We start from the raw sequence: 288,358 nt of genomic DNA, 5'->3' as shown, positions 1-288,358 counted from the left end.
GGGGGGGCCGGTGACGCGATTCGCGTCATTTTGGCCCCGCCCCCTGCTTCACAATGCCTATTTTATCGGCATTGTGTAGCGGGGGCGGGGGCAAACTGACGCGATCGCGTGACTCCGCCCCCGTCACGCCCACAGGTGATATCACCCGGCCGGCCACTCCCCCTGGTCTCGGCCACGCCCCCCCTGTCCTGCCGATCTGGCTGCTCCCTCCCGGAAGGAGCAGCCAGAAAGTCGGCAGGTATGGTCCCCCCTATGCAAAATATGCTAATCTAGCACAACGTGATAATTTAACAGTGTTAAAACCATATGAAGCTTTTCTATCATTACTTTACGTTATATAAATACACGATTAGCTTAATACAAAACGAACAGCAACACAGTATATATCTGTCGTTTTATAATCAGATGCTATTTAAATTTAATATACTCCAGTAAAATACGATTTTAAATATATTCCACATAATATGTCTATATCAAAAACAAAACCAAAAATGATACTAAAATGTATACAATCAACAATTGTGTATTTAAAAGTGCTATCTATTACCCCAATCTGGGGTGTGTCAATATTAAGTATAATCTGTGCTAGAAAAAAATACTTATAATAGACTGTAATAAGTATTTTTATTCTACCTGGCTCATGGCCATATAGTATATTGCCCCTGTCTTCCATGTGGCATTATTATCCTGTATCTGGGTTGTGGGGGGGGGGTTCTTTTTAGGAGAGGGGGGAATAAGTATTTAGTTAGACTTTAGAGTACGTGATTTTTTTTGGGGGGGGATCCAAGTATGCTTAGGTTGGGGTTAGGTTATACAGGGTGGGGGGTTATAGGGAGGTTTGCTTTGGGTGTTTTTTGTTTTGTTTGAGTATATGTTTAGTTTGTAGTTGGGGATGGGTTAGGTAGTTTTGGTGGTCTAGTAAGGCGATAGTTTGGACATATGTTTATGGTGAGTGTAAATCTTTATATTTCCCTTATTTTTATTTAATGTCTATTGTTTACATCCCATTGGTATTTTGCTTTTTTGTATATACACACTCAAATTGTGTAGTTTTGATATTCGGTCAGATGTAGAGGTTTTTCTTTATTTGATATCTTATAATGTTTTGCTATGCAATTAATATATCTAGAAGTGGCGGGATATTTGTGTACCCTCATCCGCTTCGGGTCCTTACTGTCTTCTGCACATATGCTGTGGACTATAGTATATATCCTGCTTTGTATGTAATCTCAGTCACTTTTGTATAATGTCCTATGCCAATATATAACATGTGTCGCAATATATAACATGTGGGTGAAAAATACAGAAAGTACCTTTTATCATATAGCCAGTACAACATACACTCACACATGTTAAATATGGTATGTATATTTATGTGTAAATTTGAGCATGCGCTGTATTCACAAACTTGCTGTTTGCGTCCATGCACAGAGGTCCGACTGACTCAGAATCAGGGCCTCAGTCACTTGCATTAATAAGGTGTACCTAATAAACTGGCCACTAAGTGTGTGCATTTGCATACATAGCAATTAGTTCATCTCTTTCTACCTGGAGTATAAAAGATTGGAAAACTTTTTAGTTCTAGATCTCAACATGAAATAGCTCACTCTCTATTAGACTCTCTGGGGTAAATTTACTAAAGTGAGAGTTTTTAGAAGTGGAGATGTTGCCCATAGCAATCAATCAGATTCTAGCTATTATCTTGTAGAAGGTGCTAGTTAAATGTTAAGTAGATTCTTAGTGGTTGCTATGGGCAACATGTCAACTTCTACAAACTCTCACCTTAGTAAATTTACCCCTCTATGTTTAGTTATTGGCTCTTTCCTCATCAGCCCTCAATGCTTGTCATTGTTATTTATCTTGTGTCACTCCTGACAAATGTGTTTTGATTCTAATGAATGAGGATGTTTGAGTCTGACAAATGATGATGTCATAAAGCGGAAACTGCAGACATCAATTGAATCCGACATTTTAATGTAAAGTTTATTATTTGGTATTGTAGTGCTATTATCAGGGGCTGGCTGGCATCTTTCAGCCTGGGGGGCAACACAAGCAAGTGGCCCCGGCTTTCTCAAAAAAAAATCATCCTGTGAATATATATACAGTCAGGTGCATAAATATTGGGAAATTGACAGATTTTTCATATTTTGCCCACTATTCACCACCACAATGGCTTTGAAATGAAACAATCAAGATGTGATTTAACTGCAGACTTTCAGATTTAATTTGAGGGTAATTACATCTAAATCAGGTGAACAGTGTAGGAATTACAATGGTTTCTATATGTGCCTCCCACTATCAAGTCAAAAGCTATTTCATGGACAGGTGTGGGCTATTCCCTCATTATTTCATTATCAATTAAGCAGGTAAAAGGTCTGGAGTTGATTCTAGGTGTGACATTTGCATTTGGAATCAGTTGCTGTCGACTCTCAATATGAGATCCAAAGAGCTGGGGATGAAACCCAGCGTCTGGTGATGTCTATGCGTTCCAGACTTCAGGCTGTAATTGCCTGCAAAGGATATGCAACAAAAGTATTAAAAAGTGAAAGTTAGATTTAGGATTGTTTAGTTTGTCCCATTACTTTTGGCCCCTTAAAAAGTGGGAGGCACATATAGAAACCTATAATTAGGTGTTATAATTCCTACACCGTTCACCTGATTTGGATGTAATTACCCTCAAATTAAATCTGAAAGTCTGCAGTTAAAGCACATCTTGTTTGTTTCATTTAAAGGGATTGTGGTGGTGAATAGAGGCCAAACTATGAAAATTCTGTCAATGTCCCAATATTTATGCACCTGACCGGTACTCCACCAACACATGTGTAAAGAAAGTTCTAGGTGAGATGGGGGCAGTGGGCTGGTTGGGAAGGGGGGAAACACTGGGCTGGTTAGGTGGGTTATTCTGGCATTTTCGGGGATCAGTTATAGATGGTAAGGGACACTGGGCTGGACAAGGGGAAGACACTGAGTGGGGGTCGGTGAGATGGGGGGGCACTGGGCTGGAAGCACTCACCTGGGCTTGCTGCTATTCCAGTAGACGGCATGCCTTGTCCTGCACATGTTCTCCAGCACCGCACAGGCTGACAGCTGCCTCCTGAGCAGTCCCTGATAGTCTCCATCTCCCTGCTGTGGCTACTGCTGGGATCAGGAAGAGGAAGCTGCCTTACTTTATGTCCAGTGTCTGTGGAGACTTTTCCGTAGGAGCAGGGGAGGGGGGAAGGGGGAGTTGGGTGGCTGCGGGGGTGGGGCCGGCTTGGTTGGAAAAGACATTCTGTTATGCCCAGCCTGCCCAGGTGTGGAGGTAGCCACCATCCGAGGCAGAGATGAGGAGTGAGGACTCCCTCCAGCTCTCTCTCTCTAGTTGTCATCACTGAGGGCCAGCTCCCGATCAGCACTGGCCAGGGCACATGTTTAAGAAAAATAAAACAACATCCAAAAACTCCTGCTGAGGTCTACAGGCAATCTGCCCGTTGCCGGGAGACATGCAGAGGATGCTCCCCGGCTGCTAAGTTTGTTATAAGGGCTTCAAGGATGGCTGCACTGATGTTACACAAACTTGTGTGGCCGGGGAGCATCCTCTGCAGACGTGTATGGGGCATAAGGCAACTGGCGGCCCCGTAACACTGAAATCAAATCGGCCCGGGGAGCAGATGGCACCCTGCCCCCCGGCCCAGCCCGCCCCTGGCTATTATGTAGTCTTAGAACATCTGCTTAAACACAACACTGCTTCCTTACGATACTGTATAGAACAGAACAGTATCATTGCAGGAGTCCACATTGGAAACAGTAAAGAACACAGGGTTTCAAGGTTAGAAACAATAGTGGCTTTGACAAAAGAAGCTGAAAAAAGTGAGGAAACATCAAAGTCCACTGAAGGTTAATTGAGGGCATATAAAGAAAAGATTCTTTCAGGAATTGAGAGATCAAAGATTCCTAGAAGGAACCATTTGGATTTTATCAGTTGTTACCTACAAAAATAAAGTAAGATGGAAAATGTAATACTTCAGGTCAAGTTATAACCCTGGAAAGGATATTCTTTAAAACACAATAATAAGTGTTCATCTCACGCTGTATATGGTAGTGAACAAATGTAGACAGGCCGGTAGAATTTGATGTCTTCGAAAGAAAGAATGCCATGTTTCTCAGAGTTAGACATTTCTTATTACATTTCAGTTCTTGTATCAATTTCTGCAATATACCTGTATATACTGTATTATCTTCCTTCATAAGTTGTATAGTGATTGCTCACACAGAGGCTTGTGCACAGTTGCACACATTTTTGACCCTAAGCATTGGCAGTGACATACACAAACATGAAAAATGCATTTACTGTATAAGCAATTGTTCTGTCAGTGATGTGCTCTTTTCTGGGTTCCTTTCTACAAAACTGGCGCATACACCAGCAACAAGAGATGTGGCTTTATGGCGTTTGTAGTACATGTGCAAGTCACATTACCCTACTTGTACCATACTTCTCTACTTTGTTTTTCCTCTTCGGGAGAAGCCCGGAGAGGAGATGCAGGTGGGTGGGGATAGACTATTGGCATCATTAAGTCACGCCCCTTTTGGTGAATGCCGCAAATACCGCATATTTAAATAGGGGCAGGGACACAAGACGTAATTCTCATAGAATTGCATCATAGAATTGCATCCCGCTGATCCTGGGAAAAATCTCCCCATTTTGCCCACTTTACTAGGAAGTGGGTGGGATGCGGGAGAAGTGCCTACTCTTCCTGTAGGCACTTCTGTAGGGGGGTTGCCTGAAAATCGGGAGCCTCCTATGGGTTACAGGAGAGTAGGCTAGTATGACTTGTACACAATGTAGTAATGTAATTAAGCATCATATACAAGAGATTAGTGACTTTACATTGTTTTAATAAATATATATGTTGAATACATAGAACATAAAATATTATTAAATATAATAACAAATACACATCAAATTATGTGCAAATTAAATGCAAACATGTTATTTTCCCCTTTAAAAATACAATTCTGCTGCAGTACAAATGTAAATCAAATAATGCAAATAGATGACTGTGAGTTTATATATAATAGCAACCACACCTATGAATACTATAAGCTGTAGATGTTAGTTTGTAGCTAGTTAGTGCTGCCAATCATTGTTGTCACCATTATTGTGTCTGAATGTGCCAGAACTAGCGAAAGATATGCCTCCTGCACAGTGGTGTAACTAGGGTATTTGTAGCCCAGGGCAAATTGAAAATGGACCCCCCCCCCTATGTGGGCACGCTGCAAAATGGGTGTGGTCGCAGGGGGTGTGGTCACTGAAAAATGGGGCGTGTCAACATGGCACACACCCCTTTCTCGTCACTCTGGGAACATTCCTTTCCATCCCTTAATACAGTGCCGCTTATACAGTCCCCCCTATGCAGTGGTCCCAGTAGTGGTCCCCCTTATGCAGGCCCCCAGTAGTGCCCTTTATACAGTACCCCCTGTAGTGGTCCCCCTTATGCAGCCCCTGATTAATTCCCCTTATACAGTGCCCCCAGTAGTGGTCCCCCTTCTGCAGGCACCCAGTAGTGATCCCCCCTATACAGTGCCCCTTATACAGTGCCCCCTGTAGTTAAGCAGGCCCCCGGTAGTGCCCCTTATACAGTGCCCCCAGTACTGGTCAGCCTTATGCGTGCCACCAGTAGTTATCCCCCTTATGCAGTGCCTCTTATACAGTGCCCCCTGTAGTGGTCCTCCCAATTCAGTGCCCCCAGTAGTGGTCTCCCCTATGCAGTGCCCCTTATACAGTGCCCCCTGTAGTGGTCCTCCTTATTCAGTATCCCAGTAGTGGTCCCCCTTATGCAGTGCCCCTTGTGCCACCAGTAGTAAGCTCCTATATAGTGCCCCCAATAGTGCCTCTTATGTAGTCTTCCCCTATGCAGTGCCCCCCACCCTATGCAGTGCCCCCAGTAGTGGTCCCCCTTATGCAGGCCCCCAGTAGTGATCCCCTATATGCAGTGCCCCTTATACAGTGCCCCCAGGAGTGGTCCCCCTTATGCAGGCCTCCAGTAGTGATCCCGTCTATGCAGTGCCCCTTATACAGTGCCCCCTGTAGTGGTCCTCCCTATTCAATGTCCCAGTAGTGGTCCCCCCTGTGCAGTGCCCATTGTGCCCCCAGTAGTAAGCTCCTTATATAGTGCCCCCAGTAGTAGTACACCCTATACACTGCCCCTTATATAGTGCCCCCAGTAGTAGTCCCCCCAGTAGAGGTCCCCCGATGCAGTGCCCCCAGTAGTAGTCCTCCCCCCAGTAGTGTCCCCAGTAGTGGTTCCCCCCGATGCAGTGCCCCCTGTAGTAGTCCCCTTCTATGCAGTGCACCCAGTAGTAGTTTCACCAGTAGTGGTCCCCCGATGCAGTGCCCCCAGTAGTAGTCTCCCCCCAATGCAGTGCCCCCAGTAGTTATCCCCCCTATGCAGTGCCCCCAGTAGTAGTCCCCACCTATGCAGTGCCACTTAGAGTGCAGACAAAGAAACACACGTAAAAAAAACGAAAACAAAAAAACCCACTTACCTCAATCCCCGCTCCGGCTCCTGCTCCCGCTGCCGTCCGCTCCTCCATCCTCCCAGGCCGGCACACTCTGCATTATGGGAGAGACGTCATGGCATCTTGTCCATCCATCACCCATTGCGGAAGCCAGAAGATGGAGCTCATGAGTGAGCTCCAGCCTCACTCTGGCAGTGGCGCAGCAGTCAATGAGAGTCTTTCTGACTCTCATTGGCTGCTAATTAAAACACACAGCCGCCAGTGTCCTGGACCGTGGGCAGCGGCGCCCCCCACGCCGCCGGTCCGATGGCGCCCAAGGCACAAGCCCTGCTCGCCCCCCCCCCTGGTTACGCCACTGCCCCTGCACAAAAGTAAACATCTGCTTACTCTACTCAGCCTAAGGACTGCAAGTGTTAGATTCAATCAAAACTCAGTTCAATGCCACATGAGACCCACGACTCTTCCGACTTCTAAAACAGGTAGTCTAGCCAGCACTGCCTCAATTATTCTTGCATACTCTGGCACTGTGGTGACAGTATATAGATTTGGCAGCATGGAACAGCATTATTGTGATTATACTTCAGTAGGGACAAGAAACAGTTGCAGGACCAAGAAAAAAAAACAGTAGAAAATACACATATATATATATATATATATATATATATATATATATAGTGGCAAGATCAGTGCAAGGGTACTGTCTTGGTAAACTTGTCAGGCAGCAGCCAAGTATTAACAGCTAGTTTTATTAGTAGCACAAAATAAAGACAACATATAAGTAAATGCTGGCCTGTCCAGCTATAACTAATCAGAATTATTCCCTCTCTTTCTCAGAGAGGAGGTACCTAATGTCCTTCTCACAAAACAGAAGTCTTTAGCACAGCACTTACATCCAGTAAACGTAGTGTCTTTCAACAGGCCTCTGACCTGTTCCCCAGGCAGCAGGCAGTGAGAGGCTGACTACAGAGACTGACAAACCCTTTAGTAGCCCCTCAAAGTTGGTCTGGCAATCAAGGCTTCTAATCAGCTTCTGTTTACAAAACAGAAGCTAAAAAACTGGTGTGTGTGTGTGTGTGTGTGTGTGTATATATATATATATATATATATATATATACAGTATATATATATGTATTCCATTGACAACATCTCCAGTGTTTTTGTCACTTGTTCCACCAACCAGTTGAAACAGGAGGGGGGATACCTGTAGATCCTTAGCAAAAAACATGAGACTACGCATTTGCATTGGCCAGTTGGCTTTCCGGCCTATGCTCTACTGAAAACTTAATCTTGCAATGCCAAGAACCATCTAGTTATTTTTCAATTGGTCTCTTTATTCTCAGCCATCCATTTCAACATAGTATGATCTGTAATCAATCTAAATTTTTGCCCATAAAGGTAGTACCTTAGTGTTTCTAATACTTCTTTTTCTGCAGTGGCATAATTTCTTGCATGTATTTTCAATTTCTCAACTAAATTGATAACAACACCGCATATATCGTTACATCTGATGCATCTGTCTGCACGACTAATTCATTTTTAAAGTCAAGTATCATCAAAACTGGTTGGACGTACAATGCTACCTTCAACACCTGAAAAGCCTTTTCTGCCTCAGGATTCCACTTAACCATAACTGACTGTTTACCCTTGTTAATGTCAGTCAAATGAACAACATTGGTTGCAAAATTGGGTATAAATTTTCTATAATACCCTGTGATTGCTAGAAAAACTCTCATCTGCTACTTTGGGGGTTGTGGCCAAATTTGTATTGCCTCAGTTTTATTAAGTTGGCTCTTTATCAAACTTCTTCCTATGGTAGATCCAAGATACTTCACCTCTTCCATCTCTAAGCAGCACTTTTTTGTGTTGGCTGTCAAATCCTGCCTCATGGATGGAGTCCGACACTGCTTGTACCCTTTATAAGTGCGACTTCCCATCATGACTATAGATGACTACATCATCAAGATAAGCAGTAGCATACAGTCTATGAAACCTTAGAAATGTATCCAACATCCTCTGAAAGATTACGGGTGCCCCATTGTGTAGGCATCAAACTTAGACACACTATTCAATCTATGGAAATTATTGCAGAAGCATAAACTCCCATTGGGTTTTGGAAGGAGTACAATGAGTCTTGACCACTCACTATGTGACTCTTCAATTATACCTACTCTCAAAAAAAAATGTATTTCTTTTCGACACCGATTCCTGTTGGGCTTCTGATAGTCTATAGGACTTTAGGTTAACCTTAACCCCTGGTTCAGTGATTGTCATGTTTAATTACTGTCGCTTTACCAGGTCAGAAAACAGATTTCTATTTGTTATGATAAATTCTTTAGCCTCATGCCAAAGGTACAGAAGAAGCAGGGTTGCTGACAGAGCTACTCAATCTTTCCATTTGGGAAACATGCTCAATAAACATCTAATAAGGACTGGGATGCCTCTTTCATGTTTCTTTTGTAATATACAGCAAACTTTTTGGGTCTCTTCCATACAACAAATTAAAAGGCAAGAACTCCGTGGAATGGTGACATCACTACCGTTGACAGCTAGTGCAGCACTCTGGTAATCCTTGCATGCACTGAAGTGTGTGCCATTTTGGGTGCATGACTGTGTGACACGCATACATTCTCATCATGCTGTGGGCTTGCCCAGCAGTCTGGGTGCTACTGGGCAGCCTCCAGCCTCTCCAGACACAGGGGGTGTGGATGACGCATGCATGTGGCATCAATCATCACTGCTGTTGAAGTACTGCCCGGCGACACCATCCGAGAGCTGCTCTGCTATTTTGGTGTCACCCCTCAGGTGGTGTCACCCCCCCTAGTGATGCCACTGCTGTGGAAGATTGTGGAACCTCTCTAATGGCCCACAAGAAATATGATAACAAATAATCTTTAGCATATTCTTTGATGGTTTAGTGGAGAGACTTAACAAAACTTTAGTCTGAGGGTGATACTACAGTATACTTGGTTGTAGTCACTTATTTATGAGGTCATGTATTTGGGAGTGGGGAGGCTTATCCATTTGGTATCCCTAGCGATTAATTTGTTGTGCTTGAACAGACCTCGTGATACCCAAACGAGTCAAAATCTCAGTTTTTAATTTGTCATACACCTTGGCATCAGTAAGGCTTAAATCAGGAATGGTGCCTAAAGGCCTGCCCACTCTGAAATTTAGGCCAACTTTCTCTCTATGCTGTTCCTTAAAAAGTTGTTAGATTGGCTACAACATCATCACTCTTTGTTATCTTTTTGCAATAAATGACTAGCTAGTATGGAGCTGAGGCTAGTTGTGACATCCATGGAAGCATTTCCAGACAGTGCTGCACCACCTCTTTCAAGGCTTCATGGTCTTGGCTCTGCTGCCTCAGAGTTTCCTTCGCATCCATTTGTTGTTTCCTCCGGACTTCATTAATGTCCAATTGTTGTTGCCTCCAGGCCTCCTCAATGGCTAATTGCTGCTCCTTGGTAGCTTCCTACTAAGCCACTGTAGCAGTGCCTTGACTATGTCTTCCATGGTATCCATTGGTGTAGGTGGGAAGCAGAATCTGGCTCCTCTAAGCATCTGATGATGACACCAGCAGGAATTTCACAACAGCAAAAAACAATGGGTGTCTATCGCTTAAAACTTTTTACATAAAATTTTATTTGCTGCAATTTAGGTGCAATGCTTGCATTCTCCACCATGTTTGGCAAGGTCATGGTAAGGGTGCTGTCTCCTAGGGTAAACAGTTGCATTTGTTATGCAGTGGCTAAGTAGTAGTACACCAGTCCAGGGCCTTGGTACAAGTTTCTACAGCTAATTTTATTAGCGGCACAAAAAAATAAACAAAATATAAAAGTAAATGCGTGCCTGTTCAGTTCTAACTAAACAAAATGATTCCTTCTTTCTTAAAGTGGAGGGATGTAATGTCTAAGTCTTCAGCACAGTACTCATGTTTTGAAATCACAGTGTCTTTCAACATGCCAACATGTTCCCCAGGCAGTGACAGACTGACTACATAGACTGACACACCCTTTATCAGCTTCTCACAAGTGGTCTTGCAATCAAGGGTACTAATCAGCTACTGTCTTCCAGACAGAAGCTATAAATCTGGGGCATATATTTCTCCCCATGATAACCTTTCCAATATTGTTGTCGGAATGGGATTGAAATGCTGGCGGCTGTTTAGCCGCCGGTTAAAATCCCAACAGCAGATGCCTGACAGGATGAAAATCCAGACAGAGGCAGGTAAGTATGCTAACCTCCCCTGTCCCCCCCCCTAACCTTAAATCTTCCTTAGTGTTGCCTAACCCTAACCTCCACCCTACTGCCTAACCCTAATCTCCCCTGTTTCCCTAAACCTAACCCTCCCAGGTGGGTGTCTATCCCTAACCTCTCCCTGGGGGTGCCTAACCCTCCCTCCTAGGGGTGCCTGTCCCTAACCACCCCCCAAAAAGACTGATGTTAACCCCGCTTACTGCCCTAAACCTAACCCTCCCCGTGGCTAACAGGACGGGTGCCACCGGACTTACCTCATTCGGGCACGCGCCGTTCCGTCCTGGAATCCGGCATCGGGATTATGATAGGCATCGGTATTTCAATGCCTATCATAAATCCCTAGCCGGCATTCTGCTGTCGGAATTGTGACCCGGCGGCCTTGCATAACTACATCCCGTTTTTGTCACATATACCCCATCCTGTGTCAACATGATAATAAGCTATTATTATTAGTTAAAAGTTAAGAGAAGTTAAATATAGTTATTTCGGAATCAGTATCAGTTCAAATCCTGACGTCAGCACACCGACAGCAGTGAAAATCCCGACAGGGGATTTAGGTAAGTATAACTAACCCTACCCCCACTTAACCCTAAACCTCCCTTAGGGGTGCCTAACCCTAACCTCCCCCCTTAGTGCCTAACCCTAACCCCCCATCCCTGCAGCCTAAACCTAAGTCTCCCGGGGGGGTGCCTAACCCTAACCTCCCCCCTGGGGTGCCTAACCCTAACCCCTCTTCCCCTAGCCTAAATGTAACCATCTCGGGGGGGTGCCTCACACCAACTGTCCCCCTCCACAACTGTCCGCGCCCGCTGACCGGCTTACCTTCGTTCGGTATGTCGGGCTTCCGGCGTAGGTATAATGACAGGCGTTGGGATTTCGATGCCTGTCATTAGTACCCTGCCGGGATTTGACCGTCGGCTTCCTGACTGCATCCCGTTATTTCTCACCTTTCAGCTCTAATTACTACCCAGCAGTAGTACACTTTACTATCTATTATTATTATTATTACATATTTCTAAGGCAATAACCAACACTCAGTATTGTCATACAGTGGGGAAATGCAGCATATAACAAAAATGTAAAGCCCAGCAGGCAAGCGAGTATAATACTGTGTATAAACTGTAATAAGCAGTGTATATCACAGATGTTGTCAATTAGGTGCTTTATAGTTATTTATAATCTAATTGACAGGGAGAAGGCAGAACCAACAGGGGGTGACACAAATGAGACTGTGGATCCAGTGAGGGTGAATTTAGGATGAAGACTGGTAGGATTGTGAAAGTATGGGGATTGTGCAAATTATCGAGGCACAATCGTAACAAGGAGAGATCTGTGATATCTGCTGCATTACAAGAATGATGAATGGGGCTGACACTAAAATTATACAAAATTAGGTGAAAATGTATTTTTTTTCCCACCTGCTTTTGTATAAATTAAGTGATGATGAATAGACCCAATAGAAAGATGGTGCAGATGAATGGATTGTATCTCATAAGAGGTTAAGGGAAAATCCTAGATGGTGCATCAGTGAAATATGATCCAAAGCGGTTCTATTACATAGAAACATAGAATTTGACGGCAGATAAGAACCACTTGGCCCATCTAGTCTGCCCCTTTTCATTTATCCTTTTGGCAACTTCCACCCTATTTGCTCCTTAGGTTTCTCTTAAGGATATTCTTATGCTTATCCTTAGCGTGTGTAAATTGTTCCACCGTCTTAGCTTCAACCACATCTGATGGGAGACTATTCCACTTATCCACTACCCTTTCTGTGAAGTATTTTTTCCTCAAATTTCCTCTGAGCCTGTCTCCCTCCAGTGTCAGTGCATGTCCTCATGTTCTTGTACATCTCTTCCTTTGAAGAATGCTTCCCTCCTGTCCCTTCATGCATTTGAAAGTTTCTATCATGTCCCCCCTTTCCCTTCTCTGCTCCAAACTATACATATTAAGATCTCTTAGTATTTCCGGTAAGTTCTGTGCTGTAAACCTTGCACCATTTTAGTTGCCCTTCTTTGTACAGTCTCTAATGTAATTATATCCTTCTGGAGATATGGCCTCCAGAACTGAACACAATATTCTAGATGTATAGGTCTGTACCAAAGACCCATACAGGGGCATTATTACTTATTTTTTCCTGCTACTGATTCCTCTCCGTATGCAACCAAGCATCTGACTTGCTTTCCTCAATGCTTTGGTGCATTGCTTGCCTGCCTTCAAGTCATCTGAATGGTGACTCCTAAATCCCTTTCCTCCTCTGTATTTTCCATTATAGTGTCATAGATACTATATTTAGCCTTTAGGTTATTGAGACCCAATTTGCCGATTTTGCACTGTTTGACATTAAACTGTAGTTGCCATGTGCTTGCCCATTCCTCTACTCTACTCAGATCCTCAGTCATTTGTTTTAGCCCTCCTGGTGAGTCTACCCTGTTGCATACTTTTGTGTCATCTGGAAAAAGGCATAATTTCCCTTCAATCCCATTTGCAATATCACCAACATAGATATTAAAAAGTACTGGCCCAAGTACAGATCCCAGGGGTACTCCACTGGTAACCTTTCCCTCCCGTGATTACACTCCATTTACTACAACTCTCTGTTTCCTATCCTGCAACCAAGATCTTATCCATTCAACAGTCATAGAATCCAATCCCAAGATATCCAGTTTGTTATCATTCTGCGATGCAGGACCATGTCGAAAAGCCGTACCAAAGTCTAGATAAGCTACAGCTATGCCCCCTCTGATCTATTACTTTTGTCACCCAGTCAAAAATGTCAATAAGATTTGTTTGGCATGATCTCCCTTAAGTAAATCTATGCTGTTTGGGATCCTGTCAATTTGTTGACCTCTAAGTATTGTGGTGTTTCAGGAGAGACCTCTGTAAAAGAGAGCTGCAAATAGAAGTAGTGTCAGAGTAGGAGGTACAGGTTTCACTGATACAAGGAGGATGTGGGGCTGGGGATGAAGGAATTATGAATGGAGGCAAGTTTATTGTACCCAAGTCAGGCATTCCAGATTGCAGGAGAGAAGTGATGAGATGTAGATAAGGTTGGAAGGATTGCATGTACACAAGAGAGGAAAAATCTGGAATAGAAAGGTGGGAGCAGAGCTTAAGGTGGTTGTTGCCTTCGGTCACAATGGTTGCTGCTTTGGCCAGGCTGCAAAAGCTAAAGCCTACTCAGCCTGGCCAGCTCCTGGCTGCTTGTGAGGCCAGGAAACCTGCATCTTACAACACAGACCCTGGCCCTTCCCTCTCCCAGGAAACAGGGGCAACACTCCCCCGTTCCCAGAAATGCAAGCTGGCACCGCCCTGCCTTCAAATGGCCGCAGCCTGTCAGTCAGGCTGCAGCTCAGGGGGCACTGTGACAGTCACCTCAGGACTCATTCTGCACATTGCACAAAATGGGTCCCGTGGATGCGCAGATGCCTCACCATCAGGCTAGTACATAAACAATCGGGTTTACTTACTAACCTGAATCAGGCTCTAACTTTGTAGATATTCTATACTTTTGTGTTTCCAACTGAATCATGTTGGCTACAAACTGGCCAATATACAGTTTAATTGGGTGTTGAGTACAAACATAATTATATTGTCATAGGCTACGCAGACAGACCAAGCTAAATCCATTTGGGATTGATTAAATTGACCACACAAAACTAGCCATGTATGCCCATAGAAAACAAAATTTGGTCAGTTTGGGTGAAAATTACCACAAAGGAAGATCAGATGTGAGTTGTGTGAATGAACAGCTTACAGTGATATGCCCAATCACAGTGATATGCCCAATCACAAAAATTCCACCTTAACTCCATTATTTTTTTCTTTACAGGAATGGAGAACAGACATATTCTTACAAAGCACATAAATATAGAAAAATATTTTGCTTATAGTCGTACACTGGCACTAATAAAATAAAATAAAAATAAATATCACTTCCCTCAGATGTTGGTTGCCCTCCTTTTCTTCCAACAACAATTAAGGGGGAAATGTTGGCATATGTGAAAACAGAAAAAAAACCAACAAAACACAAACGATCCTCGTGTATTACTGAGAGATTTTTTTATGATTTTATAATTGTCAGGAGAGTTTAATCTATTCTCATATATTCAGACCTCTGATTTTTTGTGGGGGATGCCCCCCACTCAAAACAAGGTGAAGGCAGTCCAGTGTCTGGGATAAAGGAAAACCCTGCCTGGGAAAAAGGAGACCATTTGGAAACGGGGCCCCGTTTTTGTCCTATTCAACATCTTGGGATCTCCCTTATATCTGGGTAGGAGTTTATCCTATATACTTTTATTTTATTATCTTTTGGAAGATTTGGTGTATCAGAAAAAAAAATATATGTAAACTTTTCTCCTGACTTCGACATCCATAATTGATGGGGAGACCAAGTCTGGGGATCCCAACATTAAAAGGAGGAAACAAGGAGACCGTTTGGGCAGGGCCGCAACTAGTGGGGAGGCTAAGGGGGCACGTGCCCCGGGCGCTGGACTTGAGGGGGTGGCGAGGAAAGGCTGCCAAGGTGGGACAGCCCCAGGTAACTGCACGTGTGGGTTTGGGTCGCATGCAGGGACCTGCAGTTCACGACCGGCGCCACATTAGTGGCGCTGACCGATCCCCGGCATGTGGCATCTACGTCCCGTCCTGGCCGCCTGAGCTCACCCACCACGCAGCCCTGGCAGGTAAAATGTGGGAGCTGGTTTACTGGGAGATCCCATTTTAATGTGAAAGTCCGATTTTAATAGTATTTCATCTGTCAGTTCTGAGGTGGCTGCTGTCACTGGGGGGCATTATTGTGGCATAATGTGTAAGGGGCCTTACTGTGACATAATGTGTAGTAAGGGGTATTACTGTGACATAATGTGTACCCTTAAGGGGCATTACTGTGGCATAATGTGTTGTACAGGGTATTACTTTGACATAATGTGTTGTACTGGGCATCACTGTGGCATAATGTGTTGTAAAGGGCATTACTGTGGCATAAAGTGCTTTGTGTGCTCTATGTTGTTTTTTTATTATTATTAGGGCGGGGGGTTCCAAATTACTGTCTTGCCCCGGGTGACAGAAATCCTATTATACCAACCGATGTGCCTATTATACTCCTAAATTTGTGAGTATAAAACTGTGAGGACATTCCCCGAAATTAACCTACGTTTGGTGGAGGTGATACCATATTAATGGAAACAAGGATGTTTATAGATGTGCTTTTATATTAAATTACAAAGTGTGAGTGTTTTGAGTGGGGGGCATCCACCCAAAAATCAGAGGTCTGAACATATGCCTGTGTTTCCCCCTTAATTGGTGTTGGAAGAAAAGGAGGGCAAGCATCATCTGAGGAAAGTGAAGTTTATTTTTATTTTATTTTATTAGCGCCAGTGTACGACTATAAGCAAAATATTTTTCTTTATTTATGTGATTTCTGTGGGAAACGGGTGTTATCCCATTTGTTTTTAGTTGAACATAGGCAGTTGAGACTGCGCACTAGAAGATCACCAATTTTTTTCACTAATATATTCTTACAAAGCGATTGTTGATCTTTACAGGAAATTGCCATTGTAGTATAAATGATTTTTACTACACGGTATATTTGAGCTTGGGCAGAGAAACTTTCCTTCCTGTATTTTGCCGTGGCTTGGTAATACAGCTGTGTGCATTAAATTAGTGTATACCTGTCTTACAGCATAAGTTTATGCTGTTTTATACAGTACTTATATGTTATGAGATATCTGAATATAGATTCTAAGATTGTTTGTATTCCAGGAGAAAAGTTCCACCCATAACATACGACCTAGGAACAACAATGAAGCTCCAGGACCAGGGCATCAGCATCGAATAAAGTAAGTCCCAAGCTGTTTAAAATCTTTTTTTGGGAATGGGTCTTTTCTCTTTCTGTTCACCCTTATGGAATCTGAGAGGCACATTCCCTGACTGTATTTAAACTCCCTGTTAGGCCAACCTACGTCTTTCCTCCCATTTAATTACAAGTGCAGAGTGGGGATTACTGGTGCCAGTCATTCACTCTATAGACCACAGAAAAAGAAAAAAAAAGTCCTGCATCTGTGTCCAGGGTATTACAAGTGTGTTGGCTTTTATTTTACAGACTTTTTTATGAACTATTTGGAGAAAAACAATGAGCTGTTTTTATGTTTTAATTATAGCATACACATCTCAGAAAGTCAACAAGAGTTTTTCAGAATGTTGGATGAAAAAATCGAAAAGGTAAAAATGTAATTTTAGAGTTAAACTGAACACTTTCAACACAAATCTGCAGGTGAACATTTGGGAGAGATTGTTGGCAAAAATATGTTTATGAGATGTGTACTCTGCCTTGTCTAGGGAGCCCAGGGCAGGCAGATCTCAATACACTAACTGCCTTACAAATACTTATACCCCTTTTACACTGACTGAAATATCCCGGGTTGATGCACGTGAACGCGCATAATCCTAGGAATTTCGTCGGTGTGAACGGATCAACCCGGGTCCAGTGACCCGGGGATCTGACCCTGCTCCATTGCAGGGTTGAACGCGGGTTATTCCCGTGTCACCCTGCAATGTAAACGGCGCGGCCCGGCTCACGATGACCCGGGTTGCGCCGCATGCCGCCTGATTGGCCGGCTTCAGTGGCGCTTGGAGATGACATCATCTCCAAGCGGCCACTGCAAGCAGCGCCTGGCCGAGCAGCACGAAGCAGCGCACCCCACCCGCTCTCCCTGCCTCCGGACCGCTGCAGGATAAGGTAAGTAAGTTGCGGAGGGGGGAGGGAGGGGAAAAGCGCTGCTCACCGTCGCCGGGCAGCCGGGTCAGTTCTGAGTCGGCACCGCAGTGTAAAAGGGGTTTGCCCCGGGTCTGATCTGGGTTGGAAACGTGTTCCAAATCCCGGGTCAGACCCGGGGGTTTTGGTGTAAAAGGGGTATTACATGAAACAGAAGTTAATGAAGGAAAGAGGCATGGGAGAAGACTTGTTACATGGTGATTGGGGAAAGTGTGTGTATGGCTACTTTAAGGCAGAAGCATAAGCATTGGATGCGCAGCAAAGTTCATTAGGGTGTGCACTCAGGGAAATCTAGAGATATATACTTTGTGATGAGGGGCATATCTAGCATCACCCAGAGGCGCCTCTAGTACTATCATCTTGTCATCAGTACCCTCTCTCATCATCATGTCCCCCAAATCTCTATCTTGTCTCAAATAAACTCCCTCCATATGGGTGTAACTACCACAGGTGCTAGGGGTGCAGCTGCTATGGGGCCCAGAGCTGACGGGTGCCCATCTTTCTTGTCAAAGTTACATCTGTTCAATACATTTGGTACATAGGGGCCCTTAGAAACTTTTGCTATGGGGCCTTCAAATACCTAGTTACCCCCCCTGTCTGTCCATATTATCATATCCCTATCAACTCAATCACCTCATTTACCTATGACCATATTATGCCTCACAGTGATGCCACAATTCCTATCATGCCAAATAGAACTGGAGGGCCAATGTTATATGGTACATGCACAGCTCACTGCATTGAGTTGACTCACTCACTGCCACTGATGTCTGACATTAGAACACACCCATGAACCTTTGAACCTATGGGCCTGTAATTAGAAGCCACCAATATTAAAGCAACATTGGCAACTGGCATTTCTCTGCAGCTAGTAGGGACGTGCTACAGTTGGAATGAGGAGAGACACTGGAAGGTGAAGCCATGCAAAATTAGACATTTTAGTAATGTGCAGACAGCATACTTACCTACCCTCCCGAAATGGTTAGGAGCCTCCTGAAAATCGGGTGTCACTCCCGACCCCCCCCACCCCCGGTAGAGGGGGCAAGTCTGCCGGCCGGCGCAGCCCGCCCGCAACCCATGTCTGCGTCCGCTACCCCCGCTGTCGTCACCTCTTACCTGGTCATTGTGGCTGGGTCGGGGGAGCTGATGACGTGATTTGCTCTGAATAGCGTCATCGTGTCCTCGCCCGATTGTCGGCAAGTATGGCAGACAGTCGGCTGCTACCAACCAGGACTGTTCTTCACCATTTACATTAACACATCTTCCTGTTCTGGAGGAGTTTTACTTTTTGCATGTGCTTTCTAGAAGTTATCTGACAGCTTGGAGTATCTGTGTCATTTTTGGTTTTTGGCATAATGCTTGTTGCTGGACACAGAGACAGGAAGTGTCCCCCATGTCAGCAGTTTAATTTCTTGGGTCCAGCAACAAAAATATTATGCTATTCCAGTAGATCTTGTAAACAGCCCTCAGCCCTGCCCTTGATGTTATGGCAGTCCTCTGTACTGACCTAATTACTGCCTTTTACAAATCGAACAGTATATTTGGGAGAAGCTGATTATGTGAGAGGCAGGTAACTGTGGGGGTCATTCAGACCCGCTCGCGAGCAAAGGACGCTCGCAAGCTGGTCGATGTTGTCCCACTGCGCATGCGCACGACGGAGGGAGCTCCGTCGTGCGCATGCGCGAGACCCGGATAGCGACGGGCTCTCCGTCGCTCCGGGTCTCGCACCAAAGGGGGCGTGCTGTCGATGTTGATTGACAGCACGCCCCCTTTGGTGGGCGTGCTGGGGGTGTGGCTGCCAGACGGAGGCGTTCCCATGGGGACGCCTACCGTCTGAAGCCGGCCCCCTGACATCAGTAATGATGTCAGTGGGAGTGATTTTGGCTCTGATAGAGCCAAAATCACTCCTGGGCTTGCGGCAGCGAGACCCTACCGTAGGGTCTCGTCGCAAGCCTGATGGTCGCGATGGTCAAAGACCATCGCAACCATCTTTTTGGCCGCTCGCATATGCTGTGGGTGGTCACCCACAGCTATGCGAGCGGCCGGGAGGCCGCTCCATTTTCAGGTAGGAGGGCACTGATTCAGAGCGAGCGCTCTGGTCAGAGCGTTCAGCTCTGAATCAGGCCCAGTGTTGAGCTAAGACATTTCGACCATCTTTGTGAAAACTTGTGAACAGGAAACGGTGCAGTAACCCAATCATAGTTTAGCGGGATTTAAAAAAATAATATACAGGGAGTTGATGTTATGGTATATGGCACATTTTCCTTTGCAAGAGGTTACAAAATGGTCCAACATTGTGAGAACCAGAACCAACCCAATTGGCATACCTACCAAGCATTTTAAAATAAAATTAGATTTCCTAATCCACACCCCAGATGCAATCTGCTATACTCCTATTCGAGTTGGCCATGCTACTTTCAGTCAATGACAATCATTGTCCTGCCAAATATGTCACTGTTGGCAGTAGGTACTCATTGTCCTACTGCAGTGGTTCTCAAACTTGGTCCTCAGGACCCCACACAGTACACGTTTTCCAGGTCACCTAGCAGGTGTACAGGTGTAGTCATTACTCACTGACACATTTTGAAAGATCCACAGGTGGAGTTAATTATTTCACTTGTGAATCTATGAGGAGCAGGAGCGGAACTACCGTCAGAGCACTGCACTGGGGCCCACCGCAATATAGGGGTCCACACTGCTTGTATGGCAGGTGCAGTGCAGCTGCTTGCCGGGCAGTCATCAAGGCTGTGACTGACCCGGCCGGCAGCTACACGCAGGCGACCAGAGCACAGTGCAGTCAGGCTCAGCACTGCAGTGCACTACTGGGTAATAAATCCCAGAAGTCTCTGCAGTGGGGTCAGAAGAGCATGTGCTGAGCTCTGATTGGAAGAGCCCATCACATGCTCCTCTGACCCAGCAGCAGCCTCATGGGTGTGACTCATTGTGAGGCTGTGACTGCTGCTCTGCCGGCTGCCTGTGGATGCTGCTGGTGAGTACACTGTGTGGACACTATAGGTGGCATAATGTGGAGTGTACTACAGTGTAGCATAATGTTTGGGGCACTACAGTGTGACATAATGTGGGGGGTACTACAATGTGGTATAATGTGTCGGGCACCCACGGCATCTCCCTATTACCCACTGCCTTTCCCCTCTCCCTGTCACACACTGCTTTTCCCTGTCACCTCTGCCTATCACTCTATCCCTGTCACCCTCTCTGTCACGCACTGCTTCTCCCTGTCACCTCCCACCCTCTCCCCTGTCACCCACTGCCTGTTACCTCTCCCTGTCACCCACTGCTTCTCCCTGTAACCCACGGCCTGTCACCTCTCTCTATCACCCTCTCCCTGTCACCCACTGCCTGTTATCTCTCCCTGTCACCCACTGCTTCTCCCTATCACCCTCTCCTTGTCACCTTCTTGCCTCTCTTTGTCTACCTCTCTGTCACCCACTGCACTTTGAACTTGGAGAAGGGCGGAGGAGGGAGGCCCAAAGCAAATTTTTGCACCTGGGCCCACCACTCATAAGTTCCGCCACTGGTGAGGAGACCTGGAAAACATGCACTGTTTGGAGTCCTGAGGACCGAGTTTGAGAACCTGTGTCCTACTGAATACTTTGACAACAATGGATATTTGCCAAAGCACTCTAACATACACAGGGCCAGTGCCCTGCTAGGGATTTCACATAATAAAGTATTATAGTAGAGCAAGCTCACAAATAATAGTGGTTTGCCCCAAACATGGATACTTTTCAGTTTTTTCTTATTTCCTCCTACTATGATGCAAATGGCTACAATGGTCATTTTTAATGTATGCATAAATAATTTTTTCTGATTGATAGTACCAGTTCAAAGTAGGCTTTGGGAAGGTATTCGAAACAACACATAATTGTCAGTGTTTCATTGTTTTTCTTATAAAACAAACTATTTTACAATTCCTTCTCTGTTAAATACTGTTTCTTCTTCAGGGTCCATAGGGATCCACAGGGATACCATGAGGATATCATGGTTGGAGAGATCCAGGCACCAAACAGTTAAAGCTTCAGCTCCCAGGATGCCTCGGGCCCTCCTCCATACATACCCCACCCCTAGTCATAGGCATTCAGTTGTTTTTGGTGCGGCAGGATTAGGACGTACCTTTGTAATAGGGCACTGCTCAGGCAGTTCTAAGCTTTTATTTCTATGTTTTTGGGTTAGCAGTACTAAGCGTCTGTATTAAGATGCGTATATTGCGACTCCATCTACCTCTGCCGGGCTCCAACACCAGTAACAGGGCTGGTGATTCCGGTGGGTCTCGACTGAGCTTGATAGCAGTGATGCTGAGACCTGGACTGCAACCAGGTCAGGTAAGGCGATTCCTCATTTACTGGGAATCGCGCACGGCAGTTCTTGTTTCCAGCGTCGGAGACGCACCAGAAGCCGCTGCAGTCAGGGCCCAGGAGCATCCGCGTCCTCACTAGACCACCGGGGCCTTATTGTCTGATGCCAGGGATCAGCAGCAGACGCAATTCTGCTGCCATGAGGCCAGCGTACCCGACTGGTTGATGCAGCTTAGGGGAGGTAGGCGCTCCCCAAGCAGCTCCTTACCCGACCCAGATGCAGTGCCTACAAAGGGTTCTGCCCATCCGGGTTGCTCCGGCTACCCTATACGTCTACAAGACGCTGTCAGTGTGCTGCTGTAGCTGTTGGTCTCAGGAGGGTTTAGGTCAGTCTCCCTGTATACCTCTCTCTTGGTTAAGGTATATAGTGCTCTATATATCCTACCATTCATTGTGTTTGTGTAGTTGATTTAGAGTCGATTGTAATTATATTACATATGCATTGTATGTGACTGTTTGCTAGCTGCTGTATTGATACTGTCTGTTATTTCTGTCAAATATAGTTATCACTGTTTTTCTCTCCATCCCCTTGGGGTGGAGGTTTTTCTTTGAGTACTTCATATTCATTAAGATTTTGTGAAGGCTGTCACACAACATTGCGTTTATTGCCTTTATTTTAAACCTGTCAAAGGATAAAGGAGCCTCCTGTGCTGGTTTCATGTAAATCATGTATGACTTTTTTGTCTCCTCAGGACGTAAAGGATGGTTTGACGCCTAAGCACAAGTTATCTTTTTATCAGTTTGCTCAACATATGGATACAGACGTATCGTCAGAGGAATCAGATGATGTGCATGGTTCCTCTCCAGGGTCTAGCTCGGGGGAGGAGGACCATCCATCCACAGTGGATGTTCCTTCTTTGGTGAGGGCGGTTAAATCAATCCTAGACATTCAGGATGATGAACCAGCTCATAGTAAGAAGGCTCCAGTGTTTAATCACCACCAAAAGGTGGCCAAAACGGTGTTTCCTGTATCTGAACAGCTCACTGAGCTTTTGGAAGAGGCATGGGGTAACCCGGACAAACGGTTTTATATGAATAAAAGAATAACATTGTTGTATCCTTTCCCAGCTTCTGTATGTACTAAATGGGAGGTACCTCCTGCTGTGGATGCTCATGTGATGCATTTAATCAGAAAAGCTACATTGCCTATTCTGTCAGAATCTTCTCTGAAGGATTTCACAGATAGGAAAATCGAAGAATATCTTAAGGCAATATTTTCATCATCTGGAGCTGTTACTCGTCCATCTATGGCTGGAGCCTGGGTAACCAAAGCTGTCGAAGAATGGATTGGTAACATTTGGTAGAAAGTTTTCTAATGCCCCTGAGAACAGATGATGTATATCTCCCATATATGGTAAGCGGCTTCCTATCTGGGAGGAGCTGCAGTAGATGCTGGAATTTTATCTTCTAAGGCATCAGCAGCTTCACTAGTGGCACGCAGGGCCCTTTGGTTAAGATCCTGGAAAGTTGATATAGGATCAAAGAAGGCTCTGGAAGTCTTACCTTTCTATGGGAAAGTACTTTTTGGAGCAGAGTTAGATAAAATAATAGCTACTCTGGCGGCTTCGAAGTCAGCAGGTTTGCCATCTACGGCTACAATAAAGACTAGGCAGGTTTCTTTTCGGTCCTTCCGTCCTCAGGGATAAGCAAGGGAACAGTCTTCATCTAAACAGTCTAGTTTTCACAGGTCTACAAGGTGACAAACTAAGAGGTCTGGAGCGGCTAGACGTCCAACTTCTAATCCGGACGACAAACCTTCGACCTGATGGGGCAGGCCTCCTCCTGACTGCTTCAGTTTGCGAATTACTGGCATCAGACAACAACAGATGCCTGGGTCCAAGAAGTGGTCTCTCAAGGGTATGCCCTCACTTTTCGGAGGCATCATCCCCAGAATTTTTTTTGCACAGGTCCTCCATCAGATGCTGTCAAGGCTTTGGCCTTTCAGGAAGCCATTCACTCCCTGCTGCAAGCGGGGGTAATTATCCCAATTCCTGTGTCACAACAGGGAAGGGGTTATTATTCCAATCTATTCTTGATTCAGAAACCAAATGGGTCTCATAGCCCTATTCTGAATCTAAAAACCCTCAACAGTTTTATCTATGTACCCAAGTTTTGTATGGAAACTCTCCGGTGAATTATTTTGGCAATGGAGCATGGGGATTATTTGGTTTCCCTGGACATTCAGGATGCATATCTGCATGTTTCTATTATGCCATCCCACCAACAATTCTTACAGTTTGCTGTCCTTCATCAACATTACCAATTTCAGGCACTACCCTTTGGACTATCTACTATCACCAAAATAATGTCGGTCATGATGGCCTGTCTCAGGCGTCAAGGAGTCAGAATACTACCATATCCGGACAATCTTTTGATATTGGCACAGACTCCGATGGTTTTGCAAACCATCTTCAACTGACCATAGCCTGCCTACAAAAGCACGGCTGGATCATAAATTGGAAGAAATCCATTCTGTTAGCGATGCAAGTCCTGGGATCAATGGTTTCCACCTTCAACATGGTGGGTTATGCCCAGTTCCATTCCAGGCCACTAGAAAAATTGATCTTCTCCAGGTGGAAAGGATAGTATCATCTAATAAGGTCCCAAAGGATCCTTCTCACTCCAGAGATTCTCCCTCCTGTGGTGGCTAACAAAGGACGCCCATTATGGAATCCAAATTGGGTGCTTCTCACCATGGACGCCAGTCTTCGTGGATGGGGAGGCAGAGATCAATCATCACACCTTTTAGGGAAGTTGGACAAATCAAGAAATTCATCTGCCCGTAAACATTCTGGAACTGCGAGCAGTATACAAAGCACTTGTCATGGCACAGGACCTGCTGCAGGCAGACCGGTTCAGATCCAGTCCGACAACGCGACTACTGTGGCCTACCTCAATCATCAGGGAGGCACAAGAAGTTATGCAGCTATGAAGGAAGTGACACGGATTCTGATTTGGGCAGAACGTCATCTTCTGGCCATCTCGGCAATATTCATACCGGGAGTACTCAATTGGGAAGCAGACTTCCTAAGACGCCAGGACATAGATGCTGGAGAGTGGTCTCTACAAGGTCCCCAGGTACGAGTCTAGGTCCAAAGACCCCTTAGCAGTCTTTGTGGATGCATTTGCAGTAAGATGGGACTTCAAGCTGGCGTATCTCTTTCCTCCGATTTTCCTTCTCCCAAGAGTTCTCAAGAAATTCAATCAGGAAGATGGACGTGACTGGTTCACTGACATACAGAATCTATCCATAGACAGTCCGTATCCTCTTCCTCTATGGCAGGATCTGCTAATGCAGAATCCCTGCCAGCATCCGGACTTAACTCGCCTGGCTTTGACGGTGTGGCTCTTGAATCTTCTATCTTAAGAGCAAAAGCTTTTTCCAGTTCTGTAATTCAGACGATGCTTAGGACACGAAAGCCTGCCTCTGCCCGCATCTATTACACAGTTTGGCATTCTTTTGCTCAGTGGTGTGCCCACAGAAAGTATGATTCTAAGGTGTTCAGGATTTCCAGGTTACTGGCTTTTCTCCAGGTGGGTTTAGACTGTGGTCTCCGCCTGGCCACTTTGAAAGTGCAGGTTTTTGCACTGCCAGTATGGTTCCAGAGGAAGATTGCCACATTACCAGATATGAGAATTAGTTTTTTTCAGGGACTTCTGCGAGTTCATCCTCCTTTTGTTCCTCCAGGAGCACCGTGGGATTTGTCGTTGGTTCTTAAGAGGTTACAAGCTTCCCCATTTTAACCCCTGGAAATGGTTGACAGCGAAGACACTTTTTCTTCTCGCAATCTCTTCTGCATGCAGAGTATCTGAATTGGCAGTGCTTTCTTGTCGCTTCCCATTTTTGACTTTTCACCAGGATAAAGCTGTTCTTCGTACAAGGGAGGGTTACCTTCCTAAGGTAGTGTCCCGTTTTAATGTGAATTATGAAATTGTAGTTCCAGCTTTTCAGGCTCCAGATCTTTCTGTAGGTGAAGCCTCCCTGGATGTAGTTTGTGCTCTCCGTATTTAGGTGGAGCGTACAAACTCTATTAGAAAATTAAATTCTCTTTTTGTATTATATGGTTTTCACAAATGAGGATGGCCAGCTAACAAGCAGACTCTGGCGAGATGGCTACGCATGACTATCTCTCAGGTGTACACACTGGCTGATCTCCGTGTCCCAAGCATGGTGACAGCACATCCTGTAGGGCCATCGTGGGCATTTAGTCATGGTGCCTCTGCTGAACAATTGTGCAAGGCAGCAACATGGTCTTCTGTCCATGCTTTTCTTGGGTTCTATGCCTTTGATACTTTTGCCTTTCAGGATGCTTCCTTTTCCCAGGATGCTTCCTTTGAGTGACAAGTTCTCCTTTCTGCTCAGGAGCGTCCCCCACCCTAGGGAAACTGCTTTAGGACACCCCCATGGTATTCCTGTGGATCCCTATGGACCCTGAAGAAGAAAATTAGAGTTATGGTAGACTTACCTAGATAACTCCTTTTCTTCGAGGTCCATAGGGTCCACAGGACACCCACCCTGATGCACCTGACTGCATGGGTAATTTTTTATTTCGGTCACAGATTCCCTCATCTTGTGTAAGAGTGTTTCTGGTGTACGATTGCTCTTCCTTCTCCTGCCTTGAGGCTTGTTAACAAAACTGAATGCCTGTGGCTAGGGGAGGGGTATATATGGAGGAGGACTTGAGGCATCCTGGGAGCTGAAGCTTTAACTGTTTGGTGCCTGGATCTCTCCAACCACAATATCCCCATGGTATCCCTGTGGACCCTATGGACCTCGAAGAAAAGGAGTTATCTAGGTAAGTCTACCATAACTCTGTTTGCCATATTTCATCATGCATTGCATCTTTTTATATAAATTGTATATTGAACAGTTAGCTACTGTTTTATTTGTTTTTAAGGGTCGTGATTACTGCTCAGAAGAGGATGACATTACATGACTTTCAGTTACTGTGAAAAGTGTGTAAATATCTTTTATGATGTACTACCCACTGGATATTTTCTATCGGACAACATATGGCAAAAAGATCTAAAGAAGAAAATAAAGATGTAAAAATTAGATATTTTAAAGTGAACTGTTGACCCAGAATCCATTTGCCGAAGACCACAATGCTATATAATTGCAAATGCTTATCATTCTTTTTATACATGGTGGATTGTCATCTGAAAAGAAAGTTGGCATATTGTAGCAGAAGATGTCAATGCTTCCAGATTGTTACTTACATACATTTAGTCTATTGAAGGCCTTGCACTGCAACATTGTTGTGCTTGGGGATCTAGAGGTTAAAGTGGCAGAGCTGAATGTTATTTTTAGCCTGATGAAAGTTTTGTGGATATCTGCCTATCCTGTTCCTGCATCCTATTTTTTCTTGTTTTAAACAGAGATGTTATTATACCTTGGTGACAGTTGACATTTTAATGTCCACAGTCATTTAAATCTTCTCCTCAATATATATAAATATAGATACATTTTTTATTATTATTTTACTAAAATAAACATTGGTTTTATGTCTTTGTGCTTTATTTTTTTTCTTGTACAGAAACAACAAATGTCCCTGCATTTTGCACATTTAAAATATTTATCTGCACGCAATTGCTGATTGTTTTCGTAAAAACCTATATCATGATGGAATTGAGAGCAGCATGTTATCCAACATGACTTGGCACACAGTGCAATAGGCTGGCATAGTGCAGGGCTAAGAGAGGCTTCTGATCACATGACCCTTTTCTTGTGGATGCTCGCAGGGATGGACTTAACCAGGTAGTGACACCCTTAAATAAAATAGCACATACATTAAAAGTCCCTTACAGAAAAGCCATAAAACTTCCATGGCAAGATACCAAACCACCATGCAGTTTAATGGTAGACCTAATCAGAATACCGACAGCAGCATCCCAGCAGTCACAATCCCGACGCCTGCAGGTAACTACCCCTACTTTCCCGCAGCCTAACCCTGACCCCCCCCCCTCTCCCCACAGCCTCACCCTTATACTTACCCACCGAGATTGCAGGGGCTGGGATGCTGGTGTTGGTATTCTCAACCCTGTCTGAATTCTGTGTGTTGGGATCTCAGCTAAATCCCTTAAGGGAAGGTCTATGCTTTCCTTTTGTGTTAAGTGATTTTAGTAGGCAAAATGCCCATTTGGTTAATTGATGCTGAAATATTATTTGGCCACAAACCTCTTGATGATGGAGACAGTTGATTTAAAATCTGTCATTCTAGAACTATCTCTAATAAACCATCACAGCAGTCAGTTTGGTAGTGCTTGATCTCCCCGTAATACATGATGTTTCTGCATACAATTTCATGCATACCAACATTTTAAAATACATCAATTCTACTATTTATCAGCCATGCCCTTCTCCAGTAACCTTTACCCTTTTAACCAGGGCTAGATTAAGGGCCACATGTGCGCAGTGGAGGAGGTGTGGCCAGTACAATGTGGGCAACTACACCCGCTACACTATCAGCCCCATTGTCTCTCTAAATACATAAAAGTAGAAAAATGGCAGAATTTTGTGAGGAAAAAAAAATATACCATACTACAGAACATACTGGGCCTATTTTTAAGTGGAGGCCTGGAGCTGTGGTTCCACCTGCTCCATTGTTAATCTGGCCCTGCTTTTGACCATGAAGATGCTGGTTTGTCATACATAAAAGGGGCATTCTGGGAGGTAGTGATGGGCTATGCACAATAATACAGGCAAACCATGCACGGATGGCGTAGTGATTAGCATGATTTCCTCACAGCACTGAGGTCTTGGGTTCAATTCCCACCAAGGCCCTATCTGTGTGGAGTTAGTATGTTCTCCCCATGTGTGTGTGTGTGGGTTTCTTCCCACAATCCCAAAAACATACCGGAAGGTTATTTGGCTTCTGACCAAAAACTAACCCTAGTGTGTGTACATGTGGTAGGGAATATAGATTGTAAGCACCACTGGAGTTATAGAAATGTGTGCTATATAAATAACTGGTAATAAATAAAATGAATCACTGCTTTCTCATACAAACCTGAGCTGGAACCCATTGGAAATATTTATCCTGGTAAAAGTTACATACCTAGATTTTCTTTATTTGAAAAACATGTTCACATTATTAAATCTCAGTGCTTATATTTGTTTATAGTATAGCAAGTGTGCTTTTTTATCATGATATGGTGGAGTACTGTAAATTCTTCAGGGAATTCTGTCTTTATAACACCAAGATAAACCATAGTAAATGTATTTTTCTGCTTGTCTGTAGACAAATGAAGCTTGTGTCTTTGCTACAGAAGTGCAGTGTGAAAAAGATATTCATACTGCCTGATGTGGGCTACATTTGATATATGCAAAGGATAGATGTATGTCATATAGATTATATACTGTAACATAGAGAGGTTTTATGCAGACACAACATATGCTGTATAGCTTCTTACTTTCGCTATGAAGATGTTATTCTGTTTATTTTTTTTAAAGCAAATTTCCAGATGTACTAATGCTTAGAAAAGCTATAGAATGGCCAGGCATTTATGATGGTGATTGTCTATATTTTTGTAACTTTTATGCTGTCATTGACAATCCCCTGTCCTTACATAACACGAAAACCACGAGCTTCCATGGCAGGGATAATACACTTCATTTACATGTTATTTATATTTTTTGCTAAATGAGCTGCAGGCAGAATGTATGGAACTCACCTTATTTAATACTTCTATTTTAAATCATGAGATGGAATGTCTGTATTTGTAAGCCCTTTATAACATACATCATCTTCAGTAATAACTGCATCTTATTGACTTAAACAAAATGATAATTTATGCCAACTTAACTCTGGAACTAATTAATTAGAAATAACTATTTATAAAATGTATTATCTTGAGTATGCTGGGGGTATAGTCTTGTGATTTATAGTAAGCATTGAGCGATTATTGTTGTCTAAAAAACCTTTGCCATGAGATGTTATGGGATTGTTGATGAGACTGCCCACATTTTAACTGGTTCTCAGTAGCAGTATTTGGAGTAATGCCAGCTTTTTAATGACACAGACTAGTTCTCGTTCTCGGTCTCTCTCTCATATTCGTTCTCTTATAGAGGGATTTCCTCTAGGACTACTATATTGCATATCTGACTATCTCTCTGGTAGCAGAATCCTTTTCTTTGGCAGATCGTAAACGCCTCTGCATATCTAGGTGAGGTTATGGCACTATTTTGGTAGGAAGTACTATTATTATTATCCTTTATTTATATGGCACCACAAGGGTTCCGCAGCGCCTAACAAAGTACATAAACAGTTGAACAGAGCAAGAAAACAGTGAAATACAGTACAAGACATTGCAGGACAAGTACAGGATATATAAGCACTGCTGCTACAGTAGCAGGATGGCAAAATTGAAGGGTTAGGTGCTGTTGTAAGGAGTATAGAGTAGTTAACAATATAAGCAAAGGAAGGAAAAGCACATGAGGGAAGAGGACCCTGCTCGTGAGAGCTTACATTCTAAGGGGGAGGGGCAGACAGACAGGGATGACACAGATGGGGTAGGCAATGAGCATGGGACAGAGGGTTAGGATGAGACGGGCGTATCTATAATGGGTGCAGTATGTGCGGTGCACACAGGTCCCCGGGTCCAGAGGGGCCCAGCACCGCACACCCTGCACCCATATTATGTGAAACTCACCTTTCCATGGTCCCACGTCGGGTGTCAGCGCTGCACAGAACACCAGAAAATGGCCGCCGCAGCCACTTTTCCGGCATTCTGTGCATGCGCAGTAGACTCTGGGCACACTCTAGTGAGAGGAGGGGGGCCTGGCACGGGGAATGCACACAGGCCCCCTCTTCTCTTAAGACGCCTCTGGGATGAGAGATGGTTGGATTCCTACTATACAGTATGTGAAGAAGTCATTTGGAGTAAGAGATTTACACCACTGACATTCTACTTGATGGAAGAGTTTTTGTAGGTGTTTTGTTACTGTGGAAAGCCATGGTTGTCATATCAGTTTATGTGAAGTTTGATGGGTAGCTGGAGCCACTTCATCAAGGCTATTTAAAGATTTTGGTTAAGGTATGAAACAGTAGTCTCAGGAGAAGTGAATGTAGAAATTGGTGACTGTAGTTGTTGTGGAGAGGTGGTCAGTTGTTGAAAATAACAGTGAGTTGTGACAGAGTGTGGATTCCATAAGGCACATTTAGTGAGTGGAGGGTGATGGGAGACACATGATGTGTATGAGGTTTGCAGGATTTTTATTCCATAGTAAATCAGATCTATGTGTGTGGGGCCTAGATTTGGTGATATGTTACTAGCTAATAAAAGCAGAAGGAGAGAGAAGTAAATGTAGTTGTAGGAGGTGTGTAAAAGTTTTTTATGGTGACACGATGAGGTTGTAATAGTTAATGTATGATGAAAAGAAAGCTCATGAGTTTTAAGAGGAGGGGAGTGAATCAATAGGGCTGCAATGAGCACAGAGAGGTGAGATGCAGGGTGAGTTTTTAATCAAAAACAGGGATTTTGCTAATTTTTTCACCTGCTCTGAGATGGTGAAAGCAGTTCGCCGTTTTTTGTCTATGGAGAATTCACATGTGCGAAAACTTCGGGAATAGAATTGCACAATACGCATTTTTGTGTGAAAAGTTCGCACCTGTGAACACTTTTCGCCAAACGCTGCTTTTTTTTTTACTACAGATAGATTTACTAAGCCGTGTTTTACTAAAGTCACAGAACATCAGTGGCTTTGACTGATAGTTTTAAAATGACAGAGATAATTACTAAACAAGCTTGGTTTATTATTTATTTCTATTGCCATTTTAAAACTGTTGGTCAAAGCTGCCAATAATCGTGCCTTAGCAAATCTGCTCCCTAGAATGGATTACGATGACCAATTTGGATATTATAGATAACTTGCACACAAATTATTGCATGTGTGGTCCCCAAATATATTTCAGTTCTCATCTACATTTCATGACTATCACGGGCTGATCATTGATGTTGGAAATTGCAGCAGATGATGATGACAGTAAATAAGTGTGGGGGGGTTATTGATTAACTGCATCTTAATTTTGGAAATTTAAACTTATTGTTAAAGAATTCTGTAGGTCTGTGGTTCTCAACTCCAATCCTCAGGCACCCCCAATAGCTCATGTTTACTGGATTTAATCATGCACAGGTAAATTAATCTACTGTATTTTGCGGGGTGAGTAATGCACTCAATCAAATCATTAACCGTGCTCAAGATGTTCTCAAAAAACACCTATCCAATATATGAAGCAGACATCAAGAGAATCACCAGATGATCTCCAGTCACAGTGTGATCCTCAATGATTACAAGCTGTATGGTGTTGCACAGTCCTTTCGAAGTCTGTTATGGTGCAAACACACGGTCAGAGTTTCTGTCCGATCTGAGCGATAACTATTTTAAAAATCGTTCAAATCTGAAAGAAAATCTGACATGTGAGCCTGCAACGATGAACGATGCGCGTTCCCGCATGTCAGATAACGATATCTCATGTGTTTGTAGTCAGATTTGGACGATTCCATTCATTTTAATAGTCTAAAATCGTTCATCTGACCGTGTGTTCTCACCATTATACTGCTTTTCATACCGGTTCGGACCCGGCTTCAGACACCGGTTACCCTGCGCTTCGACCCGGCAATAACCCGGGTTTTTGCTCTGGTGTAAACAGGGTATTAATTAGCTGCTAAAGTTTTTCCGGCAATTGTGTAATGTGATGAATAGTTTCATAAAGCTAAAGAAACTCCTTATACCTCTTTCACACTGAAAATGAAAATCCCGGATAATTCACTTTTACCCGGTAATTTGCAGAACAACCCGGGAGTTTTCCCTGTGTGAAAGGGTCATGCTGGGACTAAATTCCCAGGTCCCCGACCTTGGCTTTTTGCAGGGTCATAGACCCGGGAAATAAGTCCCGGGTTGACCCTTTCATGCTGGGAGAAAACCTGGGTTGTTCTGCAAATTACCGGGTAAAAGTGAATTACCCAGGATTTTCATTTTCCTTTGTGAAAGGGGTATCAGACAGAAAATGGCAAAAAAAAAAAACTGGCACGTAAAAGCCGGGTTATTTGCAATTTTCTGTCTGAAAGTGCTATAAATGTCCTGTAGAAAACAAAACCAATGCTCAGAATTGTTGGGATTGGCACATGCTAATCACCTGAGGGAATATTCAATAATCGTCCCTCCTGTTTCCACAGACAGAAGTCCTGGAAACATTACTTGTCAGGGGTTCTTGAGGATTGGAGTTGGGAATCACTGATGTAAGTCATTGTTTAAGTATCTGAAGATACATGACAGACATGGAGTTAAAGAAGCAAATTATATTTTCAACTTTTTTATAATTATTCCAGATGTCATTTTAGATATATACCTAAGAATTTAATGCGGATTTATTTTTTCCTGTAGTTGGCTGGTAAATCTTGTGTTTATGTAGAAGAGTTATTGTGGCAAATTTCATTAGCATAGAAAAAAAATCAACTACAGTCTATATTTACACAAACTAATGTCTTGTCATGTTTTTTGTTCCATTTATACGACTGGCAGTTTTGGATTGATCCACAAATGTAGTGCCTGACTAAGACAGCATAAAACACTAGGTACAGTAGTGTAACAGTTTTGAGACTCAAGGCTTTTGTCTCCTTAAACACATAATAACCAGCCGTGCCCCACCAAATATGCCACAAAATACTCATTGCCAGTATTATCTTATCCATGCCACAATCAACCACATTGTACAGCTGGACTTCTACCATAACCCTAGGAGGTTTGGTGGTCAGGGAGATGATTGCCCCGCCACTTGACATTGAGGGGCTGATTCGGGGGTGAACGTTAATGAATGCGGGGCTGCAATTTATTTACAATTTGCTACTGCCAAAATATGCAAATGCTAGTCTCAGCCTTCTCCTTGCGTACTTGGGAGCGCTGGAGATTCAAAGTCCTGAGATGCCCACTTTCAACATGTATGGACAGTGATACTCCCTTGATAGTCCCATGAGATGTTTATTTTATTTGCATTCACTCCAAGCCCCCTCCCAGGAGTGTCCATGGCTGTCCACCACCAGCTCTATTACAAGCGGCTCCCTTCGCAACAGCGGTCTCTGCATACACTCAGTGGTACACATGCACCAAAGCTGGTTCTCTGACTTTTTGTGCATGCGCAATAGCAAATAATTGCTCAACTGACATCAACACTGTATCCACCTCCGAATAAGGTCCTTAGCTACTATAAAAGTGTATATATATATATACTCCTTTGGGCTATTTCACATTTTGCTGTGTAACAACATGGAACCTTGATGAATTTCATTGAAAGTTTTTCTAACTAAGCAACATTAAGTCTTCCGGACGGCAGGATTAAGGTCTGTGGGGGCCCCTGGGCAACAAATGTGTGGGGGCACCTATCAATAAAACTTTGCTGCTACTGCTGGCACCTAGCATCAGGCTGCAGCTCTATCCCACCCTGGGGCTGACCTAAGTCCTGGGCAGGGGCGCCGAGAGGGGGGGGGAGCGGGTACAGATGGCCCGGGCTTCCTGAGGGGCCCTGTGCCGCTCCCCCCCCTCACAGCAGCTCTGCACACAGCGTGTGCTGAGCTGCAGTTGGAGACTGCTGTGGCTGCTGAGCAGCAGCCACGAGCAGTCTCCTATGCCTGTGCGGGGGAGCGATCACACTGATCGCGCCCCCCCTGGCTTTGCGCCGGGCTGAGGGGGCTCAGTGCGCTCCCCCTCCCCAGCGCGCGGTGCCACAAATTTTTTTTTCTCAGCAAGGGGGCGTGGCCACACATCCCGCAATTAGGCCACGCCCCCTATTACCGGGGCCCGCCACGGCTCTTGGCGGGCCTGGTCCTGGGGGCAGTGACACTTGCAGGTCCAAAGGAGATGGTCTAGGTTCAGTACTTGTCTGTGTGTGTATTACTTGGAAGGGACATTGAGATAATAAAACCTGTTGCATATAAATTGTGACTCTGGGGAGGAAGATGCAGTTTAAGTACTGTGCTAGAAATCTGTGTTACCTGGTCAGTAAATGCTGCTATAGTAAAAACAAACAAAAAAAAACACACACCAAACATCCCAACCGAATCGTGGGTCTCTTTTTTTTTTTTTTTTTTTTTTTTGCAGAGAGGGGTGGAGCTTAATCCTGAGATGTCCATTGTAAGTTAAGCCAAGCATAGTGCATTGCATTGTGACTAAAGAGATAATATTTGTCTCAGGCTACAGAATCTTCCTGGACATGCTCATGTCTCCCATGTTTTCTTGGGCAAACTGTAGCCAGTTTTTGATGTGAGTTTGTTGCAACAAGGGCTTTCTTCTTGCCACGGTCTAACACATCCCAGTGCACATGCTACTGTGCCACACACAATTATTATTCCCATCCCTGTCACAAACTCCTATAGCATTGCCAATAGCATCTTCTCCTCTGGACACTCATTTTTGGAGGCTGACCTGTTCTAGGCAGATTCACAGTTGTTCCATATTTTCTTAATGTTTTATGATAGATTTGTCATAGCATTGTACACACCTGTGCATCTAGGTGTGTACAATACCTTGGAAATATTTGTGTACTCTTTACCTCATAATTCTCAGTGACCTTTTCCTGGATCTGCATGGCATGTTCTTAGCTCTACTGTATTTGTAGTCTATGTGAACACCCCCAGGTAGTTAGTACATTTCCACACAGAGACAGGTTTATTTATGCAGCAATACTATGACAAACTTCAACTGCACACAGGTGGACTCCAATAAACTGTGGTTACTACAAAGGGGATCTAGTATGGATATAGAAAGGAGGGAATAATCACTTATTGTCAGTTTTTATTCTTCCAAATTATTTTTGACTAATAAATGGTTTAAAATGTGTTTTTCATTGTCATATCATCCAGTTCTTTGTACTGATTAGTGGGAAGAAATTTCTATTAAATCCATCATGGTTTCCATGTTGTAACACAGCAAACTGTGGAAAAAAAAAAAAAGCCCCAAGGGGTGAATAACTTTTATAACCACTGTAATAGTGCTTAGCAGGTATGAGTGGATGGAGCAGAGATTCTTTGAGCACATATTGATTCTGTGGTCCCCCCCCCCAGCAGAAATATAGGGCCTGATCGAGAGATCTATGCAATGGCGATTTTTATGTAGATCAAGTAATAGTTTGCCACTGCGCACGCACAGCAGTTGTTTTGTGATTATGCCCACAGAGGATCCTTTGCAAAGTGAGTGACAGGGAGTCAGTTTGGATGAGGTAACCGGGGGTGGTTATAAACACAAAGGTGTGTTTAAACTCCATTGAATAGCAGGGTTAGCGTTCGGCACTAAAGGGGGAGGGTAAAGGTGCGGTGTTGGTTAGGCTACAAGAAGGGAGGGTTCACCCCTGTTGGGATACCAACCATCAGGATGCCGCTTTCTGCATTTTGACAGGAGGCATCCAGACTGCCGGGATTACATACCAATTCCATTTGAGACAGGTCAGATCAGCAGCAAAGGCTGCATGGTGGGTTGATGTGCATCGATGTTACAGATTTTTACCCTGGAACACGATGTAGGATGCAGTTGAGAAGGCAACAGTGGGCATCCCTATGCTCGGGTAAGCTTTGGAATGCTTAGCATAATTTTGCAGCTGCGATCGCATTAACGTACATCTCTGAAACAGGCCCATAGTGCTGTAACAGAGGTCTAGAAACCTGGAGGAATGCAGCAAGGGCCTGCTCTCAATTCCGATACCTGGGGAACTGTTGGGGAGCCTGCTTTATATGTAAAGATGGATAAACATTACAGAATTTCTCTGACAATATGCCCGATTGATGGATCGGAACGACATATAGTCAAAATCGCCTAGTGTGTACCCACTAGGTCAGCTATTGTGCATTCCCGTTTGATCGTCAGGTCATGCCTACATGCAGCTCACCCCAACGATGCAGCTGACGACCCCATGCAGCAGCAGCCGACGTATCGGGCACTGGATCGTCTAATGTGTACCGGCCGCCCGATATGTTGGCCCACCAGGGGGGGGGGGGGGGTGGCGGGGGGGGGAGGACCATTGCATCGCTGGGTGCACATATAGTCTAATGTATACCCAGCTTCAGCCAACACCTTCCAAACACATTCTAGCATAAAGTCCAACAGGATAGTTTGTGTTTTGTTTTGAGGGTACAGGCGGTGTCTGCTTAAAAGTATTACAAATAAGGAACAAAGGCCAGCAGGTATTGGTGTTAATGAATAGAATACTTAAAATGAACGGAATGTATCTTTTTAGCAATACGTTTACATTACCTGTTAACTAAATTAAATTAACCACGTTATTTGACAAACTTTGCAACATACTGGATCATTTTAATTACTGTATGTGTGTTAGAATTTTTTAAGTCATTTTCTAAAAAAAATCAAAAATTTGGAGCAAAAAAAAATATAACAATTAAATCATGACATTTAGGTATCTCAAATTTGTTTGTAATGTTAAACGTGTGTAATTCCAAGGCGATCCTCTGATGCAGGCATTTTGTCTATTAATTAGATTAGACCTTATTTTGCAAAAGAAAATATCAGATATATATGGTATAGATGTCAATTGGTTTTGGAACATACTACAATAACGTATTACCAAACATTTATCCACATTAGATCCATGAGAAAAGAGCAAACATCTTGAAATAAAAATTCAACCGGCTACAAAAAAAAAAAAAAAAAAAAAAAAAAAAAAAAAAAAGTCTACTCATGAACGAAAAACAGTGCATGACTTGAAAAGGTGCGTTCTGGGTGATGCCAGTTTGTACAGGCTCACTATCAGCTAAGGAATCACTCATCCCTTTCCTACACCACTGTTTATAACCCCATACACAGAGAGCTTTTATGTAAATTGTTTAGTTAACAATGAGATTTATTCTTGTAAAAGTTTGTATTCCTAATTTGCCATATGTAAATTGTACAAAATGTATTGTAAAATTGCACTGTGATATTTAATACATTTTTATTGACACAGGCAAATGAGATTAGACAGATACTGTATTGTATGAAAACTGTATTCCTTACAATAGAAAAATCTCATTAAGAAATTTAAGTGTTCTGCTTTTATAAAGCGTATGTAATCCGTCCTCTATATTGTTTTAAAAGGGGTTCATATAAAAATAAAATATCTTTTACGTGCATAGATTCTGTGCATTTGTCATTTATTCCCAAGTAGGATGCATCTCATTAGTACATACAGATCTTGTACAGAACAATGGGCCAGATTCAGAGCCGCTCGTTCGTTCCGAGCGATGTTAGCCCAACTGCGCATGCGTACGGATCGTTATACGCATGCGCTAACCAGTCAGTGCGGCCGAAATTCATGTGCTCGCAAAATAGCGAATGCCTGCTATTTTGAGTGACAGAAAGAGGCGTATGTGGGTGGTAACAGGGGAAGGTGCTTGAAAATGGGGAGTGGAAATCAGAACGCAGGCGTGCTTAAAGGTCAAAACGGGCGTTTTATGGGTGTGCATATTTAAAACAGCAGCGTCATGGACCACGTCACTGGGTTATTTTATAGTCAGAACTGCTCGCAAAATTGTGGTAGCAAACACCAACCCCAAGAATAGCGAGCAGTTCATACCCTTGTCGATGTACTCGATTAATCTAATAAATAGCGGACATGACGTAGGATGCGAGCGGCCAGGGGGCATATTTTTCCAAAAAACGAACGCAAGTTTTGTTCGCTCGTTCAGACATAGAGGCGTGAACAGACCGCAAACAGCGAACGGTTCATTTGAATAGCCACCCCTAGTTTTAGAACGAACGACCGCAAATAGCGAGTGGCTCTGAATGAGGGCCAATGTGTATAATCTAGTACTCCATTGCCTTGGTAAAGAATATTCTCACACCACTGATTGAAGTCAGTTTCTCTATCTTTTCCAAATCCAAAGGCAAATAAAAAAGTTATCAAATGTAGTACTTTACAATATGTGATCAGACTCAACATTTCAATTTAAGGTATTGATCAGTGGCAGGCAACATTATTCTATTTGGGCACCAAACACTCAACATAACAGGACAAAAAAAAAAAAAAGTTTCCGGAATACCACCACAATTACATGTACAAACATTTACAACATGAACAGATGGGTAGTATAAATATTAGTGGCTGTCCTGTACTTTTTTTAAGCTAAATGTCTCGCGTTAGATTGATCATTTGTAATCTGGAGACGAATACAAGCTGTAGAAATTTAGCAGTCCACTCTTTAGATCTTTGATTTGGAGAGGGTATAGTGTTCCATCTCCTTCTCTCACAGAAGATATAGTGTTCCATCTCCTTCTCTCACAGAAGATATCTTTTTGGAAGAGGAGGAATATTCCTAGTAGGAGAGGAATTTATCTACGAGTGCCACTCAAAACATCTTCTAGTGCTAAGGTTTGCCTAGATGGTTTTAATTCAAGTTTATATTGATTCTGGAATTTCACCATGTATAGGTCTAAAGGGGTTTTTTCATATTTAGAGTCCAATGTATTGGCTTGCTTTTGATTAAAGTTTCATCACTACAGTGCACTAATACAGGAGGTTCCCCAACAGTCCAGGTTTGTTTTGGATATCCATACTTAGTACAGGTGGTTAAATCAAATTTGACTGAGGACCTGTAATCAAGTATGGATCTCTCTAAAACCTGGACTGTTGGGGTCGCTCGAGGACCGACCTTGGGAACCGCTGCAACTAATGGTAAATTACAGTATATTTTCACAATATACTCTGCTTATATGCTAACAGACGTTTTGTTTTTAAAATCAGCAGAGTAAATGGTTTTATACTAAGGGCCGTATTCAATTAGTTTTCGCATCTTCAAGAAAGTTCCGCCTGCCTGACTTTACGCCGCCTTCGCATGTTTTGGATGCGAAAACTTTTCGTGCGCGCTCCTGATTTACTCCACATTCAATTGCCGAACAGGCAATTGCGTGACCCGGCGAATGAGAACCAGGCGAAAAGTGCAGGTTGAATTGGGGGAATCACTGTATCCCTGAAAAAGATGAGCTGACTTCGGGAATCATTATGGTAGTTTAGTATTAGCCCTAATTGAACTAGTTAGGGTACTTAAGTGGTGGTAAGTGCTTGCTATTAGCGTCTTGGTAAAAGTGGTGAAAAATGGCTTAAAGCAGTATTTTTTGGAGCAAATAAGTAGTTCCATCAAATTTGGGGTGCTTGAAAATGGGTATTAGCATATTTTAAAATGTCTCTTAAGTGAAGTTTTAGAAAAAATTAAATTCCTCATACAAGCACCTGCAATCCCAAAAACACTTGGCCCCTTCTTAGAGCACCCCCAGAAGCATATTTTTGTTCGTTTTTTTTAAGTTGTCCCCCCACTTTTTTGGGGGGATTGTTGTTTTTTTTTTTTTTGGTGGGGGGAGGGGGGGGGGGTGGGTGGTGGATACCCAGGGATCAGAATGGTTTCCCAACATCTCCACCCCAAAATGTAGATTTAGCACTATTTTTCTTCTGCTATTCTGTGGAGAAAAAGTTTTGCCTATTTTAGTGCATTGACTTTTTGCATAGGCGAAAACGTATTGGAGCTGAATACGGAGATACATTTTCGCTTACCACCCCCCCCCCCCCCCCCCCCCCCACCCAAAAAAAGTGTGAAAACGGCTTTTCGCTGTAAATTGAATTCGGCCCTAAGTTTGGTTTTGCAGACTCATGTTGGTGTCCAGAATTTCACCGTTAAAAACACAAGCCCACTATAAAAAAAAAAAACGGCAAAAAAATAAACAAATTTTACAGTTCTGGAAACTTGAATGCTTCCAAGCGGCCACTTGATTCTTTGTACCTTACAGGTGTGTGGGGACCAGTCAGGAGAAAGTGGTGTAAAGCAAACCTCTGCATTTCATTTTAGACGGGACTTGCGTTCATCTTCTCATCTCGACTGAATACTCTCAAAATGTGTTATGTGACACTGTCCATTTATGGAGTACATACAACAGATAAAAGAAAAAGGTGCCTTTTGCAACAATATTTCTAAATATACTTACCAAATAGAAAAGCCCCCATTTAAGCTGGCAATCCCTATCCTTGTCTATTAACACATTACATTATATATCTAGGTAAAAATAAATTGTCCCATACAAATTAATACAGAATATTTACAGTGCTTTAATAAATCTTTACAATCAAGTTAAATACACAATTATTTATATACACAAGGATTATATACAATTTAACCCAGGCTTACATTACATAACAATATTGTGCAACTGTACAATTTTTTTGCCAAACAATATGCATACAGTTTATAAATATAAAGGTGACAAACTAGGCTCATAAAAACATGAATTAAAAATTGAACATAGAATTGTTAGGTGTGCAAATAAATCTTCACACACAATTATTTTAGATTGGTTCAAGGGACTGAATTTGGTAGAGTAATAGAATTCACTTGAAACATTCCTACTATGTTTAGTACTAGCAACAGATTTTTTTTTTTTTTTTTTTGAAATGTGAATGTTCAATCTTCAGGTATCGAAAGAATTCACAATCGCTGCAATTTTTTTTTTAATTAGAGTAAAGTCCCAAGCATTACAATAAAATTTTCATAGAGCCAGATAATTTATGACTCAATAAGAACTCAATAAAACATAAAAAAAAATGGAGAAACTCACATCATAATCCAGCAAAGGTTAAAGAATCATAAAAAGGCACTCAAAAGAAAACCCAGCGATCAATTTATCCAACGATTATTAGCTTTTTATTCCGCAGAAAGCAAATAATAAAGTCTATGCAGCATATGGCTGTTATGCTACCATTAATGCTGCAACTAAAGCAGGCCTGAACTTGTAACCAAGATATTTATCTTGCATATACAGATTCCTTGCTAATTTCTTGAGCATACATGTTCAAAGCATACGATTGCTTACTACATCCATTTCAACTTCAATGGAGACAAAATATTTACCAGTACATATGTTAACTATTAATGTGGCAGTTTTGTAATAATTTTACATAATTAACATTTTGTAGTGTAACCAAGCATATAAAAGTCGCAGAAACCGCTAAAGTTTCCCAATTATGGATACAATTGATATTATATTTTTAAAAATCCAGCTGTAGACATATAGGCTTGAAGTGACAAACAAAAGATTTAAATAAAAAATTCTATCATTTCTGTACATCATGAAAAGGAAAGAAATAAACTGTGCTTACAGTATAAATATAGATCTTATCCAATTAGTAAATACAATATTGTGTCTTTAGCCTTTACATCTGTAATGTAAACATGGATACAAATTTGCTGCACATACCTAATTTCATACATTGATAAAACAATCATCACTCTTCTCTCTAAATAAACAGATTGAGGTAGATGAAGTCTTAAAGTAATATTAAACCTCAACTATATAGCGGTTTTACCAGGGGAACAGAATATAGGAATAGAACAGCATTTTCAAAAGTAGGGATATCCTTAAAGCAGAAATGGCTATTGTGGCAGTAGAAAGTTTCATGAAATTTATTAACATTAATACTAATGTTTGCTATATTAAAAAAAAACAAAAAACTTTTTATATATATATATACACACACATATATACACATACATATGCACATACACTTTTATAAATTGTATTAATATAATGAACATTAGCATTAACGCATATATATAATTCTACCTACAGGTAAACCCATTTGCCATTTTCCCCATTACAGATTGAAGCAGCAAATGCATAGTGCAACTCCAACCACTTACATTTGCCGACTCCATCCATGTAGCACTGAGCACAATGCAGACAGAAAAGGGAAAAACATTGCCCAAAAATGTTAACACCTAGTGTGCATGCAACAAAAAACACAGAACTGTTGGAGACTATGAAACTATCAGAGTAGCTTGTCCAAGTCTGCCTTTATAAAATGAGACAATAAATGTTTATATTGTCATGGCAAAAAAGTGCACAAAGATAAATGCTAGGATGGCAACTTATCTTCCAACTTCATGTGACACACAGGGGAGAAATTGTTTTATCTAACAGAAATAAGGCTTTACAGCATTAAAAGTACAACTCCAAAGACAAAAGCACATTTTCAGATTTTGTGACCAATGGAACAGAATAGTTCAGATATAGTTATCTACAGCTTTCGTTTTCTTTATGTTTCCATCATGTATTTTGATGGTGATGCACTAACAGCACATTGCAAAGGATCACTGTAGTATCAAAGAGGTACTCCATTAGAAAATATTGTCCGACCACCATACCTACAATAAAAAAAAATAATCTATAATTTCTATAATGTATTTTGAAATGTTAAAATCAAATCCGTTCAGGTGTCATGTTAAAGTGGTGGTAGGACTTTCTTCTTTCAAGTGATGCATATATGAGGATTAATGACTGACCTAATGGTATTTAATTGAATAAGAAGCATGAAATAACAGGTGGAGGAGTGTCGATAGAAGACGATCATGAAAACCACCAAGCAGCTCTGAAAATTTGTCTACTCAAATAGAGTATTGTGTGGTATTCACAAAAAAAATAAAATGTGATCTAAAACATGAGGCATATTAAACATTTTCAATTTGTTTGTTCCTGCATAAAACCCACAAGCTAGTATTTAGCATTATATTTGTGTCTCTTGAAATGAATCCTGTATTCCTGTATGTTTTACTGCATTTCCCTTAGGAAGTAGGGAATACCTTTCTGAATGTATCATAAATATTGTAGTTGTTTCGTATTTGCAGGAAGTGTATATTTTGGGATAGGGGATGAAGCCTCTCTGCCATTATAGGACATACTGCGAGTCTGTGTAGCAGACTGACAGACTGTCAGCCATACTGGTTTCTCCTCCAGAAGAAGAAAATCATTTATAAGAGGATAACACAGAAGCATGCTTAAAAATGGTACATAACTTGCCATTTCAATTACAAGAGAGATTGCAGTTTTAAAACAATGAGTTGCATCTACTATTATTTATTTTACAAATCCACAATGTCTAGCCGAGATTGTAAAGTTTTACAAATAATGAAACCGTTAAACTCATTCCAGTTTCCATACGTGTTGAGTGGAAGCTTGTGTAATACCTACGGAGTATGGAGACGTAAAAAGCTTCTCATGGTTACATCACTGAAAGTTCTGGGTTTTTCCAAACAAAATAAAAGGATTGTTACGATATGAATTGCGAATTGATATAAGACATCTTTGCATTATTGAGAAGCATTTCACTTTTCATGCACTAATAAAACTTGGAAATTAGGAAATGTATGTAATATGATAAACTGGTTAAACACAAGCCACTCACTGCCTGTTATAAAAAGCCTAAGTGGTTCAAATTGGTTCAAAGCAGCACTCCAGTATTTCTCATACATGCTTCCCCATGGATTCATTTCTACGTATATTTTTGTATAAGATTCCGAATAGCTTTTTTTTTATTTATTAATCACTTGATATTTTAGGTGTAAATATCTTTAAAACTAGGGATGAGTCCTTCAAAAGTGTGGCTTATAAAATTACTGCAAATACCTCTATATTCAGATAATGTATATCTATAGGAAATACAAACAGGATTCACATTTGCAGGTCTGTATATATCTGTATAATAGCATTATTCCTTCAATACAGCGCTGCCTATTAATTTAGAGGTTTAATGAAGTCAAAAGGAAGAAAAAAATAAAAGTGAACAGATTGGGGATCCACACATCTCCTACATTAGAGCTATTAATACTTCAGTAATTCTTTCCCTTGTTTGTGGCGTTACAAGTCTACTTCTTCATGAGGCAAACCAATTTAAAAAACAGCCATCTTATCCACAATAATTTAGATAGAAATTATTTTAATCTGCAGCTAATAGACCAAGATCTGACACTAAATATTGCACAGCAACACCTAAATAACTAAATGCACTGGTTGGTTGTGAAACAACTTTACGGTATGCGCTAGTAAACAAAAAAACTAAACTAAAAAACCATATGCCACCAAAATGAATAATAAAAACTTTTGTTGTGATTGGACAGCATACAGTTAACTTTTTTTTGTACAATTTCTTTAGGTCACAGAATAAACTTATTGTTAAAAAAACAAAACAAAAACACCACCATGGCTTAATGTAAATGGACCAATACGTTAAATGTGAAAACGACTGAAAAAAATGGTCCCTACTGTACACATCGGGTACGGTTTTGTTTTAGAATGGTTGTCAAAATGATTGTTGATTTGAGGTAAACACAAAGTTTCAAAGCACTAATACAGACCAATACACAAAATATATTTAGGTCCATATTTAATCATACATTCCCAGCATAAATTGCAATTTAAGGGGGACTGATCTGATAATTTCTTGTACACAAATTTAAAGACTATTTAATAAATAAACTAGAAGAGGTTACAAAGTGTGTGTAGGATTTACTTTTTGTGAAGTAGAGAATAGTTTCATTTTTTTTCCCAAAAATGGCCAAAATGCATACATTTTTTAACTTCAATAAAGCCCTTTCTAGATCATCATAAAAAATAGAATTTTAATCTGGTACGTATAACCTTGAGTCACCGGCTCCATTACAACATATGAAACGAACATGCCTCGAAGATAGCAACCCACTGAAAATCTATTGAAGTCAATGCTACAGTAAGTACTGTTCTTCAAATATGATGTTCACAATGAGCTCTATCCCTTAGGGAAGGCTTGCAATAACAATTCCCTTATATACAGAAGTTGTGAACAAAATGGTTTTGGTCATAGTTCATCTTTTTCCATCATTTCAAATGCCTCAATATCTTCTTTCCAATCTGCTAGTATAGACTGAATTGGCTGAACTTTATTGTCCCACCTCTCATTGGTGGGTTCTTCTGTATTTTCTGAAGGACTCTGTAGCTTATCTCCAGAGTTCTGTGTCTCTTCATGGGGAGGCGGCTTCATTTCTGGTGTAGTATCGCCATTTGCAGGGTGGAGAGAACTATCGCTAATAGAAGAAAGGGTAGTTTTGGATTGAGGCACTGGAGAGGTTTCATCTTCAGTGTTCTGTGTGTTCTCTAAATTCTCCTGAGGTTTGGAAGGGTCTGTTGGAACTTGTTTCTGCGAATCATTTTCCCCAGATCTCTGTTCGGCACTTTCACCTTCTAAATCTGAAACAAAAACAACAAACTAAGTTTCTTTAATTTGAATCGAAACATTATTAAACCTCACTCTTAGGCAATCAGTACTTAAAGAAATGTATTCAGGTACAGATCCTTCCAACATCAGGCAACACTAATAAAACAAGAACAAAAGGTAAATCATCTGTTACACCGCTAGCCCATATTTATCTGGTAGAGTTAAATGTATGGGCCCTCTCAATAAAAGGAACATGATGCCAACAGCTATTGACCCCTTCAGTACTAAGGCATTTTTCACCTGTGTTGAGCATATTTGACACTTTTGGGCTCATCACATTCAGTCTTCAAATTGGTAATTTTACTGCTAACTACCCAGACAAATTACTCCATTTTGTTTTTCCCTCTCTCCGTCTATAACCAAAAAAAGAGGAGAAGGCTTTTACAGACAGTGAGGCAATGGTGGAAAAAAAACCCTGTATAGTCACGTTTACTACTGCAGTCTCCTGTATCCCATCTATATGGGCTGAAGTGCATATTTGTGCTCCTGGGCCCCCTATGCTGTTACTTTGTGGGTTTTCTTTTTTCATTTTGTTTTAAACATGACATAAGTGCATTGTAAAGGTTGCATGTTTAGTAAACAGGGACAAGGTACCACATCAAATGAGGGATCAATAACCTATGTATGCCAAGCCTGCAAGGCACTAGTGTTTACAGGAGGTGGCAGAAAAGAAAACACTTTACATTTAATTTGTTGATTAGAGCAAAGGGTGAAGTTGGAAATAAAATAATATTTGTCACCTTTCAGAATAGCTGCTGATCGCATGACCAGATCAGTACATTATTTACATTTTGCAGTTACTTATACTTTAAAGGAGTGTCAGTTGAAATATGCACCCGAAAGTTTTGTTTCCATAAATGTGTGTGCTACAGAACATGACGCTGAAGGCTTTCTCAGTGGAATGATCGGGGGGGATTCAAATGGATCACTAAAATAACAAGAGATATGGTAAGAACTTACCTTTGTTATCTCTGTTTCTACGAAGTCCATAGGGTCCACAGGGTGACCTTGGGGTATAGCTGGATCCTGGATCCTCGGGCACCACGGAGTTAAAGCTTTCAGCTGCTCCCAGGATGCAGTTGGGTCCAACCTCCCCTATACCCCGCCCCCGAGCCACAGGCACCTCAGTTGGTAAGCAGCCCAGGCCGGAGGAGGAGACGAAACAGAGAGAAGGAAGACTGGAACACACAAGAACCATACTCACAGAAATGGGAGACGGAAAACCGGTGACCAGTCACACAGCCCATATGAAGCCAGGTGCGTCAGGGCGGGTGCCCTGTGGACCCTATGGACTTCGTAGAAACAAGAGATATGGTAAGAACTTACCTTTGTTATCTCTGTTTTCTACTTCAGGGTCCATAGGGGTCCACAGGGTGACCTTGGGGATGTCCCAAAGCAGTCCAACAAAGGGCGGGGACGCTCCTGTGCTGATAGGAGAACCCGGCGCCCAAAGGATGCATCCTGAGAGGCAAAGGTGTCAAACGCATAGAACCTCAAAAAGGTCTGAATGGAAGACCAGGTGGCCGCCTTACAGAGCTGAACAGCAGAGGCGCCACGTCTAGCAGCCCAAGAGGGACGCACAGACCGAGTGGAATGAGCCTTAACAGAGGCTGGAACAGGTAAACCCTCCTGCATATAAGCCTCAATAATAACAGAACGAAGCCAACGGGCTAGAGTCTGTTTGTTGGCAGGCCAACCCCTCTTGTGAAAACCAAAGAGGATAAACAAAGAATCAAACTTCCTCACAGAACTAGTCCGGTCCACATAAACCTGGAGTGCACGGACAACGTCTAAGGAAGTCTCCCCAGCCGAAAGATCAGGCGACTGAAAGGCTGGTACAACAATTTCCTGATTAATGTGGAACCTGGAAACCACCTTAGGCAGGAAATCAGGACGAGTGCGAAGCACCGCTCTGTCCTGATGAAAAATCAGAAAAGGGGGACGACAAGAAAGCGCCCCCAAATCTGAAACCCTCCTGGCAGAAGCAATTGCCAAGAGGAAAACAGTCTTAAAAGTTAGCCACTTGAGCTCCACTGACTCCAAGGGCTCAAAAGGCGGACCCTGTAAGGCCCGAAGAACCACCGCCAAATCCCACAGGGCCACAGGTGGCACAAAGGGAGGCTGGATTCTTAAAACTCCCTGGAAAAAGGTGTGTACGTCCGGCATAGCAGCGATCCTGCGCTGGAACCACACCGACAGAGCAGACACGTGCACCTTCAGTGAGGAAAGACGTAATCCTAAGTCGAAACCCGACTGAAGGAAAGCCAAAATACGCGAAACCCGGAACACCTGGGGATCATATTTTCTGGCCTCACACCACTGAAAGTAAGTGTGCCACACTCTGTGATAGATCCTCGCGGAAGCAGGCTTGCGCGCCCTCAGCATGGTGGTAATAACGGAGCTAGAAAAGCCCCGAGACCTCAGAACGGCTGTCTCAAGAGCCACGCCGTCAAAGATAGTCGACCCAGATCCGGGTGAAGACAGGGCCCCTGAGACAACAGGTCCCGCCGTTGAGGTAGGAGGAACGGAGCGTCGATGGACAAGCTCCGCAGATCGGAGTACCACGGCCTTCTGGGCCACGCTGGGGCCACCAGGATCAGTGTGCCGCCGTCCTGTTTGAACTTGCGCAGGACCCGAGGCAGCAGAGATATCGGAGGGAACAAGTAAGCCAGTTGAAACAGCCATCTCACCGACAGCGCGTCTATCAGACTTGCGCCTGCGTCCCTTGTCCTTGACCCGTACATGGGCAGCCTGTGATTGTGACGGGACGCCATCAGGTCCAGCTCTGGCAGCCCCCACTTGTCCACGAGTAGTTGGAATACCTCTGGATGAAGCGACCATTCCCCGGGATGCACGTCGTAACGGCTGAGGAAGTCTGCCTCCCAATTGAGGACTCCTGGGATGAAAACTGCCGAGAGAGCTGGAAGATAGCGCTCCGCCCAAGCCAGGACGCGGGACACCTCCGACATCGCAGCTCGACTGCGAGTCCCTCCCTGGTGATTGATGTACGCCACCGTGGTGGCGTTGTCTGACTGCACCTGAACAGCCCTTCCGTGAAGAGCGGTGCCGGACGACTGCAGGGCTCTGTATACTGCCCTCAGTTCCAGGATGTTGATGGGAAGAATCGCTTCCTCCGCCGACCAACGACCCTGAAGTGACAAGGAGCCTGTCACCGCCCCCCAACCCCGGAGACTGGCATCTGTCGTGAGCAGAACCCATTCCGGGATCCAAAAGGGGCGCCCTTCTAGGAGATGAGCTGTCTGCAGCCACCAGGCTAGAGACAGACGCACCTCCGAGGACAACATCAGCATCTGAGAGCGGATCCTGTGTGGCAATCCATTCCATTCCGAAAGAATCAGCCCCTGCAGGGGCCTGGAATGGAACTGGGCAAACTCCACCATGTCGAATGCCGACACCATGGACCCCAAAACTCTCATCGCTGAGTGCACCGACACTCTGCCACTGCTCAGACAGCCGTGAATCCGCAGCTGTAAGGAGGAGACCTTCTCTGGAGTCAGAAAAATCCGTTGCTGACGAGAGTCCAGCAGGGCCCCCAAATGAACCATCCGCTGTGATGGGATGAGGGAGGACTTCTTCCAGTTGATCAACCAGCCGTGCGCCTGTAGACAAGCGACCGTCAGGTGGAGATGCTGGATCAGTACCTCCGGGGAGCTTGCCAGCAAGAGGAGGTCATCTAGATACGGTAGCAACCGTATCCCCTGGCTCCGAAGGTGAGCCGCCATGACCGCCATCACCTTGGTAAATACCCCTGGTGCCGTGGAGAGACCAAAGGGTAGAGCCCTGAATTGGTAGTGGTTGTGGAGAATAGCAAACTGCAGAAACTGTTGGTGCGATGTTGCTATAGGCACATGGAGGTAGGCGTCCTGGATATCCAGGGAGACCATATAATCCCCCGGTTCCATCGCCAGAATGATGGAACGCAAAGTTTCCATCCTGAATTTGGGAACCCTGAGAAACCTGTTCAGGGACTTCAAATTGAGTATGGGGCGATGAGAGCCATTGGGTTTCTGCACCAGAAACAGCGTAGAGTAATACTCCATCCCACGTTGAAACTGTGGTACGGGTATAATGACCCCCGCCGTCAGCAAGGCCTCTATGGCTTCCTGAACCTGCAAGGCCTTGGTTTTGTCCCGAGAAGGACTTGTGCAAAAAAACTGGCAAGGCGGCCTGTGCCGAAAAGACAGTGCGTACCCCTGGGAGACCACTTCTCGCACCCAGGCATCCGTGGTGGTATTGTGCCAGCACTGGGCGAATTGAAGAAGTCGGCCTCCCACTCTGGGGTCCCCCAGAGGGAGGCCCGTCCCATCACGCAGAAGGCTTATCTTCTGGCTTGGAAGAAGGGCGCCTAGCACTCCAGGCTTGCTTCTTTGGCTTTGAGGCGGTCTTGGGTGCGGACTGCCTCGGGAAAGACTGACCCTTTGCCCTGCCCTGAACCCGAAAGGAACGAAAGGCCGAGCTCCGGACCTTAGCAGGTGTAGTAGCTGAAGGGAGGAAGGCTGACTTGGATTTCGCCAGGGTATCTACTATTTTGTCCAGGTCCGGACCAAATAGTAATTCTCCATTAAAAGGTAAGGCCTCCAAGCCTTTCTTTGAATCCGCGTCTGCTCTCCAAGACCGCAACCACAAGGATCTACGAGCAGACACTGCTGCCGCCGAAACCCTAGAGGTCAACAGGTTAGCATCCAAAGATGCTTCTCCAATGTAGGAGGCGGCATCTCTCATCTGTCCTAACAACGCCCTCTGGACGTCCGGAGCTTCATCCGTAAACGCGTCCTCCAAGGCGTTGGCCCACCCCTCAATGGCCTTGGCCACCCAGGAGATGGCCATGGACGGCCGGGCTACCGCCCCTGAGAGAGAATAAATAGACTTTAAACAAGTCTCCACCTTCCTGTCCGTAGGATCCTTCAGCGAGGATATAGACGGCAATGGCAAAGTAGCACTCCTGATGAGGCGTGTTACATGGGAATCGACTGCAGGCGGAGTTTCCCATTTCTTACAATGCGCCTCCGGGAATGGATAATTGGACGCCAAGCGTTTCTGTGGCAGGAAACGCTTACTGGGTGTCTGCCAGGCCACCGCCATGTGATCAGTCAACTGATCAGACAAGGGGAACACTGCAGAAGTAACCTTAGCTCTTTTAAAACTAGGATACCTCGACTTGGGAGCGGGTGCCTCATCCTCAATCAGAAGAATGGCCCGCACCGCCTTAACCAGAGCCCGCACATTGATGGAAGACTTACTGTCTACCTCCTGGACTGAGGCATCAGAGGCTGAGTCATCCTGCACCTCACCATCGTCCGAGGACCCCTCAGAATCCGGAAGATGCGCAGCCTGCGCCATGACTGAGCGTTTAGACGCCCTGGAGGGCACGTCACTGCGCAACATCGACTGAAAGGCCGAAGATGTTGCCGCCAAATCTTGGACAGTGTGGGAAAGCGCATCCACCCAGGGTGGAGGAGTTGCCACAGGAGCCTGAAACGGCACCACAGCCTGCTGTGCCACAGGGGTGGACTGAATATACATTGGCAACCCTGCATAGGGACCAACAGGCTGAGACCCCGGGGGAGTCTGCAATAATTGTGGGACACCCGGGGAATGGGGGATGGCAGGCTGGGGCAACGCCCTAGTAGGGGTGGCAGTCGGGACCGACAGACGGTCCGCGATGGACACCAGCACCTGGGTAAACATCGCCCACGGTGGCTCTTGCGACATGGGAGGTTTAGACATACCAGGGAGCGCCTGGCACTGTCCGCACAGGCCGTCCTGTGACAAATCCTCCCTATCAACTCCTGCAGAACAGCGCCTGCAGGAGAACAATACCGGAGCCCCGGAGTGCTCAATCTCCTCCTCGGACATGACGTTGGAAGAAAACGTGCGCACTCACCCGTGTGCTGGACAACAGCCCACAATATGGCACCGTGTAGCACACAACTGTATGTGACGGTGAGGTCTGTAGAAACACCCTTCCCCCGCACACCTGTAGGGCTTGTAGGAGAAGGAAAGGGATAGGTATAGGCTGACAGTAAGTAGAAAAAAGACACAGACAGGCAGCACTAGCAAAAGTCACATACCATGCAGGAAGATATACTCACTGCACCTTTCCACTACAATCAACCTCCCAGATTCAGTGTCTGGGAGGGCTATAGTGCTGTGTACACTGTCCTTCTGCAGGGGAGAGGTACACAGGGGGACCGGTCCGCGTGCTCCCTGAGAGTATCCACACTGCCACAGAGAAAATGGCCGCTGGAGACCTCAGAGGAGGAGTGGCCGTGTAGCTGCAGCTCTGCGACGCCAGACTACGAGCTGAAAGGCGCGCTGAGCTGAGGGGAGGAGCCGCTAGACAGGGAAGGCTTCCTCCCCTGGCTAGCATATTAACCCCAGGGCTTGCCGGCATCCCGCTTGCCGCTTAATTTACCCTGGTGGTCTAGTGGTCTGGCGGGGTATGCCTCCGCTGGAGGGGGGGCCCGCCGCCACCGCTAGCGCCCCCGGTCTGTCCCCTAGAACCGGGGGCATGGGACTGCATTTGAAAGGAACCCGCGCACCGCCGCTAATCAGCGGTGCGCGGCTTACCTGATCTCCCCGGCGTCTTCCGGCAGCAGTCCCGGGGGAAACCAGAGTCCGGCTAGTAGAGACTCTGGCTTCCCCCGCCGCGATCCCCAGTTCAGTGCTGGCGTCGCGGCGCCAGCAGGGAGAAGGAGCGGCAGCGTGGGCGTCTGTACAGACAGCCCAGCGCTGCCGCTCTGTAGAAAAACTGTAGTAAAAAATAAATAAATAAATTTAACTAAGTTAAATAAAAAATTAAAAGCTTTAGGGGGCTGCTCCAGCAGCCCACCCCGCAGGGTGACCCGACTCCGGCCGGGCACCATCTAAAACTGAGGTGCCTGTGGCTCGGGGGCGGGGTATAGGGGAGGTTGGACCCAAGTGCATCCTGGGAGCAGCTGAAAGCTTTAACTCCGTGGTGCCCGAGGATCCAGGATCCAGCTATACCCCAAGGTCACCCTGTGGACCCCTATGGACCCTGAAGTAGAAATCCCATTATCTGCCAATGAAAGACCTTATCATACACTGTACCAAATCACACATCTTGACAAAATAGATTTTATATTCTATATATTTTAACTATACATCTTACAACTAAGCCTTGGACGGAGATAGAGTACCAACCAATCAGATCCTAACTGTCACTTTACAAGTTGTTTGAAAAGTTACAGTTGGGAGCCGATTGGTTGGTACTTTATCTGCATTCACTTTCTCTCTCTCAAAGGCTTAGTACAGAAGACCCTTCAGACACTGCAACTGTCACACATTCTCTTTTGCAATGTTCCATCAGGTTGGATGAGGACAGTTGGTGAATATTAACTCTTAAATTAGTTCACAGGATTCAGACACGGGTTCTGACAAGGTAACTCCAGGACACTATCTTTTCACTTAAATGCAGCTTTTGCTGTAATCTTTGGCTCATTGTCCTAAAGCTGGGTACACACCTGAAAGATATATCTGCAGATGATGGTTGTTCATACACACTGAACCACCACCACTGTCATCTGGTCCCACTGGCTGGGGGTTGTATGGCATCCCTCTCCTCGGTGGCATCTGCAGCAAGTGTATGGGCTGTCAGCTGACCGCCCGTACACACAGCACGATGAGCAGATATAGCCGCCATCGGCTGTGATGTACAAAATGTTTGTGAATGACGTCCTTCACAGACTTATCGCTGGTACACACTGGCCGATGCACACATGATATATCGGCTGTTCGATTGAATGGCAGATATATCAGCCAGTGTGTACCCAGCATTAGGTCTCTTGCACACTGCAACAATTTAACCTGCAACATTTTCTGTGCCTTATGCCATCCATTTTGCCAGGTTCTCCAGTCTATGAAGCTGATCGGAATAATTATAGCATTTTGCTCTGCCATCATTAAGCTCTTGGGATAATGAGACATGCTAATCAAGCACAGCATCAAGCTTGGAGGCCAAAAAATTCAATCTTGGGCTCATCAGACCTCAATATCTTCCTCCACTTGGTATCTCACATGCTTTCTGCCATGCTCTAGGAAAGAATCCATTGGAGTTTCCTTCATCAATGGGTTTTCTTTTTGCCACGTTATGATAAGGCACATATTTTGGAAACACCCAGGCTATTGCTGTCTCCCAGAATCTGTCTTGAGTTTTAATTTTTGTCCCTAACATATGCCGTTAAAACTAAGATGTTTAGTTGTGGTTAGCCTGTTGTAGACAAATTCTGAATTGTGCCAAATACTCTCCATTAATACAGATAAATTACACATTGCGCCAGTGGGCAAGGCCGTAGTGAGCCCTGCTGGACCCAGGTACAGAGGGGACGTGGCCTCATCGCGGGAGGCATGGCCACGCCCCCTTGAGCAAAACAAAACCAAAACACACTTTCGCAGCTCTGTGAAGCTGCGCACTGGGGAGGGGGGCGCTGTGAGTCCTTCAGCCCTGCACAAAGCCAGGGGGGGTGCGATCACTGTGATCGCTTCCCCCCACAGGCATAGGAGACTGCTGTGAAAAATGCCATAGAGGTGAATAAATTTGTAATTGTATATCTATATATATTTGTCTAAATATCTGAAATTCACATATGAACCAACATGTTCAAAATATTATGTTGCCCCTTAATAAATACTTACTGCTATCAATAATGTAGTTTGGGATTATTTTACCTTTAAAAATGGTTGCTGATATTCCAGGTGCAGCACAGGTAAAAAAGGAAAAACATCATGAACGTATATGAACTGTAAATACAGCATCACTTTCATACCTACACTAATTATATATATATACACACACACATACATACATATACATATATATATATATATATATATATATATATATATATTAGTCTTTCTTTTGTGTGAAGCTAAATAGCCTCACCAAACAGGAGGCACTCCTCATTAGAAACATGAAAAAAAATATTACTGAGTACCGTATATACTCGAGTATAAGTGGACCCGAATATAAGCCGAGGTACCTAATTTTACCACAAAAAACTGGGAAAACTTATTGACTCGAGTATAAGCCTAGGGTGGGAAATGCAGCAGCTACTGGTAGTAATACACCCCCCCCCCCCGGTACTGCCCCCAGTAGTAATCCCCCCTGGTAGTGCCCCCAGTAGTAATATCCCCCCCTGGTAGTGCCCCCAGTAGTAATATCCCCCCCTGGTAGTGGCCCCAGTAGTAATATCCGCCCCTGGTAGTGGCCCCAGTAGTAATATCCCCCCCTGGCAGTGCCCCCAGTAGTAATATCCCCCCCCTGGTAGTGCCCCCAGTAGTAATTTTCCCCCCCTGGTAGTGCCCCCAGTAGTAATATCCCCCCTGGTAGTGCCCCCAGTAGTAATATCCCCCCCTGGTAGTGCCCCCAGTAGTAATATCCCCCCCTGGTAGTGCCCCCAGTAGTAATATCCCCCCCTGGTAGTGCCCCAGTAGCAATATCCCCCCTGGTACTGCCCCCCCGTAGAGAGAAGTCATAAAAAAAAAAAAAAAACACTAACCTGAAGCCCCGCTCCTGGTCCCGACGCTGCTACCGGCTCATCCGGCCGCTTTGCGTTATGGGAGAGACGTCATGACATCTCTCCCATTACCCAGAAGATGGCTCCCGCAGTAGGAGCAGCAGTAGCCGATGAGAGTCTGACAGACTCTCATCGGCTGCTAATTACAACAAACACACAGCTGCCGTTGCCGGCGGCTGTGTGTTTGGCACTGTGTAGTGCTGACCAAACTCCGTCCGATCAGCGCTACACACGGGGTGGAGCTGTGTCACAGAGACACAGTCTGCACCGCGGCCCGCATGGTACGCAGCTGAGGGAGGCGCCCTCCAATATGTGGTGCCCTACTCAGCTGCGTAACGGGAGAACCAGCCCTGGTCCTGGAACATCACTCGAGTATAAGCCAAGGGGAAGGGGGGGGGGGGGTTTCAGCACAAAAAATGCTGAAAAACTCGGCTTATACTCAAGTATATACGGTAAATAAGAACATGGGTACAGGGAAATATCGACGCTTCAAGGTCCTAAGACCTTTTCATCAGGACCGTACATATAGAATCAAGCAAAAACTTTTTCTATATCAAGTGCCGCCTGTTTTTTTCTGTTTGATGAGGCTATTTAGATTCACACAAAAGAAAGCCTGCATATATCAATTTATAGGAGGGCACCCTGCATTCATATTTTTGTCCGGAGCTTTGTTTGCCTTTGTTAAGATATCTTGTACACTAACTTTGATGATTTTTGGAGCTGAAGACAGAAAATTACTGAAAACCACAAACCATCTAAGAAAATTACATTTAAAAAACACAACAACAAAAGTAAAGTAAGCTTAATATTCTTGATCACATGTTTTTGTAACAAGTAGACTTGTTGGAAATACTACAATCCCTAACAGCTGTGACATGTATCTTAGTGGTATTCGGCAAAAATTATTTTGACCGAATAATGTAGTGTTCATTCTAGCATCCTGCATCTGTCACAACCCGTGCAGTTTCTTTTTCCTGTCTGGGGTGTCGCTATCTGTTATGGTGCTTCTAGCACACTCTGTTCTGTATCTCAGCAGTTTGTTGCATCAGCTGAGTGTGCTAGAAGCACCAGAGCAGAGTGTGACACCCCAGGCAGGAAAGAAGAACTGCATGGGTTGTGACAGGTGCAGGGTGCTAGAATTAACACTAATAATAATATGTGTTTTTGGCACCAAATTGAACATAATCAATACAAATATACTGTGGCAGGAATTGAGATGACTTGGGTGATATATTATTGTGTTCTAGTAGATTTTATACATTGCTCTGCATATTATACATTTAAATCATTATCCAAATCCAATTATATTTTTCCATAATAATGTTATTTGGGCTTGTCTTTAGATATTGTTTAATAACTCAGCAATTTTGTTTTGTAGACTTCATATTGAATGGTTGTTGTTATAGAATGCTATTGTCAGTGTTTCTATAGATTACCTCTGTCTTTGGCCTTATCAGACAGGAGAACCTCCACTTCTTGGTATTCACGAAGTGCATCAAGAATAATATTTCCTTCTTTGCTGAACAAAAACAACATCGGTATTGTAATGTCATCTGTGTTCTTTCCATCCCCGGCCATTTGGAACAGAGGAGCTGTGTCACTGCTGCTACCATCATTGTCATCTGCAACACAAAATACTCACTTGAAAATAAATGTACACACACACACACACACACACACACACACACACACAAAGTAGAACTGAATGCAGGGAATACACAGAAAAAATACAGGATTACTGTACATCAGGTATGTCAAACTCGCGGCCCAAAGAAGCATTTTATGTGGCCCAAATACATATATTATGTGGCCCAGTCACCCTGCCACGATCGGAGCTCCACTCAAATTGCGGCAGGGGTGACTGGGCCACATAATATTTCTGTTTAAACTTGGAATGCTGGTCTCTGAAGCGATCAGAGAAGTCTCTGATCGCTTCAGAGGCCAGTGTTCCCAGTGATGCAGTGCGCGGGTGACGTCATGACGTCACCTGCGATGTGAGCGGCCTGCCCTGCTGGATCTAGTTAGATCCAGTGAACGGCAGGCGTCTACGAAGGAGCGGTGCCCAGCGGCCAGCGTGAAGAGAGATAAGTAGGAGAGGGGTAAGTGGGGCCTGTTCTATACTGGCAGGGGGCACTGCTAGGGATATTACGGCCTCCCGGCGTCGGGGAAATGCCAGGAGTCTACATCTAGACGCCCGGCATTTCATCCCTCGCCGGGATATGACAGTCGGGAAGCCGGCTGCCGGTATTAAGGCAGCCGGCTTCCTGATTGTATACCATCTAGGTATACTTCTACAGTACATAAGTAAAGATGGGTCATCTAGACGTGTGTGTATTTCCTAAGTAGTCCACCTTCCCTTCTTTATTTCAAATGTATTTGTTGAGAAAAGCATCATGCCATACAGGAACAGAAACATAGTGATTTTAGGTAACAAGTCAGCTATGGCTATGAAATTAATACCAAGATTAAACATCACAGTAATATAATGGAGATGGAATGATGAATAGAGTTAAATATGAGAAATCACAACACTGTGCCATTGTTCCAACCCATAACAAAACAGCAGCTGGTGGGTTTATATAATCTGTGGGGAGGATTAACACTGATAAACCCTGTATCACATGGGGTTCAAGAAGACCTGAATTGGCATCAAGAAAAGGCCAAAATGCAGCAACAAGGAAAGGGAGAGACAACACTGACAGAAACAAAGACATTCAGGCATCATGTATAACCTTAAAAGGGTGGGAACGTCTAAATGATACCAGGAAGTTAGGGAAACGGCTTTTGTTGTGAATTCCCTCACATGGAGAGGCAATGTATGGACGTATGGAAGCCAGATCGAGAGAAATTCATCTGGACTCCATGTCCAGGGAAGATTCCATCCAGTCTATTTGATAAAGATACATTAACCTAGGTAGTAGCAAAGCTAATGGTATAGTATCCCTTTTTCTAGCTGCCGCCCATATTTTAGCTAATGGTATGGCAGTACCTTTCACCTTCCGTTCTTGACAGAGTGCACAGCCCCTATTCAACTATTTAGAGTTTCCATTATCAATGTTGCAGATAAGACACACCAGTAATGGAGTAGAAGAAAGCTGTTGTGCAGCTTCTAGGCCAAGGAAATAAATTACATAAGAAAGAAGGGAAAGCTGCACAGAGAACAGACCTTCTGTTATTGACCCAAATCCTAGGTACTGCAGTACTTAAGTCCAATAGCAACATACCTTGGCCCTGATTCAGACCCACTCGCAAGCGGCTGTCCTCTCGCAAGTGGGTCGATGGTGTGCACTGCGCATGCGCACGACGGCGGGAGCTCCGTCGTGCGCATGCGCCAGACGCGACGAGCGAAGGACTTTCCTTCGCTCGTTGTGTCTGATCAAAGGGGAGGTGCTGTCGATGTTGATTGACAGCACGCCCCCTTTGGTGGGCGTGCCTCCCAGACGGGGGCGTTCCCAAGGGAACACCTACCGTCAGAAGCCGGCCCACTGACATCACTAGTGATGTCAGTGGGAGTGATTTTGGCTCTGATAGAGCCAAAATCACTCCGGGCCTTGCGGTTGAGAAACTCAACCGCAGGCTCCGGCTCGCAGTGGCGATGGTCAAGACCATCGCGGCCATCAATCTGCACACTCGTATAGGCTGTGGGTGGTGACCCACACAGGAGGACGCTCCATAATTATGGAGGACGGCCCTCATTCAGAGCGTGCGCTCTGTTCAGAGCGTCCAGCTCTGAATGAGGGCCCTTGTCTGTAGGACTAGAAGGTGTATTATTGAACAATCATTTCACATGACAACAAAAGGAATAAAAGTGATGCTGAAAGCAATATTATATATATATATATATATATATATATATATATATATATTTTTTTTTTGACAGTCAAAAAACCAGAAGCACGCTTGGAAAGAGGCCTGCACGTAATAAGTGCCTACCAATGACGATTCCTCCGATGGCCCCAGATTTTTGCACGTTCCGAGCCTTCTCTGCAAACATGCACTGACCTCTCTGCATTAGTGCAATTCTCCCTTTTATTGCCTCCATGTTGGTTATTTCGGAGCAGCCACTGTATGGTACAGCTTTGGCTACAAAGCCACGGCTCTGTAACAAAATGAATCAATAAATTAATCTGCTTAAAATTGATCCTTTCCCCAGCACGTTTACAATACAGAGACCAATAAAAAGAATGCATGTCTTTCAACCCACCCATGCATGCTGCCCATTTACAGTTTGTGTGCTCAGTATTAGTCATTATTAAACACCCCAACATGTCACTCAATGTGATGTAAATAGGTTTGATTAAACTGGGTCTGTCCCCTTCAAAACCACTGGTATTAGTTAAAGGGTTCATAATAAAATACAGTAGCAGTCCCTGCTGGTCACTCCAATTTGTAATATATAGAAAACATTTTTATTTTCATAATAAGCAACTAAAAAAAAAATAAACACTCCTGCAGCACATCATTCAGGCTTTCCAGTGTATCATTGTTAAATACCATGGATGTTGCAGTACATACATTATCCATATTACATTATTATTTCAAGTGTGATGTCCACTTTAAATAAGCCAGGTAAAAGGAAGTTGATAAAAGGGCATGTACTCTATATAGTAAGGACACAGAGAAGAACAAAGCAATAAATGATTAGCCTGTATAAACATACCCCTACAATGTGCTTGGATAAATCCATTCCAAACTGGGCAGGTCCTGCAGTCAATACCACTCTTCCATAAAATGGGTGAGAGACTATTTGCACTGCACGGGGAGGCAACTGCTGCTCTTTCTGTTGCTGGCTGGAGAGCTCAATCATTTCTTGCATAAAACGTAAACCATCTTCTGCATCTATAGAACTAGCAGCCTGAAACACAGACCACTTGTAATCATGTTTCTTTCCACCTTGTAGAGTTTATAAACAAACAAACAGCTGACTCTTTAAATGGAAGGACAACTTCATGTCATTTGTTTGTAGTTCCATTTTGAAAACATTTACAAATCTGTAAAACCTCCTGCTTGAGGCAACTTTCTCAGCTGAACACAAAACTTCCCAAGGATCCACTTACTTGATTGGCATGTTGGACTAGCTGAACTCTTCCATCTTTCAGGTGAATCAGACTCACTCCCATCTTCTTCAGGATGTCCAAATGTTCGGGGTTACTGGCCATAAAATCTCTAGCACGTAATGGAGGCCTGTTTCCATTGCCAGAAATGTCATCTCTGGCAAAAGTAGAATATAACTTCCTATTAGTAGAAGTCACAGAACATTTGCTGTCTGAGGGGTTGGGTAGGGGATCCCGGTGGTCAGGATGCCAGTGATCAGAATACCGACAGTGGCATCTAGACATTTACAGGTAAGTGCCCTAACCCTCTTCTCCTGTAGTTAATCCCTAACCCCCCCACCCCTTGCAGCTTAACCCTAACCCCTACCCTAATACTTACCGTTAGGATGTCAGCGATAGGGATTCTGACCGCCGGGATGCCAACTACCTCCCCTTTCTGAGTTCATTTATTACATAAAATATGATTTTATATAAGTGTTACAAAGTGCTTATACAGTACTTCACATTGACCAAGGTCTTTATAACAAGGATGGCAGAAGACCACATCTGTTTTCATTGGTCAATGACAGTAAGCCATGAGCGATTTACATACTCTAGTGGAAATGGTATGCACCAATGCACTTTGGTTCTAATCAAAATATATGCAAAAACCTTAGGTGAGTGCTCGGCTGAGGAGCATTCGGCCTGTGCAGCCATGGGCATGGTTTGTACAAGATTTGTTATGACATGTTATGGATGTATTTGATGTAGCCGTCAGTAAATGAAGCAGGTAACTGGCTCATTTTATACCCAGAGGCGGTACACAGATGACAACAACAGTAGTCCTGCAGATGCCTCTTTAAAATTAAAAAATGTTTTTTTAATTCAGGCACTTGCCCTATGTGAAATGGCATCCAACATTAAAAATATGTACACCATATCAAAGTTCACGGTATCCCAGCATTGAATTATGCTGGGCGTTCGGTTCTCAAGTAGGTGACAGACTGGTTCCAGATACCTAATCTTGAGTTTGTGCAATCAATGACGAATAATGTGCATATTTACTGGTAATTTATATTGGCTTTTGGTTGTTTTAGGCTTGTTTTGTTTTATTCTAAGGGCTGTATCCTATTAGCTGCGATAAGCCGCGGTTTTGCAGAAAGTTTACACTTGTGCAAACTTTTCCCTAAACTTACATTAAAAAGGGTGCAGGTATATTTTTATGCAACCCCAATTTAAATACAGCCTTTATTTTAGCAAAAAAAACCAGCTGTCTATCATTTTTCCACTGTTATAGCAAAATGCATATAGCAGCCATAGGTCACAATTTAAGAACCCCAAATACTTTTATTAGGGCCACTAATACACTTCTATACTGTTTACCTATGTCAGTTTGCCTTTTTATGGGGTACAGACAGATCTCCTTAATTTCTGCTGTACTTTTTGCAGGTTAGACCACTGACAATTTTTCGGGTAAATGTCGCATCGAGTCTTTTGTACAAAGATAGTGCGAAAAACAGCAGCGTGCATAGGCAAAAAGCGCAAAATTATCGCACTAAAATCCCCGAAGTGTGCGCGAAAACTTTACGTTAATTTTTCGCATTATTGCATCCAATTGGATATCGCCCTAAAAATATTAAACTTTCAAAAAAACAGGTTTTCATATTTAATCTTAGTAATAATTATATTATATACACGCACATATTCATATACATTTTTAGCACATTCACCGATTACAAGTGAAGAAAATACAAATCACTTACATTCTAGAAGTAGTACGAGGACAATTCTTATCAACCACATTTTTTAAGGGTTCCCGGATGCTCTGAGCATACAGAGGGTCATTGCGAAAAAGGATTTGAGTGTTTGGACACGACCAATCGAAATTGCTATCGTCAAGCTCCGTGTACTGTGTAGTCTGTAAGCAAATATGAATGTCTTGTAAATCAGCTAATCTGTACCTTAGGTTATTTAAAACTGCAATAAACAAAAAAACAGGTTAAGACAAAGCAGTAAAAAAAAAAAAAAAAAAAAAAGTCTAAAGCACACAATATGGAACTATTTAGTATACAAAATGAGGGCCGGATTCAATTACCGGCGATATTAGCGTCGATTTTTCATGTAAAAATGGCGAAAACTTTCCTCCATTTTGAGAAATGGGGAAAAATGTGCAAAATCCCTATTTTTTGGTAAAAATGTGAGGATTTCTTACAGAGCCCTTTGGACAGTCCCCCGAATGATACTTTTGCCGCAAAAAAAAAATCGTGAGTTGCGTACCTTGGCGTACACACACATATATATTATATATACACACACACATACATACATACATACATACATATACACAGTGCATCCGGAAAGTGTTCACAGGGCTTCACTTTTTCCCACAGTTTGTCAGGTTACAGCCTTATTCCAAAATGGAATAAATTATTTTTTGTCCTCAAAAGTCTACACACAATACCCCATAATGACAACGTGTAAAGTTTTTTTGAGATTTGTGCAAATTCAATAAAAAAAAAAACCTAAGAAATCACATGTACAAAAGTAGTCACAGCCGTTGCTCAATACTTTGTTGATGCATCTTTGGCAGCAATTACAGCCTCAAGTCTTTTTGAATATGATGGCACAAGCTTGGCACACCTATCTTTGGGCAGTTTCACCCATTCCTCTTTGCAGCACCTCTCAAGCTCCATCAGGTTGGATGAGAAGCGTCGGTGTACAGCCATTTTCAGATCGCTCCAGAAATGTTCAAATCTGATTCAAGTCTGGGCTCTGGCTGGGCCACTCAAGGACACTCACAGTTGTCCTGAAGCCACTCCTTTGATATCTTGGCTGTGTGCTTAGGGTCGTTGTCCTGCTGAAAGATGAACCGTCGCTCCAGTCTGAGGTCAAGAGCGGTCTGGAGCAGGTTTTCATCCAGGATGTCTCTGTACATTGCTGCATTCATCTTTCCCTCTATCCTGACTAGTCTCCAAGTTCCTGCCGCTGAAAAACATCACCACAGCATGATGCTGCCACCACCATGCTTCACTGTAGGGATTGTATTGGCCTGGTGATGAGCGGTGCCTGGTTTCCTCCAAACATAACGCCTGCCATTCACGCCCAAGAGTTCAATCATCAGACCAGAGAATTTTGTTTTCTCATGGTCTGAGAGTCCTTCAGGTGCATTTTGGCAAACTCCAGGCTGCCATGTACTTTTTACTAAAGGAGTGGCTTCCGTCTGGCCAATCTACCATACAGGCCTGATTGGTGGATTGCTGCAGAGATGGTTGTCCTTCTGGAAGGTTCTCCTCTCTCCAGAGAGGAATGCTGTAGCTCTGACAGAGTGACCATCGGGTTCTTGGTCACCTCACTGACTAGGGCCCTTCTCCCACCATCGCTCAGTTTAGATGGCCGGCCAACTCTAGGAAGAGTCCTGGTGGTTCCAAACTTCTTCCTTTACGGATAATGGAGGCGACTGTGCTCATTGGGACCCTCAAAGCAGCAGATATTTTTCTGTACACTTCCTCAGATTTGTGCCTCGAGACAATCCTGTCTCGGAGGTCTACAGACAATTCCTTGGACTTCATGCTTGGTTTGTGCTCTGACATCCACTGTCAAGTGTGGGACCTTATATAGACAGGTGTAGGATTTCAAAATCATGTCCAATCAACTGAATTTACCACAGGTGGACTCCAATTAAGCTGTAGGAACATCTCAAGGATGATCAGTGGACACAGGATGCACCTGAACTCAATTTTGCGCTTCATGGCAAAGGCTGTGAATACTTATGTACTTGTGATTTCTAAAGCTGCATACACACGTAAAGATTTTCTGTCCAACCATCCAACTAGTTGATTGGTTGGAATGAAAATCTGGTAAGGTATGAAAGCAAATGACAATCAGCAATTTGCTCCCAAATGCCGGAAAATGGACAAAAACTGTTTGTTAAATGTTTGATCTAAACAATTTGTTCAAACTTGTCTGAATGACCATTTTCATCTGTTTTCTGGCATTTAAGAGCAAATTGCTGATCATTTACTCGCATACGTTACCAGATTTTCATTCCAACCAATCAACTAGTTGGATGGTTGGACAGAAAATCTTTACGTGTGTATGCACCTTTAGTCTTTTTTTTTTTTTTTTTTTTATAAATTTGCAAAAATCTCAAAAAAACTTTACACGTGGTCATTATGGGGTAGTGTGTGTGTAGAACTTTGAGGACAAAAAATAATTTATTCATTTTGGAATAAAGCTGTAACTTAACAAAATGTGGAAAAAGTGAAGCTCTGTAAATACTTTCCGGATGAACTGTATATACATATACACAGAGTGAGAGTGGGAGAGAGAGAGAATACAATCGCACAAAAGTTACAGCCACAACCATCAATAAAATAAACCATCAATAAAATTAGGCTTACAGTTATGGCTATTGACATCACTCCCCTTTGCATGCTGTCAGAGGCCTTAAACAAAGAGTAAAATGTGGGAGCCTATAAAGCTGGGAAAACACTATGCAATAGCGTACACAGCCGACGGGACAACGTGATGGAACGATATGGGTGTACGATGGCGCGATGTGCAGTTCGATGCTGCATTTAGCAGCATGGCGTCATTAATCAAATAGTCCCATCTGCTGTGCAGCACAGAGTTGCATGTTGGTTACCTAGACATTTGACAAAATAAATCAGGAATGGGTCAAGTTCTATTTTTAATTGTTCTATTCTAAAAGCTCCATAATAGATGAATGTCAAGTGCGGAATTGTAAATAGATTAAACTATTTTCGGAATTGTTTTCTTTCATGCTTCAAATTGATCTTGTGCTGACAGATGTAACATAATAAAATGTGTTTCATGACATAAATGATATCACAATTAAGGCTTATCTGAAAGAAAGAAATGTTCTAAGCCAATAATGTGCAGTGTGTACAATTTGTGCGTTATATCCCAACAAACAAGCAGAGAAGTTTTACATGTAAATTCATGAGCCAAAAGAGAAAAAACAGTAGACAGCAGCCCTGTTTCAGCAATTGATGGATTATGATCAGAAACTGGGTCTATGGGCTTATGGCCCAAAAAGAAAAACAAAACGTTATACGTACCATATTTTTCTTAGATTGTGTGTGGTTTGCTGTAGATAGCCAAAGAGGCAAGAGGTGAGCTTCTGTAGTAAAAATATAATCCTCTATATCAAATATAAGGTCTTCCCTCTCAGAGAATAGCAAATACAGATATTTAAACATCTCTGCCAGGAAAAAGGAATCCATCCTTTAACAGAAAATACAGACACATGTCCAGTTATTTCAAAAGCAGCATTTCATGGAGTGTAAAAGAAGAATACTCTATAATAGTCTAATTGCACAACACTTACTGACCTTCTAGAAGTTTATATATGCATCCAGTTCTAATGATCTTCAGCCCTAAAACTAGGTAAGGCCTTAAAACACACTTGATGGATCATGTCACATGCGAAGACTCAATCTATTCTAAGCAATGATACAATATATTTAGGTTTCCCTGTATCGCATAATTTTCTCTTGTTTTGTGTTTTTAAAATGCAGGTTTTACTGTTTAGGTGGGTATCCACTTATAGATATACAAACGAGAGCACGATTACGACATTGCAATCGTGCTCTCGTTTGTATATCTAGTGACGATCACTTGTTCAGTCCAGGCACATCCCTCATCCCCGCACACGCTGAACCTGACAAGATCATCAGGTTGACCAGCATGTACGGGCGATGTCGGAAGCAACCACGCGCATCGCTGGTCGCTTCCGACCAAAACATGCCCGATGCATGCGCGATTTGCAAGCGAATGCACGATAACGACGTCTTTATCATGCAATTGCTTGGTTAAATCGTTAAGAGGATACCTCCCTTTTAATAACATAACTTCTTTATTTACTATAAAGTCCAAAATTGCATTTGAAAATATTTAGGCATGCTTTATATAGATTAAACTAAAGGCCAAAATGGATTCTGGCAAACCATAAAGGAGCTGCTAAAAGACAACTCAACAATTACAAAAAAAAAAAAAACCCAACACACTGCACATTACATGTTGGGGTACATTTTATAAGCACAAACTTTGTCAAAAGAGTGTTGCATTTAATATTATTGCTTTTTAAATGCCACAGCAAGAACAGCCGACATTCAAAAAAAAAAAAAAAAAGTCTCTCCTTAGTAAATCTACCCCTGTATGCAGGTTTTTGAAAGTGCTGATGTGCCCTTAATCTGTCATACTAAGAGAGACAACGATTGGGGAGGGTATAATTTAATTTAAAAAAAAAAAAAAAAAAGAAGAATTTTTGTATTCGATTAAAAGCAACAAAGACCTACATAGCTTTAAATGTATTAAGTGCATATTTAGAATTCAGTGGATGTCAGTGGTTCACAGGCACCACAGTGCTTTCAGTCTGTTTTGCAATGTATCAGGAGGTTTTAGCATAATCATGGCCATGGTTATGGGCCTACCCATCGCTCCCAGGTAACCTCTGAGGGTAGGTCCCTAGCATACTGGGGTTGAGATCCAGAGTGCAGGACACCCCCAAACAGGCCCAGCTGAGCCACCCCAGGGCATCACTCTAATGAGAAAAGGTGAAGTGTAAGATAGATGAGAGCAGCTACTGCACCTCTATTGTTTGTTTAATATATATGTATTATTTTTAAACTTCCATTTTTCACCTTCTTATATATGCAGCAGTAGCTGCTCTCATCTATCTTACACTTCACCTTTTCTCATTAGAGTGATGCCCTGGGGTGGCTCAGCTGGGCCTGTTTGGGGGTGTCCTGCACTCTGGATCTCAACCCCAGTATGCTAGGGACCTACCCTCAGAGGTTACCTGGGCGCGGTGGGCAGGCCCATAACGATGATTATGCTAAAACCTCTATCTATTGCAAAATTTTATTACATTATGTATTATATATAATTAGTAATGTTGGAGTTGTGCACTTGTACTTTCTCTTCTTGTGTTTGCAACAATAGTCTCCACAGGTAGCATCTCCCATTATACATATACTCAGGGTGTGCAGTCTAGGGCCCCCTTTTCTATATAATGTATCAGGAGGAAAAGATTATATTTGCCTCAAGTTCTTCACCAAGCCAAATAAACAACCTAACTACAACATTTTAGCAACAGTGGAGGAGTCTATACTACAACTCTTATTCCATCTATTATAATTTTGTATACTCATAACTTAGATATTTGGTGGCCATGTCAGTGAAGGGATACCTGATCCATGCCCTCCCCTGTAGCAATAGAGAATTCAAAATCAAGACCTAGGGCAGGGGCGTATCTATAAAGGGTTCAGGGTGTGCGGGGAACACGGGCCCCTGGTCCAGGGAGGCCCCGCACCGCACACCCTGCACCCATAATATTACTTTCCTCTCTGGAGGCCCACGTCGGCGCAGGGGTCCGGCGCTGTAAAACGACTGGAAAATGGCCGCGGCAACCATTTTACAGTCGTTTGCGCATGCGCAGTACAGGGAAAATGGCCGCCGCGGCCATTTTCCCGGTGACCTGTGCATACACTATAGACTCTGGGCACACTCTAGTGCCCAGATTATATAACTCCGGCACTGGCCGCGCACAGCTCATTGTGCTGCCAGTGTGCTGCCGGGCGGAGAGGAGGGGGCCCGTCTCGGAGTCTGCACACAGGCCCCCTCCTCTCTAGAAAGGCCCCTGACCTAGGGGTATATTTACTAAAGTGCGGGTTTTTAGAAGTGGATATGTTGCCCATAGCACCCAATCAGTTTCTACTTAACATTTACCTGTATCTAGCACCTTCTAGAAGATATGATCTAAAATCTTATTGGTTGCTAGGGGCAACATCTCCGCTTCTAAAACCCCCTAATGTTAACGGATATACTGTTTAACAATAGATCACTATTATTTTGTATTTATTAATGCAGAGCAATAATAATAATAATAATATTAATAATGTGCTGGATTGGTTCCCCACTGCTCAAACGTGGCTCCCACGCCTTTATGAAAGCCCAAGTGACTGTTCTGTAAAACAATTCCACCTTGGGTTACATAGGATTCACATTTAATACCATTAATCTGTTTCACAAAGATGAGGAACATTGTTACCTAGAAAATAACCCATCACTTTCATTTTAAAAACTATCTACAGTAATAAAAAGACCAGTAATGCAATAACTTTTCAGTTTACTGTTAATCTAAACTATGGGGCGAAATGTCCGAGGTTGGACTTTTCGCCATCATTGACGATTTTCCAGGGGATAAAATAAAGGACGCGTGCCCGCGTATCCCCGTATTCAATTAGGAATCGGCAAAAACAGGACCCTGCTGAAAGATAAGTAACGAAAAGTCCTGTCACTTTTGGGGAAATCAGCCTATCACCCCCCAAAAGATGGTCAGACATGGGGGAACACTATGGGTACTGCCGAATTGGCCTGCAAAAGGTATTAGGGGTTTTTAAACTACCGCGGCAGGTGCATTAATCATTAATGCGCCTTTAAACAAGTGGTGAAGAATAGAATTTAGCTTCATTTAAAAAAAAAAAAAAAAAAAAAACTAGTCCCATCAAACTTGTGGTACATGAAAATGGGTGCAAGCATATTTTAAAGTCCCTAAAGTGGACTTTAAAAATCCTTAAAAAATCCACCTGCCGCATATTTGGGGACCCCCCTGAGTCAATTTCGCTAGTTTTTAAGTTTGTCACACAACTTTTTTTTTTTTTCACCCCCCCAAAACGAAACCACTTTTTTTGGGGTGTCCTATGCTACTTTCTAAAAAATTTATTGACACAGATAACTTTTAGGGTACATTCCAAGGGCTGCAGGGTACTTTTTAAAAGTCTGTGTACCCCAAAACCCCAATTCTGCACTTTTTTCGCCACCTATTGAGTGGTGGAAAGTTATCCCCGTTTTTTTACAAAGAGTTTTCGCACCTGCGAAAAGTCTTTGAAATTGAATATGGGGATAAGTGAAAATGGTGAAAATGACGTCATACCTCTTTTCGCAGCCTAAGTAAATATGTCTCTATGATACAAAAATAGAGCAGTGAACATGTTAACACAACATAAGGTTTTGCAGCTGTCTGATGGATCAATAAAAGTATATCATGCATACCTGTCTTCATGACTCCCAGTGCGCACATCTTTGACTGCTGCAAACCCGCAGGGGACACGTGCATATTTATTCAAATTTTCAATTATTGTTTTGCCAACTTCTAGATAATAAGGATCACTGGTTGCCTGTAACAGTTAGTATGAAATAACCTTAAGTGATTACTGCCACATACACCAAACAATAAATATATATTTAGATCTAGATGAAGAAATATTCTCGAAGTGTACACCAAAACATATTAAAAAGGATCTTACTTTGTACAAGAAATATGTACTTTCTGCAAACTCTGGTCTTAACGGATGTTGAGCCCAATGAACTCTGAAATCAGTTGTGAAGGCCTAAAATATTTAAACATTAAACAAAATAATTACTATGCAATTACAAACATTTTCTACAGCAATTGCAAAACAGAGCAAATATATAACTTCTACGGCGCACCCTAAATTAGCCGTAGGTTGATCACGTGGTCTGTCCCACGGGCAAATTGCCCAGAGCCATTTAATTACAGACTCATAAAGAATGTGCGTGCAGCCCCGAGGCAGTAGTTAATGCTCCTTTCTGCTAGTACCTTGGGATGGCGTGCGCAGGTTTTGCAAATCATTCTTATCTATAGTCTGAAAGTAATGCTGGTTTTATTGCTATTGCTGTACAACCGGACATGAAGTGACAACTCTCTTCGCAAAACTAGAAACTAAAAGAGGATGGAGATAAAAGCCATACTGTAACCAGCTTTTGCATGTAAATATATATATATATATATATATATATACACACACACACAATTACACACAGTACTACTCAAATAGTCATTCAGATATAGGAAAGCGGTATTGTATGAAATACTAATGCGCTGCTATTTATAGTATAATAATAATAATAGTGTGCATTTTTTTTTAAAATATAGTGATAGTGATGCATAGTCGATGGCAGATATAACTGTCCAACGTGCTGTGTGTACACTAGAAGAGGAGTCTGTGGGGAGGGGGTCACGGCGCGACTACCGGTCAGCAGGACCCAAGGCCAGATGATGGTTTAGTGTTTATGAACACTGCAGGTATATCTGTTAGGTGTGTACCCAGCTTAAGAAACATTGGTTCGTAAACAAAAAAGATTTTTTTCCTACTTTTCACTCCAAGCAATGGATCTCTCCACACTACCTTCTACACCATATTTCTACACATAACTTGTTAGCTACCAGTCATTACATGATTTATGTGCAGCTCATTATTCAGTTATATCCCACCGTAATTAAAATGGCCCATTCTCAGCATGCCATACCTAAGACACGAACTCTGAACCTCACGTACTACAGTCAGACACCTACCATATAGGCTATTTGCTCATGCATAGGAAGCCTAGAAAGTTTAAGTATATGAAGCTAGTTGTAATTGTCAGTTTAAACCACTGCAGCCAAGCAGATCAATACACTGTGCAGTCAAACGGCATAAATTGCAGTGTCACAATTATTAATAGTCCACCTCGCGAAGGACAAAAAATATCTGTTATATACTTACTGTAACTCGCAGGGATAGCAGTAATGATAATCCCCCCCCTCCTTGTGAGTTACATCCCTGGGTCTTGGAGGAGTATTTCACATTTTTTATAGACTCCTCCTGGGAGTCTGACCCTGCGAGATTGCTTCCGTAGGCATAAAGCGGTTTAAATCATCTGAGCATGGTGTAAACCTATGGGGCCAAACTTCGAACAGATTTGCTTTTTGGAGTTTGGTACAATAAACGAGAAAGAGTGTGTCTGTCTGTCCATTATGTACAGCCAAAGTTTTGGACCTAGCACCACCAAATTTGGCATTGTGGTGTAGTTTGACCAGGATTAGGTTTCTGCCTAGGTTTAAACTTCATTAGGGCCACACACTGTCACACAATCCCTAAAAATAGGGAATCTCAAATTACATTGAAAGCTACAAAAGTATCCTTTTAACCTCAGTCTGAGCAAGTGTCAAACTTTATGACTCATGCAAGTTCACATAAAATCCACAGCTAGTCCTTCTTAAAGTGACCATATATATTAGTCAGCCCTCTGTGCTTGCATGCAAGGGCATAACTAGAACTCTGTGGGCCACATAGCAAGATCTTAAAAGGCCCCAACCCAGGAGGTAAAAAAAAGAACATTGGCCCCCACACAGAGCCCATTCACGTTATGCCACACAGTAGTAAACCTTACACTACACAGTAATGCCCTTTACAGATGACACATAGTAGTAGTGCCCTATATACACATTATTCCACACAGTAGTAGTGCCCCTTAAACATTATGCCACACAGTAAAGCCCCTTACACATTATGCCCCCTCCAGCAACTGTCCCTCCAGCAGCCTCTCGCCTCCCCCAGTATGCCATCAGTAGCCAGCAGGTGTGGAATTGGGCCGAGCCTCCAGCTAAATACAGACAGCACCGGCCCAATTAGAATCTGGCGCCGGTCACAAGTCAATAGTTGCTCACGGACTGGCAGTCAATCAGAAGCCGCCACTGCTTCGGTCCACGAGCTCCGATTGCCTTGTGACCAGCGGTGCTGTCTCTCCATGTCTACCTGCCTGTGCGCCAGCTGTAATCAGCTGGCGGGCCGGCACCAAATCAACACTGCTGACACCTGGACCCCCCTCGGCGACCCTGACTGGGCCTTGTTGGCGTGACTGGGTTCAGGGAGAGCGGGAGGCCAAAGAGGCAGCTTGGGCACCATAGCAGCGGCGCACACTGTAGTTACGCCACTGTTTAAATGCATGTTAGCATACAGTGGGGTCATGTTCAGGATCAATGGAAAGGGGTTACAGGCGAGTACAATGTAAACAAATAAAGGCTGCAGGTGTACTTCAGGAACCAGTCTTCAACCTTGGCTGTTAGTACATTGTGGGAATACATAACATTATGCAGAAACAGTAGTTTGTGTAATTTTATGAAAAATGGTCTTGATAAATAGACCCCTTATAATTCATAGGCTTCATATGCAAGAACAAATACAGATGTGTCCTCATACATTGTTGCTACAGTTGCATTTAAACAGCCCCTCTTGGCCTGCCAGGTCCCTTGCAATGCAATGAAATGCAATTAAGATGCACATGGAGACTGCACCGATTAATTTGATATGCACACTTGTATATCCATGTGACCGTCTGAATCGGTGTACGAAATGCTACAATGCAGCGGCCGCTGCTTTTTTCCCACACAACAAATTAATTAGTGCAGTATCCTGCTGCGTCTTTGTATAGCATTATGACAAAGATGCGTTTTGGCTGAAAGAAGCTTGGCGTAAGCAGACAAACACACGGGACCTTGTGGCTCATTTAAGCCAAGTGTCTCACGTCACATGGCATATTGAGGCTAAATGTATAAGGACATATCTGTAGCTGCATGATAGATGTCTGACTGTAGCACGTGAGGTTAAAATTCAAGTCCCGGGTGTGGTAAACTGAGACATGTGTTTAAATACAGGGGAAATTCACTGAAGGTGCATATATTTTCTGCATGTTTGGGAGCCAAACAAACATGCCTGCACTGCTCCTTAATACAGAGAGAGATCGGAAATCAAACTTGCAATGGTGAAGAAACATTGGATCCTCACCATTTCAGGGTTTGCGATCAGCCATCTGAACCAAACCATTGAGCGTTCCAATGAAGCATCATTTGCTCTCCTGTGTAATTCTCTTCTGCAGTGGCTCTCTCATAAGCTTATCTCAAGGGCAAGCAAGTGGACTTCGTAGCAGTCTTCTTTTATCCAATTGTGTGTATATACAAATATTACTTTGTACCCAACAGAATACCATTAACTAATACAAACCACTAAAATAAGCAGGTGGTCAGGCTCCTTTACCTAAAGATATCCAGCACAATGCTGAATAGAATTGAGACCACTGAGGTATCCATACGCTGTGGGTATCAGGCCATAATAATGTACAACTGTGCCACCTTATAAAATACATCTTATTTGCATAAAAATTAAGCAGTGCAAGCTACTTAGGTGAATTGAGCAAATGAAAGCTTAGTGCAAGCAAATGGAAGTGCAGCAGAGATTAGCATTAGATAAGAAATACTTGGCCCATCTAGTCTTCCCCATTTTTAAACATATTGTTACCTCAACCCTTATTGATCCTTACTTTTTCTGAAGGATATCCTTATGTCTATCCCATGCATGTTTAAAGTGCTTTACTGTTTTAGCCTCTACCACCTCTGATGGGTGGCTATTCCACTTGTCCACTACTCTTTCTGTGAAGTAATTTTTCCTCAAATTTCCCCTGAACCTACCACCCTCCAGGTTCAGAACATGTCCTCTTGTTCTAATACTTCTCTTTCTTTGAAGAATTTCTCCTTCCTTTACCATGTTAAAACCCTTTATATATTTGAACGTTTCTATCATGTCCCCCCTTTCCCTTCTCTGCTCCAAACTATACATATTAAGATCTTTTAGTCTTTCCTGGTACGTTTTGTGGTGTAGGCCTTGCACCATTTCAGTTGCCCTTCTTTGTACAGTCTCTATTAATATCCTTCTGGAGATATGGCCTCCAGAACTGAACTCCGTATTCGAGATGAGGACATACCAATACAGTGGTATTATCACTTCTTTATTTCTACTACTGATTCCTGTCCCTATGCAAACAAGCATCTGACTTGCCTTCCTCATTGCTTTGTTACAATGTTTGCTTGCCTTTAAGTCAGGGGTGGGGAACCTCAGGCCAGGGTGCCGTATAAGGCCCCCGAAATCATTTGGTGCGGCCCTCTGAGCTTTTTTCTGCTAGCCTCATCTGGTTAGCAGGGTGCCTAGATTGGCACCCTGCAGCAAGAATCTATGCAGCAGTGCCGTCTGGAGCGTCCTTGGAGTGCATTAGACGGTCACACCGCTGCCCTTATAGCTCCATTGCTGTAATCACCTGCGATTGTGGCCCCACCCCATGTGACATCACATGGAGGGGCGTGGTCTGCACCAGGTCCTCGAATAAAGTTATATATATTAAAATGGCCCTCGGACGGAAAAAGGTTCCCCACCACTGCTTTAAGTCACCTGAAATAGTGATTCCTAGATCCTTTTCCTCTTCAGTAGTTTCCAGTATAGTGCCATTAATACTATATTTAGCCTTTAGATTTGAGACCCAAGTGCATGCTCTTGCATTTTTTGGCATTAAACTGTAGTTGCCACGTTCTTGACCATTCCTCTAGTCTACCTAGATCATTAATAATTTGTTTTACCCCTCCTAGTGTGTCTACCCTGTTGCATACCTTTGTGTCATCTGCAAAAAGGCAGTTTCCCTTCAATACCATTTGCAATGTCATAAATAAAGATATTAAAAAGCACTGGTCCAAGTACAGATCCCTGAGGTACTCCACTGGTAACATTTCCCTCTTGAGATTGCACTCCATTTACTACAACTCTGTTTCCTATCCTGCAGCCATGATCTTATCCATTCAACTATCTTTGTATCCAATCCCATGTTTTCCAGTTTATTTAACAGTCTACAATGTGGAACAGTGTCAAAAGCCTTACTAAAGTCTAGATAAGCTATATCTATGGCCCCCCCCTTTATCTATTTCCTAAGTCACCCAGTCAAAAAAGTCAATAAGATTTGTTAGGCACTGCCCCGGGAGGGTTAGGTTTAGGGCTCCCGGGGGGGACTTAGGGCTAGGCACCCCCCCGAGAGGGTTAGGTTTAGACTAGGGGAGGGAGGGTTGGGGTTAGGCACCCCCGGGGGGGAGGTTAGTGTTAGGCAGCCCCCCGGGGGACTTCGGTTTAGGTAGCGGGGAAGGGGGGGGGTTAGGTTTAGGCACCTTAAGGGTAAAATTAGGTTAGCGATACTTACCTTAGGGACGATCGGGATCTTCACCCTTGCCGGGCTGAAGCTGTCGGGATTTGAACCGCCGGCCATGCGCCCCCTTTACCCACTGACTGTGCCATTTTCTCCTCAACTTTTGCCTTGGCACATCTGATTACTTTCTTAGCCTCCTTCTGTTTTACAAGATACACCTCTGTCTTCATTATTTTGCGTCTGCCATCTTTTTTGCATTCACAATACTTGCTACCTCTTTCCCAAACCACACTGGCTTCCTTTTCCTTGTGGTTTTCCTAACCCTTTTGATACAAAAGGTCTGTTGCTTTTAACCACTTAACTGACGAATTCTTTTTCCAAAAACCGCTCCAAAATTGTCAGTTTCTTTTATGATTGAATTAGGTCACGAACATAATGTTAAACTTATCCATCACTATTGTATTTGAAAAAAATATTTAAAAAAAAAAAAACACAGTATACCATAAAAATAGCAATTTTTATATTATACTGTAGTGATGGCCATTGACGGCTGTACCATCGATGGTTCAACCATCGTTAGAAGCCATCAATTGTTTTGCGATTGGTCGAGGAGATTGTGTACACCACAACTGCCGATGTTTCCTAAACATCGATTGAGGGTTGGCATCGATGATGCAACATTGATGGCCACCAGCAATGGCAAACCACTTGTTTTCAGTCAGGCCATCGATAGTTTGCAAACCATCGATGGTCAGTTGCCATCCCTAATCAGAGGCTCTGCTATATCCATCGATCTATATATTGATCGAACATAACGTGTATTATTATTATTAATATATATATATATATATATATATACACACACACACAAATATATATACATATATATTTACACAAAATTATATATACATATATATTTACACACACACACACATATATATATATATATATATATATATATATATATATATATATATACACACATACAGAGAGATAGATATATATATATATATACATACACACACACATATTATATATATACACATACATATACATATATTTTATAATTGTTCTATTATTTATTGCCCGATCACTGTGGCCAGCAGTGATCGGGCACATGGGGACGGGGAGGCGGAGCTGAGGCCGGGGGAACATGGCAGCAGCCGCGGCTACCAGAGCCGCTGCTGCTCCTACACAGTGATCACCTAGTGATCACTGTAGAGCCGAAGCCGCAGCGGGAGCGTCTCCCGGATACAGAGCGGCAGCGGCTACCAGAGCCGCCGCCGCTGCTCCTTCACACACACAGTGATCACTAGGTAATCACTGTAGTTCTGGAGCCGCAGCGGGAGGGTGTCCCGCTGGCGGCCCGGATAGATAGCAGCAGCGGCGGCTACCAGAGCCGCCGCTACTGCTGTTCACTGAAGGGGGTGGAGATGGCTGCCCGATCACTGCTGGCCAGAGTGATCGGGTCACAGCAGCAGCACTGCTGCTTCTATGGGAGGGGGGGTTGCCGACGGTGCCCGATCACTGTGGCCAGCAGTGATCGGGACACGCTAGCGAGGCAGCCACGCTTGCAGAGGGACCAGAAGGTCCCTCTGATGTAGGCGGCTGCGGGAGGATTAGCTTCCCACAGCCGCCTAGTGGGCATTTCTGACTGGTCGTATCAGATACGACCATGTCAGGGAAAGCCCAGCCTGGTGCGGTCGTATCTGATACGACCGTGCCAGGCAAGTGGTTAATATTGCACTTTTTACATTTTCCCACCTCTCCTGCACTCCTTTCAAGTTCCTCCTCTCTGCCAAAGTTTTTTACTTATACATCTTCCCATCCCTGCAAAATCAGCCTTCCTAAAATCTAACAGCTTTGTTTTTGTATGGGGTGAGTCAGTATCTGTCTTTACTCTGAACCATACTGCTTGATGATCACTGGATCCCAGGTTTTCACCCATTTGGAAAGTAATATCACCTTTATATAATATATGGACAAATGGGGCTATACCAGTTAGCCCCAGCATGCATTATTTCTTTCGGTATCAGGACAATTTTGGTACAGAGTGGGAAAGGACTTGCTGGTAACTGCCTGGAGTCTGGAACAAGCACAGAGCCTGTATCCATGAATTTGTACCCCCCAACAGATACTGTACATAAGGTAGCAAAACAACATTTTTTATCAAGTATTTTACATACCTAACAGTTAGTATGTTTGCTTGGGAGAGCACTGCAAAATGTTAGCTCTTTACAAATTAGAAAATAGAAATTAGTAGGCCCTACCATTGTAAATGTAATTGTTAATGGTCCAGGCCAAGATACAACAAGAGAATCTGTCATCGTTGTTTTAATAGATGAATAATATCTGTTGCCAAAAAAAGAAATAACCATCACCAAATCTACTTTGGTGGGTGGTTTCCATCCTCCTGGTTGGCATACTTAAGTTCTGTGCTGACATACCCAAGGTGTTCTCTCGCCAACAGCTTATTTCACCTTTTAAATGCATTTTGTAGTACGGTTGTCCCTAACCACTATAATCAGCCACCAGGAGCCCATTGCTCTTTAACATTACCCTAACTCGACATTCCTTACAAAATCTTAATTGCACATGCGAATTGCACATGTATGTACATAAAATAGCTTACTTACTTCTGGCAGGAAATTGTGTTTTTTTATGACTTGATACAACATTTCATGAGTTTCTATAGCAGGTCTTATGTCTCCTTTCAAGACCTAGCAAAAAAAATATGAGTCAGTTAAAATTGCTTTAATACCACTGTAAACGTTTGCAGTAGACTTCTTGAAGATAAGGAAGAAATGTGCTTAAGGTATCAAATGTTGTGATTCAGATATTAGACCTGTACTAAATTGGATCATATGCAAATTTGTTTTTCGTGCTTAAATAAAAAAAAATGAAGTTAATGCAAGTTTTAATAACACGGATATTAACAAGTTACCTTTTCAATCCATGAACCATATTGCTTTACTGCCACGATGAACTATTTGTTCTGTAATCTACACTCAGACGGCTGTTCTCTTTAAAGAGCTTAATAAAATCTTGGCAAATATATAAATATCCCTTATTAATATTATTATATTTTTATTGTATGCTGAACTTACAGGAATAGAATTACATTTATGAATATCAACTTCTTTCTTTAATGCAATACACAATATTAGGTGACGAAATGGGAAAAACATTGTTAGTGTTAAGGCATAAAAATACGAATCTTACTCACCGTAAAATCTGTTCCTTGGAGTCCATCTGGGGCATGCCTTACATCTGAATTATGCATAGTAAAGGCTGGAGTCGAACACTAGCTAGTTGAAGCTGGCTCCTACCCCCTATATAACCCCTCCTCTTCCACCGTAAGCTCAGTTTAGTGTTTAACAAAGACGGAGAAAGTTCCACGGAAGAAGTGAGAAACCGGAGACCACAGGTATCTTAGTATGAAACCAAACAAGGGAGTGACCTTGGCATCCCCCAGATGGACTCTTACGGTGAGTAAAAATCGTATTTCCTTTATCATCCATCTGGGGGATGCCTTACATCTGGGATATAATAAAGCAAGCCAATTAGGGGGGAGCGTCAGAAGTGACCGCTCTGAGAATTTTTCTCCCAACACTGCTGTCCCTTGTATGGAAGCACTAACATTAGGTAAAAGTGTGCACGGATGACCAGGTAGTTGCTTTGCAGAGCTACTCAACCGAGGCACTATGACATACAGCCCAAAAAGCCCCGACAGCACGAATAGAGTGGGCGCGAATTGCGGCCAGATCCGTCACATTTGAGGACAAGTATGCCTGCCTAATGGCAGTAGAGATCCATCTAGCGATGGATCCTTTCGAGGCAGGCCAGCATATTTCTGGTGTAGTCAATCAACACTAATAGGGAATCCGTACGCCTCAAAGACACAGTACGGTCCAAATAAATGCGTAACGCACGTACCACATCCAACCGTGCTTAGGAAGAATCTTCATTAGTTACTGAAACCTAGCGAAAAACTGGAAGGACAATATCCTGGGTAATGTGGAAAGCGGATACCACCTTTGGAAGAAGGGAAGGTTTGGTGCGTAACACTACCCTATCCTCATGAAAAATTAGAAGCGAAGATTTACAGGAAAAAGCCACTAACTCAGATACCCTTCTGGCCGTTGCAATGGCCAAAAAGGAAAACAACTTTCAAAGTATGATATCGCAATTCTACAGTTTTCGAAGGCTAAAACAGAGCCTATGGAAGTGCCTCCAAAACTAAATTCAAGTCCCAAGGAGGAACCGGCGGGACATACAGAGGCTATATACGAAGAACACCCTGCTAGAAGGTTTGAACTTCAGGAATGGAGGCCAATTTTCTCTGAAACAGGATCGATAGGGTCGAAATTTGTCCCTTAAGAGGGGACAAACTATGACCCTTAACCAGCCCCTCTTGCAGAAAAGACAACCTGTCAGGTTTAAACTTAAGTTGTTCACACCAAAAAATATATATCTTCCATATCCGATGATAAATCTGGAAAGTAACTGGTTTGCGAGCCTGTATCATGGTTTTCACCAGAGGTTCTGGAAACCCTTTGGCCCCCAAAATATTGGATTCAAGAACTATACTGTCAAAGCCAAATGAGGCAAATTGGGGTGATTACATGGACCCGGAAGAAACAGATCTGGACGCAGGGGCTGACTATATGGAACAACTGCCAACATGGTCCAAAGAATTGCATACCAATGATGGCGCAGTCAGTCTGGAGCCACCAGAATGACCGGCCGAGCCACTGATCAAATCAGCTGAATTACCTTTGGTAACATTACCAGAGGAGGAAAGATGTATCCCAGCTGGAATACCCAAGGTGCTGTCATGGCATCCACCAGATATGCCTGAGGATCCCAGGACCGAGATCCGTACCTTGGAAGCTTCTTGTTGAGATGAGAAGCCATTATAGATCTATGTCTGGAGATGCCCAGCTTGAAACTATTTCTGCAAAACACCTCCTGGTGTAATTCCCATCCCCCTGGATGCACACTGTGGCGACGTAAGAAGCCTGCCTCCCAGTTGTCCACTCCCGGAATGTAATTTGCCAAAATAGCTGGAACCCAATTTTCTGCCCAATGAAGGATGTTCGAAACCTCCCTCATTGCTTGCCAGCTGCGTGTACCACCCTGCTTGTTTATGTAAGCAACTGGTGTGGCATTGTCTGATTGGATTCGCAATGGTAAATTCCTTAGATGGCATTGAGCCTGAATCAATGCATATCGAATTGCCCTGAATTCCAGTATATTGATGGAAAGATAGGCTTCCTGGACAGACCAAAGAATCACCGGCCTCCAGCCTGTCAAGCTGGCATCTGTGGTGACAATGGTCCAACTTATTACTGACAATTGGCGATCCCTGTTCAGATTTGCATCATGTAACCACCACCGGAGAGACTGCCGGGTCTGCAGAGATAACCTGAACATCTGCCTGTTTAATTGAGGGTCTAGCTTCACCCTCATAAAGCAATTGGTTTTATAGTGGACGGGCATGAAATATGGCAAAAGGAATGTCTTCGATTTAAGCCACAATTTTTCCCAGTATCTGCATAGCCCTGAGGACTGAGTCATCTGTAAAATGATCCTTATTTTGGATTAAAGATCCTGAATCTTTGCCTGCGGCAGAAACACTCTGACACTGGGGGTCAAAGAGAAGACCCAAAAATACCATCCTCTGATATGGAATTAAATTTGATTTGGGGAAATTGATGATCCAGTCGAATCTGAGTGAATAAAGATTTAAGTACAGCTTCATTCTTTCTATCCATAGGATCTTTAGGAGTTACAGACTGAGTTGTGGGAATAACAGTATTTATGACCAACCTAGCAATAGGAGCATCCACCATGGGTGGAATTTCCCAAAGCTTGGTATCCTCTTTCTGAAAAAGGATAAAAAGGATGAAATATGAAATTTAAGACCAGGTTTTTTTTAACCAGGATATTTAATATTTCCTCAAAATGCAAAAATTCTGGGAAAACAGATACATGTTTCTTCTTATGTTTAAAGAAACAGAACTAGTCTCTGGAATAACTGCTTCCTGTAAATGCAGAGTTTCCCTGACCGCGTCTATCTACATAGAAACTCCTGAATGCGATGGGAGTCACCCTCCCAGTTTGAGGTGTCTTCCCAATCATAATCCAATTCCCCTTCTTCCTGGGAAGAAGTAGGTGAAGCCTCTTTTCCAGGAAAATCTACTGAGGAATGGCCTGAATGTCTTAACGGCTGTAGCCCCTGCACACTATAATTTTATTTAGGGACGTCGCCATCTGAGCGAGACATAGTCCCATATTCTCGGCCATCTGGGCTCTACCAAGGGACCAGACAAAGGAGGAGCTTGAGCACAGGGCATCATATAATTTTCCGTGAAGTGACGCAGTTCACCTATGGCAACAGCCATAGATCTGGCCCAATCAGACACCACCGGCTGTTATGCCGAACTGCCTGAGAATGAAACCCCCCTGTGAACAACCAGCACAGAGCAACCCTGGGTCCGTACTTTTTGGCAATTTTTTCTCACATTTTATACAAGTATAAACAGTGACAGATCCCTGTTTTTTGGAGCCCTTGTCTGGCTTATCCATACTGAAAAAGACAGACAAGTCTATTCAAAACCGATAGATACCTAAATTCCCATGGAAAAATTTAAACACTGATTGAATAGGAAAAAAAAAAAAAGACTAATTAAGACTCTATTCACCAATCTATTAAATGCAAAAAAAAAAACCTGGGCTCTTAAAAGACCAAATTCTTTGCAAAAAAAACCACCATAAAGGTTAAAAAAAAAAATCCCACATACCCTGTATGTTACGGTCTAAATTTCAGAAAAACAGTGCAGTAAAAGATGCTTATATATCTATAAGGCCAGAAAACACCAGGTTAAATACATGTAAAAAGTAATAATCCTAGTTCACTGCTTAACTTGTCAGCCTCCATCTCCCAATATCCTCCACACAAGACTTCAGCCGTTCTCATGTCTGGCTTTGCAGCAGCTTGATCTACTGATAATACCTGGGGGAGTCGTGGCCAGCCACGGCATCCTGCTCACTCAGGACAGCTGTGTAACAATAGCCATCGGCGGTCCCCGAAGACTACCAACGGCCCGGACTGATGTCGTCACCTGCTGCACGACTACACTTGAAGCGGCGCTGCGGCCTGGAACGCAGCAAGCCCTGCTCTCCTCAAAGCCAGCAGCATGTTGCTGCTCTGTAACCCCTCCGGTGGGCCAACAAGGAAATGGCCTGGGACTGAAAGCGGCATAGTGCTGTGGAAGCCCCGGGGAGGTGTGAGACAAGCCGGGTCTACAGTGCATGCGAGTAATAACAAGCTCGGCCAATCTGCTTAAAAGCAGTATGCCGGGAAGCAGTACATAATGGTATTAAGATCTTTACACTTTCTGTAACAAGTCTTACCTTATCTTTGACAGCGGCCCCCCTCAGATGTGTGTCTGGCATGGAGAGAGACCCAGGGACTTTGTAGTTTGGTGACTCTCTCAGGGGCCGTCTTTAGAGTGGGATACAGGTTTCACACAGACCTCTATTCTATATAACTCCCACTCTGTTAGTTCCTGGCGACAGGCACCAAGAAGCCAAACAAAAACATAAAAATAAAACCCAACTAAAAGCTAGGACCTAGCCATGGTCTTACTCCAAGGCACTAAAAACAAGACTGAGATTATGGTGGAAGTGGAGGGGTTATATAGGGGGTGGGAGCCAGTTTCAACTAGCTAGTGTCCGACTCCACCCTTCACTATGCACAACCCAGATATAAGGCATCCCCCAGATAGATGAAAACGGAATCTAAAGCCACTAAGCAGTTATATTTGAACCATCAAAAACCTAGTCACATGTATCGGATAATTATCGTTAATAATAACACCTCATAATTGTAACAGTGACAATTTTTTGCATTAGTTTTCTTTAAAGTCATGAGTCACAGCCGGAACTGTGTTTATCTATTGCCCTTTGGGACATTGTAACCAAGGATTCCATGAAAGAGATACCTTTGAATAAGGGTTACAATATAACTCATATGAGTTGATTATTATGAAAGATTGCTGCTTATTTGTGGATTTTTTTGCACTTAAACAAGAACAAGTTTTTATGGATATGGTCACCAAAGCAGTTTAAAATCAATATCGTAGTTTATTTCTTTCTTTCCTTTTGTGGACTTGCAGAATTCCACAGTTGAACAGCTGCTAAGTTGACCATCTCATTTAGTCTACATCCAGTGTATTAGCGCCAGCTGTTTTTTTTTTTTTTTCTTGTATGGTAACCACCCTTTGCCTTCAAAACAGCATCAATTCTTCTAGCTACACTTGCACACAGTTTTTGAAGGAACTCAGTATGGAGGTTCTTCCAAACATCTTTGAGAACTAACCACAAATCTTCTGTGGCTGTAGGCTTGCTCAAATCCTTCAATCTCTTCATGTATTCTCAGACAGACTCAAGGATGTTGAGATCAGGGCACTGTGGGGCCATATCATCACATCCAGGACTCCTTCTTCTTTATGCTGTAGATAGTTCTTAATGACATTGGCTGTATGCTTGGGGTTGTTTGTCCTGCAGCAGAATACATTTGGAGCCAGACAGATGCCTCCCTGATGGTATTGCATGGTGGATAAACACCTTCCTGTATTTCTCAGTATTCAGGACACCATTAATCCTGACCAAATCCCCAACTCCGTTTGCTGAAATGCAGCCCCAAACTTGCAAGGAACCGCCACCATGCTTCACTTCTGCCTGCAGACTCATCAGTCAAGAGCACCTGCTGCCATTTATTTGCACCCCAGTTTCTATGTTTTTGTGCATAGTTGAGTCGCTTGGCCTTGTTTGCATGTTGAAGGTATGGCTTTATGGCGAAATCTTCCATGAAGACCACTTCTGGCCAGATTTCTCTCGAACAGTAGATGGGTGTGTACCTGGGTCCCACTAGATTGTGTCAATTCTGAGCTGATGGCACTCCTGGACATGGTCTGATTTAGAAGGGAAGCAAGCATGATAGGTCTTACATCTGATGCACCAAGTTTTCTTGGCTGAATCACTGCATCTACGGACCTCGACGTTGCCCGTTTCTTTGTGCTTCTTCAAAAGAGCTTGAACAGCACATCATGAAACACCAGTCTGCTTTGAAATCTATGCTTGGGAGAGACCTTGCTGATGCAGTATAACTACCTTGTGTCTGGTTGTGCTCAGTTTTGCCATGGTCTATGACTTGTGACATGAAACAGTCTTCCACAACCTCACCTTTGGCTGTTTTAAGCATCCTACACAGTCGTTTCTGTTAATGACTGTTTCAACCTACATATGAAAATGATTATTGTTAGCACTTGTTTGGTATGATTGGTTAATCATACACCTGACTACAATCCTACAAAATTCCTGACTTTGTACAAGTGTACCAAGAAGAACTGATGCCGTTTTGAAGGCAAAGGGTGGTCACACCAAATATTGATTTGATTTAGATTTCTCTTCTGTTCATACACTTTGCATTTTGTTAATTGATAAAAACTATAAACACTATATATTTCATACTAGTCTTTCTAATATAAACCAATGTCTGGGGTTCATGTATCTCCTAGAGAGTAATAGTGTTCATTCTAGCATCCTGCACTTGTCACAACCCGTGCAATTCCTCTTTCTTGCCTGAGGTGTTGCTCTCTGCTTTGGTGCTTCTAGCACACTGAGCTAATGCTACAGGTTGTGCTGAGATACAGGCCAGGGTGTGCTAGAAGCACCAAAGCAGAGAGCGACACCCCAGACAGGAAAGAGGAACTGCACGGATTGTGACAGGTGCAGACTATTAGAATGAACACTAAAACTGCATACACACAGCAATTTTTTTAATGATTATCGTTTAACGATAATCGTTTGCAAAAATCGTTCACTTTCTGAGTCAAACGATGAACGATTATCGTTCATGCGCGTTCACGTTTGTAGTTTGTCGTTTGTAGTTCAGTCAGACTTGTCAACTCAACGATTTTCATTAAGGGAATATGCAAAAATCGTTTGTAGTTCATAAAAATCGTTCATTACACATTAAAAAATCTGACAGATAATCGTTCATAAAATCGTTCATAAAATCGTTGGTAACAAAATCGTTGTGTGTGTATGCAGGTTAAGTAATATGTATTTTTATTAGACAAATCACTGGCATACTCCTTTAAGAGACTGATATTTTTACACATAAGAAAATAACAAAAGAAAGCCACCAGTAATGGAGATGCAGAAAACAGATTTTACATCAATTCACTCTTATGTGTAAATTCATACCTGAAGACCAGGGAAAAATGCAAGCAGGGAATCCATCCACGTCCGGGCTGTGAGCATGGGTTTGTGTATATGAACATCAAGTAGTAATGGTGGCTGACTGATATACCGCATAATGGCATCATAATGCTAAACATTGAGAGAACCATTGAATAGTGTTAACACACAGGTCTACAGTATTGATCACAAACTATTTACACTTCATTGCTTGATGTCTTCTCCTAAACTAAATCAGTTTCAGAAGCTGGCTAAGTATCATGGGAGATACCCAGAGAAAACCAAACACTGGGCTACTCTGAATCTTTAAAAAACAACACCACACAGAACCTGAATAATCAGGTAATATATTTTGTATAGAGGGGTTCTGGGAGGAAATAAAACTAGCAAGTCAGGCAAACCACGCTGGAATAAAATTCAACCATTAACTTAAGTAGTAAAAGTGTGTTTAGAAGAGGGACACAATCAACTGATTGGACAGATAGAATTATGTTAAGCATAGTACACATATAGGGGTCAAATCAGAGTTGCACACAAGTATGTTTTGTGAACAGATCCTGCTCATTTTTACCCTACACATGTGACCGAGCTGAACATACCACTATGTGCAACTGCAGGTGATATAGACCCATGCACATCTCCGTCACATCCCCACCTGCGGCTGAATGGGTATAACTGGACGCGCACATGTAGGGCGTGGAAGGGAGTGTCAGACGTCCTGTGGGAATTGCTGACTATTCAGAAGTGAACGTTCACTGACATCTGTCATTTGAAACGGATCTCTTGCACTAGTGATATAGGTTGTACAAATGCATACTTATAGCGATGACGGCTAATTACACAAGCGGAGGTACAGTGGTGGTGTAGCTTTTGCGGCTGAATTGCATGCAACTTTGAATCAGCCCCATAGTACCTGGCTATCAGCCAGTTTACATCTTAATGACTATGCATGCAAACAGTAATGTTCAAAATGTCTGAATAAACGTAACAGCGTATCCTTAGATATGACCAAATTCTTAAAAAGATTTTTTACAGCTGGAATGCTTTGTTCAATTCCAATTAAAACCCTGCTGCAATCCAGAATCTGCAAATTGATGTTATTATGTGAATTAGGTCAACATCCAGTTTCGAACATTAATGTGGAGAGGTGTTAAACTTCTGTACACAAGGCTGGTGTCACACAGGCAGTTCACTACAGAGCTTATGCCAGCTCAGAGATTCAGTGGAAGATGAAAAAACAACTTACGTACATTATTAAATAGCACTGTAAATAGATAAATAGCTATACATTGGTTGATAAGCAGTTCACTTAAACCAAAAATGGAAAGATCTTTGCACAAAGTATCTTTTCATTGAACACACACACAAGCAAATTTGAACTGCTATAAAACCTGGGTAATAAAGAACATTTAATTATAGTTCAATGTGCTCACATGCATAGCAAACAAAGTATTGGTGATCAAAATGACCAAACCTGTACAATAATATTTTTGAACATTTAAAATCTTATAAAGTATATAGTTTTGTACAACATAAATAGCAATAGTTTAAAGATCACATTCAACATGTTTGTACTGTGAGAAAAGACTATTGTGTCTGGGCAGCTAAGGTTAATTTGTGTCTGTACCAAGACACTGTACATTTTCTAGTGTTGTCATGTGACTGGAAAGTGTTGTATGAGCTAGGTGATATCTGGTCTACTCCTGTACCCTTTATTTTAAGCAGCATATTATAGGTATAGAGAATATTTTTTTTGAAGTGTAAAAAGAAGAAAACAAGCACGTGTGACACTAGAAACACTCTAAAAAACAAGGAGCTTTCAAAATCTCCAAATAAATTACAATTAATTTAAACAGACTATATATACCTTGCGCTGCAAGCCCAGATGGAACCTACTGTGACGGTTCCAGAGAAAAAAGTCAGATTAAAAAAAAAAACAAAGACTTGCGCTGCTATGATTAATAACGTCACTATTTAATATATTGTATGTATCAATATCTACAGACGCACTCAATAGGTAAATTGTATATATGGAGCGATAATAGCTATGTTAACAGCAAAACATTCTAAACATGTACATTACAAGATTTGGAATAAAAAAATTAAAAAGGAAGGGAAGAAGAGAAATGAAGAAAGGCAGATGGAAATAGATACCGTAAATAGGCAAAGAAATTAGAAAATAATAAATAAATATAAGCAAGTAGGCTATACCAAGGATATTCCTGCAATCTTTAAAAAAAAAAAACCCTTATTAAACATCTATTAGCAAAATGTCATGACACTATTGGTGTTAAATTGTAATCCAAGATGTTTCAAGGATTTTGCTGTAATTGCTTATCAAATGTATCTCTTTAAAAGGTAATGTCAGCTAATAGCTGTAAAAAAAAAAAATCACAGTTTCTCCGTATCAAACCGGCAGTGTAACTCCTTCGAAAAAAGTGTCAATTTGTAGCAGAAATTATTCACGATTTTCCCATAAATAGCAGGAGACCCGATTTACACACTGGGCAGTCTCGTTAGCAAATGCATCGGCTGGAGGGTTATAACTCACAGTTAAGTGGTCTAGTCCCGGGATTCCACCAGCAGTTACTGTTGCCTAGGAATTATTCACGGTGATTTACATAAGTGTGTGGCCAGGGGAATGTCCACATCAGCATGCACAGGTAGTTTGCTGATCCAACCGAGCGTCCTCGGGAGTGTGCGGGGACCGGTGCTCCTCTGGCGGCCGTATTTAAATGCAGTATCATGTGAGCGTGAAACGCGAAACGGAGCAACCGGGCTTCCCACTATCCGACCTCTATCTATGCTGGAGAACCAGACTGCTCCAGTTAGCTGTATACCCATTTGAGTACATCCACTAGAGTTCTCTCCAAGCTGGGAAATCCGGTTGCTCCAGATAACGGATACTGCATTTATATACGGCTGCCAGAGGAGCACCGGTCCCCGCACACACCCTAGGATGCTCGGTTGGATCAGCAAACTACCTGTGCATGCTGATGTGGACATTCCCCTGGCCACACACTTGTGTAAATCACCGTGGATAATTCCTAGGCAACACTAACTGCTGGTGACTAACTGCTCCTGCCGGAATCCCGGGACTAGACCACGTAACTGAGTTATAATTATAACCCTCCAGCCGATGCATTTGCCAACGAGACTGCCCAGTGTGTAAATCGGGTCTCCTACTATTTTTGGGAAAATCGTGAATGATTTCTGCTACATATTGACACTTCTTCCAAAGGAGTCACATTGTTGGTTTGGTACGGAGAAACTAACTTCTTTCAGCCATTAGCAGATACTATAAAGAGATACAATTGGCTATACATGTGTGCAAGTTAATGTGGATAATTGTCAGGCTACAGTAACTGTTGGTTAATAACGGCATTTGGCTCTTACCACGTAATTGTGAGCTATTATCCTCCAGCTGGAATATTTGCTAACGAGTCTGCCCAGTGTGCAAATCGGGTCTCCTGCTATATATGGGGAAATGTGCATAATTTCTGCTACAAATTGACACTTTTTTCAAAGGAGTTACACTGCCGGCTTGATATGGAGAAACTGATTTTTTTTTTTTGATTTTTTTTTAACAGCGGTTAGCTGACTTTACCTTTTAAAGAGATACATTTGATAAGCAATTACGGCAAAATCCTTGAAACATCTTGGATTCCAATTTAACACCAATAGTGTCATGACACTTTGCTAATATATGTTTAATAAGGTTTTTTTTTTTTTTTTTTTTTTTTTTTTTTTTTAAGATTGCAGGAATATCCTTAGTATAGCCTACTTGCATTTATTTATTATTTTTCTTTTTATTTATTTACTTTTTTCTTATTTCTTTGCCTATTTATCTATTTCCATCTGCCTTTCTTCATTTCTCTTCTTCCCTTCCTTTTTAATTTTTTATTCCAAATCTTGTAATATACATGTTCATAATGTTTTGCTTGTAACATAGCTACTATTGCGCCATATATACAATTTACCTATTGAGTGCGTCTGTAGATATTGACACATACAATATATTAAATAGTGACGTTATTAATTCATAGCAGCGCAAGTCTTTGGTATTTTTTTTGACATGTGACACTATAGCCTAAAATGATTCTTTATAAATAATTGCAATATATTCTGCTGACCAAGTAAGATTTTGGACCACTGTACATAACTGAAAGCCATTCAAACATAATTAGTAAAAAAATAAAAAACTTAAAGAGCAAAACAACATTGAACAAGTGTCTACACATCCCAGAAAAAAAATGTAATGAACTAAATGAATGCCCTTAATCATTTAGGTGTATTACCGATTTACTACAACATATTGTAAAGTGTTAAAAATCTGTCATCCACCTACTGTATTAAATCTTTCCAAATAGCTGTCATCACCCAGCAGCACGTAGGCCTTCAGTAAATATTCATAGTAAGAATCTATTCCTGCACCCACACCGCTGTCTTAAAAGAAAACACATTTTATAGATACATACAGGAAAGAATATATAAATGAATAATTACTGCTGGACAGTATATACATGCTACTAATTTAGTATTTGGAAAAGACATGAATTGTCACTTTCACTGGTATGCAATCGGGAAGCCGACTGCCTAAATACCGGCAGCCAGCTTCCCGACTGTCATATCCCGGCAAGGGTGAAATGCCGGGCGTCTAGATGTAGACGCCCGGCATTTCCCCGACGCCGGGAGACCGGCGCCCGGCATCCCGATCGTAGTGATGCCAGGCGCCGCGAGCGGACAGCCGCGGGGTGGGGTGGGGGGGGTTGGAGGATTAGGTTTAGGGCTCCCGGGGGGGACTTAGGGTTAGGCACCCCCCCCCCGGGAGGGTTAGGCTAGGGGGAGAGAGGGTTAGGGTTAGGCACCCCCCCGGGGGACTTAGGTTAAGGCAGCGGGGAAGGGGGTGGTTAGGGTTAGGCACTTGGGGGGGTGGTTAGGGTTAGGGGGGTTAGGTTAGACAATACTTACCTATCCACGATCGGGATTTCCAGCGCTGTCGGGCTTCCGCTGCCGGGAATTTCATACCAATTCCCTTACACTGAGCTTTGTTAAAGTGAAAGAGCACTGAGCTAGAGAATTGCATAATGCGAGCTTCAGAGAGGAAAATAAAACATGCACTAAGCAAACAAAGACTCTTCTCATAGCAAACAGTTTAGTTTAGTAAAGGTGCGTATTCACTAGCCGATATTGTAATCGTACAGTCGTTCCTCTTCCCCTGCATAGCCTACACTGAACAATAGGTCATTCAGTGTAGGCACCCTCCCTCATCCCTGTCGTTAACAGCAGATTCACCAGCATGTCCAGTCGATGATTGTGTCGGAAACGACCAGTGGGAGCACGCATCGCTGGTTGTTTCTGACATTTTAATGCCAGATTGGTCCACGATTAATGAGCAATTGATCGATAACTATATTGTTATATCGCTCATTTTAATTGGCAAGTGGATACCAGCCTTTAGGTTCCAGGTTCTGAGCGCTTTTACCAGAGTCAAGTAAATCAGTTTGGGGGCAGCGGGGGAATCTTGTGATGAAATGTCAGCCAGAAGCAGCTGTGGATACAATGGAAGTGAATCTTGCTCAGGCCACTAGCACCTTTTCTATGATCTAAAACACAGTCTTGACCTTTCATAACCCATCACCCAATGTTTAATTATTCACAGAACAATTGGGTGTCCTTGGAGTATATCAGTTAATGGAAAATGATAGTAAAAAGAGTATCAAACTAAAATATTTTACGCTGTTATTACATTGTATCGTCCAAAGACACTTTGCAATCAAAGTAAACTTGTCCCTTTATGCTGCAAACATTCTATACTTACCTTTGCGCACCCAGTCTCCTGTATGAATATTTATTGTTACACCAACCAAGTTACTACTGCGTTGCCTCTTCTCCCAGAGAAAATCTAGTGCTTTCCTGGCATGTTCCTATTTTGAGAGAAAATGAATATGAAACAGTGGAATAACCAAACTAACTATTCGTATACCACTCCACCACAATCGAATAACATGATAAGTGTATAGGAAACCTGACAAGGATGTAGATCAGGTTTGCTTAAGCGATAGACTGTCTGCTCTGTGTGCTACCTTCACAACTCAACTGGGCGGAGCTTCAGACTGAGCCACCCTCTTCCAAGGGTTGGGTTTCTCCATATCCCAATGTGATGTATGTAGGGCACAGGACAGAACATATTGCAGTTTACTGTGAAGCCAAATGCATGCAAAATGAAGTAAATTACATGCCTGGGTGAAAGGGTGTGATAGAGGTAAAACTTTGGCTAGAAAGCACAGCAACATGTCTGGTCACACAAATCTTGCCATGTTTTCTTCACATATCAAAACTCTGGCTATGATTAAATCTGACAGATCCAAGCTGAGGGGCCACAGTGGGGTGTGCAATGCCAACTGTGACTGTAGGGGCATGCTTCACCTGCCGGTCAGGCGTTACTAGTTTAACTGTTCACTTACCTTCACAGAGCAACAATATAGTTTCCTGACTTGTTCAAGGCAGTTTCCTACCCCGAAGGAAGCAGACTTCCCAAATACAGCATTATCCCTTAAAAAGCCCTAAAGGGTTAAACTAACATGGTCAACAAACACCTGCAACTGCAGAACTGTTAAGGAAAACCTTCCTAAAGCCACGTATCCACTTGCAGATATCAATGAGCAACTGAACGACTACGACAGCGTAATCATTCAACCGCTCATTAATCGTGCATAAATCGGGCAGTTTAATGTCGGAAACGACCAGCTATGCGCGCTCCTCCTCAAACATCAATCATCGCCTGAACAGGACGGTCAATCTGCCGATAACGACAGATTGGCCATGTTCAGGGATGAGGGAGGGTGCTTGCACTGAACAACAGTGTAGGCACTACAGGGGATGAGGAACAACTGTACGATTACAGTTGTTGTAATCGTACGGCCGTTCCACTACCTGCAAGTGAATATGCGGCCTTAGTTATCACTGTAGACCCACCTGATAGTACATCAATAAGAGAACACAACAAATGGTGTCGACATAAGACCACGAGTAGAAAAGCACAGGTTCTAAGCATTGTGAAGTCTCATCCTGTAAGAGAACTCCAAATAATAACTGAAAAATCCTCATACTGCAGTGGTTCCCAAACCATCTTGGTTCATGACACCCTTTAATGCCCCAGAATTTTTTTGCAGCACCAAACTGGTACATAGAGCTGAAACAGTAGTTCCCACTGATAATAATGGGGATTGCGGTCTGCAGTGCTGATTAGCCTTCTGCAGGAGCTTTCTGTAAAATCTCCTACATTAGGCTGTTGGTACATACCAACAAATCATAAAATTATACAGAAACTGTTTCTATACAAAAATATATGGAAAAAAAATGCTTGATAAATAATAATGGAGGTAATATGCGTATACAGCACACCTTGACCCGCTGTGTAAGCATTTTTATAGTCCGCAAGGGGACATATAGATATATATACGCATTTTAGGTACAGCAGGAACACAAGATGCCCAGTTGGTGACCCCCATTGACAGAATGCGAGGCCAGCACCTGCCCTAGAGCTGAGGCAGGCGAGGATTGTGGGACAATGAGAGCTGCCCCTGGCCTCCAACCATGGTTATTATTGTACCATATAGTCGTCAGGTAGGTCTCCTGCATCTACAGCAAGTCAAGCAATAGCTGCAATTATGTTGGCAGTGCCAGCTGCACAGTACACAATGCAGGCATGTACTTATGGAAAAGCAGCAATGGGCAACTTGTGACATGTCAACTACTGGAGAACTACAATTTCCAGCTAGGCTCAATGGGACCTGTAGTCTATCAACAGGTGATGAGCCTATAGATTATATATGTTGTGGGGGAACACTGCTGTCAAGTTACCAGTACTGGGTATGATACAACCAAGCAATGATGAGATAGACCGGGCTGTCACTGAGCAGGTGTTACACGTTACAGCTGGTGCATCAGTCTACTGTAACATGGCGGCTTCAGCTGTCTGCGCCAACTTCCTGACCAACAGCAAATAGGCACTGTGTATAGGGATTATCAATGGTAGAGCTGTGTGACACGACCCACATCAGTTGATGGTGCCTGCCGTGCCCACTGGAACCATTGCCTGTACCGACCTAGGGGAATGTTCAATTAGCTGTGAAAAGTCATCTAAGTTTAGCCTCCTGGACTTTCCGCCTACATCGTGTGTTTTTGGCGAAAAAGTGTTTTCCTGCGCGCGACTGCTTTTTGCCCAATTCAATTCCAAAGGATGCGAAATCGGGACCCAGCGAAACTCAAACAGGCGAAAAGTGCTGTCAGTTTAGATCCACTGACATTGTGGTTCACTATATATAACCCCCGAATATCCCTGCTGAAGGTATTTGGGGTACTTAAATGATGTCAATAGCTGTTATTTAGCGTCTTTGCATAAGTGATGAAGAATAGCATTTTGCATTATTTTTTGGTGAAAATTAGTAGTCCTAGCAAATTTGGGGTACATGAAAATAGGTGCTAGCACATTTCAAAGTTGCTAAAGAGAAGTTTTATAAAATTTAAAAATAAAACCACCTTCCGCAAGCACCTGCAATAAAAAAAAAAAACACCTGGGGCATACTTGGGGACCCCCTGCAGTCTATTTCACTAGTTTTTAACTTTGTCCCCCAACTATGTTTTTTTTTCGCCCCCAAAACAAAAGTACTTTTTTGGGGTGTTCTAAAGTATTTTTTTTTTTACACACTTTACCTTTGGGGAACTGTCCCAAGGCTGCTGGGATTTTTTCAAAAGTGTGCACCCCAAAACCGCAATTCTGCACTTTTTTTTGACCCCTATTCAAAGGCGAATCTCTTTCGCCTATTCCAATGCACTTACTTTCCGCACCGGTGAAAAGTCTTTGGAATTGTATACGGGAATAAGTTTTCGCCTGGTGAAATTACGTCACGGGCGAGAACTTTTTGGTGAAAACGGCTTATCGCGGCTAATTGAATACGGCCCCTAGTCGGTAATAACACTGTGTGGAGAGTGCAATAACTTGCCGGCCCTAATAATTTGATTTGTGACTGGACCTCTTGGCCGTGGCACCCAAGTTTGGGAACCTCTGTCATACTGTATTATTGTCTGGATACTGACTTATTAGAAAGGTGCACAACTCAGGCTCCCTCTGCCTAATTGGGTAATTCCTTACATTTGCAGCTTGTATTTTGTTTGTTATACTCAGCAAACCATGGGAAGATGCTTATAATTGAATAATAGTTTCCAAATAAGGATGATGATAATGAAGATAAACACAAGGTTTCACTTATTTCTTTCAAAATTTTCCTCATGTTGAACCTCTTATAAACAACTTTATGTATCACCACCACCATTGGCTCACACTAGATGCATTATTATGGGTGATGGTCACAGCGCTGCACCTAAATGATCACTGGTAATAGTTCACATCATGCATGGCATAAGAGTTATTCCTTACTTACACTGTGACTCCCATTATTTACACTCTCCCACACATTCAGGTGTAGCCTTGATGCTACCACCCATAATATTGCAGTATCCCCCAGAAGTTGGACACTTCTAGTGTCAGCAGCTCCCAACAGCCCAGGGAGCAGATCTCAACCCCTATCACCTCCTAATGGAAGCATAACTGCTATATATTTCTCTCACCATATCTATTACTTCCCTTTAAAATCAGTTTAATTAGGTGACACTTCCTTAAAAAAAACATAAATTTGTTACATTATTAATAATCTAGAATTGACTAGCAAATAGTTTGAAAGCTACAGATGAGTTTTTTTTTTTTTTTAACAATAATCAAATTACTGGTGAATGTTTTTTACTCCACTAGAACCTATTTTATCTACAGAAGACAGCTAATGTGCCATTAGAATCACTTAATACAGATTACATAAAATTATGTTAATAAGTTAGGTTAGTGATAGATGTTGTAAAGAGGCACTAAGTGCTATACTGTGGTCACTTTAATGGAACTGGGAGCAAATGATTAAACCAATTTTGCTTTTCTATTTAAATTTGAAAGTAGAGCTTGTATTTATATAGGTTTTGTTTATATGGCAGAGTAATGTATACTTGCCGTGCTGTGTCAGTGTCTAATACTGCTTTTATACCTAAATTCCCGGTTTGACCCAGAGTTTGGAACATCCAAACTGATCCAAAACCAATCAGACCCGGAATTTAGCCGGCACCTACCCAGGATATTCCAGAGTCGGCGCCGTTCACAGCAGGGCCGGGTCTGCTGTGATCTGACTTATCCGGCGTTGAAATGGACTCTTGGAGATGACATCTCCAAACGCCACTGAAGCCGGACAATCGGCAGGCATGCGGCACGATCCAGGTAATAGTGACCTGGATCGCGCAGTTTACACTGCAGGGTTTCACGAGTTATTTCCATGTTAAACCCTGCAAGTTACCTGGGTTGGACTGCCGGGTCACTCCACCCGGGAATCCAACCCTGTCTCCTTTTAAGGCACGGAGCTACCTGGGTTAACCCTGCAATAACCTGGGTTTTAGCTCTGGTGTAAAAGGGGTATAACAGAGGCTGTCTGAACAGAACTAGTCCAAACAGTACTTGTGCAATAAAAACAATAAAACATGGTTTGCTTCCGAAATCTCCTATAGTGTTACACAGAGAAACCCCATGCAGCAGGAAGCAAAATTTCAGGTCTCCCTTTGTGATAGAAGTCCTGAATAGGCCCATGTGATACAATAGAAGCTGGTTTTACTTTCACTGCCTTTATGGATTACTATATAGGCAGCATTCCTATACATTCATTATTTTATTCCCTGCCTTAGCAGAAAGGAGGCTAGATCTCTGTGGCTAATCCTTTATTATTTTATTGTGGGAGGGACCGTGTAGGTGGTAAAAGACAGACATTTGTACACAACAGATTCCAATTAACATAATATACCATATAAACCACACAAAAAAAAACCTATGGTTTTAATAGTTAATTTAATCAGTAAGTGCTGAATAAAGAGACAAACCTCAAATATAGATATTCCAGTGAAACGGCTGAGTGCAGCAAACTCCAGGATAAGCGTTCCTGCGCATGCTGTACACGTGTCAGTTTCTGTGCCTGTCCGTGCCTCCGGTCGTCTAATCCCGAACTTTAGATTGACCTTCAAAAATCATAAGAACCATAATTATTAAACAGATATCAAAGTACAGGTTGAGTCTCCCATATCCAAAATGCTTGGGACCAGGGGTATTTTGGATAACTGAATATTCCGTTGTTTGGAATAATTGCATATCATAATGAAATATCTTAGGAATGGGAACCAAATCTAAACACATAATGCGTTTATGTGTTATATACACCATATACACACATCCTGCAGGTCATTTTATACAATGTTTTCAATAATTTTGTGGCTCAAACGAAGTTTATGTACAGAAATGAAATTCATTTATGTTTCATATACACCTTATACACACAGCCTGAACTTCATTTTATACTTTATTTTTAATAATTTGTGTTTTAGACTAAATTTGTGAACATTGAACCATCAAAAAGCAAAGGTTTAATTTTCTCAGTCATGCTAAAATAATTTCGTATTTCGGAATATTCCGTAATTCTGAAGATTTGGATATGGGAGACTCAACCTGTAATACTTTCCAAATCATTTAACAGAATACATTTTAAAAACTGCTAAATTTTAAGGTAGGGAAGAACACAACATGAAAATGTTTGTAATAAAAGTTATAGGGGTTCACAATGACATTTCAACATAGTGGGAATAAACAAACCAAAATCGCTTACTCTTATTATGGTCATTACAGTACTCTGCAGCACCTGACACTGGTAATAAAAAGAGGATTATTCTTACTTGTAATTCAGTATCTTATAGGTATTCCATGGCGGCCACAATAAGGCTAAGTAACCCAATCTCTCACGGGGTTAGGTATGGGATGCCGACAGATGAAGGCAAGTATATTACCCTTCCGCTACCCCTCCCCGCAGCCTAAACCTAGCCCCCCCCTCCCCCCACCACCACAGCCTAAACATAACCCTCTCTAGTGCCTAACTGTAACCCGTAACCCAAACCCTCCCCCTAACCCCAATACTTACTGTTGGGATGCTGGCACCAGGATTTTGACTGGTGTCGGGATTCTGGCGCCGGCTTTCTGACTGCCAAGATAATGACTACATCCCCTCTCAGGATAAAGATCAGGGAGAGATCCAAACCACCTACTTCCTATATATAGGGTACCTTCTCCTATTCGCCTCATGTTTGAGTGTCTCTTCAGAGTTCGGCTAAGCCATCTCTCTCCTAAGTGACTTGTAGGCTGCCATGGAGGGTTTGAAGAAATAGAATTAGGTTTTGGCAAGCGAGCAAAACAAAGAAAAAAACTCTTTTTGGGGGCACTCTTATTCAGTTTAAATCTAAAATAGTTATATTTAATAGATATGCATTAAAAATTGTACTTAAACATATAAAAGACACACATAGAAAAAACACACAGAAAAAAATTGTCCTTATAAAGGGACAATAGGGTACAATTGCGTCTTATCAAGTGATAATGGGAAGATGTCCCAGAGAAGCGATCCTTGGGCGAAAATATTTATTAACCACGCTGCTCAGATGCAGGTGTTGATGTAATATTAATAGGCACAAATAGTTAAACTATTGTGTATAATATATAACATAGTATTCACAGGTAACCAAAAGAAAAAAAGATGTATACCCAGACACCTAAGAAAAACACAGATGACCTTAGTCTGAAAATGCAGTCACATTTTCATATGCAGTTCCACAGATATATAAAAATTGCAGGTTCAAAAGACAATATAGACCTGCCTATATGTATATATCAAAATACTGTAGCTAGAATATCAGAAACAGACCCAAGGCATCTGACATGTAGTTGCCATATATGTGCTTTAAACATATATAGTTGTAATACCAGATTTTCTGGTTTCAGCAATTTCAATGGTCGCAATACCTTTAAATGCAGATTCCAAACACATTAGCAACATTCTTGATGGTCATCTAAACATTTGTCTATGATAGCATACTATATCTCAGGTTTAATAAGTCTGCAGTTTTTGGCAGTACCAGGTTTTCTGGTCTAGATAAGTAATCGCTGTGCCTTTAAATGCAAATTTTGTACCTATTAACACTTCAGATGCAAATTTTGTCTATGATAGCACACAGTATCTCAGGTTTGATAAGTCTGCAGTTTTTGGCAGTACCAGGTTTTCTGGTCTAGGTAAATAATCACTGTACCTTTTAGATGCAAATTTTTTAACAGGGTGGTGGGTGGTAGCGGGTCCTGACAGCAGAAGTGTCTCTATACTATACCTCTGTCTACCCTACCAGCTGCTCTCTCACCTCCCGTTCCCTGGACTAGAATCCACACGGGATAGTAGCAGAAGTAGTTGGGTCATAGGTGTCAGACATTCCTTCTCCATTTCAAGTGCTTACCAACACTTATTATATATTTAAATACTCAGGAATTATTCAGGGGTTTATTATGTGTATAGAATTTCTTTTAAGGCACAGTGATTAATGATAACATCAAGACCAGAAAACCTGGCACTGCTTAAACTGCAAAAATTTGAGATACAAACTTGTTACCAAAAGATAGACACTTTTAGGAGTGTTGACAGTATGTACAAAATTTGCATCTGAAGTGTTGTTAATAATTATAAAATTTGCATTTAAAGGCACAGATTATTTACATAGACCGGAAAACCTGGTACTGCCAATAACTGCAGACTTATTAAACCTGAGATACAGTGTGCTATGATAGACAAATGTTTAGATGACCATCAAGTATGTAGCTAATGTGTTTGGAATTTGCATTTAAAAGGTATTGCGACGATTGGAATTTAGAGGTGTTAATTAGGCATGTACAGCCCGCAATTGGTTGCACATGAGAAAATAGCCTAGGAGGCTGTATGTGATAATATCAAGACCAGAAAAAACCTGGCACTGCTTAAACTGCAAAAATCTGAAACACAAGCTTGTTACCAAAGATAGATAATTTCAGGAGTGTTGTCAGTATGTACAAAATTTGCATTTGAAGTGTTGCTAATTTGTCCAAAATTTGCATCTAAAAAAAGGTACAGCGATTATTTACCTAGACCAGAAAACCTGGTACTGCCAAAAACTGCAGACTTATCAAACCTGAGATACAGTGTGCCATCATAGACAAAATTTGCATCTGAAGTGTTGTTAATATGTACAAAATTTGTATTTAAAGGCAGGGGCGTATCTTCCTATTGGCCTGGATGGCCCTTGACCACCCGACATCATTAGCAAATGATCACTGGTCTCCTGTTTGCTCTGCGCAGTGTCCTGCAGACAGCTGTGGTTAGTAAATGTTCCCTGGTCTCCTTCTGTCTCCTCTGCTCTTATCAGTGTCCTCCATTGATTGTTAATGTGTATCAGGCTTCTTATATGTCCCTGTATATCAGAAACATTTCAAATTAGAGAGACTAATTTTTTTTTTCTTCTAATATATCTCTTCTCCCACAATACCCACCACATACCAATCACTAATTCCCATATGTCAACCTTGCAGGAAAAGAGTGCAAGCACCACATCAACCACAATGCTCTATTTGCAAGGTAATTTGCATCTATGCAAATTATCTTGCCCACAATGCACCTTGTTTGTTATTGATGCCCTCTTTTCCTGTGTTGTTGACACATAGAAATTAATAAACAGTGCTTGCATGTAGTAAGTGTTATAACTGAAAAAAATAAATAAAACAAAATTATATATATATATATATATATAGATATATATATAGAGATATATAGAGAGATATATAGAGAGAGAGAGAGAGAGAGAGAGAGAAATATATATATATATATATATATATATATATATATAGATAGATATATAGATCTCCCTATTTCTACAGGCGTGTAAGTTGAACTACCCCCAGTGTAAGTACTAATAAATGTAACTTTTCCTCAGTGTGGGGAATTGACCATGATCTTAATAGGTTGTGGATACTCTGGTGTCAGGAATAAGACTTGATCCTTATGGACTGTCTTTATTAATGTGTGTGAGATTGCAAAGGACCCATGTGGGATGTTTTACCAGTAAATTATATGGCAGAGTTAAAAAGCATAATGCAGTGTAGACAGTCCAATTTGAATATATGTAAATTATTTTACCCATAATGCATGTTTGTTTTTGATGCTATGTTTTCAAGCTTTTCCTGTGTTTTTTGGCATTAATAATTAGTGGTTTGCAATAGAGTAAGTTCTGTAAAAGATATATATATATTAAAAAGAGAAATTAAAAAAAATATATTCTCCCTAGTTCTACAGGTGTCTGAATTAAACTACCCCCAGTGTGTGTTATTTTATTTTTTAAGTAGAAGCAGTCATTGCTGGGGGGCGCCAGTCCCTCAGTTAGCCAGGGGCACTCGAACACCAAGATACACCCCTGTTTAAAGGCACAGCGATTACTGATCTAGACCAGAAAACCTGGTACTGCCAAAAACTGCAGCCTTATTAACCTGAGATATAGTGTGCCATCATAGACAAATGTTTAGATGACCATCAAGAATGTTGCTAATGTGTTTGGAATCTGCATTTAAAGGTATTGCGACCAATGAAATTGCTGAAACCAGAAATCTGGTATTACAACTATATATAAAGCACATATCTGGCAACTACATGTCAGATGCCTTGGGTCTGTCTCTGATATTCTAGCTACAGTATTTTGATATATACATATAGGCAGGTCTATATTGTCTTTTGAACCTGCAATTTTTATATATCTGTGGAACTGCATATGAAAATGTGACTGCATTTTCAGACTAAGGTCATCTGTGTTTTTCTTAGGTGTCTGGGTATGCATCTTTTTTCTTTTGGTTACCTGTGAATACTATGTTATATATTATACACAATAATTTAACTATTCGTGCCTATTAATATTACAACAACACCTGCATCTGAGCAGCGTGGTTAATAAATATTTTCACCCAACCATTAAGGATCGCTTCTCTGGGACATCTTCCCATTATCACTTGATGAGAAGCAATTGTACCCTATTGTCCCTTTATAAAGGACATTTTTTTCTGTGTGTTTTTTCTATGTGTGTCTTTTATATGTTTAAGTACAATTGTTAATGCATATCTATTAAATATAACTATTTTAAATTTAAACTGAATAAGAGTGCCCCCAAAAAGAGGTTTTCTCTTTTTTGTTTTGCTCGCTTGCCAAAACCTACCCCATACACTCTATAAACATAAGCCCTGGGGAGCACCATCAACAATTAAGATTTATACAACCTGGTATTGCTCTACCTTAATTTCAGTTATGTTGGTATACTATATCAAAAATAATAAATATTGATCATATTACGAAGTTTGGTGCAGGTATTCTTTTTTGCTTTGAAGAAATAGAATTATCTGATTTTTTTCTTCTTCAGACCTCCACCACAACAGACATACTATATGACTTACCTATACAATAATATAGGGAGGGCTATAAATAATCAGTTTTAGACTTCAAGGTATTTGCTTACGTTAATTTACAAATGTTCCATTTTGTTGCCCTGTGAAAAACTCCAAACTTCCCAAACTCCAAACTAAAGTATTATGACTCAAAGACCATGCTACTGCTCAGCAAAGATCCCTCATCAAGGCCTGAGCCTACAAAGCAGACTCTGCCCTTGAGGACCTCTGGTACTTTAATTCCTTCTTTCTTATAGATGAAGGAAATGGGGCCATTCCATGTCAAATCAACACTTTTTGTTAAAATTTTACCTCACCAACTCAGATTTTGTTAAAATTTTCTTATATGGAGAATATATAATTAGTCTAAGAAAAATACAAACATTTTAATAATATCTCATGCCGTTTCCAAAATATGGCTATGTAAAGTTTTCAAAAATCTGTCAAAAACGCACAATCACCGTAGCAGCTCTCCTAATTAAGCTAGAGAGGTGGGAGTGGTGTCATTTTACTGTGTTTTATGCCCTTTCCTATGATATACAACACAATGGGCTTTGTGAGAAAAAACTTTCCAAATTCAAACCGATATATTGATCATGATTATCTCAAAAAATTGCGTCAACAAAAGTTAAAAAAAATTCTGGAAATAGTCTATACGAATGATAAATGTTTTTCATAATAGGTTAATGAGTAGGCACTACGTTTGAAAAAAATCAGGATCTACTTTTAAATCCAATTATATGATGGAACAACTAAAATTAGCCCAACACTCAATGGGGGCGATTCAATTGTTTTATCGCCTCCTATCTCCTGTCTACAGTGACGGGCAATCAGGGTGCGATATTCAAATGTATTTGGGCGGCCATGCATGTGGCACCTAAACAAACAGGGTTTAGCCGCGTAAAGCATCTAAACCTGTCTAAAGTCCATCCAAACCCCTGTTTGGGCACCCAAAGTGGCGACGTATCACACATTTCAGCTCGCAGCCCCTGGGGCTGCGAGCTGAAATGTATACTCCAGCGGCTGTACACGCCCATACAGAGCAACAATTGAATTGCTCGGTTGGGCGCCCAGCACATGCAGCAGCGGGGGTTAACAAGTGAATCGCCCCCAATGTTTGAATTAAATGTAAATTCTCTTAATTTCTTTTTGTCAATATCTACATGTAATATATATAATAGATATATATTCTCATATGTAGAGAGTCAAAAAGTAATTGAGAATTTACAAAAATTCAAATATTGTAGGCCTAATTATAAAAGTTCTTATATGACTTTATTAACTAAAAACAATAATGCTTGCAAGAAAATAAATAATGATCTTCAATAAAGTTAATGCATTGATTATGAATCTTGCCCACGAATCATTGTTTTGAATAATCGTTTCAGCCATTCAGTAACTATTCAGGGAACACAACAGTATACCTGTTGATTATAGTACATCAAACATATGTGAAAACCTTTTCTAAGGCTACAACATCATCCTACAGTATTAGTTAGAAAATCTCTAGACAAACTCCATTTGACACAAATAAATGGCTATATATCAGTTGTGTAAAACAAGAAGATGAAGACGAATTCGAATAAAAAAAAAAAAGTGACCTTTCTTCATCCAGCTGGACCTTCGCCATCATTCTTCTATCCAAGGAAGCCTGATGTACTATGGATACCTCTAATAGACATCTTATGCAAAGTCGACCCTATAACTCCAACTGGAAGAATTTATGTTATGTCTCCTGATGACACTTTAAAAACCACTGAGAGATTGTCAAACTATCTTCAGCTAACATTGTTGACTATATAAATCAAGTTGAATAGAATACTTGAAATTGTATTAAACTAATGAAGTCATCAAATCTATTACCTATTACTACTTGTAATACACCTGGCTGTTCTGAATAAACTACCTATTTATTTTTAACTATGAACCCATTATACTCCCACTTTTAAATTTGGACAAACATTTAACATTAGTATAGACTATTTCCAGAAATTTTTTTAACTTTATTGTCGACGCACTTTGAGATAATCATGATCAAAAATTTCAGTTTGAATTTGGAAAAAGTTTTTCCTCACAGAGCCTATTGTGTTGTATACCATGGGAAAGGGCATGAAAAAACACAGCAAATTACACCACTCCCACCTGTGTAGCTTAATTAGGAGAGCTGCTATGGCAATTTGAAAATATGTTAGTCGTGTGCGTTTTTGACAGATTTTTGTAAACTTTACATATTTTGGAAACGGCATGATATATTTATATATTATTAAATATATTTTTCTTAGACTACATATATACTCTCCATATACCAACATTTTAACAAAACCTGAGCTGGTGATGTAACATCAGTGTGTTGATTTGACACGGAATGACCCAATGGGTTTTCTGAATCATCTAGAGATAATCATTTAGTTGGCACCAGACCTTTACTGACTCTCATGGGAAGTACAAAGAGGTGTTCTATCTTCCAGATATCTTTGACCTCATCTAGCCAAAGAAATCACCAACAAGAAAAACTGTAAGGTAACTTTACAGACTCAAAAGGATAGGAGATCAATACATTCAAGATTAAAATTTAAGGTTTATTGTGCTAGGAAAGGTTTTCTCTCAGGACAGATTCATTAAATCGCCAAAAAGTCTATCAATTTCCTAAAGCCAGTATCCGTGGTGAAAGTTGAACTTGATAGTGCCAATCCCTTAACATAGCCCTCACATAAAAACTTCAGCACCCAAGTAACCTTTGTTTTCACTGGATTGAATTTCGTTCCAACCCAGGAGATAAAGGTTTTTCACATAGTATTCTGAGGAGGCTTTCTTCCTCGCTTGTAAAAGGACTTTAATGACTGTCAGATATACCTTTACAATTCAGCAGAGCCCACTCGACCTCCATACCAATAAATTCACACTTGCCAGGTTCGGGTGAATAATTGTTCCCTGAAATAACAGAACTAACGGGATTGGCAGAAACCAGGGTTCCTCTAATTACATCTCGTGAGCAACTGTGAACCAGGATCATCTTGGCCAAGATAGTAGAATCAACACAAGCTATCATAGGAAAAGACAGCCACTTTGCATGTTCCAAGTTAAGAAGAGGACTTCTACTACCTTGGGAGCCTTGACATTTGCAGTGTGAGAAGTAGCAACGCAATTTGACTTTCCAATTTCTTGCCATGAGATCCATTTCTGGATTCACAGAATTCTATATTAGGATTTGGAACATATCTGGGTTTAATTCCCACTCTCCCAGAGAACAGATTTCCAAATGATGAAGTCCACCCACAAATTTATTTTTGACGGAGACCTGTAGAAGCCAGAAGGGAACATCAATTCTTCTCTGCCCAGGCAATCATTATAGTTTGCCAGTCATGACCTTGCTTTTGGTGCCATCCTGGTGACAGATATGTCACTGCTGTCTTATTGTAAAAAAATATCTCAGTGTAGATCAAAAATGAGTGATGGCCCTTCAGATCGCTTTCATGTCCAGTTGATTTGAGGGAAATTTTGTTTCTTGTAGGGCCCAGACCCCTAGGGTGCTACCTGAGTCAATAAATGTGCACCCCAGCCTATGGTACTCACATTTGTTGCCACGGCCAGACATTGTGGTTGATAGAGAGCTTGTGTTCCGCACTTTGCCACAATGAGAGAGATGTTCTGTAAACTCAGTGGTTCCCAACCTTTTGCAGCCTAAAGATCCATTCTGCAAAATGATTGATGGCCACTGCCCCCCAACCTTTCACAGACTATAAAAGCAGACAAAATATCTTCGTCACACTAGTATGATGAGAAGAATAAACTAAATTGAAACCAGGTCTCTCAGCTGCTGTGCTGTGAAAATATACTACATCTGATAAGAATAAAGTAGTATAACAAAAGTGCTATGAGTACACCTCAAATATTTATATATGCAGGAATAGGGACTGAACAGTCAATTGATTTGTGGGCAGGCCTTCTGTTGTATTGACGAAAGGACTGTCTTGATGTACCCATAAAATATGGTCTGCCATATTGACAGACTGGTCCACAGTTCCTAGCTTCCCTGTATTGTTGTTTTGCAGGTAGGGTAAATGTAAGTAATCTATTACTTTTGACCTGTGGTAGTCTATTTAATCTTCCACCAATCACCTTCTGAATCACAGACTAGATGGTTGCCAAACAGGAGAGGCCTTTCAAAAGCCAACGTTGCCAACATGTTTGTGCATCCGCAGTGCCCCGGGTGAAGCCAAATGTCTCTTCTGGCCAGAAATCTTGCAGAGAATGGCATAACAACATGTCTAAGAAAGCCTCAAGCTAGCATTCAATACCCTTTTAATCTCAAAATTTATAAGCAGTTACTGCCATGTAATTTTTTTCTCAATATAACCATGAAGCACAGAACTTCATAACCCAAGAGCCCTAGAAACTGAGGCTAGTGCCATGCCTGATCTGAGCGTGATTACTATAGAGGTAATTTCTTAATACAACCCTCCACAGCACACCAGCTCAGAAATGTGCCATCTATAATTGGTTCATAACCATAATTGGTTCTAATTTAGAGAGAGACTACCTTGACACTTGTACAGGTTCTGCCATTGTTTTTAGCAATGTTTACTCAATTACTTCATGAACTGTTAATAACATGCTTTTTCTACAGAGAACTTAATAGCAGACCCTGCTCTGTACCTTGCTCATTTGTTGATGTAATGTATAGCTGTGTAAAAAAAAAAAAAAAAATAAAACTCTTGGCAAGACTTCATGGACTTCACTAGACAAATCATCAATTTAGTCTTCAAAATTAGGTTCGGAAGAAGCTGCACCATTTTGCAAATCAAAGCTTAAGACCTAGATCATTTGGAACTCTGCAATGCGAGAAAATTCTTTGGAGAGCAAGGATTATTTCATCCATTGCATAAGCTCCTGCAATTGACTTGAGGGCTGAACTGCAGAGTCCAAAGGCTAGAAACAATCAGCACAACACACAATCCTGACCAGGACTTAGATTTGCAACAGGCTGCAGTCTTTCATATACTTCCTCTTACAGCATTTTTCTTCCAAATAGGTTTAGCGACAGCACTGTCCATCAAAACAGCTATGTATATCTAACACTTCCTAATCTAGTGAAGTAAAAGAAATGCAATATCGTCAATAAGGGCTTACCTTGCAAAGGCATAGAATGACTGGCTATATGTGTGTGTGTGTGTGGGAAGGCTCAGGATCCACCATCACTTTCATAAATGCAGTAAGCTGGGAAGGCAGAGGGCAGGTCGCAGCTCCATTCCCAATGTGCAGCATCATTTTAATTAACCCCTTGAATCAGAACAAGTAGCAGCCCCAGGTAGCCACCCCCACTGCTACTATGAGGTTGATAAGTAAAGGTAAGTCCATCTTGAGAAAACATATGACTCCTGTGGTGGGGGGTTTCATGCAGCCTTTTAAATGAACGCTGCTTTCAAAATATGGTCAAACTCGCCGGATCCTACATTTCAAAGGTTAATACATAAACCTCCTTACTTCTATTAGATAAGAAAAATACAAGGGGGGTCAGGAAGAGCTAAGTTACACAGAGGAAGCCGCCAGTCTGGATCTTTGCCCTGTGTCTATCCTGAGGGAAGGGGTTACTAATCCATAGCATGGCTGCCAGGGAGGTCTGGAGAAAAAATAAAACCTACATAAAACAGGGACTTTTAGTATAGGTAATGAAAAACTGCAGATATGAGAGTGTAGGGATGGGGAATCCTCCTTGTGAGAGTTTACACTCTATTGGGAAAAAGGCAGCGTGGTTTAGAGCGGATATATGGACAGCAGTGGGGGTGCACCGGTGTGAGGAGTAGGGAAGGATCTAGTAAACAGGCGGGTTTTCAGAGAGCAATTAAACATCTTAAGGCTGGAGGAAAGTCCACTCCTGTGCGGTAGGGAATTCCATAGGTGGGTAGTGGCATAGATGTTTTTGTTTTGGCAGGAGTGAGGTGTGATGCTCACAAAAAATGAGGAACAGGTCTAATGCAGATAGCATGAGTGAGAATGCTACAGGAAGTGGTTAGAACTGTTAAATGCACTGTAAGGGGGAAAGCCTTAAGAAAAAGCTGCAGTATTCAAGGTGGGAGACCATGAAGTAGTGATCTCTTGCCCACAGTAACAAAACTAAATATTACTCAAAAGGAGGCAGGTTATTGCTGGATCTTCTAAACTAAAGCAAAACTTTAGAGGCTACAACTCAACATCTGCATTGAAATACACCATAGGTATAGCCATATATAATATGTACATCAAAGAGCTAATGAAAATGGTTTACATAATTAAGTTTGAAGCACTCTATGGCATACACACAATCACACAGTTTGCTGGACATTTGAACCTACTCTTGGATAGGGAAGACCACTTGTAGTGTTGAAAGCTGGAAGAAGTTTGTAGCCAAGCTCTTTAGCCATGTGTAACAATTCATCATTGTACCATAGCATCCGTTCTCCTTGTTCTTTCAGCATGATTGCAACTGAGTGTCCCCCAAGTAGACCACTGGCAATGTAAATAATGAAAATGATGAGGAAAACAAAAAAGTCACAAAAAGAATGAGGTACACATGACTAATAATAAATACTTACCCCAAAACTCGAATGTTTGTCTCGAATACAGAAACCACAATGTCATTATCTAAATTTACATCATTAATTACTTTTCTAACAGCATCTTCAAATTCCTGGCTTTTATTAAGCACCTAAAATAAAAATGGTAACATTACAAGTAAGAAAGAAAAGATAATTACAGTATTTTTCATATGAAAACATTAAAATTGACTTTGTATCACGTGTGTGTACATACTATATACAATGTATAGTGTTATAGAGGCCATATATCTACAGCCCCGATTCCCCATCCTGCTGATCAGATAATTGGCGATAAAAGCACTGATTCGCAAACATCGATAACCGGTGATTGTCTGCGGATTGGGGAAATCGCATGCTAAAAACCCGAGACTCGCCGACATCGATAATTTTTTAGTCGGGATCGATAAATTGAGGATTTCTATCATGTTTAATTTCCCCAATTTTCCAACCCTGGCAGATCGGGGAATTTGCGCAATACACTGCAGATGTACGGGCCCCTTAACCTCAGTCCCTTATCAGGAACCAATGCTTGCTTCATCTTGCAGACAAGAGAGTTCAAGGTGTAATTTGTGACCATATGTTTTCTACTTCCTGTTCCGATGGAAACTCCTTCCTGCTACCTTTTGTTCCTCAATTTGTTTTTGTATTTATCCAGTGGTTTATTGGCAATCTGGGGTGCCACGGGGCACTTGCAAGGGGGTCCATGTGTTGTTGCAAGACCAAATTATTTATGGTTAATATGATCGGCAAAACCAGAGCTAAAATGTGTGGGACAAACACAAGTGCAACCTCCACCACATAACTGAACCTAAGAATGACAGGTAGGCACATTTTACTTAATTTAATATTTTAGTTTCTGAATTTCTCGATACAAGCTTTTGGCCAAGGGGTGCCGTGAGTCAAGGAAGTTTGGAGACCACTGCTGTATATACTGAATGCAGAATTGTATTTATACTGTTTACAAAAAAAACCCAATTTACAGATAAGAATTGTAAAAAGCAGATCTATCTATCTATCTATTGAGGAGGATCTAAGGGCCTGGTTCAGAGTAGTGCCGATGTTTTTGCAAATGGAACGTTTCTTGCGCAAATGTGTCAAGATTCATTAAAGTAGTTTCACGCTGCAAGTCTTTATTCGCAGTGTGATTGACAGTCAGGGAGCTTTTGGGGGAGGCATCGGGGAGTGTTAGCTAAAAATGCAGACATGCCTCGACCGGGTCATATTCTGCATCTGAAATCCTGTTTGTAAGAAACAAGGCTTCGGCATCTCAGTTAGGCTCACTCAGGAAGTCGATGTTTGCTCTGCTTCCAAACTTGCATATATGTACTCAGTTGCAGACAGCTGCAATGACTCAGGTGGGAGTCTCAGTACAAGTACCGGTTGCTGTTGCATTAACATATCTTCGCATATCCACAGCTGCAAAAAACGCAGCTACAGCAGCATTAGCATACAGCTCTAAATCAGGCCATCAGTCATGCTCTGACAGTGCACTGTAAAACAGCCTGCAATGCTAATAAACCATATCCACTCCGCATCAAAGTAGTACTATCTAACTGCAAGCTGTCTACTTCCTAAAATGACAACATATTGTTGTTTGGGATAGAGACAGAATATATAGATATAGATAGATATATATATATATATATATATATATATAGTCAGAAAGTGGTAGCACTCACGGTCTTGTAGCCAAAGAATGAGCCAACAATTGTGAATTATACAACACAATTGTTGGGTCATTCTTTGGTTACAAGACCCCGTGAGTGCCACCGCTTTCTGACTATATCAATCAGGTTTTTACCTCTGTTGGCACCTGGGCAAGGTTTTCCTTGGTTAAAGTGGAGTGCCAGCCCCTTGCATCAAAGCTTAAATGCATTGATCAATTCATGAACCAAAACCCCACTGTTTATTATGTGTATTATTATTATTGTTAGTTATTATGGTGAGTGCAGAGCCCCTGTGATTGCTGTTTAAACAATGTGGTCACATACCACGTTGCACCCCAAATCTAGGAATGGTGAGTGCTTCGGTCCTGTGCATGGACCTTTGTCAACTTTGACAAAGGTCCATGCACAGGACCGAAACGTCGTAACATTATTACTGAGATATAATAAAGAGATGTTTTTAAGAAGACTGGTGAGTGCTACCCCCCCTTTTTTTCTACTTTTGCATGAAGAGGATTATTGTGATCTCATATGGGTGTGTCACCCCAGCAATTTATTATTGAAGACGAGAGTGTGGACCTTTTAGGACTATCTATATCTATATACACACACACACACACACACACACACACACACTAAAGTGCCAAAAGTCGTGGGATAGCTAGTGTTCTCGCTAGACCATTGGTATGGAGCTGAGGGTGCACACTCCCGAAAAAGGAGGAGTGTTCAATTGGGCAGGGGGGCATCCTTGTGACACATTACCAATTTGTAACACTTGGGGTCATGCCCAGCACTTACGGAGGTGCTTAGCTTACCCCAGAGTTCTCCCCTCATACGAACGGCATCTATTCATCTGGCGGAGGATCGGTCACCGCAACTTTTCCCGCCCGTGGATAGGGAAGGCACAGGGCAGCTGTTTTAGCGAAGTGGCACTAAAAAATAATAATAATAATAAAAAAATAAATCGGGCAGGGCCGTATGTAAAAAGTAATGGTAGGTGGCGTCATTGTACTGTGATGTCTTAGAAATGACCAGACCTGCATCAGTTGTAATCTGACATTATATGAGTCAGTTTGAACACTGGCTAGGCTGCTCATGGCAAGAAAACGTGAATTATCACGAGTTCAAATAGGGCATAATAGTGGGTGCCTGACGGATGGGACATTCCATTTCTGAAGTTGTGCAGACATTCAACAATCCTCCATCTACGATATCAATTGTTTAATACCTCTTGGTAGGCATTACCACCAATCATGGACAGCACAGTGGCCAACCACAGGTGCTTAATTATCGCGACTAGCGGTGTCTGCCCAGAATTGTCCCTGGTAACAGACTGGCTCAAATCACATCCACATTCAATATATTTCAAAAAGGTCGTCTTCCGTCCACTTGTGGAATTAATACCACGTCGAGTTGCTGCACTTCGCTGGGCTAGGGGGTCCTACACACTACTAGGCATCTATCACATGACTTTTGGCACTTCAGTGTATGCATGCACACACATTATATACATACTGTACATATATACATAATTGGTCTAGGTACAGGTAGATAACAGAACAGATTTACAAAAAGAAAAAACAAACATTAAAACTTAAACAGATCCATGGAAATATATGAACTGCTTGCAGGGAATATATACAGTAGCAGACATTTACCACTAGTGTATCCAATGTGTCAATTAATGTCAGAGAAAATCTGCAAAGAAATAAAAAAAAAAAAAAAAAAAGTCAGAAGAAACCACAAATATTACTATTCACATACAACAAATAAATCCAAAATGGGGGGGAAAAAAAAACAGCTCAAGTAATGTATTATACTATTTGACTTTGCATAGCCATTTAAGTAGAAAGGACATTGGACAGAAAAGGGCAAAGCGCAAGGTCACAAAACCAAGAATTGTAATTCTGTTGCACAGGAATTTGTATATATACTTTTTGCATTTCTTTTAACAAGGGTCAACCTGTATCTGTTTAAAAGACCCTCTGATGCATGAATTTATATAGGACAAAGTCTGAAAATTATGCACAACGCTCCCTTTTCAAATTTGCCCTGGGCTCCAAATACCCTAGTTACGCCACTGATCCCGAGTTCAGAACAGACCAGCTAGCACACTAGCGGCGAAAAGAATGTTCTGAATAAGAATGTAGCACTATAGATAAGATAAAACTAAGGAAAACAAAAAACTTCTAAACAATGCATAATATCCCTACAAGTTAACATTCGCTTAAAAAAAAACAAAAAAAACCCAGAACTTACAGAGTGATATACTTTCAATGCTTAGGATAATTGTAATTTAAAAAAGTAGAAAAATGCAAATGTTTGCGAAGAAATAAGGGTTTTCACAATAAAATGTGACTAATTAAGACCTTACTTTCCTAACGCATCATCCACATCCCCCCTGCTTGGTTCCTGGCCACGTATTCTACCACGGCATGTCAAAGGCATGAGTTCATCGGCAGGATATGCGTGTTGCTGGTTGGGCAAAAGAAAAATGTTAGAACACTTAACAGTCTTCAGCATAAAACAAAAAGTACAATCGGAAAAAAAAGGAAATTAAACTACTACAAATAAGGCACATACTGAAACAACCCCTTTACAGCACTTGTTACAGCCATATACCTAGTCAGCAGTCTTGAAAACACAAATATTGTGAAAAAACATTAACGCAAACAGGAGAAAAACACTCCATTTCATCTCCAATGTGGGTGCGTACGTCACATTCATGTTATCACAATGTCAGAAACACCCATTATAAAGTGCATCATTTACATCCCTATGAGATATAAAAATAGTACACAAAGTAACAATCCCCCACAGCGTTTACATCTTTAGTGAAGTACAAATAAAACAACTTCTAGCTTAGAATAATGACACTTATATTTTTAAAGGTATGACTTAAATGTTAAATGCAGCCAAACTGCCAATTTATACCTAAAGGGTTACATATAGATTTTAGAAAGATCATGATCTGGAATATATGCCCATAATAAAGCCAAAATAGTAATTATTTATAATCAAAATATATTTGCAACTTGATTTAACTGTTCATAACCATTTACCACAGATGAGAACCTACACTAACATTTTATGTTAATGTGGGACTTACCATACTTTGAGACTCTGAAATACAAGAACAATTTGATGAAAATGAGCACTAAGAACCTCATTATTATAGTAAGTTTATAAAACCTATATTTTGCTTAAATATATTGGAGAACAGTACATGATTCATGTCTGGCTAATTAATACTCTCTTGGCAGTAAAAGGAAATAATAGATTCAGAAATAAATGATCATTAGCTATCAGAGGGGTAATTTCCTTTAGGGATTATTACCCTGACAGGAAGAGACTACATGAGATAAGAATCGGTTCCTATTCCCTGATAGAAATAGACTGAGAAGTACAAGCCCAGTATAAATACAAATGAGCAGCGGCGGCTCTTACCCTCTTGGACGAGGGGGACTGCCGCTGCCAAGAGGGAGAGGTTTGGGGAGACACGAGACTCACCTCCCAGCTGGGTCCCGGCACCTGCCTAATTGATCTGACTGGTGCCGGGACCAGCGCATGCGCACTAGCAATGGCGAGCCACACTTATCACCAGCTACTAGGGGCTGTGTCGGCTGCAGCCTTGGCCGAAATGCAGAGGAGCGGCTTCCTACTTAAAGCCGCTCTCTGCTAACAGCAGCCTGGCTGGCAGTCCCAGGGGGAGGATCTTCCAATGTGAAGCCACTGCCAGTCACAGTGTAGTCACGGACTGCAACAGGCTCACTGATGTGGCAGATTTTGCTGGGGGCGCTGCAGCCCCTAGGTAAAACGTGCCAAAGCAAAAGACAAATTGATTAAGTTGCAATTCACTACAATATATAAAGGCGCAATAAGTTGAGCAGATATTGGTCATAAAAACAATCTGTTACATGAACAATTGATTTTGAAACCACATTACTCTATTTCTGAAAAACCCCCTTTACTATTACTTACCATGATATATATTTTTTTTATTAATTTTGCCCAATTTTGGATTCCCTATAAAATTTATTACATTTTTTAAGTGCAGATAAGATTACATTTTTTCATTTAGTTACACCTTAATGTAAGGATTTCTCTAGTGCACAAAAAAAAACAGCTCAATAGTCTCATATTCCTTTTTTCTAAATCTATATGGAGTCCAACAGCTATATGATTGTCAGAAGTGTGCTCCTGCATCTTGGACTGTGTATTGTACTTTTAGTCATAGCAGTATATATAACACAGTGAAAGGTTTCTGGAAATTAGGGTGTACAGACCGACCCCTCCAATCCCATATATACATGCCGAAATAATTTTCTCTTTATAGTGGTTTGACACCATAGTACAGTATTGGTTAACAAAACTGAAGAATTTGTGTAAAAAATGATTGCAGACCAGTTTATTGGCAAAAACAACACAAATTTACTTACTAAACTTTGATCTTTTTCATTCATCATTTATAGAAGCAGTAGTTAAACATTTAGAGTATAAAACCAAATTTCCATGCCCTTATTGATTACATGCAAAAGCTTTGGTGTTAGTACAGGTTGAGTCTCCCATAACCAAAATGCTTGGGACGGGATGTAGTCTGGAACCAGACGGTCTAAATGCTGACCGCCGGCTTCCAGACTGCTTTATCCCGACTAGGGACAAATGACAGGCGTCTAAATGTAATTTGCCCGACGTCTGGAATCCGACTAAAGTGCCAGCCGCAAGACTGTTTTACGGCTTAGCGTGGTGCTAAAAGCGTCGCGGTCGGCACTTTAGTCAGAGAATGCCAGTTCTCAAGACTAAACACCCAGGTTGTCACAAGAAACCAGCATGCTCCCGGCACTATTCTACTCCCGCTGCATTGAATCGTCCCCAAAGGCTCCTAATTGCTGCAAATAGTTTGGCACACTCATTAACACAGATGTACATTAACACAGATGTACACTCACATACTGTACAGCGTACACTCATTAACACCTACAAAATATTGATTATAATATTAAAATGGTACTACCCTCCACTATTTTCCAATGACATCACAGCCTCAGGTGGACATCGGTGGTCCGATTCTTAAAATCAAAAAGCAGCAGAGTCTATTGGTGGTCGCCCGTCTGTGAGTTTATGCAAATGACCTGCAAGCTCATTCCCTTGCGTACTGCAGGTATCCGAATGTGCAAAGACCAAGACGCCCACTTCCAGTGCCAATGCATTCTGCAATACCAATTGTTGCATCTTAATACGCCATCGTCTGTCGCACCATCAAAATTTGCACCAGCACTATGGCAGGTGCAGCTTCTCCGTTTGACTATGGTCTCCTATGCTTGCGGCTGTGTGTCTGGGAATGCAGCCAGTTGCACTGACTTGCCTGCGACACTCCCATAATATGCCCACTTTACCTGCACCACTAGCCACCTCCCAGTGGCTGTCCAGGAATGGCAATCACTTCTGATACCGTCCAAATCTACTGCAAAAGCACCTTTGTGCACACACTCAATAGTAAATAATCGCCCAACTACATGAACATCGGCACTGTGTGCGGCTCTGAATCAGGTCCTGGGTGCCCAACACCCCAACCGCAGGAACAGAAAAGATGGTGGTAACAATCAATTGCAGCTTGATGCTAATGAAGACCCGTCTGTTTTGCAACATTTATATTGGATTTATTTTCACTAGTTTACACAAAAATATGAATGCATTTGATACAAGCATTTAGAATTCCACAAAGTGGTTACACATGGTAAATGCATATTGATAGAAAGGGGGAGAAAAAAAAAACCACAACGCTGCCTCAACGCTTGCAATTGGGGTAATAGATATGGTGACACTATCAAGTTAATGGAGTAAATCCATCAACATGCATTTTTACTATCACCAGTGGGTATGAGGCTTTAGGTTAGGGTTGCACTAGTGATAATTATCAGTGACACAGGGAAATCTCATGTGATTCACCACATAACAGTGCAAATAAAAAGGATTACATATAATAAAGCAAAAAATAATAAATATTAATGGAAAAATTGTTCTTACATTGCCTAGCAATTTATCAAACGGCCGATATATCTATAGTATAACGGCGGGTGTGTACACACGATATATCAGTCACATATATATTGGCCCTGCAACACAGCAGATGGCCGATATATCAGTCATCTGCTGGTGCGTACGGGCGACTCACCGATAACCTGTACACATAGGGACCTGCCGATGAGTGACTGCTTGCCCAATTGTGACGTCAAGGCCGGCACATCGGGCAGACGATTGGTGTGTATGCACTTACCAATCGCCAGATAGGACGGCCAACCTGTCGACTTGGTGTGTATCGTGTACACAGCTTTAGGGATGTTGTTCACCACCAATAAAAGGAATCTAGATTGCAGCTACAGTATGCAACACACCCCTATTGTGATTGTGTAATTAAAGTTGAATAAATAGAATTAAGTCATGTCAGCACTTAACTCTCCTTCCAATATGATCAAACTGTTTATTAACCACTGTTACAATTAACTTTAAATAAAAAAAATAAAAAAAAGGATTATGAATATAAATCCATATATGCGCCTGATTCAGAGCCGGGTGCAGTCACTGCCATCATTACATCTTTTGAAGCAGTCACATCTGCAACTTTATACTCGCCCTTGGTGAACACCCGTGTGTCTGCATGTGCAAGGACTGAGACAGCCATTTCCAGCATCTATAGACACTGCATTACAGTCTGGTGCCTCTTTACACTTGCCATCAAAACTTACATCCAGCCCTAAAGCAGGTGCAGTTTGTCTGAGAGTATGGCCTCCTATGTGAATGTTTATGCGTCTGTATGCAATCACCATCAGCAATACGCCCGCAACACTCCATTAGACACAACATCTGTGTGTATTTTTAGCCATCCCCAGTTACCACCCAGTCAATGTCCAGGACCGCCCCTTACATTCCTGTTACCGTGCATCTAAATTCTTGTTCTGCGACTCTGTATGGGCAAAATCTGTACGCATGCGTGGTGCGACTCAGACCTATGGGCACATAAAATAATTGGCAATATCTCCTTAGAAAATAGGAGAAATTAGAGAGGAGATAGCTAAACATATACTGTATACACACTTGTCATATCATCAGGGCTGTTACGCTGACTACGCATGTGCGTAGGGGGGGGGGGGGATGGTGAATAGATGCCATGCGCCAGCCAGCAGAGGGCGCTCAATCCCCAATGCGGGCAAACTCATACCCTCCTCCCACCGCCACACTCCTTCCCCGCCCATCCCCCCCCCATGCTACACTCCTTCCCGTCGGCGCCACGGTCCTTCCCGTCCACCCCCCCCCCCCGCTCCACACTCCTACCCGAGGCCGCCGCAGGGAGTCTCCATTTCCCGGGCGCCCGCTGAAATTTTACCAGCGGGCACCCGGCTCCCCACAGCGGCAGCCAGAGCTCACTCCTGAGCGCCGACTAGGCTTCCCCCACGGGCTCTATGTGAGAGACGTCTCTCCCATAGTAACGAGGAGCGGCGGACGGCAGCGGACGCAGGATCGGGGCTTAAGGTAAGTAAACTTTTTTTTTTTTGTGTGTGTTTTGCACGGCTCTATTACCGGGGGCACTGCTACAGGGTGTACTACTATAGGAACTACTGGGGGCAATACTACAGGGGCTACTGGGGGCATTGCAGAAGGGGCACCACTACTGACGGCACTGCAGAAGGGGTACCACTGCTGTGGGCATTATGTATAAGTGCCAGTACTGCTGTAGGCATTGTACACGGGGCACTACTACTGTGGGCATTGTGTATAAGGGGCACTACTACTGTGAGCATTGTGTATAAGGGGCACGAATGTTGGCATTGTGTAAAAGGGGCACTACTGTGTGTCAGAATATAAATAAGGAACACTACTATGTGGTGTAATGTGAATCAGGGGCACTATGTGTGGTCTAATGTGAATAAGATTGTGCTACTATGTTGTGTAGTTTGAATAGGGGATACTGGGCCTGATTCAGAGCCGTTCGCTATTTGTGGTCGTTCGTTCAAAAACAAGGGGTGGCTATTCAAATGATCCGTTCGCAAATTGCAGTCTGTTCACACCACTAAGTCTGAACGAGCGAGCAAAACATACGCTCGTTTATTTGATAAAAACGCCCCCTGGCCGCACGCACCATACGTCATGTCCGCTATTTATTAGATTAATCGAGTACATCGTACAGCGTATGAACTGCTCGCTATTCTTGTGGTTGGTGTTTTCAACCGCTATTTTGCGAGCAGTTCTGAGTTAAAAAAAAACAAATTACGTGGTCAATGACGCTGCTGTATTAATTATGCACTCCCTTAAAACGCCCGTTTTGACCTTTAAGCACACCTGCGTTCGAATCTCCACTCCCCGTTTTCAAGCACCTTCCCCTGTTACCACCCACATACGCCTCATTCTGTCACTCAAAATAGCAGGCCCTCGCTATATTGCGTACCAACGATTTTCAGCCGCACTGACTGGTTCGCGCATGCGTACTAAAAACCGTACGCATGCGCAGATGTGCGAACATCGTTCGGAACGAGTGTACTGCCGCTAGCGAGTGGCTCTGAATGAGGGCCACTATTGTGTGACCAGACCCCTTTCTTTTGAGACTTTTCCTTTAGCATACTTCCCAACCATCCCTATTTTAGCGAGAAAGTGTCCCAGATTTGGGGGGGGGGGGGGGGATGGTGAATAGATGCCATGCGCATGCATGCGGCATCTGTTCACTGGAGATAGAACTTCTGGGCACGCTCCCAGTCCCTAAGAGCATGATTGGTGCTCGTGATTATGGCTTTTCCCATGAGACCACACCCCTTTCCTTTGTCAGGTGCACGCACCTTCAGAGCGTGCAAATTCAGCCAGGGGGCGCCTAAATGTATCTTCGCTTACCAAAAATATTAGGCTTGGGCCGGCCCTGCATATCATCCCTTTAAACCGGGACTCATGAATTACAGAGATTCTGTGGCTGGTTGACTTGAAGTCTCCATTTCACCTGGTTTTAATTAGCCATAATTCATGTGTGTCCTGAATTAAAAGGGATGCTATGGCAAGTCTATATGCATCACATACAGTACACACACTCATGGAATGATGTGTAAGCCAACTTCTTTTCACTCAAATGTTTGTGTAGAAGAACAGAACAACATGTTTTGTTTAACTACATTTGTCAGTGCAATGGTTAAAAGCTGGTTGATGAACCATTTTAATGCTAGATAGCAGGCAAATATTTTGCACTCTCCAAGGTTTCCCAGGGGAAATCTGCTGAGAAAGAGCAGGTGCATCTCTACAGTGCAGGACTAAAAGGAAAATGACAACAACAAATGAGTCCTTAGCATTTCTACACATAAATGTACTGTACTGGAAAAATACACACATGGTCAGCCAAACAAAACTGCATACATTGAGGACACCTCCCTAAAAATAAATACAAACTGCATTTGTTCATCTAGCACTTAGTTTTAAGTTTTTCTAGGAAAGTTTTCACAAACATTGCTGCCTGGTTAAGGGACTCTGTAGTAGGCTACTTACACTAGATTGTAGGTTAATAAGTCTACACTGCTGGTGTGGTGTCTGTAAAAAAGTTGTTTTTATTGTGATGAATATTCTTAAGGCTGTTTAAACCTGCATCCTCTGTGTGTGCTCCAGTTAGTACGGATGGACAACACGGAGATCACATAAGCTGTGCACCTGACAGCAAATATCCTAAGCCGGTATACCTTCAGTGTGGCTACTGTTTCACTGTGGAAGTCAGCCCGGCAAATGTATTACGCCAGGTACCCCATCGGGAACGGATCCTGGTGTTCCACAAGGTAGTGGACTCTGTTCTGTATACAGTGATACATTTGAATTACAGCTTACAGGTGAATTAACATCTGCCCAACTGCGGTTACTACAGTGTGTTTTTATACATTACAGCTATACAGAGGATATACTGCTATTCAGAAGCAAAATATTCTTGATAAGACACTGATGAATTATCATATGCTAGAGACCTGATTCATGGTCTATTATTATCTATTGAATTCTTGTTCATTAGCTTATATCATTTATGTGGTCTATGCATTCATCTCCATCTGGTATATAATTATGTTTTAATTATTTTTTTACATTTTATTGTGTGGTCATCCGATTTAACAAGCGCTCCACTACCATTCTTTTGTTCTCATTGTTGAGCAGGAGCAGCACCTCCTGTGTGAGATGCTCGTTACTTCAGGAATATCTCTGTCTTGTCAGCGCACCTTTTTATATTTATTAAGAAAAGACTTAAACATCTAAAGCAGGGGACGTATAAGGCCCCCGGAATCATTTGGTCTGGCCCTCTGAGCTTTTTTCTGCTAGCCTCATCTGGCTACCAGGGTGCCTAGAATGGCACCCTGCAGCCAGAATCTATGCAGCGTGCTGCCTGGAGAGTCTTTAGGACGCTTCAGACGATCACACTGCTATTACAGATCCCCAGGCATTGCTGTAATCACCGACGACTGTGGCCCTGCCCCATGTGACATCACATGGAGGGGACGTGGCCTGCAAATAATGTTATATATATCAAAATGGCCCTCAGCAGAAAAAAGGATCCAGACCCCTGATCTAAAGAAACCATTACTGTAAGAGCCTAGTGTCATGCCATTGACTTGATATATGCTGTAGAAAGACAGTGCAGTCTCATTGTCCAATGTATTGGGTTCTTCATAAGCCATAGAGGGACTACTATTTACTATGCTGTTATAAATAAAAGAGAAAAGAGGGACATATCTATCAAGATCAGAAGGGTTAGATAAATGTCTCAATCATAATCAACAATCCTGCTTTGTGTAATTTCACCTAAGCAAAGGCTGCGTAAAAACCTAAAAAACAACATGGGTTGTCAATGGCAGCATAAACACTAATGTGACCAATTGTATAAAGAGAGGCACACTATGTTTATCTAATGACAGCATTTTGAAAGTCATCATTTAGTCCTGTGACAGCTTGGGTATATGATGAGCATACAGTAAGTATGATCAAGAGGTTAATTAATCAAGGTGTATGTATATATGACTCACAATGTAACCATTGCCCAAATGGGAAAATGGGTAAGGTGACTAACAAGAATAAAACTAAATAAGCAAACCATTTAAATGTAGCCTTGTGTAGTCATCACTGAAGGAAGGGGAGTAGTGAGGGTGGGGAGGAATCAAAGGGGGAACTTTTACTAATAAATTAGAAGAAAAATGAGTCCTTATTGCATGAAAATGCCAGAGTAGGTATGGGATATATGAAGGTGTGTACAACGGAACACATTAGCCGCTGCTCTGCTAGGGGATAACCCCCATACATTTTTTGGGATTCTAACAATAAAACCTGATGCTTATTAACCTCAGGAAGACTTCCATAAGCCAGCAACTGCTTAAACTTGGGGGTCTGAAATGAGGATTAATCCATCTGCAGTACTGACAAGCTTTATAGGCTAGGATCTGGAAGCTCAGCTCATCAGGGTGGAGGCCAGGGGGACAGACTGCCTCTCTTTTGCCAGGTAGCAAATTGGAAATTACCGGCTAGATAGTTTCTCTGCGATATTGTGTTTCACCAGTAGGCAATATTTTTGCAAAGGCCTGGGAGAAATTCAGATCACATCTGGGTCCAAGAGGTACAAAGACTACCAGCCTGAAGAAGCCGACAAAGGTTCTGCGAAACGCGTTGCTAGGTAACCATTCATTGGTTCACTCCACCCCTTCATTTTTTTTAGTATATTTGATTTTATTTCTAAACTTTCTTTTTAAACAGATTTATCATGTTATATAATTATGTACTTTTAGATTATTGATGTAAATTAGGTTACATCAATATGGACCAATAATAAATATATTTTTTATAAAAAATTATTAGCAACTTCATCACTCCTAAATTAGTCTTTTGGATCCAAGAAGCAGAAATTGTATATTAGCGACGGACAGCGGGTGTTAAAAATAAATGTCCAGAGCCTGCATCATACCCTACAGAAGGTGAGTACACTACAGAATTTTGTAGGACTTCTTTTGGGTTTATTTATTTGCACTATGGAGGCATGTTACGTGTGTTTCCTCCTAATGACTGACATCGTTCCTGAGTGATTCAAGAACATATTGGATCAACTTTGGATTTTGCAACCACCATAGGACCACGGTGGAAAGTGGTCCAACGCCCATGTACCACCTACAAATGGTGAGTGCATTTCAACTAAATTTTTTATCATTTATTTCATTTAACGTTACCACACGATATTAGTTTTTCATATTTACATATCTCGGAACACACCGGGAACAAGACCAAATGAATCCGCAACATAGAGCTCAACATAGCGCTGGAAACTTTCCATTTCTCTACAAAAATCACTAGCAGAGAATATGGATTCGGTTCTAAGGGGAGGTAATCATTTCTGGTCCATAATTGTAGCAGACCAACAGCCTTTCTGGAAAACCCCATGTTTGTATTGCTCAAAACAGCAGTTATCAGTAGGAAGCATTTGCATCTGGCTATGGTGGCGCTTTCCAAACCCAGTCCTCATGGACTGCTCACAGTCCAGGTGGGGGAAGGGAAAGGAAAAAGAAAAATCACTGCATAATAGCTGGCGACCAAGCAAATGTCCAAACTAAAAGCTTAGAAATAAAAGAACATGGGTTAGCAATTTTGGAATATTCAGTTGATGACAAGCAGTTTTTAATTCTTGGTATAATGGAGAGTCAAATCTCTGAAATGAAATTAATATGACAAATGAATGCATGCCATAAAGGTCTTTATAGAGGTATAGGGCATCTTCACTCCAAGATTCTGAGATTTTGTAAACATAGAAACATTATTGCTTTACAAATCTAGTTGATTACATTAGAAGCGTCATACATTAAATACATGTAAAACAAATAATACTTGCCAAAAAAAGGGGTGTATCCTTACCATATAATTGCCGTATGCGTGATCAAACATTTCTAGCACTTGCGCCCTGTAAAGAAGATAACACAATTACAGGTCAACTTGGTCTATTTATTGCTAAATGTGAAGTACAATTGTAGAAAAAAAGTTTGGAAGTGTTTGTTCAGTTGTGATCACCTACACCACAAGTTATTGTGGTGCAGATGAAAGTTATAAAGTAACTTGTACTTGTTGACAAAAGCATAGGCGGAGAGCTAGAGAGAGTGAAGGACTGGCCAGATAACAGAACCTCATAGTAACAGAGGTAAGTATTCATATACACCCCAATCACACATCTTACCATCATAGATTGGGCTCGATTCAATTCAGCGCAATGCTGAACAGCCCGGGAAGGAGCACCCAGAGCTATTCAATTCACTGCGCTGCTTGGTCCGACAGTTGCCAGATAAGTCGAAAAATGCTGGTTCTCGTGACTTAACATGCATTTAGTTGCGAGACCAGCATTCTCTGACTAAATTGCCGGCCGAGAGGCCGTTAGCGCCGCGCTAAGCAGGAAACAGCTGCGCGGCAGGCACTTTTATCGGATTTCTCATCGCACACTCAGGGGGGTATGAGAAGAAATCCTTTAGCCGGACCAAACAGCGCAGTGAATTGAATAGTTCCCTCCCGGGCTATTCAGCATCCCGCTGCATTGAACAGAGCCCAGTTTCTCAACACAATTATTTTGCCATTTTTTAAATGAAGACTTTATGAAATAATTAAATGATACAATTATTTAGGTGAGGATATGGTCATTCAAAATAATATATAATCTTTTCCGTATACTTGGGGGAGATGTACTAAACCTTGGAGAGGGATATAATGGAGAGAAATAATATGAGATATGGTAAGAACTTACCCTTGTTATCTCTATTTCTACGAAGTCCATAGTGTTCCACAGGATACCTTGGGTATAGGTGTGACGTCAGTCGCAGGGCACCAAAGAGTTAAGCTTTCAGCCTCCCAGGATGCACTAGGTCCCCCTCCTATACCCCGCCCCCGGGCCAAGGCACCTCAGTTAGTTACCAAGCCATAGGCCGGAGGAGGAGAAGGAAGAGAGAGAACAAAGATCTGGACACATACAAGAATCACATTCTCACCAGAGGGAGACGGAAAACCGGTGACCAGAGCAAAGCCCATCTGCAGCACAGGTGCGACAGGGCGGGAGTCCTGTGGAACCCTATGGACTTCGTAGAAATAGAGATAACAAGGGTAAGTTCTTACCATATCTCATATTTTCTACTTCAGGGTCCATAGGGTATCCACAGGATACCTTGGGGATGTCCCAAAGCAGTATCCTTTAAGGGTGGGGACGCTCCTGTGCAGAAAGGAGAATCCGCCGCCCGAAGGAAGCATCCTGAGAGGCGAAGGTGTCAAACCTGTAATACCTCACGAAGGTATGGACAGAAGACCACGTAGCAGCCTTGCAGATCTGAACTGCCGAGGCACCACGTCGAGCTGCCCACGAAGGACCCACAGACCTAGTGGAATGAGCCTTCAGAGAAGGAGGGACCGGTAGGCCTTCATGAAGATAAGCTTCAGAAATAGCCATACGGATCCAGGCTGCCAAAGTTTGCTTTGAAGCAGGCCAACCCTTTTTACGGAAGCCATAGAGGACAAACAAAGCGTCCGACTTCCTAAACGAAGAAGTGCGGTCAACATAAGTCCTTAAGGCCCGCACAACATCCAAAGAGGCCTCACCCACGGAAAGACCCGGTGAGTTAAAGGCCGGAACAACTATTTCCTCGTTAACATGAAACTGGGAAACAACTTTGGGAAGAAACTCGGGCCGAGTGCGGAGCACTGCCCTGTTCCCATAAAAAACCAAGAAAGGGGGTCTACAAGAAAGAGCCCCTAACTCAGAAACACGTCTGGCCGAAGCAATGGCCAGAAGGAAAACAGTCTTAGCTGTTAGCCATTTAAGATCCACTGAGCCCAGTGGTTCAAACGGCGGTCCTTGGAGAGCCCTCAGGACCACAGCCAAATCCCAAGGCGTCACAGGTGGAACAAAGGGCGGCTGAATGCGGAGAACACCCTGCATAAAGGTGCGCACATCCGGGATTGTAGCAATCCTACGGTGAAACCAGACAGATAGGGCCGAAACCTGTACCTTCAAAGAAGCAAGGCGAAGCCCATGATCTAGTCCCGCTTGCAGGAAGGCGAGAATCCGAGACAGACGAAACTCCCGCGGTGCATAACCTCTCGGTCGACACCACTGGAAGAACGTATGCCACACGCGATGGTATATCCTCGCGGAAGACGGTTTCCGAGCTCGTAACATGGTACGCACCACAGAGCTGGAAAACCCCCGGGACCTCAGCATGGCCGTCTCAACAGCCACGCCGTCAAAGACAGCCGAGTCAGGTCCGGGTGAAGGCAAGGACCCTGAGACAGAAGGTCCGGTCGTAGCGGCAACCGCAGAGGACTGTCCACGGACAGACCCTGAAGGTTTGAGAACCAGTGCCGTCTGGGCCACGCGGGAGCTATCAACAGGAGCGTCCCTCCTTCCTGTTTGAATTTCCGGATTACCCGTGGAAGAAGGGAGACCGGAGGGAACAGGTATGCGAACCGGAACGTCCACCGGACGGACAGAGCATCCACCAGAGACGCCCCTTCGTCTCTTGTGCGAGACCCGTACACCGGCAACTTGTTGTTGTGCCGGGACGCCATGAGGTCGATTTCTGGAAGACCCCACCTGTCCACCAGTAGTTGAAAAACGTCCGGGTGCAGGGACCATTCCCCCGGATGAACGTCCTGGCGACTTAGAAAGTCCGCCTCCCAATTTAGCACTCCCGGGATGAAGACCGCTGATATGGCCGGAAGATTGCGCTCCGCCCAAACCAGGATCCGAGAGACCTCTACGAGAGCCGCCCGACTGCGAGTTCCTCCTTGCCCGTTTATGTAGGCCACGGTGGTAGCGTTGTCCGACTGGACCTGCACCGGGCGACCCTGGAGAAACCGCTGTGCCTGCTGGAGAGCATTGAAGACCGCACGGAGTTCCAAAATATTTATTGGAAGCTCCGCTTCTGTCGGCGTCCACCTGCCCTGGAACAAGTGTGGACCCGAAACTGCTCCCCAGCCCCGAAGACTGGCGTCCGTTGTCAACAGGACCCAATTTGGAACCCAGAACGGACGTCCCTTGTTGAGGTGGGTCGTCTGTAACCACCACGCAAGGGACAGGCGAACCTCCTGGGTGAGCACAATCGTCTGGGACTTCAGAGACTGAGGCAGCCCGTTCCACTTGGACAGGATCAGGTGCTGCAGAGGTCTGGAGTGAAACTGGGCGTATTCCACCATGTCGAACACCGACACCATGGAGCCCAGTAACCTCATCGCCGAGTGTAAGGACACCCGGCGGCTGTGCAGGCAACTGCGCACCCTTGACTGTAAAGCAGAGATCTTGTCCTCCGTCACGAAGATCCTTTGCTGTCCCGAGTCCAATAAGGCTCCAAGATGCAGAATCCTCCGAGACGGGATTAGAGTGGACTTCAATGGTCAGGTCCAAGTGGCGTAACAGGAGCTCTGGAGATCCTGCCACCAATAACAGGTCGTCCAAATACGGCAACAGGCGGACTCCCTGCAGCCGCAGAGAAGCCGCCATGACCGCCATCACCTTGGTGAAAACACGTGGTGCTGTTGCCAGGCCAAAAGGTAACGACCGAAACTGGAAGTGGTCGCTGCGGATTGCAAACCTGAGGAACTGTTGATGGCGCCAAAGAATAGGGACATGCAGGTAAGCGTCCTGTATGTCCAATGACACCAAGTAGTCCCCAGGTTCCAGCGCCAGAATGATGGACCGTAGGGTCTCCATCCGAAACTTCGGGACCCGCAAAGACTTGTTGAGTGCTTTGAGGTTGAGAATCGGACGATATGACCCATTGGGTTTCTGTACCAAAAATAGATTTGAATAGAAACCCTGGCCCCTCTGGGAGAATGGAACAGCCACTATAACTCCAGCCTGGAGCATAGTGTGCAATACCTTCCGCAGCTCCGTAGCCTTGTTCCGGTCTGATGGGAGACCCGTGGTGAAGAAGCGAGCCGGGGGTCTGTGCCGGAAGGAGAGGGCGTATCCGTGGGAAACCACCTCCAGAACCCAAGTGTCTGTCGTAGTGGTCGACCAACACTGGGCGAACTGTAGCAGGCGGCCTCCCACCCTGGGATCCCCCAAAGGGAGGCCCGGACCGTCAGGCCGCAGGCTTGTCATCTGGCTTGGGGGCCGGACGTCTGGTACTCCATGCCTGCTTCCGGGGCTTGACCGATTTCTTAGGGCCAGCCTGTCGAGGAAACGACTGTGGTTTGGGCCTGCCCTGGGCCCTAGATGACCGAAAGGACGATGGTCCCGAACCAGAAGGAGCAGCGGCCGACGGGAGACAAGCAGATTTGGCTGCCGCCAGCGTGGCCACAATCTTATCCAGATCCGGACCGAAGAGAACTTCTCCGGTAAACGGCAACGCTTCCAGACCTTTCTTGGAATCTGCGTCCGCCTTCCAGGATCGCAGCCACAAGGTGCGACGAGCAGCTACCGCTGCTGAAGAAATTCTAGACACCAGAGTACTAATGTCTAGAGCCGCCTCGTTGATGTAGGTGGCCGAATCACGGAGATTGCCAATCAACTCCGCCTGTTCGGCCGGACAGTCGGATTCAAAAGAAGCCTCTAATGAATCCGCCCAGCGCTCCATCGCTCTGGCAACCCAGCAAATGGCCATAGCCGGCCGTGCTGCCCCCCCTGCAAGGGAATAAGCGGACTTCAGGCAGATTTCTACCTTGCGGTCCGTAGCATCCTTAAGGGAGGACATGGATGGCATCGGCAATGTGGCACTACGGACAAGACGGGTCACGTGAGAATCCACCTGTGGAGGGGATTCCCACTTAGCAAAATAATTATCCGCGAACGGATAAGCCACCGCCAGGCGTCTCTGCAGCTGGTATCTTTTGCCAGGTTGTTTCCACGCCTCCTCTAAATGGTCCACCAACTGACCCGAAAGAGGAAAGACTGTGGCATCGCCCTTCACATCTTTGAAAAAGGCATACTTAGATTTAGCCGCTGGGGTAACTTCGTCCTCAATCACCAAGGCTGTGCGGACCGCCCGAATAAGTCCAGGAATATATACTTTGGACTTCGCATCAGCGTCCTTAGTATGGAGAGGTTCCTGATCGTAAGGATCCAGAATCTCCCCATCATCAGACGTCCCTTCGTCATCCTCATAAGGAGCGGACAGAGACGCCACCGGCCTTTTATGAGGCCGCATCACAGACTCCCCTTGCAACACATCCGACAAGTGCTGTACAGAACTCGTCAGGGAGTTAACCCACGCTGGCTCCTGAGAACCCGGGAGCGGGGAAATAGGGAGACTGTGGGGTACCACCAATTGTCGTGGGAACCCCTGCATGGGTGACGACACCACAGACTGCTGGGACAAACCCCTCGGAGTAAACGCGGGCTGCGGAGCTAACTGGCCCACTAAAGCTGTTAACGCCTGAGCGAAACAAGCCCAGGGCGGCTCCTGTACCGGTGCTGTAACCGTAATAGGCCGCGCCATGGACAAACACTGCCGGCAAAGGCCCTCCGCGCTACCCTCCCCCTCCGCTAACGGTACTTTACACGTGGTACACTGTAGCCGGAGGGGAAAATCACTTTCAGACATGATGGCACCACGTATGTGACCTCTCTCACCAATTAAGTATTAAATAGGCGAGAGACCACCCTGCAGCACCGCACCGCAAGGGCTTTAGCAGAAGAACAGGGACAGTAATAAAGCTGACAGTTTAGAGAAGAAAAGTTACAGGCAGCAGCGCTAGCACAGTCACATACAATGCAGAGAAATAACAATTCCTGCACTAACAGCGCTGATTACTCAACTACACAGACACAGGGCCTGGTAGGACACAGCGCTGCATACACAGACCTGAGCCACAGCGGAGGAGAGGTATGCGGGGGGACCCAGACCACAATGCTTCCGTCCAGCGCTTCCAGCAGCGTTCACCATGCGTTCTGGAGCAGATGGCCGCCGAGGAGCAGAGAGGAGGCTGGCCTGGGGGAGGAGCGCTGCCACAGGACCAGTCGGCAGCATGCAGAGAGGGCTGTGTGCAGCGGGGGAGGCGCCGGCTGTGAGACAGGGAAGGCGCGCTCCCCTGGCATGCATTTAACCCCTGGGACGCCGCAGCGCTTGTCCCAGGGGGTAGTGGAAGCGCAGGTTGGTCGCCTGGCTCCACGCTGCAGCCAGTCCCCAGGGAGCCCCCTGCCTGGGGACTTAGGACCATGTGATCAGCGGGGACCCACCGCGGGACCCCGCTGCTTACCTCTGTCCCCCTTGAATCCGGCCATGGTCCGGAGCATCTGGGGTCACCGCTAGCTGTGACCCCAGACGCCCACCAGCATCCCCGGATCAGTACCGGCGTTCTGGTACCGGCGGGGTGTAGGGAAGACAGCATGGACGTCAGGACTGACTGTCCATGCTGTTCATCCAGATGTGCAGCCACAGCTGCATGAAGAAAAAGCTTCAGGGGCTCTTCTAGCCCCCACTCCAACAGGTGCACCCGACTCCGGCCGGGCACCAAACTAAACTGAGGTGCCTTGGCCCGGGGGCGGGGTATAGGAGGGGGACCTAGTGCATCCTGGGAGGCTGAAAGCTTAACTCTTTGGTGCCCTGCGACTGACGTCACACCTATACCCAAGGTATCCTGTGGATACCCTATGGACCCTGAAGTAGAAAAAGTACCAAAGAACAGCTCCTAACTATCATGTTACAGGCTGTGTTTGTAAAATGGCAGTTAGGAGTTGAGTGATTGGTACTTTCTCTCTCCAGTTCATTACTCTCCAAGGCTTAGTACATCTCCCCCATTGAAATTGTTATTTCACTTGAATTATCAAAAGTCAGTATTACAATATCTTGATTAAGATGAAATGCAGATACCACTTTAGATCGAAAGAAATGTAGTGCACGTAACACTGCCCTGTCTTTATAATCAGAACTGGAGATAGTCAGAACTACAAGATAAAGCTCCTAATTCTGAAACTCTTCTAGCTGATAATAGAACTAAAAAGAAAACATAACTGTCATGCCAACAGTAAAGCATCCGGAGACTATTCATGTGTGGGGTTGCTTCTCAGCCAAGAAAGTGAGTTCACTCAAAATTTTGCCTAAGAACACAGCCATGAATAAAGAATGGTGCCAAAACATCCTCCAAGAGCAACCATCCAAGAACAGTTTGGTGACGAACAATGCCTTTTCCAGCATGATGGAGCACCTTGCCATAAGGCAAAAGTGATAACTAAGTGGCTCAGGGAACAAAACATCTAAATTTTGGGTCCATGGCCGGGAAACGCCCCAGACCTTAATCCCATTGACAACTTGTCGTCAATCCTCAAGAGGTTGGGTGAACAAACAAAAACCCACAAATTCTGACAAACTCCAAGCATTGATTAGGCAAGAATGGGTGGCCATCAGTCAGTATGTGGCCCAGAAGTTGATTGACAGCATGCCAGGGCGAATTGCAGAGGTCTTGAAAAAGAAGGGTCAACACTGCAAATATTCACTCTTTGCATAAACTTAATGTAATTGTCAATAAAAGCCTTTGACACTTATGAAATGCTTGTAATTTTACTTCAGTATACCATAGTAACATCTGACAATAAGGTCTAAAAACACTGAAGCAGCAAACTTTGTGAAAAACAATACTTGTGTAATTCTCAAAGCTTTTGGCCATGGCTGTACTGCTTAATCTAATGCCAGGTACTTTTGTCTGTCGATTGGTAACCTTGTTGAAAAAGTGGAGGACCCAAAACACTGAGGATGTAACCTCTTTGCATTATATCGGTCACCCCGTTGTCTGAAGATGACCCTCTCCATTGGTCCTGAATGACAGAAGATGGGCACCCACAAAAGACACCTCTGGGTGCCCTTTCATCATGCAGTCTTAGCCTGGAGCCTAGTCACTTCAGGTTTCCCTGGGTTCTTCTTGCTCACCCTATGTTGTCTTCCTCTACGTGCAAAGCCTCAGAACAAGGGTGCCTGTACCTGGACCCAAAAGGATATAGATGACCAGTCTAATGGGTGGACTAAATGGCGTCAGCTTAGATTTAAGAGAATCGCAGAGACCACAACTGTTTCTCAATCTAGTTCTAAGCCAAACAAAAGCTTTCCTTCAAAAAGGTAAGCACTCCATAAATGTATTTGTCCTGGAACCTACAATCAATTACTTTAAACCATAGCATGCATCTTGCCACAAGTGCCAGCCAAGAAAGCCCAAGACTATAACATAATGCATCTAAAGCAGCTTCACTCAAATATCGGATCCTATTTTAATCTCTTCAGCAATGGATAATAGCTTAGGCTTGGATATGTCTGACTGAGTACCTTCTATTAAAAGGTCAGACCACTTCTCCATTGTCTTTGTTTCCCAGACTGAAGCAATACTGGAGCTTTAAAGCTGCCCCTGCAGCTACATAAATAGATTTTAAAATACTTAAGGTATCTGGTCCTCGCTTTCTCTTAAGGAGGCACCACCCAGAATAGGTAGAGCCATGGCCTTAGAAAAACAAGTTACAGGTAAATCCACTCTTGGTGCCCATTGTCTATAGGCTATTTCGCTGACAGATATTGGATACATCCAAGGAAAACTGCCTGTGATCTGAAATTTCTAATTAGGATTTAGCCATGGCTCAGTCAGCAAATCTGTTAATTGTGAAGATGAAGGAAAGAACAGATTTTCTCTTTAATTGGTACTAAATACACCATAAGAGGGAGTCTCCTGGTCCAAGACCTGACAACTCTGACCAGGCTCTAAACCAGAGGTTCCCAAACGTGGTCCTCAAGGCACCCCAACAGTTCAGGTTTTAGAGATATCCATGGTTGAGCACAGGTGGTTAAATCAGATTGACTGAGGTACTAATTAAGTCACCTATGCTCAACCATGGATCTCTCTAAACCTGAAGTGTTGGGGAACCTTGAGGACCGCGTTTCGGAATCTCTGCCCTAAACCTTACACCTTCCTCTATTAAGTATGCCAGATCCTTAAAATAAAGATCTTCATGATGTTCATCTTCTTCCAAGGAAACATCAGACTCAGAAAATCTGACAAATAAATTTGCTTCATTAACCGTCACTTATTCATCTCTAGTCTGCTGGGCCAAAAATGCATAAGTCTTTTCAAGACCTAAATCAGTGCTCTTCATTGCCTTGGGCCAAAATAGCACTTCCAAGAACTACATGGCAGAAGAAAAGACATGTCTGTGTACCAGCTTGGTACTTCTTATCTGGGTACGTGTTCTCCATTACTCGGGCTTGGCACAAAAATAGACTGGCTCTTATTATAGCTTCAGTTATGTAAGAGAATCAAAGAGCTAGCCCAAACTGGTTGTTCCTTAGAATCTGCTAGAACTTCCTCAACCAGATGGAAATCAAGAATGTCCTCGCAGGCAGCACAGTGACTTTGTAGATCCCCACTAGGTAATTTAGCCTGACAATGTGTACAAAAATGATGCAAAGTAGTTTTCTGTCATCCAGGTTTAGCCTTGAAACTATTCCTTTTCCAGACATTTTTTTCAAAAATACAATCAAGGAGATAATTTCACAAAGGCAGTATTATCCCGAGTTTTACACTTCATACATACATAGAAAAAATACTTAAACATCTGAATAGAAATAACACTTGTCAGATATTTATCCGAGACTTCCAGCCTGTGAAGTCCCTGAGAGGAGTGGGGAGAGAGGAGCTTCACAGCAGTCATCACTGATCCTTCAGGTGTTGTACTGAACCATCTCCTCTGGGTTGCCTGATGCTCAACTTTACCTTAGCGTGTAATCCTTTTGGTTAAGTATAGGCCTGGGTACCTCCGCTCAGTACTCCGACCCTTTCGGTAGGATGAGAAAGGATGGTGCCATAGATTCAGCCACCCCCACATTCACTAGGCAGAGTAGTATGGTACGGATGCACATACTGCTGTCTGCCGACATCATCTAATGCTAATGGCCGGCAGCTATACTATGATAGATAGCACACCAGACTCCCCCGGTGCTGCTCTCTTCTTGTCCCAGCAGTTTCTCCTGGCACCCTGAACGCAGCCTCCACTGCAGAGCACACCTTCACTGATTCCAAGTGTGCATTCGCTGTGACCATGGTCTCTGCTGCCGGACATCCCCTGAATTGGCATCCACCTCAGCACGTGTCCCACCAGTGGGTGTTCACCTCAGCATGACTCTGGTCCTGAGCGTGGCTTTTACTGCATAAACTGTCCACCACCTTTGCCCAGGCTACCGAATGCGTGGCACTCACCTTCTTCTTCCAGCCCTGCTCCAGAGATACACAGTAGTACTAAGCTGCAATAACAGGGCTGCTGGCATTTGAAGGTAGAGAGGAAACAATTTCCTGAGTGCAGTTGAGAAAATAAAAAATAATAATGAGTGTCACATTTACTATTTTCACCTAGTGCTGACCTACACAGGTTCCTCACAGGTTTAGAAGCTTCATGTGGGGGAGCTATGGGGTTAGTTATTCAGTGGTTTAGGAGCACAACTACAAGCACCTTAGGACACCTAGATTGCCTAATGGTAGCTCTGGACCTGCCAGGGAAAATCACAGCTTGTGATCTTAAGTATACATCAGTTATCCAGGTGGGATAACACAGCACAATATAATAATTAAGCAGTAATTTATTTGTGTTCAGGAAATATACACTCCATTAAAAAGGTATGCATATAAATTGCTCAGTTTAAAGATAAATGTATTCAATCAATAAAACCACCATCACTATTCCATGTGAATAACATAACAATAGACAAACATTTCTATTCCATTTGCTGCCATGGTATACTGTACAAGGACTGTGGAAAAAAAACCCTCAAGTAATCTTAAAGGTTACAAAGTATTATTGAACAGCAATGAAGCAAAATACATTAGGACAATAGAATAGGGTGTAGTAGGTATTACCGCCGGCCGCATGGCCGGCAGCCCGACAAGGGTGAAGATCCCGATCGTCCCTAAGGTAAGTATCGCTAACCTAATTTCCCCCCCCCCAACCCACCCTTAGGGGTGCCTAACTCTAACCCCTTCCCCGCAGCCTAAACCTAAGTCCCCCTGGGGGGGGGGGGTGCCTAACTCTAACATCTCCCCCCGGGGGTGCCTAACCCTAACCCCCCCTTCCCCTAGCCTAAACCTAAGCCTCCCAGGGGGTGTGCCTAACCCTAAGTCCCCCCGGGAGCCCTAAACTTAACCCACCCACGGCTGTCCGCGCCCGGCTTACCTTCGTTTGGTATGGCGGGCGTCGGTCTTCCGGCGTATGGTTAATGACAGGTGTCGATTTTCGACGCCTGTCATTAGCACCACGCCGGGTTTGGAAGTCTGGAAGCCGGCGGTCGGCATTTAGACAGTCGGCTTCCAGACTGCATACCATAGAAAATGAATCTAGTGAGATGGACAAGATTGTATCCTTCTCTTATAGGGACTCTTTGAAAATGGATAAAGACCTCCATAAATTTTTGAAAAGCAATAACCTTGCAGGTGATGGTTTAAAACACAGTATTAGAAAACATATGCTGTGAATTGGCTTAAAATGTGAAGGTGTCTTAATGTATCAATTGGTTATAAAGTAGAAATAGAGATCAAAGATACATATGTATACTCATACAACTAGCCTCATTACGCCTGGCATGAGAGCCTGCGCTGAGCGATGTAGCATCTTTTCTGCCCAAAAGTAATTTTAGTTGCAACATGATGCAACAAAACCGCTTCACAAGACTACACTGATTAAGTTGATATGCAACGCTATATGATACGCAACACTATGACGCTCGGCACAGGCAAAGTCACCCAGGACCAGAGAAGGGTTGTTTTGGTGCGACTACAGCAATAGTGTAGGAGGACATATCTGTACTATGTTATACATTAAGAGCAAAAAATGAGCCAGTGGCAACTGTAACAACTTGTTAAATGGTACACAAGAGTATCATAAGTGTTCAGGCAGTCAGACTTACATAATAAGCTAATAAATGTTGTTTGATTGTCATGTGTGTCCTTATGCTGGGTACACATTAGACGGTGTACCCAGCACAACATTGTTCGCGACGGAACCAGCGGGGGTGCCGGCAAGTGCGATGGCGGGGCCATGCTGCATTCGGCAGCATGGCATCGCTAGTGACATCCTCAGATCTTTCTGCATGTTCAAAACAGCAGAGGATGCGACTGACGAGCATCGGCATCGTGATAGAGTACACACTGGACCATTATAACGATTTGTCGTTCCGATGCGTCGGAATCGGTCAAATCATTCAAAATATCGTCTAGTGTGTACCCAGCTTAAGAGTTTCTAAACCCTTATATAGCAATTACTCCATAACAAAAAAAAAACAAACAAACATGCACGGCTACCCTGGTCAGGGGCCTAAAGTAGTTCTTGTTGCTATGCTGAAACAAATAATAAAATTTGAAAATCATAGATTATAGAGACATAAGAAACAGTAGAGATAATATATCTACTAGTATTTTTGATACTTCATTTGTCGGGTCTCTAGCAGCTAGTCTAAATTATTATTGAATAAATAGGTTTATGGTCTTTTTGTAAAATGCAGTAACCAATAAGCTTGTACAGTGATGTATGTGTCATGTGCGTGCAGTGGCAGATTTGGGGGTGGGGAAGCACGTGTCCCCAGTCATTTAGGTGTTTTTTTTTTCACTTTATTGTAGCTGCATTGCTGCCACGAGGATGAGGCTGCTACTGCCAGCCCTCCCCAGGCTGTGCAGCTACTGTGATTGACCATGTGCGCATCTGTCGGCACCGTGCAATAAAGTTTTTTTAACGTGTAAAGACCCGGCGTAGGACGTCACGCATCACTGCTGAAGAGAGGACAGGAGGAGCCGAGTGAGCACTGCAGCAACAAGGTAAGGGGGGAATGGGGCAACAAAAGGGTGCCTCTTGGTAGCATTCCCGCTAGGCTGTTTTAGCGGGGCGTGGCGCCCTGCCCTCCTTCTGGAGGGCAAAAAGCGCCCTGCCCTCACAGCCTGCGGGTGCCGTCTTCACCCGCGGGCCGCAGTGTCCCGCGGGTAGAGAAATGTGCGGTGACCCGGTTACCGCTGGAGAATAGACGCCGGGCGCATGTGCCAGGCATCTATTCTCACTGTCTGCAGCGCTTGGGGGCTGCCCGGCGTGTCCGTAAGTGCCGGGCACACCCCCAAGTATGACGAAAAGGGGACGCGTATTATAGACACGTCCCCTTTTCGGATGCGCGCGCACGAAGTTGCCCTCTCTAGCTCCGGCGCCCTGCCTGCCGCCGGAGCTAGAGTGAACACTATCTTGGGGATGGCTGGGGAGTAGGGGCACAGAAGGGGGGCTGCTGGGGGTGCAGACACAGAAAGGGGGGCTGCAGAGGGCTGGCTGGGGACACAGAAGGGGAACTGCTGGGGATGGAGACACATAAGTGGGACAAATGGAGCTGGAAACTAAGGAGGGTATGGCTTTAGGGCTGGAGTTGCAAAAACACGGAGGGCGGCTGCCCTGCATTTATTACAATTATAACACAATCTGAGCAGGCAAACAGCTCTGCCCCCCTTAGCTCCCCCCTTCCTCAGCAGTGTCATGTCAGGGCAGGCTGTTGTGGGCGATACTGCAGGGGCGTTGCGAGGTGAATATTGAAGGAAGGGTTAGGGTGCTGTGATGTGGTGAATAATGAAGGAAGGTGGGGGAGGGGGGTGTGTGCTGTGATATGATGAAGGGGGAGAGTGCATTGAAGTGGGAAAGTGCTGTGAGAGGAGAACATTGAAGGGGAGTTGAAGGGAAGGAGTGCTGTGTCCAGACTTGCCTACTGGCTCTCTCGCCCTGTCACCCACAACATTTGCCCCACATACACTCACCCTATCACCTACCAAACATGTCCCTGCACACTCACCCTGTCATCCACCACACCTGTGATGGATGACAGGGTATCCAAAGACTCTCTGACCCTGCCAAACACCAGACCTATGCTGCCCACGGCTTCTGCTACTGATAGGTTAGGTCAGTCGTCTGTGGGGGGGCTGGGGTGTCTTATTTATTTTCCTGTGGGGTCCAATGTGTGTGGTTTATTCCTGTGGGGCCAATTATTTTTTCCCTATAGGGGCAAATGTGTTTTATTTTTTCCCGTGAAGAGCAATGAGTTTGTTTATTTCCCTGTGGAAGCCAATGAGTGTTTTTTTAAAATTAAAAATAGTGAAAGTATTAATTATGGATATAGTTGGATGGGGGCGCTCAAAAATGTCTCACACAGGGTGCTAGTGAGTGGGGAGTGCTGTGAGGTGGACATTGGATGGGCCAAGGGGTTGCTGTGAGGTGGTTGCTAAAGAGGCTGGGGGTGCTGTGGGGAGGGTAGTGAAGGGGGAGCGCTGTGTGGTGGACAATGAAAGGGACAGTGAGTGCACTGAGGTGGACAGCGGGTGCTGTTAGGAGGGCAGTGAGGGAGTCAATGAGTGAGCTGTGAGGGGTCAGTGTTATATGGAAGGAACTGGCAGTGAGACAAGGGTGGAGGGGGCAATCAGGGATATATGCAGAGAGGACTAGATGAGACAGTTATGAAGGGGGCAATCAGGGAGATAAGCTAGGGCACTGAGGGGGTAATCACAGCAATATTGAAAGAGGGGGCAGATAGATATATCTATCTATTATGCAGCAGGGATGGGGAACCTCCTGCCAGGGGGCCTTTTAAGGCCCTCGGTATCATTTGGTCTGGCCCTCAGAGTTTTTTTCTGCTAGCCTCATTTGGCTAGCAGGGTCCCTAGAATGACACACTGCAGCCATAATCTATGCAGCAGTGCCGCCTGAAGCATCCTTAGGATGCTTCACACGGTCACACCGCTGCCCTTACAGCTCCACGGAGCATCCTCAGGATGCTCTGGGCATTGCTGTATTCACCGGCTATTGTGGCCCCGCACCCCCCATGTTACATCACGCGGAGGGGGCATGGCCTAAACCAGGCCCGCAAATAGTGTTATATATTTCAAAATGGCCCTCGGCAGAAAAAAAGGTTCCTCACCCCTGGTGTACACACTATATGGAGGGAACGATCTATATTGTTTCAAAGCAGATCGGAACAATGTATCTTACGATACATTGTCTAGCGTGTACCCAGCTTAAATGTCATTTTTCAGGAGCTGAATGGTTGGTCCTAAATTTATCTTTCTCCACTCTATCAATCTCCAAGCTTCAATAAATCTCCCCCAGATCTCTATGGTGTTATAAGGAAGTATATTTAGAAGGATTGTCGTTGTACATCTCAAAATGTTAATAGCGGATGATCCTTAAACAAAAACTAGCTTTAGGATTTCAATAAGGTATTTTTCCCCAATCTGAAACTTTTTTTTTTTTTTTCTATCATTTATTTTTATGGAAAGTAAAACTACAAGTTCAAGTCCAGGCTTCCACACTGCACACTTGAGCAGGCAAAGGAAACCTTCTAGCCAGTATTGACGTACAATTGAGTTTCACTTCGCTTGTCTGGCTAGATTTTATTGGAAAATAGTGGCAACGGGAAACTTTACTGCATAAAAAACGATATTCCTTAATAATGATTTAAACACTTTAGATAATATACATTTGTTTTGCTATTATAGAAATACATCAGACCTATTACTGTAACCTTTAAATATAGTACTTAAACCAACCAATTAAGAAGTCAAAGCATATTAAGTCAGTAAACTGCATGAAAATAAATATTCTAAATGACTAAGTACATTATACTTCAAACAGAACCCCATCTAAAAATTCTTGGTTTTAGAGAGCCACACTAGTGAATCATGCTATACAAACTGTAAAGTATAAAGACATGTCAAACAAAAATAAATAGAAACATGTTGAAAAAAAATATTCTATGATAGACAACATGAAGATAATAAAAATATTTTGGAGTCTACATTTACAGCGTGAGATACAGTTAAAAGACTTTGCCCTATTCCCAGATGGGTTAAATGAGTATATGGAACAAAACAATATTTCTATCTTCTAAACATTCAAAGACTTTTTACAAAGTGGTTCTACTTGTGTTTTATAGTTTGTATTTCCATAACAACAAGAAAAAAAAAAACTTGACATGCTGGGGTGCTTTGGGGGCAAAGTGGGGGCGTGGCACGCCACCGTTCCCAGAAAAAGGGGAGTGTCATCACAGTTTTCCGAGAGTGACAAGGCCAGGGTCTGCGTCGGTGGAGGCAGATTTCCTGGCCTTGCAGCTACCAGGAAAGCTTCAGCTGCCACAGCCGGGCCAAAGGGGCAACCATCAGAACCGATGGTTCGCGATGGTGATCCCAGGTTGTGATTTTGGTCGCAGTGCTGGGATCACAGATGCAACAATGTGGTTGTCTGTATCCAACAGAGACCTGCTGCATTTGCATTTTAGATGGATGGAATTGTACAGCCGCTTGTGTGCGGCTCTGCAATTCTACCCATCTCTAGTGTTCACTCTAGCTCCGGCGGCAGGCAGGGCGCCGAAGACGCGTGAGCGCAACCGTAAGGGGGCGTGGCCATAAGTTGCGTCACTCTTGGGGGCGTGCCCGGCACTTACGGACACCAATTATAATCACTCTCTCCCTCCATCCATGAATAGGATTACTGTTAAGTAAGGGCCTGATTCTGAGTAAATTTTTTTAAAAAAAGTAACTGTGGTAAAACCATGTTACACTGTAAGTGGGGTAGATTTAAAATGTGCAGAAAAGATTTAGATTTGAGGGGAGTGTCCAAACTGATCTCTAAATTGCAGTGTACGCTTCATGCAAATAAATACATTATTTGTACCCCTTGCACTGGCAACATGGTTTTTCCAGGTACACAGGGGGGTGGGCATTTATCAAAGCTGGGAGAGAGATAAAATTGTGAGAGGTAAAGTACTAACCAATCAGCTCCAATTAACATTTTGCAGGCTGTGTTTAAAAAAAAATGATAGTAGCTGATTGGTTGGTAATTTAATTTTTACAATTTTCTCTCTCCCAGCTTTGATAAATAGCATAAAAAAAAAATGAGTAACTAAATTACTTATGTTTTGATTCCATTATCTGTGATGTGCATCTTTCCCTGAACACAGCTTACATCTCATATTAGAGACAGCTGTAACCCAAGCATTTTAATTATCATTCTTAATGTTGCTGTAGAAGCACTTTTCTTAATATATATTAATTTTTATATAGTTATTTTTTATATATATATATATATATATATATATATATATATATATATATATATATTATATATATATATAAAAATAACTGTTTTTCAGTTACATTTGTGTGAGTTTATAGTCCATTATTTGTTTGAACATATCGGCAAGAACAACCTGATCTAGCTCTTTCATATAATGAGCCGATACATTAAGAAACTCACAATTCAAGTAAAGCCACACCACATGTATTTTGTATTGCAGCGGGAGCAGATTTTTATAATCATGAACACATACAAAGTGACAGCTTTTCTGTAGTGGCAGAATTAAATGATTTTTTTTTTTTTTTAAATCCCTAAAAAGCAAGAATGACACATGGTCTATCACTGGATACATTTTGTTGGTCTTAATTTATTTGCCTTCATTGCTTCAGAATAGTAATTTAGGAGTGGTATTGAGAAGTTCCTCGTTCCACTTTAAGATTACCTATATATTTTAGTAGTTCTTGGACAGGATGCTTTATTTGTCCTGTATCAATAAAGAGATTATAGAAATGTTTGACTAATAGATTATCCAGAGATATGTAGGAGCGCTAGTTAGAATAAAGACAATTCAACTAGGAATACAAAAATTTTATAACAATAAATATATAAATTAAGACAAAATCAACAAAGATATCACAAACATTAATTTGTGCAATCCTCAGACCAATCTAATTGGACACCAATATAAACCAGCTATTGCTGGAATAATGTATCTGTGCAATTTGGATACAAGGTGGGGTGAAAGATCCTGAATAATGTAGCAATAAACAATGTATGGGTGATGAACGTGTCTGTCCCAATGATATAGCAACAACAATTAGGGATAAGTGCTGTAGAGAGCTGCTGTATTAACTCAGGCAATTTTCCACTATGCCAAAGCAATGTGCAGATAGTATGAAGAAAGGGTGGTTAACTCTACCGCTATTTGCGGGAGTGTAATTCGCGTAGGTGCAAAATAATTACCAGCGATGCTCTCCAAAGTCCAAGAATCCCAGCCGAATGATGGCAGACACAGGCTCTCATAGGAGGTAGCGCTCTAACCGCTCGTCAGCGGGAGCGGGAGATCGGCAGTGCTGTCAGACTGGGAGCCGATAGCCGGTTGCTCCAAATAGCCGGGCACTTCACCTGTGTGTGCAGTCCGCCTCCACAAGCTAGTGAAACTTCCTCATACGAGGGACGAGGGACAGCACCCAAATGGCAGTATAGTGATGATCTGCTACAAGCCAGTGGAAATCCTTGACTTGTTTCTCCGGGTTATCAAAACACCGATTTCCTCAGAAGGCATAGTATCCGCTGTCTCACAGGGGGTTTAAATAGCTCCATTTATTGATTTTAAATTGCGAGATAATATGAGATATGGTAAGAACTTACCCTTGTTATCTCTATTTCTACGAAGTCCATAGGGTTCCACAGGATACCTTGGGGTATAGGTGTGACGTCAGTCGCAGGGCACCAAAGAGTTAAGCTTTCAGCCTCCCAGGATGCACTAGGTCCCCCTCCTATACCCCGCCCCCGGGCCAAGGCACCTCAGTTAGTTACCAAGCCATAGGCCGGAGGAGGAGAAGGAAGAGAGAGAACAAAGATCTGGACACATACAAGAATCACATTCTCACCAGAGGGAGACGGAAAACCGGTGACCAGAGCAAAGCCCATCTGCAGCACAGGTGCGACAGGGCGGGAGTCCTGTGGAACCCTATGGACTTCGTAGAAATAGAGATAACAAGGGTAAGTTCTTACCATATCTCATATTTTCTACTTCAGGGTCCATAGGGTATCCACAGGATACCTTGGGGATGTCCCAAAGCAGTATCCTTTAAGGGTGGGGACGCTCCTGTGCAGAAAGGAGAATCCGCCGCCCGAAGGAAGCATCCTGAGAGGCGAAGGTGTCAAACCTGTAATACCTCACGAAGGTATGGACAGAAGACCACGTAGCAGCCTTGCAGATCTGAACTGCCGAGGCAACACGTCGAGCTGCCCACGAAGGACCCACAGACCTAGTGGAATGAGCCTTCAGAGAAGGAGGGACCGGTAGGCCTTCATGAAGATAAGCTTCAGAAATAGCCATACGGATCCAGGCTGCCAAAGTTTGCTTTGAAGCAGGCCAACCCTTTTTACAGAAGCCATAGAGGACAACAAAGCGTCCGACTTCCTAAACGAAGAAGTGCGGTCAACATAAGTCCTTAAGGCCCGCACAACATCCAAAGAGGCCTCACCCACGGAAAGACCCGGTGAGTTAAAGGCCGGAACAACTATTTCCTCGTTAATATGAAACTGGGAAACAACTTTGGGAAGAAACTCGGGCCGAGTGCGGAGCACTGCCCTGTTCCCATGAAAAACCAAGAAAGGGGGTCTACAAGAAAGAGCCCCCAACTCAGAAACACGTCTGGCTGAAGCAACGGCCAGAAGGAAAACAGTCTTAGCTGTTAGCCATTTAATATCCACTGAGCCCAGTGGTTCAAACGGCGGTCCTTGGAGAGCCCTCAGGACCACAGCCAAATCCCAAGGCGCCACAGGTGGAACAAAGGGCGGCTGAATACGGAGAACACCTTGCATAAAGGTGCGCACATCCGGGATTGTAGCAATCCTACGGTGAAACCAGACAGATAGGGCCGAAACCTGTACCTTCAAAGAAGCAAGGCGAAGCCCATGATCTAGTCCCGCTTGCAGGAAGGCGAGAATCCGAGACAGACGAAACTCCCGCGGTGCATAACCTCTCGGTCGACACCACTGGAAGAACGTATGCCACACGCGATGGTATATCCTCGCGGAAGACGGTTTCCGAGCTCGTAACATGGTACGCACCACAGAGCTGGAAAACCCCCAGGACCTCAGCATGGCCGTCTCAACAGCCACGCCGCCAAAGACAGCCGAGTCAGGTCCGGGTGAAGACAAGGACCCTGAGACAGAAGGTCCGGTCGTAGCGGCAACCGCAGAGGACTGTCCACGGACAGACCCTGAAGGTCTGAGAACCAGTGCCGTCTGGGCCACGCGGGAGCTATCAACAGGAGCGTCCCTCCTTCCTGTTTGAATTTCCGGATTACCCGTGGAAGAAGGGAGACCGGAGGGAACAGGTATGCGAACCTGAACGTCCACCGGACGGACAGAGCATCCACCAGAGACGCCCCTTCGTCTCTTGTGCGAGACCCGTACACCAGCAACTTGTTGTTGTGCCGGGACGCCATGAGGTCGATTTCTGGAAGACCCCACCTGTCCACCAGTAGTTGAAAAACGTCCGGGTGCAGGGACCATTCCCCTGGATGAACGTCCTGGCGACTTAGAAAGTCCGCCTCCCAATTTAGCACTCCCGGGATGAAGACCGCTGATATGGCCGGAAGATTGCGCTCCGCCCAAACCAGGATCCGAGAGACCTCTACGAGAGCCGCCCGACTGCGAGTTCCTCCTTGCCTGTTTATGTAGGCCACGGTGGTAGCATTGTCCGACTGGACCTGCACCGGGTGACCCTGGAGAAACCGCTGTGCCTGCAGGAGAGCATTGAAGACCGCACGGAGTTCCAAGATATTTATTGGAAGCTCCGCTTCTGTCGGTGTCCACCTGCCCTGGAACAAGTGTGGACCCGAAACTGCTCCCCAGCCCCGAAGACTGGCGTCCGTTGTCAACAGGACCCAATTTGGAACCCAGAACGGACGTCCCTTGTTGAGGTGGGTCGTCTTTAACCACCACGCAAGGGACAGGCGAACCTCCGGGGTGAGCACAATCGTCTGGAACTTCAGAGACTGAGGCAGCCCGTTCCACTTGGACAGGATCAGGTGCTGCAGAGGTCTGGAGTGAAACTGGGCGTATTCCACCATGTCGAACACCGACACCATGGAGCCCAGTAACCTCATCGCCGAGTGTAAGGACACCCGGCGGCTGTGCAGACAACTGCGCACCCTTGACTGTAAAGCAGAGATCTTGTCCTCCGTCACGAAGATCCTTTGCTGTCCCGAGTCCAATAAGGCTCCAAGATGCAGAATCCTCCGAGACGGGATTAGAGTGGACTTCTGCCAGTTGATTAGCCAGCCGTGCCATTGCAGCAGTGCAATGGTCAGGTCCAAGTGGTGTAACAGGAGCTCTGGAGATCCTGCCACCAATAACAGGTCGTCCAAGTACGGCAACATGCGGACTCCTTGCAGCCGCAGAGAAGCCGCCATGACCGCCATAGCGTCCTGTAAGTTCAATGACACCATGTAGTCCCCAGGTTCCAGCGCCAGAATGATGGACCGTAGGGTCTCCATCCGAAACTTCGGGACCCGCAAAGACTTGTTGAGTGCTTTGAGGTTGAGAATCGGACGATATGACCCATTGGGTTTCTGTACCAAAAATAGATTTGAATAGAAACCCTGGCCCCTCTGGGAGAATGGAACAGGCACTATAACTCCAGCCTGGAGCATAGTGTGCAATACCTTCCGCAGCTCCGTAGCCTTGTTCCGGTCTGATGGTAGACCCGTGGTGAAGAATCGAGCCGGGGGTCTGTGCCGGAAGGAGAGGGCGTACCCGTGAGAGACCACCTCCAGAACCCAAGTGTCTGTCGTAGTGAACGACCAACACCGGGAGAACTGCAGCAGGCGGCCTCCCACCCTGGGATCCCCCAAGGGGAGACCCGGACCGTCAGGCCGCAGGCTTGTCATCTGGCTTGGGGGCCGGACGTCTGGTACTCCATGCCTGTTTCCGGGGCTTGACCGATTTCTTAGGGCCAGCCTGTCGAGGAAACGACTGTGGTTTGGGCCTGCCCTGGGCCCTAGATGACCGAAAGGACGATGGTCCAGAACCAGAAGGAGCAGCGGCCGACGGGAGACAAGCAGATTTGGCTGCCGCCAGCGTGGCCACAATCTTATCCAGATCCGGACCGAAGAGAACTTCTCCGGTAAACGGCAACGCTTCCAGACCTTTCTTGGATCTGCGTCCGCCTTCCAGGATCGCAGCCACAAGGTGCGACGAGCAGCTACCGCTGCTGAAGAAATTCTAGACACCAGAGTACTAATGTCTAGAGCCGCCTCGTTGATGTAGGTGGCCGAATCACGGAGATTGCCAATCAACTCCGCCTGTTCGGCCGGACAGTCGGATTCAAAAGAAGCCTCTAAAGAATCCGCCCAGCGCTCCATCGCTCTGGCAACCCAGCAAATGGCCATAGCCGGCCGTGCTGCCCCCCCTGCAAGGGAATAAGCGGACTTCAGGCAGATTTCTACCTTGCGGTCCGTAGCATCCTTAAGGGAGGACATGGATGGCATCGGCAATGTGGCACTACGGACAAGACGGGTCACGTGAGAATCCACCTGTGGAGGGGATTCACACTTAGCCAAATAATTATCCGCGAACGGATAAGCCACCGCCAGGCGTCTCTGCAGCTGGTATCTTTTGCCAGGTTGTTTCCACGCCTCCTCTAAATGGTCCACCAACTGACCCGAAAGAGGAAAGACTGTGGCATCGCCCTTCACATCTTTGAAAAAGGCATACTTAGATTTAGCCGCTGGGGGAACTTCGTCCTCAATCACCAAGGCTGTGCGGACCGCCCGAATAAGTCCAGGAATATATACTTTGGACTTAGCATCAGCGTCCTTAGTATGGAAAGGTTCCTGATCGTAAGGATCCAGAATCTCCCCATCATCAGACGTCCCTTCGTCATCCTCCTAAGGAGCGGACAGAGACGCCACCGGCCTTTTATGAGGCCGCATCACAGACTCCCCTTGCAACACATCCGACAAGTGCTGTACAGAACTCGTCAGGGAGTTAACCCACGCTGGCTCCTGAGAACCCGGGAGCGGGGAAATAGGGAGACTGTGGGGTACCACCAATTGTCGTGGGAACCCCTGCATGGGTGACGACACCACAGACTGCTGGGACAAACCCATCGGAGTAAACGCGGGCTGCGGAGCTAACTGGCCCACTAAAGCTGTTAACGCCTGAGCGAAACAAGCCCAGGGCGGCTCCTGTACCGGTGCTGTAACCGTAATAGGCCGCGCCATGGACAAACACTGCCGGCAAAGGCCCTCCGCGCTACCCTCCCCCTCCGCTAACGGTACTTTGCACGTGGTACACTGTAGCCGGAGGGGAAAATCACTTTCAGACAGGATGGCACCACGTATGTGACCTCTCTCACCAATTAAGTATTAAATAGGCGAGAGACCACCCTGCAGCACCGCACCGCAAGGGCTTTAGCAGAAAGAACAGGGACAGTAATAAAGCTGACAGTTTAGAGAAGAAAAGTTACAGGCAGCGCTAGCACAGTCACATACAATGCAGAGAAATAACAATTCCTGCACTAACAGCGCTGATCACTCAACTACACAGACACAGGGCCTGGTAGGACACAGCGCTGCATACACAGACCTGAGCCACAGCGGAGGAGAGGTATGCGGGGGGACCCAGACCACGATGCTTCCTTCCAGACTTCCAGCAGCGTTCACCATGCGTTGCAGAGAAGATGGCCGCCGAGGAGCAGAGAGAAGCTGGCCTGGGGGAGGAGCGCTGACACAGGACCAGTCAGCACAGTGCAGAGAGGGCTGTGTGCAGCGGGGGAGGCGCCGGCTGTGAGACAGGGAAGGCGCGCTCCCCTGGCATGCATTTAACCCCTGGGACGCCGCAGCGCTACCGCTCTGCTGCGGTCCGCTGTCCCAGGGGGTAGTGGAAGCGCAGGTTGGTCGCCTGGCTCCACGCTGCAGCCAGTCCCCAGGGAGCCCCCTGCCTGGGGACTTAGGACCATGTGATCAGCGGGGACCCACCGCGGGACCCCGCTGCTTACCTCTGTCCCCCTTGAATCCGGCCATGGTCCGGAACATCTGGGGTCACCGCTAGCTGTGACCCCAGACGCCCACCAGCATCCCCGGATCAGTACCGGCGTTCTGGTACCGGCGGGGTGTAGGGAAGACAGCATGGACGTCAGGACTGACTGTCCATGCTGTTCATCCAGATGTGCAGCCACAGCTGCATGAAGAAAAAGCTTCAGGGGCTCTTCTAGCCCCCACTCCAACAGGTGCACCCGACTCCGGCCGGGCACCAAACTAAACTGAGGTGCCTTGGCCCGGGGGCGGGGTATAGGAGGGGGACCTAGTGCATCCTGGGAGGCTGAAAGCTTAACTCTTTGGTGCCCTGCGACTGACGTCACACCTATACCCCAAGGTATCCTGTGAATACCCTATGGACCCTGAAGTAGAAATTCTGCAGCTTGATAGTTCAGCTGTTTATGTTTAAACTCAAATTTGCTGAGAGCATCAACCCAATTTAGACATCCATGCATCTTTTAAGCTGCACGCAATATGTATAGACATGAAAATTATATTAGGCAGAAAACTGCACATATTTAAAAATAGTATATAATAAAATATATATATATATATATATATTTATAGTAAAAACAAATAAATACATGAAAATATAAAACAAAACCCATGTGTTACTCAGTCAGATTCAACCATATTAATAAAGGTTTCTTAGAGGAATACGATGACTGCACATTCAATAAATGTAAATGTAGGATCTCTGTTAATATACATATTATACCTACATATGCATATATCCAAATTTTATATATATATATATATATATATATATATATATATATATATATATATATATACACACACACACACACATACACACGCACGTATGCACATATTTAGAAGCTAGCCATGTAAACAAAAATAACATGGTAAAAACTAATGAAACTAGATAAGGTATCCCAATAGGAGGTATATTGGGAATGGATGCATAGAACTAAACACAAGGACCACATATAAACAATTAACTGTTTAATCTCCAAATATGGAAATGGTGAAGGTCCTATAGGAATTATTGAGTGATATAACCATATACATCTAAATGAAAATAGAATTGAAAATAAAAATAAAATAGGGCGAAAAGACATAACACTTATATAGATGGAATCAGGAAGAACCATATAAAAAAAATGAACAAGCATATGTAGAGATAAGTAAAAAATAAAATAAAAATAAAACCATAAAACAATAACTGAGAGGGAGCGGATATCTATTCTCTCCAATAACCTAAGAACGATATAATCAGAGGTCCTGAGATATAATGAGCCCTCATTTTCCTGACCAAATCTAACTGTAGCGGGACCACTGTTTCTAACTGATGGAAATGGCCATGTAAAGAAATAAGGGAGATTGGGAAAGGACAAAGACATGAAAAGATGATAAACAATGAATCAAAAATCTAATTAAATGGATTCGTTAAGTCCATCTGGACATAGGGTGTGAAGTGTATGAATCCAGAAGGCTTCTCTCATACATAGCCTTCTATATCGATCTCCTTCCCTTTGAGTGATAGGAACATGTTCTATGATAACTGCTTTCAAAACCTCTGGATTTGCCCCGTGTTCATGTGTAAAATGTCGACCTATACTATGTTTTGTCATGCGACTGATGATATGTCTATGTTCCAGAAAACGGAGTTTAAATTTCCTAGTGGTACGACCCACATACTGCTTATTGCAAGGGCATGACAAAACAGAGATAACATCATTGGTCTCACTGTTAACAAAAGTGCCTATTGTAAAAGACTGTGTTGAAATGGTTGAATGAAAACTTTTTTCTCGATCAGATATGTATTTGCACGTAGTGCATCTCAAATGATTACACTTGAAGCAACCAATAGGTTTTGGAGCCCAAGTTATAGAATTGGAACTGATATGTGTATCTCCATATGAAAAGTGACTAGACACAAGTTTCCTCTGTAGATTATCCGCTTTTTGAAATTATAATAGGTTTATTTTCTAGTTCTGATTTCAACACGGGATCCAATTTTAAAATCGAAAAATTCCTAGTGACAATATTCCTGATTTTGTGTGACAGACTATTTTGTTTCGATACAAAGACAAAGGATCTATCCACTTTTTCCTTTTCTATTATTGTTTTTTCTTTTATTGAAAATAAAGATGACCTATCCAGTGCTAACGTTTCATTGAAAGCCTTATCAAGTAAATCCTGAGGGTATGATTTTTCTTTAAATGAATTGATTAAGGGTATAGTTTGTTCTATGAATTTATCTTTCTCTGAACAATTTCTTCTAAATCGGCAAAGTTGCCCTTTAGGGATGTTTTGAAGACAGCTTTTTTGGTGGTTACTATTGTAGCTAATGTAATTTACAGTCTACTTCTTTTTGAAAAGTTGATGTATTAATCTGATTATCTTTGATTTCCAAAGTAATATCCAAGAAATTGATGGTGGACTGGTGATATGTGCTAGTGAAGGTGAGGTTAAAGTGATTGTGATTAAGGTGTTGAACAAAATGTGAAATAGACAAAGAATCACCTTTCCAAATGAAAAATAAATCTATGTACCGTGTATAGAGGACCAGGTTCGCGCCGAAGGGGCCATCCCAGATGTATTCTTTTTCAAATGCCCCCATATAAATGTTAGCGTAACTCGGAGCGAACCTGGTCCCCATCGCTGTGCCAAGCACTTGATGATAAAAAATGTGATTAAACAAAAAATAATTGTGATTCAACATAAAGTGAATAGAGTGAATAATAAACTCACGCTGTTCCACTGACATCCCATTAACTTCTCTGAGACTACGATCAACCATATTCATGCCCAATGCATGTGGTATATTGGTATACAATGATGAGACATCACACGTAATAAAGTGATAATCACCTTCCCATTCAATACCTGATATCCTCTCAAGAAAATGTGTTGTATCTCTCAGATGGGATCTCAGTGAGACAGGGCAAGGTTGTAAAAATTGGTCAACATAATGGGAAAGATTCGCAGTGAGGGACCCTACAGCAGAAATTATGGGGCGTCCAGGAGGATTGATTTGTGACTTGTGCATCTTGGGGAGGTGATAATACGTGGGGATAATAGGATGTGCTGGATAAAGAAAAAGAAATGTATCTTTGGTGATAATACCTTGTCCAAGAGCATTCTGCAACAATTCAAACAGTTCGGATTGATAGAGGGTGGTGGGATCTTTTTCAATTGTGGTGTAGAAATTCAAATCAGATAGTTGTCCGTTAGCTTCTAATACATAATCTGAAGTATTCTGCACCACAATACCACCACCCTTATCAGCTGGCTTAATAGTTATTGTAGTGTCTTTTTGTAATTCCTTTATGTCTTAAATTTATATATTTATTGTTATTAAATTTTTGTATTCCTAGTTGAATTGTCTTTATTCTAACTAGCGCTCCTACATATCTCTGTATTTGTTCCCTTCTTTAGCAGGTAGCAGACCCTGCTTGTTAGGAGCTGCCAGTCTGGATATACATTGTGTTTTTGGTTGAACAGCGCATTTTTCTAATAGATTATCCTCATGATTTCCTATATTGCTGGCTTAAGATGCATACACATAACGATTTTCGTTAACAGTTTTCCTTCAGATTGTTTCCCTTGAAATAAACGATTTGGTGTTTTGTAGTGAACGATTTTGTCAACGATTTCATGAACGATTTTTTAAGCATGCATACAGTGAATGGACATTGTTCATACTGTAAAATATGAACGATTTTCTGAATGAAAATCGTTACGTTGGACAGTCAGAAGGGACGATGAACGATAACTACCAACTAGAAACGGAAGTGCGCATTGGTAGTTATCGTTCATCGTTTGCTGCTTAAAACTGAACGATTTTTTTAACAAATCGTTCAAAAAATTAAGTGTGTATGAACCATTACACCTAATTGAGGCATTGCAGTTTCATAGACTCACTTTTGGGAACATTTCTTCTCGCAGCCTCCTGAGGTGCAAGTGTGTGCCAAGTCCATTTTTTGGGCACCCTAACTACTTCTTTAGATGGGTTTAGTCTCACCCAGCTTTTACAACCCGATACTTTGTAAATAAACCCTACAGTATCTTTAAAAACGTGGTAGTGCCTGGCCCACTTACCTGCGCAGTAGGTACTGTTTCACAGAGAATCTCTTACCAGCTACCAAGTTAAGAGGGCAGTATATTATATTTTTTGTTAAAAACTGGACATATGCTTTAAACAGAGATTGTACTACATTGCACTACATTTGTTTGTCTCCTTATATCTTCCACATGTAGTTGTGGTGCTGCCAGACACATACCATTCATCACAGGGAAGGACTCCCGGGCTGCGAAGAGGGATCCTTTCGGATCCTTCCGCCGGACATTGCGGCTCTTGTGCGCATGTGTGACCTGTAGGCCGCGCATGCGCACTTGGCTCACTGCTCCAAAAGGAGTAATAAAAAACTTGTGAAAACAGTAGTAGCAGCGAGTAGACCATTCGGACCACGATAATTACATAATGAATAGAGCCCTATGTGAGCTACCAATGTTGTAAAAATAAAACATTCCATAGTTTCCAAAGTATTCTACACCCAAACTCACAGCAGGCTGCCAATTGGCATAGAATACAGTTAGTGTACAGTATACGATTCCTCTAGTCCGTTGTAGCACAGATTTCCCACAAGTTTCCAAACCTTTTCTTTTTTGCATTAGGAATATCAGGGTGTGTTCACTTTGCTTTCAAGTTTAGTACATTTGTGTTTAGATAGGAAGTAGGAAACTAATGTAGATAAACTGGTGTGATGTATTTATCACTCTGTGTGGCGTTAGTGGCTGTTGTATGCCTTCATGTAAATACACCACTTATCAATGTTCCTGTACAGTGTACAACACAGCACAGTATTTGGAAACCTAATATAGAGCAGCATGTGGGACAGACTAACCCAGTGTTTGCAAATACGCGCTATAGTGCGTATTTTACCCTCAAATGAAGACCGGGGACCCACTTTAGCTGTGCTAATCCCCCTCGCCGCGCCATTCCCCCGCAGCAGCTCACAGCGTGAGAAGTTCACCAAAGCTACCCGGCGTGGAGACTGGTACCGGCGGCCCCCCGGCCTGAAGACTGCGCCCCAACCCAGAGTGAACACTTCAGCTTCAAGACTGGACACTCCGGCTCCCGGCTTGAAGACTGCACTCCCTTCACAGGTAATTGTAAATAGGGGTATTGCGGTATCGGGTGGGGGTAGGTGCGGTAGCAGGTAGGTGCGGTAGCGAAAATGTGTGTGGTAGCGAATATGTGCAGTAGCGGGTGGGGGTAGATGCTGTAGTGGTAATACCCTTCCAGCACTGAAACCAGAAACAGCTAGAAGGGCTTCCAAGACTGACAAGATACACTTACACATGTTTCTATACACAGGACAATGGCAGGAGAACGTTCCCGAAAACTAATGGGAATATTTTTCTCAAGCCTTTGTTTTCTCTTTCAAAACAGAAAACCCCAACATATGTCCCTTGGACTACAGGTTCTGACCATTACAGAAACAACTATATGTCTGTTTGATTGAAAAATAAATATGAATGCAAAGGAATATGAATGGCTGAAAAATCAGTTGACCTGACACAGTGTCATGATATACATGTGATTTCCCAAGCATGGTTAAATACCTTTACTGGTGTTATTCTTCTACTGGAACTGGTCATTTACTACTACACCAATACATTATCTCTAACATTATTGTATAGATTTTATTATAAAATGGGCACTTAAGTCATATAAAGTTCCAAAGTTTACAACAAAGTTACATACATTCCAGGAATGTCCGGGAGACTCCCAAAATTGGGGATCTCTCCCAGATTACTTAAGAGAGCAGACCAGTCTCCTTAAACCGGCTGCTTATCAGAAGTTCAAAGACACGATTTGTGATGAATCAATTCATTTTGGCATTGTAAGTGTGGGCTTGGCCATGATGATGCAATTAATGGCATCATACTCCACATACCTCCCCCTCCTGGTCATCTCCCCAGGGAGTCAGATAAAAAGTTGGTAAGTTTGGTTTACAAAATGCAAAAGCATCTATTTGTAATGTAAAATCGTCGAAAGCTCCAATAAATGTGTAATCATATTTGTTAACAATATTTATAAGAAAACAAAAAGCCCAATGCCATGCCTTAGAAATATTTCTTTAGAACTTCCCTTCACATTACTAATCATTTGGAAATATCTTTTCCCTCTACTGCTTTTTACAAATATTAAACAGCTTTCAGCCAATAGGATAATGTCAATTGCTGAAATTTTTGCAATAATTCAGTTGCTTGATTTTCCATTTTTAATGTATGTGTTATTACAGAGTAAACATGAATGCAAATAAATCCTTTGTAAGAAACTGGAATGACAAAAAATAAATTGTGCAACATACAAAAACAAGCTCTAAAAAGCCTTGTGACTGTTCAAGATATAGGCTAGTAAGGCTGCAGCCTAGAACACACGGCATTTGGGGGTTCCGCCGACCTCTAGCAAGATTCTAACTGCTGTGTGTGGGATGCCAGCTAATGCAATGCTGAATTGGGAGGGGACAGGAGCTTGGCACACACTTACAGGGGTTGGAGGGGACAGGAGATTAATGCATCTCATTTCCTTAGAGAGGCCTTCGCCCCCCTTTAATGGACATTGGACCTCATTCAGACCCGATCCAAGGGGGTCGATGTTTAGGCCCTGCGCGCTCGCGCAGTGGCCGCACTGCGCGTGCGCAAGCCCTGGAGCGAGAGAGTAATTCTCTCGCTCCGGAGTTCACTACAAAAGGGGCGGCTGTCGATATTGATCGACAGCTCGACCCGTTTTGTAGACGTGGCGGGGGGGTGGTTTCACAAACACAAGGAACGCATGCCGTTTTGTGGGCGGCCGCACTGACATCAGCAGTGATGTCAGTGGGGAGTTTCCTGCTCGATCAGAGCAGGAAGCTCCCTGGGGCTTACGGTTGCCGATCCAACCTTAGGGTCTCGTCGCAAGCCCCGATGGTCACGATGGTCTTGACCATCGCGACCATCAACCTGGTCGGTCGCTAAAGCTGTGGGTGGTAACCCACAGCTTAGCTAGCGACCAGGAGGCCGCACTTCAAAAGCCAAGCAGCCGCCCTCATTCAGAGCGACCGCTCGCATTTGCGAGCGCCTCTGAACGAGGGCCATTATTTTTTAGTATTTTTGTTTTCGGTTTATGCTAGATCCAAGTGGGCTGAAGGACCTCTGATGTCACAACCATGTGACCCGCGACTGCAGAGGGAGGAGCAAGGATGGTGGGCTAGCAGTTTTACTATCCACGTATATATTGGGAATAGTAACCTAAAGCGAGCCACCGTGCCCCAAGCGTGATGAATGAAGTGAGACGGCGAGGGTACACTTTGGGTCCCACCTGCTTAACTTGCCGTTGTGGATCACATGGTTGTGACATCAGAGGTCCTTCAGCCCACTTCAGTAACCATAATGTGATCACATTACTTCCTCCTGTACCCCTTCTAACCTGCTCTACTGCGGTGCATGCGCCAGCCAATGTCGGTGCATACGCCAGCCAATGTCACATGTGAGGGAAGCTTCCGATTCCCCTACCGAAAAAAAACCTGCAAAGGCAGCGCATAGGCTACAATAGACTAACATCATATGGAGAATATGCCTGCGCTCCTTCAGTCAGCTGAGCTCCCTGTACGCAGGAGGTGGACATGGCACGAGAGCTGCAACAGTGACCCGGCGGGGCTCCCAGCAAAAGCCAGGAGGTAACCACTAACCCAAGTGCTGTCTACCCTTACCCCCTCCCTACCCTCAGTACTGCCCCAGCAGCTATTCTGACCCCTCCCTACCCTCAGGACTGCCCTCAGTATTGCCTGCTCCTAACTCTCTCCTTGCCCCCCAGTACTGCCATAGCTACTAGTTACCCTTACCCCCTCCCTACCCCCAGTACTGCCTGCACCTACCAGGGGTGGGCAATAGTGACCATCCAGCTGTTGTTGAACTACAAATCCCAGCATGCCTTGCAACAGTTTTATCATGGCCGAATAGTAAAACTGTTGCAGGGCATGCTGGGATGTGTAGTTCTGCAACATCTGGGGGCCGCTTATTGCCAATCCCTCTTCTTTGTCCCCAGTACTGCCTGCCCCTAACATCTTTCTTTCTCCCCAATCATGCCCTAGCTGCTATAATCAACCCTTGCCTCCTCCCTGTCTCCCATACTACCCCAGCCACTATCTAACTTGCCCCCTCCCTACCCCAGCTGATATTCTAACTCCCTCCTTGCCCCCCCCAGTACTACCCTAGCTGCTATCTACCCTTGCCCCCTTCCTACACCCAGCACTGCCTGTCCCTAACTCCCTCCTTGCCCGCCAGTAGTGCGCCAGCTGCTATCTACCCTTTCCCCCTCCTTACCCCCAGTTCTGCCTTTCCCTAACCCCCGTGTCCCCCAGTACTGTGCCAGCTGCTATCTGCCATTGCCCCCTCTCTACTCCCAGCCCCTAGCCCCCTCCTTGCACCCCAGCACTGTCGCAACAGCTGTCTGCTCTTACCCCTCCCTACCCCCAGCTCTGCCTGCCCTTACTCCCCTCTAGCTCCAGCTCTACCCCAACTTCTCCCTGCCTTTACCCCCAGCTCTACCCCAACTACTGCTTGTCCTTATCCCCTCTATGCCAACTGCTACCTACCCCCAGCACTGTCCCAACTGCTTCCTGCCCTCAACCCCTATAATTTGTGATGGGACCCAGAAACAGTGGAGAAGGACCCACATTTTGTAGAGTGAGGGGTCCCCGGCACCCATAAATGTTTTTGCTCAGCACAATCACTGCTAACCTTTAAAAAGGGCCACAAATTACACTCAATCTCAATAATGCATTAAACCAAGTTAAATCAAAGACTACATGCTCTTGGATTAGCCCCCACAAGCCATTCAGAACCCTTACTCAATCCAAAATATAGACTTTGACACCTATTAGTAGAAATGTGTCCTCATACACCCATTCTTTTGGTACCATATGGTGTGTCTTAAGATGGATACACACTGCACAGATATATCTGCAGATCGAGTGATCTGCAGACGATGGTCGTTCATACACACTGAACAACCATCATCTGCTTCTGAACGCGGGACCCTCCCCCCTCCCTGCGGCCTCTGCTGCATGTGTACGGGCATTTGGCCGACAGCCCGTACACACTGCCCGATGGACAGATATATCTGCTATCGGCTGTGCAGCACACCCGACACGGTATGTCTGAATGACGTCGTTCACAGAGATGTTGCCAGTACACACGGGCCGACGGGCACCAGATATATTGGCCGATCAATTGATCGGCCAATATATCTCAGTGTGTACCCAGCTTTAGACAATTTTTCCAGCATTTAAAGTCGTATACGCCATTTCCACTTAAGTCCCGGGTCTGACCCAAGATTTGGAACACAGTACCAAACTGCGTATTACCGAGATGGTAGCCACATACAAAGTCACTATAGTGTCTTAGGAAATAAGAATTAGTATTTTTGACGTAGAGGAATTGGTATTAAGTTGCAAATTAAGCACAACGATGCAAGGGGCGGCCCACTTGTAACTGTATTCAGATGTTTGCCTTTTAGCCCATCTGAGTCACTCACAGCAGTTACATGCAATGCCAGCACCAGTATCCAGGGTACTTAGAATTTGTACTTTTGTTGCATTGACGTAAATAAAAAGCACATTTTGGGAAAATGTGTGGATGAGACGCTTGGCACTCCTTAGATGCAAAGTTCATGGCATACTAAAGGAGGCTTTGTTGTAATTTGAGGATAAGCAAGTGTGGTTACATCTGTATGTAGTCCATTATGCATGCTACATTTGTATGCTCTACATTACAAGGAGTTCATGGACAGAACATATGGGAAGCAGGGGAAAAGGGGTCTCTACCACAGAGAACTCACTCCTGTTTGACAGACACTTTTGATCTTTCCTGTGCCAGTACAATGACCAGTAATAGTGTATACAACACACCACCCTGGCACCCCTGAGCTGCCCTGGCCCCGCATTACAACTATAGTGCAGGCTGCACACAGTTACCTGAGCTGCGCCTTCTCCTCCTTGGTCATAGCAGCCTGTCCCGCTCCCAGAACCGCCTGGAACATAAGGCAGAGGAGCAGCTGTCTCCACATGACCCCCCGTATTCGGGGACCCTCCGTTGAGCAGCCCATAGCTAAGGACCAGGGTGCGGGCGAGCCTCCGCTGGTGCTAGGCCCTGGGTGAGCGCATCCTTCTCCAATGCGGTACCGTGATATCTGTGCGGCCTGCTTCGCCTCCCCGCTGCCAGGCAAGGGCCTGGGGTCACCAGTCTCAGCCGCTGGTTGCAGCTGCTGCCCGGTGCTAGTTCCGGCTTCCAGCGGCACGCGTGACGCGCAGCCACAGAGCGTGTCTCAACCAATCAGCGCGCAGCACTCTCTCTACGTGTGACGTGGAGCCGGAGATCCGGTGGGTGGGTCAATCATCAGGAAGCTGCTCCTGCTTGTGTTATCACGTACAGTAGTGAGTCTAGTGACAGCACGGTCAGGTGTATGTGTGGTGACTATGTACCTCCTCCAACGGTAGAGGTTATTTCCCCTTCATGCTAGGGACCTGGAAGTGACGTCAGTGAGGGCGGATGTGCAGTTCCATGCCCATTAAGGCCACCTAAAGAAGAAAGTTGTCCCCTCGCCACGCTTCGGGCTCGGTGGCTCGCTACGCTCTCCACAAGTTTATGTTCCCCCGCTATGCCCACTTGGATGGTAGGGAATGACGCTGGACACTGGCCGATGTCAGGGTCCTCTCCGTGAAGGGGATTTAGACAATACTCTCCAACCACGGTTAGGTCTAGAACGAGGTGCTGTACAGGACTTTTGATGGCACAACCACATGACCTGCAACAAAAGGGGGAGGGGCAAGGGACAGGGCAGTAGGCCAAAAGTGTCCCCTCGCGGGCTCACTTCGCTTACCACGATTCGGGTACGGTGTATATTCTCCCTCTATGCCCACGTGGATAACACTGGTAGTGGACCGGCCCTGCCGTGTCGGTCACATGGTTGTGATGTCAGAGGTCCTTTCTCAAACTTGGATCTTACGGGTAAGATTTCTGGACTGCACACCCTGTATATATATATATATATATATATATATATATATATATGGAGGTGCTACCTGATGAGACTAATTGCAGGCACAAAAACAGACAAATCTCAGGTGCACAACTCCAAATTATTAATAATATATAAATGCAATAACATTTTGCAATCAGTAGAGGATTTTAGCATAATCTTGGCCAAGGTTATGGGCCTACCCACCATATCTAACCAAAGTTGCATTACAGTATATAAAACTTCAGTATATAAAACTTAGGTAAGTCCTATAAGTTTTATATACTGTAGTGCAACTTTGGTTCATTTTTGGGGCGTAGGTCCCCCTGGATTGCCTTTGTTGATCTGTTTCAGGGCACCGCATTATGACACATTTTTCTTTTATAAAACAATTTAACCCTTCACTGTTTATTATATATGTACCTCACTTTTTATTTTCATTCTTTATATGCAGCAGTAGCTGCTCCTAACTATCTCTTGCACACTGCACTTTTCTTACTATGGCGGTGCCCTGGGGCGGCTTAGCTGGGCTAGTTTGGTGGTGTCCTGCACTCTGGATTTGAATCGTAGTATGTTAGGGACCTACCCTACAGAGGTTACCTGGATATGGTGGGTAGGCACATAACCTTGGCCAAGATTATGCTAAAAACCTCTATTGATTGCAAAATGTTATTGTATTTATATATTATTAATAATTTGGAGTTGTGCACCTGAGATTTGTCTGTTTTTGTGCCTCAAACTTGTATCTAGCAACAACCTCATTTGGTGGCTGGTAGTTAGATATTTTGGGCATCTTCAAAGAAGAGACTGGAGATTTCTGAAACGTCTCTATGCTATAACAAACAAGTCATTGTTTAAGCAACTGTACCCTGAGTGCCACGTGCCATACCATTTCTAAAACCTATGAAAAGTTCTGTCACCTGGTACTAGCTATCTATTGTCTGGGAGTGCCCACCCTCTTCACACTACCTTTTAGTTGGTTGGGCTGTCTGTCTGTCTGTCTAGATTGTAAGCTCTCACAAATATGGCCTTCTCTCCTGCTTTTATTTCCTTCACTTACACCAGGGGTGGCCAGCCAGTCAGAGGCAAAGAAAAAGGTGTATATCCAGCGCTAAACAAACAATTGTAAATGATGGACGGTTTTATAATAAATAAACAAATGTTTATTAAACAAGCTAAAAATCTGTAGTCTGCAATTTCATATATAGATATTTCTCATATTGAGGTAGCATACCAAGTTAGACAAAATAAAAATAGGTGAAACAGAAATAGATACCACATAAATCCGCTCCTGGAATAGTTACTAATATCAATGAAAGTTCTCTCCTTATGTCCCAAATTTAAAAGCAGCAAGGAAAACGTTACCAAATCAAAGGCTGAGGTAGCTTTGAAGGGAAATCCTCTGGCATCCAGCGTATCCAGAAAGAAGACTGAAGCACTTACCACAAGGAATAATCCAAACGCTGCAACATGTATTTGCACAGGGGAACAGAGAGTCCAGATAAACAAATCCAAAGATCCAGGGAGTCCGCATTGTGGGTAAAAAGTCTCAACGCGTAACGCTAAGCAATGAACGCTCAGCTTCCTCAGGAGTAAATGTGAGTAAAACGGTCTCCTTAATATACCAGCTCCATAATTAGAGTAATTGAAAACACTTGTGTTAGGCAAGAGGATGAAAAAAAAACGTCCATCATATAAAACCTGACTAGAGATCTGGGTAATGAGGCAATCTTACCATGTCCCTATTTGTAAGAGATGTATATACATAAAAATGAAAGTACAATAATCAGATGTTCACAAACCTATTCATCAATGCTCGTATTTTTGGGTTACCGCTGTCCTCCCAATCACATGACCGGAGATCGTCATGTGACTCACTGGTATTCCATGAACAGCAGGTAAACATTTCCACATCATTGAGTTCCCTAGCATCACTCGATCTGGTCCGCACACGTGATCACTGTCAGGATCTGCAGCTTCCAGCTTGAGACACTGCATTAATTACTGCCTGTCTGTGTGCAGTGTCAGGTGCATGCTTATTGATTCTCCTGTTCACAGCACAGCTGCACACTGGTCTATTATTAAGAGAGACTTGCTCTGGTTGGGCCTTGTTCCTGTTAAAATCCAGCCAGCCCTGCAATCCATGCCGATGATAGAAGCTTTTTCGTACTTCCGGTTCCTCTCTCCTGCATGTCAGTCGTGTTCCTGAGTCAGTCTAGCTGTGTTTCCTGTGTGCCGTTTATTCCATTCAGGCGGCTCCACCTGCATCCCATCCACACGTGCTGCTTGTACCATCTGGGCAGCACGGAGCACTTCCTATCCCAGAAGTGTCTGTCACCATCCGATGACCAGTGTCATCCTGGCGGCACTGGTAGCTCTGCGTTCCAGGTGCGCAACCTCGCACACTGTCGCCAGTGTCATCCCGGTGGCACTGGTAGCAGCTCTGCATTCCAGGTGCGCAACTTAGCACACCGTCGACAGTCTCATCCCGGCAGTATTGGTAGCAACTCTGCGTTCCAGGTGTGCAAATTAGCACACCGTCGCCAGTGTCATCCCGGCGGCACTGGTAGCAACTCTACGTTCCAGGTGCGCTGTTAAGCACACCGTCGCCAGTGTCACCCTGTCGGCACTGGTAGCAGCCCCTCGTCCTTGCTGCATTCCTCACCTGAGTGTCATCTGCCCAAAGGCTACTTCACACCATTAGTCCCTTGGCCACGACCATAAAGGCCACAATCAGCCCCCAAGGCTGTCATCTGTTGGCTCTACATTTATACCATTGATTCCCTCCAGGAATCATAACAATCACGAATGGTCACGTGACCCACGGTTCCGAATCTGAGTGAAGAAAAGGTTACTATTATATACTTTATTAGGAGATATATTAGACTATTATTTGTATCATATCAATATGTTGGAAAGGTGAATATCAAACCTAATGGTGTACATTTGGTAATTCTATCAAATCATCACAGCCTTACATGAATTAATCTATCAGGATGTATGATAGTTTGGAAGGCTTTGAAGAATAATGATAATAATAATCATGATACGCCAAGTTACAAAGAAAAAATAATACAAAAAAAACTGATAAAAATAATACCTAAATATAAATCATATTGAGTACCAGAAAAATATAGAAATACATAGAATAAAAAATGGATGATTGAAATAAAACCAATGTCCATAAAAGATTATACTGATAATAATAATAATACTGACTAATATAAAGTAATAAAAATCAAATGTAAAACTGGAACCACGTATAAATAGGATAAGACCCGAATAATGGGTCCTACCAAAAAATATAATGAAGTAGTTGTGCACTAAAGGAGAGGGGAGAAAAGGGGGGGGGGGGGGACAGTGAAAGTTGCCAAAAAGACAGCATATGAAGATTTCAACTGATGACAGAATTGAGTTCCATTGACTCATTCAGACCGTCAGGGTACAGGGAATTAAAGTTCAGCATCCAAAATACTTCGCAGCTGCATAATTTATTAAACCGATTGCCACCTTTTGGTGTAGGGGCAATTGTTTCCAAACCTATCACCCTAAGGCAGGAGGGATCATTATTATGTTTAGCACTAAAGTGTCTAGGGACACTTTGTGAGAAATTTTGATTAAGAATATTCCTCCGGAGGGGACGTGGCTTGGCTGCCGACCGTGCTGGACACATCTCTCAGGAGCTCCTGCATTCCGGGGAATTGGAGACCCCTTTTTGCACCCCCATACCTGGTGTGTGCGGGGCTCCTACTCCCCGCTACTCCTGGACATCTCTGCTGCGGCCGGATCGTCTCCTGGTTCCCACTGGTGGTCTTCGGCGCTGGGGCCTGCATGCCGCACTGAAGCCGCGGCCTCGATTTATTACTGCCGCCGGAGCAGCCCGGGGCTGACAGACCTGCCCTACCTGCCCACTTGTGACTTCGACTTCCTCCTCCTGGGTCCCGCTCTCCGCTGCCGGATACAGCCATCGGGGATAACAGTGCGCATGGGTGGCTCCTGGCGCTGTGTGCTACTGGAGGGGACCGGCTGGCTCCTGCTACTAGTTGCTGTGGGGGGTGCAGTGCTTTGCCTGTCTGGGGATGTCTCTTCAAAAAGAGGGTGATCCAGCTCTCCGGGCACTGTCTCCCATCAACCTCTGCTACTCCCCTTCTGTCTCCTGGGGCTGTGGCTGCTGTCCTGGGCAGCCACTCATTCAGCCTTCTACACAGGCTTCACCGTCTTGCCTCCCCCCCAGTCCCATGGTTTGTGCTAACACTGCTGGAGAGATTTGTTCTGGCAGTCACCACTACCTGTCAGCTTACTATACTGGTGGCACTGCTGGTCAGGTCACTGATTTTGGGCTCCTCTCCTGTGTGATTGCAGTCCCCATACTAAACCACGTGGAATCCCAACTTTTCTGGACTTGGTTACACTATTATAAAGCTATGCTATTCTATATAATGTGAATTACAAGCCATCTAGTGGTCATAGTTTATATTGCAAGACCAAAGTGATTTGGAAATCCTCGGTTGTGCTTTTAGCCCTTTATACCTTTTATTTTGAAGAATGGATAAATAAGTGGCTTCAACGACCACTCCTAAAACTCAGCAAGGTAAAAGTGGTGTCAAACATACGGACACTAGCTTGCAACCAGCTGAAGACATATTTGCGACTCCTGATTCCAATGCCACCCTTTCAGCTTCAGACTCTCTGGTACCCCTGTTCCTTTATCGTATGCGGAGGTGGTCAGAGCCATTCAGGAAACTGTTGGACCATTATTACAAACACAAGCTGACAAATTTATGGGTGCAGTAGCGGATATAAAATCACAATTGTCCTCTATGTCTCATCAAATCTCTAAAAAAGGATCATATCGGGGCTAATTTTCATGATATTGCGGAGTTAAAACAGCAAGTGTCATCACTTACTACCACACAGCACACCGTCCTCTGATATGGATCAAAATACTTGAGTATACTGTTTTGTAATGCATATGCTTTTCTTTTATTGCCCATTACTTTAAATGGTTGTCTGTATTCGAATTTACCATTTATTCGATTTACCATTTATTTGGATGATATTTTAATAATTTAAAGTTGAAGGTCTTTAGGTAACTTTACATATAATTTTTTCACAGATACGTATGTCCACATATAGGTATATGCCTACATATATATTTCTACTTATCAGCATTATGTTTTTACATTACTTAAATCTATCATATTGGTTTCGAATGTATAATTGATTGTATCCTATATCTTCTTCTGAGGTGTATTCCCTTCACTCAGATTTTGCTGTTCCGATTTATTATTGGTTCTCAATATTTATTAATTTCTATAACTATGTCCACTAGATGTTGACTATGTTTTTCTCCTTCAGTCATGTTTTCTATTTTGGTTTTCTTTTCCATTTTTTTTTGTCCGTATTTTTCATTCTAGTTTTTTTATTTCTCTTTTTTTATTATTTGTGTCAGTGTTGAGGGCCCTGGTGCAGTGTATGGACTACTTTTGTTCGTTATTAGATGTATAATCTGTATCATTTTTAGATTTATATACTGTCCAATTTGAACTATGTCGGAACTTAAGTTGTGTTCCTGGAATGTGGGGGGGATTAACTCTCCTATGAAAAGGAAGAGTTTTGTATCTTAAAAAGATACAGATAGATATAGCATTACTGTAAGAGACGCATCTGACAGATAGTGAGGTTGTTAAACTGTCTTTACTTGGCTTCTCATTGGTAGCACATGCCTCTTACAACTCTAAGGCCAGAGGGGTGGCGATATTGGTCAGGCCGGTATGTTATTAGCACTGTCCCTGTTTTGTCTGAGACACTGGTGCTTTGTAATGTCTATGCCCTCACAGTTTATTCTAAAGTCTTCTTCCGAGGATTGTTGGCAAAGTTATACCCATTCACTGATTCTCAGTTATTGGTGGGTGGGGATTTTAATTTAGTGCTACTACCTGCTATGGACAAATCTCATAACCCTAAACGGATCCCCACTGCTCCGAAACTATGTTTACAATTTTTTATTTCTCAGTTAGGTTTAGTGGATAGTTGGAGGATGCATCAGCAGCACACGGTACCTTGCCCCGTATCGATTATATTCTGCCGACCAAATTTCTATTTTCTAAAGTATTAGATACAGAGATTGCTCCTATATGTCTATCTGACCATGCACTTGTATGGTGCACTATTGCAACATCAGTAGATGTGGGATCTTCTCGCCAATGGCGCTTCCCATCTTACCTTTCTTCCTCCATAAATTTTCAGAATATGATAGAAGTGCAGTGGCAAGAATATGTTCATGATAATCAAGAACACATTTCTGACTCTTTATTGCTTTGGCAAATGGCAAAGTCTGTTTTACGTGGAGAAATTGCAAACAATTGATAGTCTATGACAAGTGATCTTGCCATCGCTGAAGGGCACTATTGCTGCATCAACAATGGCAGCCCCCCAACCGATGTTAAGGAAACATCGGCAGCTGCAGTATCAAACAATTGATGGTTTATATTGACGGTTGAACCTATTGGCCATCGGTGGTACAGCTGTCAATGGCCATCACTACAGTGTACCATACAAATTGTTATTTTTATGGTATACGGTGTTTAAAAAAATATTTAAAAAAAATCATGTTGGAAAAGTTTTAAAAAGATGTTCTTGACCTAGTTCAATCATAAAACAAAAACCACAATTTCAAAAGCAGAGTGCACAGGTGGATGCAAATAACAGGAGCAGGATGCGCAGGTAACCACTGGTAAATACACTCGGTAATCACAGATAACAGGAGTTGAAAGCACTTGGTAGCTACAGGTAACAGGAGTTGAAAGCACTTGGTAGCTACAGGTAACAGGAGTTGAAAGCACTTGGTAGCTACAGATAACAGGAGTTGAAAGCACTTGGTAGCTACAGGTAACAGGAGTTGAATCAGGGGCAAGCTGCACTTGCAATGCAGGTGACTGTGGGCCTGATTCAGCAAGGATCGTTGCATTCTGCGCATGCGTATGCATCACAGTGTACGAACCAACCACTGCAATTGTGACTACGCAGACCCATTACAGAGTAATTGACAGGAAGTACCATTTGTGAGAGGTGATGGGGGGTGGTCGGCGAAACACAGGTGTGCCAGTGCATTTGAACGCTGTTGCATGGGCGTGCATAAATTATCCACTGCAATGCCATACGCAGCTTGAGTACTCAGCGTGCGACGAGGGTAGCATTTTCGGAGTAAAATCAGAGCTTGTGCAAGTGTGTGTGAGGCTGCAATAGTACTCGATTGTACCGATGGTTTTGCAGTCTTGCTAAACAATACGTTTGTGTGTAAAGTAAAGTGGGCGTCCTTAACTTGTGCTGCGACGGCATATCGATCGCAGTGGATTAGCATACCATCACAGCGAGGCATGCGTGTGTAAGCACTATTGCAATCGCATTTGCGATATGTAATGAATCAGGCCCTGAAACAGTTGCAGATGATTAAAGCATTGCTTGGATATCTGTAGCTGGAACTAGCACAGAGTGCTGTTAGGGGAGATATATGAAGGGGGTGGCTAATGGATGGTAAAGTCTGGCCCTGCTTCGCCCATTATCGATGTGTAACAGGTCCAGACTTCACCCGCATCTATTAAAATTTGTTTTGCCGAAGAGGGTGCTAATTCAACTGTCTGGAAAATTGTGCTCTTCTAAATCTGACTGTCACTGATCAGCAGTGGTGGGCAAATGTGCATGTGCCGACTTTTATTACCCAGTGGCACCCGCAGCTTTTTTAAAATTTTCATAACAAAAAAAAAAACAACAAACTACAGTCAACTGGGATGGAGCAGTGAGGAGACTGCTGCAGTGCCAGTCTGAGCTGGCAAAATCATTAAAGTTAAATTTCGGAATGGTCAGTACCACTGACCGTTTACACATTTACCTGCATATCAGCGCACTAACATAAAGATAGGAACGCCGATAATGAAGAGGGCACATAGCGCCCCCTTCATTATGCACACAATAACACATTCATACATGGGGGAGAAACAATAACTGCAGCACATAACGTGCGCAAATTAGCAGTTATCCCCATAACGCAGATTCTACCCCCTTGTAACAGAAACAAATTCAGAATCTTGTAGCAATGCTGAAGACTTGAGCTAAATCACGTTACAAAGAAAAAGGAGGTTGATACCCGCACAAGAGCAGTTCAGTTATTTACACATTATATACTGCACCCACACAATTAGTCTGATTGATTTATATTTAATTTCATGTGGGAGGTGCACCCTAGAATAAATATCACATACAAGGAAAAGGGGTAGAATTCTAACATGGATTACTCAAATAAGCAGTGTCTCCTAAAATTTTGTTTTTTATTAATATTAATAAAGCTTACATTTTAGGACAGGGGTGGGGAACCTTTTTTCTGTCGAGGACCATTTTGATCTATATAATATTATTTGTGGGCCAAGTGCAGGCAATGCCCCCTCAATATGATGTCACAATTTTTGGGTCCACAATCACTGGTGATTACAGCAATGCCCGGAGCGTGCTGAGGATGGTCCCAGGAGCTGTAAGTGCAGCTGTGTGGCAGTCTGAAGATTCTGGCTGCAGAGTGCCATTCTAGGCACCCTGCTAGCCAGATGAGGCTAGCAGAAAGCTCAGAGGGCCAAACCAAATGGTTCCGGGGGCCTTATACGGTCCCCGGGCCTGAAGTTCCCCATCCCTGTTTTAGGAGATACTGCTTATTTGAGTGCCCCACGTTAGAGTACTACCATTGTTTCTTGGACTTGAGCTAAGGGCTCGATTCAGACCCACTCGCTAGATGAGTTCGCTGGCTAGATGCATTCGCTCACTAGATCTGTATTCAAAGTCGGCAAGGCAGGCGATCGCACAGCAAGGCATTAGCATGCCCACTATGTCTTGGTGTGCGATCGCTCAGTGTATGCAGATGCCCACCAACCTGTCTTAAGATGCCCACTTGCGCACGTCATCTCCAGGAAGTGTATGCAACCATCGGTAACATCAAGTACCATCGGATGCATATGCAGCGCTTGTGGATGACCATAGCCTACCACAAGCACTGCGAGTGGTTCAGTGTAAAATTCATCCAAGTGACGTGTACTATGACGCTGCCTCTTAATTATGCACGCCTCTGAAATGGCATTAGGACGCTCAGGCACGCCTGCGTTCGCACCTCCACTCCCCCATTTCTGGCGGCCAGCCCCTGTCACCACCCACAAACGGCTTCTCCTATCACTCATTCTGCCGAGCAGTCTATGCGCAGCGAGTGAACGCTTCCTGATCGCTCACACAGGTTCGCGCACGCACACTGCAATGCATACTCATGCGCTGAATGCAAAAAATCTGGCTGCGTGCAAACGCTTCTTAGCAAGCGGGTATGAATCAGGCCCTGAATGCGAACACAGGCTGCAAGAAGCAGATGAAGGACTAGAATTATGCAGAGATGCAAAGACACCAGGACTAAGAAACTAATCTCTAGAAAGAAAAGTTGTTCTGGCACTGTTCACATTGCAAGTTCAGGTTTAAAGAGGGCCCTCTCAGCGCTTATAGGCTGAGCAGAGCACCCATGTTGCTCAGTACAGTCAGGTGATTGCAACCAAGATTCCGGAGCCCATGTTCCACAAGAGCGGTGACTAGACAGGCGCCAACCACTCATGCTGGTTGGCAAGCATAATCCTCGGAAACGCCTTCTGCAGCCAGGAGGGGCACGGATGGGCGTGATGTGACACCATAGGACCACGTAACAAGAACTTGAACCCTGATGTATGACACTTACTCAAGACACTGACTGTCCATGGAGGATCAATTTCTTCAGAGGTTCCCTATTGCAGAGAAATCATATAGATAAGAAAAGACTCGTTCACAGGGGTTGCAAAAAAAACCCATGCGGAAACCAAGTGACAAGGGGGCATATTTACTAATTATTGGGTTTTAGAGTCCGATAATTATAATTTATCACCGTAATTTGCTGCAATAGGAAATTATAGATCGTCTGGATGTGATATTGATCACCCACAGAGACAGAGAAACTGAAAAGAGTCCGCAATGTAAAAAAGCAATAATTTCTCTTTTGCTTTCGGAATCGGGACCATTATGCACATGTGCGGCTATTGCCGGGGATCCTCTCCCAGTATATTTTGTGGAATGTAGCCTATAGGCTACCCCCGGCTAAATAAGGAGGGGCTCTAGACTGAACACCCTAATAGTAATGAAAGGTGCCATCATGCTGAGATTTTAAAGTCACATATACAAAAAACAGAGTTGCAGATGCACTATGCGATCATTACTGTATACATTTAAATTTATTATATAGAATTTCAGAGGTAGTTTGTGTATCAATGGCCACTGATACGGGCCTGCCCACCAGCGTCAAGGTCACCTCATTGAGCAGGTCCCTAACACTCTGGGGTTCACATCTGGGACGCAGGGCACCCCAAAAGTCAGCCCAGCCAAAGATCTCCCCAGGGCATCACACGAAAAAAAGGGTGACAGTGAAGTGTTAGTGAAGTGAAGTGATTTGGCCAACTGTTGTGAAGGGGTTTTTCTTCACCAGGGAAATAATTCTTCTGTCATCCACCACAGTTGTTTTCCGTGGTCTTCCGGGTCTTTTGGTGTTGCTGAGCTCTCCGGTGCGTTCTTTCTTTTTAACAATGTTCCAAACAGTTGATTTGGCCACACCTAATGATTTTGCTATCTCTCTTGTTTTGATTTTTCAGCCTAATGATGGCTTGCTTCACTGATAGTGACAGCTCTTTGGATCTCATATTGAGAGTCGACAGCAACTGAATCCAAATGCAAATGTCACACCTAGAATCAACTCCAGACCTTTTACCTGCTTAATTGATAATGAAATAACGAGGGAATAGCCCACACCTGTCCATGAAATAGCTTTTGAGTTGATAGTCCCATTACTTTTGGCCCCTTAAAAAGTGGGAGGCACATATAGAAACCGTTGTAATTCCTACACCGTTCACCTGATTTGGATGTAATTACCCTCAAATTAAATCTGAAAGTCTGCAGGTAAAGCACATCTTGTTTGTTTCATTTCAAAGCCATTGTGGTGGTGATTAGAGACCAAAATATGAAAATTCTGTCAATGTCCCAATATTTATGCACCTGACTGTATATATGTAAAATATTTTTTTTTTTCAGATTAGTATCTTACCCTGCCCTACTTGCTCTTTACTTAATTTGTAACTCTTATTATCCTATATTTATTTAGTAAATGTATTATTAATATTAGTGACCAAAAAACTGGCTTGCTATCTTGGCTTTCCAGACTGAAATTGCCAGAATGTTATCAGATTAATATTTAACTGTTAAAAATAATGATGAATAAATCACCCATATGGCAAAAATGCAGTATACAAAATAAAGGTGTCTAGATTTGTTCGGGTCATACTTAGAAGCCTATTGGTAGGTGTTGTAGCTGGCATTAGGGCTTGCTAACATATTTCCTATATCATACTTTCCAACTTTGGAGATTCTGATCATGGAACATGATATTGTCATAGTGCTTATTACCAAGCCAACAGTCAATATATCTATTTATATATCAGTACACCACACACACACATTGTACACACATACCTGGCACTGCACATACATAACACACACATACAGTACATGGCACACCACACACACAATCACATACCTGGGGCTGAGAGGAGGAGATTGGCAGCCGCGGCAGCACATACTGTGAGGAGGTAGAGGGAGCAGCTGTGGCTGAGCATTCGGAGCAACTCCCCAGCTCCCTCTGACCTTCTGATGCAGAGAGCCCTGCCGATCCGAGCTCTCTGTAGTGGTAGCTGTGATCGCGGCACCGTTTGCCGTTTGTGTTGAGATGGAGACACCGCTGTCTCCATCTAAAAAAGAAAAAAAAGAATTGGACTCATCTTGGGGGGGGGGGGGTTTCTAGCTGCGGATGGCACTTGCCAGGGGTGCCGGCTGGCCAATAGGAAGATACACCCCTGTCGTCAGCTGCCAGGGCCTGTGACTGGATGACTTCGCCTTGCCAGGAAATCACAGATTATTTTGAATCCACTGGATCTTGGGGTATTAGGGATTCCCTCTTCCCGGCAGTAACCACCTGTGACTGACTAAACTCACTGCGCCATGCTGACATGACCAAGCTCCTTCTCCGTCACTTGGAACTGCTTACTTCAACTCAGGCTCCTTCCATCGGCACCTAGGACCGCTTACTTCTGGGTATTTGTGGGCACACTGCGGAAACACTTCCTGGATAGTGTTGGTTAGCCTCCACTGGTTTCTCACCATGGACCAATCTCTGCAGGGTAGCTGGAAGAGGGCTTTAGCTTGGAGACCATGGACTCAGAGTCAGCAAGGATCGCTATTGCGATTATGCATGCAATTGGTCAATTGTTGCATTCTGCGCAGGCGTATGCATCGCAGTGCGCGTGTGTGAACACTCCACTGCGATTGGAACAGCGATCACAGTGACTACGCAGACCCATTGCAGAGTGATTGACAGGAAGTAGCGTTTGGGGGTGATGACGGGGAGGTCAGCGAAATGCATGCGTGCCAGTGCGTTTGAATGCTGTTGCAGGGGCGTGCATAAATTAGCCACTGCAATGCCTCACACAGCTTGGGCTTTCACTGCGTGCAATGAGGTTAGCAATTTCTGAGTAAGGTTAGAGCTTGTGCAAGTGTGCGTGAGGCTCCGATTGTACTCGTTGTTACCAATGGTTTCGCAGTTTTGCTAGGTATTACAGATGTGTGTAAGGTGAAGTGGGCATCCTTATGTTAGGCTGCTTATGGCATCATGATTGCAGTCATTAGCATATGTTCGCAGTCATACCTTGCTGAATCAGGCCCTCAATCCAGAATAGCCAGAGAACAGAATAGCATTTTGCGTTATTATGTTGGTCAAAGGAAAAAAGTGCCTTGAAGCAAGCCACACCCCCTCATGTGACATCAACAGGACTCCATGCTTGAGCATACAGCTTCAATTCCAACTATCTATTATTGCTGCACACAGCTTTTCCCTCACCGCTAAGCCAACGTTGACCATTGACCGGACTACCTGTCTGACTGGACAAGGCCAGCTGAAAGATGGCTGCGGCTGCATGTGCACCCCCGCCAGCTCCAGTTATCAGAACAGCGCTGGGTGAGTCCAAATAGTGAGTGGAGAACAAGAACCAACTGGTCAATCCTATTAGGTACGAATTGTGAGATGTGAGGTGCGAGTTGCTATTTTCACTTCGAATTCACTTCATTTTGCAATCCAATTAGCAACTCGCACTGAATCAATCAGACTGAGGGCCTGATTCAGAGCCGCTCGTAAGCGGCCGCTCGTTCGCTCCGAGCGATGTTCGCACATCTGCACATGCGTATGGGTTGTAGTACGCATGCGCGAACCAGTCAGTGCGGTCGAAAATCGTGTGCTCGCAAAATAGCCAATGCCTGCTAATTTGAGTGACAGGATGAGGCGTTTGTGGGTGGTAACAGGGGAAGGTGCTTGAAAACGGGGAGTGGAGATCCAAACGCAGGCGTGCCAAACGGTCAAAACGGCATTTTAAGGGTGTGCATAATTAACAAAGCAGCGTCATTGACCACGTCACTTGGGTGTCTTTTAGCCTGAACTGCTCGCATGATTGCGGTAGGAAAATGCTACCACAAGCACTGCGAGCAGTTCATACGCCTTTCGCTGTACTCGATTAATCAAATAAATAGCGGAGATGACGTAGGATGCGAGCGGCCAGGGGGCGTTTTTTCCAAAATAGTGAGCGCATGTTTCGTTCGCTCGTTCAGACATAGAGGCATCAACAGACCACAAAGAGCGAGCGCTTAATTTAAATAGCCAGCCCCTTTTTCTGAACGAGCTCCCGCAAATAGCGTCCGGCTCTGAATCAGGTCCTGAATTCGCAACTTTCCACTCGCACCTCCCTGGGGGTGAGAGATGGAAAGGAAAATCTTTATTTTAAGGTTAAAATGTTGGGACACTGTGCTGAACCCCTTGAACACCCCCTAATGACTAATTAGGCATTTGGAAGTTTTCAATTAGCTTAATTAATCCAATAATTACATGTCATTTTTTGGGATAAAAAAAAAAAGTCCTCAAATTACCCCAAAATCAACTTTTTCGTTAGTTTAGGCACCCCAAATTTAATTACAATAATTTTTTAGTTGAACAATAATTGTTTTTATCATTTTTTTACATTTTTCAAGGTGCCCTCAAAGTAACCAAATCACCTTTTTTCCTACTTTTTTTTGCATTTTTCGTTTAATTCGTTTGAGATCAAACGAAAAAAGTTTTTTTTTTTTTTTATCATTTTCTTGCATTTAAACCCCCCCCCCCCCAAAATCAGCCATTTGACACCATTTCAAAACCTACAGTACCTTCCTAATGCCCACAAACAGCCTTCTATACGGTCCTGCTGACGAAATTATCCATTTTGTGGGTCCAGGATTGTCTCCCCACATTTTCATGCACTTCTCGCAAATCTCATTTGGCAGCCAATTCGCACCCCTCCACTGCGAGTAGGATGAATAGGCATTTTTAATTGGATTGGCGAATTCCCGGGAGCGTGCTTCGCTGCGAAGTGTGGGAGTTTCAAGAAACAAACTTGCTACTCGCAATTCGCACCTAATAGGATTGAGCCCCTTAAGTGACTGGCTTTCTAAAGGAGACTGCAGTCTCTGTACTATTTACTGGCTCATCTTGCTACTCCAAAATGTATAAGCTCAAAACCACCAAGCGGTGAATGCAATTTTATATATTTAGGAATAAAAGTAACAGTTCTGAGGAATGTTACATATTTTTGTGAACAAACTATCGGCTTACAGCTGTGGAAAGACTCATCTATTGGATCACATTGTATATATTATACTTACCAACGCAGGATTCATACCTGGTTTGGGAACTGTTATGGATTGAGCATCATTTTCATTACAGAATATTAGGACATATGCGGTCCTTTATGTACCTTGCCAATTTCATTTTTTGCTAACTGTAAATGTGAGAGGAGTCCTGATTCTAATGCAATTATTTATTAAATAAATTAAATACTTATTTTATATGTTGTACGTATACATATATAAATATAAAAAAAAAAAAATCAAATTCCAATGGTAATGAATATTCTGGTATTGGGATTGCGCTCCACTGTGTTTTTGATTAGACAGGGGAGTGGACGAACCTTTACCCGCCCAGATAAAGCACCTTACTCTTTCCCTAGTGAGGGGGACATGCAGGCTAGTGCGACAATGTAGCGCCCCTGCCTCCTCCCTGACCCCCTCCTTACAGTATGCGGAAGGACCTGTTATTAGTACTAATTACCCGCGTCTGGATGTCTCAGGAGTCAGGACTGGAGTTGAAGAACTGCTTCACAAGCCAACTTTGGAAGCAGCAGCAAAGATCAGTATCAGGTGAATGTGTGTGGGGGAGCTTGAGTGTTGGAGGGGGGATGAAGGGGTTAATACTTTAATAGAGTTAATTAAGGGGAAGCAATTAGTTTGAGTAGACTGAGGGAGGTAATGAGGGGGTTAATATGAATCAACTTATTTGATTCATATTATTAATAATGATTAATAATGAGGAAAAGTTAGGGGGAAATGTATTATCTGGCGATATCGTGGTATAGAGGTATAAACGCACGTTATGTGTGCTGATACCTTTTCTCCCCCTTGTATTAATGTGGGGTTGGGTGGTGAATGACAGGGGCACATTAATGGCTCTGCTATCTACAAGACAGTTCGCCAATGTGCCACCTAATGTATGAATGGTCAGTGGCACTGACTGTTCCGTCAGCTGCAACTATCGATTTCCACAGCTGCAGTTCCCCTATTTCAACAGCAGGGACTGCACGGTGAGATCTCGCGCATGCCCAGTGGAGTGGGCCGGGAGCCCATATCACTAGGCTTATGCGCTGTGGTCTATGTAGGGATCGCTGGAGGGTGGAGTTTTCACTCCCCCACTCAGGCAGACAAGATATTATTACATCTCGTTAGTTCTGCTTGAATGAATGGTTTATTGTCATTAACAGCACAAGTGATGTCAACGAAAAACCAAGCAGCACTATACCACATAATAAGACAGGCAGCAATTACACTACTATTTAAATAGTAAAACAAAAACATCATGATGTAAATAAATCAGGGTTATTATAACCATTTAACATATGCACTGCACTAGGAAAGAAGCTATTGTGCAACCATTTTTTACATGAATGCACAGCTCCAAAATGCCTATTTGATAGCAACTTCTCAAAGAGCGCATGGTTTGGATGGGTGGGATCTGCTAAGATAGATTAAGATGGTAGCACAACTTCAATAATTCTACCAGCTATCCTAACCACCCGATCTAGCGCCTTACGTTTTGCCGCAGTACCGTTCCCATACCATACGACAATCCCGTAGGTCAGGACACTTTCCACAATACTGCAATAAAAGTTTAACAAGCATCCCCTACTCACACATGATGTTCTTAAATGTCTTAAAAAAAAAAAGGTGTTGATGTGCTTTCTTAGCCAATCTCAATAGTCAAACCACCCAGGCATACAAGGGCCATTGGCAGAACTCTGCACTATCTAAACTCAACAATCATTTCCTTGGTTTTCAACATGTTTAAAAGTAGGCAGTTTTCCTTACTCCACTCAAACATTCTGAGAACTTCAGCTCTGTGTGCATGTTCATTCCCATTGTTTATCAAGCCAGCGATGGCGATATCATCTGCGAATTTAATAATCTTAATAGACCATGAATTTACAATCATGGGTGAACAATGAATACAGTGCCGTCTCAGGACACACCCCTACAGGACCTCGACATTTAACACTGTCACCCCTGGCCATTACCTCCCTGCCCATGACCACGGCCATGTCCATAGTTATGCCCCTTCCCCTCCACACCACCCAAGGCACCAAACATCCGGGGGCTTAACCAAGGTCCCACTCACTACCTGGACTGCCCAATCTGGCAACTCCTCGCCATGTCCTTGCTGAGCTGGCCAGTCCTTGCCACAAGCATCCAATCCCAGCCACTGGCTGTGGCATGCCCCCACTGTCCCCCTGGCAATCCAAACCAGCCGAGCACATGGCAAGTGACGTCGATGTCAACAGCAACAGCCGCGCTCCCAGCAGCATCCACAGCTCCAGAGGCCCCCGCTCCAAGCACAGCTCCAGCTGCCCCAGGAACGACGGTCCCAGCCTCCGTGTCTAGTGTCAAAGCTGGATTATTGGCTGAGACAAGATCAGTTTAAAATTGAATCGCAGCGACACCATCTTGCGACTGGCCGCAAGACGCCATCTTGGAAATTAGATCGCAAGACGCCATTTTGCGAATGGCCGCCTAAGCGCCATTTTAGATAAACACACTTTAGTACATGTATCGATATTACTATTAGCATCATGCGATTGCATCTGTGACCATCGCCATAAGTTACGGCGATTCACCAAAAGCCCATTTCATGACTTTACTTAGTTTTGGTGCTCTGGATAAAGTGTATATTATTATAATTCCCCTAAAGAATATATTTTCAAAATTGGATTGCATTAGCAACAACAGAACAAATGGCCACGTGACAACTAGCCTGTGTAGACAAGCTTCCTGGATATAATGTCTGCTCTCACTCCAGGTGGCCCTTCTCGAATACACACATTACATTAGCAGGCTTCCTACAATAAAATACCTTCAAAGCCAAGAGTGTTATCTGAGGTTTGGGTCTTGTAGCTGTGCTAATTTGCATTTACACAAGAACCTGGGAGAACAAAGGACTTTATTTTTGAGCCTGGGAAGGGTGGGGGCTGCTGAGAGAGGGGGGCGTGTGGAACTATAAGGCTCAGCATTCCAAACTGCTAGGTGTTGATTTAGTTTAAGTGAGATTTAAGTGCACCATTTTTCATACACACATTAATATGCACAATTGCGCTGGTAACTAATCGCATATTAGCGAATGCATAAGATCTTGTATGAAAATGCTGTTTATTAGCTTCATGCGCACGCATCTGCCCCAAGTTAACTAGCGTCTTTACATCACACCCCGCATACTTATACATTACATATTCACATGAAAGGTTTAATAAGCTTTAAGGTATAAGATTTAAGTTTGTTCAGTTAGTATAAATGCTGTGAAATAAAGATTATTTGGTAATTAAGGTTTTATACATGATAAGTAAGCCGTGTTTGGTATTGTACTGATGCGTACTCTTTCAACAGAATTCCGGTATTATCGGTGTGGAGATCGCATCATGCATTCTCAACTTATGGACCGCAGAGACTTCAAGCAACAAAATGTATATTATATGAACAACTGTTAGGATGTTGCATGAGGTGGGAAATCCGAGACCCCCAGTTGATGGAGGCTGGGTTGTGTCTATTTGAGTTAACCTGTTAAATGCTCTGTAACAGATGCATCCCCCTTGAGGACCAATGACATCAGCAACAAACTTCTCTATTGTGTTGTTTATTTCTGGGGGGTATAAATATGTGTGCTCCAACACTGGTTCTTAGTCTTTGTGCTGAATGCTGATTGACGAGGGGTTTCTTCCTGATGCCTAACATCTGGACCAGAGAGCGCTGCGTATGTATAATTGTACTTGGGTCTGTATAATCTCTTTGCGCTGAGGTTATATGAAGATCATAGCGTGTAACTGCTGTACTTTTACTTGAATAATACTTTGTGCTTTGGAACCACAGATTCTAGGTCTGAAGTCTTTATTTACTGTATGACTGCGTACGCAAATTAGCGTCATCCTTAGAAGGTATAGGCAGGATATTAGAAGGTATAGGCAGGATATTAGAAGGTATAGGAAGGAGTGTATAGAGGTTCTATTTCAGTATCGTTAGTTGGGGCTCATAGTGAAGTCACTTACCTACTCACACGGCACATACGGTTATCGATATCTCAGCAAAGGGTGGAGTGGCCACATGCAGGGTTTACCTGCAACCGCTTTGTGCTGAAAGATCGCTCTCCATTTTCGTGTGAGCCAAGGAAGCTGACTAGAATCCAGGGACAAGAGGGGAAAAAGTTTGTTTTCCTTTGTTGATAGAACCTAATGTTTAAGGGGGTGCCGCAGTATTGAGCACGTGGCTGAGTCGCAGTTTTGCGCACAGTAAATACGCACTTTTGCGTACGCAGCTAAAAAGTTGTCATGCGGTTGTGTGGTAATCGCATTATTGTGTATGTGACTGGTCGCACAATAGCGTATACGTACTTCCGGTTGTGTTTAAATAAAGCCGTTGAGGTTTACATTTTTCAATTGTTATCAATATCTGGGATAACGTGTATTTTTCTGCGCAGAAAAAAGTGTGTAGCAGTGAGTATTTGTTGTGTGTATTTGTTGGTAGGGGTAACTTGTTCCCTACAGTTAGAGGTACCGTATGACCTTTAAGGGCTAGGTGCTAGCCGCTCGGTAAGCAGCTTACCGTTCAGTACACAGAGCAGGTGTATGGTTTGTTATTTTTGTTAGGGACCGGCTCTCAGTGTGACTGCAGTGTTCAATAATTAGGTTGGGTCATTTGAGCATTGTAGTTGAGCCGCACTAGGAAACTTGTGATTGTGAGCTGAGAGATAATAGGTGAGCGGGGGCATCTAGAATTTCTTCCGTAGGTGAGCGGGGGCATCTAGAATTTCTTCTGTAGGTGAGCGGGGGCATCAGGAAATTTCTTCTGTAGGTAAGTGAGAGTATCTAGATTGTCTTTCACCAATTTAAATCTTTATTGAAAAACTTAGGGTTCTCCCAGGATGAGGGCCAAGCGATTGGTAGAGATGTTAAATGATTTGCTGCTGTTGGAAGCGCCACTTGGGTCGGCGCGGCATATTATGCATATTAAGTACGGTGCCAATGCAACCAGGTATTGTGATTTATGGTTTAATATGACGAGGAAGAGTGTTAAACCGTTTCCTAGAATTGGTAGTTTTGATAAAAATGTATTAGATAATGTCCGGGATCACATCAGTCTAATGCGCTCCCGTGAGAAAAAGGTAAAATATTATGAATGTTTAAATTTGTGGCAGCATGAAGGGGATGCGGGGCTTAAAAATGTGCAAGTGACGCAAACTAGCGTCGCGAGCGCATTGCCAGAAAATACATCCACGACGCTAAATTGCAATACGGGCGAGCCGCAAAATGGCGCGTACGTGCGGCAAGGTGCTGTTGTGGAGAGTATTGCCAGCAGTTCACGCTCACCTCCCCCACCTTATGTGGATGGAGGTGCAAGTGCAGTTACCAAAAATACCCATAAAAATGTAAGTAATTTGTACCCTCTCTTAAGCAACCATAAAGAAAATGTTTATGATGTGGATGATGAGCCTATTGTAATGTCTGCCATTTCCCATGCTGTGCAAATGATAGATGCTGCATCACTACAATCACGAGTGCTACCGGTCTGCATCCCATACGGACAATAACTGTTCCGAATGGAAATGCAGATGCAAACGGTGTAGTGCCCACGAGGGAAGTAGTAATGCATTGTCCCTGGACAAGAGCAGAACTAAGGAGCTCATTCTGAGTCGGTCGTGAGCGCTCACGACTGACTCGATGTTGCCCCACAGCGCATGCGCACAACGGAGTCGGCTCCGTCATGCGCATGTGCGAGACCCGGCTAACGACGGGTGATCCATTGTTAGGGGTCTCGTCGTAGACGGGGCGAGCTGTCAATGTTGAGTGACAGCTCGCCCCGTTTTCTGGGCGGGCCGTGGGTGTTCCAGTAGGAACGCTTGCCGTTTGGGGGCGGCCCCACTGACATCATCAGTGATGTCAGTGGGGAGCTTCCTGCTCGATCAGAGCAGGAAGCTCCCTGGGGCTTAAGGATGACGAGACCCTACCTTAGGGTCTCGTCGTAAGACCATCACCCTTGTCGGTCGTTAGAGCTGTGGGTGTTAACCCACAGCCTAACGACCGTCATGGAGGCGGCCGTTTAGGATGCAAGCGGCCGCCCTGTTTCAGAACGACCGCTTGCAACCTACGACCGCCTCTGAATGAGGCCCTAAATTCCATCATAAATGATTTCCCCGATCCCAAAAAGGAACTAGCCAAATGTCAAAGATTTTTGATAAATTTGGGTAGTTCTCATGAGCCAACTAATAAAGATTGTCGTGTGGTGTTAAGGGCCTGTCTACCACGCAATACCAACGTGACAAAATTTATCACAGATTGTGTATTGGATGGTGATGTTCCCTTAACAGATCAAGTAAACCAAGATAATATTTCCCGCATCATAACTCAGTTGGGTATATATTTTCCAGTAGTAGTTAACTGGAACAAAATTTTCATCATAAAGCAAAAGGAGAGTGAATCTGCAGAAGATTATTGTGACCGGGCTCTGCAGACTATCACCCAGTACACTGGGTTAGAGGATATTAAAGATAGCACTCACCACAGGGGAATGATTGTCACCAGACTCATGGACGGTCTGAAAGACGACTTAAAGACTCGGGTTCAGACCTCACAACCTGGCTGGAGGGGAGTCACAATAGATACACTCATAGAATCTGCCATAGAACATTATAAAAACATCTCAAAGAAGAGAGAGACCCAGAGCAAAAAACTAATGGCTGTCAGTATCCAAGCTCTGGAAGGAAACACGGTAACATGACAGCCAGTAGACACACCTGCACCTATACACTCACTTACACCTGAACAGTTACACGTCCTCACCAATCCCACACCACAGCAAACATATCCTTACCCCACATATCATACACAACCACAGGTCTCATGCTACCCACAAACTTCATACCTCCCACCATACCCTTATCCTCCATATCCTTACCCATACCCACCATCTTTTCCTCTTGCTCAACTCCCACAACAATCCTTTCATCCACCCCGTTCAAAAAGATGTTTTAACTGTCACCAAGTGGGACACATAAGTAAGTACTGCAAAGTGAAGAACACCACACATGAACACAAGTTTCCCATGGGTTCATAGGCAACCCCAGTATCTTCTCCCAGGCCTTATATGACTGTTTACAATCTTTTCAACCGGCCAATGGATCTGTTATAATGTAAAATGTGGACGATTTATTGTTGTATTTAAGTCATGTTTAAATGATATTAAACTGTTGTGCTTTATCTCTCACTCACAGGACACAAGGTTGCTAAGGATAAATGGCAGCCATGCCAGGCTAAGGTCGAATACTCGGAATACTATCCAACCCAGTGGCCCAGGCATTATTTAGAGAAGTAGCTATTAATAACAAGATTTAATTGCAGGAACCTGTATGCAGATACTATGGGCCTCATTCAGAGGCGGTCGGAGGATGCAAGTGGTTGCTCAGAAACTGGGCGGCCACTTGCATCCTGACCGCCCGCCTCTGCGGTCGTCAGAGACCATCGCGACCATCGGGGCTTACGACGAGACCCTAAGGTAGGGTCTCACTTGTCGTAAGCCCCAGAGAGCTTCTGGCTCTGTTTGAGCCAGAAGCTCTCCACTGACATCACTAGTGATGTCAGTGGGGCCTCCCCCAAACGGCAGGCGTTTCCATGGGAACGCCCCCGTTTGGGCTGCCACCCCCCGGCCCGCCTTCCAAACGGGGCGAGCTGTCAATCAACATCAACAGCTCGCCCCCTTTGGATCGAGGCCCGCTACGACTGGCGCTGTCGGTCGTAGAGGGTCTCACGCATGCGCACAATGACACCGGCGCCGTCGTGCGCATGCTCTGTGGGGGGCCATCAACCCGGTCCGAGCGCATCGGCGCTAACGACCGGGTCTGAATGACCCCCTAAATCCCTAGAATTATTAAAAAAAAAAAATGATAGGGGGACTTATTTTACAGGTGACTTTTCCAAGAACATGTGTAAGGTGATGGGTAATAACACTAAGATTATCCCAGACTGTCTTTTCCTTTATTTGTCCCCCTTTGAGATACTGTTCAAACAGGCAGCCTCATGTGAAAATATGATAATGAGGTTACTGTGCAGGGTCTCACGAAGGTGAATGAGAATAACAGAAATTGAAAGTGTTATTAACTAACATGTCTAATGCAAACTGTCATGATGTCAAACCTGGAGAATTTGTTATGATCCAAATTTTTTTTAGCTCAGGTTGTTTGACTGATCGGTGGAAAGGTCCGTATCTGACGATACCACATTCTCAAAGGGTGGCCGGGGAAGATACGTGGGTCCATTCCACTCACTATAGGGAGGTTAACCAACCGGTGGAGATACAAGGCGGAGACAAGGACGATAACGTGGACCTGTTGATTGCGAGCTTGTGCCGGGAGGATTAAAAAGGTGATGGTGAGATATCTGAGCTAGAGAAATGTGTAGATCAGTGCTTCCAGCAATGGAGTGGTCTGCTGTGGTCATCCTAGTTCTTTTTTTCCAGAGTTTTTGTCGTGATGATCTGTTTGGGGATACTCAGTGTCTGTGATGGAGGACCGATTGAGGAAATGGGAGTTGATGGCAGTGCTGATGGAGTGGAGTCAGGAGGAGTGCAATGCCAATCAGGGGAGTGTCTGACCAATCTTAGTACTGTTATTGTGTTACCTGGGAAGAGTAGTCCCAGAAGTTATGACCCTCACACATGTTGAAATGCTTGGTATACATAAAAACACACCATCACCATATCTTCACACGCAATATGAACACAGAGGCAAAAGAAATATGATACCTGGTGACGTGCATAAAGCCACTCAGTTAATTAGTGAGACAACTGGCTTTCAAGTTTTAGTCGCACTGGATCCCACCAGGATTGCTCGGGGTACATTAAACTTTAGATATATTCAGGAACTTGGTAAATTGATAGATAATATCACCGAGATGTACGATGACACATTCAGGTATACAGGGAGAGAATTGCAAGCATACAAGAAATAACTGGTGCAACACAGGCTAGTGTTGAATTATTTAACTGCTGTTACTGGAGGATATTGCATAACGTTAGCCACCCAATTTGGTGTAAAATGTTGCACCTATGTCACTAATGATACCAGCGACCCTAAGGAAGTGATAGACCGGAAGATGGATGAAATTCTGCAACTAAAATGGGAGTTTCGTAAGAACCATAACGCTTCAGTGGCTGAAGTATGGGAGGAGATAGAGGATGGGTTTCATGGCTGAATCCAGTGAGATGGTTCTCAGGTCTAGGGGAATGGGTCCAGGAAATGATCGCCAGTATAGGCAAATTCTTAATCCTTATACTGATTGTCATCATAATAATTGGCATATGCGTCCGGTGTGTTCCTATTGTGTTGAAGTGTGGAAAATGTAAAAATAGAGTAAAACGCAAAAACGAAACTATGATGGTGGTCAGTAATGGCAATATGAATACCGAGGTAAATATAGAACTGCATTACAACCCTGAACTAGGAAATACCATCATTTAATGTATTATATTTAGACATGCATAAAATGTATTATTGAAATGTTATTTTTAAAACACCTCAGATAATGTAAAGTCTCAATTCCCCTTCAAGACTGCCTTTATAAGACTGGTGCTTCCCCACACCTTTAACATGATCTTCCAAGATCCGCAGTGTGCATATAATAGTAGTTTTATGTCCCCAATAAGAGACACATTATTGATGGATTAAGAACCACCTTGTGCCATCCCATAATAACACTAAATAATATGTAAATGTAAGCCTAAATTAAATTCTAATAGCAGATTGTGATAGCATGTTGTTCGCTATCAAAGGGTGGACTGTCGAAGCTGGATTATTGGCTGAGACAAGATCAGTTTAAAATTGAACCGCAGCAACACCATCTTGCGACTGGCCGCAAGACGCCATCTTGGAAATGAGATCGCAAGACGCCATTTTGCGAATGGCCGCATAAGCGCCATTTTAGATAAACTCACACTTTAGTGTACTTTAGTACATGTGGCGATATTACTATTAGCATCATGCGATTGCACCTGTGACCATCGCCATAAGTTACGGCGATTCACCAAAAGCCCATTTCATGACTTTACGTAGTTTGGGTCCTCTGGATAAAGTGTATATTATTATAATTCCCCTAAAGGATATATTTTCAAAATTGGATTGCATTAGCAACAACAGAGCAAATGGCCACGTGACAACTAGCCTGTGTAGACAAGCTTCCTGGATATAACGTCTGCTCTCACTCCAGGTGGCCCTGCTCGAATACACACCTTACATTAGCAGGCTTCCTACAATAAAATACCTTCAAAGCCAAGAGTGTTATCTGAGGTTTGGATCTTGTAGCTGTGCTAATTTGCATTTACACAAGAACCTGGGAGAGCAAAGAACTTTACTTTTGAGCCTGGGAAGGGTGGGGGCTGCTGAGAGAGGGGGCGTGTGGAACTATAAGGCTCAGCATTCCACAGTGCTAGGTGTTCACTAAGTTTAAGTGAGATTTAAGTGCACCATTTCTCATACACACATTAATACACATTTTTATCTGGGGGTGGTGTTGGTGTGTGTTTTAATACTGTTTGTGGTATGTGTGGTAGGGTTGTACTCATATGATCTGTGTTATATGTGGATCACCAATGGTCTCTGCATTATATGGCGGTCACTGTGACACTTTCTGTATTATATGGTGGTCACTGCGATGCTCTTTGCACTATTGGGTTAGCGTACATCTCTGAATCAGGCCCATAGTCCCTAGAATAGTAAATATTAAGAAAACGGGGGTATTTTCCATAGTATCCATAAAACCTGAGACTATCCCTGGAAATTGGGCACAAATTGTAATTTTGTATTTAGTTGGTTCACACCTGTATGTTATATTCCCCAATTCACGTTAAAATTACACCTTTCCAACATACTGGCTTTTCCCACTCTACGCTTTCCTTTTTTACAGCACCACTACCAACACCCCCCACCCGTCTCTTTTCGGTCTTTTATTCCCCATCTCTTCATTCCCTTCCACTCTCGGCGTTTCTGTCTCTCCTCCTTCCCTCGCCAGTCTCCCTCTGTCTCCCCTCCCCTCCTCGCCTTGTGCATGCAGTATCCTTCCGAGCTCCATTGCGGATGCTGCTGCTGGGCCCGCGCCATATTGTGCAGCAGCCCGATTGCTACAAGGACGGAGCAGCCGCCGGCATCACAGACTCACAGAACACAGACAAAGCGCCGTACTGGGCATAGCGGGCTGCGAGTCACACTCCACCGAGTAGTAACGGAGCAGAGGGTGAGTATGCGCTCAGTTATGTTTATCATGTACCCTCGTCCTGAACAAAGCAGATGCACAGGGAACATTGGCGTCCATGTCTCTGTGCTGCATAAACGTCCATTGAAAACGTTCTATGTGATTTATTAACAAAGGGATTTTCCTGTAGAAGCCCTATTGTGTGCAATATGGCCATTGTTATTTATACAAAGCTTTGTCTGCTTTGCTAATGGGTTATGTAATATATAGAAACAAAATAATGTTCCCTTGGATAAACCATTAAGTTAAATGAAGGTTGATATCAACAATTAACCAAATCCGTGTTGTGAAAGATATATATTTAGTTTTGATACCAATAAAAAGAAGACATGTCTGATGGAAGCTGCAAGCATTGGGTAACACTGTATATAATATTAATAACATATACATCGCTTTTGTTTTGCTACATTTATTCCACTCTAACACAAACCTTCAGTTTCATTCTTCACTGGGAATATTGGGTTTGATATGTTTTGTCGGCAATCACAATGTCGTCAGTCGTTCTATAGACAACATAATGTCAACAGACTAAAATATCAACATATTCAGAATGTCAACAACCATAATGTTGAATTGCAAAATGTCGATATTGACATAATGTCAACATTTCCAAAAATGCCTACACCCAGTTTTAAGCCCATCCGTAATGATAATCCTAAAATTTATATTGTCCGCATTTTAACAATGCCGATATTATGTAATATGATATTTTGGTGTTGACAACATGACTACATCCCTGAATATCCCTCTTACCTGATAGTGTGACCACCACACGTGGAATCTGCTTTTTAGAGGGGGCATTTACTGTATAAAGTGGACCTGTGCATGAGACCTGAAAACAGCAGTTTGATGCTACATATTGCCGTTTGCTGGCAGTGTTACTGGATTTATGGGATTGTGTGTGTATTTTAAATCCTTAGGGTATTTCACAAAATGCTAGGGGCAATGACTCCAACAGAGTGGACACTTTTATATACATAAGTATATATTTATCTATGTGCAATTACCTAGGTAAGGAGATATTGCACTGCTTAAAATATATATTTATTTAAAGTAAAGATAGTGTTACATGCTGTGTTCTTTTTACTATCATCTATAATTCAAATTTTCAAAGCTTTTCATGTGTGGTAATTCTAAAGCCATCCGTTAACCTTATGAATTGCTGTATTTCTAATCATATAAATGCTTTTCATAAATTGGTTACCATTGAAACACCTTGTTTTTGTTTAATTCCCCAGTCACTATGTCTCAGGCAGTACAAATCAATGGCGCTCAACCACTGAGTAAAACATGGGAGCTAAGTTTATATGAATTGCAAAGGACACCACAGGTAATCCAGTGTATTTGGATTTATGTATTAAATTTTATTCTTTAAATTTTTATATTAAAGCTTTCATATATCTTTAAACAGGAAGCAATTACAGATGGTCTAGAAATTGTAGTATCACCCAGAAGCCTGCACAGTGAACTAATGTGTCCAATATGCCTTGACATGCTGAAGAACACAATGACAACTAAAGAATGTTTGCACAGGTTTTGTGCTGACTGTATAATAACTGCTCTCCGAAGTGGGTAAGTAATGAATTTGATTCTTTATTGTGTTTCTCACCTTTATTAGTCTCAAGCCCGTTCACTTGATAATCTGGTACCTTCTTTTAATAATCCTGATTCTTCATGCTACTATATATTATATTAACTACTTTCAAACAAGATAAGATTTCCTCTGTATCTGTAAAAAGTTTTAAATGTCGATATTTTTTTTTTTTTTTTTTGATCCTCGGAGAATATGATACCTGTGATGTTTTTTTTTTTTTTTTTTTACATAATTTATGTGCATTATGCATGCATATCACCAATGTGAATTATTAAATCACATTGCCTTTAATAAAGGTCACAGAATTGTGGTTACTTGTAAAGACTTTTTATTTTACACGGGTAATACATTATTTTATTAGGCACATTTCAATGGTCGTATCTTTTCATAAAAAAAAAAAAATCAGGAATGTTCCGTACAAACAATGAACAAGCGGGCATGTGGGAAATTTGGCCCCATATCGGTTTTATGCATGTGGTCTTTGATCACTTTTTATATGCACTTAGTGCAACAATGCAGGAGTTCACTTGGTGACTACATAAATGTATTGTCTGTTTTACATAAAACGGACTGAAAACAGATGGCACACAAAAATACATGGTATGGTCTGGTTTTGGAACATGGTTGGGTCACGGCACTTATTTAGGCTAAGTGTTTTTAATGCAAGAAGACTTTATTGAATGTTAATGTGTAGTTGACACAACAATACAAGATGAGTCTCCCATATCCAAATATTCCAAAATACAGAATATTTTTAGCCTGACTGAGATAGTGAAACCTTTGCTTTTTGATGGTTCAAAGTACATAAACTTTATTTAAGGCACAAAATTATAAAAAATACAGTGTATATGAAACAAATGAATTTTATGTTTGTGCACAAATTTAGTTTGAGCCACAAAATTATTGAAAATATTATATAAAATTACCTGCAGACTGTGTGTATAAGGTGTATATAACACATAAATGCATTCCGTGCTTAGATTTGGGTCCAATTCCCAAGATATCTCATTAAGGTATGCAATTATTCCAAAATACGGAATATTCCGATATCCAAAATACTCCTGGTCCCAAGCATTTTGGATATGGGAGACCACTTGTATTCTCACTTTAGGATATAAAATAGGGTAGACCTGGCATGGAACTGATAATAAGCAACACATTTTATAGTCCAGACAGTATAAAAATCATCCCACCCTCACAAAGCTTCTTTTACTTGTTTACTGTACTTCAAAATTATGTTGAATGGCATGTAAAGTAGAGAAAAACAATAGCATAAATTATTTCCAACATCAGTTGGAATCGGCTTTAAGAACTACCAACGTGTTGAGGAGATACAGATGGTGACCGTCCCTAAGGGTCATGCACTTCTAAAAGTAAAGCATGAAATAGGCCCATAACAGGTAACTTGGTTAGTTGTCAGGTGGGAAAATATTGCAATACATTTTTCCACAGTCCCAAAATAATGAAATCTTTTTTAGTGTTTCAGTTTTCTTTTGCACATGTAATATAATGTAGATAACTGCATGTTTTGTCCCAGAACTCCTTACTATTGCCCGAGTCAAAAATACAATTTGATACTTTGGGATATTTTGTGTATATTATTGCTTGTAAAAATATTTTACATTACTGTATTCATTGTATGAGAAGCAGATAAATTAATTTTGTTACTTATGTTATATAATTATATTCATTATTCAAGTAATATTAGCCAACACTGAGGTTTACTGAACAAAAAGTAAACAGGTTAATTACCCAGCCTGGGGCTAATATCTGCAAACATTACTATTTTGACTGGAACATAAAAACTTTTCAGTACAAGTATAGTGCAGGGAATTTTTAGGATCTCTAGACTTTGATTTACAATACATACTGTATACTTAATTTTCAACCCATTTCTTTTGGTATTAAAGTTTCCATCTAATCCAATGGAATTGGAGATCAATGCTGCCATCTGAATTTGATCATAATGAAAATGGGGGAGACAGTGCTGTCACTTTGTGTTTCTCAGAAATACAAGTTACTAAATAGGGTCATTACAATTTTTGTCACATAAATTTAAGGATAACATTAATTAATACAATAAATACCCCGATCAAAAAACTCCTGCTGTTAAAAATGCAGGAAGTCATCTGAAGCAAGTAAAAAGACCAAGAATATAGTGCAAAAAACAACACAAGTTGTGTAGTGGGTAATAACACTATATGGGAAAAATTTGGATAAAAAAGTTATATAATTTGTGATTACATTTTTATATTTAACATTGCATACATCATAAACCATCTTAAAATGTATTGTTGCACATGGAAAAAAAATATAGATAGAATCGGACTTGCATTTTGATTGTGGATGTATAAAGTCACTGTTAAAAATAAATAAGTTCTTGACTGGAAAACAAGATACGAAAGGTAGGTTACCGTGTCCACTGAAACAGTCCGTGTCAGCTATGTGTAGTCCCTCTGAGGGGAACTCCTTTATTTGTATCCGCCTTGTATAGATGAATGGGACTTCAGTGTGACCAGTGATTGCAATGTCCGAAGAAAACTGTATTCACAGCCATCATTTAGAACCAAGATGACCGCAATACCACAGTCCAATTGAGAGTCCGTATAGCACGGTCTGTCTAACGCGTTTCTCTGTTAACCACAGAGGCATAATGTCCCATGTATCCATGTGAGAATAAATACTCTCTGTAAGTAACTTAATTAAACACAGCTTAGAAGTAAGGGTAAAAACCACTCGTTGTAATCATTATTTCCCACACAGTGATTTATAGTTAGAGACAAAACACATACACACACAAAAAAAATGATAAGGTGTATGGAGAAAAAAGTATATAAGAAAGTTCCATTTATAATTATCATATCATCCCCAATAATTAGAACAGATAATGTTCAGCATTATTTAAGCATCCATACAAAGGTCAGAAAAGTTCCTTCGATTTATATCTAAATTATGGATACAAAGTGATATTAACCAATTATTAGTTATACTAGATATAAAAAGAGTATCAAGGTGACTATCCCCCCTACAGCGCCTTGCAAAAGTATTCACCCCCCTTTACATTTTTTCATGTTTTGTTGCCTCAAAACCTGGAATTATAATGGATTGTTTGAAGTTGTGCATCATTTCATTCACAGAACATGCCTTCAACTTTGAAGTTGTGCTTTTTTTTTATATTGTGAATCCAACAACATTTAGGACAACATAACAAAACTTCAGCGTGCATAACTATTCACCCCCCTAAAGTCACCTTTTGCGGCAATTACAGATGCAAGTCGCTTTGGATAAGTCTCTACGAGCTTGCCACATCTTGCCCCTGGGATTTTTACCCATTCCTCAAGGCAAAACTGCTCCAGCTCCTTCATGTTGGATGGTTTCCGCTTGTGAACAGCAATCTGCAAGTCTGACCACAGATTCTCAATTGAATTGAGATCTGGGCTTTGACTAGGCCATTCCAACACATTTAAATTCTTTCCCCTTAAACCACTCGAGTGTAGCTTTAGCAGTATGCTTCGGGTCATTGTCCTGCTGGAAGGTGAACCTCCGTCCCACTCAAATCACAGGCAGAGTGAAACAGGTTTTGCTCAGGAATATCCCCGTATTTAGCACCATCCACCTTTCCCTCGACTCGAAACAGTTTCACAGTCCCTGCTGCTGAAAAACAACCCTACAGCATGATGCTGCAGCCACCATGTTTCACTGTGGGGATGGTGTTCTTGGGGTGATGGGATGTGTTTTGGTTTTCGCCAGACATAGCGTTTTCCTTGGTGGCCAAAAAGTTCAATTTTAATCTCATCTGACCAGAGCACCTTCCTCCATACTTTTGGGGAGTCGCCCACATGCCTTTTGGCAAACTCAAATCGTGTCGTCTTATTTTTTATTACTAAGGTAATGGCTTTTTTCTGGCCACTCTTCCATAAAGCCCAGCTCTATGGAGTGTACGGCTTATTGTGGTCACATGCACAGAAACACCAGTCTCTGCTGTGGAACTCTACAGCTCCTTCAGGGTTACCTTTGGTCTCTATGCTGCCTCTCTGATTAATGCACTCCTTTCCCGGTCTGTGAGTTTTGGTGGGCAGACCTCTCTTGGCAGGTTTGTTGTGGTACCATGTTCTTTCTATTTGATGATGATGGATTTGATGGTGTTCCGGGGGATCATCAAAGATTTGGATATTTTTTTATAACCCAACCCAGAATTGTACTTCTCAACAACTTTGTCCCTGACTTGTTTGGAGAGCTCCTTGGTCTTCATGGTGTGATGCCTCTTGCTTAGTGGTGTTGCAGCCACTGGGGCCTTTCAGAAAAGATGTGATTTCACACAAGTGGACTTCATTTCACTCTTTATGTAACTTCTGAAGGTAACTGGTTGCACCAGAACTTTTGAGGGGCTTCATAGCAAAGGGGATGATTACATGTGCACATGCCAATTTTCCGAATTTTATTTACAAAGATTCTTTTTTATATATAGTTTTCTCATTTCACTTCACCAAATTAGACTATTTTGTGCAGATCCAACCCATAAAATTCAGATTAAAAAACAAATAACAGGTTGTAATGTAACTAAAAAGGTAAAGAGCCAAGGGGGGTGAATATTTTTGCAAGGCACTGTACATTAAATAATGGGAAGTAAGTATAGTATAGGGGTGGGGAGCAGACTGTGGCTGATGGAACTGAACTTTCTCTAAAATCCACAGTGTGCCTCCTTACCCTATTTATATGATGGAGTTTAACTCCTTTGCTTCATTAGGACCCCTTGGAAAAATGGTGTTTAGTCTAAACATCTAATAAAGTTCTTGTTGACATTGACATTGGTATCTGTCTCCCCCTTGATTGGTAAGAATCAAACATAGTAGTAGTACCAATTTAAAGTGTTCAGGACTGATCCTGTGATGTTCTTGAATATGTCTGGGGATGCTATGATCATCTTATTTATAATTTTTTGTCTGTGTTCGAGGAATCTCTTTTTTTTTTTTTTTTAAGGGGGTGTGTGGTTCTGCCCACACAGAAACAAGGGCAATTGCAGAAAATAATATAGACCACAAATCTTGTATCGCAATTCATAATTTGTTTGTCAATTTTAATGTCAGAATTGGGAAAAGAAAAGGTTTTTTTTGTGCCATTTTGTGCATAACAAGTGATGCATTATTTTTTTTTGCATTTAAAAAAAACATTTAGACATGATGGAAAGCAGATGTTATTAAAGTTTGTATCTATAAGAAAGGTTTTAAGGTAACTTGGTGCCAAGATGTTAAGGTTTTTGTTCTTTTCATAGATTATTGTTGGTTTTGCCGGTGTACAATTACTGAGATATGGATCACATTTAAGAATTGGATAATTTTTATGTATTTTTTTTATCTTTCGGGTGTCTGACTTATTTTTGTGTCTAAATATAACAATCTACTATTGGAAATGTTTGTTTAATATTCTACAGTATTTGGGTCTCATTGAAATTAATTCTAAATGATCCAAATTTCTTGTCTCTCATATTGCATTTTATAAAAGGGTTTGTGGATATTGTCTGTCTCTAGAATAATCTATAATGTTCTCTGCTTGAAATTCAAAGGACTCTTGGGTATAACCGTTTCTCCTTTAGGGGGGAATCCAATTACAGGCAAAGGGTACAAATTGCAGTTTCAACGACGGTTAATCACCGGCAACGACAGCCCATCTCGCACCCTTCGCCTGTCCGGTCGGCCGAAAGCCCGATTCGCTCAAAAGCGCTCACTACCATTGCGAACACTTTTGTGTGAGATCCTTCTGCTGTGCAGATTTGGCCGGGCGAATGTATGCGCTCTGAATTGAATTCCCCCCCTTAGTCTATGTAGTTGTCCTTTGGGGAGGTTTGTAATGTCCACTATGAAAGTGTAAATAGTTATTTGTATTTGTAGGTCTGCAGAAATTAGATGACTATTTTATTATCAATAATAATTAAAAATAACATACAAGAAATCTATACTAGATGTGTTAAAAGTGTGACTGAAAGTAAGATTGTATTAGTTAGCATTCCATTTTTGTTGAATATCTGAACACCTAAGGATCCGTCCAAGACGATAGAAGTCGTCTATATATCGGCCATAGAGTACCAGGTTTACTGCAAAGGGGCCCCCCGCCATATGGATAGACTCTAACTCCCACGTATAAAAGTTTGTGTAACTGGGGTAGCGTTCCCGCTAAGCTGTTTTAGCGGGGCGCCGCACCCTGCCTGATTTCAAAAGGGCAGAATACGCCCTGCTCTTCTTGGCGGCGTCCCGCTAAAATAGCCTAAGGGTGCCATGGTGCCATCCCCACTTGTGGGCCGCAGTGTCCTGCAGGTGGGGAAAATAGCAGTGCAATGGTCACTGCCGGGGAATGGGGGCCGGGCACACGTGCCTGTCATCTATTCACTGCTACAGGAGCGCTTGGGGGCAGCCAAGCATGTCTGTAAGTGGCAGGCATGCCCCCAAGAGTGATGAAAAGTTGGTGCATCTTAAAGACACGCCCACTTTTCTCATGGCCACGTCCCCTTTTTGGGTGAGTGCGCCTTCGGCACATGCAGAAGTGCCCCATTTCCAGGTCCGGTGTCCTGCCCCGTGCCGGACCTAGAAAGGACACTATGGGGGGTAAACCTGGTGGCCATGTCTATGCCCATAATTTGAAGATGGTAAATATCTTGGAATAAGAAATAATTAGGTTGAAGAATAAAACATATAGGGGGCGATTCAATTGATCATGATGTTAAATAGCCCCGGGAATGAGGTCCCCGAGCTTATCAGTTGACCACGATGTTAAGCCGAGGATTTCAGCTCTCACCCTCCTGAGGTGAGAGCAGAAATCTGACTAAAGTGCTGGCCGTGATGCTGTTTTACAGGTTATCGTGGCGCTGACAGCATCCAGGCTGTCACATAAGAAGGAGAATACCGGTTCTCGCGACTAAACACCCTGCTTTAGTCTTTCTAACCGGCATTCTCTGATTTAAGTGCTTCTAGTCAGACTTAACAACGCACTGTTAAGTCTGATTAGAAGCACGTAAGTCGGTGTATTGAATAGCTCCGGGACCTCCTTCCTGGGGCTATTCATCATCACAATCAATAGAATCGCCTCCATAGAGTCGTCTTTAATATGTGAATTCAAAGTGATCGCCCTTCTCTATAAAAAGTGATCTACATGAAATGACAAATTAGAAGAAAGTGAATTAACACCTGAAATTATAGGATGACCCAGAGGTGTAGGGAGACTTTTGTGAAGTTTGGGTAAGTGATAAAAAAAAATGGGAATTGTGGGGAAAGGTTTGAAAAGAAATCTCCTTTCTTCCCTAGAAATTATCCTTTTATCTAGTGCTATATCCAATATTTTAAGTAGCTCCTCTTCAAAAGACCTAGTTGGATTTGAAGGAAGTTATTTATAGAACTTTTTGTCTTGTAATTGTCTCAGGGATTGTTTTATATAGTTCTCGCTATCCAAGATGAAAAGGCCTCCACCCTCATTGATTACAATAGAGCTGTCTTTAGTGAGATTCCTCAGTGCTCTCTTTTCCCATCTTTTTAAATTATATTTTTAGTTCTTCTCCAGTGGTAAACGCAGGATTTCCAGAGGGGGGTTTCCAAATGCTTAATTTTAGAGCAAGTGTGGACTGTCAATGAAGAGGGCAGAATTAGTACTTAACCAGCTTTAATAAGCGTCATACAATGTATATTGGCCCTGATTCAGACCCACTCGCGAGCTGCTGTCCGCTCGCAAGTGGGTCGATGTTCTGCACTGAGCATGCGCACGACGGAGGGAGCACCGTCGTGCACATGCGCCAGACGCGACGAGCGAAGGAAAGTCCTTCGCTCGTTGTGTCTGATCAAAGGGGGCGTGCTGTCGATGTTGATTGACAGCACGCCCCCTTTGGTGGGCGTGCCGGGGGCGTGCCTCCCTGACGGGGGCGTTCCCACGGGAACGCCTCACATCAGAAGCCGGCCCACTGACATCACTAGTGATGTCAGTGGGAGTGATTTTGGCTGTGATAGAGCCAAAATCACTCCGGAGCTTGCGGTTGAAAACCTCAACCGCAGGCTCCGGCTCGCAGTTTCGATGGTCGCGATGGTCACGACCATCGCGGCCATCAAACTGCACGCTCGTATAGGCTGTGGGTGGCGACCCACAGCTATACGAGCGTCCAGGAGGACTCTCCATTTTTATGGAGGGCGGCCCTCATTCAGAGCGTGCGCTCTGCTCAGAGCGTACGGCTCTGAATGAGGGCCATTGTGTGTAATAATTCCAGCATATACAGGACCAGTGATCACAGTAAGCCATTAGATGCGCCAGTAGGCCATCCTGCCTGAGCTGAATGTATATATTTTAGATGTGGGCACCATTCCAGACTATTGGAGCAAATCCAGGAGCCTGGAGGAGCAGCAGAAGAACCTAGCACTGCCCTGGACATACTGTATATGTACATTTTGGGCTCTATAGCAGTGCGTCTCTAACAGTGCATGTTTTCCAGATCTTCTAGTTGGTGCACAGGTTATTTATTACTGGCTGATACATGTTAAAAGATCCACAGGTGGTGCTAATTATTTCATTTGTGATACTGAGAAGAACATGCAGCACTAGTAACAATCTATTATATTACTATTTCTATTGTGGTCATGGTGTGGGCTGGGGAGGGGGGTTTCCAGTCAGACGGAAACCCCCCCTGCGTTTGCCTATGTTCTCAGTATTAGTACTAGAGATGAGCAGGTTCGGATCTCAGAGATCCGAACCCACCTGGACTTAGTGATTCGGGGCGAGAATTGAAGGTGCGTTCGGTTCCCCCGCCGGCCCCGGATCTCAAACCGAGGCAAAACCCTCAGACGAAATCTTGCGGCTCGCTAGCTTTCGTCTCTCCTTTATAAGGAGCCTGCGTTGGTGCCATTTCACGCCAGCTGTGGAGAGTGAACAGGGAGGGTGGGTAGTGTAGGGCTGGTGCAGTCTGCTGTGTCCATCTGGGCTGGTGCAGTCTGCTATGTCCATCTGGGCTGGTGCAGTCTGCTGTGTCCATCTGGGCTGGTGCTGTCCGCTGTGTCCATCTGGGCTGGTGCTGTCCGCTGTGTCCATCTGGGCTGGTGCTGTCCGCTGTGTCCATCTGGGCTGGTGCTGTCTGCTGTGTCCATCTGGGCTGGTAGCTTGCTGCCTGTGTCGTCAATCGCTGCTGCCTTGGTAAGGGGTGCTCCAGGCCCCAAGTAGTGGGCAAAAAAAATTAAAAAGTGTATTTTTTGTGTGCGTTAGCCGCACTTATTATCATCAGACAGGTAGCGTGCTGCCTGTGTCGTCAATCGCTGCTGCCTCGGTCAGGGGTGCTCCGGGCCCCAAGGTCTGGACAAAAAACAAATTGGTTTGTTAAACTGTGAATCTCCTGTTTCATATACAACATGAGGGTTAGGCCTAACCTAGGTGAAAAAAATCAATATTGTGAGGTGGTCAAAATTGACTGCAAGTAACTGGGAATAATGGCCCTCATTCAGAGCCGCTCGTTAGCGGCAGTACGCTCGTTCCGAGCGATGTTTGCACATCTGCGCATGCGTACGCTTTTTAGTACGCATGCGCGAACCAGTCAGTGCGGCCGAAAATCGTTTGTACGCTATATAGCGAGTGCCTGCTATTTTGAGTGACAGAATGAGGCGTATGTGGGTGGTAACAGGGGAAGGTGCTTGAAAATGGGGAGTGGAGATCCGAACGCAGGCGTGCTTAAAGGTCAAAACGGGCGTTTTATGGGTGTGTATATTTAAAACAGCAGCGTCAATGACCACGTCACTGGGTTATTTTAGAGCCAGAACTGCTCGCAAATTTGTGGTAGCAAACACCAACCACAAGAATAGCGAGCAGTTCATACGCTGGTCGATGTACTCGATTAATCTAATAAATAGCTGACATGACGTATGGTGCGAGCGGCCAGGGGGCGTTTTTAACAAATAAACGAGCGTATGTTTTGCTCGTTCGTTCAGACTTAGAGGTGTGAACAGACTGCAATGTGCGTACGGATCATTTGAATAGCCACCCCTTGTTTTTAAACGAACGACCGCAAATAGCGAACGGCTCTGAATGAGGGCCAATGTTATTAAGGTTAATAATACTGTAGGAACAAAAACAGGCCCAAATTATGTGGTTTTACCTGTTTTTATCAGTTTTTGAAAAAAGATCCAGATCCAAAACCAAAACACGCAAGGGTGGTTTTGCAAAACCAGATCCAGATCCAAAACCGAATACAAAACCAAAATACAGGGGTCGGCTCACATCCCTAATTAGTACATAGATTTCTAAAATCGTCTAATGTCACTTTATAGAACAAATTGATGTTGTTTGTTCTGACCGACTTGGGAAAGATTCCTGATTTATTTTAAAATGTATCCTTGCAGAGCCGTAACTAGGGCTATGAGCACCCTTGTGCTGACCCCGCCCCTCTATGCGTGACATGACATTGCGCATAAGGGGGGCGGGGCCGGCGTCACCTGAAACTGCAGCGGGCAGCTGTAATTATGGCAGGGCGTCTGCCTGTAGCATACAATGGACGTTCCAGGCAGCACTGCAGGCAGAAGCAGGGGCCGTGGAGTCGCACCGGCCGCACATGCCTAGATACAGCCCTGTATTCTTGTTTTCAACTTGGAAAAGAGGCACTGGTGAATCACATGTGGGGGAAGGTCTGAGATATTTATCTTGTGTATTTGTCTCTTCAAAGAGTTCAGTTAGTATAGTATATTTAATGCATCCGTGTCTTTTTGAACTAATACAATAGAAATTGCATTTTCCTTGTTCTTTTTTGTTTGTATTACAAAAATATTTTTTGCAGCAAAGTGTTCTAGTGAATCTGTTTAACTCCATGAGTAAAGGCCCCCATACATCAGAGATTGATTGCAGCAATCGTGCAATTTGCAATCGATTGTGTATAAAAATCTTTCCCTTTTTCAATCGATTGTGGCATATCTGCAATCGACTGAAAAAGGGAAAGATTTTTATACACAATCGATTGCAAATTGCACGATTGCTGCAATCAATCTCTGATGTATGGGGGCCTTAAATCAATAGATCAGATTTCTTTTATGTGTGTATGTTTTGTTGTGTCTTGACACAGACACACACTGTTACTAAGCTCTGAAAAGTGATAAACTGGAGAGTGATAAACCACCAGCCAATCAGTTCCCAACTGTCATTTTTCAAACACAGCCTGTAACATGACAGTTAGGAGCTGAGTGGCTGGTCATTTATCACTCTGCACTTTATCACTTTCCAGAGCTTAGTACATCTGGCCAACTGGGAGGGAGATTTAATTAGCAGGATTTACCCCACGCATTAAGACCCAGAGGTGGACTGTTTCCTCGCAATGGGTAAGTGCGCCTTAACACAGGGTTTACTGCCCACGGAAAAGGTAGTTTTCTTAAATATATCCGGTTGTGAAACTTAGATCTTTTCCCTGTGCGGCAAAGCCCGTGGCTAATTGGTTTCCCCTCTAGGGATCCTTTTTTTTTTTTAAAAGCCAATTAATCTACCAGTATGTTTTTGGTTGTGGGAGGAAGCTGAGGTACCAGAAAAAACCCATGCAAATACAGAGCATGTATACAACTCCACACAGATAATGCCCTTGTTGGAATCGAACTTATGACCTCAGTACTGTGCAAAATCAGTGTTAACCACTGTGTCATCATGCTGTCCAATATAGCATTTTCCTGTTTAATCAATCTGTAATTGGTCTTAAGACATATGGTAGGTAAGCATGTCTAAGACAGAATAGGTATGAAATCCCGGCAGTCGGGATGAATGCTAGCAATATACTGACAGCAGCATCCCGATTTTCAGGATCCCGAGAAGGGTCTGGTAAGCATAGTAACCCTCCCCCCTTTTCCCCCTGACCCTCTGATCCTACACCCTAACGCTAAACCTCCCCACCCTAACACTGACCATCCCTGTTAGTACATAAACCAAACTCTCCCCCCTTGGTGCCTAAACCTAACCCTCCCCCTTAGTGTCTAACCCTAACCCCCCCCAACCCACCACTGGGGGTACCTAACCTCCTCCCCTAGCCTACTAACCCTAAAGTGACGCCTAAACCTAGCTTCCCACCCCCCCACGCGGCTAAGTCCTAAAAAACCCGCTATACTTACGTTCGGCATCCCGGCTGTTGGGATTCCAGCGTCTGCATGTCAACTACTGTAGATATAACGGCGCTGGTCTTCTGGCCAGGTAATGGCATTCTGGCGCCTGGATTTCATCAGCCAGGATGCTGGGTATAAGTATATTCACTACATCCTGTTTAAGACAGTGGCCTGAAGAATATGTTTTTGTTCCCTGTCCCAAATCTAAATGAATAGACATTTTGGTATACATACGTGCTGTTCAATGGTGTAATTACAAATATTTTACTGTTTTTCTTCATCAAACATAGGATAGTATCCATTAATTAAAATACACAACATCTACAGATAATTGGTGCATTGAATAAGCTATAACTATATTATGATTACTAAACAGGAAAAATAGCCATGGGATCCTATCAAATAAATCAAACTCGTATAAGTGGCGGAACCTGATTGTTCTAATTCAAGAAATTGACATTTATTGTCTTTGGGCCTGATTCAGTAAGCCGGCATAGAGACATCCACTGCTGCTTTCTCACATCCGTACTACCTTGTACACATCGGTACCATCGATGCACATAGGCCCGTCGCGCACAATTTACACCAGGTCTGATCAGCCGCAGAAACTGCAAGTCTCGTCGCTCGCAGTGGGTACTCCTGCTGCATATTCAACCGCAGTGGCTAATTTATGCACGCCCATGCAACAGCGTTCGTACGAACAGACACTCCTGCATTTTTCCGACCACTCCCCCATCGCCAACCTCAAACACTCACAACATGTCACTCACTCTGCGATGGATTCCTCTGTGCGTGCAATTGCAGCGCATGTGCAGTAGTGAACAATCGACCAATGTGCGTACGTAATTGCAATTGTACACTGCTGAATCAGGCCCTTTGTCAGAAAGATGCATGTAAACGAATTCCTCCTATTGTAGTTAATGGTATGATGATTATCTGATCGGGCTGATAATTGAACAGTGTATTGCCGCAACCGATCAGTGATCATTGGTCTGTCAGACATGCCAAATTGTCCAGCATGTCCGGTAGATCCGATAATTGGTCGTCTGCATTTGGCAGTTTATGCACTGCCCAACATATCCCCTGTACCTTCACCGGGAAGGAAAGGGGAAATATTTCTTCCCCAGGGGAGAAAAGCAAATATTGAGGCTATACACTATGAAATATTTCACAGTGTATGACCATATCTTATGGGTTTCAACTTGTCAGATATCTGTCGGCCTGACAGATATTTTATCTGATATTGCGTGCCCAACATTACCCTAATTGTAGTTTAATCCCAACCCTAAATGCATGTGTTGATGTTCAAAATGTCAAAATTTTTAACATGTTGACATTCTAGGGTCCGGCGCAATTAGGGTTAGGGTTAATTCAGAGATGTCAATATTCAACATTTTGATTCAGAATGTTGACATCTTGACTGGACCACGCTTTATAAATCCCAATTAATACAGCTACAGTTCTGACCACACCTTCTATCCAGCATATGAAAATGGTATGATTATATGCATTAAAGCAGAGGTTCCCAAACTCAGCCATTAAAGTCCAGGTTTAAAGGATATGCATGATTTATCACAGCAGGGGCATTTTAAGAGAGGAGTGGGCCTGTTTGCAGACTTAATGCGGTCCCCCTTCTTTCTTGTGCGGTGCAGCGGCAGGTGGTGCAGCAGTAGATTCTGGCTTAGTGCCAGAATCTACTGCGCATGCGCGAGTCTCCGGGAAAATGGGGCCCGCGCAGTTCTCTCGGGGATAGCAGTACTGCGCATGCACAGTGTCACCGGGAAAATGGCCGTCAACATTTTCTCAGTGATTTTTGCTGCTATGCAGCGCCGGCCGGGTGACTATGGACGGGTAAGTATGAAACTATATGGGTGTGCGGTGTAGGCCCTCCTGGATCACAGGTGACTTAATTAGTCCCTAAGTCAATTTCATTTAATCATCTGGGCTCAAGCATGGATATCCTTAAAACCTGAGTTGTAATGTAATGAGTTTGGGAACCTCTGCATTAAAGATTTTGTGTGTTGTACACTTTAATGCATTATGGGGACTGCTCTGTTGCTTCACTGCACACAAGTACCTTAATGTGCCAAAACTTCTTGTTGTGTATGCTTGATAAATTACTAAGCATGTGCAAAAATACAACTATAGAGACCTTTACCCCACTAGTCTATGCAGCTCAGGTTGATGATCACAGATTATCCACCTGGAGAGAACGTTTACTCCTGGATATTTCCCAAAATTTGTACATGCTAGTGTTGTTCAATGCTACCCTCTTTATTTAAAGTTTATATTGTACCACAACGAGACACTAAAAATCTTGACATTTATAGTTATATTGATGATTTATAGATACAAGTCACATTTTTTTTAAATTATATATTTATACTGTTACTGTTTCTGGCACTACTTACTTTGAGGATCCCTGGCGTAAAAGTTATTGCTTTGTAATACTAAGTAGTTTTTTCCCAATGATTGTTTAGAATTTGGATACTAAGGAAGAAATGTTACATGTTATGGCATGATGAATGGTATTTCACGGTTTCATAGCTGTGTTAACTGTTCAGTAAATGTAAAGTTTTCATCTAATGGGATGGGTAAAATGTGCGGGTCAGCTAGTTGGGAACAGAATTTTTTTGCTTTTTTTCTATTTTGTTGTATTTTCTTAATCTTCCCACAGAATAACACAAAACAGCATCATTAATATATTATTACAACTATTTTTTTTTCAGAAATAAAGAGTGCCCAACATGTCGCAAAAAACTAGTCTCCAAAAGATCATTAAGACCAGACCCAAATTTTGATGCACTGATCAGTAAAATCTACCCAAGTCGAGATGAATATGAAGCTCACCAGGAAAGAGTATTGGCCAGGATCAACAAACATAATAATCAACAAGCACTGAGCGACAGTATAGAAAAGGGCCTTAAAATACAAGCAATAAACAGGTAAAGTCTGGGGTAATTCTGTGTAACAAGGCTCAGAGCTCTGCACCAAAACAGTTGTTTAGTCTGCATCAGAGGGAGATGGCTGCAAATGTTCTTTATTTCTAGAAAACAGAGGTTTATAATACTAAAGTCTGGAGAATATATTTTCTCTAAATAAAGCTTCACCAGTTCTGTGTACAAATACTGCCTCTGTATTATCAGAACCTTATTAATCAATGTCTCTGTCTTATTAAATTCACATGGTTTTAGTTACTTTATCTACATTAGTATGAACATTTCAAACCTGTTTTGTTAGACCTAACATGTCTGTTTAAATCTCTAGCACTTTTCCAAGTTGCATTTTATGGTTCAGAGAATAAAGCAGGGTGATTCTATGAAATCTGCAAACGTTTATGTTAGTACCAGTGCTCCCCGAATTTTCTATGTCAGGCAGTAACCAGAGTACAAACTGCTTTTAAGAGGATATATGATACTTCTGATGAATGGATGGTCTGTACACATGGACATTATAGAATATATATGGCACAGCAATGGTGTGTGCACTGACTTTTTTTTCTATAATTCTTTTTCACTTACTGTTAAAGTGTACTGAGCATTCAATTAGCATAGGATTAATGGGGTTCTGTATGTTTTGTCGACAAAAACAGTCTATATGGTGCAGCGATTACTTATCTGCTAATGAGGCTCTGGCAATGTTTTCTGGGTCTGAAAGTCATGTGATGATGATTTACGGCTGTCATCCAGCGGTAACGCCCTTAATCCTAGCATAACTCCTAAACCTCTGATCTTGTAGACTAACACTAATGTTGGCATTTAAGATGTTGACATTTTGAACATGTAATAGAACTTGTAATATTGTAACTGTCTGTTATTATTGTTAATGGTACACTATGTACTGTTCTTTCCTTTACTAATTTTATATGTAATTTGTTTTCTCAAATGCTTTTAGATGTTTTATATAATGTTTTTGTTTGACTGCAAGCATTCATTATGACACCGCTACCATTCATAAGTATTTTTCCTGACAAGATATTTTCCCAGTATGCTGCATAATCCAGATTACATCTTTACATTCTCCAAAAACGTAAATGCAAATAAATAAAATCTAGTTGGTGGCAATCTCGCTAACAAATATATAATTTGTACACTTTTGTTGTGTTTTTTTTTCTTGTTTCATTGATTCAGGCAAAGGCTTGATCTAGATGAACAATTGTACATATAGTTAGGGTTAAGATGGGTTCCTACTGGACGATATATGAGCTGTTCAACTGTTCCTATCTGTCTTGTCCAGAACCAGAGTTCTTTGTGATAGTGTGCACTTTGTGCCCTAATGCACTTATTTTCTCATCAGTTCATCTTATTTATGCTATTTATGTTTGCCAGGGCCTGCTCGAGGCATGTTCAACCAGTGTGGTCGAACAGGGGCGCCACCCCATAGAGGACGCACCCCTCCCAGCCATTCCTGATTTCAGCGGGACAGTCCCGTTATTCGGGCACTGCCCCGCTGTTCCTGCTGGGCAGTGCCTCCACTGCCGCAGCTGTGCCGGCCCCGGAGAAGAATGGATGCCGTGCTCATGCGCTTGGCATCCATTCAGTGCAGGGAAAGAGCTGGGAGCTGCCCAGCTACTTACGTAGTGCTGGGCTTGCCCCCAGCCTGACGTTAATGGGAGGCATGCCATAGGACACTCCCGCAAATGGCGTAATTTAGGGGACGTGGCCTATGGTAATTAGACCACGCACAAGGTTTGGGCCGTCCAGGTCCCTCGCTGCACAGGGCTTGGCTCCTGCTGGAGCTATGCATGTTTGCTATGCATTTATAGGTTTGTCACTTTGGGAGAGATGTATAAACCATCTATAGAGGACAAGTGGATGTGTTGTCTATAGCCACCAGTCAGATTCTAACAATCCTCTATCTAGTATAGTCTACAAAATAAATTAGAATCTGGTTGCTGAAGGCGACACCTCCAATTGACTTCTTCAGAAGGTCTCAAAATCCACCACATACTGATTAATAGTTCGTAATTGAGGCCATAGCAAACTCTTTATAGAATAATGAAGGGAATATCATATTATTTTTATATAATGCAAATTATACCTTCTGTAATTGGTTTTAGAAAATGTGAGTAAGGGGGGTGGATGTATCAAACCTTCTGAAGAGTTGAGAAGTTGCACATTGAAACTAATCCTCTTATAACTAGCATTTGTCAAGTACATTCTATAAAATGATGGATAGAAGCTGAATGGTTGCTATGGGCAACTTCTCCACTCTTTACAAGGCTTGATACATCTCACCCTTTATTTTTTTCCAAACCATTGATAAATGGGATTTGTTAGACTGCATGCATATAATTTATTTTTAATCCCTTTGTACTTGTGCAGCAGGTTACAGATGGGAGATCAACGTATCTTTGCTTTCAGTCTTTTGACAATGGTCATGTGATTGCTTTGGTAACAAACCACAGCATTAACCGTGCAAGTTTTGGACCACATATTTTTACTATTACATATCTCTTTCTGCTCCCTTAGGGGTATATTTACTTTAGTGAGAGTTTTTAGAAGTGGAGATGTTGCCCATAGCAACCAATCATATTTTTGCTATGATCTTCTGGAAGATAATTGTTAAGTAGAATCTGGTTGCTAAGGGCAACATCTCCACTTCTAAAAACTCTCACTTTAAAAAATCTACCCCACAGTCATTGTAGCTACAAAAGCGGAGGCCCTGTTCATAATGTATCAAATAATATCAATATATTGTAAAATGTAATTTCAGTAAAAGTATCCTTTTGTCCTATGTATCCAGAAGAGATATTGTTCTAGGTGTATAGAAATATAAACTATTTATTTGGTATCCCTGTACTTGGGGGAACTAGTGGTTGACATTTTGGGATCATTTTCTGGGGCTGCTTTAATTGTGTAATAATAACAAATCCAGAAATGTTATTGGTTTCTGGGATTATGACCATTTACCATAACTAGTTCACATAAAATGAAAGGATAGGCAATACAATGTACTACCAAACTAAAGCCCCATCTATATCTAATGGAAAAAAAATATTTTAAATGTACTTAAAATAAGTTATATGAGGCATTTATTTTGTTGTAGTAAAACTAACTCTGGTCCTGATTGGGGTTGATGTACCTGAAATTCAAATGTCAGAGTTTATCAAAGATGCCAAAACTATGAATTGATTTCACCTGACAAAGTTGCTTTAGTGTGTTACATTTATCTTGCAAAAATTCTTAAAATGTTTCTAAGTGTCTTACTTTGGTAGCAATTAGACTTTACAGTGCAAGTAAATATACTATGTACGTTGTTGGTTAATTTGAGATTAATCTATCAGGAACTATGTGGTTATATAGGACTACGTAGAGATTAGAAGTTATAAGACAATACAATGTTATTCCTTATGCTGGGCATACACTCAACAATTATCTGTCAGATATCTGTCAAATCTGTCTGGTGGGAAGGGAAGGAAAATCTGGCCCGTTTTCTAGTCTTTGGGAGCAAATTTCTATTGTTATGTGCTCCCATACATTACCAGGTTTTCATTCCAAATAGCCAGATTGGACAGATATCTGGCAGATAATTGCATAGTGTATGCCCAGCATTAGAAATTTAAGCTATAAAACTAACAGAATCAAATGCTCTTCGTTTATATGAATTTATAGGCTACATTCTATAGAAAACAATTTAACATACTTCAGAAAATGACTTTGAAGTATTTCCCAACATTCCCATTTTTACTTAACATTTTGTTTAAAGGAAAATCTAGTTGTGCTTATCAGAAATGCAATCGAGGTCAGTGCAAAACTCTTTCCTGATTCTAAGTGTAAGATTGTATGTTATACCTTCCACCTTAGTCGTAGAAACCAAGTCCATATAATTACAATGAAAATAGCAAGATTCAAAACACTTAATTTATAACAGAAGATCTAGTGGCAGTACAAATTAATTCAAAGATGCACTCTGCAACTACTTACTGCCGCACTGCCAGCTGCTTTAAAGATCTCTTAATTGTGTCTTATGATTGGTCCTCTCACTTGCACCCCCATCGGTTATCAGCCAGGGTTGACAATAGAATAGAGTTTTTCAAGTAAAAATGACTACATGTAGCTTCCACCATGCTCCAGCTAGGACGTGGGTCTGTTATTAAAATCTTTTATATAGATGGTAGAGCTGCCTTGACATGTTAAGAAAGTTTCATTTGTTCTATATTATTATTATTATTATTATTATTATTTATTTTTCTTACAATAATTTCCTCATTGGTGATTAAAAATAGGTGACTTAATAATTCTGTTTGACATTAAGGGGGAGTTGTTTCAGATCTTCTTAGGAGGACAGGTGAAGTTGCCCATATCAACCAAACAGCTTTTAGTTATTGTTTATAGAATGTACTAGATAAAAGCTAGAAGCTGATACTTGTCCTCTTTAGAATGTATGATACATTTTCCCGTGTGGGAGTGGTGCGAAGTGCCGGCGTTCAGGATCCCAATAGTCAGAATCTCGACGCCGGCATCCCTTTCAGGATTAGAATACCGACACTTTATCAGTCGGTATGCTAATGCTTCCCCCCTCCCTACCCTAACCGTCCCCCTCTCTCTACCTTAACCCTCCCTCTCTCTCTACCTTAACCATCTCTCACCCTAACCTCTCCCACCAGTGCCTAAATCTAATCTCACCCTTCCCACACCCTAACCCTCCCCCTAGTGCCTAACCCTAACACTAACCTTCTCTATAACCCCGGTACTTACCTTCAGGATGCAGGCACTTGGATTTTGCCAGGCATCGGGATTCTGGCTCCGGCATTCTGTCCGCTGGAATTCCCTCCATCAGCATATTAACCACATCCCCCCCTCCCGTTTATATGTTAATCTAGTAGTTAAATAAGTAAAAAAGGAATTGACTCTTGGGCGCACGTTGGCTAGATGAATCTGTATTGAATACCAGTGGTCATGATATCTGTCTCTACAGATGTGTCCTCATACATATAGCCTTCTTGCGTGTTAAACAGCCCTTCTAATCACACCATGCTGTGGCTTGACTCTGTAGCAACGAGTGTCTTTTCTGCAACGTTTTACCTTCAAATACGTCTTATTCACACAGTGATATGAATAGCTAGCACAAGCAGTTTCTGCTGATTAAAATTATATGCAGCATGCCTATGTTCTTTGTGCGTCTGCGGGTGCGTATGTATGCAAAACGCTACATTAGTGTTACAGCCGCTGACAATTAGCATTTCGCATGCAGACACACCCGCAGTCGCACACTGAACATAGGCATGCTGCATATCATAGCACAAGCAGCTTCTGCTGATTAAAATATGATATGCAGCATGCCTATGTTCTGAGTGCGACTGCGGGTGTGTCTGCATGCGAAATGCTACTTTACAGTGTCAGCGGCTGTAACACTAATGTAGCGTTTTGCATAAATACGCAGACGCACAAAGAACATAGGCATCCCGCATATCATTTTAATCAGCAGAAACTGCTTGTTCTATTCATATCACTGTGTGAATAAGTCACATTTGAATGTAAAAAAGTCGCATGAAAGACGCTACCAAAGTACACAGAGCTCCCGCATTGTGTGGCCCGACTTTTAGCGCATGGAGGATAGATGTATGTGGACACTACTGTATGTTTGGACCAATAGTGCTAAAAGTGAGAGTGAATGGTCTGACAAAGGTATTTATCTTCCAAGTATGTTTATTCCAAAAAGGAGCTATTATGAGTTTCAGTCCCCAAAGTAATACACATGTGACCAGTTGCTGTCCACTTCTTCAGATACGCAAACGTGCTGATGATGAAAGTGACAGAGGTTGTTGTGTGTCACAATTAGGAAGCCAGCAGTTTTCTATTTGTTGCAGTGAAATAGCATGTGTCCTCTCTACTCACAGTCCCATGTGGGTATCTGATGAAGCAGGCGGCGACCCATGAAAATATACTAATTATAATTATACTTATACTCAACTTTTTGAATGGCTAGGAACAAAAAATTAGAAATGGGAGAAGATTTCAGATACAATATTCTCATAATAAATATATTGCAGCTCAATGTTGTTTTCTCCAAGTTTTGTATTTATGAAACAAACACTTTTCAGCTAAGTATTTAATGTTCAGGTTTGGAGTTGGGGTTGTCTTGCATAATTTAAACGTGAGTGGCAGTGGCGTAACTACCGTAGGTGCAGGGGTTGCGGCTGCCATGGGGCCCGGCCCTCCCCCTGCACCTACAGTGCCAGGCCTTGGTCCGCGGCCCCCCCACCGCACTCCCCTCTTCTCGACTTACCTGCTCCGTAGTTGCCCATCCCGGTCGGCTCCGTCTTCGGCTATCCTCATAGACTGAGGTGTGCCTGCTCATACACAGCGCGACAACGGAGCAGGTTAGTCGAGGAGAGGGGAGTGCGGAGGGGGAGGGGTTCCAGGGGCCTGTGAAAATTTTGCTATGGGGCCCCATATACCAATCAAGATAATTTCAACACCCTAATTTGACCCAACTTTGTATTCTTGCAAATGTATCCACACTCTGAAGCCTGGAAAGTTATTTAGAGCACAGGGTGTTATTTGATTTCCTTGTATTTCCCCATTCTATTTGCATTGATTAAATAGATTTTTTTTTTAAAACAACCATTTTTACTACTGCTACTACATGTGCAGTCAGGGCTGCCATCAGGGGGGGGACTGCCCCCCGATGGTGCTGGCCACAAGCCAGTTGGAGCTTGCAGACCGGCAGCCAATCAGGAGAGGCGACAACGACTGCTTCTGATTGGCTGCCGGTCAGCGAGCTCCAATTGGCTCGTGGCTGGCGCCATAATTGAAATACCGCTGGCGCTGCTGTGTCTCTGTGCCTAGCCTAGCCTGGGAAGCCGGTATCATCTGAGAAGCCCCCTCTCCAGGATGTGACAGCGGCAGATGGCTTGGAGTGACTAGTAGTCCGTGCTAGGAGCAGTGCTTCCTCTTCTCTTATCACCAGTCCCCCAGCTCCGCCTCAGTTCATCTCCCTCCAGTGCCTGCCTAGTGCTTCCTCTCCTGTCCTGCTCCGTTACCCTGTGCCTGTACGGTACCGTATAACACCTCCATATACTGTGCTTCCTTCACATTCGTATTCTATAATATCTTCCCTCTATCTATTGTGCATTCTGTGTATCGCAACTTGAGGATTGATCACAAGTTCTCAATGGGATTAAGTTCTGGGGTGTTTCCTGGCCATGGACTCAAATTTCGAAGTTTTTTTCCCCTAGCCACTTGGAGCACCTTGCAAAAATGCAAAAGTGATAACTATCATACTGGAAAAGGCATTGTTCACCACCACACTGTTCTTGGATGGTTGGGATAAGTTGCTCTTGGAGGATGTTGTGGTACCATTCTTTATTCATGGCTGTGTTCTTAGGAAAAATTGTGAGTGAGCCTAATACCTTGGCTGAGAAGCAACCCCACATATGAATGGTCTCAGGATGCTATAAATGGCATGACACAGGACTGATGGTAGCGCTCAACTTTCCTTCTCTGGACAAGCATTTTTCCCAGATGCCTCAAACAATCTGAAAGGGGATTCATCAGAGAAAATAACTTTACCCCAGTCCTCAGCAGTCCAATCCCTGTACCTTTTGCAGAATATGTCTGTCCCTGATGTTTTTCCTGGAGAGACGTGGCTTCTTTGCTGCCCTTCTTGAGACCAGGCCATCCTCCAAAAGTCTTCGCCCTGTGTCATGCCAACAGTAAAGCATCCTAAGACCATTCATGTGTGGGGTTTCTGCTCAGCCAAGGGAGTGGGATCGCTCACAATTTTGCCTAAGAACACAGTCATGAATAAAGTATGGTACCAAAACATCCTCCAAGAGCAACTTCTCCCAACCATCCAAGAACAGTTTGGTGACGAACAATGCCGTTTCCAGCATGATGAAGCACCTTGCCATAAGACAAAAGTAAAAACTAAGTGGCTCGGGGAACAAAACATTGAAATTTTGAGTCCATGACAAGGAAACTCCACAGATCTTAGGGCCTGATTCAGACCCACTCGCAAGCGGCTGTCCTTTCGCAAGTGGGTCGATGTTGTGCTCTGCGCATGCGCACGACGGCGGGAGCTCCGTCGTGCGCATGCGCCAGACGCGACGAGCGAAGGACTTTCCTTCGCTCGTTGTGTCTGATCAAAGGGGGCGTGCTGTCGATGTTGATTGACAGCACGCCCCCTTTGGTGGGCGTGCCGGGGGCGTGCCTCCCTGACGGGGGCGTTCCCACGGGAACGCCTACCGTCAGAAGCCGGCCCACTGACATCACTAGTGATCACTCCGGGGCTTGCGGTTGAAAACCTCAACCGCAGGCTCCGGCTCGCAGTTTCGATGGTCGCGATGGTCACGACCATCGCGGCCATCAAACTGCACGCTCGTATAGGCTGTGGGTGGTGACCCACAGCTATACGAGCGTCCAGGAGGACGCTCCATAATTATGGAGGGCGGCCCTCATGCAGAGCGTGCGGCTCTGAATGAGGGCCTTAATCCCATCGAGAACTTGTGGTCAGTCCTCAAGAGGCGGGTGGACAAACAAAAACCCACAAGTTCTGACAAACTCCAAGCATTGATTAGGCAAGAATGGGGGCGGCTATCAGTCAGTATGTGGCCCAGAAGTTGATAGACAGCATGCCAGGGCAAATTGCAGAGGTCTTGAAAAAGAAGGATCAACATTGCAAATATTGACTCTTTGCATAAACTTAATGTAATTGTCAATAAAAGCCTTTGACACTTAATGAAATGCTTGTAACATTACTTCAGTATACCATAGTAACATCTGACAAAAAGGTCTAAAAACACTGAAGCAGCAAACTTTATGAAAACCAACACTTGTCATTCTCAAAACTTTTGGCCACGGCTGCAAGCTATAGTGTTTGTGTAAAGTTGGACTCATTTTATGTAAAACACGCATGTATTAAGTGAGATTAAAAAAAGTGCAGTTGATCCATTTCTATGTCTAGTAATTGATGTTCTTGATTTTTATATCACAATTTGTTATTCTATTTTTGGTGATTTTGTAATGTATTTTATTTAAAAAAAAAAAAAAAATGAACACCCAATAAACATATATTGCACAAAAAAAACAAACAACTGCTGTTACATCAGTAGCCAGGGCTGTAACTAGAGTGGTGTGACATGTGCCTCAGCACAGGGCAGGGGGTGCCTGTCAAGTTTCTGTTTATAATCATTCTCACTGGTAGCTTTCCCTTCTTTTAACCCCGCCATCTCCTGGCCTCCCTTATTTCTTCCCTGTCTTCATGTACACACACATATACATACATATATGTGTGTGTCATGTGGGAAAAGGCATCATACTGTAGGATGTGCTTTCTCTGGGCACCAGGGCTCATTAGATCTTTGCGTCCAACAGGCCGGGGTGTTGGAGGATAAGGATACATGTGTACTGGACCCCACAATTTCTGATGGCAGCCCTGTGTGCAGTAACCAGCATGTTAGCTATACAGTACTGTTAACATTACACAGTTGCAAAGTGATATATAACACCACCAGAGGCTTGAATGGGTGGGTGTTCAGTTTTGGAACCAAGCACAAAATTATGATTTAAATTTGTCTGAATATTGTTCTACTGAAACCAGTAAAGTTAAATATTTAGTTTTAATTCCATTCATATGTAATGTATTTGTAAACAAATGTTAAATAGTGAAAATAATAGTTGAGAAGTCTTTTGTTGTTTCCTTTATGGCTTGGTGGGCCTAATGGAGTAACAAAAGATGCCATTTTGATAATATGAATTTTGTTTAGTTAAGACCTTTTTCTTAATTTTTTTTCTTCTTCGGGTTCTATAGGGTCCACAGAAATTACCTTGGGATGTAGCTAGAGTGATCCAGGCACCAAACAGTCAACAAGCTTTAGCTCCCAGGATGCACTGGGTCCTCCTCCATACAGGAAGTCAGTTTTTTGCTGTTTGGTGAAGGAGCAGTCCCCAAACAAGTTTTTTTTTTTCTTTTGAGTGGCAGCGCGTGGCTGACGGAGAGGAGACCTGAAGCAGCTTAGCTTCTATATAGACGCTCGTGCCGCCACTCCATCTTCCCCCACCGGGCCGCAACTCTAGCGTCAGGCTAGTACTTTTGGCGGGCCTAACCAGGTGAGGACTGCAACTGGAAAATATTGGGGACGGCAGGTAAGGGGTTCCCTGCGGCCGCTGACTGGGTGTGGCAGTAGGAGACTCGCCGGAGGATGTTGTTAAGTAGAGCAATGTGGAAACTCTTTCCGGCACTAGACCCTCCCCCGACCTGGATACTAGTTCAGTCATAAGACTTCCCACCTCCTGGTTGCTCCTCCCAGCCTCCCTCTATATGAGTCAGCCAGAGACCACTCTCAGGTGCTCTCGTGGCTAGGTTCTCAGGAGGCTGGCTCAGTCTCCCTGTATACCTCTCTACGGTGTTCAGGTTATACAGAGCTCGATATCCTACCAGGCCTGTGCTGGTGTCATGTATGGCTATATGGTAGTGGCTAAAAGAGCTTGGTGCATATGGTTATAATATATCAAACTATGTATCTATATGCATAGCATGAGACTACTTTGAAATCTGCTGTGTGTTATGCTGCCTTTATCTGAATAATTGACAGTCCTAATCTATCACTGCTGTTTCCCCTCGTTTAACCCTCTGTGGCAGGTGTGTATATTGGGTGTGAAACATTCTCACATTTGTACTCAGACTTTGCATATCAATAGAGATATTGTTATGTCCAAAGAAGCTGAAAGACAGGTGGCTGAGGCTCCTGTGCTGGTATCATGTATGACCTGTAAAGCGGGGTTGTCCCCACAGGATTTCTTACAGGATGGGTCAAGTGGCCGCTGTGTCAAGGAGTCTCCACATCAGTCAAATTTACCAGCTTCTGGGCAGGAACCCCCCTGGGCTTCCTCTTCCCAGATTATGGCACAGGTTGTGGAGAGATTGGCAGCCCCTGGGCCAGCTGCAATGATGGGGCTGTCTCAGCATTTGCAACCTGCTATGTTTTTCCCCCGATGCATCTGTCCTCGTTGGACATGTATGCTAATTCAAGTCAGAATGTTGCTTCGTCGTTAGCAGCTTTTCAGCAGCCTAAACAGACGGTTAGGTCGGTACAGCCAAAATCCAGAAGGTGTTCGGCTTCACACACCATTCAGCCTTCAGATTCTGGTACAACTTCTGACGACGGGGGGGATACACAGGGTTCCTCTCAGGAATCACCCTCAGACGAGGAAGACCGTTTTCCAGCTGCAGATATCCCTTATTTAATTAGGGCAGTCAAGGCTGTGCTAAACATTGACGAGGAGGAGCCAGTGCAAAGAAAGGCTCCGGGGTTTAAACGCCAGAGGGTTATAAAACCACAGTTTACCAAGTCTGAGCACCTTTCGGATCTCATGGGGGAAGCATGGAAATTACCAGATAGGAAGTTCCATATTACAAAGAAGGTGGAAGCTTTATACCCCTTTCCAGTGGATCAATGCACTAAATGGGAGGTTCTTCTGTCAGTGGACGCACATGTGGCACATCTACTTAAGAGTGCCACATTGCCTATACCTTCTGCTTCCTTGCTTAATTGTCCCACAGATAGGAAACTTGAAGCCTGTCTTAAAGCAATATTTTCTCTGTCGGGTGCTTTTACACTACTGGTCATGGCTACGGCTTGGGTCTCTAAGGCCATTGAGGAATGGATGAAGACACTGGAAATTTCTCCTCCAGAAGCTTCCAGGGAACAGCTGGCAACCATCTCTTATGTTAAGGAAGCAGCATCCTACTTGGAAGAGGCAGCTTTAGATGCGGGGATATTATCCTCCAAAGCATCAGCGGTTTCAGTGGTGGCCCGGAGAGCCCACTGGCTGAGGAATTGGAAGGCAGATACAGGGTCCAAGAGCGCTCTGGAATCCCTTCCATTCTCAGAGGGCATTTTGTTTGGCACAGAGTTGGACAAGATTGTGGCTACAGTGGCAGCCTCTAAAGCGGCTAGTCTACCTTCGGCATCCACTGTTAAACCTAAGCGGTCAGCCTTTTGGTCCTTTTGGCCGCAAGGAAAAGCAAGAGGTCAGTCTTCCGCCAGAGCCAATGCTTATAGGAAGCCACAGTCTAGGAAGTCTTGGCCAAACAGACTTCCGGCTGTCAGGTCAGACGTCAAGCCTGCAGCTTGATGGGACAGGCCTCCCTCTGGGGGATCCCAGGGTAGGAGGCCGACTTCAGTATTCAGACACCTGGCATCTTACAACAATGGATGACTGGGTTCAGGAGGTGGTCTCCCAGGGGTACACCCTTAAGTTCTGGAGAAGTCCCCCCCACAAAGGTTTTTCAGCACAACTCTGGCAGCGGGTTCTGCGAAAGCCTTGGCCCTCCAGCAGGCTATACACTCCCTGCTAATATCGAGGGTTATAATCCCAGTTCGTGAATCAAGAGGGAATGGGATATTACTCCAATCTCTTTTTGATTCAGAAACCCAACGGGTCTCACAGGCCTATTCTAAACCTAAAAGATCTCAATACGTTTATCAGGGTGCCCAGGTTTCGCATGGAAACTCTGCGGTCAATTTTGTTGGTCATGGAACCAGGGGATTTCATGATATCCTTGGCTATCCAAGATGCATTCCTTCATGTGCCAATTGCACAATCCCACCAGCAATTCCTGTGGTTCGCAGTCTTACAGGAGCATTTCCAATTTTAGGCACTGCCTTTTGGATTATCAATGGCCCCTCGGGTGTTTACGAAGGTCATGGCAGTAATAACAATCTGCCTCAGGCGTCAGGGAATCAGGATTCTGCCATATCTGGACGACCAGCTGATATTGGCTCAGTCGTCACAAGAGTTGCAGTGTCATCTCAGACTGACAGTAACATGTCTACACAGACATGGGTGGATTATAAATTGGAAAAAGTCATTGCTTCTTCCAGTACAGCAGTTGGTGTATCTAGGGGCAAGGTTGGATTCTCTGGCACAATGGATTTATCTGCCAGAGGACAAGATTGTGGCTCTTTGGCTGAAGATACGCAAGCTTCTTCTCAGCCGATCAGTATCAATCCATACAGCAATGCAAGTCCTAGGTTCCATGGTGTCAACTTTCGACATGGTGGAGTACGTCCAGTTCCACTTCAGACCATTGCAGAGGTTAATCCTTTCTCACTGGAGAGGGGAGTACCACCTAATAAAGGCACAATCAGTCTCTCGCCAGAAGTGTGACTGTCCCTTTCTTGGTGGTTGCAGATGGGTCGTCTCAACAAAGGTCGCCCATTCTTTATTCCAGATTGGGTTCTCCTCAAAACCGATGCCAGCCTCCAAGGATGGGGTGCAGTGACAGGTCGTCACAGTTTTCAGGGAAAGTGGACGGCAAGAGAAAGTCTTCTGTCTATAAATGTCCTGGAACTAAGGGCATTATTCAGAGCACTCATTCAGACTCAGGAAATATTAAATATTAAAGGGCAGGCCTGTCCAGGTACAATCGGACAACGCCACCGCAGTAGCCTACCTAATCCATCAGGGAGGCACGCAGAGCCAGGCTGCCATGTCTGAAGTATCAAACATTCTGGTCTGGGCAGAATGTCACCTCCCGGCAATATCTGCAGTGTTCATATCAGGAGTCCTAAATTGGGAAGCGGACTTCCTAAGTCGGCAAGATATACATGCCGGAAAATGGGCTCTTCATCCTCAGGTATTTCAGAACCTAGTGGACAGATGGGGTCTTCCAGAGGTAGACCTCATGGCCTCAAGGCACAACCACAGGGTTTCCAGGTACGGGTCCAGGACTAAGGATCCTGCGGGCGAATTTGTGGACGCTCTGGCAGTAAGGTGGAATTTAAGACTGGCGTATCTGTTTCCTTCGTTTTCCCTTCTTCCCAGGGTCATCAGGAAGGTCAAGCAGGAAAGCAGTACTTGGCCCATATGCCATTGATTCACCGACCTGCAGAGTCTCTCCATAGACACTCCGTGGCCTCTTCCTCCAAGGCAGGACCTGTTAATACAGGGTCCCTGCCTGTACCCGGACCTTCCTCGGCTGTCTTTGAGGGCATGGCTCTTGTGGCCTCTGTCTTAAAGGCAATGTTGAGGGCACGGAAACCTTCCTCTGCCCGCATTTATTACAGAAATTGGCACTCATTTTTTCAGTGGTGTGAACTGAGGAAGTATGACCCTAAGGTGTTTAGGGTCTCGCGAGTGCTTTCTTTTTTTCAGGCCGGGTTGGACAGAGGTCTCCGTCTGGCTACTCTGTGGGTGCAGGCCTCGGCACTGTCAGTTTGGTTTCAGAGAAGGGTTGCCATCTTGTCTGATGTAAGAATATTTGTTCAGGGTGTTCTGAGAGTTCAGCCTCCCTTTGTTCCCCCGGTAGCCCCGTGGGATTTGACATTGGTACTCAGGGCTTTACAGGCTCCTCCATTTGAACCCCTGAAATCAGTAGACCTGAAGTGGTTGACAGCGAAGACAGTTTTTCTTCTAGCTATCGCTTTGGCCCGCAGGGTCTCTGATTTAGCAGCCTTATCTTTTCGCACTCCTTTTTAATATTTCATCAGGATAGAGCTGTTCTTCGTACCAGGGTCGGCTACCTTCCTAAGGTGGTATCTCGGTTTTATATAAATGAAGAAATTGTGGTTCCGACTTTGCAAGCTTCTAGCCTTTCGGCTGGTGAAGCATCATGGGATGTTGTGCAGGCTCTACATATCTATGTAGACCGCACTAGCTCCATTAGAAAGACAGATTCTTTATTTGTGTTGCATGGCTGTCATAAGCGAGGCTGGCAAGCTAATAAATAGTCTTTGGCCAGATGACATTTGTCAAGCTTACACACAAGCTGATATTGTTGTTCCGGACACGGTTACAGCACATTCTACGAGATCTGTGGGACCATAGTGGGCGGTGTGACGGGGTGTCTCTGCTGAACAGATTTGCAAGGCAGCCACATGGTCTTCCGTCCACACCTTTGTCAAATTTTATGCTTTTGACAAATTTGCCTCTCAGGATGCTTTCTTTGGGCGTAGGATTCTCCTTTCTACTCCCTAGGAGGAACTGCTACACCCCAAGGTAATTTCTGTGGACCCTATGGAACCCAAAGAACAAAATAGGAGTTATGGTATAACATACCTTTGTTAACTCTTTTTAACAAAGGTATGGCCATAGGGTCCACAGAGCACCCACCCTAACGCACCTGTTGTTGTTGGGAAATTCTTTTCTGTTGTATTTCTATGATTCCCTCTTCTTACAGAGAGTGTGTCTGGAATGCAAGGGTACTTCCTTCCTTTTCAATTTTTCTTTCTTGCTCCTGCTTGGGCTTGACACCAAACTGACCTCCTGTAGCCAGGGGCAGGGTATGTATGGAGAATGACCCAGTACATCCTGGGAGCTAAAGCTTGTTGACTATTTGGTGCCTGGATCACTCCAGCTACATCCCAAGGTAATTTCTGTGAACCCTATGGACCTCGAGGAAAAATAGTTAACAAAGGTATGTTATACCATAACTCTTATTTTTCCTCCAGGTAGATTTGTTAATTTTTGTTACCCTTGGACATGACAGCAGATAAACTTAGGTCTGTTTAATGGATACAGTTATTTCTACACAGCAGATCTGTTTTTAAAGACAAGGAAAATAAATTTGCTGGGAAAGCACCGTTCTGAAGGGGGTGGTCCCCTTGAATTGTCATATTAGCTTTTTTTAATAGACTATAGATTAGCTCTTTTCAAACAAAATATGACCACAAATTGTATTCCAGCCAAATTTGGCTATTGGTTTTGGATATATCCCAATTTAGATTCAATGAATAGGTAATTACAATAGGTATCTTCTGTTTTGTGCTGTGTACAGGGAAAGGAGAACATTCTAATCTGCTTACCAGTTTCTTCTTCTGGAAAATAAACAAAACCGCAGGAGAAGAACATAATGGTAAGCCAATTTAGAATTTTCTCTTTTTTGGCAACAAAATATTGAATAAATGGTAGCAAAATATTTAGCCAACGGCAGCATTTCCCCATCAATATTTATCTGATATATACAAATAATGATTGGAGAGCAAGTTTGCATAACAATCCTGGGAAATGGCGGAAGTCAGGAACTGAATGTAAACCTATTTCAATTCACAATTATGTGTGTGTACGATTATATGAATATTTACTTTAATATGGGCACAAAATCAGTGTATGTGATACATTCTTCTAAAATAGGCCCTATTGAAAAGGTAGCATTCAGAGGTATCTGCCACTGTTTTTTTCACGCTGTTTAGCACATCCATTTATAAGGCACACTTTTTAATCTTGATAACTGTGCATTAGAATATAAACATAACACAAATATGAGTGTTATCTGTGTTCTCTCAAACAGCCTTCTCTCTCCCATAAACAGTATTTTAGTTCTCCTTATACTGTTTTTGCTTGTAGCAAACTGCTAAAAGGCTGAGGTCATACACTCGCTTTGTGCAATTTCTTAAATACATGTCTTTCTTATGGTTTATGTTTATAAACAGTGTATAAATTGCCAAATCTGTAATAATGGAATGTTTTTTTTCATTGCAGGTTACAGAGAGGTAAGAAACAGCAGGTGGAGAATGGGAGTGGAGCAGAGGATAACGCAGACAGTTCCCACTGCAGTAATGCTTCTGTACATAGCAACCAGGAAGCTGGGCCAAGTAACAAGAGGACCAAGACTTCCGATGATTCTGGTTTAGAACTTGACACTAACAATGAGACTGTTGCAATGGATCCAATACTGGATGGATCCAGTGAGATAGAGTTGGTCTTCAGACCCCATCCTACACTAATGGAGAAGGATGATAATGCTCAGACCCGGTAATAAGTAAATATTATCTGTAAAATCGATATGCTATAATATAAAAATTGCAAATTTATTGTTATGCAAAATATTTGGGTGAGTGTAATTACAAAACAAACATTAATATTGCTTAGCCAGCAGACATGACGCTCTACGTGTGGCCATTGCTCTGGTAACTTAATAAATGCCATTTGAAGAAAAAAAAAAAAAATTACAAATTTCATCTGTGTACATATGATTCCTTGCATAGTCTGCTGACTGATGCATTTGTGCATGTATAATACTATTTTGTTAATTTATCCTTGTTTTTCACTTTAAAGATACATAAAGACCTCTGGCAATGCCACAGTTGATCATTTATCTAAATATCTTGCGGTGAGGCTGGCTCTTGAAGAATTTCGGAGTAAAGGGGAGACAAACCAGATGAATCTGAATACTGCCAGTGAAAAACAGTATACTATATACATTGCTACAGCCGCTGGGCAATTTACAGTAAGTTTATTGTTTTTTTTAAACTCATGTCCCATATTCAGAGTGCTCACCAGCTGATAGCCCGCACCCTCAATTACTAAGCAGCAGCAAGTGGCTATTCAAGTGGTGACTGCTAAGTAATGGAATGGTTGCAAAGGGCGAAATTAACACTCAACATTGTACGAAATGCAGTACTTCATGCATACACTAAACTGCACTGGAAACACTATGACATGCTTGACAAGGACTCCTGCGTAGCAGTTCATATGCAATGAAATAAAAACCACATACTTTTCTTCTTCAGGGTCCATTGGGGATCCACAGGGATACCATGGGGGGTGGGGGTGTGGTTGGAGTGATCCGGGCACCAAACAGTTAAAACTGTAGCTCCCAAGATGCCCTGGGCCTCCTCCAAATATACCCTAGCCATAGGCAGACAGTTTTTCGCTGGATAGGACAGTCACACCTTTAGAACAGGGGGATTGTTTAGGCAGCCCCAAGCTTTATTTTAGAGGTTTTTATTATTATTATGAGCAAGCAGCAAGGCCTCTTACTGGGCGCCTGTGCGGCTGCTCCAGCTACCGGCGCCGCAACACTGGTGAGTGGTCCGATGATTACAGCGGGCACCAGCGGGGCTCTGCTAGCCGCTCCACTGGAAACCCAGGACTGCAGCCGGGCAGATGGAGAGGTACAAGTAAGGCGAATCTCGTATTGTGCAGTCCTTACCTTCGGCAGTGGAGACCTGCCGGAGGACGCTGCAGTGTGGCGACTGGTTCGTCTGCTCTCCCACTAGACCACCGGGGCAGTTAAATGCTGGCGTCTGGGACCATGTTAGAGGCCAGCGGCACCCGGCGGTTCATGCAGCAGTGGGGAGGTAAGCTCTCCCGCAGCAGCCCCTCCCTCAGCCCAGAGCATGATCCCTCACAAGAGGTTTCCCGCCTCTGAGCTGCTACTCGTCCTCACCCTCCTCCCCCTATATGAGAAGTTCAGCAGCCATTTATCAGGGCTTTTTTGAAGCTACAGGTCTCAGGAGTTTCGGGTCCAGTCTCCCTGTATACTTCTTCCTGGGGCCAGGTTATACAGGGCACAAATCCTACCAGCCTTTTGAGGCTTGAGTAGTTGATTTAGTAACCATTATAAGTATATTTATATGCAATGTATGTGACTTGTGCTAGCTCTGTTGTGGTGATATACTGCCTTAAACTTTCTGACTGTCAGTTATATCTATCCCTGCTGCTCTTTCTTAAACCCTCAACTATCAGATGTGTAGGAGTTCATTATTACTTCACATTTACTTGTATTTGTGATGGGTGTCACATTGCATTATTAGCTATAAACTTATTGTGTGCTACTTGCTGGCTATTTCTATGTCTTATAATGGCAAGGATAAACAGGAGGCTGAGGTTCCTGCGCTGGTTACATGCAAATCCTGTTTTGCGGGCTTGCCCTTTCAGGATTTACAGGATGGTCTGTGTGCTAATTGTTATAAATCTACTCATCAGTCCACCTTACCAGCCCCTGTCCAGAAATCACCTTGGGTGTCCTCCTTATCCCAGGTTAAGACGCAGCTAGTGGATCACTTATCAGCCCCCATGCTGCCTCCCACCATGGGTACCCACAGCTATTACAACCTACTATGTCGGTACCCCCTATGCATCCTCCTTGGATGGATGTTTATGCCCACTCAGTTAAGAATATGGCTCAAACGTCTGCCGCCTCTCACCAAAGGTTACAGGCGGACAGACTGTTCGCCACCAAAGCACATAGGCGGACTGTATCATCCTCTCAGTCTACCCAGCTTTTAGATTCTGAGGCATCATCTGAGGAGGCAGATGATGCACAAGGTTCTCTCTACGAGTCACACTCAGGCGAAGAGCACCGCTATTCAACAGTTTATGTTCCTGCTTTAGTGAGAGCGATTAAATCAATCCTGAATATAGAGGATTATGGACCAGCCCCTAAGCCTAAAACCCAGATGTTTAAACGTCAAAAAGTGGTTAAGACTAAATTCACTGAGTCAGAACAGCTCACTGAGCTCATGGGAGAAGCTTGGGGTACTCCTGGCAAAAGGGTTCCAGGTCCCCCCAAAAATAGCGTCTTTTTACCCTCTCTCTACTAGGGAGTGTACTAAGTGGGAAGTCAGTCCCACTGTTGATTCACATGTGGCATACTTAGTCAGAAGCTCTACGCTGCCTTTACCGTCTACATCCTCCCTTAAGGATGCCACGGATAGAAGACTAGAAAACTTGTCTAAAGTCAGTTTCTAGTGCTACCACTAGGCCAGGTATGGCTGCGGCCTGGGTGGCTAAGGCTATCGAAGGATGGGCAGAAGCATTGGAGGAGAGTCTGCCATCAGATGCTACCAGGGAACAACTGGCCTACATCTCCCATATTCAGGAAGTGGCCTCTTATTGAAAAGCTGCATTGGATACTGGACTCCTTGCCTCTAAAGTACCTGCGACCTCGGTAGTCACCCCCTGGGTCCTTTGCCTACAGTCCTGGAAGGCGGACACGGCATCCAAGAAGGCACTTGAATCCTTACCTTACTCTCTGGAGACAGGCTGTTTGGCGCAGAGTTGGACAAGATTGTGGCTACCATGGTAGCCTCAAAATCTGCCTTTCTGCCATCAGCGGCTGTCCTCTGCTCGGTCCTTTCGCCCCCAGGATAAGGCAAGAGGACAGTCCTTTCCCAGGCAGTCTAGTTCGCACAAGACCAACAAGCCGCAAATCGATTAGTGTTGGTCGGCCAGACGTCCAGCTTCCAAGTTGGATGACAAACCCTCCACCTGATGGGGCGGGCCTACTCCCGGGCGTCAAACAACAGACGCCTCGGTCCGAGAAGTGGTCTCTCAGTAGTACGCCTTCACCTTCCTGAGGTGTCATCCCCAGCTATTTTTTTTGTACAGGCCCCCCATCAGACCCTGTCAAGGCCCTGGCCCTCCAGGACTCCATTTACTCCCAGCTGCGTTCAGGTGTGAAAATGCTAGTTCCTTCTACTCAGAAAGGAACTGGTTTTTATTCCACTCTTTTCGATTCAGAAGCCCAAATGGGTCTCATCTGCCTATTATGAAGCTCAAACCCCTCAACAAATATATCTAAGTGCCCAAGTTCCGCATGGAGACTCTACGATCAATTGTGCTGGCATTGGAACCTGGGGATTTCATAGTTTCTCTGAACATTCAGGATGCATACCTGCATGTACCTATTACTCCAACCCACCAACTGTTCCTACGGTTTGCTGTTCTGCAGCAACACAACCAGTTTCGGGTGCTGCCCTTTGGTCTATCAACAGCCCCTCAGGATTTTACCAAAATAATGACAGTTATGATGGCCCACCTCAGGTGCCAGGTAGTCAGAATCCTGCCATACCTAGACGACCTCTTAATCTTGGCACACTCACCGGTTGTATTACAGCGCCATCTCCAGCTGACCCTGGACTGCAGGCACACGGCTGGCTCATCAATTGGCGGATGGTACATCTGGGGGCTCTCCTGGATTCTCGAATACAGAGGACCTTTCTGCCAGCGGACAAGGTTTTGACACTACACTTGCGTGTGTGCATTTGCTCCACAATCGGAGGGTATCCATTTACTTAGCAATGCAGGTCCTGGGGTCCATGGTATCCACCTTTTGATATGGTGGAATACGCCCAGTTCCACTCCAGACCCCTTCAACAACTGATTTTCTCCCGGTGGAACGAGCAGTATCATCTGATCCGGTCCCAGACGATCCTCATCTCTCCGGAGGTTCGGTTTTTCCTCTCATGGTTGCTACAGACATCCCATCTGGACAAGGGTCGCCCCTTCTGGATTCCAAATTGGGAGCTTCTTGCTACAGATGCCAGTCGTTGTGGATGGGGCACGGTAACTGGTCATCATACCTTTCAGGGATGGTGGACAACCCAGGAAAGTTGCCTGCCCATAGACATTCTGGAGCTTCGAGCAGTGTTACAGAGCACTCAGGCGCAGGATCTCCTCCAGGGCAGGCCGATCCAAATTCAGTATGACCATGCGACTGCGGTAGCCTACCTCGACCATCATGGAGGCACGTGAAATCAAGCAGCCATGCGGGAAGTGGCAAACATTCTGGTCTGGGTCGAAGGTCATCTTCTGGCAATCTCAGCAGTGTTCATTCCTGGAGTCTTCAACTGGGAAGCGGACTTCCTAAGCTGTCAGCGCACACACTCTGGAGAGTGGGCTCTCCACACAGATGTCTTTCAACTCCTGGTGGACAAATGGGGCCTGCCAGACGTAGACCTCATGGCATCATATCACAACCACAAGGTCCCCAGGTTCGGGCCCAGGACCAGAGACCCCTCAGCTGCCTTCGTGGACGCTCTGGCAATGAGGTGGGACTTCAGGGTTCTTTGAAAGTTCAAGCAAGAAGGTGGCATGGTGATGCTAATAGCCCCAGCCTGGCCCAGGCAACATTGGTTCACCGACCTATGGAGTCTCTCCATAGACATTGCTTTGCTACTTCCTCTAAGGCAGAATCTGTTTAGTGCAGGTCCCTTGCCTGCACCCAAACCTACCTTGTCTGTCTTTGACAGCATGGCTCTTAAGTTCTCTCTCCTAAGAGCCAAAGGTTTCTCTCGCTCTGTGGTCCAGACGATACTCAGGGTGCGTAAGCCTGTCTCAGCCTACATCTATTACAGAATTTGGCACTCTTACTTCCAATGGTGCTCCTCCAGAGGCTATGACCCTACAGTTTTTTAGGGTCTCCCGGCTGCTTGCCTTTCTCCAGGCTGGATTAGACCTCGGCTTTCATTAGAATTCAGGTTTCTGCTCTGTCAATCTGGTTCCAGCGAAGGATTGCTCCCCTGCCTGATGTTGCAGGGTGTTCTCTGCATTCAACCTCCTTTTGTTCCTCCAGTGGTTCCGTGGGATTTGTCCTTGGTTCTCCGGGCTCTACAGGCTCCTCCATTTGAACCTCTTGAGTCCGTAGACCTCAAGTGGCTGACAGCAAAGACTGTCTTTCTCCTCACTATCTCCTTTGCCCGCAGGGTATCTGATTTAGCAGCGCTCTCCTGTCACCCCCCATTTTTGATCTTTCATCCGGACAGAGCTGTTCTCCGTATCAGGGCTGGGTGCCTTCCTAAAGTGGTATCCCGGTTCCCGGTACCATTTAAATGAAGAGATTGTGGTACCGGCCTTCCAGTCCTTGGATCTTTCTGCAGGTGAAGCTTCCTTAGATGTGGTTCGTGCTCTTCGGATCTACGTGGATCGTACAAATTCCTTTAGGAAATCAGATTCCCTCTTTGTGTTGTACAGTTTTCACAAGTGAGGCTGGACAGCTAACAAACAGACTCTGGCTCGATTGTTCCACATGACAATGTCTCTGGCCTACACACTAATCTTCCTGTTCCAAACAGGGTTAGAGCACATTCTACTCAGTCTGTGGGATCCTCGTGGGCAGTTTGACGTGGTGCTTCTGCAGAACATTTGTGCAAGGCGGCCACGTGGTCTTCTATCCACACCTTTTTGAAGTTGTACGCCTTTGATACCTTTGCCTTTCAGGGGAATCCGTATGATACCGACAGCGGCAGCCCGGCAGGTGTGAAGATCCCGATCGTTCATTCTGGTAAGTATAGCTAACCTAATTCCCTACCCTAACCCTCCGTTAGGGGTGCCTAACCTCCCCCCAAGTGCCCAAACCTAACCCCCACTTTGCCCCTAATCTAACTTTCCCCCTCCCCCCCCCCCCCCCCGGCTTACCATCGATCAGTTTGCCAGGGGTTGGGCTTCCGGCGTAGGTCTAATGACAGGTGTCGGGATTTCGACATCTGTTATTAGTACCTTGCCGGGATTAGACAGTCGGGAAGTCGGCGGTCGACTGCTTCCCTTCTCGGGATGCTTCCTTTGGGTGTCGGATTCTCCTTTCTGCACAGGAGCGTCCCCACCCTTAGGGGAAACTGCTATGAGACATCCCCATGGTATCCCTCTGGATCCCCTATGGGCCCTGAAGAAGAAATGAAGAGTTATGGTCGGCTTACCTATGTTTAACTCTATTGCTTCAAAGTCCATAGGATCCACAGGGCACCCACACTGACGCACCTGGCCTCAATGGGTATTTTTTTCTCTTGAGAGTCTTTCTTGAGAGTAATGCCTCTTTCCTGCTTCTGCCTTGGACTTGTTTACAAAATTGTCTGTCTATGGCTGGGGGCAGGGTATATGTGGAGGGGCATCCTGGGAGCTAAAGCTTAAACTGTTCGTTTGGTTCCCGGATCACTCCAACCACACACACCCCCATGGTATCCACGTGGATCCTATGGACTTCAAAGAAATAGTTAACAAAGATAAGTCTACCATAACTCTTAATATTCCTAGGCAATGACCAGGCACATTTGGCTGCCTGTGTTTCAGCTGTAAAAGTTGATAGGCTGCAGCTGCAAATTACACCTGTCTCTTTCGCGCTCTCTCCCCCACTGCCTGTTCCCATCTTGCCAGTTTCTTAATCCTCTCTCTGGCTCCATTGCTTAATATGTAAGCATGTGCTTGTCTCTCCCATTATTAAAAGTGTCCCCTTTACCCCAACGCGCTCTCTAATTCCCTCCCCTTCTCTCTCCTTTTTGCCCCCAAGCTCATCAAGTGAATTGTCTACAGCTGCCTTGGCTCAAACTCTTCCGCTACCTGTCCTTCAGTGTTCTGCTCTTGGCCCCCTTCTGTTTTCCCTTTACACTTACTCCCTGGGTGAGCTCATTGGCTCTTTTATCCTCCAATATCATCTCTATGCTGATGATACTCGCATTACTTCTCCAACACAGACCTCTTTTCCTCTCTCATGTCTCCAGCTGTTTTATCTGCTATTTTCTACTGGATGTCCCAATTCTTTCTTAAAATTAGGGGAAATTGACAGAGTGGGCACTTTATCAGGGATCTAAGGATGGACAGTGCAGCTGCCAAGAAGGGACATTGGCCCTGATTTAGAGCCGCTAGCTTAATGCGGTCGCTCGCTCCCAGCGTATGCAAATCCATCGCATGCCCAGCAAGGCAGGCGATCGCATGGCAAGGCATTAGCACGCCCACTATGTCTTGGCGTGCGATCACTTTGTGTATGCAGACACCCACCAGCCATTCATAAGATGCCCACTTGCGCACGTCATCTCCTGGAAGTGCATAAATACATTGGTACATCGAGCACCATCGGATGTGCTCGCAGCGCTTGAGGTTGACTATACCTTGCCGCAAGCACTGCGAGCACTTCAGTGTATAATTCAACCAGGTGACGTGTACTATGACGCTGCCTTTTAATCATGCACGCCTCTGAAACGGCGTTAAGATTCTCAGGCACGCCTGTGTTCGCGCCTCCAGTCCCCCGTTTCCAGTGGTCTGCCCCTGTAACCACCCACAAACGGCCTCTCCTGTCACTCATTCCACTGGGCTGTCTTTGCTAGTTGAGCTAGCGCTTGCCGATCGCTTGGACTAGTTTGCGCACGCGCACTGCGATGTATACACATGTGCACATTAGCAAACATTGCCAGCAACAAGCGAACGCTTGCTAGCGACTGGGTCTGAATCAGGCCCATTGTGCAATAACCACCAATTGTACAAAACAAAGGAAACTTGGCTGCCCAGAGTATTTCCAAAAAAATGGTAAATTATATTAATAATATATCTCAGGTGTTCAGTAAATAATATAGATCATATTATTTATCACTTTTGCCTTATGGCAAGGTGCTCCATCATGCTGGAAAAGGCATTTTTAGTCACCAAAGTGTTCTTGCATGGTAGGGAGAAGTTGCTCTTGGGCATATAATAGCAGCCTGTCCAGTGCAGACTTCCATTGTGTACTGTGATTCCAACATGGCAGCACTAGTAACACTGGGAGAGTAGGAGAGGAAGTATAGGGTGACCTTTTTGCCAAATTTCACCACCTAGTATGATTGTGTCCAAAAACAAAATCTGCCAGAACACTATGATTAGAACTGGAATAAAATCAAAGCAAGTGATGGATAAAAAATATCATAGAAGAGCTGGATACAGGGACAGTGTCACAAAATGCTCTTACAATCTCTAGTGTTCTCACTATCCCCTTATACTAGTTAAGGTTGTATGAATTGACTACAGCCAGGCTCTTTGGCACACAAGACACACAGAATGATCAGAACAAGAGATCAGGGAGAGACCAGAACAACACCTACTACAGTAGCCATAGGCTAAGGAATTGGCAGAATCCCAAGTTCAGGACCATGTAGATCACCGTCAATTCATTAATGTCATTCTGCAAAGTATACATATTTAAGATTCAAATGCGGCCTTCTTTCTCTCATACTACTTCCTTTTGATTTGCATAAGTTTGTTTTTATATGTAAGCCATTAAAAAAACAAAAAAAAACGTAATATCAAAAGTTATCGTTGTGTGACATATAGCTCTGTCCTGTTTTAGGTATGTCAAATGTAAATACATTGTGAATTATCTCAAATTCTGTCATGGTATGGTGGCTTTTATTTTTCAGTTGTAAATGTTCTATAACTTCTTTGTGTAAGGAAATTTCTGTTCTATGTTAAGGTTAATTTAAATTACATTATGTAGGTGTTTTGGAATTAATCCATACATTTAATCCTGATGAGTAAATCTTTGGGTTCATATAGTTAGGCCATAAGGATACTGAGGTAATTATCAGATCTTTCATCCTACTAGACTACTGGGCCACCTGGACACCTGTGCGACCATTCTGCTGCTTCTTGGTAGCTGTTCATTGTGTCCTGTCCAACCAGAGGCATTAGACCGCACTGGCCTCACATGAAATACTGCGCTGTAACTGCACCTTTTAATCGTTGCTGGTCTTTCTCTTATTCACCTCACTTGAGCTGACCCTGGGGCTTAACCCAGACTGCATATAACGAAGAGCATCTCTTAAAGAACAAAGAAACAGTGCAATAGCAGTGCGGGCAACTCTGCCTGGTGACATTTAAGAATACATACAAGGTTATACAATACATTGCTATACAGGCACATAAAGACATAAACATAGGTAGAATAGCAATATTGGTGCACATAACCATACACAGTCTGGCAACAAGGGGGTGTCATGCAGGCTAAGCCTTTTGTCTTGATTCCATACACCAATGATCTTTCCACAAAGGTGGTACTATTGGAACCATTGAGCACTGTTGATCTTGCACCTGAAATGTATTTATATATTGAGCCATTGAAGGAAATTAGATCCACATAACAATATTAAACCGTCATTTTTCTTTTTTAGGTTTTAAATGGCTCATTTTCCTTGGAGCTAGTTAGCGAAAAATACTGGAAGGTAAATAAACCAATGGAACTTTACTACGCACCCACCAAGGAGCACAAATAGTGTTGGACTTTCTTCAGAAAGGTGCTTTTTGTTATCTTGAAGATTCAATCAATCATTAACTCTGCACTTTTGAAGCAAGTGACGCCTTTTATTTCACTCTACAGATATACCTGAACTTATTTACAACAATCTTGTGACCATGTGTTTGAAGGTGGTCCTTCACAATTTCTTGGAGCAAAATGGATTTATTTTACGACGAGGTCTATAGCTTTACATGATAATTATTTCTTTTCATGCTCTTGGTTTACTTGTTTATATAATATGTTAGCTTAATTGAAAATATACATTCTTTTGCATACAAATGCAGCATAATAAACAGATGGGGACATTTGATATATATTACAAATGTTAGTCTGATTTGGAGCACAGTGTATGCACATTGCTCTGTCATTTCATAAATATTTATACCCAAATGCATACAATTCAAAAAGTATATAATTTCTATGATAAATTAAATTTGTTATTTCTTCTGAAGCGCAGATATGTGTTCTCAAATAATTGTCTCCCTTCCCATGTCGCATCCATGAAATATTGTCAGAAAAGTGTTGCAAGTTATTAGTATTGATAATGGTGAATAAAGGGAAACACTATTTGAAATAAAATAAATTTTACAGTGCCACATGTATTTATATTCTCACAGTTCTTGTAGGCATGTAAATGTTTGTCTTGTACAAGTTTGCAAACTGAACTTGCTTAAAGTAGCTTGTTGAAGTCCATGTAATTTGTACATTATGAGACAATTGTAAATAAATTATTTTCAATTTGTAAAAGTCTTGAATTTAGATGTCTGATTTCAACATTCTGTTTTAATGAATAAAATGGAAAACAAGAATATCTTCTGAAGTGTGAAGCCAATAGTTGAGAAAACACTTAAACCCCTTCACTGCTGAGGCTTTTCTCATCCTTGTGCTGAGGCCATTTTCTGACTTTCGTACTGGTCATGTTCCAACATCAATATCACTGATATTATCTTCTTCCTCTATAGGGGACACAGGCAGGGGCGCCGAGAGGGGGGGGGAGCAGGTACTATTTACCTGGGCTCGGGCTTGCTGGAGGGGGCTCAGGTCCACCACTGCTCCCCCTCCCTCTTATGTCACAGCAGACCAGCGCATGCTGCTGTGTGCTGGGCTGCACTGGGAGGCTGCTCGTGGCTGCTAAAGTAGCAGCCAGAGCAGTCTCCTATGCCTATGGGGGGAGCGATCATGCTGATTGCGGCCCCCATTGGCTGTGCGCCGGGCTGAGGGGCACACAACGCCCCCCTCTCCAGTGTGCGGTGCTGCAAAAATTATTTCTTTTTTTAATGAGGTGTGGCCACGTCTCCCTCTATTAGGCCACACCCCCTGTCACCTGGGCCTGGCGCGGCTGTCGACGGCCCTGGACACAGGCTTTATGCTGGGTCTGGGTTGGTGGAAAGAAGTCTGGGCACCACACATTCCTACACAGGTTCCAGACCATGATGGTTTCTGTGTTCGCTGTTTTACAACTTCACAGCAGGGGGCTATCTCCACTGAGACTGCCAGCCAGGAACCTGCTTGGATTTCCTTGCTGTCACAGGTAATACTTCAAGTAGTGGATGGAGTCCCAGCTCTTGTGGTAGCACCCTCTGTGGCTGGCCCTTCAGATGTGGATCAGGGTTCTAATGCGATGCCGTCTCCGTTGCTGCCTGCCACTATGGAACCTCTTTGGATGCAGTCCTTTATGCAGTCAGTTCAGGGATTAGCACAGCTATCTGAGTCCTTTAAACAGATGCTGGACAGGGAGCGCACTACTAAGCATAGGCCTACTAAGAGGGACCGCTTTACACCATTATCTGACATTGAATCTGACTCCTATGTTCCTTCTGATCTGGAGGAAGATCTATTGATGATCCTTGGGGAGAATCTTTGTCTATTCCAAAGGATTCCCAGCCTCAGGTAAATGTGGTTTACTTGAGTAAGGCAGTTAAATCTGTTTTACTAATCAAGGATGCGGAACCAGCCCCCTGTATCCAATGCTCCAGTATTTAAACTGCAAAACAAGGCAGTGTCAGAATTTCCTTCATCAGCGCAGCTTGACAGAAGCTTGGTCTGAGCCTAATAAGCATTTCCCATTTTCCAAGCATTTACTACTTTTTATCCTTTGCCGGCTACCGATCGGACTAGAAGGGAATCTCCTCCCCAGGTTGATGCGTATGTTGCCCTCTTGGTTAAGAATACTACTTTTCCTCTTCCTAATTCGGCATCACTTATGGATCCGAAGGATAGGAAGTTAGAGAATTACCTTAAGTCTATTTATTCCAATATGGGTGCTGTAGCTCGCCTAGCCCTTGCTTCTGCCTGGGTTGCTAAGGCCATCGGTAGCTTGGTTGATGCCCTGGAGGTTGGCCTTACGTCCTTTGTCTATTCCAGGAGTAAAGCTCCCAAGGAGGTGGTTGCTTCTAAGCTAAGTAATTGTAAGGCTTGTGCTGCTGTGGTTTCTACACAGGTTCCGTTAGCTTGTTCACTGAGAGCTAACAAGGCGAAACGCGCATCTTACCAGCCCCCAGCAAGACTCTGTGGGGCAGCATACTTATCACCAAGGAGATCTCCAAGTTATCACCACACAGCAGGTACCTTCTTTCAGTGCGAGTGACACTCCAGTGGCGAATCTAGTCTCTGCAATGCCGATGGTAACAGAGGCCACCTGACGCCTGGCACGGGACCCCTTCACTCTCACACTATCTTTTCCATCTGCACTGTTGGAGTCCCTCTCTCATCTGGTGTCCTCTTGGATAGACGCCTGGCAGCAGAAGGAACGGAGATATCTTAAGTGCCGTACTGCTCTTTACTGATACACTCATTCATCAATAGAGCATAATATGCGGGTTACCTGCCATAAACACTGCATATCTGGTTATCTGTGAAAATAAGGCACACTACCTAACACATGCATATACTGTAGCTTCTAGACTGTTGTTATAGTCCTACTGATAATAGAGCATAATATGTGGGCTTAATAAATTATACTGTGTGTTTAATTATCTGCTAGACTGTTGTTATAGCCCTGTGTGTCTTAATTTCTATGCATCAAAGGGAGTTTCAAGTGCTGGTGGTTGTAATTTAATTTTTTGATTGACAACCTCTTGATTTGACTTTATAAAAAATTCATACAGTGATATATATATATATATATATATATATATACAAACTAATTGCTAACTGACTTATTCAGTACGATAAATTCATATTAAAATTTATGTATTGGTGACCTAGAGCTCAGGTATTAGGTCAATAAGCTGTGACTATGTAGAGTACATGTAAAATCACTTTTCAACATATTTTGATGTATATTTAATACAATATGTGATCATGTACTTCTTCCTATAGAATAACTTCTGGAGTAACCTATCATTTGATTTTTTGATATAAATGTAGGTACTACATCTCTTTTGTTAGAACCCTTTCTGTTTCTATACTCCTTGGTGGTCAGACATATTTGCATATAATATATTCGCCACCAAATTATGATTTGATACATTTATGTATTTATATAGCACTAATTACCGCCATATCACATTGTGTGTTTATTATATATTATTTATTACATAATGTGTGTATATTGAGAGTAGACTCGTCATCTTTAAAACATAGGGGTTCAAGACGTTAGACTCAAATTTTTTTTAAAGTATAGCTAATAAAGGTTATATCTTAACATATATTATCTTTACAATCATATATTTCAACAAATGAGTGCCCCACAACAGGAATTTCTTTTTTAGCTTCTTGCTAAATATTCTATTTACCTGGAAGACTGTCTTCCTCCTGGCCATAACTTGTGCCCGACGGGTGTTGGACTTGAGTGCTTTATCCTGTCACTCACAATTTCTAATCTTTTACGAGTACAAAGCTATCCTTCGACTGCGACTAGGTTACCATCCTAAGGTTGTTTCCAGGTTTCATATCAATCAAGAGATTGTGGTTCCTGTTTTCCAGGTTCCAGGTTTCTTCTCCGAAGGAGGCCACTCTGGATGTCGTGCGGGCCCCTCGGATTTATGTAGATAGGTTAAAGGACCTGCTTAGGACAGATGCTCTCTTTGTCCTGTATGACTTTCATAAATGGGACTGGCCAGTGACCAAGCAGACGCTGGTCAGATGTATCTGTTTGACTATTCGCCATGCATATGCTGTGGCAGATCTTCCTGCACCATCCATGATGAGGGCTCATTCAACCCGGTCGGTGGGAACTTCGTGGTAGTGCGACATGTTGCTTCTGTAGAGCAGCTGTGTAGGGCAGTCACGTGGTCTTCTGCCAATACGTTCCTGCAGTTTTATTCCTTATAACCCACCCCCAGCCACCTCAGTGACCGTCTGCTTCTAGACTACATCCCGATTTTAACAGGTAAGCACATCAATTTTTTTTATTTTTTTTTATGCGGTACACCAGGGTCATAAATAGGGTTGTGCCATTAAGCAGGATCGCTGTTGCAGTGCTGTCTGAAGCATCGGGTATGCACCCTGCAGTCTTCAGGAAGCTCCGGATAGTGCTGCACTTCCTGGTGCTCACCCCCTGTGCATGACAACATGCACTCAGTGCTCTGCAGCCCTTCATGACATCATGAACACAGGGTGCTCTGCAGCTCTGCTAGGCCGCTACGGTATCCACACAAATTATAACTTGTTTTTTTGTCATTCTAAAGCCGCGTATCCACTACGCGATGTTACTGAGCGATTGCACGAGTATGACATCGTAATCGTGCAATTGCTCAGTAATCATGCACAAATCAGGTACTATTATGTCGGATATTACCAACGGTGCGTGCTCCCGCTGGTCGTTTCCGACATCAATCATCTACTAAACATGCTGGTCAATCTGCCGATAACGACAGATTGTCCATGTTCAGAGATGATTGATGTGCCTACACTGAATGATCATTCAGTGTAGGCACAGCAATGATGGTACAATTACAATGTCGTAATCGTACTATTGTGCTGCCTTCGCCTAGTGGATGTGCGGCTTTACACGTGACCCAAATGGCAGAATTTTTTTATTTTTAGTCTATTGATATTTCAAGAAATGGAACCAAAAGCAAACATGTTTTTTTGTCTTACAAGCACCACAGACATGCATTGTGTGTATGCAGAGATCCTTTTAATTTCAGATGATGCTCTTACACCAAGAACAGGGCCAGTGCAAGTAAACACTGATCATGATGATGACTATGTAACCATACACGCAATACTAGTGTAATGGCAGCTGACTTTCATGCATTCCTGCATCGACCACTAAGTCCCTTTTATAAAGAGAATAACAGGAGTCAAATTTAACTTAAATGGGATAAAACTAACACTAAGGTGTCTGTGATATAACTATATTACTAATCACTATTATAAGCATAAAATTTAATAACCAGTTAAGATAAATAAGACAAAATATAATGGTTCCTCAGTTGATTAAATAAAATATCCTCTACATTAAATAAATACTTGTTGGGTCATTCAGCAGAATAAACCTCTGCTATTACCACTACAGGGAGCATTCTCCCAAGAGTAACATCAAACATTGGAAAATAAATACATTTAATTTTGTTTTAAATCATTTTGATACATTAGCTGTGAATTGTAACAATGCCTGGTGAAATACAATATAATAAAAGTGGTGAAGTATAAAATACAGTGCATTCAATCACTGTATATTCATAATTTGTTACATAGCATACTTTTTGCACATTACATGGCAAACTGATGATCAATAGGGACAGCACAATTGGAGTTATGGTTAGCATTACTACCTCACAGCACTGAGGTCTTGAGGTTTGGTTTCCACAAGGGCCATAACTGTGTTGAGTATGTGTATTCTCCCTGCGCCTTGCATGGGTTTCTTCTCAAAATACAAAAATATGCTGGTAGGTTAATTGGTGTCTGAAAACAAATTACTCATTTGAGGTTTTATCAGCTACTCAGGCCGTATTCAATAAGTTTCGCACACGCGATACTTTTTTGCATGCAGGACTTTTCGGCTACTTTGAGTGTTTTGGATGGCCCGCTATTCGCCATATTAAATTCCAAAGGACGCGAAAACGCATCCTGGCGAAATACAAACAGGTGAAAAGTGCTGTCAAAGATGGGAAATCAGCCTAACACCCCCCAAAAGATGCACTAACATTGGGGATCTGTATAGATGTCCCCGATTAACCCTCCTGAAGCTATTTGGGGTACTTAAGTGCTTTCAATTGCCTCTATATAGCGTCTTTGCACAAGGGGTGAAGAATAGCATTAAGCAGTATTTTTTTCATGAAAATAAGTAGTCCTGTCAAATTTGAAGTGCAAGCATGGTTTTAAGGGGTCATTCAGACCCGTTCGCGAGCAAAGGACGCTCGCAAACGGGTCGATGTTGCCCCACTGCGCATGCGCACGACGGAGGGAGCTCCGTCGTGGGTATGCGCGAGACCCGGACTGCGACAGCCAAGCTGTCGCTCTGGGTCTCGCACCAAAGGGGGCGTGCTGTCGATGTTGATTGACAGCACGCCCCCTTTGGTGGGCGTGCCGGGTGCGTGGCGGCCAGACGGAGGCGTTCCCATGGGAACGCCTACCATCTGAAGCCGGCCCCACTGACATGACTAGTGATGTCAGTGGGAGTGATTTTGGCTCTGATAGAGCCAAAATCACTCCAGGGCTTGCGGCAGCGAGACCCTACCGCAGGGTCTCCGTCGCAAGCCCGATGGTCGCGATGGTCTTGACCATCGCGACCATCATCATGGACGCTCGCTATAGCTGTGGGTGGTCACCCACAGCTATACGAGCGTCCAGGAGGACGCTCCATTTTCATGGAGGAGGGCCCTGATTCAGAGCGAGTGCTCTGGTCAGAGCGTCCGGCTCTGAATCAGGCCCTAAATTCGCTAAAGTGAAGTTTTAAGTGAAGTAAAAAATGCACCTTCAGCAAGCCACTGCAATAAAAAAAACACCTACCCCATGATTGCAGACCCCCCAAAAGTCTATGTCGATACTTTTTATGTGTGTACCCCCACTTTCTACTATTTCGCCCCCATTTTCAAAATCATTTTTGGGGTGTTCCTCTTTTTTTTAAGGTTTTTTTTTACACAATTATCCTTTGGGGGGCTGCCCCAAGGGTGCAGAGTGATTTCCGCACATTTGCACCCCAAAACCGCAGTTCTGCACTTTGTTCCGCCTGCTATTCATAGGCGAAACTTTTTCGCATATTACATTGCATTGACTTTTTGCGTACGCGAAAAGTCTTTGCAATTGAATACTGCAAAAAGTTTCCGCCCAGCGAAATTACGTCATCCGCGATACTTTTTAGGAGATTATGGCTTTTTCCCGCTAATTGAATATGGTCCTTAGTATGCAAACTACCTCTGGGAAAATGATGCCTTCATTTCATTATTTTGTTGTTACCGCTGTACAATTTGGAGTTTGAAATAACCCTTTATTTTGACAGGAAAGCAGTGATCATACTCTTTATATGTATTATAAGTGTAACATTAAGGTGCTTTTGCAGAGTTGGTGCTATGCCATGTAGATTCTTCTTCATTTTTTTTGTTCTACATCTACTCTGGAAGAAGTTGTACACAATTGCGCTACTAAACACGTCTCCTTCTGTTTGTAATGCTAAAGGTTCTACGAGAAGGTTCGATCTCATGCAGCCCGAGTACAGCAACTGAGTGTAATGAAATCAGAAAATACATTGAAAAAGGTGTGCCCCCTCCCCCTCCAAAACTGGTACCAATTCTAGCACACAGAGCTTAAGATGGGTGCACACCTTTGCGATCACTCTTTCGATGCAATGTTTCGATCAACATTACTTCCGGATGGCAGTCCCGAACACAGTGCCGATATGCATGTACACACCTATACAATCATTACTGCCTACCTTCAATCCCCGACTGCCAAATATCGAAAGAAAATGATTGTACCACCCACAGAGCCGGTGCTGGTGTAGAATCGCAAGAATGGTCGAAGGTGCGTACACGCTGCACTTTTGGACCGATCTTGCCTGGTCAAAATCAGATGAATATTAAACTGCACATAAGATGTGATTCTTTGATTCGACCACTTTTCTTCTGACAAAACATGATTGAAGATGCTTACATTCTCTTGCGATATTGAGTTAACAGGTCAAAATCGAAATAACGGGCCAACAATTGTATAGGTATGTACTAGGAATGGACAGGAACTGTAGTTCAGCCCTGGCAATCCACGCTGTGTGCGCGCCTTAGGTGCGGGTGCTCGGCAAAGGGGGCATGCCGCAAGTGATGGGGGCCTGGCCTCCTGGCACACCCCTGTCTCTTCCAGGCCCATCACTGCCGCCACCCCTTCCCTCCCCCTGAGCAAATAACATGTATCTGGCGGCTTGAGGTGGAGGGTGGGGGCACTTCTGTCCTCCTTGAGCCGTCCCTGAGGCATTTGCCAGAAGGCCTGAAGTCCTGGTGTATACTCAGGGCTGGATTAACAATGGCCCGGGTGGAGCTCCAGGCCCCATATCAAAATAGGCCCAATGCAACTGCTGTGTTACACTGGAGACAGGAAAAATGTTTCTCCTGTTATAGTTTGGCAGCAGCCGCCGGAGGCCTCACCCATTCAAATCACAACCCCTACCACCGTCCACCTGAGGTTGAATGTACTGGGCATAACCAATTTGTTGATGGCGGCTCAGTGGAAGGCTGCACAAGCCCTCCCTGCACTGCAGTTTCTCTACACCTCCCCTGCGCTGTGACATCATGCCGCATGACATGATACAAGCGCTGCCCACCACCATACAGAACTGTTGCTGTTGTAGCACCGCGGCCAAGCTCAGCTCTGGGAAGTCTGGTGATTGTGACTGAGGCTGAGCTAACTAGCACCACCTCAGGCTGTTTATAATGATCGAGGACAGCCTTTTGGCTGCAGCCGATTGTCGTGAACTAGGTGTCCATGTCCTGCAGTGCCCTGGAAAAAGGTATGCTCATTCTACCTCTGACTGATTGAAGATTTCACTAATTATATAATTTTTTTACTTGTTGTGGTAAATGTACCATATATGTAAATATATATATATATATATATTTTATTATCCTTTATTTATATGGCATCACAAAGGTTCCGCAGCGCCCCAATATATATATATATATGCATATACAGTATGTGTATGTATGTATGTAAGTATATATGTACAGTATATATGCTGTAGCATGGAGGAGACCGTTAAACTACTGCATATATACAGCTCTGTGATGCCTCGGCTCCTTCCAATGCCCCCCTGCTCCTATACTTGTGTGTGTGTGTATTATAAGGGCCCGCCGCCAACACCTGAACAGGTGCCAGTCCCACAGTTGCCGGGTTCCGCCGACGATGATGTCGCGAGCCATGATTGGCTCACGGCGGCCATCTTTGATTTTCAACATGGCCGCCGCGAGCCAATCATGACTCGTGATGTCATTGGAGGCCGCAGCACCTGAAGAGGACCACAGAAGCCCTGGGGAGGTGGCAGCCACCCCCAAGGTGAAGCCGCCAGAAACCCTGGCGGGTGGGCACCTGCCAGGTGAAGGCGCCGAAGTCCTGGTGGGTTGGTGCCCACCAGGCGAAGACACCGAAGACCTGGAGGGTTGTGCCTGCCAGGCGAAGACACCAGAAGTCCTAGTGGGAGGCAGCCAAGAAAAAGAGCTAACACAGGCTGCTGCCCACTAGGCAAAGACACCGAAGCCCTGGCAGGTTGGCGCCCGCCAGGTGAAGACGCCAGAAGTCCTAGTGGGCGGCAGCCATGAAAAAGAGCTGACACAAGCTGCAGCTTACAAAGAAAATAAAGAAAATAGATCTCAGACTGCACATTCTGGACATATATATATAATTGGAGGTGCTACCTGTGGAGACCATTGATATATACACAAAGAAGAAATACAGGTGCACAACTCCTTTAACACATTTTAATACTTCACTGTCTGTTTCCTTTATATATATGTATTTCACTTTTTTATTTTTATGCTTTACATGCGGCCAGCGGCTGCTCTTAACACTTCACTTTTCTTATTAGAGCGGTGCTTTGGGGTGGATTGGCTGGGCTAGTTTGGGGGTGTCCTGCACTCTGGATTTGAGCCTTAGTATGTTAGGGACCTGCCCGACAAGAGGTTACCTGGATATGGTGGGCAGGCCCATAAGCTTGGCCAAGATTATGCCAAATACCTCTATTGTATTTACTACAAGCTGCAGCTTACTAGGTGAAGATGTCGAAGCCCTGGTGGGTTGGCGCCCACCAGGTGAAGACACCGAAGCCCTAGCGGGCTGGTGCCCACCATGCGAAGACACCAAAGTACTGGCGGGTTGGCGCCCGCCATGCACAGACGCAGAAGTCCTAGTGGGCGGCAGCCAAATAATAGAGCTGACACAGGCTGCCGCCCACTAGGTGAAGACACCAAAGCCCTGGCGGGTTGATGCCCACCAGGCAAATACACCGAAGCCCTGGCGGGTTGGTGCCCACTGGACGAAGACGCTGAAGCCCTGGCGGTTTGGTGCCCACCAGGCAAAGACGCCATAAGTCCTAGTGGGCAGTAGCCATGACAAAGAACTGACACAGGCTGTCACCCACTGGGTGAAGATGTCAAAGCCCTGGTAGGTTGGCGCCCACCAGGTGAAGACGCCAAAGCCCTAGCGGGTTGGCGCCCACCAGGCGAAGACACCAGAGGTCCTAGTGGGAGGCAGCCACGAAAAAGAGCTAACAGGCTGCCGCCCACTAGGTGAAGACATCGAAGCCCTGACAGGTTGATGCCCGCCAGGCAAATATGCCGTAGCCCTGGTGGGTTGGCATCCGCCAGGTGAAGACGCCGAAGACCTGGGGTGGCAATCACGTAAAAGAGCTTAAAGGCCACCATCCCCCAGGTGAACACCTGTAAAATAAAATATTACAATATTAAAGTGTTTTGTGTTATTTTAATTTTTTTTTTACAGGTGGACTATAGGGGGCAGTGGGCCCTAATGCCCAGCATGCTGGTACTTGTGGTTTTCCAAGTACCAGAATGCAGGGAGGCGTGCTGGGACCTATAGTCCACCTGCAAAAGAAAATATTCTTTAAAAATCAACTACATCACACAGTCAACCTGGCACCCACCGCCCAGGGGTGCTTGGGATAGCCCTGGGCTATCAGCCTAGGCCTGGGGTGCCCTGAGGAGGGGGACCCCTTTATTGGGGGGGTCCCCAGCTCCTCAGGGATCCCCGGCCTGGACTGACTAGTGGTCAGGGATGATGCTGCGGCAGGGGGCCCGGTGAAAGGGCTCCCTTGGCTGTGGCAAATTTGTGCTAAATACGGGGGAACCATACGTCATTTGTCCCTCGTATTTTGGCAACCAGGGCAGGTTCTGAAAAGCCTGGTGCTGGTTGTGCTTAATACGGGGGACCCCTACATAATTTGTCCCCTGTATTAGCACAACCAGTACTGGGAAGCCCGATGCTGGTTTTCCTCTAGGGGGAAGGTTTCTGTTTTTTTTTTTTTTTACACATTCAATTTTTAACCAGATGCGTAGATGGATCTCACTGCTGCATTCGTGCATCTGTGACTTATTGATTTGATTTTTTCAGGTGCATACACACTACCAATGAGCCCTCTGTCACCCACAGATGCCCCCTTTGCACTGCACCGCTCCCACTGCTCTGCACCACCACTGCTGACGCTACCCCTCACGCCTACAGCCATCTCGCACTCTGCACCTCCCAAACCAACCTCCTGTGTGCTGACCCCTGTTCCACTTGCGTTACTGTATGATTTTGTTGCCCTTCTCCCGTGCAGGTGGCCCGGTTTGCTCATCCAAACCTGATAGTTAATACATTTTAAAACAGCTATGAAATTCCATAGACAAAAAACCTTACGGTTTCTCATGTCCCATTAAGGCTGCTTAGTCATGATCTCAAAATTCACAAAACCATATTGATTTTCTGCCACTCAAACTTCAAAAAGCAATGAAATTATGATCATTAAGGCTGACACCTTAATGGATGTGTTCCTTGCGCAATACAGATATGGTATGCCATCACACCCTGTGGTTAACTGCAGATTCAGCACTCTCACAGAATGAGGTTGCTGTCACTCACAAAATGGTGGAGCTGCTAATTCACAGAATTGTGTGCTCATACACATGTGCAGTCTATGCAACTGAGGTCAAAGCAGAGAATAGACCTGTGCAGGAGGGATAAAAGTAGTGTGGATGTGGGGAGGAGACACAGCAGCGTGGATAGGTGAGGCACAAAGGCGTGTAGAGGAGGGAAGGTTAAGCAGTACAGTGGGGGGTAGCCAAAGTAATGCAGATGGGTGGAAAACAGTGGTGCGGATGGGGGGAAACAGAGTGGCACAGTTTGGGGGACAGAGCAGTGGATGGGGGAAGAGAGTGGCATGGGCATGGGAAGACAGAGCAGTGCAGATGGATAAAGACAGATTGGTGCAGATAAGGGAATACATACTAGCACAAATAGGAGAACACACAACAGTAGGGATTGGGGAAGACGGATTTGTGTGGATGGGTAGCTAGACGAGTAGTGCGGGTGGGTGAGGAGATAGAGTTGCACAGTTGGCGGGGACAGAGTGGTGCAGATGGAGGAAGAAAGAGTGCCACAGAGGAAAGGAAGACAGCAGCGTGGCTTAGGGGAAGGCAGTGGTGCAGAAGGAAAGAGTGGCACGGATGCAGGGCGGTTCAGATGGAGAAAGACACCGATCTGGTGTGGATGAGAGAACACAGACTACCATAGTTCGGAGACCACATAGCAGTAGGGATTGGGGAAGACAGATTGGTGTGGATGGGAATGGATAAAGTGGTGCGGGTGGTGGGGGGAGACACAGTTGCACGGTTGGGGGACCAGAGTAGTGCAGATGGAGGAAGAAAAAGTGCCACAGATGAGAGAAAGACAGCAACCTGGCTGTAGAGAAGGCACAGATGCAGGGCGGTGCGGCTGGGGAAAATCATTGGTGCGGATGAGGGAACACAGACTATCACAGTTGGGAGACCACACAGCAGTAGGGATTGGGGAATATATAGCAGCATGGAGGCATATAGGGGAAGAAAGTGTACATGCATAGACAGAGTATGATATTTTAAAAAATAAGGAAGCTGAATGTGTATTCTGAATGAGATAATTATATGCAGTGAGAAGGATGTTGGAAGCCAGTGATATTGTTTTGGTGATCAAATGGGAAGATTATATCACAACCCTGGCTAGTTTTTCACCTTTTGCCTTGAGACTTACCCCTGTCAGCTGTCCTGTGGATCTGTGTGCACAATTCACCTGGGAGATCTGCTCTGGATCATGCTGGCTGTGACACTTCTGTGATTGCATTTGGATTGAGCTCCTTTCCACATTGATTATTCACCTGGGCTCTTCTCTGTCTGTGAACACTGCTAGGCTTGATTGGAATTGCAGGTGTAGTTCTGACTCTCAGTGCTGCAGATAAGTTTGCCCTCCACTACTCTGAATGCTACTGCCAGACCACCTGACTGTGTCCACCAATTCCTGCTAGACCCAGAGTATAAAGATCCTCCTCTGATAGCACTCAGTGCCTAAACATCTCGTTACTTCCCATGGTGTATAGTTCGTGCTACTTCTGAGTACAAAGGTATCCCAGGCTCTTGCTCCTGCTGGTTCCTAGACCAGTTCATTCGGAAATCCTGCTAACTGCAATACCTGTTATATCCAGAAATCCTGCTTACAGCAATACCTGGTATATCCAGAAATCCGGCTAACTGCAATACCTGGTATAGCCAGAAATCCTGCTAACAGTATGACCTGTGTTCCTGAGTTCCTAGTGTGAAACCTTTGCTTCTAAGTTTCATGTTCATTCCATGCTACTCCAGTGCGGAGTCAGTTCCAAGTTATAAGTTCATTCCACACTACTCCAGTCTGGAGTCAGTTCCAAGTTACAAGTTCATTCCATGCTACTCCAGTGCTGAGTCAGTTCCAAGTTACAAGTTCATTCCACGCTACTCCAGTGCAGAGTCTGGCCCTGATTCAGAGCCAGACGCTCTGAATCAGGGCTGTCACTCTGAATTTAAGAGCAGCCTCCTGGCTGCTCGCATAGCTGTGGGTGACCACCCACAGCTATAGCGAGTGGACAAAATGATGGTCGTGATGGTCAAGACCATCGTGACCATCGGGCTTGCGATGAGACCCTTGTGGTAGGGTCTTGTTGCCGCAAGCCCTGGCGTGCTTTTGGCTCTATCAGAGCCAAAAGCACTCCCACTGACATCACAAGTGATGTCAGTGGGGCCGGCCCCAGACGGTAGGCATTCCCATGAGAACGCCCCCGTCTGGGCAGCCACACCCACGGCACGCCCACCAAAGGGGGCGTGCTGTCTCTCACCATCGACAGCACGTCCTCTTTGGTGCGAGACCCATAACGACGGCTTGGCCGTCATTATTCGGGTCTCGCGCATGCGCACGATGGAGCCGCCTCCGTCGCGTGCATGCGCACTTGGCCAACATCGACCCGCTCGCGAGCGAGTCTGAATTAGGCCCTCAGTTCCAAGTGCCAAGTTACCCATTCCACTCTACTCCAGTCCAGAACCAGATCCAAGTTTCAAGTTCCAAGTTACCCATTCCGCTCTACTCCAGTCCGGAGTCAGATCCAAGTTCCAAGTTATCTATTCCACTCTACTCCAGTCCGGAGTCAGACCCAACTCCAAGTTCCAAGTTCATTCCATATTGCTCCAATCCGGAGCCAACTCTAAGTTCCAAGTCCATTCCATGATACTACAGTCCAGAGTGATATTCCAAGTCAATTCATACTACTCCAGTCCGGAATCAAGTTCCAAGTTCATCAGTTCAATTCACATTACTCCAGTCCGGAGTCAAAGCCCAAGTTCTTCAGTTCAATCCATGTTATTCCAGTCCAGAGTCAAGTTCCAAGTTCACCAGTTCAATTCAGCAAGTCTTTCTGCCGATCCCAGTCTGGTTCCTCCAAGTTTTCTACTGGTTCCAAGATCCTGTCATTTATCATCAAAGGCAGTTCTCACTGCCACATAAGTTTTATGCCTTAAAGCTATTTACCTCATCTATGGTTCCAGTCATGCCGGTCTCCGCTGAATCCAGTTCATCACCTGAGTCAGGTAACTCTCAGACACCAACCGTGACAGTTTGTGGCCACTGAGTGGGATGTTTGAGCCACATAACTGCTTTGACCTCAGTTGCATAGACTGCACGTGTTTTCAATGAGCACACAATTCTGTGAATTAGCAGCTCCACCATTTTGTGAGTGACAGCAAATCTCATTCTGTGAGAGTGCTGAATCTGCAGTTAACCACAGGGTGTGATGGCATACCATATCTGTATTGCGCAAGGAACACGTCCATTAAGGCGTCAGCCTTAATGACCGTAATTTCATTGCTTTTTGAAGTTTGAGTGGCATAAAATAAATAGGATTTGTGAATTTTCAGATCATGTCTAAGCAGCCTTAATGGGACATTTGAAACCATAAGGTTTTTTTGCCTATGGAATATGTATATAGATATATATACATATATGTGTGTGCATATACTGTACAGTATATATATATATATATATATATATAAACAGAATTAGAATTGACCCTTCAGCGACAAGTATGCTCAGTAAAATAGATATTAATCTATGAATAATAAAAACAACAACAAAACCTTGGATATAAAGTGTCTAGTGCAATCAACGTAAGTTCATGACGTACAATAAATAATTAGTCAGAAAAACAAAGATAGTAAAAAAGTGCCTGTGCGTTATCAATAAATAAATAAATAATTAGTTATGTAAACAGTTGAGGTTCTGTGACAAATACAGCCCTATAAACTGAGATCACTTAGGATGAAAGTGCCAATGCAAATAAGATAAAAATCAAGAAAATTTATTTTAAAGACAAAGATTAAAATTTAAATGAACCAACATAGAAGTAAAAAAAGGCAGCAAAAATAGTTTAAAAGAGAAAATAGGTGGTAAACAATAGCAGCTTATCTGCGTAGAAAAGTTAATTCTCTCAGAAGTTCATGAGACAGGTAGCAGTCACTCCCAACCCGTTTCGTACTATGACTTCATCAAGGGGATAGCGTATAGGTGTAGTGGTCAGATATTTATACCCCTTTAAGGGTTCAACCAAGGTCAGGTATCCGCATCACTTCCTGTATACAGGAGCGCACCTGTGAAGGACCATTTATCAGTACAGCTATAGTTTTTTAGTGCTTCTTCTGTTCTATCTAGTTTGTACCAGTGATTAGTGTTTAAAAACTGTGTTTGCGCATATTTTCAAGTTTTTCCTAAAGTCGTCAATAGGGCTACTTCCGCCCTTCTCGGCGTTACTTCCGCCCTCACTGAGGTACATCATATCCGGCACGTCCTCTCCATGTGAGTCCAAGGCGCGCGGCGACTCTGTCACGTGTCCCCCGTGTTTCCTAACGTTGTGCGTCAACTTCATTTTCTGGGCACGTGTTTTCAGCTGATCGCGTTGTAGGGCGTCACTTCTGCCCTTCCTCCGCGTACTCCTATATTAATGTTCTTCTGCCCTTCTGCTGTATGAGGCGATACTTCCGCCCTTCTCCAATACATCGTGTGGATTACTTGCCCACACTTTAAAACGGGCTTACATTCGTAATTTCTTCAAATTAATCTAAACTCCAAAAATAAAAGGACAGTATTAGAATATGGTCCTAACGTGGGTGTTGTATTAAAATCATTCCCTTATTAATGTTATGTAAGTTTCCATATATAGTAGTTTTTAGACCAAGCATATATTGTTAAAAAATATATAATGAAAAATATAAATATAAAATTGCATAGATGCATATATTAGGAATGTTTATGAATTGTGTATAACTGGACTAATGTTTATGAATTGTGTATAGCTGGACTAATATTGTAACTAATATACAGATTAATAATATAAAAATTCAGTCTCTATAGAAGTTTTCAAATGACGGTTTTCCGTTCTTTCCTTTTTGTTTCTGGAATGTAGAGGATTCTTTTAGTTCCACATTTTTCTAAGAGAGATTGCTGGGTTTCGGAAGTTCTTAAGTTTTTTAGAGATAGTCATCATTTGGGAGCATCATTGGGGCTTCTTAGTTGTTTCTTCTTTATATTTTGGACCATGTTCCAGAAGTTTTCATATTTACAACACCTGGGATTCCCAGGATGTCCCCATTTCTGGTACTAATCAGGCCCCACCATATGGTTTCTCAGTCTTAATCTGGGGGTATAGTCGTAAACCTTGGTATATCTTTTTACGCCTCCTCTTCAGGGTATGTTCGTAGATACTTTCTATGTATGTGTTATGATTTCCTTCTTAGGCAATAACTTGGTTTCATTTCCATTACCAGGATGAATTTGCAGCACCAGATATTCCCAAGGGGTAGCCCTCCTTGGTACTGATCTGGCCCATCATGCTTTGCTTCCAAGATCAGACGAGATTGGGCTCACACATGATGGTATGGCAGCAAATAGGTTCATTCAACACAAATCATGCCAGATTTTCTACTAAACCTAATCTTCCCCCAACAGAGATAATTCTTTGGTGTACTTGTCAGGCCCATCTACATAATAGATGGTGTATTAGTAGAGAGGAGTTGAACACCTCACAGAAAAGGAGCTATTTCGTAATAGTCATTAAAACCTTTTGGTGATAGTGTATCAAGTTCGAATATCCAGAACATTTCCCTTCTTGATAATAAGTTGCCCAGGTCTCCTCCTCTTTCGCCTAAGGTTACATGCTCAATTGCTTTATATGAGATATCATCCGGATTAGAGTTATGTACTGTCGAAAAATGCTTAGATACAGCATGTCCCTCTATCTTATTTTTAATGTTCCGAATGTGCTCCTGTATTCTTAACTTGAGCGGTCGCTTGGTTTTTCCAATATATTTAAGTCCACAAGTACATTCCAATAAATAAATAACCGACATGGAATTACAGTTGAGAAAACTTTTTATAGTATATTCTTTAGATGCATCTGAATTTGTGAAGGTTTTCCTTTTGGGGTGGAGGAACTTACAGATATTACAATGTCCGCACTTATAACTTCCAGTACATTTCAAGCTGTTTCTATTACGTTGATCTTTTTCCTTTAACATGCTCGGTGCTAGTAGATCTTTCAGGTTCTGAGATTTTCTAAAAATAATTTGCGGTTTTGGTGGAAGAATTTTCTTTAAAACTGGATCCATGAGCAATATACTCCAATGTTTATTGAAAGATTTTCTAATTATGTTCTCATGACCACTAAATGTAGTAATAAAAGGTACTATCTCGTTTTCCTGTTGTTTTTCTGTCTTATACTTCAATAAATTTCTTCTTTCTAGATGTTGGGTTTTCTGTATCGCTGTTGCTATAGTTATTTCTGGATACTCCTTTTCTCTGAATCTGTTAGCATATACTTCCATTTGTTCATTGCAGATGGTGGCATCACTGCAATTACGTTTTATCCTATAGAACTGGGAGTAGGGGATATTCTTCTTCCATTTATCCAGATGACAGCTTTTGTAGTGCAAGTAACTATTCGCATCCACTCCCTTTATGAAGTTTTTTGTACAAATCTTATCACCTGTTGCTGTAAGAATCAAGTCTAAAAATTCTATACTAGAGTCATTAAAATTAGACGTGAACTTCAAATTCATATTATTATTGGAAATGTGTGATAAAAAATGATTAAAAACTTCTTCTGGTCCTTCCCAAATCATTAAAATATCGTCGATGTACCTTTTATAAAAGATGATATGCTCCTTGAAGGGGTTGTTATTATATACATAATCCTTCTCCCAACATCCCATGAACAAATTAGCGAAACTAGGGGCAAATGTCGTGCCCATCGCTGTTCCGCATATTTGACGATAAAACTGACTTAAAAATTTAAAATAATTATGAGTGAGTATAAAAGACATAAGATCACATAAAAATTCTTTATGAGGAACTTCAATCTCTGTATCCATCTCTAGGAACATTCTAGCTGCGTTGATGCCTTTGGAGTGTTCTATACATGTATATAAAGATTGGACATCGATGGTTATCCAATTAAAAGTCTGTTTCCAATGTATACCCTCTATTTGTTGTAGTACACTTGTAGTGTCCTTGAGATAGGATTCCAATTTTGTAACATTTTTGTAAAAAAACGTCCACATATTTGGAGAGGTTTGAAGTAAGAGATTCAATGCCCGCTATTATGGGCCTACCTGGAGGTTCCGTGATAGATTTATGAATCTTAGGTAGGAAATAAAAAATCGGGGTCGTGGGGTTTGATTTCATTAAAAATTGAAATTCTTCTTTCGTTAGAATATTTCTTTGTAGACCATACAATAATATAGTTCTCAATTCCTCTGTATAGTCTTCAGTTGGATCTTTTGATAATTTTTCATAGGAAATTCTGTCATCCAGGAGTCTATAAGCTTCCTTCAGATAATACGTATGGTCCATGATCACCAAACCCCCCCCTTTGTCAGCTGGTTTTATAACTACCTCCGTGTTCTTTTTCAAGTTTTTAAGGGCTTCCTTTTCTCTATTGCTTAGATTTTGTTTTTTTATTATATCATGATTCACCTCATTGCTGCATAGATCCTTTTTGATCATATCATAAAAGATGTTGAGGTGATTACCTTTTGATTCTAACGGGTAGTACATAGATTTTCCTTTCAAACCAGATTTTGAGGTAGAAGCAACATAGTTTTTTAAAGGTGCTGATTCCTTTTTTAAAAAATGTCGTTTAAGTGTCAAGTTCCTCACAAATTTATTTAAGTCAATAAACGTCTCAAATTTGTTCAGGCTTTTTGTTGGGGCAAAATTTAGTCCCTTGCTTAGTAGTGTTACTTCGGAGTTACTTAATATATGTTGAGATATATTAAAAATGCCTTTTGTCTTTGGATCTATTGCAGGTATCTCCTTTTCAAGTTTCTTCCTCCTGCCACCCCGTTTTCCACTTCGTCTCTTTGTCTCCTTTTTAGTGGAGATGCTGTACTTATAGTTTCTCTGCATATCTGTTTCCTGTGATTGGTATGATCTTGTGCTGGGGATAAAAAAAGATCGTTGTCACTATTGGAGTCTAGATGTTGTAGTGTTGAAAACCTGTTATTGGACTTGAATGCTGTAGGGCCGGTATATGTATGTAGGTCTTTGTTCTTTCTATAACTGAATCTCCTCACAGGTGCTGGTCTCCAGCTGGGTCCTGCCCCAGTATCATATCTGTTAGTATTCTTTTCTTGTTTCTGGAACCTACTCCAATTTTTCACCTTATTAGATTCGTAATCTTTTTTATCTCTAAGAAATTTCTTCTCCTTGCTCTTCATGACTGATTCTTCAACTTTTTCAATCTTTTTCAGTAGTACTTTTTCATTTTCTCTAAATTCTTCCTTTTCTTTGAATTCTTCCATCTGGGGTTCCATTGTGATAATGTCTTTCTCCAGATTAGAAAGTATAGCCTTTTTCTCTTCTATTATTAATTTAATAAGTTCAATTGAACATTCATGTAGGATATTATCCCATTTCTTTAAAAAGTCTGAATTATCAAGACCAAAGGTAGGATTCTTAATAATTCTCAATCCTCTAGGGATTCTATTGACGGAGATATAATGTTCAAGACCCCTTATGTCCCACCATACTTTTACTTCTTTTGTCAACATTTTCTCCATTTCCCAAAACATATTATCAATGTTTTCTGTGGGGACATTGTCATTGGTAGGTAAATTTTCATTAAATACTCTCTGGCATAGGTCACTGCTTTTGTTCATTCGATCTCTATTCTTAAACATATTTTGTAAGTACAGGCTGCTGATAACCCAATTTAGCACAACGAGAAAATGTAGAAAAAATGGATGGGTACAGCGCCAATCTTAGCAAATTTATGGATTAATCGAACAAGAAGTTGAGCTATCAGCTGTTTCAAACTGGCACCTCAGCCCGAAAATATTGACGACTTTAGGAAAAACTTGAAAATATGCGCAAACACAGTTTTTAAACACTAATCACTGGTACAAACTAGATAGAACAGAAGAAGCACTAAAAAACTATAGCTGTACTGATAAATGGTCCTTCACAGGTGCGCTCCTGTATACAGGAAGTGATGCGGATACCTGACCTTGGTTGAACCCTTAAAGGGGTATAAATATCTGACCACTACACCTATACACTATCCCCTTGATGAAGTCATAGTACGAAACGCATTGGGAGTGACTGCTACCTGTCTCATGAACTTCTGAGAGAATTAACTTTTCTACGCACTCAGATAAGCTGCTATTGTTTACCACCTATTTTCTCTTTTAAACTATTTTTGCTGCCTTTTTTTACTTCTATGTTGGTTCATTTAAATTTTAATCTTTGTCTTTAAAATAAATTTTCTTGATTTTTATCTTATTTGCATTGGCACTTTCATCCTAAGTGATCTCAGTTTATAGGGCTGTATTTGTCACAGAACCTCAACTGTTTACATAACTAATTATTTATTTATTTATTGATAACGCACAGGCACTTTTTTACTATCTTTGTTTTTCTGACTAATTATTTATTGTACGTCATGAACTTACGTTGATTGCACTAGACACTTTATATCCAGGTTTTGTTGTTGTTTTTATTATTCATAGATTAATATCTATTTTACTGAGCATACTTGTCGCTGAAGGGTCAATTCTAATTCTGTTTATTTGTTTTTTAAATACTTGCACTAGTATTGTCCTATTTACCCATAGCTGACGCCCATAATATTTTCGGGCTGAGGTGCCAGTTTGAAACAGCTGATAGCTCAACTTCTTGTTCGATTAATCCATAAATTTGCTAAGATTGGCGCTGTACCCATCCATTTTTTCTATATATATATATATATTAATATAGCTAGACACACAGATACAAATATACAATTCCAGCACTTGAAACATATGCACGGAGCATACAAAAAACAGATATCTTATGGCAGCACTCTGGACCTTAGAATAAAAAGAACACTACTTGCAAAACAGGAGTCCCAGAGTGCCACAGAAAGATATCTGTGTGTATGTATAAATATAGCAAACTGCTATTCTTGACTAATGCGCTAAATAAAGGCTTTAAATTGTTGAAACATCTGAAAATGCTGTCCTGAGTCTCCATTGATGTGTCTGGAGTGCCAACGTCCATTGTATTACTTATGAAGTTGCATCATTTGGAAATCACCCGGTAAAGTTATTTCTGCCATTTTCAGTCAGTGCCAGCATGACTGATTTCATATATATATATATATATATATATATATATATATATATATATATATATATATATATATATATGTATATTAACCGATTCTGCTCTTAAAATATGCGAAAACTGATGTTTTTACTTGTTTAAGGGCAGAATTAAGTATCCCTCTGATGTATCATAGAGGAAAGCAGGAGATGTTAGAGATCTCCTGCTTTCTGTCCGTCGGTTCCCACAGCAGCTGTTCCCATAGTTTTTATGAGAAGACTATCTAAAAAATCCACAGAGTGAAGCTTTGCAGATCTTGCTTGCTAGGGCTAATGCCATCTTCAGATGGTGTCAGACACATTACCTGCTGTGGGGCTATCCTGCTAAAAAGCGATTTGCAGCTTTTGCCACATTGCATAGCTGGAAAGTCACAGTAGCCTCAAGATGGTCAGTAGATAGAAGTGATCGCGGACAATTTGCGTCAATATGGATTTTCATTTTAAGGGGCAGACTAGGGTACTGACACCTTTTTCGGGCAATATCCTAACCCTCCCCCTCTCCCTACCCCAGCCCTAACTCTCCCTCCCCGGTTCCTAAACCTAACCTCCCCTTTCCCACACCTTAAATCTAACCCTCCCCCTTCCTGCCCAACCCAGCCCCCCCTCCCCCTACTGCCTAACCTCTAACCCTCCCTCTAACTCCGCTACTTACCTTCAGGATCCTGGCGGTCGGGAGGTCAGCGCTGGTATTCTGACAAGTGTAGGGATTCTGGCGTTGGCATTCTGAACAACGGAATTCCTGCAGTCGGTATTATGACTGCATCCCATTTTAATAAATATGCCCTTATAGCCATATAGAGAGTTTTCAAATTCATGACATCACTAAGTGACCCGTATGCTCTTTAGAAGAGGGGTTTCACATTTACACCATTATTAAGTGCCATTTTTCTTTTTGTCATATATTACGGACATGTTAACAAGGAGCAGTGGCGGGCTGGGCCGGGGGCAGGGTGCCATGTGCCCCCCGGGCCGCAGCGTCATGCAGGCCGCGGGCAGTCTGTGTCACTCATTGTGACACAAACTGCACCGCGTGTGTAGCACTGACCAGACGGAGTTCGGTCAGCACTATACAAGTGACAAACACACAGCTGCCGGCTCCGGCAGCTGTGTGTTTGTTTTGATCAGCAGCCAACGAGAGTCTGTCAGACTCTCCTTAGCTGCTGCTGCGCCCACTGCAGGAGCCGCTCCATCTTCCGGCTCCCGCAGTGGGTAATGGGAGAGACGTCATGATGTCATGACGTCTCTCCCATAATGCAGAGCGGCCCGGGAAGGACAGACGGAGGAGCGGATGGTGACGGCGGGAGCGGGGATTCAGGTGTTTTTTTTTTTAACTACGTGTGTCTACTGGGGGAGGGGCGGGCACTACAAGGGGGAGACGACTACTGGGGGCACTACAAGGGGGGGGACTATTACTACTGGGGGCATTACAAGGGGGGAACCACTATTGGAGGCACTGCAAGGGGGGGACTACTACTACTGGGGGCAATACAAGGGGGGGACTACTACTACTTGGGTCAATACAAGGGGGGACTACTACTACTGGGGGCACTACAAGGGGAGGACTACTACTACTGGGGGCACTACAAGGGGGGAACCACTACTGGAGGCACTGCAATGGGGGGGATTACTACTACTGGGGGCAATACAAGGGGGGGACTACTACTACTACAAAGGGGGGGACTACTACTGGGGGCACTACAAGGGGGGGGACTACTACTACTAGGGGCACTACAAGGGAGGACTGCTACTACTAGGGGCACTACATAGGGGGGAAGGGACTACCACTGGGGGCACTGCATCAATGGACCACTGCTGGGGGCTCTATAAAAAGGGCAATACTGGGGGGACTGCATAGGGGGGGACTACAACTGGGGCCACTATTTAAGGGGCACTGCATAAGGGTTTACACTATTGGGGGCACTGCATGGGGGGTGGACTGCTACTGGGGGCACTATATAAGGGGCACTGCATAGGGGGTACCACTACTGGGGCACTATATAAGGGGCACTGCATAGGGGGTACCACTACTGGGGGCACTATATAAGGGGCTTACTACTGGGGGCACAAAGGGCACTGCACAGGGGGGACCACTACTGGGGGCACTGTATAAGGGGCACTGCATAGGGGGGATCACTACTGGGGGCACTACTGGAGGCCTGCATAAGGGGGTCCTCTCCTGGGACACAGGGGGGCACTGCATATGGGCACCACGACGGGGTTGCCCCTAGTCTTTATTTTTACTTTACATTAATCCCATATGGACCCGCCTCCTCCCCGAAACACTTGAGGGGGGGCACCATAGCACGCACGTTCTTCGGGCACCCTGGCTACACGCTACTCCTCTGCCAGAGCCGCCTGCATGCATTTGCCCCCCAGGCTAAAAGTTGCCAACCAGCCCCTGACAAGGAGTGTTTACCTTTGTTCATTTGTAGCCTCTCACACTACACTATTGATATAAGCAAAATTGGGAGGGTAATTTAGGTTTCTGAAGGTAGGCGCTAGTCACACCATACATTATAGGCCACACCTCCATAATACTGGATGTAGGAGTAGTAAAGTGCAATTTTTTTGTAAATCAAGAATCTACAGGTGGTTATTCAGTATTTTATAATGTGGGACAGATCTCTCATATGTTTTTGCTAAAACTTAATATATTTTCTTTATCTTGATTGGAATATGTTACCATACATGTGTTAAAATGGAATCCAAGTATAAAATTTAACCCTACCGTTGTCAGGCTTTTTAGTTGATAAATCCATTTGGCTTCTGATCTAGATAGCGAGGTGATATACTCTTCCCTTTTATAGTTTTCCTTTATATGTTGTATCACAGAATTTCATTCATTTAGCTTTTTATTGTGCATTATGAGAAAGTAGGTGGTTACACTAGAAGGTATGAATCTTATTATTTTAATTGTTGATATGTTCTGCAATACTTATTGTTATGAACCATCATGACAGCTCATAGCTACTGCAGGTGAGGTTATATCCAGGCTGAATGATCCCAGCTGGGAAACCTCTGTGAACATGCAGCACTCAGCTGCTCATAGTGGTAATTACCAGAGGCTAGTCTCAATGCTCACATGGGATTTGCTCTGACTTCTGTTATAGGGGAGCCGCCCATTCCTGCCTTGCCAGTGATAGTTTCTTGTGGAAGTCATGCCATCCGGTCCCTGTTCCAGTATCTGCTATGTGGTATTCCTGGTTCCTGTCCTAGCTCTGCCTTATGTTACCTGTACCTGTTGCAAGTATACATGGAACATTCATTGTGCTGCAAATCCACTCTGCAAGATACTGGTGTTGTGTACTATTACTATTCCATCCTGCAATATATGTACATATCTCTTGCTGCTATTATACTCTGCAAAACACACGCTGGTTAATATATTGCTATTCCATTCTGCATTATATGTTATGCTGCAATTCCATACTGCCAGCTACATGTGTATCTGAGTTTATTGCTATCCATCTTGAATATATTTGTTGTTTATGATTGCCACTATATTATGTAGTTATTTTTATATGTAATCATATTCTGTTATTGTCCTCAGTGCATGCTGCTCTGTGGTAGTTACCCTGAGATATTATTACTTAGTATTGCAGATATGCATGCTACCTGTTATTAGTGTGCGTTCTATCTTGCTTGTGTCCATGGCTGCAGGTTGCTCTGTGGTTAAGATTACCTTTGTATTACTATTCCAGTTTTACCATGTGAATTCCCGCTGTTTGTGTAAGCCCTTACTATCCGTAGGTTAAGAACTGGTGGCAACCTAAGTACCAGTGAGTACGTCGTACTCTATGGGAAAAACAGGCGGTTGTTATTGGCAGAAGCCCTCTCTAGAGAGACTCTAGGGGACTAATGCAAATACAGGGGAGATTCATTACACTTATCCTGATCTCTTTTTTTTGTGCAGCCCACACACTGGAGGCACATATGTAGGCACTCCAGCAAATAGATTAACCTTTTTCAGTGTTGTAAAGATGTAGAAGATGATTTTTCTTATTGGTATGGTAATTAATTTCTTTTTTTTTTTTGTTTAATATGGAGGTCTGGACCCCACACAATTCAAGCAATAATGATACCTGAGTAATAAATGTCAGGAGAATGGTCCTGGTTCCTCCATGTGGTTTGCCTATGGCTTTAACGCCAATTCTTAGCCGCAGACTCTTTACCACCTCACAGGCTGCACTATCAGTTTGATTCCAGAACAACAACAACACTAATAATAATAATAATAATAATAAGTTGCCCTTCACAAATCCCTGGGATCATTTTGTTGTTTTTCTTACTCATCTATTTCTCTTCATTGACTGAGCACCACCAGTATGTTTGTCAGGCAGGGGCTGTCAGGCAACTTTTAGACTGGGGGGCGCATGCAATCAAGTGACCCAGGCAGGGGGCGCAGACCGAGGCCTGGCACCGTAGATACAGATGGAGGGCCGCGCCCCGGGTCGGTCCGGGCCCCATAACATCTGGGTTGGTCTGGGCCTCATAGCATCTGCAGTTACTGCACCTACAGTAGTTACACCACTGCACACATTTACAGTAACACACATACATAGGTCACATACTTACAGTTACACACATACATACAAACACACTTATTCACAGTCACACACTAATACACACATTCATACAGTCACACACTAATACACACCTAGTCACAAATTAATACACAAACAGTCACATACACACATACATAGTTGCACACATTATATACAGTCAGGTCCATAAATATTGGGACATTGACAGAATTTTCAGATTTTGGCCTCTATTCACCACCACAATGGTTTTGAAATGAAACAAACAAGATGTGCTTTAACTGCAGACTTTCAGATTTAATTTGAGGGTAATTACATCCAAATCGGGTGAACGGTGTAGGAATTACAACGGTTTCTATATGTGCCTCCCACTTTTTAAGGGGCCAAAAGTAATGGGACTATCAACTCAAAAGCCATTTCATGGACCGGTGTGGGCTATTCCCTCGTTATTTCATTATCAATTAAGCAGGTAAAAGGTCTGGAGTTGATTCTAGGTGTGACATTTGCATTTGGAATCAGTTGCTGTCAACTCTCAATATGAGATCCAAAGAGCTGTCACTATCAGTGAAGCAAGCCATCATTAGGCTGAAAAATCAAAACAAACCCATCAGAGAGATAGCAAAAACATTAGGTGTGGCCAAATCAACTGTTTGGAACATTCTTAAAAAGAAAGAACGCACCGGAGAGCTCAGCAACACCAAAAGACCCGAAGACCACGGAAAACAACTGTGGTGGATGACAAAAGAATTATTCACAACAGTTGGCCAAATCAAGAACACTCTCCAGGAGGTAGATGTATATGTGTCAAAGTCAACAATCAGGAGAAGACTTCACAAGAGTGAATATAGAGGGTTCACCACAAGATGCAAACCATTGATGAGCCACAAAAACAGGAAGACCAGATTAGAGTTTGCCAAACAACATCTAAAAAAGCCATTACAGTTCTGGAACAACATCCTATTGACAGATGAGACAAAGATCAACTTGTACCAGAGTGATGGGAAGAGAAGAGAAGGAAAGGAACTGCTCATGATCCAAAACATACCACCTCATCAGTGAAGCATGATGGTGGTAGTGTCATGTCGTGGGCATGTATGGCTGCCAATGGAACTAGTTCCATTGTATTTATTGATGATGTGACTGCTGACGAAAGCAGCAGGATGAATTCTGAAGTGTTTCGGGCAATATTATATGCTCATATTCAGTCAATTGCTTCAGAACTCATTGGACAGCGCTTCACAGTGCAGATGGACAATGACCTGAAGCATACTGCAAAAGCAACCAAAGAGTTTTTTAAGGCTAAAAAGTGGAATGTTATGCAATGGCCAAGTCAATCCCCTGACCTGAATCTGATTGAGCATGCATTTCACTTGATGAAGACAAAACTGAAGGGAAAATGCCCCAAGAACAAGCAGGAACTGAAGACATTTGCAGTAGAGGCCTGGCAGAGCATCACCAGGGATGAAACCCAGCGTCTGGTGATGTCTATGCGTTCCAGACTTCAGGCTGTAATTGCCTGCAAAGGATTTGCAACAAAGTATTAAAAAGTGAAAGTTAGATTTAGGATTGTTTAGTTTGTCCCATTGCTTTTGGCCCCTTAAAAAGTGGGAGGCACATATAGAAACCGTTGTAATTCCTACACCGTTCACCTGATTTGGATGTAATTACCCTCAAATTAAATCTGAAAGTCTGCAGTTAAATCACATCTTATTTGTTTCATTTCAAAGCCATTTTGGTGGTGAATAGAGGACAAAATATGAAAATTCTGTCAATGTCCCAATATTTATGGACCTGACTGTATGTGTTGTGACACAGTTTGGTTAGGGGGTCCCTCTCCTGGGTAGAGGACTCCTTCCTTTCACACACAGCAGCTGGGAAACAGTACGCCAGACTGGATGCAAGTACAAGCTGGTCGGCGTCAGTCTTTATTGTGCAATCTCAGAAATAACACAAAGAAAACATAAACGTAAATCCTAGCCCTGTCGGGGCACTAGCTTCACAGGTAGTTCCCTCACTACCAGAACCTGGCAGGGCCTAATGCCCTCACCAGCAACAAAAGCACAGCACAACACTTACAGTTAGGTTTTCAAGTGTCTCTGAGCAAACTCCCTGTCTGCTCTCACAGGTGAGACCATCAGCCCTCAACACACTAGGCTTATATTAGCCACTCTCAGGTGGAAACCCTAACAAGCCTGTTACCAGGCTGCGAGAACCAAAACCTGGAGTGGCCGTGGGTGGAGCCCTCCCTCTCCTCTCACCCACAACCCCCAGGTCCCAAACCGGCTTTTCAAAAAGCCGAGACTCAAGCCTGCTACACTGCAGACTTTCTCCTGGGGGTTTAAAACACAAAAGACAGGAATCTGGGACAAATGTACCTGCCACAGACCACTTTACCAGTGATCCTATCACAGTGTATATATATATTACACACACATTTATTCACTGTCACACACTAATACACACATACATACAGTAACACACTAATACACACCTACAGTCATAAATTAATACACACACAGTCCACATATAATCACATACATGCACACACATATATACACAGTTACACACACATTCATAAATATAGTCAGACACACATACACACAGTCACAGACATACATACACACACTTATACAGACATAAACACAGTCACACACAAACATGCATAAACACACTTAATATAAACACATACACAGACATACATACAGTCAAACACACATACATACAGTTACAGAGACACATATATACACACAGATAGATACATACAGTCACACACAAACATGCATTAACACTTAAATATAAACACATACACAGACATACATACAGTCAAACACACATACGTACAGTTACAGAGACACATATATACACACAGATACATGCATACAGTTACAGAGACACATATACACACACGGATACATACATACATGCATACAGTTACAGAGACACATATACACACACGGATACATACATACATGCATACAGTTACAGAGACAGATATATACACACAGATACATGCATAGAGATAGAGACAGATACATACACACAGATACATGCATAGAGTTACAGATACATACACACAGATACATGCATACAGTTAGAGACAGATAACATGCATACAGTTAGAGACAGATACATACACAGATACATGCATAGTTAGAGACACATACATACATGCACACAGTTAGACACATACATACACACACACACATATATATATATATATATATACATACACACACAGATACTTACACATATACATACAGTTACAGAGACACATACATACACATAGATACATGCATACAGTTAGAGACGCATACATACACACACACATATATATATATATATATATACATACACACATAGATACATACACACATACATACAGTTACAGAGACACATATACACAGATACATACATACAGTTACAGAGACACACATATGCACACAAATGCATACATACATGCATAGTTAGAGGCAAATACATACACAGATAGATACATACATATATACAGTACATACATACAGTTATAGAGACACATTCTTACACACACAGATACATACACAGTCACCCCCGCCACCTCCCCACCACCCCTCCCCCTTCCTCTCTATCACCTTACAGCCAGGCAGGGTACAGTATAATCACTGTTTATGTACTCTGTCTCCTCCATCCCCTCTCTCCCATGCTGCTGCTGCTGGCCTGGCACTGACTGCCGTGTAGCCCCGCCCCCTGTCCCGCCTCCGCCTCCCTGTTAGCCTCCTTCGAACTGCACTGCACTGTGACACTGTCACTGACTGCAGCTGCAATTGATGGCCTGGGACCGCTGCGAGAGAATGGAGAATAGGAGGCGGGGCAAGAGGTAGGACGTCCAATGGAGCAGAGAGGACCAGCCCCAGCCGACGGCCTTCCACATCCTGCGCTGCTATGTATATGCAGACCATGGCTGCGGGCGGCCCTGGGTCACTAAAATGTTACTGGCCCGGGGGGCACATGGCACCCTGCCCCCCGGCCAGGCCCGCCCCTGTTGTCAGGTGTTGGATTTTCATGGCAGGAGATACAAGAATTATTGCCATAATCATACTGGTGAGAAGATATTGAGGATCTGGGACAGTATCCCCACGTTGATCTTTTTAATAAGCACTGTGCCTGTCTTTGTGACATTGCTGTACTTCTCACAAGGATAATGCCAGTTCCTAAATGAAAGGGTTAGTTGCTTAATCCAAACATTTATTTGTTCTATTATCTATTGCTATGCCTCTGCTGCCAATCAATTTGTCAAGGACTCGCCCTGATTCACAGCAATTGTCATAAAAACAAGCACAAGCTGAGTGTTTGACTGTGAAAGCACTCAGGGAAAAAAATAGCTAAAATATCCCAAGTAGTATTGTCACAACCACTTTCACTGTCACAATGCTACCACTCCTTATTACCTAGGGCAGAGAGAACCTAAGTTACTAACAAAGGCACACAATGAGTACACTCTATTTCCTGGTAGTAAAGAGTTTACAATTCTATGATTAGCATTGAAATGGTTGAATACTTTGCAGTCTAACATTCAACAATTAACCCGAGCCTCTGTTAAGCTTCCTAATCTGACACTGGCCTGATTCAGCAGTACGCGCAAGTGCACTGCTGAACGCAGATTACCGATTATCTTACTGGGTGGCTGCCTGGCTGGCTGGCTGCCAAGTGCCGTCCACCATCCCTACCATCAACCACCTATGATCGCGATGGAGATCCCAGCCAGGATCACAAATGCAGCAGGGGGTGTCATACACCTCCTGGTGCATTTGCATTATTGCAAGGATCACAATTGCATAGCTGTCTGCGTGCATACATCATATATCTATAGCCTGTGTGCAGCTTTGCAATTGTATTCCTTGCTGAATTAGGCCCACTGTACGCATATGTGCAGAGTCAGATTCACAGGAGGAGTCTTAAGCCACTTATGTATGAGCGATTCCCTTGTGCCTACCTCCTGATAGCATCTTTTATGCACTCTATATGACCATATCTGAAACGCACTGAATAAAGACACAACACACTATAGCTGGTGGAAGAAGATCCAATTTATTTAACACTTCCATAAAGTTGATGGCTCAGGAAAAGCAATTTTAAACATACTCAATTTGGTAATTGGGGTGGGTACCCCATCCGAGCCCACCCAATTCAAATGGACTGGGTTCTCCAATCCTATTGACCATGAAGTCAAGACTTCAGTTACTTTTCCCTCTAGCAGGGTGACTGTCCGAGTTTGGGCCTAGTGACCCTGCGATGGTCAGCTTGAGAAGAGCCTTCACGTTCCATCATCCAACAAAAGGGGGCCATGATGCTAATAGCAGCACTGCTGCCCACATTGCCACAGATGTCAGACACTGACATAGGTGTGTTCTGCCCATCATGAGGCAATCCATTCCAGGAAGCATGCCCAATCACTATACGACCACGGAGGACATATCATCCTCCCATCACCTCATTGACAACATACCTTGATTATCTTAAGTTTGAAATTGTAGGCCTAACCACGACCTAGCCCACCAGCAACTAACCTCCTACCTCCCTACACACGGTCATATATAAAGGACGATACAAACGATAACTATATAGTTTATATCATCCTTTTTTTTTAGCCCCCTCCAACGACCAATCGACCATCGATGCGTGGGCATGAATGGTCAATATCAACCATCGCCCGTGCATGCAGGCCAACCTGGTCGATGTCAAAACAGGTTAGCCTGTTTACTATAGGGACCCCCGATCAATGATCACGGGTTGTTATAGTAGTTTGGTGGTTGGTGCATGTGCTGGATATTCAATATCGAACATCCAGCACATGGAGGGCAATCAGACAACGATATCTGATCATTGTCTGATCATCCCGTGTGTACGGGCCATAAGCCCTGCAGCAAATCTTCCACAAACCACCCCATGCCAAGTTCTGACAGATGCACTATACAGGGGTTCCATTCTAGGTTTCAGCTGGGGTGGTTTATTACATCACACCCTAGGGAGCGCATGCATCCCTTCATCAAGTTATTAACTTTCCTCCCTGTTCTGTTCATCACTGCCCCTGACACTGCATGCCAGCATCTCCTTGGGACTATATTTGACCAAACAAGGTGTGCATTTGGCCAATGGGTCTTTACTTTTACTAAGTCTGTTTTCATTGTCCTGAACAGGTTCCTGAATGTTATGCTGCTTAAGTCATCACCCCCTAGGTGTATTATCATCCTACTAGGGTCCCCGTACCACCTACTTGCCCTGATAAGTGCTGACCTTAACTGCATACACTTAATTTCCCTTTGTCCTAACCCACCGTATACTTTGTTTGCCCATGGCCCCATCCCACTTCTTGGCCCTGATAAACTTCTTGGCCCAATATACAAATTAATGGCCCATGATCCACATGTCTCCAGGATAAGCACCATGCATCTGAAAAAAATAGAAGGAAAGTGTCAGCAACAAAATTATGACTTGGTAACGCATAGCACTCCTATCCGCCCTACCACTAATGTGTACTCCATTGAGGTTCTCAGCCCATGAAGGGGGTTTAAAACCTCATGCCGAAGTAGCCAATTGATATGGGGATTAGTCATTTTTGCGATATGAGGAAAACCCCACCGCAGAGGTAGATCCCCTCCTCATCCAAAATCGTGATGAGTGTGACCCACATCTGCCTATCTCCCAGGCCTGATGTAACTCTTGTAGCTGTTACTCTTCCACCTTCCCAGTGCCTTTATGCAGCTGATGGTAGCCCCTGTACTAGCAGCGCTGGTTGCTGTCCCAATTCTAAAGGAATGTGACCCAAAGTCCTTAACATCCATTCCCAAGTCAGAGATGCATCTCCAGAACACTGTGAGGAACTGAAACTTAGTTAACGGAGCCCCATTTTAATGTACCAGCCATGCATGCCCTTGTGTCTGCATTAGGGCCGTATAACTTGATGTTAGAGTGGACATATCTCCTTGTTCTCATGCTGTACCAGTGCGATCCACTGCCCTTTGCTCCCTTGGTCTGTTTTAGACCTGTGATTCTTACATAGTACACCTGACTCCCTGATCACCACATTCTCATTCAGCAATCCGGTGTTTGTTGCCACTCTGGACGCAGCCACCGACTCTCCTATGCGAAAGGTGCCAAAGTAGGCAAAGGAAAAAGCCACGCAAAAGAGGGCCACCTCGAAGGTGTTACTAGCAACCCTACTGATTGCACCCATCGAGCTTGTTAGCATTTCTGGGTCTATGGGTCGTCTTTTATCCTCATTTGCGGGCTGGCATCGTCCCCAGGCTTATAGCGGCTGTGATATAAGAAAACCCTTGGTTGTATCCCTCTTACCTTTTTAGCTTCATGCAAAAGGATATACCACCAAGATCGCCAGCCATGGACGCCTTAGAACGACCTGAAATGTAATTCTCCCAGATGGAATCTAATATAGCCTGACTGCCGCATTTACTTGGGTTCCCCTCTAGGAAATGAAGCCATGCTTTCCATGCTGCATTATACTTGCAACACGTGGTTGTGGCCACAGAGTTAATCGCGAGTCCTTCGATGTCGGCTTGATGATCTGCCAAACATGAGGTGGACATTCTTCACCAACTTATTGTTCCGCAGGTGCCAATTGGCAAAACTTGTCCCACTGAAACCTAGATAAGGCACCAGCTATGTGGTTGTCTACTACCAGGACATGTTGTGCTGTGAATGTGACGTTGTTCTTAATGCAGACCAGGAAAGACTGTATATACTTCAGGGCTGCTGATCTCGCATTTAAGTGCTCTGTAAGCATGACATGGAGCTTTTGCACTTTGTCTAGCGCCAGTCTACAGTCTGCCACGGTGTCTATTTCAATACAGAGGTAAGCTAAACATGTGGTGGGTCCCTCTGTTTTGTCATGTGCTACAGGCACACCCAAACTCCAGAACAGCAAGTTTTTGCACCCCTTTGACCCCTTACTGTCAATGAACAAGAAGTCATCGAGGTAATATGCTACTCCGTGGTGCCCCATGCCTGCTTGAATAGCCCAGTGTAAGAAAGTGCTGAAAGCATCGAAGTACGCACAACATATTGCACATCCCATTGGTAGGCATTTGTCTATTTAGCAGCCATCCAGTAGTCTGACACCCATGTACTGAAAGGAGGAGGGGTGAAGCAGCAGCAGACAACGTTTAGTTTCGCCATGAGCACCCCAGGCCCATAGGATTTCACTAGCTCCAGCGCCTCTGCAAATTACTAGTAAACTACTCTACATTGTGTACTGTCAATGGCATTGTTTACCGAACCACCTGCCAGGTGAGATGTGTTGCAGTAAAAAAAATTTCCCTTGCGTCTTTTTGGGAACTACCCCCACTGGCAAAATGTTTAGGTTAGGTATGGGCCATGATTTGAATGGGCCATACATTCTGCCTAAACCAACTATTTTTATTTTCAAATAAACTTGCTCAATCCCTGGCTGAATTGGGGTTTCTAGGTGACCCTGTGTTCACCTTCCCACATATCTGTAATCTGAAACCCCTTTGAAATCCTTCCAGCAAGAAAGCAGACGCTTCCTTATCTGGATACTGGGCGAGCCTTTGGCCCAGCTCCAGAAGCTTAATTGGGGTGCTGGCCAGCGTTATGCTCACCCTCAGTTCCTTTTCTGAACCCCTTTCCTCCTGTCCCCTTCTTGGCCTAGTCTCTGGCAGTGTGCACCCCAACCCCTGCTTTGTAAGCAAGCGTGCCTGAAGCAACATCTACTACCCAGGATGCACTGTCCCTTATTAAAAGCAAAGCCGTGTCCTTGTTTAAGAAAGGATCCATTATGCTTGCTCTGTCTGTCGCCTTGCTTTGCCCCTCTGCCCATTTTGTGAGCGGGTTTTGTGCCGATTTACTGTATTTCCATGTCCCTTGCCCTGATATCAATGTAACACCTACCATCCTGTTTTTTTCTGAAGGCCTCATCATATGCCAGCCAGTTCTCCTATTCTGCATTTGTCTGCATACTGTAGATCATGTGCAAATAGCTAAGTAGCTTTAAATCTTCGCCTGGCCATGTCTCGAGGTAGCATGCTGCAAAAACCAGCATCTCGACCAACCAGAAGAAGAAGGACTTGTATGTTCCCTTAGCCTTTTTTAGATCTGCCCGGCCCTTCTCCGTGATCTGAAACATATCTACATATATCCGGCGCCTAATTTTTTTCCTCATGCTGCACCTTAGGTCACAGCCGTATTGTTGCACCACCCTTTATTATCCTTTTGCTTCCCTGTCCTCTGGCTCCCACCACCTTAGATGAGTGCATGCATGTGAACCTTCTGCAAATTATGTGTTAGCAGGCGCAGGACTTTGCATGAGCTCTTGCTTGCCTTATCTGAACTGCTTGAACTGCTACTCACACTGCTGTAATCAGATGAACTACTATTATACATATATTTGGATTTGTAGTACTTACTATCACGGATTGGCAATGACCTGTCCGCCTCGGCCCCAATGGACCTGGCCGCAGAGAGAGATCTGCTTTCTGAGCGAATACTGCCGCTGCAATCACTGGCTCTGCATTCCCGCCCTGGCCGATGGTGCTCCAGGGTTCCCTCTGGGTACAATGTTGTGTCGACTGGGGAAACGTGTGTTAGTTTGCTCTACTAGGTCACTGCTATATGCAGATATGCTTGCCAGCTCACTAAACCATTATCGAGACCTATTATGGGTTGGTGGAGGGGTATAACTTGCCCTTCTGCTTTTACCGGGTGGTGTAAATGTAACTTTCTGTGTCATGTCTCTTGTCTTCTGAGCCTGTTTGTGTTGCCCGCTAGATTGTCTGGCTGCAATAAGGGTATTTGACCTCTCCTGATTGTTATATTCCCATTTTGCTCAGGTTACCTGCTCCTCCCCCCTTTCCCCTCTTTCTAAGCTGTCTGCATACCACTTCCTACTGCATGATATCCTACCTGCCCCGTCTCATCTGCCTCTGCCTAGTTGATCTGAGGGTGTTGCAGATTCTCTGCCTCTTGCAGGATGACCATTACATGCTGTGCTCACCCTGCCTACTTTAATCTGGCTGCTGTGTGCTGCAAATTTGCTGCCTCCCCTAAGATGGCCACTGCTGTGTCTTGCTTTGCCCCCAGTCTCTCCCAAGATGGCTGCTGTGTGATGCATGTTCCCTGTCTCTCCCAAGATGGCCCCCACACAGTGGGGGGCCCTTGTATTGATAATATCTACTGTGCCTAGCTATTGGCCTCAGCTGGGTGTTGAAACCCTGAGCTGTGCTTGCAGGGTAATATTGTCTGGGCTCTTTGATGTAGAAAGCCCCTTGTGTGCCCCAACCAATATGGCCACAAAGCCAGGGGGGGTGCGGGTACAGTGTCATATGTGCTGGGACTGTCATGGTATTGCCGTGATGCTCCCACATTGGTGGCCAATGAGTATCGCGGCAGTTGTCGGGGACCTTGCCAAGTTTCTATTTCTAAAGTGTTGACGTGTGGTGGAGGTGGCCTCATCGCGCGCTGGTGGTATGATGCAGCTGCCCAATTGCTATCCTTCAAGGGGCCAGAACGATGGCATAGGGCAAGAGGGGGTGATGGGGACAAAGAGCGTCAGAGAGCGCTCTGTCTGCCCACGGCCACTTCCGCTGACATCATGTGGGGCATCACTTCCCGGCATACAGGGTGAGACCACCGGTGATGGGATGCCAGTGGGTCCCACGTTCCCAGGGCCTGAAAGGTTCAATGGTGGTGATGTGATAAAAAAGGTTGGGGGTGGTTTCCGACTGGTGGGAGTGGGAGAGGGTTGGGCAGGGAACAGAGTATAAAGTTTATAGGGGTTATTCCTGTGGGGTGAGGGGAGGAGTAAGAACAAAAGGGGCTTAAAATTGCTTGCAGTCCGGGGTTGTGGCCCTTATTAGAAAGAAGAGCTGTGGTAGGAAAACTGAGTATGCCCTTTAGATTAACAGTTTAAACTACAATCACAGCAGTTATAAAACAAATGCAGCAATTGCTGCTTGCAGATGAAAACCTCAGTTTATCAATTTAAGCTACAACCACAGTGATTATAAACCGTACATGCAGTGCTATATGTTAGAATGCAAACCATCAGCTTAATATTTTAAACTACGATATTGGCAATTATAAACAACAGCAATTGGATGATACAAAAGACATTACACAGAGGGGGACTTAAAGTTGCCTGGGAAGAAATCAAGCAGGCAATGTGTGGGGCAATACAGGAAGAGCTTTGTTACTAAATGAATATGCCCTATCTTAACACTTAACACTCTGAACTACGGTACATGCCGCTTATAAACTCTAACGCTAAAGATAAGGAATTTATTATGCCAGGGAAAGATGGAGGAAATGTAGCAGCAAGGGGTGGGGAAAAAGGGGTTAGAACAGCTAGGCAACCCCTCTGTTATTTATTTATTTATTTTTCAAGGAAGGAAATAAAAGACTGAAAGGTACAGCACAGGTTAGCAGATAAAAGGGAGTGGGTAGAGCAGCTTGGTGGAGGCAGGGGAAAGTGGAATTAGATAGAGGACAGAATGAAGCAAATGCAGATGTGCAGGGGGAGGGATGGGCTCTTAGAGCTAACAGTGTAAGTCCAGAGGGGAATATTTAGTCAATCAACCAAAACAAAGCCCCAGCGATTGGTACTTATCTGTCCCACGTGATCCTGTTTCCGGAGGAAAAAATCCTTAGAAAGAGAAAGCACATTCCTACGCGTTGCCTTTTGTTGATTCTGATTCCTCCCACTTCTCCTCTTCCTGGACTGGACCTATTTTCTCTTGTGAGTCACTTTAACCCTGTATGGTCTGGGTCATACATGCCTACCCTCCCGGTTTTTGCGGGAGGCTCCCGATTTTTGGGGTAACCCCCCGCACCCCCGGAAGGGTAGGCATTTCTCCCGCATTCTGCCCACTTCCTAGTGAAGTGGGCAGAATGAGGAGAATACCCGCTGCGATCGCGGGTCTCCATGAAGGGGGCGGGGCTTAAGATGTGATTCTGCATGAATCACAGCATTTGGCCCCGCCCCCTATGTAAATTTTACCCAATCGCTGCAGTTTTGCAGTGAGGGGGCGGGGCTTAATGACGCGACTCATTAGACCCCGCCCCCATCAGCCCCCTGCTGCTTCTCTTACCCGGGCTTCTCCCGGGAAGAGATTATAAAAGGTAGGCAACTATGGTCTGGGTCATGCCCCAGCCTCCTCTGCTCCTGCAGCAACACACATCCTGTCTGCAACAAAGGGTATTCATCCAACTAGCCCCAATTTATATCCCCAATAGCCCACCGCTTATCTACATCGTATCCAGTATGTGGACGCTGCTTCCGTATTCACAATTGCCGGAGATGTAACTTGCAGGGATAGTGATTACCACTGCTGTTGCCCCTTCCAGTCACATGTAGTACATAACTAGGGCATTTTTGTAAAATATTAAAAGCCAGTCATGAGAAGAACAGTTAATAATCGCTACACTGCCACAATTATTTATACAGAAGCCCCTTAACCTTGCTGTTTTTGTTTTTTTCATACTCAACCTCACTTGCTACCTACAATACCTTTTACACCCCCTTACATTGTTGCCTTTGGTTTATGCCATCCTTACATGGCAATGGAGGCACTTTTGGAGGAGAGAAATCTTACAATCCCTCTCCCCACAGCCTCTGGAATCTGACACTGGCCCTGATTCAGAGCCGGACGCTCTGACAGAGCGCTCGCTCTGAATCAGGGCCGGCCCTCTTACTATTTGGAGCGACCTCCTGGCCGCTCGCATAGCTGTGGGTGACCACCCACAGCTATAGCGAGCGGCCAAAATGATGGTCGCGATGGTCAAGACCATTGCGACCATCGGGCTTCTGACGAGACCCTGGTAGGGTCTCGCTGCCGCAAGCCCTGGAGTGCTTTTGGCTCTATCAGAGCCAAAAGCACTCCCACTGACATCACTAGTGATGTCAGTGGGGCCGGCCCCAGACGGTAGGCGTTCCCATGGGAACGCCTCCGTCTGGGCAGCCACGCCCCTGGCACGCCCACCAAAGGGGGCGTGCTGTCAATCACCATCGACAGCACGCCCCCTTTGGTGCGAGACCCATAACGACGGCTTGGCCATCGTTATTCGGGTCTCGCGCATGCGCACGACGGAGCCGCCTCCGTTGTGCGCATGCGCACTTGGGCAACATCGATCCGCTGGCGAGAGCTCAGCGCTCGCGAGCGGGTCTGAATCAGGTCCACTGTGCGCAGTGTCAGATTCCCAATAGGAGTCTTTCAAAAATGTGAGAGACTCTCCGATACCCTCAGGATGTAACTTGCAGGGACAGCATTATAACTACTGCTGTCTCTGCGAGTTACATTTAGCACATAGCGGGGAAAATCACGTATAAAATGATTCCCTCTGGCCACTGAAATGTACAAATTAAAAAAAAAATTGTGGCAATTCTGCAAATTTTAGTACATATGCCCCTATATCTTCAAAAGGCTTCTAGACTTCCAACTCGGACTATCAGCCGGACGATAGAGAGGGCTGGAGTGTAAGGAAGCCATCATAGATATACAAGTGTGATATTATAACATTTGTGAAGTGTAGTAAAAAGCCATCTGACATTACCGAATGGTGTGAAGAGTCATTCCATTGCAAACAGCTACTTACAAGTGGTGTCATTCGTGGGATACTTCTGCCAGCCACATCCCACATTGTAGAGACCAGGCGCTGTCTTGCTGGGTCAGTGAGTGAGGTTAATTGGCCTGTTAAAATCAATTTTATTTGCACATGTGAAAGAGTTATGCAACGTGCAAATGTGTCAATTTATGCTGTGTTCTTGAAGATAAATAAGTGAAATAAGTGTGAATTGTTTGCAATACAAAAGCAACTGTTTGTGAGTTTGTACCAGCAGAGGGTTATTGAAAAAAAAGTGTTATTTTTCTCTCTTCTCACTCTTCTCTACATTGTTAAAACTGGGTGTGGTACCACAGAGCACAGATACCTTTTTGCAAGAGACAATTAAAGGAACAGTTACTGTGTTACATGCTGACAATTGTAGTACTACGCCTGCAGGAAAGGGTGAAACACTCAAGCAGGGCAAGTAGTACCTATGTATAGTGAGAATACACCCAATTAATGGGCAAGTTTCTGGTTTTATTTTATGTTGTTTCTTCCCAGGAGGTAATACGTAACAGCCACTGGCAGCTATACATTATATGAGTGTCAGAAACATTGCGAATTGGTGTATGTTAAGGGAGGCCCAATTTTGCTACTCTGTCAGCTGAGATACAGATGTGTCCTGCTACATCTTTGCTCCATAAGCCATGCAGCGCGCCATGCTAGTCGTGCTGTGCCATGGCGCATTGAGTCGCATCGTAACGTACTGAATCGCTGGAAAAGCCAGAGAATGTAATACAATTTCCTGTCCACCAGATGTCACTTTTCCTAAACTGCATTGGCTGACTGAACCTGCCATTCGGAACGCTATAGTTGTCATGGATCAAGAGTTGTAATTGTGTGTGTTATAAAGGATTAAATCATTCGGTGTGCGAGTCCTGAGTACACTTTTGAAAAACAATTTATAAATGTGTTCTGTCACGATTACAGTATAGTATGCTAGATACATGTATAAGCACGATAACACCTCATTTTAGAAAAGTCAGTGCCATGCACATTGTTCTGCAGTGATGTGCAGCACTCACACAGTGATGGCATGCCTTAGAAATTTATAGTGGGTTCTGAGCAGCGCTGCATGAAATTTTCACTGAACCACAGATCTTAGCACAGAAAGAGGTGACTTTGAATTACAAACTACTTGTGCGTTTTATGCGGCACACTTGCGGCAATGTCGGCACTACTGTGCCGCCAAGAATTTGTACATGTTGCTAATTGGTCCACATCAGTAATGCTGGGCATACACTATACAATTATCTGTCCAATCTGGCTGGTTGAAATTAAAATCTGGTAATGTATGGGAGCAGCACACTGTAGCAATATCAACAAAAATACTTGAATCCTACATAATAATAGAAATTCAGAGGTATTAGTTACATACATTTGCAAATATATGAATAAGCACCAGGCCAGCATCAATGCTCCTCTATACAGGCGTCCCTAACATTATGGGGTTCATGTCCAAGGTGCAGGGAACCCCAAAAGAATCTAGCCAAGGACCATCCCCAGGGCATCACATGAAAAAGGGAAAAAAAGGTGATAGTGAACCGTAAAGTATAGATGTGTAAAGATAAATCAATAAGTGTTAATATAATGAGAAGGGGTTAAAATGACATAATTAATAGACAAACAAATATAAAAGTGATGAAAAAATATCTATGTGAATTAAGTGGTGATGCCCTGAAAAAGACCCACCCATAGCAACTCCGGGGGCCCCACGCCCAAATGCTCACCCCAAAATAATTGTTGCTACCTAATAGTAGCAGCCACTCTGGGTCATAAAATTACAAATTAGTGTACTGCATAATAACAGCACATGTATAAGCCGAGAGCCGACTCACCTAGGAGGTACCCCAGAAACCTCCAAATGGCACTATACGGACCAGCATATCCTCCCAATGCTGGCTCCCTTCATGGCTCTCAGAACTGCAAACAAAAAGTATGGTGGTCGCTCACATAAGCTTAATGACTTTGCACAGGTGCTTGTAAAGGGCAGGGTTTACACTGAACTACAGGAAAAAAAGGTATTTGCCCTCCAGCACACTGCAGCAATATCAATACAAATACTTGAATCCTACATAATGGTGCGGGGTGGAGGTAATTTAATGAAAACCACAAACTGTATTGTTTATTGTTAATTGTTTTAAAATACATCTAAAGATTTATATGAAAAACAGGGCTTTTCTCTGCACTATGAATAAACCCCATTGTGCAAAGTAAAATGCAGGGCACTTGGTTTACAATCCTTACAAGGCAACCTTCCCCCCAACCCCACCGTCACTCCCCTGGGAGACTTGTAGTACAAGTCTCACAGGGGAGTGGTAGTGGGGTTGGTTTGGGCTTATTTGTGGCTTTTTTTTCACTCAGTTGTTTATTTTTTATTTCTGAGTTGGCAACACTGGTCCCAATATGCTTCTGCTCTTTATTGTAGCTCAGGAATGTATAACATGAAAGCTTCATTAGATGATGTAGACAGCTCAGGTGAACTTGCTTAAGTCTTGTACACTGCATATAAATGAAGGTTGGAGAATGGTGTCCTCACAATGGTTTTCATGAGTTCCTCTCCTTTTCATGGCTAACAAAACATGCTCTTCATTATGTTAATGAAAAACTCATGTTGCTTTTGGGGAAGGGACCTAGAGGGCACACCAAGTTTGTAATGTGATCACACCGCCCACTCCAAAGATTTCATACATACAGTAGCCCACCTCTAACACCACCATTCATCTTTAAATAATACTGTTATATAATAAAAAAGAATATTCTTTTACTTTGGTGTTTCCTTTCAGTATTTGCAATTAGCACTAACTGATACATTTAAAAATAAAATAATACACTATAATGCAAGCTGGGCTGAGACTAGTAGTTGAGTGATGATTTCATACACAACAGTGCCGACATTGCCGCAAGTGTGCTGCAGAAAATGCACGGTCAGTTTGTAATCCAAAGATACCTCTTTCTGTGCTGAGATTTGCCATCACGGTGTGAGCATTGCACACCACTGTGTACAGTGCCGCAGTGACCGGCACTAATGCTGGGCATACACTATAAAATTATCTGTCAGATATTTGTCCAATCTGGACGATTGGAATGAAAATCTGGTAATGTATGGGAGCAAATGACAGTCGATCATATGGTCTTGAACATTGGAAAATGGACAAAAAAACAATTGTTTAAGTTGGTTAAATTCGTGTGTTTTAACAAATTTGTCTGAACAACCATTTCTGTCTATTTTCCAGTGTTTGTGAGTAAATGGACGATTGTCATTTGTTCCCATATATTGCAAACAAATAGTATGGTGGTTGCTCACATCAGCTTAATGACATTACACAGGTGCTTGTAAAGGGCAGGGTTTACACTGAACTACAGGAAAAAAAAGTGATTTTCCCTACAGCACACTGCAGCAATATCAACAAAAATACTTGAATCCTACATAATAATAGAAATTCAGACTATCTTTACACATCTATACTTTGCACTTCACTATCACCTTTTTTCCCTTTTTCATGTGATGCCCTGGGGATGGTCCTTGGCTAGATTCTTTTGGGGTTCCCTGCGTCTCAGACGTGAACCCCATAATGTTAGGGATGCCAGTATAGAGGAGCCTTGATGCTGGCCTGGCGCTTATTCATATATTTGCAATCTTCTTGTCTTGAATGTTATGAATACCAATTGAGAAGGATTTAACATCAAGAGGAAGAGCCCTATACTATGAAGGGAAGTACCTATACTTTTGAATAAGATACGAGCGCTTTCTAGCTTTCAAGTTTATTTTTTTATTTTCTATATTGCGGTTCTAAGAACCATTTTGTTTGCTTGTTTGCTGCTCTACGGGTATCTTGGCACCCAAGGGTACTACACCTAGATTATACATATTTTCACAGCTGTGTTTTGTGCGAAATCCCAGATGTGATTGCATTAAGGTACATCTCTGTTAGAGGCCCATTGTGCCCTACACTTTACCTTTTACCATTAAAGGCAGATTGTATAAATCTTTATTTGTATTTTAATAAAATTAACAATAAACAATTGTTGGTGGTTTTCATTGAATGAAAAAGCATATCTGTCCGCATATCTGTCCGCCACATAACCATGTCACCATGTAGTCTACCTAATGCCTTTACACTCTCCAATTCTCTCACTCCTGCTTTCTGCCCTTAGCTCCCCTTATGTCTTCTGTTTGTTTCTCCCTTACCCTTAAGCTGGCCACACATCTAAAGATTATCAGTCCAACCAGCAAGCAACGCAAAGGAGATAATGCATGCACTTGGCCGATGTTTTTGTACCACGCATGCATATGCGTGAACTAACCATTGCGATCGGGTAAGCGTATGCAGACTGCACGCAGCATGTACGCAGACCCCTTCCGATATTGATTGACACAAAGTGCCATTTGTGGGTGGTGATGGGGGGGGTGGTCGGTCGAACGCAGGCGTGCCTGTGCATTGGGACGCCAGTTTAGGGGCGTCCATAATTAAGCCAGTGTGGTGACAAATGCAGTGATGAGACTACGTGCACACAGGAAGTTGCCAAGATCCTGCACGAGGTCTGTTCAACCACTATTATGCAAATGTGGTCGATGGGTCTCGATGTTACCGATGTTTACGCTATCTTGTGTACTGAACAGGCTTTGAGTAATGGGAGATGGGCGGCTTAATATAGGGCTGGGCGTCTCCATCTTGTGGTGCTGTCTCTGTGTGTATGCATTTATTAGCATATTCTCGCAGCGGACAGGTACGTGCATTCTCTCCGTTGCATTCCTTGCTGAATCAGGCCCTTTGTTATCATGCAGTCATAAGATGCGAACCTCCCCGAAAACAGCTGCGATACCTTCGTTTTTGCTGCCACTCCCCGTTACCTCACCCAAATGGTCCTTGCCTGTCAATCAATCACACTGCTGATAAAAAGTTGCAGCGAGCGACTACAGTAATGCACTTTGATGCATGTGCTGTGCAACTTAGTCGCATGCGCAGATGGCCAATAATCACTCCACCGCATAAATTTTGGCATAGCACACAACTCTGAATCAGGCCCACAGTACAGTAAAACACACTCCCTTTAAATAGTCTTCACCCATGTGCTCAGACGCCATACTGGATAGAAACCAAATTTGGCTGGACGGCATCATCACTTTGTGTCCATCATTTCTGGCATATATATATAATACAAAAAAATACTTCAAGGGTGCAAATTTAGTATGAAACCCTATAAGGGTCAATGTTGAAGAAAACCATATCAGTCCGGGCAATTTACGCCAATGTTCACCAAAGCTAATAGTGCCAGAGTCCTTAATATAACTCCTGTAGCGAACTTGATATTTTACTCTCCGAATCCTTTGTTTGTTTTGATGTTAATACTGGATTGTTCCAAATAATACTAAAAAAGACCCTCTCACCAAAGAAAACACCCAGGAACGTAAGGGGGTAACTATCCGTTATATGCAGAGGAGGGAAAAATTATTTGTCCGATTAGATTCCCCACAAGGAATCAAAAGAGGGTTTCGTTTAGGAGAAGAGGAAAAAGAGGAGGGAGAAAAATCCTCCCCCCCTCTTGTGGCTGCTCTATTACAGCCACAAGAAAATTACAGACATCAATAACTCACAGAAGGAACTATCCACAGCACAGGTTGCAATTTTAGAGAAAGGCCTAAAATTTGCGCCAGACCAACATTTGGACAAATTTCATCTCTTTATTGATCTTAATAAATATATCCGCAACCTGACGATACAGAGACATTTCTTAAAAAATCCAATACCAAAATTAGCTTATACACCTCAAATAACACCATTGGTGGCACCACCCTCCAAATTCTATCCAGTTGAATCTCAGGGGAGCCATTTTGATATTTTTTTATAAGTCAGTCAAGGATGACTTTAGAGCAATTAAAATCAAAAGTGATAAATACAAATGTAATGTTAATAATGTTGAGAAATAAGCGATTAACCAACTAAGGAAGGATGAAAATATAATCATTAAAACAGCTGACAAAGGGGGGTCTGTTGTGTTACAAGATAGGGAAACCTATCTGCTTGAGGCATATAAAATCCTTGAAGACTCTTCTACGTATGTTAATTTACCTGTTGACCCTACCATCTTATATCAGGAAGAGCTATTTAATTTATTAGCAAAGAAGGATAATATAATCTGTAGTGAGGAATTTAATTATTTGTATCTTAAGTTCCCTGTATTACCCATTTTCTACCATATCCCTAAAGTCCATAAGGACAAAAAAAGTCCCCCAGGGAGACCAATCATCTGTGGAATAAATTTGCTAACTGCCAATTTGTCTCACTTTATTGACCTAAAGTTGCAACCTTATGTGAAATTACAAAAATCTCGTTTAAAAGATTCCACCAATCTTCTTAGAAACATTAAAGACCAGGGGCGGGATGCACTAAATGGAAAATGCGGTAAAACCCCTTTTTACCGCATTTTCCGTATGCTTCAATCACCTGGCTGCCGGGCTGCGATTCAGAGGGTAACGCCAGCTTTTGCTGGCATTACCCTATAGAAGCCTATGGGCTTCTACCGCATCACGCTGCTATGAGGGATCCGATCGGATCCCACCCAGCATGCCCCGCGGCTGCCACGTCGGTCTGCACATGCACAGATGGACTCCCGAGTCATAGACCCGGAAGTCCACTGTGCAGGAGAGATCGCAAAGGACAGCTCTTATCAGAAGAGCTGTCCTTTGCTGTACAGATCGCATATGTGAGTGCATATGCGATCTGTACAAAAGCGATGTCCGGCGGTAAGTATTAGTGCATCCCGCCCTATATATGGTCTTCTGAGGATAAATGGTTAACTGTCGATGTTCAGGCTCTTTATTCATCCATTTCCCACCATAAAGGTATAGAGTCTGTTAGAAAAGTTCTACATCAGACCCTGATAAGACACCAGCAGAGATAGCCTTCATACTTAAGAGTATTAAGTTAATTTTAGAACACAACTTTTTTTAATTTAATGGCACTTTCTTCCTCTAGAAGCAGGGAACTGTGATGGGCCCAACCAATCATCTGACTTGAATCCAATGGAAAATCTATGAAAAGAACTAAAGATCAGAGTTCAAAGAAGAGGCCCACGGAACCTTCAAGATTTGAAGACTGTTTGTTTGAAAGAATGGGCCAAAATCACACCTGAGCAATGCATGCGACTAGTTTCTCCATACAGGAGGCATCTTGAAGCTGTCATTACCAACAAAGGCTTTTGTACGAAGTATTAAATACATTTCAGTAAGCTTGTTCAATACTTTTTTCCTGTGTGATTTCACATTATTACACATAACTTAATTTATTGATTTCTTTGCATGTGTGGATTGTAAGTGTTGTTGCTGAAAGTGTGGTCTGCTTTTTAATTTTCTTTTTTTTTTCTTCATATATTTCACAATAGCTTTGTAAAAGTTAATTAATTTTGCCGTTACACTTTCGTGAACCTTTCAACATGTGGATCCATACCCTCTAGTTGTAACATAGCCGCATTCACTTTTGAGAACACACCAGCTAAGCCCTATACAGTGAACTTCTTTTGTACTTATTTAATTCTTTCCTCTTCTCCTTCTTCCTCCTCTTCCAGGTGCTGCTGCGCTTTCAACTCTATTAAATCTTCATTAGATAGCTCTCCCTTGACATATTCCACTAATTCTTCAATATCTAAATTAAGTTTGTTAGCAAGTTGCACAGTTGTTTGATTTATGTCATCGACATGTTCATCTATATCAACATTATTCACAAGACTTTTTAGCTATTTTTTCTATATGCCTTGCATACAATTTTCTGTCACTTCCTCCCAAGTGGATTCTATATTCTTTATGCACTGTAAAATGTGTATGATTTCCAAAAATCACAAATGGTTACTTTATCATTTTCTATTGCTCAGACAATTTTGGAAAAAGTTGTGTGCAAATATGCTTTGAACGTAGCTATAGCCCCCTGGTCCATTGACTGTAAAATAGCAGTGGTGTTATTAGGCAGATACACTACCTTTACACCTGGGTTAACATCAAGATGCTGGGGTGTCCTGGGCAATTATCAAGCAGGAGGATAATTTTAAAGGGAACATTCTTGTCCAGACAATAACGCTTGACCAGGGGTATGAAGCAGGGGTATGGGGTATGAAGCAGTTGGTAAACCAATCCTCAAATAAAGCTTGTGTCATCCATGCTTTGTTATTTGCACGATAGTATACGGGCAGCAAGTGCTTACTGACCTGCTTGAATGCACGTGGGTTCTGGGAGCGATAGATGAGCAAAGGCTTTAACTTAAACCGAGCAACATTTCCACCCAGCAACAACATGACCCTATCTTTAAAAGCCTTGAAACTGGCCACTGTTTTAGCTTCTTTGTGTATGTAGGACCTTTCGGGCATTTTCTTCCAAAAAAGTCCACACTGAATCTTTGTTCCGGACGGTAACCACCTTTCTTTATGATTTCATCAAATTGGTCAACAAATTTTTAAGCTGCTTCTACATCAGCACTTGCTGCCTCACCACTGATACTGCGATTATGCAGGTTGAATCTCCGACTGAACCGTTGAAACCATCCATGGCTTGCCGTAAATGTTTCCGTCGATTCATCCTCCTCACGTGTTCAAAGTTTTAAAGATACTGCGTGGCTTGGCATGAATAATTAAGAGGCTCAGTGGCATTTTATTTTTGCATATGGTCAGCAAACCAGATCACCATTAATTTTTCCATTTCATGACTGAGGCCTTTCCGCTGCCTAGTTTTTATGGCTTTAAATCCTGCTGATGCTTTCACTGCCTCTTTCACTTTGTCTTTATCCGTCAAGATTGTTGAAATGGTTGAATGTGCCAGCTCCAAGTCACCTGCTATCTCTTTAACTTTCTTTCCAGCTTCATAATTACTTATGATCTTCATTTTCATGTCAAGATGAAAGTAGCCTTCCTTTTCTTTGCTCTCCTTTTCTCTGACTTCTCCTTCTCTGACATCTCTCATCTCTCTGACGTCTGACACTGAGACGCTACACGCGCTACCTGACGCTAAAGAGTCAGGGCGGGTCGAAACTCTGAACAGTCGCTAAAAAGTCTGCATGGGTCGTAAGTTCGAGGCAGACGGTAATGCGTGCATGTGGTCGTAAGTGCGAATGGCAAGTAAATGGGTAGGTCATTAAGTGAGGAATATCTGTATAAAGAACTCAATATCAGGCTAGTAATATCCATTGTGCATAGTCAGATGCCCGTTGGAAGTTCACCTAAATTATCCAACTTATTAAGTAATCATATAGTGTCCTGAAGGTAGGTGGGTTCTACCTGTATGCAGGGTTGCATGAAATGATCTAAGAACTTAGGCACAGAACTATAAAGTGAATCTCTAGCCGATATAATTGGCCAAGGGATTTGAATGACCAGTTGTCTTTTAATTTGTTTCTATAAACAGCTTTTAATTTATCTGATTTGATACATTGTTAACAAATTAATACAGAAGTATATTGATCTATCTTTATTCAGTATTTACAAGTTCTTATTGTAGGTTTGGTCCTTGACTTGTGTCGATAGCCTGCTATACCTTGTATATTTTTGTCCTGGAATTTATTTTTCATTATTTAATAGTATTGTTTTTTGCGGAGTATTGTTTTATATATTTTATTTTTATATATATTGCAGTTTTCAGTATGGTGTTCCTTTTGTGATTTATTCTGTTTGAATATTATTTATTTCTGTGTTTGGATTATGCCAATTCTCATTCTTTGGGTTGGTGTTTTCTCCTTGTATTTTTCACTTTTAAACACATTTGTATATGCTTGTGTCTTGTCTCCTGGCGATGGCCATGGTTTGGGGGATCAGTGTCTTTGCTTATACTTCCAGGCTGTTGACATCTGTTGTGATGTCCTTACTGCGAATCCGGATGTGACATGGACTCGGAAGTGGGGTGAGTCCCGGGACCTGACATGGCGATAGTTGTGTGGAGAATCTTCTGGTTTGGGCTGTATTTTGGTGTCACAAGCTGCCGCACTGTGAATGCTGTGCAAAGCGAACATCGGGCGAATGTTCGCTGAAACTCCTCCTACCTCCTGTCCATCATTCTGGGGTCGATCCAGATTGGCTCCTGCATATATGTCCTTCTGCTGTGAGCACTACCCCGATGCCATTGACAGCATTTCACGTGTTTACGGTTCTGGCATTGTCTCCTATAATCCAGTCGAGTATCCAGTCCTCCTGCCTGTCTTGTATACCTGCCGTTTGTGTCATCTGGGCAGCACAGTTCACATACCATATACCTGCCGTTTGTGCCATCCAGGCGGCACAGTCCGCACTCCAGCATCCTTAGTATGGAAGTCAGCGTACTCGCGCTTGTGTCAACCCGGCGGCACAGGCCGCACTCCAGCGTCAGCTGCTTGTGTCAACCTGGCAGCACAGGCCGCACTCCAGCATCCTCAGTATGCAAGTCAGAGTTCTCACACTTGTGTCAACCTGGCAGCACAGGCCGCACTCCAGCATCAGCCGCTTGTGTTAACCTGGCGGCACAGGCCATACTCCAGCGTCCTTAGTTACAGCAGTCAAGGCACTTCCAGCCCTCAAGGCTGCTACATGGCCCAAAGGCCGCATTTCATCTTCAGACCCACAGGCCACAGCCAGCCAAGGCACTTCCAGCCCTCAAGGCTGCTACATGGCCCAAAGACCACATCTCATCTTCATACATACATACATATATATATATATATATATATGTGATAAAAATTATAAAAGCACAGGAAAACTTGCATACGGGACCTATGTGTGCCCTAAAATCCTGGCATCTGTCTGGTGAACAGAGGCTAATTGGCAGAGCACCTGTGAGAAGCTGATATAAGGTATGTTAGTTGCTAGGCTCAGCCTCTCACTAACTGGGGAACAGGCAGCAGACCTGTTGAGAGACATTTTGATTACTGGGTCTAAGTACTGTACTAATACTGTTGTTTTGTGAGAGGGATGTTAGGGCCCTCTACTCTAAATAATTTTATTTAATTAGAGCTGGACTGACTAGGTCTTTCTTTCTATTTTGGCTTTTCTTTTAATTCTATGTATCTTCATGCTGCAAATAAAAACTAACTGAAGATACTTGTACAAATGCACTGGACTGGTGTACTACTAACTGACAGCCATGTAAATCTACACCTGCTTACTCCAGAAGAGACCCCCATTCCCCTGACCTTGCTGCATATATATATATATATATATATATATATATCAAATACAACACTCCGGCACTCCTTCACTCAGTGTAACCAGGCATTATGCCCTGACTTGCTCTGGTGCCCTCCAAGGAGGACAGTACCCCCGCCAACAATGTACAGGCAGCACTCGGAGTCTGGTGAAACAAGATACACTCAATGAAGGGAATTTATTGGGTCAACGTTTCGTGGTGCAATTCACCCCTTCCTCAGGACAACAAAAGTGACAAATATACAATCAAGCAAAGTATAAATACATGTACAATACACAATGCTCACCAGGCGTGCGCTCAAAGGACCAGTAGTCAGGGTATTCGATGGCAGCGCTGTGGACTGCACAGCTGATAGCAGATCAATGTGTTATACTAAGTAAGCGCACTGAAACCACATACAACCCTGGTACAATAATAAATCTAAGTTAATCCCAGCAAGTGCTAAAATTGTTAGTGTCATACATAAGATGCACCTAACAGAAAAATATATACATGCAAAAAAATTTAAATAACAGTGAATAATGAACTGAATATAACATAAAATGCAAATACTGCAAATACAATTACTTAAAGAAATACCAACCAAGTTGTGCAATATACATAACACACAAAAATGTAAATCAAAGAAAACAGGGAAAATTTCACTACTTGTTTAACCCTGCTGGTGCTAGACAGTATAAGTCATAAATCCAACGTGCTTCTTTCTGAAGGAGAAGCTTTTCCCGATTTCCTCCTCTTTTTAGAGAGGTGACATGGTCGATAGGAATTACTTTAAAGTCCAATAAGTTGTGATATTTTGCAATAAAATGTTTTGCCACTGGAGGGATATTAGCATCCAAGATAGTAGAAGCCTTTTTGATTGAAGATCTGTGAATAGCAATCCGCTCTTTAAGCATTCTGATAGTCTTTCCCACATAAATATATTTACACGGACAAAGAATAGCATAAATGACAACTTTGCTTTTTCATGTTAGTCGATGATTTATTTTAAATGAACGACCTGACTGGGGATCACAAAACCTGTCCCCTGTTAACATAAAATGGCAGTTTATGCATCCAGAGCAATGAAATGAACCTGATCTGAGGGATAACCAATTTTTCTGTACTGTACCACCCGTCTCTGAGGACGTAATGTCATCTTTGAGGTTACTACTGCGTTTATAGCAGAACAAAGGTTGTTCTTTGCTTAACTGTCCCAAACTCGGATCTGTTTGAATGATATGCCAGTGTTGTTGAAATGCACGTTTGATAATATGTGACCCGATTGAAAAGGTGCTTGAAAAAATTAATCGCTCAGTCATTTTGTCGGGCTGTTGTTTTGACAATAATTTTTGTCTGTCCTGCTGTAAACATTTATTTATGGCATCTTGGATATCTTTTTCATCATAACCTCATTGGCGAAATGTATTGCCCATCTCCGATAGAGCTCGGGGTAAGAGGGATTGGTCTGATGTGATTCTTGTTACTCGGATCATCTGAGAGTAAATGAATCCTCTTTTTAGAGGTGCAGGATGGAAACTGTCAACTGCCAGCAGGGTATTTTTATCTGTGTCTTTTGTGTATACTGTAGTAATGTACAGACCTGTCGAAATGTCAATTGTCACATCAAGATTGAATTATATAGCTATAATTAAATGTGAATTTAATATCATTGCTGACTTTGTTTCATTCATCAAGGAATATAATGAGCTGATCCTACCCGCCTGTCCATACAAGAAACACATCATCAATATATCAAACAAAAAATGAGATATATTTTGTTAAATGATGTGTCATGATGTGTTGTTTCTCAAATACATGCATGAACAGGTTGCATATGAAGGGGCCATATTTGACCCCATAGTAGTTCCATGGCGTTGTAAAAAGAACGTATTATCGAATAAGAAGTAATTTTTATGTAAAATTACATCTATTAGCAGGAGTAGATAATCTACAGGCGGACCCACATAAAATGGACTAGAAGTCACCATTTGTGACACCATCCATCCCCATGGTGTGTTCGGAATACTTGTATAGAGATTCACTATATCAAGTGCCACCAACATACAATCAGACGATGGACCAGATAAATGTTCTAATTTCTGTAAAAAATCAGTCGTATCCCTCAAATAAAAATCCGTGTTTTGGACCACCGGTTGGAGAAGGAAATTGACATATTGGGATAATGTCTGGCACAAAGATCCCCTTGAAGAAATTATGGGTCGGCCAGGGGGATTATGCAAGGTTTTGTGCACCTTTGGCAAAATGTACATATAAGGTACAACTGGATGTTGTTGATTTAAGAATGAAGCAGTGCCTTCATCTATCCAAGAATTGTTTAAACCTAACTGAATGATAGTGTCAATTTCCTTCTTATAGTTGGTGGTCGAATCATGAGTTGATTTGTGATAACACTGTGTGTTATTTAATTGCCTATAGATCTCTTGAATATAGGCAGATTTATCCAAAATGACAATGCCTCCGCCCTTGTCGGCAGTGTGGATAAAAATGTCGCTATTGTGTTTCAAACTAACAATCGCCTGTATCTGTTCATTTGAAAGATTGTGGAAAGAGGTTTTTTGATGTTTAATGGAGGACAGGGTGTCTCTTCTGACTAACTGCATGAATATATCTATTTAGCAGTTATTGACCACCGGTACAAAATTACTTTTAGGTTTAAAGATGTTAGTGCTTTTGGTGGCCTTTGGTTTATAACCAAAATTATATTTTAATTTAGTTTGTCTTTCAAATTTGAACAAGTCAACCTCCAAATCAAAAACTTTTTGCTTAAAGGTCTTCACAAAAATTAAGTCTTTAGATAATATAGATAGTTCAATTGAAGTGGGTACATAAGAAGATAGAAAGAAAGAGAAACATCAAAAACAACTACTTATTTTTCTCTGTTTTGTAATTCTTTTGTACCTAGCTTTGATCACTCCCCTTCTACAGGCTTTTCTCCTGTTTTTTTTATTATTTTTTTTATATATACATACAGTATGTGCATGGATTTGATTTAGTTTTGAATCATCATTGTGTTTTGGCAAAACCACCCTCAAGTATTTTGGATTTTGGGTCTGTTTTTAAATTTTTTTTATAAAAACATTTATTTGGAGCTTTTTCTCTGTTCCTATAGTATACAGAGAAAATGTATACTTATATAGTATTATTAACATCAATACCATTAATTTCCAGTCATTTTTGACCACCTCACAGCTTACACTATTCTTTTCACCAATATTGTCCAAAAGCTGTAGTGAGCTGACTGGCTAAACTAAGTGACTGAGTAGCTGCACAAACACATGGCAGTTTTAAAGAATATAACACATCTATAAAACATAGTGGCATAGCAGTGGCAAACAGAACAGCAGTTTCATAAACTATATGACCCTATAGAATTGTTTTCATTAGTCAAGAACCAATAGCCTAAATGTAAAGTCCTAGTAGACAAATATAGATTTTACCAACACACTTCTCTAAAGAGCAAATCACAGGCCTTGGGCCAATAGAGATTTATAATTGTAGAAAGTAGAAATTGATGAATAATTAATAAGTTAATAACAAACATCCCACCAACAAATCACACACATCAGACCAATACAGATGATTCAAACCAGAGTAACAGCTTAGTAGAAATTGATAATTAATTAACAAATTAATAACAATTTTCTCCAACCAACAAATCACAGACCTGAGCTCAGTACAGATGATTCAACAAACTTCTCAAACCAGCATATTTTCAAATGCAAACTGAGCAATGGTCACCAGAAGCTTATATGCTATGTTAGCATAGGCTGATGTGTCTATCACAGCTGCGGCTGTAATCAATGCTATATACTCTAATTTATCTGTAGGAAATGGAGCCTATACTTCAGGATGAGAAACTGGTGATGAATGGTCTTGTGAAATACAGAACATGACAACAAATAGCTGTCCAGACTGAGATGTATGCTGATGCCATGACTTCCAGAATTTCTAATTGGTGGCAAATGTATCCCTCATGGAATTTGTAGTTAATGAACTTTAGTGTTTCCACATTATTTGAAAGTAGCTTCCTATGCCAAATGCTCACAAGGTTCCTGGCTGTACTAAACACTCTTTCTGAGTACACACTGGAGAGTGGGCAGCTTAAGTATACCATAGCTAGTTTGTACAATGGGCTCCAAATTGCTTTTTTCCTCCCGGTAATTAAGGGGACTGTGTAAGATGCTAATTTGTACATTATAATTAAATTAATATTCCACCATTCTATTGATGCTTATTGTATCAGATTGAGTCATGGTAGAGGTGTCAATAATTTTGGTCAATTCTCTTAAGTCTGAGCAATTGTCATAATGTTTCTCTTTGATGTGCTCAGTTGACTCATCGTGATCAGTTGGCTCTCTAGAATTTGCAGGAGAAACTGAAGAGGAGACATTGTGTCATGGGCTACATGAGCTGACAACTTGCTCACAAAGAGCTCTGTGCATCTCTTAACATCTGTGTTAGTTGGAAAGAAAGACATTACATATGACATAAACTTAGGGAGAAACATGGTTGCAAAATGTAGTGATCCAATTGCAAGGTGTTGCAAATGCTTTAATCCTGGCAAAGTGAATATAGAACATGATCTACAAGTCCAAAATATGAGTACTTAGCGGAATCACTTTGATTCAGCTCCTCTTTCAACTTTTCTAGCTGCTTTTTTAGTAGTTTAATTAAGGTTATGACTCAGAGTGGCAGTGTATGAACTCACTTCATTGGTAACTATTTCAAATGGTTTCAGTAGTTTTCATAAAACCAAGAGTATTCTCAAGTGTGCTGCAGTAAAATGGTAACATGTCACCCCTCTCACTATCTCATGGCTTGATGTTTATGTCATGATGGCTTGTTGTTATTCCTCCAATCACTGAAGCATATAAAGGGTGGATTTCCACCTGGTTACTACCTCTTGCTTTAGTTGGTGGCATGCAAATGGAATTTTTCTTGCTGCTGCTACAATGTACTATGTGTGGTTGATAAATGCCGAAAATGGGCAGAAATGTTATAGGCCTCAATCAGCATCTCCTGCATTTACCTGTCAGTTTTTAAGAAATACTGAACCACCACATTTATTGTATGTTAAATAAGAAGAGCCCTGAAAAAAGTGCACAATAAAACCTGGAATGCAGCCAAAAATGATGTGCAAATGAGTACACTTCCAGAAACACTCACAATTAGCATATGTAAATCAAATTGACACCAATCAATGGCACTCTCCAAATAAACACATTTACACATATAATATAGGCAGTGCAATGATTGATTACAAACATCTCTGGTGTAACACACAAATATACTCACCATAAGATTTCTCAAGGAGATGTAATTATTACCTTAAAACAACAGAGAATGAAGATCGGATTCCTTTTAATCAAACTTTGATCCTCTGTCCTCTTTAATGTATCTGCAAAATATATATGACTTCCTTTTCTTATGGCTTTGACAGCATTATGGGCATTTTGAAGACAAAATAGGGAAAAAACAAAGTAGTGCAGAGATCTTCTTTAAAAGATGGTATTTAGTCACAAATTGCACTTACAATACACAAATGGTAAACAGCATAGATAGTACTCCACCGTGGCAAACAGAAACCATCATTGAAGTGATTCCTGATGTCCTGGAGTCCAGAAGAACCTTTCTTAATGCGTTTCTGACTTAAATTAGTACTCCCTCAAAAGTGTCTGTAATTATTTAATTCAGATTCATTGAGGGCAGATAATGGAAGCAGATCTAATTCTAACATAACTATCATTGCTTCAGTGATCTGCTATGCAAACAGGATGGTGGCTGTCATACTAGTTAAACTACTAGTCCTCTTGGTCCCCTTCTGTGATGAAGATCCACCAACAGCAGTAACAGCCCTAGTTTGTAGGGATTCATCTTGGGAATCATGGATGGCATTAGAGGAATCAGATTGCCTTTGCAAATTGGATGCAGGACAACCTCTAACCGCTAATGAGGAGGTTGATGATGATGATGTTGGTGGTGGAGATTGCATGTGCTGGTATTTATCCATGCTGCTGGTAGCTAATGCTGGACTGCTTGTTTTTATATATGATTTTGATAAACTTCAATAAACTCACTGCAAATAAAGTAACATAGAGAAGGTGCCTAGATGGTTAACATCCTTACCTCTATTTACTTTGGCATTACAAATTGTACAGATGCCATTAAATCAGGATTTGGGTAAAAGTATTTCCACATGGAAGAGGTGGCTGACTTTTTTTTGGTCTTTTGCCCAGGCATGTCAATGCGCTTGTTTTTATCACAAACATAAAGTGGCTTACTTTGGCACAAACACATCATCCTCCTGAATTTAAGCAACTTGATCTTGTCCAACACAATCATCATCATCACCATCCTCATTAGTGTCAGACATGCAATTATCCCCATCATCTTATTGCACTTTTAAGCATCTTCAATTTATATGTTTAAACTATCATCCCCATTACGTTTATTACTATTCATCCTCACATTTGCAGAGGGCACACATATTGGTGGAAAGAGGGATCTCTAGGATTACAGTGTCAGAATCAGAGATGTCAGACTCACACATAGCACTTGACTATCCTCAGGAATCTGTAAAGTTTGTGAACACGCAGTTTGTTTTTAGCCTTAGTGTTTTTTTTGTGCACTGATTTGCCTGTTTTAGAGATGACACATCTAGACTAAGAGTGAGAAGGTAGTGCATGCGAGGTTATAGAAGATGTCTGGCTGTGTTTGGCCCCAGATTTCACAATTGGCATTCTAGTGAATAAAAGAACAGCAGCAGAAGCAGGAAGCCATGGTCTGAACCTTTCCTTGCCACTGTGTGTCATGTAAGGTATGTTGGCAATTTTATGTTTTCCAGCAGTAACTTTTCCCTTTATAGTTAGAGGTGATGTTTTCTTAAAGATTGTCAAACAGTGTTTAGATTAGGAGTGTCTTTCTTAAACCTTCTTCTTACCCCTTGACCTTCTTTAAATGTAAATGCTGAAGAAGTACATTCAAGTACTAGTATACTACTGTTCTTCTATATATTGGTTTCTAATTAATTTACACCAGGACAAAAGTAAAGCTACTGTACTTGAAATTATAACTGCCACCACACCAAGTGTACATGCTATTTTTATTATTTTAATGGTACAGCTGACTGGGCTGCAAAACCAAGTAAGTACAGTAATATATGCTGCCTCTCAAAAACACACAGTATTGCTAAAAGTAAAGGTACTGTACTTGAACATGTAACTGTCACCACACCAAGTGTACATACAATGAGCTAAAGAAATGAGGGATTGTTACCTGTACCATGCAGTTTTCATTAACAGACTTTAGATATTTTTTTAAAACCACATAATTTTTTTATTTTTTTTCTACTTTTATTATTTTGGAGTGCAGCTGTAACACCCAGTACGTACAGTAATGTATGCTACCTCTCAAAAACACACAGTATTACTTTTAAATATCTAAATTGACCCCAATTTTTCATAAGATGATACATGAATCAAAGTGTGAGGATTTGCAGGTTTCATCACCGTTTTTTACCTTCTAGTCTTAGTTAAGCTACTTAGTTTACTTTCACACATGCATTTTATGAATAATGCTATATATGAAATTTCCTATTAACAACATGAAGCTTTTAAATTACATAACCCCAACATCATATTCAAATATAATTTTCTTTGTCAATTAAAACACATTTCATTAAAATAAATGAAGTTCAAATTAATTTTCACTATTTAAAATAAAATTATTTTTTGAAACATATTATTACAATATTTTTTAAGTTGAATTGGATCACACTAATCACATTCAAAAGAAAAACAAGAAAAAAAGTAAAATGTCTAAAATGAAAATATAAAACATGATCATATCTGAAAGAGCAAAATACAGAGGGAGGTGATTGTATAGCCGTATTACTCAGGGAAGCATTTATGTATATGCTTTTGTTCATTAAAGGTCACAGCTTTGGCACACAATGAGATTTAATTCTGATATAGATTACATCTCCTCTAAGTAGTTTCCTGGCAGTCATTCCGTGAAAAAAGGCATCCTTAAGCAGTCCATACACGGTACGTTTTTTTGCACGGACAATTTAAATCGATAGTATTGATCAATCATGCACATCATGTGTTGTTTATATACATTTACAATGCTGATGCGCGTCCCTGCAGTCGTAGAGCTGGATCATAGATCTTACGGCAAAACCATAAGATTGTGATCTATCATGTAGGATGTGATACATATGCATATCGGGATCGTATTCTCGTATGTACAATCGTGTGCACCATTTGACCACATCATATCGAGAATTTCAAGGGAAGAATCTCAAGGGAAATCGTACAACACATTGTGAAGTTTCTAAATCGCAACGTGTATGGCCGGCATTACAAATAAAACACACCCTAAGATTTATCTGTCCAATCTGTCTGGTGGGATGGAAAATCTGGTGATGTATGGGAGCAAAATAGAAATTTGCTCCCAAAAACTGGAAAACAGACAAGATTTTTCTTCCCACCAGACAGATTGGACAGATAAATATTTGTGTGTATGCAGCTTTAAGCTAGCTACACACTGTCAATTTTTTAAAATCATTATGAGGAACAGGAAGATTGTTCAGAAAATTGAAAGCCCCAATATCTGTGCTACACATTATGCAATTTTCCATAGAAGCTAGCAATTTTTCCCCACACCACAATGATTTTGCATATGTCCACCCACAAGGATGATGACATAGTTACAGGAGAACATAGGAAATATTGGCAGATTATTGAGAATGCACACACAGTGCTCTATATCTGGAATTTGAGGCAGAGATTTTCGTTCTTGACCGACAGATCTGATGATCAAAGGAATGCATTTGTGGATGTTTTCTTACCATTTTATCAATGAAACGCTGACAAAAATGAAATGATCATTCATACATATTATCCAATACTATACAGGATTTTTGATGAACCAGGAAGAACTACGTCAGCAGCAGCCGAGATCCTGTGCCTTCGTCAAGGGAATTGCCCAGTTAGCCAGCACATCATCCAGTTCCAGACATTGGCATCTGAGCTAAAATGGAATGGAGGCCCTAATTTCCACCTTCTGGAGCGGGCTGTTGGATCGCAATAAGGATGACCTTGCCACACGGGACCTTCCTACTACCCTAAATGACCTCAGTTCTCTCTGCAATAAGGTGGACTTACGCTTTCGGGAACATCAGAGTGAAAAGAATAGGGGAGATCATTTCAAGTTCTGGCCCACTACTACTCCCATCGCCCTTCCACCTGAGCCAACTAGCGATGAACCGATGCAGATTAATCGAGCTCATCTCTCTGTTGAGGAGCGACACTGGCATCGATGAGAAAACTTGTGTACGTATTGTGGAGAGACCGGTCATCTGGTCGCTGCCTGTCCTACCCGTCTGGGAAACTCCTGCTCCTAACCGGTTCCGGAGACACCAGGTTGGGAGTTATGTCTTCGTCTCCACTTAAAGCTGAGTCTGCCTTGTCCATTACTTTGGAGTTAATGCTCGGTCCTAAAATTTTTCTCTCTCTCTCCTTGATTCAGGGGCTGCCAAGAACTTCATCA

The 288,358-nt window shown here is 43.3% G+C and overlaps 3 protein-coding genes and 1 pseudogene across 10 annotated transcripts in view; 2 read left to right on the top strand and 2 right to left on the bottom strand.

Moving 5' to 3' along the window:
• The window catches only part of CUNH1orf21 (chromosome unknown C1orf21 homolog), a 180,791-nt gene extending 153,379 nt beyond the window's left edge, over positions 1–27,412 (top strand). For all 3 annotated transcript variants that reach the window (XM_088453918.1, XM_088453919.1, XM_088453920.1), the window contains exons 4-6: positions 16,516–16,592; positions 16,914–16,974; positions 26,802–27,412. In XM_088453918.1, the coding sequence (XP_088310044.1) occupies positions 16,516–16,592; positions 16,914–16,974; positions 26,802–26,840 (177 nt within the window). In that variant the 3' untranslated portion in view covers positions 26,841–27,412. The remainder of the gene's footprint in view (positions 1–16,515; positions 16,593–16,913; positions 16,975–26,801) is intronic.
• Positions 27,413–45,069: 17,657 nt separating this feature from the next.
• Positions 45,070–157,432, bottom strand: EDEM3 (ER degradation enhancing alpha-mannosidase like protein 3). The gene is made up of 20 exons (XM_088453910.1): positions 157,124–157,432; positions 123,186–123,231; positions 112,663–112,763; positions 111,947–111,986; positions 108,622–108,734; positions 108,382–108,535; positions 96,613–96,747; positions 91,463–91,568; positions 89,990–90,087; positions 85,648–85,773; positions 78,006–78,089; positions 69,876–69,959; positions 69,622–69,746; positions 65,625–65,790; positions 62,307–62,461; positions 60,568–60,721; positions 60,171–60,365; positions 59,444–59,609; positions 56,947–57,132; positions 45,070–45,925 (listed from the first exon to the last, which is right to left on the bottom strand). The coding sequence occupies exons 1-20, from the start codon at positions 157,252–157,254 to the stop codon at positions 45,537–45,539; spliced, it is 2,754 nt and encodes a 917-aa protein (XP_088310036.1). The 5' UTR covers positions 157,255–157,432; the 3' UTR covers positions 45,070–45,536.
• Positions 157,433–157,561: 129 nt separating this feature from the next.
• On the top strand, positions 157,562–228,128 carry RNF2 (ring finger protein 2). 6 transcript variants are annotated; one of them, XM_088453915.1, is made up of 8 exons: positions 159,501–159,764; positions 183,876–184,202; positions 185,459–185,550; positions 185,632–185,792; positions 200,630–200,845; positions 217,331–217,603; positions 217,907–218,078; positions 227,263–228,128. In XM_088453915.1, the coding sequence occupies exons 3-8, from the start codon at positions 185,464–185,466 to the stop codon at positions 227,362–227,364; spliced, it is 1,011 nt and encodes a 336-aa protein (XP_088310041.1). In that variant the 5' UTR covers positions 159,501–159,764; positions 183,876–184,202; positions 185,459–185,463; the 3' UTR covers positions 227,365–228,128. The 6 variants fall into 6 exon arrangements, with proteins under 6 accessions (XP_088310039.1, XP_088310043.1, XP_088310038.1 ...); XM_088453913.1 differs by lacking the exons at positions 159,501–159,764; positions 183,876–184,202 and adding an exon at positions 157,562–157,821; XM_088453917.1 differs by lacking the exons at positions 159,501–159,764; positions 183,876–184,202 and adding an exon at positions 157,835–157,899.
• Positions 228,129–244,628: 16,500 nt separating this feature from the next.
• LOC148480755 (5S ribosomal RNA) lies at positions 244,629–244,746 on the bottom strand (annotated as a pseudogene).
• Between the last annotated feature and the right edge of the window lie 43,612 nt (positions 244,747–288,358).

This window comes from Taudactylus pleione, unplaced genomic scaffold (assembly GCF_031769625.1).
Source record: "Taudactylus pleione unplaced genomic scaffold, aTauple2 ptg000602l, whole genome shotgun sequence".
Taxonomy (NCBI): Eukaryota; Metazoa; Chordata; class Amphibia; order Anura; family Myobatrachidae; genus Taudactylus; species Taudactylus pleione.
The sequence above is the reverse complement of the archived record's forward strand: the minus strand, read 5'-3'. Positions and strand labels throughout refer to the sequence as shown.

Bases quoted from the DNA above. Each gene is read 5' to 3' on its own strand.
- EDEM3 (XM_088453910.1), bottom strand. From the start codon at position 157,254: ATGGGCTGCTCAACGGAGGGTCCCCGAATACGGGGGGTCATGTGGAGA. The intron at 69,747-69,875 runs GTAAGATCCTTT...TAACTGTTACAG, and splicing joins GTACATATTTCTTGTACAAA to GCAACCAGTGATCCTTATTA. The intron at 62,462-65,624 runs GTACGTATAACG...ATTTGCTTACAG, and splicing joins CACAATCTAAGAAAAATATG to ACTACACAGTACACGGAGCT.
- RNF2 (XM_088453913.1), top strand. From the start codon at position 157,794: ATGTTCCCCCGCTATGCCCACTTGGATG. The intron at 185,551-185,631 runs GTAATCCAGTGT...ATCTTTAAACAG, and splicing joins AATTGCAAAGGACACCACAG to GAAGCAATTACAGATGGTCT. The intron at 217,604-217,906 runs GTAATAAGTAAA...TTCACTTTAAAG, and splicing joins GATGATAATGCTCAGACCCG to ATACATAAAGACCTCTGGCA.